General features: G+C 45.7%; 2 protein-coding genes across 4 annotated transcripts; both read left to right on the top strand.

Moving 5' to 3' along the window:
• The first annotated feature begins 16,949 nt into the window (after positions 1 to 16,949).
• CCDC82 (coiled-coil domain containing 82) lies at positions 16,950 to 52,703 on the top strand. 2 transcript variants are annotated; one of them, XM_068266842.1, is made up of 8 exons: positions 16,950 to 17,031; positions 28,570 to 29,101; positions 32,589 to 32,760; positions 35,861 to 35,953; positions 36,050 to 36,174; positions 41,838 to 42,008; positions 44,909 to 45,088; positions 47,140 to 52,703. In XM_068266842.1, exons 2-8 carry the CDS (start codon positions 28,595 to 28,597, stop codon positions 47,215 to 47,217), a joined length of 1,326 nt encoding a protein of 441 aa, XP_068122943.1. In that variant the 5' UTR covers positions 16,950 to 17,031; positions 28,570 to 28,594; the 3' UTR covers positions 47,218 to 52,703. The 2 variants fall into 2 exon arrangements, with proteins under 2 accessions (XP_068122943.1, XP_068122944.1); XM_068266843.1 differs by having other exon boundaries at positions 16,964 to 17,031; positions 28,593 to 29,101.
• An 8,844-nt stretch (positions 52,704 to 61,547) lies between these two features.
• Positions 61,548 to 279,969, top strand: MAML2 (mastermind like transcriptional coactivator 2). 2 transcript variants are annotated; one of them, XM_068266841.1, is made up of 6 exons: positions 61,548 to 61,614; positions 69,789 to 70,351; positions 173,973 to 175,352; positions 259,999 to 260,166; positions 268,413 to 268,524; positions 275,842 to 279,969. In XM_068266841.1, the coding sequence occupies exons 2-6, from the start codon at positions 69,932 to 69,934 to the stop codon at positions 276,744 to 276,746; spliced, it is 2,985 nt and encodes a 994-aa protein (XP_068122942.1). In that variant the 5' UTR covers positions 61,548 to 61,614; positions 69,789 to 69,931; the 3' UTR covers positions 276,747 to 279,969. The 2 variants fall into 2 exon arrangements, with proteins under 2 accessions (XP_068122942.1, XP_068122941.1); XM_068266840.1 differs by lacking the exon at positions 61,548 to 61,614 and adding an exon at positions 63,511 to 63,753.
• Positions 279,970 to 288,358: the final 8,389 nt, after the last annotated feature.

Raw genomic sequence — 288,358 nt, 5'->3', positions numbered from 1 at the left:
ATCTAGGTATGTTTATTGTATACTACTGCACCTCTTCTTTCTCTCCTATTCATTTAGATTGTAAGCTCACAAGGACAGGGCTCTTTCCCCCTTTTGTGTCTAAGAATTCATTATACATTTTATTCATCATTTTACTGTCATCACCAATTCTGTATTTTGTATTGATTCTGTATTTTGTCACCAATTATGTATTTTGTATATTTATTATTATTTATTTATTATGTATTTATAAAGCGCCAACATATTACGCAGCGCTGGACATTAGTTTAGGTAACAGACAATATTTAGGGGTGACATACAGCAAAATGACAATACCTGAATACAAGAAAGACCAGATCATGTAGCACAGTATGAGTACAAGGTAATGCTTAGTCACTGGATGGGAGCATGGAGACTAGGCAAGTTAGGTTCACTCAGAAGCATAGCATGGGTTCGCAGTAATGGAGGTACATGATCAGGTAGGACATAAAAGGAGGAGGACCCTCCCCAAAGGCTTACAATCTAGAGGGAGAGGTAAGGACACGAAAGGTAGGGGACCAGAGTTCAGCTGTGGGTTTAGAGCACTTGTGAGGGGTAGTAGGCCAAAGTGAAAAGGTGAGTTTTGAGGGCCTTCTTGAAGATGTTGAAAGAGGGGGCTGCCCTAATAAGTGAAGGTAGGGAGTTCCATAGTGTTGGAGCAGCTCTTGAGAAGTCCTGGAGGTGTGCATGGGACTGGGTGATGAGGGGGGGGGGGGGGGGCGGTTAGGCGAAGTTCATTGGAAGAGCGGAGAGAGCGGCTAGGTGTGTACCTCTGAGTAAGATCGGAAATGCAGGTTGGACATGTTTTGTGGACAGATTTGTAGGTCAGACACAGTATCTTGAATCTGATTCTGGACTGGATAGGAAGCCAGTGAAGGGACTCAAGGAGGGGATCCGCCGTGGTGGCGCGATGGGAGCAGTGGATAATTCTGGCTGCCGCATTCATGATGGACTGCAGTGGGGCTGTTTGGGTCATAGGGAGACCAGACAACAGGGCATTGCAGTAGTCAAGGCGGGAAATTATGAGGACATGGATGTGGAGTTTGGTGATGGCAGAGGTCAGGAATGGGCGGATCTTACAGATGTTACGAAAGTGGAAGTTGCAGGACTTTGTGAGGTTTTGGATGTGGGAAATGAAGGAGAGTGCAGAGTCCAGGGTGACACCCAGGCAGCGGGCTTGAGAGGTAGGGCGAATGGTAGTGTGGTTAACAGTGACCTGCACATCTGGGAGGTTCATGGATGGCCGGGGGGGGGGGGGGGGGGGAGGGATCATAAATTCCGTTTTGTCTAGATTTAGTTTCAGGAACCTAGAGGACATCCAGGAGGAGATGGCTGATAGGCAGGAGGAGACCTTGTCCATGGTAGTGGTGGATATGTCAAGGGTGTGGAATTAGATCTGGGTGTCATCTGCATACAGATGTTGGCGTTTAAAAATCATTATTAATAATAATTATAATAAAAGCCACCAATTTAGTCTGGCATTTATGATCACATACCTTTTCCCCCAGTACACATCACTATGTACTGATCTGAGAGAAGCTTATGCTTCTCTCAGATCAGCGCTACCCGCACGCATCCCTTCCCTCCCGCTGATTGGAGGGAAGTGACGCGGGTGGGTAGCGCTGATACGGAGGAGGCGGGGGAGCGGCGCTAACAGACAGGCGAGAGGTAAACATTGTGCTGGCGACACGCTGCGTGTCGCCAGCACTGCGGGGGGTATAGCGGCGCGCACGGGGGTCTTGGAGGCACACCATGGGGCAACAGAGGCTGGTGTTAGTGTGCACAACCAGCCTCTGTGCCCCACTAGCATAAGTAAATCCCACCTCGGGTTCTCTTTAAGTGAAAAAAACAAGGCCCTAAATATGACACATATGAGACATAACAAGATATTTTTAACAGCAACTGCTTCTTACATTAAATTTATCCAGAAATATCCCCCACACCTAAGCCAGCTCTGATCACACACATAGCTCCCAACTGTCCCTCTTTTGGAGGGACAGTCCCTCTTTGGGAGCCCTGTCCCTCTGTCCCTGTTTCCTTCTCATTTGTCCCTCTTTCTATGTAAAAATATATATTTCTCTACTTAAAAATGTGTTTGATTGACTCTAAACTGTATTCCCATCCTTTAAATTGATATATTACTCATTTTAAAATGTTACTATGAAGGTAAATTAATCAGGATAGAAAGGACCAGTGTGGTTTGAATGATAAAACAACATATTTTTCTTATGAAATCTTTATAGTATGCGTGACTAGGGGTGTGATGGAGCGTGATCAGGGGTGTGGCAGGGGCGTGGCTTAAGAGTCCCTCTTTCTCATCTCAAAAAGTTGGGAGGTATGCGCACAGGCCTGGCTAATGCTCCTCTATATAGTCGCAGTATTATATTAGATGCTTGTTTCATCATGGCATGAATGTGTGATGTCATGGCCCCTCTAGAGTGTAAGCCTGCAGCGGCAGGGCCCTCCCCTTCTGAATGGACAATGTTAGCTGACATCAGGCAGTGTATGGGCCGAGTCGACCAATCTGTTCAGAGAGAGATCTGTCAGCTGCCCATACACCGCAGGCCGATTCCCGATCAATTTCCGCATGATGCAGTAGATGCAGTAGTGAGCAATGTTGCTATTTTTGCAGATGATACAAAATTGTGCAGAATCATCAACTCTCAGGAAGATAGTGTCATATTGCAACAGGATCTGGATAGGATGGCTATATGGGCACATACATGGCAGATGAAATTCAACGTTGACAAATGTAAAGTCATGCATTTTGGACGTGCTAATGGACTAGCACCATACAAAATAAATGGGATACAGTTGGGGACATCAAACTTGGAGAAGGACTTAGGAGTACTCATTGACAACAAGTGAAATAATCGTACTCAATGCCAAGCAGCTGCAGCTAAAGCTAACAAAATGTTGGGATGCATTAAAAGGGAAATAAAAACTCGAGATGCGAGCATAATATTGCCCCTGTTTAACTCTCTAGTAAGGCCACATCTGGAATATGGAATTCAGTTCTGGGCACCACATTACAAAAAAGATATAGCAGTTTTAGAGCAGGTGCAGAGACGAGCAACAAAATTGATACGTGGGATGGAAGGTCTCGCTTACCAAGAAAGGTTAGATAAACTGGGTTTATTTAGTCTAGAGAAAAGACGCCTTAGAGGGGATCTAATTAACATGTATAAATACATCAGAGGGCAATATAATAACTTGGCGGATGAGCTTTTTGTCCCTAGGCCTTCTCAAAGGACTAGAGGACATGACCTGCGCATGGAGGAAAAACGTTTTAGCCATTTATTTAGGAAAGGGTTCTTTACAGTTAGAGTGATTAAGATGTGGAATGCATTGCCACAGGAAGTCGTTATGGCAAACTCTATACCTGCATTTAAAGGGGGCTTAGATGCTTTCCTTGCGTTGAAAGACATCCATGGCTACAATTACTAGGTAATGCCTAATGATGTTGATCCAGGGATTTTATCTGATTGCCATCTGGAGTCGGGAAGGAATTTTTCCCTTTAGGGGCTAATTGAACCATGCCTTGTAAGGGTTTTTTTCGCCTTCCTCTGGATCAACAGGGATATGTGAGGGAGTAGGCTGGAGTTGTACTTTATACTGGTTGAACTAGATGGACGTATGTCTTTTTTCAACCAAAATAACTATGTAACTATGTAACTATGAAATCTTGCGGAAATCGGCCTTTTGACCCCACCTCGCTGCCCCCGCCGCTGTCCCTCCTAGTGTAAAATCTTTCTGTTTTAAGAAAGCAAACTGTAGTTTTCCATAGCATTTGAGTAAGAGTCTCTTTTGGTCCATTGTAGCCCCTTACACACTCCTAGGAGTGCCCCTGACCCCCTCCCCCTCTCTCTTTTCTCATGTCTTACTCGCAGCAGTATGTTTTTATGAAAGCTTATTGTCTCTGTATGTTCCACCAGCCTAATGGTAGAGGTAAAGACTGGAGTCCTGGTGAAAAATCACCCTGCAGTTATTCATCTCCCCCAACCTCTCTCTCTCTCTCTCTCTCTCTCTCTCTTGTGCCTCTACTTTCTTATCTTACCCTCTTTCTAATGTCCCCCTTTTCTCTATCTCTCTCCCCATTCTCATGTCTCTCTTCCACACAGTCCTTATATTATTATCATACCTCCCAACTTTTTGAGATGAGAAACCGGGACACTTAAGCCACGCCCCGACCATGCCCCAACCACACCCCCTGACACACCCCTAGTCCAAAAAATGATATATATTATGTAGTGGGGAGAAGGGTGAGGGTGCCCATGGGTGTGGAGGTAAACCGTAAAAAGAAGGATTGAGGCGCCAGCCGCGGCTGTGGTGTGCGGGATGCGGGTTAAGCTTGTCCCCCCTCCCTGCGAATGTGCCCCCCAGTGTCCCCCTGTATGGCGAGATACGAGCGCAGCAGAGCGGCAGTCTTACCATTCCTCTTCGCATACGGGCATCTCGTCTTCTCCACTTCCTGTGACGTCACAGGAAGTAGTTGGAAGCAAGAGATGCCAGTACGCGAGGAAGATGGTAAGACTGCTGCTCTGCTGCGCTCGTATCTCGCCATACAGGGGGACACTGGGGGGCACATTCGGAGGGAGGGGGGACAAGCTTGACCCGCATCCCGCACACCACAGCCGCGGCTGGCGCCTTGATCCTTCTTTTTCCTCCGCTGCCTCCTCTGCTGCTAGCCGGGACAAAGGGGGGCTATCCCGGGACAGCGGGACCCCTCCCCCAACCCGTGACGGTCCCGGCGAAATCGGGACGGTTGGGGCCTCTGTTATTATTATTATTAAGGTGCCCATACATGGGCAGATCGACCAAGAGACAGATCTGTTGGCTGCCCTTACACCACAGGCCGATTCTAGATCAATTTCAGTATGAAATCTCTCAGGAATCAGCCTTGCGGCGCCGCCTCGCTGATGTCCCCCCACCCCAATATAAAATGTGCCCCATGCAGTATACTTTACCTGTCGGTGTCCACTGCTGCCTCCGGGCTCCATCCTCATACACTCCCCACGTGATTGCCGGCATATACGTGGGCATGTGTGTGACATCACGTATACACCCACGTATACGCCAGCAACCACGTCGGTCGCATGTATGAGGATGGAGCCTGGAGGCAGCGGTGGACACCAACAGGTAAAGTATACTGCATGGGGCACATTTTATATTGGGGGACAGCTCCGGGGGTTTCTGCCCTTATCCTGATATTGAACGCCATTACCACTGTGCATCTGATCGAGCATGTCAGCCCTACATCTTTCAGCATTTGTGATCGATACATGCGACCAATTTCAGCCCAAAATTGATCACATCATCGATCGGGCTTGCTCTTAGCAGCACCGATTTTCATATGTTATTATATAATTAATAATTATAATTAAATCAGATGTTCGATCGGCCTTATGTATAGCCACCTTTACCGTCTTTCAGCCCACCCTCTACCTTGTCCACTCTGCAATGTTTCTTTATTTATCTACCACCCTCCTCACTCCTCCTTATTCTCATTCTCCCTCTATGCCCCTTTGCGAAAAAAGAAATTAACAACAGCTCACTCTAAATGACTAAATATTATCGTTTAATTATTATCGTTTATTTAAATTGTATAGCACTGACATATTTTAAACACTTTACGAATCAAGCAGTAATGTCACTGTCACTGACTGTCCTCAGAGGAGCTCACAATCTAATCCTACCATAGTCATAGTCTAATGCCCTACCATATCATTATTATGTATTTATATAGCTCTGACATCTTCTGCAGCACATTACAGAGTACATAGTCATGTCACTGACTGTCCTCAGAGGAGCTCACACTCTAATCCTACCATAGTCATAGTCTAATGTCCTACCATATTATTATTATGTATTTATATAGCACTGACATCTTCTGCAGCACATTACAGAGTACATAGTCATGCCACTGACTGTCCCCAGAGGAGCTCACACTCTAATCCTACCATAGTCCTAGTCTAATGTCCTACCATATTATTATTATTATGTATTTATATAGCACTGACATCGGGATCGGTTGAAAAGGGCGCCCGAGCTGCCTGTATGAAAAGGGCGTCGCCATAGACATCAATGTTATTTCTGGAAATATGGGCTGCAAGGTGTAGAAAAGGGCGCCCGAGTTTTGATATAGGCTACAAGCGCGCTCCTCTTTGTAGCCCATATTTTTTTCGGCTACAGTAGGGCGCCCCTTTGTAGCCCATATTATTGACTTTTTTTTTGTAGCCGAAGTTTTTATATGGGCTACAAGCACTGGAAGCCGAATTATTTCATTCCCCCACTATCCATGGCGGCCTGGAGGGGGAATAGTAACTAACAAATCCCGGAGTTTTTTTGTAGCCGAAGTTTTTATATGGGCTACACCAGGCGCCTTGGTTTTTTTGTAGCCGAAGTTGGTATATATATGGGCTCCACCAGGCGCCCTTTTTTACCGTCGCCCTTTTCATGTAGACCCCTGACATCTTATGCAGCGCATTACTGAGTAACATAGTCATGTCGCTGACTGTCCTCAGAGAAGCTCACAACCTAATCCCTACCATAGTCATATTCCGAGGCCAAACCATATATTATTATTATTATTATGTATTTATATAGCACTGACATCTTATGCCGCGCATTACTGAGTACAACAGTCATGTCACTGACTGTCCTCAGAGGAGCTCACACTCTAATCCCACCATAGTCATAGTCTAATGTCCTACCATATTATTATTATGTATTTATATAGCACTGACATCTTCTGCAGCACATTACAGAGTATATAGTCATGTCACTGACTGTCCTCAGAGTGGCTCACAATCTAATTCTACCATAGTCACAGTCTAGTGTCCTACCATATTATTATTATTATGTATTTATATAGCACTGACATCTACTGCAGCACTTTACAGAGTACATAGTCATGTCACTGACTGTCCTCAGAGGAGCTCACAATCTAATCCTACCATAGTTATGACCCACCCTTTTATATATTTCTATAACACTGGTAGCTTCTGCAACATATTACAGTGTTCTGATGCTTAAAAAGACTCAGAGAGGAAGGAAAATACAGCTCTGATACTTACCCTGGGCTTCCTCCCGCCCCATAAACACATCTAAGTCCCACCCCGTCATCCCGCGGTCTGCCATTCAGCCACGATGAGCCCTGGTAACAGGCACAGTGACGTCAGTCCGGGTCTACTGTTCATGCGCGGGAGGTCTGTGCGTGCGCAGTAAGCCTCAGATGACGTAAGCGGAGGCGCGGCAACGCGCATTATTCGTCTGTGTGACAGACGAATAATAGCCCGGTGCCGGCTGCGGGAAAAGGCGGATGGGAGCAGGACGGCGTGGGACATTACCGCTGCAGGGGGCTGATAGAAGCCCCAGGTAAGTGGCAGTTTTTCTCCTCAGAAACCCCCACAGAACCCCTTTAAGCAACTTCGGCTCCGTCTTCTGACGACGCAGACGTTACTCTGATGCATCAGGAGTTAGAGCCTTCCCTGAGGCAATTTTTAACCTTACCGGTGTTCTTTAAACTTTAACAGTTTAACATTTGTGTTTATTTTTATAATTTTAAATTTTACCTGTGCTATTTTTTAAAAAGGGTTGTAACAAACCCCTCCCACTTTTATGCCACACCCTCCAGGCCACACCCCATAGCCGGTATTTTCTCCGTCAAAAGGTGGCAACCCTAGCTGCGGCCCAGGGCAGTTGTGTTACCCCCATAGGCTAAATAGGGAGACACATCCCCCTGCCCGCCATTATAGCAGACTGCACAGTAGTGAGGTCCACTTACTGCAACATGGCAAGGCTTTTATTTATACAATAGGAGCCATTCAGTATGAGCAGAGAAAGTACAAAAAATGTCCATGATTCTCCACTATAGTGGGAGCAGAGCCTAACTGGATGGCTTGCCAGATAATTACCGAATTTTTAGGAATATAAGACGCTCCTGCTGCCTGCATATAAGACGCACTTTTTCTTCCCTAAAACTAGGTTGTCTTATATTCTAAAGGCATGGTATTTTGGCCCCGTAACATACTTACCGGATCCTGCCGCCGCGATCCTCTCTTCCAGCCGTCATCCGCAGCTCCCAGCAGCGTTGTCGAGGGTCATCCAGCCTTTCCTTCCAGGATCCCTGCTTGTGTGTCCCAGCCGCCGGGTGATCTTCGCTGCAGTCTCCTATGCAGACTGCAGCCTTTCGGTAAACACTCGCTGCCGCCCCGCCGACATCCTCCATAGTAACGGCGTCCTCTTCTTAGTTACCTCGACCCTCGACAACGCTGCTGGGAGCTGCGGATGATGGCTGGAAGAAAGGATCGCGGCGGCAGGATCCGGTAAGTATGTTACGGGGCCAAAATACCGTACTTTTAGAATATAAGACGCACCCACTTTTCCCCCCTAGTTTTGGGGAAGAAAAAGTGCGTCTTATATTCCAAAAAATACGGTATAACTTTTTAAACATTCGTTTTTTACGTACATCTAGGTGTGCATCCCTTCTATATGTATACTGCGATGCCTATTGTCTAGAACAGTCATGGGCAAACTTGGCCCTCCAGCTGTTAAGGAACTACAAGTCCCACAATGCATTTGTCTTTATGAGTCATGACTGTGGCTGTAAGACTCCTGCAATGCATCGTGGGACTTGTAGTTCCTTAACAGCTGGAGGGCCAAGTTTGCCCATGCCTGGTCTAGAATGTAGGTTCTCAATGTGTGGTACGCGTACCCCAGGGGGTATGTCTGATGGTTCCAGGGGGTACTCGGGCTTGATATACTTAACCAAGAATAACAAATTTAGAGTTTTAGAAAATGAACAAATCTTATTTAAACACCAAATATAAAAAGCAATAGTAAATGCTTGGAAATTGTTAAGAACCAATTATCATGTACTACAATTAAATATATATTTGTCAAGGGGTACTTGTGATAAGGTTTACTATGCTAGGGGGTACTTGGTGAGTACAGGATTTTAAACGGGGTAAATACCAATAAAATGTTGAGAAACACACAATAAGATTTTTGAGAATCAATATCAATTATTTCCAACATGTCCGATCTGAGTTCCAATCAATTTTCCAATTGCTTTTCCATAGAAGTGAACAGAAAATTGATCGGAAACCAGATCGGACATGTTGGAAATAATTGATCTGGTAAGAAATCTGCCAGAAAATCTCATCATGTGTACTTAGCATAACTGATGAAGCCACTGTAGCAAGACAATAAAACCACACCTGTTTACTTTAGATTACACTGAGATTTCTTCAGTCATAAAAGAGGCATAAGTACTGGGAGATGAAGACTGTCTCCTATTATCAGTGGCTGAACAGCAGACAGCTCCACTACTCTTCTCACTTGCCTGCATAGACTCCAATCATCTAGTCTAGAATGATTACTATAAAAGGTGCCAATAGATTGCTCAACTTGGTACCCGATCGACTATCTGATTCGATAATTATAATAAATCAATGAAAATTGGTGCCTCCAAGAGCATGCTCGATCGACATTGCGACCAATTTTTTGGGCCAAAATTGGTCACATGTATCGATCAGACATGCCAGAAAATCTAGAGCCAACATGCTAGATCAGGTGCGCAGTGGTAGCGGTGTGTGATAATTGCAAATGACGAATGCAACAGAAATCCCCGTCCGCTGATGATGACGTCTGAATATGAAAAAAATAGGGAAATGCATAAAACGGCAATAAGAAGTTTAAATCTGAAAATCATACAGTGGAAGTACGAAACTAATAGGGTAATTCATATAACACATTAAAGGAGTTATCAGACGTTTTTAAAGAAAATAAGCGGCACTATCAATCACCGCCACGTGGATCGGAGTGTACTGCGCAGGCGCAGAACTACCTGGGGCTTCGACCAGCCCCCGCAGATGTCCTGTGCCCGTGGCATGCCAAACCGATCCTCCGTTCCCTCACCATGGCTTTGTTTTGATTCTACCGACTGATCAGTCGGTGGTCCACTGCTCCTGGCGCCCCTGGCCACACGCATCCTCATACGTGTTCACGTTGGCGAGCGCGTCCTGTGCAGAAGCAGTAAGAGAGAACCTCATTTTAAGGGTTAGGCACCATCCAGGGGGTAAGGGCTAGGTGTCGTTGGAGTGAGGGTTAAAGGCTCTTTCACATTAGGGTTGATTTTGGCTGTTTCGATGCAACGGCCATTGTGTGCGTTTTCCAAGGTAAAATGAAAGTCCATAGACTTTAATTTTATCTTTCACATCTAATGCTACATTGCGTTTCATTGCAAATCAATGTAAAATGTAAGCTCCAAGAAGAGCATGGTTTTTAAAACGTTTCAACACACGCAGTTAGGCCTCGTTCACATCAATTAGCACACGCCATTTGCGCTGCTGATCCCATTCACTACAGTGAATGGGTCAGCGCTGCGATTCTTCAAAAATGCATGCAGCAGTGCGATTGCACAGCTCATATGATGGGAACGGTAGAAGGGCTGTCTATGCCCTTCCACCGTTCTTGCTTATCACACACTATATGCGCTGCCAAAATGCACACGGCAGCGTGTATAGTCTGAAGGAGGCGCACAGCAGCGCATATAGTCTGAAGGAGGCGCGCAACAGCGTGTATAGTCTGAACGAGGCGCACCGCAGCGTGTATAGTCTGAACGGGGCGCACAGCAGCGTGTATAGTCTGAACGAGGCGCACCGCAGCGTGTATAGTCTGAAAGAGGCGCAAGGCAGCGCATATAGTCTGAAGGAGGCGCACAGCAGCGGGTATAGTCTGAAGGAGGCGCACAGCAGCGGGTATAGTCTGAACGAGGCGCACCGCAGCGCATATAGTCTGAACGGGGCGCACAGCAGCGTGTATAGTCTGAAGGAGGCGCACCGCAGCGTGTATAGTCTGAAGGAGGCGCACCGCAGCGTGTATAGTCTGAAGGAGGCGCGCAGCAGCGGGTATAGTCTGAAGGAGGCGCACCGCAGTGCGTATAGTCTGAACGAGGCACACCGCAGCGCATATAGTCTGAAGGAGGCGCGCGGCAGTGTGTAAAGTCTGAACGAGGCGCACCGCAGCGTGTATAGTCTGAAGGAGGCGCGCAGCAGCGCATATAGTCTGAACGGGGCGCACAGCAGCGTGTATAGTCTGAACGAGGCACACCGCAGCGCATATAGTCTGAAGGAGGCGCGCGGCAGTGTGTATAGTCTGAAGGAGGCGCACCGCAGCGTGTATAGTCTGAACGAGGCGCACCGCAGCGCATATAGTCTGAAGGAGGCGCGCGGCAGTGTGTATAGTCTGAACGAGGTGCACCGCAGCGTGTATAGTCTGAACGAGGCACACCGCAGCGCATATAGTCTGAAGGAGGCGCGCGACAGTGTGTATAGTCTGAACGAGGCGCACCGCAGCGTGTATAGTCTGAACGAGGCACACCGCAGCGCATATAGTCTGAAGGAGGCGCGCGGCAGTGTGTATAGTCTGAACGGGGCGCACAGCAGCGTGTATAGTCTGAACGGGGCGCACAGCAGCGCGTATAGTCTGAACGGGGCGCACAGCAGCGTGTATAGTCTGAAAGAGGCGCAAGGCAGCGCGTATAGTCTGAACGAGGCGCACCGCAGCGCGTATAGTCTGAACGGGGCGCACAGCAGCGTGTATAGTCTGAACGGGGCGCACAGCAGCGTGTATAGTCTGAAGGAGGCGCACAGCAGCGTGTATAGTCTGAACGAGGCACACCGCAGCGCATATAGTCTGAACGGGGCGCACAGCAGCGTGTATAGTCTGAAAGAGGCGCACCGCAGCGCGTATAGTCTGAACGGGGGCACAGCAGCGTGTATAGTCTGAACGAGGCGCACCGCAGCGCATATAGTCTGAAGGAGGCGCACGGCAGTGTGTATAGTCTGAACGAGGCGCACCGCAGCGCATATAGTCTGAACGGGGCGCACAGCAGCGTGTATAGTCTGAACGAGGTGCACCTCAGCGCATATAGTCTGAACGGGGCGCACAGCAGCGTGTATAGTCTGAACGAGGCGCACCGCAGCGCGTATAGTCTGAACGAGGCGCACCGCAGCGCGTATAGTCTGAACGAGGCGCACCGCAGCGCGTATAGTCTGAACGAGGCGCACCGCAGCGTGTATAGTCTGAACGAGGCACACCGCAGCGTGTATAGTCTGAACGGGGCGCACAGCAGCGTGTATAGTCTGAACGAGGCGCACCGCAGCGCGTATAGTCTGAAGGAGGCGCGCGGCAGTGTGTATAGTCGGAACGAGGCGCACCGCAGCGTGTATAGTCTGAACGAGGCACACCGCAGCACATATAGTCTGAAGGAGGCGCGCGGCAGTGTGTATAGTCTGAACGGGGCGCACAGCAGCGTGTATAGTCTGAACGGGGCGCACAGCAGCGCGTATAGTCTGAAAGAGGCGCACAGCAGCGTGTATAGTCTGAACGGGGCGCACAGCAGCGTGTATAGTCTGAACGGGGCGCACAGCAGCGTGTATAGTCTGAACGGGGCGCACAGCAGCGTGTATAGTCTGAACGGGGCGCACAGCAGCGTGTATAGTCTGAAGGAGGCGCACAGCAGCGTGTATAGTCTGAACGAGGCACACCGCAGCGCATATAGTCTGAACGGGGCGCACAGCAGCGTGTATAGTCTGAAAGAGGCGCAAGGCAGCGCGTATAGTCTGAACGGGGCGCACAGCAGCGTGTATAGTCTGAACGAGGTGCACCTCAGCGCATATAGTCTGAACGGGGCGCACAGCAGCGTGTATAGTCTGAACGAGGCGCACCGCAGCGCGTATAGTCTGAACGAGGCGCACCGCAGCGTGTATAGTCTGAACGGGGCGCACAGCAGCGTGTATAGTCTGAAAGAGGCGCAAGGCAGCGCGTATAGTCTGAACGGGGCGCACAGCAGCGTGTATAGTCTGAACGAGGTGCACCTCAGCGCATATAGTCTGAACGGGGCGCACAGCAGCGTGTATAGTCTGAACGAGGCGCACCGCAGCGCGTATAGTCTGAACGAGGCGCACCGCAGCGTGTATAGTCTGAACGAGGCGCACCGCAGCGCGTATAGTCTGAACGAGGCGCACCACAGCGTGTATAGTCTGAACAAGGCACACCGCAGCGTGTATAGTCTGAACGGGGCGCACAGCAGTGTGTATAGTCTGAACGAGGCGCACCGCAGCGCGTATAGTCTGAAAGAGGCGCAAGGCAGCGTGTATAGTCTGAACGAGGCGCACCGCAGCGCTTATAGTCTGAAGGAGGCGCGCGGCAGTGTGTATAGTCTGAACGAGGCGCATCACAGCGCATATACTGTAGTCTGAAGGAGGCGCGCGGCAGCGTGTATAGGGCTTGATTCACGAAAGCGTGATAACTAAAAAGCTTTGCACGTGCAAACTACTTAGCACCCTAGTTTGAGTTATATTCTGAACGAGGCGCACCGTAGAGCGCATAGTCTGAACAAGGCGCACGGCAGCGCGTATAGTCTGAACAAGGCGCACGGCAGCGTGTATAGTCTGAACAAGGCGCACGGCAGCGCGTATAGTCTGAACAAGGCGCACGGCAGCGTGTATAGTCTGAACAAGGCGCACGGCAGCGCGTATAGTCTGAACAAGGCGCACGGCAGCGCGTATAGTCTGAACAAGGCGCACGGCAGCGCGTATAGTCTGAACAAGGCGCACCGCGTATAGTTTGAACGAGGTGTGCGGTAGCGAGTATAGTCTGAACAAGGCACACCGCAGCGTGGCATTTAAAATAATCGGCTGTTGCTGTGGAGATCCCGCTGCGCTGCCAGTACCGCGCATAGCGTGTGCAGCTAAAGCTTAAGTTGCACTAAATTAATTACCTCGAGCAGTAAGCTTGACCTCGCACCGTGTCAGCGCGATAAGGTTTATGAATCAAAATAAATGCTCCTTAGGTCATAAGCAAATAGTAAATATTACTGATATTTTACTATTGGAATTAATTAGTACAATATTGGTAATAATCTACTGACGGCAATATCCTTTTTCGTAGGCGCCTTTATCACATGTATGCCTATGTTGGTGGTGATCACTTCTATATATGCTTTGGATAATGGAAATCTTGAACAAATTGTTCACCTCTTCTGCCTACACCTCTCAACTGTGGATGTCGTTCGATAGTGGATTCGATATGAATTGGGGGGCCCAATTTAAAACTCACACTGCGGCCCCAAGCACCTTAGTTATGACACTAGTCTCGGACTGGCCAGGGGGGAAGAAGGGGAATTTCTGTATCTCCACATTGGCGCCCCATGTGACTACCAGCATATAGCATGTGGGATGCGTGCGTGAGTAATTTGGGCTGGGGCTGCCATGAAAATGGGCCTCTACTTTGTGTTTTATCCCCAGGCCAAAAGGTCCCAGTCCTCCCCTGTATGCCACTGTGCACAGCCCTCTTCTTGTGCAGCAAACTCACACACCTCCCAACTTTTTGATATGACCGAGGGACACTTCAGCCACACCCCTAATCACGCCCCCAGTCACACAATCCATAAAGATTTCATAAGAAAAATATGTTGTTTTATAATTCAAACCACACGGGTCCTTCCTATCCTGGGTCATTTTCCTTCATATTAACATTCTAAAATGTGTAATATATCAATAAAAAGGATGGGAATAAAGTTTGGAGTCAAACACATTTTTTAGTAGAGAAATATATATATTTATATAGAAAGAGGGACAAAGTCCTGAAAGAGGGACAAATGAGGAGGAAAGAGGGACAGTGCTCCCAAAGATTGACCGTCCCTCCAAAACAGGAGCAGTTGGGAGCTATGGACTCATTTTTCATGTAATTCCTTCACACATGTAGCCCCTTCTTTCATGCTCAGCGTCTCCCCTCTCACTCCCAGTATGCCACTGTGCCTGATCCCCAGTATGGCTCCCTCTTATCAAAACCTAAATACAACGTGATCAGTAAGGTCCCCCATTCACCTAAAATGTAGTGTTGTCCGGATCATGAACGATTCGGATCTTTGATCCGAATCTATTTTATGAGTCGATCATCCGAATCATCAAAATGAACGATTCGGATCGCAAAAGGGGCGGGGCCAGGAGCGACACGCCCCCTTTCAGCGGGCAGCGGGGGCCTGGAAGCAGGGATCGCTCTGTTGGATGGGAGGCAGCCTGAGCCTTGCAGGGAGACAGGTAGATGGAAGAGAGGGGACATGGGTGCCACTGCCAGATATGTGTAGAGCACACATACTGGCTGAAATGTGCTGCCCATTATAGGCTGTCTGTTCCGTAGTTGTGCACAGTGATCACATTGGAAACTTTTGGCTCAGCACAGCTCAGTAACTTTGCAGACACTGTGATTGAAAGGCAATATAATCCTCCTGCACTCGGCACTAAACAGCTGCACTTATCTTCTGGGAATGCTTTCTTTCACTGTGCGACCTTTTCTTTCAAAGTGTACAGATGAACATATAGGTGAAATATATGTAAAGCATATGACTTCAGCATGTGGGTATTACGTGCAGACATTTCTGCTCTCTGCTCGTCCCTCCTCCCTTCTCTGTCCACTCCCTGCCCTCTGTCCATCTTCTCCCCTTCTCTGTGTGTCCACCCCCCTCCCCTTCTCCTGTCCACAGACCTGTCCTGCTGTTCATTTCACCCCCGAATGCTTCCGGTAGTAAAATGATCCGAGATTCGGATCAAAGATCCGGATCTCTTCAATGATCCGATTCGAATCATCCGGATCATTGAAAAGATCCGAACTTCCCATCTCTACTAAAATGAGGAGACTCTCCTCATTTAGTACAACAACACAGACACACCCCTTCAGATACTCAAGACACGCCCCGCCATCTCATTCCGACGCTAGCAGCAGCAATACCCATTTAGTATACGCTCCTCCTACTTAATTTCAATTGCATAGCCGCAACACACGCCCTATCCTGCATGCAACTTCTGCCGTCGCTCGGGACGCGCCCCTCCTCCTTGATTTGCACTGTAGAATTTATGACACGCCCCATCCAATTTGACTGTACGTCGGCTCAGAACACGCCCCGAGCTCGTATAGTTGAGTTGTTTCCGCCTTCTTGCCCCTCCTCCTTCTAGATTTTGTCTGGAGTACATCAGGACACGCCCACCTCTCTACCGTATCCTAGGGAAGGATTCACCTCTCAGGACACGCCCTTCGTGGACGCCCATCGGCTATGGGGATTATTCCAGTAAAGCGAAACTAGAGCAGCAGATGGGGGCGTGGCCGTGAGATAGGAAGTTCGGATCTTTTCAATGATCCGGATGATTCGAATCGGTTCATTGAAAAGATCCGAATCTTTGATCCGAATCTCGGATCATTTTACAATGGAAGCATTCGGGGGTGAAATGACTAGCAGGACAGGAGAAGGAGAGCGGGGTGGACACGCAGAGAAGGGGAGAAGATGGACAGAGGGCAGGGAGTGGACAGAGAAGGGAGGAGGGACGAGCAGAGAGCAGAAATATTTGTTTGCACACAATACCCACATGCTGCAATCATATGCTTTACATATATTTCAAGTACATACATGTTCATCTGTATACTTTGAATGGAAACGTCACACAGTGAAAGAAAGCATTCCCCAAAGATAAGTGCAGCTGTTCAGAGCGAGTGCAGGAGCCAGGAGGATCATATTGCCCTGCAATCACAGTGCCTGCAAAGTTACTGAGCTGTGCTGAGCTGAGCCAAAAGTTTCCAATGTGATCACTGTGCACAACTACGGAACAGACAGCCTGTAATGGGCAGCACACTGTAGCCAGTATGTGTGCTCTACACATATCTGGCAGTGGCACCCATGTCCCCTCTACCTGTCCCTGCAAGGCTGGCTCCCCTGAGTCCCCTCCAACAGAGCGATCCATCTCTGCTCTGCTTCCAGGACCCCGCTGCCCGCTGAGAGGGGGCGTGTCGCTCCTGGTCCCGCCCCCTTTTGCGATCCGAATCACTCATTTTGATGATTCGGATGTTCGACTCACAAAATAGATTCGGATCAAAGATCCGAATCGTTTATGATCCGGACAACACTATGATGCAGATGCGCTGATGATGAGTGTGGGATCCTCTGTCAGACTGGTATGTGATTATATAATTAATGGGATCGGGAGGGGTGGTCAGCCAGGATCAGATTAGTGATATCTGTATGGCGAGATCACGTGCTGTGATAGCTGGGGACGGGAGGTGACGTCACACGCACATGGAGGCAATAACAGTGTGATCTCCTGTGCTGGCCTGTCCTCCTATGATCAGAGCTGTCACCCAGTGCATCTGTAGGAAGTCACAGTAATCCTATGATGTGACCTTGTTGTTGTTATTAACAACTATAAAAGACATTCACCATACACTAAATACATTGGAAGTTTACTCTGAGATTGTTATCTGAAAAAAAGATACTTACCTATGAAGAGGTGTCCGCTTCCCCCACCCTTGCCAAGCATGGACCTCCCCTGGAACATCTCCAACTAGAGCTTGTCAGATATTATGGTGGGTGCACTCCCTGTCGTGTTATTGTGGAGGAGCTGTCGCACTGGTGTGGGTGCAGCACAGCCACACACTCATGCATGGCAGGGAGCATGGACATGGACATAAAGGGTTGGTGGTCTGGAGGAGGACACGGGATGCCGTTGGAGGATCCAGAGGCTTCCCTCTTCCTAGTTTTTGGGCCTGGGGCAGCTGCAGCACAAGAGAGCAGGGATGGGATCACGAGTCCGGAAGGATTTCCGTAAGGATTTAAGAATTCGTAATTAAAATGAGCTGTAATTGCCGCAGCTGTGTCAGCTGGATAATAAGGGGTTATTTACCCACAATTCCCGCCATCCTGCCTGTGCTCCAGATAGCTTGCACGTGTCCTATTGGACGCGTTGAAAGCCTCACCACGGCGCACTTCTTTCTTCCGGCTTGAAGGAGGAAGTGCGCGCAGTGAGGCTTGCAACACGACCAATAGGACGCGTGCAAGCTATCTGGAGCACAGGCATGATGGTGGGAATTGTGGGTGAATAATCCCTTAACATGCAGCCGCACAGCTGCGGCAATTACAAATTTGAGTCCTTACGGACTCGTGATTACTTGTGAGCCCATCTCTGTAATGCTGGATACACACCATGCGTTTCCGCGTTCGATGCGGCCGTCGATACGTGTCGATTCAATTATTTCCGACATGTCCGGTTCAAGCTTCGATGGATTGTTAGGTCGATTTGCCATACTTTACATGGCATTCGACCTAAAAATCATCGAAATTCGTTCGGAAATAATCGAATTGACGCGTATCGACGGCCGCGTGTGACGCGGAAACTCATGGTGTGTATCCAGCAAAAGAGAGCAGCTGGCCACCTGAGTAATCAATTTCCAGCTGGAAACAATAGATCCAGCATGCTCGAAATCTCTTGCTCAGGGCTCAGTCTGGTGCGTGACGGCTTTCAAAATGATGCGATGATTGAAGGCCCCCAGTCCCCCCCCACTCCCTCATGTAATGTCGCCGTCCCCGCGGCCCATGAGTTTGGAAGCAACTCCTTGCTTGTATTATCTTCTCTCCATTGCCTGTACCCTGTGACCCCCATCTCATGTACTGACGTCATGTACATTAGACAGGTCATGGATTACAGACGCCCTGGGCGATGGAGAGGAGACAGTATTTAATAGGTTGTAAGCCTATTTGGCAGGGCCTTCCCTGCCCATGTGCACTGATCCCTTCGCCTATCGCCTCACGCCTCCAGTGAGGGGATAGGCGGAGGGATCAGTGGAAACTACTTTCCCCTTTAATTTAATTTAAAAAAGAAGCATTTTTTTTCTATTGGAATAAGATGTTCCAGTCATACTGCCCCTTCATCTTGCCACAGATTGCCACTGAAGAACGGGTAAATAGGTGGCAAAGGGGCAAATTTATCCTCAATTTCTAAATAGGGCCCCGATTTCAGATTTAATAATTGTTTTGCTTTACACACAACTTCCAGTATACTTGGGTACAAGTGATTGATGGTCTCCTTTGCAGGGCTGTGGAGTCCGTACAAAAATCATCTGACTCCTCAGTTTATGAAATCTCCGACTCTGACTCCTTAGTCTAGTTTTTACAAAGGCTTTGGATTTGGTTCAAAAAATCATCTGACTCCCAACTCCTCAGTTTATGAAACCACCGACTCCAGGAACCCAAAATTGCTCCGACTCCACAGCCCTGTCCTTTTGTACATCTCATATCTCGTCAGGAGATCCCAAACCCGCTCTCTCCACTCCTCATACCACCTCCCCGCCTTAAAGCAGTAGGATTAGCCATACGATGCCAGGGAAAAAAACACATATATAAGTAGATAAATACTTGATCTACATACATAACACGTATTATACTGTCCAAGTTTTGATTTCAGTGAATGTTATATAGTAAATGACGAGAATTCTGTTCCTGGTGGGGGCCATGTCTTTTGCCCGCAGTTAAGGCTAACTCGTGATGTCATTTCTGCCCTTTACTTTTTTTCTTGTCTCCTCCAATCGCTGAGTCACCTCAGCCTTGCTTGTAAACACGAGTGAGTAGGGGATTAGGTTTCAGATGAGCAGCTGGCAGGGAAATAAAGGAAAGAGGAGGAATACATTATAGATAAAAAGAACCCCCAGCATGCAATTCTTTGGCACCGACTACTAAAGGGCCAGTGCTCCTGAGGCATGTGATAACTCCAAATCATAAGAGCAGAAAAAGTTTTGAAAGTTTTGAATGCAGGATTAGCATCTTTATCACTTAATACACTCAGACCAGTTGCTGTTGAAATTTGATTTTTATGGTGTCAATACCGCTTTAAGAGTCCGTCTCCCCCACCTTTTAGATTGTAAGCCTATTTGGCAGGGCCTTCCTCCCCATGTGCACTTCTCCACTACCATATGGATTTAGTGAGCCCTATGCAATTAACTTTTTCTCTTGAGTTTTGTCTTATGAGATAATTTTTCATCTTCAATTTAAAATAACTTTACAGCACTTTGTAATGGAAAAAAGTACCAAAAAGTCGATGAAAAAGAATGATCACATTTTTTTTTCATTATTTGCTGGTGGTTTGAAAGGCATATTATTTCAGTGTTCTCCCCAGAAATATTTTCCAGCCGGGTGGCATGAAAAAGTAGCCGGGTGGGGAAGTAAGGTTACGCAGGGTGCTGCTGGGTCAGAAAGTAAGGAAACGCTGAAAGGAGAGTGAGGGTCATACTGGCTGGGGAATCGCACTGGCTGGGGAGAGGTCAGCATCACACTGAGTGCTACTGGGTGGGACGATAACTTGTTCAAGAAACAAAAATCGCATTGCGAATACTCACAAAATGCTGTATGCAGTGCATTTCTGATTTTCATACAAATCGCAACTGCAGTGTGAATGCCACCATAGGGCAGCTTTGTCATAGCGATTCTCTGTTCGCTGGCGTTCAGCAAAGCTCTAAGGATTCCCTGAAAAGCACCTGTGTGAATGGGGCCTTAGTGCCATAGCCCCATCATCACATATATGACCTGACACCATTCACCATCCCTGCATGCAATGTATGTTACTCCTGCTGCTGCACACACTAGTTGCAGAGGAGTGCTGACTTTAAAGCTGATCACACAGGCAGGCGACATGAGTGGTGAGAACTCCAGCGAAGACTTTGCAAAAGCCATGCTAGTTTAAAGGGGAACTGAAGTGAGAAGAATATGGAGGCTGCTATATTTATTTCCTTTTAAACAATACACATTGCATGGCAGCCCTGCTGATCTACTTGGCTGCAGTAGTGTCTCAATCAGACAAGAAACAGGCATGCAGCTAATCTTGTCAGATCTGACAACAATGTCAGAAACACCTGATCTGCTGCATGCTTGTTCAGGGGCTATGGCTAAAAGTATTATAGGCAAAGGCTCAGCGAGGCTGTCGGGTAAATAAAGATGGCAGCCTCCTTATACCTCTCACTACAGTTGTTCTGTACAGCACAGTGATTTGTGAACATACAAGTAGTCTGTCTGAACTCAATGGATGTATGTCTTTCTCAACCTAAATAACTAACTGCTGAGACAAAAAAAAAGGCTAAACTTGATGTAAAATGCTGAACTAAACTTTTTGCCATTGCCCATACTGAAAGCTAGATAATACAGCGATGGAACTGAACTGAACAATTTGGGGTTAATAGCTAGCAAACCAAGTGTCAGCTTGTGATAAAGTGCAGAGACACAGGAGGCAGAATGAAAGCTGCCTTTTACAGCCTCTGTAAACCACTTAGGCCCCGTTCACACTTGCGGTTTTGCTAAAACCGCACCGGATGTCCGGACCGCACCGGAGCCGGATCGGACCTGAACCGTACGGTTCCTGTCCGGATCCGGTCCGGATCCGGTCCGGTTGCATACGGTTTCCGTGCGGTATGAACACGGTTGCGGTCCGGATCCGGATTCTTAAAGAGATAACAACCTGTATAAATACCTGGGGTTCTGGGAGGTCAGCAGAAGCTCTGGGGTCATTGTTGGAGACAGCTGGACGTGTGGAGACCATCCTTGGATACAGAGACAGCAGTTGGGACCATGGATCCAGTCATTTTTTATGCTTATTACCTGGGAATTCTCTCCTTCCTGTTGTTTACCTACTACTATGTGGGGAGAAGGCGTGCTCCTCGCAGGAGATGGTGGGTGCACCCTCTACTAGCCAGGAGGCAGAGGAAGGGAGAGTTCCAGGCCCTCTACCGGGACCTCAGACGACACCCACAGAAGTTCTACAGCTACACTCGGATGTCTATTCCCCTGTAAGTATATAGGCCTAAATACACCAACCCCCACCATTCCTAAACACCCCACCCTCACCCCCACAACACCTCATCCCTGTATACCTAGCTAAACACACCACCCTGACCCCCACACCCCTGTATACCTAGCTATACACTACACCCCCACCCTCCACAACACTCCCAAACCTCTGTAAACACACCTCCCCCATCCTCCACCCAACACCTTGTCCCACAACATACTTTACAGCTTCTTCCTTTACATCTCCTGACAGGTTTGATACCCTTTTGGAGATGGTGAAGGATGACCTTAGGAAGAAGGATACCACGTTCAGGAGAGCAGTCACACCACAAGAACAACTACTCATCACACTGAGGTATGTAAAAACAAATTTTTTTATTGCAAAAACAACCACTTTCCAACATGGAAACATTCTTCCAACATGGAAGACAAAAAAATAACATATCTATGGTATAGCCCGGTCAGTTTTAAGGAACACCAACCACCAACTTTGTGCTGGAAGAGTTGCAGGGCATAGCTGCCCAAGTGTCTTTCGGGGACACCAGTCCCTAATATTAAAGTGCTTCAAAAACCTAACCACTGGCACAGGACCCTCTGAGCCATGGATGAAGGACACAGGTCAGTGAAAAGGCTAGGCCTCTCACCGACCAGTCAAGGTGTCCTTCATCCATGGCTCCAAGGGTCTTGTGCAAGTGATTAGGAACAAGAACAAAGTGAGGAGCAAGAGGAACCGATGGCAGAGGTGCATGACTACAGGTGCAGTGCAACAGGCACAAGGTTGTGACCCAGGTAGTGTCTTTCGGGGACACCAGGCCCTAATAAATTGAAGTGCTTTAAAAACCTAACCACTGGCACATGACCCTCTGAGCCATGGATGAAGGACACAGGGCAGTGAAAAGGCTAGGCCTCTCACCGACCAGTCAAGGTGTCCTTCATCCATGGCTCCAAGGGTCTTGTGCAAGTGGTTAGGAACAAGAACAAAGTGAGGAGCAAGAGGAACCGATGGCAGAGGTGCATGACTACAGGTGCAGTGCAACAGGCACAAGGTTGTGACCCAGGTAGTGTCTTTCGGGGACACCAGGCCCTAATAAATTGAAGTGCTTTAAAAACCTAACCACTGGCACATGACCCTCTGAGCCATGGATGAAGGACACAGGGCAGTGAAAAGGCTAGGCCTCTCACCGACCAGTCAAGGTGTCCTTCATCCATGGCTCCAAGGGTCTTGTGCAAGTGGTTAGGAACAAGAACAAAGTGAGGAGCAAGAGGAACCGATGGCAGAGGTGCATGACTACAGGTGCAGTGCAACAGGCACAAGGTTGTGACCCAGGTAGTGTCTTTCGGGGACACCAGGCCCTAATAAATTGAAGTGCTTTAAAAACCTAACCACTGGCACATGACCCTCTGAGCCATGGATGAAGGACACAGGGCAGTGAAAAGGCTAGGCCTCTCACCGACCAGTGAAGGTGTCCTTCACCCATGGCTCCAAGGGTCTTGTGCAAGTGATTAGGATCAACAAAGTAAGGAAAAAGAGGAATCAAAGGCACAGGTGCATGACTACAGGTGCAGTGCAACAGGCACAAGGTTGTGACCCAGGTAGTGTCTTTCGGGGACACCAGGCCCTAAATTATTAGTGCTTCTAAAACCTAACGACTGGCACAGGACCCTCTGAGCCATGGATGAAGGACACAGGTCAGTGAAAAGGCTAGGCCTCTCACCGACCAGTGAAGGTGTCCTTCACCCATGGCTCCAAGGGTCTTGTGCAAGTGATTAGGATCAACAAAGTAAGGAACAAGAGGAATCAAAGGCACAGGTGCAGGACTACAGGTGCAGTGCAACAGGCACAAGGTTGTGACCCAGGTAGTGTCTTTCGGGGACACCAGGCCCTAAAGTTCAAGTCCAGCAAAACCAAAAGTTAAAAAGCCCTGTGATGGTATCCTTCCTCCGAGGATCGGAGGTATTCAGAGGAGCATGTCCAGGAACAATTTGACTTTTTTTTTCAAATTGTATCGGCACCACTACTAGAAAAGGTGGGAGTTGCTGCCTGGAAATCTGGACTCTCTTGGGTGCTGGTCGTGGATGAGCTGGACCCTGACAGCGGTGGCCCATATTGACTGCCTCTGTAGCCGGTGTACATCTGTGATGATTGCCAGGTGGGCACCGCTGTTGGTTGTGGGGGTCTAAAAATTGGTGGTTGCAATAATGGCGTGTCCATGTGCTGTTTAATCACCTCCAGCAAATTGGAATGGCACGCCATCAGGTTTTGTGAAGGCACCTTTTCAAGATATGGTATTAGAGACATCACAGTGTGAAAACACGGGTGTGCCTGCAATTTCAGTAGTTCCTTGCTTTGTTGATGCATTTGCTGCATCATGTTCTGCAGCTGGCCCACCGACTGATGATGCTGCGCACGCAGTTGGTCGATTTCTCCTCTGTGCATCTCATGCATCATTTTAAGCTCGTCCCTGTAGTGCCCATGTACAGCGTCGAGCTCACATTGCAGTGTAGTGATGTGGGACTTGTACTGCTCCATGATATGGCCCCTGTCCTCATCTTGCAACTGCCGGGTTATGAGAGTTTGGTGGCTCTGAAGAATCCCGAGAAGTTCGGAGACAGCCCCGGACATCTCGGACTCTGTCTCTCTCCTTGTTGGGGGGAGGGTACCTCGACGCCTCACTGGTGTGGTGGTCCTCACTGGTGGTGTGGCAGCATCTTCCCGTCCTCTGGCCTGTGTCGGGGTTGCCCTGCGCGCTGGTTGTGCTGCAGTCTCTCGGTGCTCCTCACTTTGTTCTTGTTCCCCTGGAGCTTCCATAGCGGTCGATTGTGGAGGTTCAGCTTCTTCCACACTCGGTCCTGCAACCTCAACATCCAAGCTCTCTTCTGCCAAGTCATCATCAAAGGACGGAGTTGTGATTAAGGACTCCCTCCTCCTACTCCTCGCCTCGGGGCAATAGGTTACATCGGCGACGTCATCATCCACCAAGCTCTCCTCACTGCTGAACCGTGCCTCCTGGGTCGGTTCCTCTTGCTCCAAATTGTCTTCAGTCCTGTAGATAAAAAAAATATTTATTGGTGTGCCAAACAGCATGTGGCGTCAATTCACAGAGCTAGCAAACACTAGCAATCACTTTATCACCCGTTTCTACCCAACATTTGATAAAGCTTGTGAGAAAAGTTCGCTAGCCATGGGAATTGAGGCCATAGCAATACATGGCCAAAGGCATGGTAAATGAGCTCTCAGTTCCTGCCCACAGTAGTGGTACTTACAGTCTAGGTTCCAGGCTTGCATTGATGAAAGACAATTGCTTGGCAAATTGGTAGTCTTTTTGTCGCCTTCCCCCGCCACTGCCACTTCGTTCGGCAAGTTTTTTCTTCCGTAGCCATTTCACATATGCATCCCGTATATTGCGCCACCTTGTCTTGTACCTTTCTCCTGTAACGACATGAAAAATTGATTTCGATTATTTCTCTTGTAGGTACATCGCAACTGGACAAACATATACATCGCTACATGTCACATTTCGTATTGGGAAGAGCACGGTGGCAGGCATCGTCGTGAGGACTTCGAGGATCCTTTGGACGCGACTGAGGGCCAGATACATGCCTGTGCCGGACACCACGAAATGGGAGGAGATCGCCCAGGGCTTCTGGACCGAGTGCAAGTTTCCTAATTGTGTTGGCGCACTGGATGGGAAACACATCCGGATTCAGAAACCCGTGGGGAGTGGCAGCCATTATTTCAACTATAAAAAATACTTCAGCATTGTTCTAATGGCAGTGGCAGATGCGGACTACAAGTTTGTGTACGTGGATGTGGGGTCGTACGGTAGTTCCAATGACTCTGGAATTTTCCAGCGTACGACCCTTTGCCGGCTGATGGAGGAAGGCAGACTGCGTCTCCCCCGTGACAGACCCTGGCCTGGGACAAGGGCACCGGCCTACCCCTATGTGTTTGTGGGGGACGAGGCCTTCGCCCTGTCCGACCATGTAATGCGTCCGTACCCAGACAGGGGACTTGATGCCAGCCAGCTACACTTCAATGCTCGGTTGAGCCGTGCAAGGAGAATGGTGGAGTGCACATTTGGGATCCTGGTGTCAAAGTGGAGGGTGTTCCACACGCCCATGCTGCTGAAACCGGGCAACGCAGTTGTCGTGGTGAAGGCAGCATGCATCCTCCACAACTTTGTGCGGCAGGAGGAAAGAGAGACTCCGGAACCCCCGAATGTGCTTCCACTAATGCCCCTGCGGAGGTATGCAACCAGGCCAAGGGTAGTGTCACTGCGGAACAGGGACCAACTGAGACTTTATTTTACCACACCACCTGGACGAGGGTGAATGTTTGGTTTTTAATATGTTTTGTTGAAATGTGTTTATTTTGGAGTTTCAAGTTTGAGTGATTTTAAATGTATTAATTTTTTACAATAAATTGATGTATAATAATTGGTCATTGTGTATGTTTTATGTGAACAGGTGGGGTACATCGCAGGTGGGTGGGATACATCACAGGTGGGTGGGATACATCACAGGTGGGTGGGATACAGCACAGGTGGGTGGGATACAGCACAGGTGGGGTAGAGGTGGGTGGGATACATCACAGGTGGGGTAGAGGTGGGTGGGATACATCACAGGTGGGGTAGAGGTGAGTGGGATACATCACAGGTGGGGTAGAGGTGGGTGGGATACATCACAGGTGGGGTACAGGTGGGTGGGATACATCACAGGTGGGGTACAGGTGGGTGGGATACATCACAGGTGGGGTACAGGTGGGTGGGATACATCACAGGTGGGTGGGATACATCACAGGTGGGTGGGATACATCACAGGTGGGATACATCACAGGTGGGATACATCACAGGTGGGGTACAGGTGGGTGGGATACATCACAGGTGGGCTAGAGGTGGGTGGGATACATCACAGGTGGGGTACTGGTGGGTGGGATACATCACAGGTGGGATACATCACAGGTGGGGTACAGGTGGGTGGGATACATCACAGGTGGGTGGGATACATCACAGGTGGGATACATCACAGGTGGGATACATCACAGGTGGGGTAGAGGTGGGTGGGATACATCACAGGTGGGGTACAGGTGGGTGTGATACATCACAGGTGGGATACATCACAGGTGGGTGGGATACATCACAGGTGGGTGGGATACATCACAGGTGGGTGGGATACATCACAGGTGGGATACATCACAGGTGGGGTACAGGTGGGTGGGATACATCACAGGTGGGTGGGATACAGCACAGGTGGGGTACAGGTGGGTGGGATACATCACAGGTGGGGTAGAGGTGGGTGGGATACATCACAGGTGGGGTACTGGTGGGTGGGATACATCACAGGTGGGATACATCACAGGTGGGGTACAGGTGGGTGTGATACATCACAGGTGGGGTACAGGTGGGTGGGGAACAGGTGGGTGGGCCACGGGTGGGTGGGCAACACGTGGGTGACACAAATCCATAGCAAAAGTTGAATACATCACAAGCTTAAACCACAAGCCCCCCCCCAAAAAAACTTCTAGTCAACATACCCTCTGTGCCTTGCTGTCTCTTGCTCAAGTTCTCAAAGTCCTCCACATACAGCTTGGCAATTTTTTTCCACAGGCCTCTGCATTTTTTGATGTTGCTGTGGTCCGCATCCCCCTTGTCCCACAGGGCTGGTACCTGCTGCACCTGTAGGATGAGGTCTTCTGATGTGTAGGGCCTCACCCCCTCGCTATCAGACAGATCCTGCTCCATATTGCTGCCAAAGAGCTCCAGCATGAAGTCACTGCTGCTCCACTCTGTGAACGCTGGTGCCATGTGGTCCCCATCCAAAATGGCCACCATACCATAGAGTCTGCATAGGAAGTGTGGTACAACATCCGGTTTTTATAGCCAGTGTGTTGTGCGCTCTCCGGTTCTCATTGGTTTCCATTGGCCGGATGCAACATTCCGGCTCCGGTCCGGATACGTCAGCCGGACCAGCCGGACCAAAAAATAGCGCATGTTGGAACGGACGCCGGAGTCCGGATCCGGTCCGGCTCCGGTCCGGACGAAACGGACGCATGTGAACGGTCGCATAGACTTTCATTGCTATGCCGTGCGTCCGTTTCGTCCGGTCCGCATGCGGTCCGGCTCCGGCACGGCGATTCCGGATAGCAACCGCTAATGTGAACCGGGCCTTATCTCTCTCACCGAATGCTCCAGAATAAAGAAACATGTTGATATGTTAATGTGCCACACTTCTTTGAGGTCTCTGACATTCTTGTGACCTGAAGGACCTGGGGAAGGGGACATTGTACATGCTGCTCTGACGGAGAGGAAGAGAAGAGCGTCTGTCCAGTAGCCAGCGGGAGTGACTCACCAAAAGATAACAAATCAAACCGCACATTCTTTTCAGTGCGGACTCCAGCTGAAAGTTCCCTCGGTCTGCCTGTTCCTCTCTCTGCTATGAGATTTCCCCGCCCTTCCACGCTGCTGATAGGAAGGAAGGAGCTGAGGAGGAGGGCGGAGATGGTGTCTCTGCTTGCGTTCCAAGCTGTCATGTCTATCGTGCGGAGGAAAGAATTAATGATGCAGAAAGCGGCCAATCACAGCAGCCGGGCGGGGACAGAGATCTGGTGGGCGCTCCGCCCGGGTAATAGGCTCTGGGGAGAACACTGTATTTATAATTCCATATGGCCTGGTGGCTCTTTTGCTATATGTATTAGTACATTGCTATATCACTATTTTGTGTGCCGTTGTTTAACGTTTGAATGCCCCTGTGCAACTTTGTTTCATTTTGTAATGATTCCCCTATCTATTCTGCAACACTGCAAAATATGTGTATGAAATATAACGTTTTTTAATAATAGTATTGGAACTTTGCATTTTGTGACGCTGCTCCTTGTATTTCCTTATCAGTGAAGGTTTCTCCTATCATATAGACATGGCAAGCGTTTCCAGGACGTATCAAACTAGGCACAAAAGAAAGTCCTCTGAGACCCCTCCAAAGTCCAGGGTGGACTGGAAGCGAACAAAAGTAGACACCGTGTCCCACATACTGGACTCTGATGAGACAACCACTTCTGAAGAAGAAGAGGAAGAATCTGACTCAGAGGACAGTGGCAGCTCCTCCACAACACAAGGTGAAGATCAACAACCATCGCAGGAACCCGCAGACGATGTAGAAGACAACATCAAGACACCCAGGCGAAAGAGCAGGTCTGCCATGATAGGCAGCAGCGACAGCAGCTCAGATAGTGACGAGCCTGGCACAAAAGTCGGAGCCAAACGCTGTCGTGTGATAGATGAAGATGAAGAAGCTCTGAATAAACCCCCTGTAGATGAGGAGACCAAAGCTCAACTCAAGAAACAAAAGAGGAAGGAGAACCTGAAAATGCTTGCTGAGAGAAGACGGTCCCGAAACCAAAGAACCAGCCAAGCATCCGACAAGGTAAACTCATGGGGGCAGATTTATATACAGAAATAGCTACACTGGGCCAGCAATCACGTTTCAGGTGTTGTCAAAAACCTGAGCTGTTCTTGCCTTTTTCATGATTGCTAACTCAGTAAAGGACCAGCCTTTAAAGCGTTGCTATCATATAAATCCGGCATAGATTGACGGTATATCTTGAAATGAATCGGAGCGCTCAGTATATGATTTTACATAAAAAATTGTATTTGCTTATCATACAGCATATATACAAAATATGAAACAGTTCCAAGTAGTGTTTCCTTCTAACAGTATTCCATCGTATCAAGGCTTTATAGCCAAGCGATCATCCTCTTCTAAGCACATTCAAAAAAAGAATATAACAGTTGTGTTATGTAGAATAAGATTAATAGTAGTCTCTTCTGTATCAATAGCTGTGTATCTAGTAGCTGAGTAAAACTTGTAGTAATCTTCTTAAAGTGGAATATAACCCTGCATTTCATCTTTGCACTATAACATTATTTACAGCATATTATATGCAACCAGCATTTTTTTTTTTTTACTAGACCAGCATTGGAAGGGTTACACACAGAGCTTGAAAGTTGAGTGCAGTGAAATGCTGCCGCATCCGAACTTCAGATAATGTTATACTGTGTTTACTTAAAGGGATACTTAAGTCAAAACAAAAAAAAGATTTTTACTCACCTGGGGCATCCCTCAGCCCCCTGAAGCTGTATGGTGCCCTCACAGCCTCGATCCGATCCTCCTGTCCCCGCCGGCGGCTACTTCCGGGTTCGGCGACAGCCGCCGACAGGCTGGGAACGCGAGTGATTCTCCGCGTTCCCAGACGCTATCTCACCCTCTGCTGCTATAGCGTATATGTTATACTTACTATCTACAAAGTATACTTTAAAGCCCTTGAAATTATCCCAGTTAGTGGTAACTCCACAAGGTATACTGTAATGAAAACCAGAGACAACAGATACTTACCTTTTTATACATACCTGGGGCTTCCTACAGCCCCATGGGCACAGATTGCTGTAGCGCTGCCGTAGTCCACTACCTGCAGCTCCGGTACCGGGTCCCGTAACTTCCTCCAGTCGCGGCCAGTCTGAGTAAGAGGAAGTGCCCTCTTTACGTAAATAGCGCACTTCACTTGCGTCAGACTGGCCTCGACTGGAGGAAGGTACAAGACCCGGTACCGGAGCTGCAGGCAGCGGAGGACGGCGGTGTGGGAGCGATCCATGCCCATCTGGGCTGAAGGAAGCCCCAGGTATGTATAAAAAGGTAAGTATCTGTCGTCTCTGGTATACTTTAAAGGAAACCTAAACCGAAGCAAGAAAAAAAAAGTTTCACTTACCTGGGGCTTCTACCAGCCCTCTGCAGCCGCCCTTTACCCGCGCCATCACAGATTGAGTCTCTGGTCCCTTGCTGTCACAGTTTCATTCCTGCCGATTGGCCAGTCAGCAGCTTTGTGCGTCCTTGATCAGTGTCCCACGCATGCGCAGAATGAGAGTTTCTCATTCTGCGCATGCGCAGGACATTCCTGGCGGCGGGAGAATACAATACAATACAATAACATTTCTATAGCGCTTTTCTCCCATAGGACTCAAAGCGATTAGTTGGATAACAGAGGCGCCAAGCAGGATAAAATACTTTAAAATTTCTAAAATAGGGGGCAATGGATGACTTACCTCCCCAATAAGGACACAATGGTATCATCAAAAAACAAAAACAAGTTTTATTCTTACTCCAATAATTTTTGCAACGCGTTTCACGGGTCTACGCCCGCTTCCTCAGGCAATATAAAACAAGGAGCACTGTAAAAAAGCAACAATACCATATGTAGTATACATAGGGACTATGCCATATATTATCACAATAAACAATAAATAAATTAAGAACCTGTATATAAAAACCTGTAAAAAACTAGAGTGCTTCAATAACACAAACACATCTTATGTAATCTGCATGTGGATTATGCGACCAGATGTCATGGTAGGTGTCATAAGACAACCATACACATATACATATACGTGCATTTATATAATTATAAAAAGGATCTTATTTTCTTAAAAAAATTATATCTATTAGATATATATTGTTGCCCCAACATCCAGATGTCATCAAGCCGCATAGATTAGTAACCTGGACCACATCTTTTTGCTGTAAACCACATGTGTTACATAACCATCATCATAATTTGCTGTTATTCAGACTGCCCTATATACGGAATATGTTTTTAGTTGCTATATCCGGTACTTCAATTGAGTCTACATATCCATCTCAATATATATCACATATATCATCATAGGCATCATTATCTACCCAATCCGTCACTATAAATATACATCTGAGGTTGAAGCAATATCCAAAAACCAAGTGGCGCAGATAAAAATTCTCTTACCTAAATGTGTCAGCAAACGTACTTAACGCCTCTGTAACTTGTAGGCGCTCGTAACCTTTCTTATCAAGGCTAACTGTGGGCAGTTATCGGAGGGTAACTTCCGGCGGAAGTGATGTGTATGCTGGGCGTCTAGTATGCGTCCATGCGTCCATGCGTTCTTTCATCCATACGCATCAAAGCGATTAGGCTCTCTCGGATTCAGTAATTGGTAGTAGAATGATCAAGGACACACGCAGCCAGGACCGTGCAGGCGCAGTGGCCATCCACATGGCTGAGTCGGAAAGACCAAAACCTAGTGGCAGCAGGGGACCGGAGACTCGATCTGTGATGGTGCAGGTGCAGAAGGTCTGCAGGGGGCTGGTAGAAGCCCCAGGTTAGTGAAACTTTTTACTTGTTTCAATTTAGGTTCCCTTTAAAAACCTTGAAATTCTCCCAGTTAGTAAAGCTGAATATGGATTTAAGTCTTTCTAATAGTCAGTCACTTGACTCAAACATCTGTGCACAATATATACACCTGCCGGTTTTCATCTTTTCTCGCACACCAGTAAGTGCTGGGGGGGGGAGATGAAAACCAGCAGCGGAGACGTGGTTGATCCCTGTAGCAGCAGAATACGGAAGGTCTCTACCTCCTTGCACTAGAGCATGGAGGTGACCCGGTGTAGCCAGCGACAGCTCTAGTACTGTAATTCCGCCACCACTGCATTGCACCACGTGCAGCGTGGTGTGGGAAAGTCCAACAGTTTGATCCACATTAGGTGACGCAGTGGCGGATTAGGCCGGATCTGGCAACCGTCCGTGCCCTTAGTGACAAGCCCAAATGCGCCCACATAATATTTAAAGTACATGGCGGAGGATGGGGCCGGCGGCAATTAAAGTGTTGGACTTAGCCTGACACTTTGATCTAAAGAAGTTGATGTGCTGGTTTTTATCTGGCAACAGCGCTCCCAGCCATTTTTTGACTTTGGACCTTTGCTGGAAAAGTTCAATGTTGAACAAAGTGCAACATAGGATTGGAAAGGGTTAATACATTTGCACATACTATTATCCTTTGCTGTATACACGGTAGTATGTTTTATGTGGTTTCCTTTTTTCACCTTGTAGGGAAGTGGCAGCGGTGAGGACACGCCCCTTTCTGGAGTAGAAACACTGGCTGAGGAGGAAGACGACATGCAGGATTTCATAGTAGATGATGAGGAGGAGGCTGAAGAAGATGAAGAAGGAAACCGATCAGCCAGATACCAAGACCTGTTCCTAAAGCACAACCTTTCTCAGTGTTAGTATTGCTAAGTAATAATGTAGTTCCACGCTTCTCTGAACAGTCTATTAGAGTTACTGTGTTTTTTGAAATATAAGTTGCTCTGGACTATAAGATAAACCTAAGTTTAGAGGTAAAAATCAAAGAAAAATAGAAAAATACTAAACCTAGGTGCGTCTATAGTTCAGGGGTGTCTTATGCACACCCTCCCCCCCCCCTAACTACACCAACCCCTGCTGCCCCTACCAGTTACACTGCACTACAGTACATTACAAGCTACACTAGACTACACTATCTCCTGCTGTCCTCCCAGCTAAGCTACACTACAATAACCCTGCTGCCCCCACCAGTTACACTGCACTACAGTACATTACAAGCTACACTAGATTCGACTACACTAACTCCTGCTGTCCTCCCAGCTGAGCTACACTACACTAACCCCTGCTGCCCCTACCAGTTACACTGCACTACACACTACACTAACCCCTGCTACCACTACCAGTTACACTGCACTACACACTACATTAACCCCTGCTGCCCCTACCAGTTACACTGCACTACAGTCCATAACAAGCTACACTAGACTACACTAACTCCTGCTGTCCTCCCAGCTAAGCTACACTACAATAACCCTGCTGCCCCCACCAGTTACACTGCACTACAGTACATTACAAGCTACACTAGATTAGACTACACTAACTTCTGCTGTCCTCCCAGCTGAGCTACACTACACTAACCCCTGCTGCCCCTACCAGTTACACTGCACTACACACTACACTAACCCCTGCTACCACTACCAGTCACACTGCACTACACACTACATTAACCCCTGCTGCCCCTACCAGTTACACTGCACTACAGTCCATAACAAGCTACACTAGACTACACTAACTCCTGCTGTCCTCCCAGCTAAGCTACACTACAATAACCCTGCTGCCCCCACCAGTTACACTGCACTACAGTACATTACAAGCTACACTAGATTAGACTACACTAACTCCTGCTGTCCTCCCAGCTGAGCTACACTACACTAATCCCTGCTGCCCCTACCAGTTACACTGCACTACACACTACACTAACCCCTGCTACCACTACCAGTTACACTGCACTACACACTACATTAACCCCTGCTGCCCCTACCAGTTACACTGCACTACAGTCCATAACAAGCTACACTAGACTAGACTACACTAACCCCTGCTGTCCTCCCAGCTAAGCTACACTACAATAACCCTGCTGCCCCCACCAGTTACACTGCACTACAGTACATAACAAGCTACACTAGACTAGACTACACTAACCCCTGCTGTCCTCCCAGCTAAGCTACACTACAATAACCCTGCTGCCCCCACCAGTTACACTAACCCCTGCTGCCCCTACCAGTTACACTACACTACACTAACCCCTGCTGCCCCTACCAGTTACACTGCACTACATACTACACTAACCACTGCTGCCTCAAACCAGTTACACTGCACTACAGTACATTACAAGCTAGACTAGACTACACTAACTCCTGCTGTCCTCCCAGCTAAGCTACACTACACCAACCCCTGCTGCCCCTACCAGTTACACTGCACTACACACTACACTAACCCCTGCTGCCCCTACCAGTTACACTGCACTACACACTACACCAACCCCTGCTGCCCAGCTCTTACCCATCCAGCGTCGTGCTCCTATCTCCCTCGCTCCGAGCCTGCTTTGCCATGCTTTCCTCTTCTCCTTTGAAAAACCTCAGCAATGTTTGAAACGCGTGTTCGATTTTTTTCCCCAATTATGAAATCAAGAAATTTAAAATCTTTTCTACGGTTTTCTGATAATTGTACATAATTTTTCCCCTTTGCCAGTCAAAAAGAAGAGAGAATTCAATCACATTTTTCAATCGAAGGGAAAAAAAAACATTTTTCAACTAAAAAAAACAAAAAACATTTTTCAATACAGCAATCAACACCTTTTGACAGGCAGAAGTGGGGGTGTCTTGACTCCCTGGAGAAAAAGACACAGGAAACAAAAAACGGTAGCCCAATAGCGCATTACGTTTCAACTCAAAAAGTGTCAACATGCAATGTAATTGTACTACTCACAAAGGTGGGTTGCACTGGGGCAACCAACCACAGGAAGCAGGTGGAGACAACAAACCAGACTCTACTCAGGGTGGTCCAGCTCAACCTGGGTGTGGTCGCTCTCCTTGGTAAAAGTGACAGGTTGGCACTATGGGTCAAACCATATGTGGTCTGTCTACACCCCTCCAATAGAGTACGTTGGGGGTTATTAAAAGCACAATTGGGGAAAGAGGTGCCCTGGTTTATATAAAACTAGATGAAAAACCAGTACGATCGAAAAAGGTGAGGTGGCTTACCTCAATGAGATCTTTGTGTAAACAACAAAGAAATTTTAATTTAGCACAGGCAACGTGTTTCATGGGTCTAAGCCTGCTTCCTCAGGCCAACAACAGTGCCAATTGTAAAAAGCTGATTGACAAAGGGAGCCTCTCATTTGTCAATCGGCTTGTCGGCTTTTTCGATTTTATTGGTTTTTAATCTAGTTTTATACAAACCAGGGCACCCCTTTCCCCAATTGTACCTTTTGATGGGGATCCATTGTACATAACGTGACGCTTCTCTCTGTTTTTAAAGGATACCTTAGAGCTGTTCAAAATTGAAAAAACGGTGGAAGCAGACATGTGTAGGAGGCTCTCCTCAGGCCCACCCCTCCACCGTTCACCTCCATCCCCCTCCGTTATGTTCTTATGTGTCCCCCCCCCCCCCCCGAACCTACTTCCAGTTCGGTAGGGTCGGTGAGCACTGCACAGACACTGGCTGGCCACACGCGTCCTTAATTGAGCAGCCGGGATCACTCTGCACACTACGTAGTTGTGATGTAGTGTGCAGAGTGCTCTCGGGTCGCTCGATCAAAGACGTGCGTTACCAGCCAGAACCTGTGCAGTGCTCACACACCCTCCCAAACCGGAAGTAGCTGCGGGGAGGGGGGAGAGACGGAAGAGAACTGTTTTTACATTTTAAACAGTGCTAAGGTATCCTTTAATGTAATATGATCGTTACTCGCAGTGCATTTCCTTAGTACTATAACGGCCTTTGAATGTTTTTGTTTCCAGTTGCTTCCAACGACCTTTATTCACATCTCCAGAAAGTGATCAAAGCTTTCCTAATCAATATAGCAGATAACACATTCCTGGTAACTTTGTACGGTAAGCAGCTTTTATTTCCTGTCTTGTCATGTTCTGCAATCTTGTATCCTCCAATAAAGTTGTGTATGATGTTGTGTTATTGGTTTATTTTTGTAGACCGAGTAAGAGAGAAGAGGTATGCAAAAGACATGCTGAAATCGTTAAACTATTTGGATGAACGCATCATAGCTCCTCGCCTGGAGAAACTCACTACTAGCTGCCGATGGAAGAAGCGCTACCAGGTGATTAGAGGATATCAGTTTCAGTAAACCTTAAAGAGAATCTGTACTCTAATATTCTTACACTAAAAAGCATACCATTCTATTCCTTATTTTCTCCTGTGCCCCTCTGTGCTGTTTCTGCCACTCCCTGCTGCAATCCTGGCTTGTAATTAACAGTTTTAGGCAGTGTTTACAAACAAACTATCCAGCTTGTTATAGGCTTACATAAACAGAGTGTGTGAGTCATACAGAGTGTGCAGGGGGCCTGCAGAGGGTGTGTATTGCTTCTATCCAATCACAAGCAGCCCTGCACATTCCACACATTCAAGCCTTAGCCCGACAGGCATGACAGAGGAAAGGAGATAAGATTTATTACAGAGACAGTGCAATTAGGAAAAGCTGCAGTAAGCCAGAGCACATTAGAACAGGCATAGGAACTTATAGGATAGAAGAAATAAGACTGAAAAAATTGTTACAGAGTCTCTTTAAGGGCCGTTAACACTGTAGGCGTTTTTCGTTCTTTTGTTCACATGCAGATAATTTTAAAAATCGCCTACCAAACGCTTGTGCAATGAATGTCTATGAGAATGTTCATATCAGCGCAGGTTGTGCGCTGTTCATTCAGTAAAGCGGTGCGTGGATTTGTGCAGCGATTGCGTTTTTAAGAATAAATACATTGTATTTATTCTTTTGCGGTTCAAAGAGTTCACTTCCCGACTGATGTCAGGAAGTGAAAAAACGCAATCGCTCGGCAAAACCGCTTACAAAAGTGTTTTTTAAAAAAAGCGCGCAGGGAATCGTCGGGAATCAGAGAAAAATAAAAGCCTCAAACGCCCAACGCGATTGGAACGCAATGTGAATGAGGCCTAAAGGACAACAGAATTGAGGGGAATATGGCGGCTACCATATTTATTTCCTTTTAAACAATGCCAGTTGCCTGGCAGCCCTGCTGATTTGTCTGCAGTAGTGTGTCTGAATAGAACCAGAAACAAGCATGCAGCTAATCTTGTCAGATCTGACAATAATGTCAGAAACACCTAATCTGCATCATGCTTGTTCAGGGTCTATGGCTAAAAGTATTAGAGGCAGAGGATCAGCAGGAGAGCCGGGCAACTGGGATTGCTTAAAAGGGAATAAATATGTCAGCCTTCACATACCTCTCCTTACAGTCCTTTAAGTTCATGTCTTGCCTGTATACTGTATATCATCCTATTTCTGAGAGTTTGTGAAAAAAACTTGTTACCATTGCCTAGCTGGATAAAAAAGCTTAGTTAAAGTTAATGTGTTTTTATGCATATCTGTGCTCCCCACCACCCCTACTAACATGTACAGAAATGAAAAAAATCCCTACGGGGCTCTTTGCAGGCTTGAGTACACTGACCACATACCCAAAGCACCTGCATTTTAGTAGGTAATGTTAAGTACTAAAAATAGATTTTTTTGTTTTGTTTTGTTTGCTTGTTTTTTAATAGTAGGTAATACAAAGAAAGCCACGTAACTGTTGTCAAATAAGAAAAAGAATGACGTGTGGCACTTCCCACATTAATCGTGAGTGAATATGCCATACAGCGCTAAATGTATATATATCGCTGGCCCGCTAAGGCCTGGCTATTAACCTCTGGCTGAGTCACAATGACGTGTGCTCCGCAGTAATATCAAGAAAAATACAATCGAATGATGATAAACCAGAAGAAAAGCTGAAGCGTGCACCTTCCGTCAAATGGATTTATTGTCCTCAACAGTGACAGCCAGTACATCAAGGAAACAGCCTATTGTGACACAAAAAATGGCAGCAATTTAAATATTCCCCTTGAAAATTGGTGAATTTTGATTGGCTATTATAGGATCCACCCACTTCCCTGAAAATTAATCTCAGTCACCCAGTGACTATCTGGGCAAAGTTTGAGAACCCTGCCATTAAAAATGTAAGAAGGCCTGCAGTTTATATTTTCCCAGTGAAATTTGTTTTTGACTCTGTCCACTTTTTGTAACCTGGACACACAGTCACTCAATGATCAAGTTTGTGAGCTTTCTGGTCCTTGGCATCATTAAAAACAAATCTGATTAGCTGTTTGTGGCCCCACCCCCTTTTCTGAATTTGAAGCCCAGTGACCCAATGACCAACTGCACCAGGTTTGAGGCTTGTGCCATTAACAGTGCAAGAATGGCAGCAATTTTAATATTCCACTTGAAAATCTTCAGGTGAATATTGATTGGCTTTCCTAGGCTCTACCCACTTTTCTGAATATTAATCCCAGTCACCCAGTGACCAACAGTGTCAAGTTTGAGAACCCTGCCATTAACAGTGAAGAAGGGCTGCAGTTAACATTTTCCCAGGGAAATCTGGCTTTGACTCCACCCAGTTTTTGTAACCTGGACACACAGTCACTCAATTACCAAGTTAGTGAACTTTCGGGTACCTAGCATCGAAATTGTGTGAATGGAAGCAGTTTATCCAGCAAAAAATCTGATTGGCTGTTTATGGCTCCGCCCCTTCAGTGAATTTGAACCCCAGTCACTTAATGACCAACTGTAGCAGGTTGGAAGCCTCTGCCATAAACAGTGTAAGAATGGCAGCAGTTTAAATATTCCCCTTGAAAATCAATAGATGAATTTTGATTGGCTGTTGTAGGTTCCACCCACTTCCCTGAATCTTAAAGGAATACTATTGATTGAAACAACTTTTTTTTTTTAATACTCTATATTAGTGTACACACTACCACTAGTGCTAGGGGCACTTTATTTATTCACCCAGGTCTCTCTCTCGCTATCCCTGCTTAAAAATTCATTTCTCACACAGCTCATAGTAGTTTGGGTCACCCTGAGCTGCTTGGTTACTCTGTCACACAGCTCACAAATATATTTCACTGTGTCACTCACAGCATGCAGGAGACATAAGGAGAAACAGGCTGATCTGAGGCTGTAATATTGCTGGAATATAACTAGCTATAACAGTAGTCTGTGTTTACACTCAGACTGGCTGCCTGCTTGAGGTGATTCACTCCAGGCTGCATCCACTTTACAAGCTGCTGAGAGGGGCAGACCACTGTCTACAATTAGCATTATTAGTATCTTTATCAGTCAAGAGAAGCAAAGATAATAAACACACATTGCTAGAATCTTTAACCCCTTACCACCATATCAACAAGATTCTTTCAGCAAGGTGATAATTAAACTATAAACTGAGGAGTTGATAGCAACTCCCCTGTGCAGAGATATGGTCTAGCCCTCTGGGAGCTCAGTATTAGATACATTTTGTATCCAACACTGACTCCAAAACTGATGGAGGATTTTACAGCTGAGAGGAACAGCTGTGTGAGGAATCAAATTGCTCCTAGTACTTGTCCTAATGTGTGCTACAACATACAGCATTTCAAAATAAATGCATACATCGATAGTATTCCTTTAATCACATTCACCCAGTGACCAAGTGTGGCAAGTTTGAGAACCCTGCGATTACCAGTCTAAAAATGGCTGCAGTTTACATTTTCCCATTAAAAATGAGTGGCTGAAATTTGATTGACTGTTTTATGCTCCGCCCACTTTTCCTGGATTACATTTTTTCCATTGACATGAATGGGTGAAATCTGATTTGCTGTTTGTAGCTCCGCCCAGGTGTGTGTGTGTGTGTGTGTGGGGGGGGGGGGGCACGAGACCCCCTGAACATATCATCCCAGGTAGTAAGGGATCTGCATACCAAGTTTTGTTGAAATCGATCAAGCCGTTTTCGAGTGATCGCGGCACATACACACACACACATCCAATTTTATATATATATATATATATAGATAGATAACAGTGGTCTGTGCTAATGCTAGGTATACCCGTTACGTTTTTCTGTTTGATACATGCGTTCGATTGATAAATTCCATCATGTCCGATATCACTCTCGATCGTTTTACCACTCGATTTCTCATAGAAGTGAATGGAAAAAGATAAGTGGATCGAGCAGGAAAATACGTATCGTGTGTACCCAGTATAACCGTTACCAAGTCATGGAGACTTGGAACCTGAAGTGAGGGGTATATGGAGCGTACGAGAGATATCGGCGCAGGAGACTTGGGCGCAGGATGCAGCCGGTATATGGCTGATCCTGCTGCCGCACAAGTCCCGGCCGTGTTAAATACTATTCCCCCTCCAGGCCGCCATGGATAGTGGGGAATAAAAGAATTCGGCTTCCAGCTATTGCTGGAAGCTGAATTATTGTGTTTTAAAAGTAACTTCAGCACCGCCTTCTGACGGCGCCGAAGTTACTCCATGTGCGCTGCTATAGCCGTAGTTCCTATTACGGCCTATGTTGGCGCCGGCTGCGCCCAAATCTCCTGCGTTGCGCCCAAATCTCCTGCGCTGATTTCAGCGTGTTCGTATATGGAGGCTGCCATATTTATTTACTTTTGAACACGATCATTTACCTGGCTGTCCTGCTGATCCTCTGTTTCATTTTAGCCATAGACCCTGAACAAGCATGCAGATTGGATATTTATGACAAAAATCTGCCAAAATTAGCTGCAAGCTTGTTTGAGATGTGTCATTCAGAAACTACTGATGCCCGAATGATCAGCAGAATAGCCAGGCAATTGGTATTGATTAAAAGGAAATAAATATGGCAGCCTCTATATCCCTCTTGCTCCAGGTTCCCCTCATACCCCTTTTACACTTAGGTGTTAAAGAGAATCTGTAACGTCAAAACGTTCCCTGGGGGTACTCACCTCGGGTGGGGGAAGCCTCCGGATCCTAATGAGGCTTCCCACGCCGTCCTCCGTCCCTCAGGGTTCTCGCTGCAGCCCTCCATGCAAGATGACGTCAATATTTACCTTCCCGGCTCATGCGCAGGCGCTCTGACGGCTGTCGGCTCCGAAGTAGGCGGAAATACCTGATCACCGTCGGGTCTGCTCTACTGCGCAGGCGCAAGTCTCCGGCACCTGCGCAGTAGAGCGGACCCGACTGAGATCGGGTATTTCCGTCTACTTCAGAGCCGAAAGCAGCCACAGCGCCCCCGCTGGAGCCTGCAAAGGTAAATATTGAATTTACAGTCAGGTCTGTCGCCGGCTGTTCGGAGGGCTGCAGCGAGACCCCCGTGGGACAGAGGACGGCGTGGGAAGCCTCATTAGAATCCGGAGGCTTCCCCCACCCGAGGTGAGTACCCCCCAGGGGAGGTTTTTGATGTTACAGAGTCTCTTTAAGTTGGCCTTAAAGGACCACTGTCGCGAAAATTGTAAAATTTGAAGTGAACCAGAGACAATGCACCTTCATGTATTTTATCATGTATATCAGTGGGAACATTAGAGTAAACACCTACCCTGATCTCTGCTTCATCTTTCACTGCTCAGCCTGCTTCTAATAAGCCCTGATAAAATCCCCGACTGGCTTTGTTCAGGAATCATAATAGTTGAGTCTGTGTTCTCTGATGTCTTTTCAAGCCCAAGCCTGCCCCCTTCTGACTCTGCTATAATGACTCAGCTATAATGATTCCTGAGCAAAGCCAGACTGAATGCTCAGTTGGGGATTTTATCAGGGCTGATTACAAGCAGGCTAAGAAGTGAAGAATGAAACAGAGAGCAGGGTAGTTGTTTTCTCTAATGTTCCCACTGATATATATGGTTAAATACATGAAGATGCTTCATCTCTGGTTCACTTGAAAATACATGTAAACACATCTGTAAGCTTGCATTTTGTCCTTGCAGGAGAGGGTAGACTGCTACCCACAGATTCTGGTGAGGAGGATAAAGGCTGAAGAGCAGAGCTGTGATGCCTGTGAGTTATTTCGCTACTGCAGTTTCACCGTGACTCTGTCTGGATTGGCCTACGACATTGAAACGCTGGAAAATGATAACTTCCTCCCCGAAGATAAACAGGTGAAGTGTTTAGTACTGGAATCTATCTGTGCTGTTCTGAATGTTGTTTTATGGAGACTGAAGTCTGGACACTGGTGTCATCTTAAGCCCAACTAGACCCCAGAATTTAAAAAGCCTAAATTCTAATAGCCACCCAGCAAATCCAGTGAATATATTAAAAAACAAACAAACAAAAAAAAACGCTGGACGGAATACCTTTTTTGTAGACCAAATGTACTTGGCAGTGCAGTAAATCAGCTTCCTCTCCTCTCTGGATGCAGAATATTTTTTTTTGTCATGCGTAGCATTCACCCTAGGCCACTGCTTATGTTGCCTTTGTAGAAATTCAATATTATTATTGATTTATAAAGCAGGATCATATTCTGTGGCGCTTTACAGAGTAAGGAAAAACATTATGTACATTCTGTACATTATAATACACAAAATAAGACACAACATATAGACACTGGTATATATTACACAATTGGTAGACATCGTAATTACAGTGACAAATGTAACACGATGAACAAAATGTATAGCAAATTCTAGGACACAAAAGGGTGAGAGAGCCCTGCTCTTGTGAGCTAACAATCTAAAGGACGAGGTGTCGTAATATACAATATTTATAGCAGAGGCAGTGTGTTTTTGTTTATATTTAGTAAGGAGTACAGCTTGGCCAGAGGTTGAAGGAGAAATGGCTCCCGGCGGTCACGCCGCTCTGTCCCCACCGCAGGCTGCTCTCTCTGCCGTCGCTATGACGGCAGAGCGCTGTGCGTCGGTCAGGAGCCGCTTCCATTGGCTCCTGACCCTGTCACTCAATGTAAGCCAATGGGAACGGCTTACAGGAATGACAGGGCCAGGAGCCAATGAAAACGGCTCCTGCCCGGCTCACAGTGCTCTGCCGTCATAGAGGTGGCAGGGCAGCACATTGCGGCGGGGACGGGCGGGGGCGCGCGGTGAATGGGACGTAGAGTTTACGTCCGGCCAGAACCGCAGCGCCACCCGTCCGCCGTAGATTTAAACTGCGTCGGTCCGCAAGTAGTTAAAGAATGTAAAGGTTGGAGAGTGATGGATGTGTTTTGGAAGGGGATTTCAGAAGAGGGATGAGGCACCTGAGAAATGTTGTATATGTGAATGTAGGGAGGTGATTCTAGAGGAAGACAGAAGAAGGTTGTGTGCAGATCTGAGATTGCGGTTAGAGTGGTACCTGGAAACTAGTGAGGAGATGTACGGGGGAGAGAGATTGTGGAGAGCTTTGTAGGTTAGAGTTTAAGCCCCATCTACACCATGGGACATTGCAGCGATCCGGCGGCTCGATAAGCCGCCGGATCGCCTCTTCCGCGTGCCCGCTGCGTCCCCGCTCGCCGCGTGTGCGCCGCATTCGATTACCCGCTCGTCCCCGCCGGCGCCGCTTATCTCCCGCACGATTCCCTGCCATTGTCCCCTCGCGGGGATCGAGCAGGGAATCGGCGGTGCGGAGATCCGTCCTGTCGGATCTTATCAATCGAGCCGCATCAGCGGCTCGATTGATAAGGAGCATCGCGGCCGCATCTACTCGTGCGGCTTTAGAGTTTGAACTGGATCCTCTGGTTAATTGGCAGCCAATGAAGACCTTGACAGAGAGGAGGAGTGAGATCCGTCCCTGGCAAGAAATCCATGGTCCTAGCATTAGCTTTTTTTTTTTGTTGGCCGCTACATATCTGACGTGTGCTGCACTTTCTGGAAGCAATTTTAAAAATCTAGGCATACATGAGTCTGTTATGGCCGGATATGCCAAGCCAATAAGTCAGATAGTGATAACTTCCTGCATCATATTGCAAAATCAATATCAATAGATTTTAGCAGAGATCTATCGCGCATCAACCAAACTGCAAGCATTGTACTGCTCGGTGTAGCCATCCGTCCCTCGCTGCTTCTCCCCACCCCCTAGCATGGAGATTTTCCAGCGCTAGTCTGGTTTATGGGACCCAGCAGGAAACCTCTTAGGGAACAGTGCTCTAATCACAGCACCATCTACAGCAAAAAGCGTTGTGATTGCGTTGTGATAGTTTATTGCAAGCTATCTGAAATTGAGCAGTTTGATAGGGTGCCATCCACCCAATCACATTAGCAGAATTTCCCTTTGAGGTTTCCTGCTAGGTCCCCTAAACTAGACTAATGCCAATTTTCCAACATGTTTGATCACACTTTCAATTAAACTACCCTAAATTGATCAAACGTGACTTTTTTCTTGGAGTCAATAAATGTCCGGCAGGTTTTATCAAAACGGTCATATGGGCCAGACAAATCGATATGTGTATTGCTAGCATAACTTTACTTTAATAGGGTGTATAACTAATACAAATTCAATACACACCCTATTTATATTGTTAAAAGGGATACAACTCTGACATAACATTCAATGAAAATGAGTTTTCCTACTTTTTATTACTCATACAGTTATCATATTTGCTTTGTGCACAAGTAATATTGTCTGTTTGCAATTTACAAGTTCTACAAAGTACAGTTTATCTACTTTGAAAGATGCCATTGCATTTTATTGCATAGCTGCTGTATTTGTATATTAAAATCTATCTAGTGATCACTTCTCACGGCACACATACTAGAAGCAGAGAGCGCTCAGTTTCTGCACTTTGCTAAGGTTTACTAAGTGTATCTGACAAAAAAATGTAAACAAAAGATAATGTTCTCACCTCTTTGGATGAGGCCAGAAGCTTTCCACTGAAGTGCTGTGTTTAACTGTATAAATGCGGTTCTGCTACATTTTTTTTGTAATAGTAGATTTTATGCTGTAAATTATCTTTTAGAACAAAGAGAAAATGCTGAGTTTCATATCACTCTTACTCACTCTTACTGCAGAGCACAGAGCACCCCACAGGTACGGTACTCTCCTAACGCAACCCATCTTTATGTTCTTTCAGTATTTGGTGGTTGGCAGCACGTGTGCCGCTCGGACCAAAGTGTATCACCGAATAAAGCATTATAAATACCAGCTGTACCACCGCTGCATTCCGTACCTGACAGAGAGCAAGGATCTCACCGCCAAAGAAATGGTGGCGATGGCTCTGACTAAGATGGAGGAAGAAGAGTTCATTAAGGAGGTAAGATACTTCAAGCATGTCTCCATGTTCATTAAAAATTACATTATGTATTGCCTTGATACTCAAATCGTTTTGTTATTTAAAGTAAATGTGAAGCAGGAAAAAGGATTTCACAGAGCTTTCCCGTTCCTCGCTCAGCCTCCTTATGTTATCACTGTCCCCCCAATGAATTTGCCTGCCTTCAGGACTTCTCAGCAATCTTCAGAATTACTTGCATCCCTGTGTACTTTCAAAGTACGTGATAGTCATGGAGACGGGGGATTGGTGGCAGGGGACAGAAGTCCCCTGAGCCAATCCATCCTTGTCCAGTGAGAATGATCACTGTTTTCGCTCTGTCTCTCCCCGATTCCCCCCATCTCCTCTTTGACTGTAATTAGAGCAGGACTACAAAAAATGGCTGCAATTAAATACAAATGCGGACATTGATGGCCATTTTCTTGTAGCTCTGCTCGAACTACAGTCAGAGCAGAGGGGGGGGGGGGGGGGAGAAGGGGTGATGCCAGTGCTGGAAAGAGTGGAGCTGGTGAGTCAGCCACCAGCACATACTGAGGGCTCCTACACATGACTACCTGTACTTGAGGCGCCTAAGCCTGGCTACCTATAGGGTCTTCCTCCTACACCTGACTTCCTATCCTGGGAGCACTTATGCTTGGATACCTATACACACCTACACCTGACTTCCTATACTGACGGCACCTATGCTTGGCTACCTATATTGATGTCCCTACACCTGACTTCCTATACTGGGAGCACATAAGCTTGCTACCTACCTATACTAATGCACTTACACCTGACTTCCTATACTTGGGGCACCTATGCTCTGCTACCTATACTGATGCACCTACACCTGACTTCCTTTACTGGAGGCACCTATGCCTGCTACTTATACTGATGCACCTACACCTGACTTCCTATACTGGGGGCACCTGTGCTTGGCTACCTAAACTGATGCACCTACACCTGACTTCCTATACTGGCGACACCTATGCCTGGCTACCTACACTGAGGGCAACTACACCTGTGATGTGTCACAGAGATTTGAGCGTTTGGCATGATTTGTCACGACTTCAAAAAGGTTGGGAACCACTGTACTAGCGATATATTTTGAACGTTACAATAACTGGGGAAAATGGGCAAATTAAATGTGTCTGTGTTTTATCCACAGTAGCACATTTTATTTTAAAACTATAATGGTTAAAAACTGAGAAATAATGCATTTTCATTTTTTTTTTCTTATTATTACCTCTAAAATACAGTTAGAATAAAATAATTATTAGCAAAACGTTCCACCCAAAGAAAGCCGAATTGGTGGCGAAGAAAACAAGGTATTTTGTTGTGATGAGTAGTGATACATTTATTGGGGAATAAAAGGGAAGAGCGCTGAAATGTGAACATTCCTCTCCTCCATAAGGTGAAATAGTTAACCACCTTGAAATAGTTAACCACCTTGGCGGTAATGACAAGCTCAGCTCGTCCATTACCGCAGCGGTGGATTGCTCGGCCCCTGGAAGGTGTTTTTGCACCAAATTTTCGGAGGGGCTCAAGCTAGCACTTGGCTACCTACATCACCCCTCCGATCGCCACCGGCCTGCTCTGATCCCCCCAAACGCCCCCCCCCCCCCCCCGGAGCCGGCGTTGCCTCTCCATAGCCTCCAGGGATCGCTATGGCGGCGGCGAGAGTCATGTCCGATCGTCGCCATAGCAACGCCTGAAGCTATGGCGGAAGTCTCGGCCATCGCGGGATCTCGGCCAGGTAAATCTCGCGGAGGGGGGGACACAGTGGCGGAGGACTTGGGGGGGGGGGGGAGAATGTAGCTAGCCTAGTGCTAGCTACACTAAAAAAATAACCTTTTTTTTTTTTAAAAAAGCCACCCATAATTGTAACGCCAGGGTGGTTAAAGGAAACATGAGGTGAAAATAAACTGATTAAGGAGCTCCTGTTTTAGAAATCTCATCTCAGGATGAGGTGTATGGTACTCAGGGCTCTATTGTAGTTGCAGTCATGTTGATGTTGACAAAGGCTCATCATCCTCTGATTTGTCATTCTGCAGGAAGTCCGTTATCTTGAAAGGATTGTGAATGAAGCCGATACCTTCCGGGAAGAAGATGCAGAGTCGCTTATTTCTTAAATTCATGTTTGAAGTTCAGGATTTATAATGACTCTTTAGACAGAAAAGCCAGCGAATAATTTGTTTTAGCCGTGAATTTTAAATAGGAAATGATCTTACATTCCAACTTTAATTTGGTCTCCCATGATGCCTTGCTTCCCTCGTCCTTTTGGATTTTTTCACATGGTGTGGAGGGTGGGCTGGACTATGCCCACCACATGCAAACTCCTGTGATGTCACTGTAGCTTCTGTATTACATCACCCACTGTGCCTGACTGCAATCTTGCTCCTGTGAGGAGGTGGGCATGGTTTTAATGTCACTGTAGCTTCTGTATTACATCACCCATCATTCCTGGCTGCAATCTTCCTCCTGTGAGGAAGTGGGCGTGGCTTTGACAGGGGCCATTGCTTTGCATATGGGTGTACAGTACCTGCAGGATGAATGCAAAGCTATGCAGGTGAAGGCTATATTTCACTGGACCGTTTTGCCAGTGTAGAGTAGATGAACTTACCTTTGCATTAATAGAGGGTGTGTCTACTTTTCCTTCATTATGTCATCATCCTAGATCCTATTAGATGCACCCAGAAGAAGGATCGGTGACACCCGTTGCTGATAACAGAGAGACTGAAAGTGGTGTCACACTTGTTAGCCGGTATACAGCTGTTACCTGGATATCAATAATGATTTTTTTTAATGATTTTAAGGATAAAGGGACATACTAATTGAACATTTTTAGGGTGATTAACTTCACCATAATACTGCTAATAATATCTCTAACAAAAGAAATTCTGAACTTCAGCTTTAAAGGATAACTGTAGGGGATCTGCGGGGATTATTCCACTGTTGCATCATTCCACAGAAGTGAGTTATGTATAATTGCTGTTTCAACAATGATCCCCTGTTCTTACAGCCACAGAAATGCTCTGATTACTGTATTATGGATTGTGCAGCACCCTTTGGCTGCACCGTGTTGACTGCGGACTAAAAACGGACTTGGTTATGGGGTTAAATCCAAGGTAATATTACTACAGTGCATTGATTCCACTAAGCACACCCAAGATGGCTGCTTTTCTATTAAGCTGTTCCACATCTTTTCTCAGATTTTCTCAGTTTTAAGTGATATAGTATAGAACATAGAGTAAATCCACAGTAATTTTGTGACCGATGTTATAGGAGATGCCTTATTCCCTTCCCCTTGTATTCCGTTGTACATTACTGCGATTTTACCACCTTCTCTAGTCACCCCTCAATTTCTCATCATTTCTTTCCTTCCTGCTGAGTCATGCTGTCTTCTCTGAAATCACACACAGGAAGGCAGCATGAGGGGGCGGAGTCATGAGCTGCACAATTGCTCCAGTAGTCAGACGTTTCCTGTGGTTGCTTCACATGGTGGAAAGATAATCCTGGTAAAAAACAACAACAAAAATAAAAAAAAAACAATTAAGATTTCAATACCTACTTGTATTCGAGAAAATAACTGGCTATTATCTTTTTTTTTTTTTTTTTTTTCTGCCAGCCTGTGATCTATTAGAAAACAGAGTAGTGTATAAATATCCCTTTGACTCCTTAAAGGACATCCGAGGTGAAACTAAACTGATGAGAAAAACAATTAAAGCTGTCGTCCTAGAAATTACTTTTTTTTTAAGATATCCCACAGTTATATTTTATATTTAAATCTAGTTTTTAAGTTTTTGCTGTTTCACTGTCTCTGCTCAATTAAACCTTCATTGCAGTATGTCAAAGCTCAAATCTATGAATTATTAACCCTTTTGATCTCTTCCCTGCTCTCAGAAGCCATTTACTGACAGGAAAGCGTTTTACAGCTGTAATTACTTATCAGTGAGGGTTATGCTAGAGTCTGACCCAGTCCGACCCGGTCCCAACCCTGACAGAAACTGTCACTTGCATACTTGATGTTTAACTCTTTCAGGCATAGAAATAAAAAAAAACAAACACTGCATAGTTATTTGTGTCCTTGGCACTGTACACACATGTCTATCTCATCATGTCACATGTCACCTCGGTTGTCCTTTAACAACCTTGTAAATAATGCTCATCCATTTTATACGCAGACTTTATTAATCTGTCTTACAATTTTATGCACTGATACATAGGAAGCATTTTATATGTGTAAAGCTTATATGTAAAAAATATTCCCCTGTACAATTGTTTATGTAGTCAAAGTATTCTAACAAACTGTATAACCTCATACCTCATACCTGAGATTATTCTGGTGTTTTGAAAGCTGCCTTGCGTGGCTGTTAGTGAGATGAGCGTGAGATCTGTTTCGCTAAAATGGAAATTGTCTCAGCGCATGCTTGGGCATAGAGGCTCCGCAGAGGGGGTCAGCTCACCTAGGGTGCTGCTCCTCACAGATGTGCTCCACGCCTCTCTCCATATTCCCCACACTTCTGCCTTCTAAATCAGTGCTTTCCATCTGAAGGGGGAAGTGTGGGGTAGGTGGAGCGCAGCGGCGGCAGCTTAGGTTAGTTAACCCCCTCTTTGCGACCTGCTTTCTGTGAAATTGATCCTGCTCATCCTAGTGATTACTACCAACTGCATAAGCACATACTCAGCATCTCCACAGATGTATAGGCTCCTCCCTCCCTGTGAAAAGAATGTCTTTGTAGTGGACTCCAGGTTTGAAGGGATGCAGAAAGGGCTTGATTTACTAAGGTGGGCTGCTACAGCAACACAGCTTAAAGTGAACCTCCGGACTAAAAATCTACTCAGCAGAACTGAAAAGGCTTGGTGTTTCTTTAACAGTTTCACAGCATCAGAACTTTGTTTTTCTTACCAAAGCATCATTTTTAGCTGCATTTTTAGCTAAGCTCCACCCCATCAAAGAAAACTGCATTGGCTTTTTTTTCCTGATGCTGTGCAAAGCATGATGGGATTTCCTATGTTGTTATTCACGTTGCCTAGCAACTGGGAGGGGTGCTCAGCACACAGGACAGTTGGAACTGTGTCTCATGCTCCCTGTCACCTCCTTTCAACCAAAAAGATGGCTGCCCTCATGAAATCAAGCATTTGCCTGTTCTTACCCACAGGGTGGGTAAGAGATTATATTACCTCTCTATTTTAATTAACATAACTAATGTAACTTAATGACAGTATGTTTGTTTAGGCTGAAGTTCCACTTTAATGAGTGCAGAGAGTGTTATAATGGCCGGTGCACACTATGCAGCCATATTGTGTGCAGTGAAATTACATTGTGCTTTTATATTGTAAAGGGCGCTTCGTTTACACTTAACGAGCGCTCTACTGAACGCGTGAGATTCATTAATCTAATTCTCGTACTCTGAAGCTACTAGACCCGGCGGGCTCCGGGTGGGTTCAGTGGCGTGCTCGTTAAGCGTAACGAAGCGCCCTTTACACTTTCTGAGCCGAGCCTAATTTCTCTGCGCACGCTATGGCTGCATAGCATGCGCAGGGGATTATAACACTCTCTGCTCTCACTTACAGCGCTACAGCAGCGCAGCTTTGTGAATCAAGCCCATAGTATTTTACCTCTTGCTTTGTGCAGATTTTGAACCAATAGGACAGACAGAGAGAGGAGAATTCTGGGTATCTTTAAAATAAACATGTAATTTGAAAAAAACCAAAAGTCTGATACTTACCTTGGTAGAGTGAAGCATTCCTCATCCTCCTCCAGGCTAACGATGCAGCATTGAACATTGTGGACATTTGCAGTTACCTTGGTAGAGTGAAGCATTCCTCATCCTCCTCCAGGCTAACGATGCAGCATTGGACATTGTGGACATTTTGCAGTTATGCATCAGGCAGTAAACGAGGGCAGCTGCACTGTGCAGTAACACAGAGTTGCTCGGGCTTGTCAGAAAAAGCAGAGCCCGATCAGCTACTGCGCAGGCGAGCGGCGTCCTGCACAGTGCGGGCACTCCTCGTTCACGGACGGAAGCGTGGCCATGTGCTCTCTTCTGCAAGGCTCTTCTTGAGGAGTTTCGGGGATCCCAACACTGGATCGGTGGAGGGGACGGCATTATCCACAGGCTTCCCTCTATAAGGTCAGAATCCATTTGGGCACTTTTTTCCCTTCAGGTTTATTTTTAAGGGAACCCGAGGTCAGGGCTGTGGAGTCGTACAAAAATACTCCAACTCCTCAATTTTATGAAACCTCCAACTCTGCCTCCAGGTACCGAAAATGGCTCTGACTCCTCAACTCCGACTCCTTAGTCTTATACTTACCAGGGCTGTGGATTTGGTACCAAAATCATCCAACTCCTCAGTTTATGAAACCTCCGACTCCAGGTACTCAACACTGCTCCGACTCTGACTCCACAGCCCTGCCCGAGGTGAGATGGATATGGAGGCTGACATGTTTGTTTCCCTTTAAATAATGCATATTGCCTGACTGTCCTGTTGATCTTCTGCTTCTAATACTTTACAGGGACTCAGAGATGTCAGCTATTAAAGATTTTCTGTGGAATATTTAAACTTACTCCTAATTGGAGGGGGTGTAACAGGCTGCGAACCATCTCACAGGAAGAAACTAAGTGGATATTCAATCTCGGCACATTGGTGCCTGGAGGTTTGAATATCTGTTTACGGGGTTTAGATAGTGGGGTGCAATGGGGGATGATCTAACGCTTTAAGTAATAGTGGGTTAGATGTATGTACTTGTATGTGATATGATGTAAATGGAGTTTCCCGCGATGTCATTGGGCCCCAGCTCATAAAGGTAGGGATTGGACTAGGTAAAAATAATTATGATGAAACTTTTTTCCTTTTATTTATGTATTTCAATTGTATCCATGGGGTGCACTTCCACTCTTGCAACAGTATAGTGTGGCCTTGCGGAACAGGGGATGATGGCAGTAAAGCTCTTCCCCTTTAAGACACTGTCCCCTGTCTGTAACGTGCAGTCGTAACACAGGGCTGATAAATGAGGCCTGGAATGCAGATGATACGCAGGCCGGACAAATGTCCGGCTTGGGTGGAGACTGCAGGCATCCGTCGCCATGACGTGGGGCGTGGGAGAGATGGAGCGCAACGGTTACACGCAGGCGCAGCACCGAACTGGATGCTGAACGCTGATAGGTCAGCAGTGGATATCCGGCGCCTGCGTGAGAAGGACTGGGAGTGCGCGCACGCCATGTGCGGTGCTGGCAAGTGGAGGGCGGTCTGCAAGCACTGTGCTTCACTAGTGGGCGATCACATATTGAGGGGATGGGTAATGGGAGGGAGCCCCAGGAACGTATATAGCTTTGTAGCAACCCGTGTCCCCCTAGCCTCTGATGAGTCAATGATGACGAAACATGTAAGGCGGGGTTAGACACGGAAGTAACATAGCTACAAACACGTGGAGTACCCGAGCGGCGTCCGGAACTGTGAGGGAAGTGGAGGTGTACGCCATCCCAATAGCAGCAGAGGGACTACAGGTGCCAGCCGGGGCCCAACAAAGCGGGGGAGAGCCCGTGCCTAAATCACTGTGCTGATACCAAAAGAAGGAAATCTGTGAGTGTATTTTTATGTTTTTTACAATAAATGTCGCTGGTTTTACACTATGTGAGGCGTTTATTTTGAGTTCTACTCTATGGGAAGTTGAAAACCATACTGCAAGGACAAAGAACACCAGGTACCCAGGGACGGCTTTATCATCAGTTCGGTGTGGTGGGGGACGGCCCGAAGTGTCCCAAGGTGCTGCTAGACCTAATAGGGGGTCTTAAAAGTTGGTGAGTGTCCGTTCACCTGGGTGCTGGTGGAGGTGATAGGAAGAATACAAGCTGTGAATAACAAGGTCCTTGGCAGAAGTGGACTCATTAGTGGACATTGCTTATGATTTTTTTATTGTATTTTATGATAGTTGTATGAAGGGCCACCTTCTAGTATTGTACTGTGGATGAAAATAGAAGGGGCTGCTCCAACTTGAGGTGTACTATATAGGCAATCTATTGCCCTATAGGTGTAGCGCTAAGCTCCTTGTACAGGCTTGATTAAAGATTTTTTTACTTACTCTGGGCTTCCTCCAGTCCCGTGTGTTTATTGCGTGCATTATGATGCTTCTACTGAAGCAGGTCGCTATGGTGCTCAGCATCGAGGGCCGAAAACTAGGCACGGCTATAACAGTAATACTGTAGTGCGCAGGGCGCATAAGGTTAATTTGGGGTTACTGCAATCGCTGGACCCCAAATTACATCTCCCTCCAAGTTGCTACTATTGGAAGGGGGAATAGTATTTTGTGCCACCATGGGAGCTTGGCGGCAGCCGGTAGAGCCGTCATACGGGTCGCCCTGCGCCCAGCTCACCAGCGGTGTACGAATCAGTATGCATATCTACTGCCTCTAACATTATAACGTAGGCAATGGCTATCATTCATGAACAGGCTGTCGGTAAAGAGAATCAGTGCGGGAAAACACCGCTGGCGGATTTTTAGACTTCTGGGTGGGCATTCATAAAAATGTATCCATGTGCGGTAGCAGTGCGGAGATCCCCCGAACTAGGCTGGCGGTAGGCTTGCGGAGACACGGAAGCTGCCGAGTTGATACATTTCTCCGTGTTCCGCTCTGCTGCAGCTGCCTGGGAGGTCTGTGTGTCTCCATTCACTTGCATTGGTATCGCCACATCAGAGGGAGCGGTACTTCCCGACCTCAAACCGCTTGCGGTGATCTTCATGAATGAACATTTTGCTACATTTGTACCGATAATCACCGCACAAGGCTATGATTTATCACTCTGTGTCATTTTTGACACTGTGTCATAGTGTCATTTTTCCATGCGGAAAGAGCCTTTATGAATGCTGACTTTGCCGAGTGTTCGGTAAAGTCAGCTGTTTTAAGCATTTCCGCATGCGGAAATGCTTTATGAATGATAGCCATTGTGTAGAAAAATGGGTACATTAGTGCATCAACATTCCATTATAAATATGGATGGTCAATAATAATAATAATTCTGAGTTGATTAAAATTTTATGCAACTTGGACCAATGAAGTGCACCGGCTGTTGATTTAAATATGCCCAGTCTGCATGTCTGGCACAAACGAAGTATAGAGAGTAAGGGAGTCGTGTAGCAGACTGTCACGTCGGACTCAGTGTGACTGTCCCCGGCACACACCCGTTCTAGTGTGAACCCAGCTCCCATGTCTAAGGGCTGGGCCCACTAGGCCGCATTCCCAATTAGGAAAGCACTCCCGATTCCAAATCACAAAGTACTGCGATTTTCTGTACGATTCCTGGAGCAGTCGGGATTTGCCCCTCATTGCCTTGAGTGTGATCGCTCTGGGATTGCAGCAAAAAAGCTGCAGGCAGCGTTTTTGCAGTTGTTGCTGCAATAGGACCACCCTCATAGGGCTTCACTGTTATTATTTATTATTTAGTATTTATATAGCGCTAACATCTTCTGCAGTGCTGTGCTTAGTATATATAGTCATGTCATTAACTTTCCCTTAGAGTTCTGAAGTCAGTAGAAATAATATCTGGTTTCCCAGGGTGCTCTGGGAGGAGAATTGCACCTAGCTGAACAGTCTAGACTGTGACATCACTGGAAGGGTGGGGTTACATACCAATATACAACAATATATAGGTATAGAAAGTGTTTCTAATGCTGAAACCATGATTACCGTTAAAGTGGGTAACCTAAATAATTGACTTCATTCTACTACGGTATGTGTCACTACAGTGCCTCTTTACCATTCAAAATTCTTTGATGTGAAGTGACATTTCCTGACAGGACAGATCTTGGCAAGTTATTAGTATTCAGTATTTATATAGCGCAGACGTCTTCCACAGTACTTTACAGAGTATATTGTCTTGTCACTTAATTGTCCCTCAGAGGGGCTCACAATTTAAAGGGACACTTAAGTCTGTGGAAAAAAATGAGTTTTACTCACCTGGGGCTTCCAGCAGCCCCCTGCAGCTTTATTGTGCCCAGGCAGACTCCATCAGATGCTCCTGGCCCCGCCGGCAGCCACTTCCGGTTTTGGCGACAGGACCCGACAGGCAGGGAACGCGAGTGATTTTTCGCGTTCCCAGCAACAGTAGCTCCCTCTATGCTGCTATACGATATATACTCTATGCCAGCGTTTTTCAACCAGTAGTGTGCCGCGGAACGTTGCCTGGTGTGCCGTCCTCTTATCCCCCCTCCCGCACGTCCCCGCGGCCGCCTCTGCTATTACCTTAGCAGCGGCCGCTCTCCCCTCTCCAGCGCATGTTTTTATTCTAGCAGCGTATCTCCCGGCTGCTCTGTGTGTGATGCGCAGGAGGCAGGGCTCGGTTTCCATAGTAACGACGATACATATCGCTGTTACAGGAAGCCGCTGCCCTGCCTCCTTCCGCATCACACAGAGCAGCCGGAGATACGCTGCTTGAAATATACACGCGCCGGAGAGGGGAGGGGTGGCAGCTGTTAAGGTAATAACAGCGGCGGGGACGGGCGGGGGGAACTATCCTGGGGCACTATACTGGCTATACTGGGGCACTATTCTGGGGCACTATTCTGGCTATACTGGGGCACTATACTAGGTATACTGGGGCACTATACTAGGTATACTGGGGGGCTATACTGGGGCACTATACTGGCTATACTGACTATACTGGGGCACTATACTAGCTATATTGGGGGGCTATACTGGGGCACTATACTGGCTATACTGACTATACTGGGGCACTATACTGGGACACTATTCTGGCTATACTGGGGCACTATTCTGGCTATACTGGGGCACTATACTAGCTATACTGGGGGGGGGGGGGGCTATACTGGGGCACTATACTGGCTATACTGGGGCACTATACTGGCTATACTGGGGCACTATACTAGCTATACTGGGGCACTATTCTGGCTATACTGGGGCACTATACTGGGGCACTATACTAGCTATACTGGGGCACTATACTGGCTATACTGGGGCACTATACTGGGGCACTATACTGGCTATACTGGGGCACTATACTAGCTATACTGGGGCACTATACTGTCTATACTGGGGCACTATACTAGCTATACTGGGGCACTATACTGGGGCACTATACTAGCTATACTGGGGCACTATACTGGCTATACTGGGGCACTATACTAGCTACACTGAGGCAACTACACTCCCTACACTGGGGCAACTATGCTAGCTATGCAGCCGTGCCCCCCCCCCCCCCCCCCCACAGCCTGCTGCGCACGGCACTGTCCACTAGGTCACGCAAACAGCCGGGGGCCGCATCCCCCCCCCCCCCCTCGCACCGTTTCCCGGAGAAAAATTTGGTCAGACAGTGTTCCCCAGGCCGGAAAAGGTTGGGAACCACTGCTCTATGCTATAGCAGCATAGAGGGCTCTATTGTGGCTGGGGACGCGAAGAAACCGGAAGTGGCTGCCGGCAGGGCCAGGAGCATCTGATGGAGTCATCGTGAGCACAATAAAGCTGCAAGGGGCTGCTGGGAGCCCCAGGTGAGTAAAACTCATTTTTTTCCCACAGACTTAAGTGTCCCTTTAATCCCCACCATAGTCATATGTCCATCATAGTCTAGGGCCAATTTTAAGGGGAAGCCAATTAACTGTGGGAGGAAACCAGAGTGCCCAGAGGAAACCCACACAGACACAGGAAGAACATACAAACTCCGTGCAGATAGTGCCCTGGCTTGGATTCAAACCAGAAACCCAGTGCTGCAAGGCGAGAGAGCAAACCACTACGCCACCATGCTGCCCTACCTAAGTTCATACCTGCTACATACTGCTCCATGATTTCATGCTCATTCATTGTTTTTAATAATGTGTTTTTAAAACATTTTTACAGTGTCTGTAAAGATTTTTTTAAAATATGAAAGTGATTGATCTTATGAATGTTATTAATTGGATTTCATGTTTATGTATTAGTTATAATTTAGAACTATTAAATGCCTCCTCTTATCTCTGGATGGCTGGATAGTGTACTGGTTAAGGGCTCTGCCTTTGACATGGGAGACCAGGGTTCGAATCCTGGCTAGGTCAAGTACCTATTCAGTAAGGAGTTCAAGGCAAGACTCCCTAACACTGCAGGGTGGCCTCTTGAGCGCGTCCCAGTGGCTGCAGCTCTTGAGCGCTTTGAGTCCGACAGGAGAAAAGCGCTATACAAATGTTCAGATTATTATTATTATTATTATTAATATTATCTCTGTTTTGTTTTCTGTTCCTTCAATCTCACCTCTATCACACACTCCAGACTGTTAATATTTGCACACTTTCACGTCTGCGCAGTAAGCCCCGTACAACATGGGCTTGATTTACAGCAGCGGTTTGCACATGCGCAGTGCGGACGACCTCGGGGTCGGATTACGGACCGAGAACGGAGAGTGGGACAGTGGTGGGGAGCGGAGGTGACAGTGTGGGACAGTCGGCTGCTAGGGGCTGGAGAAAGCCCCAGGTGAGTAAAGCTTTTTTTTTCCCTTAAATTCGCCTTATGACTCCTTTAAGGACCAGAGACCGCTGGTACAAGAAACGGCGGAATAACGACGAATATCGACGAGTCGACGCACATATCCGCCGCAATCGCCGTCACTGCCGCACGTCAGGAACCTGGGCCACCCACTCTGCCATCTCTATGACGGCAGAGTCTCTGTGAGCCGCTTTCATTGCCTCCTGACCCTGCCTATCAATGTAAGCCAATAGGAAGCGGCTTGCGTTGATAGACAGGGTCAGGGGCCAATTAAATCGGCTCCTGTCCTGCTCACAGGGCTCTGCAGTCATGGAGATGGCAGAGCGAGTGAGCTGCGGTGGGGAGACTGTGGCGAGATCATGTGCTTAGACACTCGTAATTACACGTGAGCCCATCACTGGCGGACGAGGGCCATATCCAGCCTACATGCTGTAGTTTGCCCAGCGCTGTTCTAGAGTCCTTCATGGCTCACTGCTCTGCTGGCTGTATCCTGTTGGTATGTGCACTTGCACAATGGCGTTTTTGGACATGGGAAGCTCTGAGGCTGCGAAGCTGAGCGCACCAAACATGGGTGGAAGCAGCGCTGTGTGTGCGAAAGGGGCAGACTTTGCAAATTGCCAAGTAGGAACTAACATTTCCAAACCACCCCTCTGCACTAGCACTATCAATAACATGATTTAATTAGGTAGGTATACTATTGTTTTCTCCTAGGATTTATACGTTTCTTGCTCTTTAACCTTCCTTGCATTGTTCAAACCACCCCAAAAAAATGTGATGGCAGAGGCCGGGGCATTAGGTTTCATATGGATTTCACCATTTTTGGCATTATGACGTTTATCCTTTACCCATTTCCATACCAAAAAGGAGGGGATGCAGATAAGTTCCTGCCTTTGTCCAGAAAGAAGAGAGACAACGTTATGAAATAGCCCATTTATTCAACATATTCTTCCTAGCGCTGGTATAGTGTACCGTAGTTGCAGCTTTTCTAGACGGTTCAAATAAAAGTCTTTTGGTTGTACCTCAAACCAGCTCCCTGCAGCCTGTCTGACATCGAAAATGTCCTCAAAACATTGCCCATTAAGGTGTTTCTTTAAGACTTCTCAAGAGCCGCTCCAACACTATGGAACTCCCTACCTCCACCCATTAGGGCAGCCCCCTCCTTCAACACCTTCAAGAAGGCCCTCAAAACTCACCTTTTCACTCTGGCCTACCACCCCTCACAATTGCTTTAAACCCACAGCTGAACTCTGGTCCCCTACCACTCGTCTCCTTACCTCTCCCTCTAGATTGTAAGCCTTCAGGCAGGGTCCTCCTCCTTTTGTGTCCTACCTGATCTTGCACCTCCAATACTGTGCACCCATGCTATGCAACTGAGTGAACCTAACTTGCCTAATCTCCATGCTCCGTCCAGTGACTGACTAAGCATTACCTTGTACTCATACTGTGCTGTGTGATCTGGTTTTCTTGTATTCCTGTATTATCATATTGCTGTATGTCACCCCTAAATATTGTCTCAGAATCAGAATCATATTTATCAGAATCAGAATCATATTTATTTCGCCAAGTGCGGTGGTTGCCGCACCCGGAATTGTTTGTGGTACACATCGGCATGTAGTATAGTACAAGTGCATAGTGCAGGGAGAAAATAAAGAGAGAAGAAATTTACAAAGAGAAAGTCATTGACCATAGTAGTGCAAAAAACAAAACAAAAACAGCAAACATGCAATGAGCAAACATAAAATAAGACTATACAAGCTATTTTGGCCTAGGTGACAGTCATCCTAGGGGGCTACGCTGTGTGCTGTGCACGAGTACAGTTGGAGTTCAGAAGGAGCACTGCTTGAGGGTAGAAGGAGTTTCTGTGCCTGGAAGTTTTGGCGGGAATAGATCTGTAGCGACGGCCTGAGCGCATGCGGTTGAAGAAGTGACTGCCGGGGTGGCGAGGATCATTCGTGATCCTGTTTGCCCTGGTTCTCATCCTGGATTCGTAGAGGAGGTCCAGTGGTGGTAAGGGAGTACCAATAATCTTTTCCGCGGCATTTATGACCCTTTGTAGCTTGTACTTGTCACTAGACGTGGCTCCACCGTACCAAACGATGATGGAGGAGCAAAGGATAGACTCGATGGTTGCCGTGTAGAAACTTGACAACAGCTCCTGCGGCATACCAAACTTCCTTAGTTGTCTTAGGAAGAACAGCCGTTGCTGAGCCTTCTTTTGGCATTTAGTGGTGTTTTCGCTCCATCTCAAGTCATTGGTGATGGTGGTGCCCAGAAAGCGGACACTTGATACTCTTGTGACTTCGGTGCCTTCGATGTAGACCGGATTTAGAGGGGGGAGGCGCTTTCTGAAGTCCACAACCAATTCGACAGTCTTTGCTGCGTTTAGGACGAGATTGTTGTCCTTACACCAGTTGCAGATACGCTCGACCTCGCTGCGGTAGGCCCGTTCGTCATCACTGTCGATGAGGCCAAGGATGGTAGTGTCATCTGCGAATTTGATGACCTTAACACGGTCGGCAGTAGGGGTACAGCTGTTTGTATACAGGGAGAAAAGGATCGGAGACAGTACGCATCCTTGGGGGGCACCAATATTTGTGGTCCTCACCCGGGAGAGGCAGCTGCCAAGTTTGACTTGTTGCGTCCTGTTAGTGAGGAAGTCCTTGACCCAAGCACACAGCGTAAGATCAATCCCTAGTCGCGCTAGGTTGTCGTGCAGGATGTTCGGGCAGATTGTATTAAAAGCAGAGCTGAAGTCTAGGAAGAGGAGCCTGGCGTAGGTGTTTGGTCTGTCCAGATGTTCCATGATGAATGCCAGGCTGGTGTTGATGGCATCCTCTATGGACCTGTTTGCTCTGTATGCGAATTGAAGTGGATCTAGGAGAGCATCAGTAGAGTCTTTCAGGTGCTTGAGGATTAGTTTTTCGAAAATCTTCATAACAGTTGGAGTAAGGGCCACGGGTCTGTAGTTGTTGAGATCCATTACTCCTGGTTTTTTGGGCACCGGAATGATGGTGGACCTTTTGAGGCAGGAGGGTACTATGCCTACCGACAGGGATTTCTGGAATATAGAGGTCAGTACAGGGGCCAGCTGGCTAGCACAGGTTTTCAGGCACATAGAAGACACTCCATCCGGGCCGGAGGCTTTCCTGGGGTTCAGCTTCCGGAGGTGCTTGTGTACATCAGACATCTGGATTGCGATTGGTGCTGGGAAGACACAGTCTGTTCTGGGAGTGGATGCAAGGGCCTGGGGTACTCCGGGGGTGGTCGCCTGGTTTCCTGAAGGGATGGGTTGGAGTTCAAACCTACAGTAGAATTCGTTGAGTCTTGAGTCTGTAACCTAAATTAATGTCCAGCGCTCCGTAATATGTTGGCGCTTTATAAATACAATAAATAATAATAAGTTTGGAAACATAATAGTCAGAAGGGGCCAGCTCAGGTGAGTAGGGGGAATAGCCAATTGGCAACCCAGGGTGTTCAATTTGGCAGCCACAATGTTGGCCATGTGCACAGATGCACTGTCCTGCAAAAAAGGATCCCTTTAGTCAACTTTCCACGGCGCTACATCCTAATTGCCTCCTTTAGCTGCTCCAGGAGATTAGCAAAATTCTATGCTATGATAATAGAGACCTGAGGTTGGAAGTCTATAATCACAATACCGTCATTCTTTGTACCAGTATACGAACACCGTGACTTTTTGGGCTGATTTCTGGATGCAGAAGTTCTTAAAGTGAACTTCCGGACTAAAAATCTACTCAGCAGAACTGAAAAAGCTTGGTGTTTAACAGTTTCACAGCATCAGAACTTTGTTTTTCTTACCAAAGCATCATTTTTAGCTAAGCTCCACCCATCAAAGAAAACTGCCCAGGCTTTTTTCCCCTGGTGCTGTGCAAAGCATGATGGGATTTCCTATGTTGTTCACGTTGCCTAGCAACTGGGAGAGGTGCTCAGGACACAGGACAGTTAGAACTGTGTCTCATGCTCCCTGTCACCTCCTTTCAACCAAAAAGATGGCTGCCCTTATGAAATCAAGCATTTGCCTGTTCTTTTAAAACAGTGTGGGTAAGAGATTATATTACCTATCTATTTTAATTAACATAACTAATGTAACTTAATGACAGTATGTTTGTTTAGGTTGGAGTTCCTCTTTAAGCGGTGGGGTCCAATTGTAATGCCATATTGTAAGCTGGCATTCACTTTACGGTCTATGGCGGCGCATGGTGCGCCCAAATTTGCCGGCATCGGTTTGTTCTGCTTTGATGTCCTGGTCCTTTAGACCAGTTATGTCAAACCGGTCCTACGAGGGCCGAGGTCCTCACACATTTTTGATACAGCTCAAATGAATTGATGGGCCTGAATCAGGAAAGGTGTGGTCTATCCGGTAGAACACATTCCTCTCTTTCTCAGACCATCCTAAACACTGGCATGGATCTGGCCCTTCAGGCCTGGAGTTCGACACGTGCTTAAGACCTCTTGCACACTGCAAGTGATTCCAATTCAGATTCCGCTTTTTAATCAGTTTTTACATCCGATTCCGATTTGCAGTTTGCTCCCTGCACACTGCAAATCGGAATCTGAATCGGATGTAAAAACTGATTAAAAAGCGGAATCTGAATCGGAATCACTTGCAGTGTGCAAGGGGCCTTAGACTGTAAGGCCGATTGACCAGAAGTCTCTTTCCCTTTTGTGTCTTAAAGTTAGTCTGAAGCCAATTTAAAAAAAAAAAAAAACAGATACTCACCTAAGGCCTGGAACCCACTAGGAGCGCTTTTCTGTGCGCTTTGTGATTTGAAAAGCTCTTGCTAATGTAATGATTTGGGTGTGATCCCACTTGAGCGATGGGATTTAAAAAAAAATCCCCCATAGCATTAGCAAGAGCGTTTTCAAATCACTAGCGCTTAGAATAGGCTGCTAGTGGGTTTGAGCCCTAAGGAGAGGGAAGGTTCTGGGTCCTAATGAGCCTTCCCGTTCCTCCTATGTAAAGTCAATGATGCGCAGGGCTGGATTTACCATAAGGCGTTGCAGGCACGTGCCTACAGGCGCCTGATGATAGAAAGGCAGCTCACTTCCCTCTCTGAGTTGCTAGCTGCCTCCTTCCCTATACAGAGTCCTGAGCAGAGTGTAAATGAGGTTACTCACCCTTTCCCGCTGTCCCTCTTTTCTCCTCATTTGTCAATCTTTCAGGACTTTGCCGCTTTTTGTATGTAAATATATATGTATTTCTCTAGTAAAAAAAAATGTGTTTGACTCTAAACTTTATTCCCATCCTTTAAATTGATATATTACTGATTTTAAAATGTTAATATGAAGGAAAATAAACCAGGATAGAAAGGAGCAGTGTGGTTTGAATCATAAAACAACATATTTTTTCTTATGAAATCTTTATGGATTGTGTGAGTAGGGCTGTGATGGGGGCGTGATTAGGGGTGTGGCAGGGGCGTGGCTGATCTCAAAAAGTTGGGAGGTATGAATACTTGTGCCTAATGCCGGGCATACACGGCACGTTTTATACGCCGGATCGAGCCAGCGGCTCGATGCCGGCACATCCCCGCGGATCGATTGCCGCTCGTCCCCGCCGGCGCTTCCTTATCACCGCTCGATTCCCTGCCATTGTCCGCCGGCGGGAATCGAGCGGGCGCGGGTCGAGCGGCATGATCGTGCCAGCTGAATATTATCAGCTGGCCGGATCAGCTAGTCGATACACGGTACAGAAACGTACCATGTACCCCCAGCATTAAATAACTCAACTCTTTGTCTGACTGCATTCTCAGTATTCACCAGCAGAGGTCTCTTTTGTGCTTCATCTGGTTTTCCGCATGGAAATAACAGCAACTGCAGGTCCCCAATTTATCCGGCAGGGGTCGCAGCAGCACTCGTGTGCCCTCTCCAGGGCTCTCCCAGTCACACAATGAGAGCCCTGTGTAATCAGCAGACGGGACTGACAACAAGCCAGAAAGAAGTTAGTAAACTGCAGCTCCAGCCCCATTCCCATGCCTGAGTGTGCAGAGGAGGGCACAGCAGGCTGGCTTCACCTGTCCCGGGGATTGTAGGAACTCCTGAGGATTCCACAAGACATGAAGCTAAGTGTGAGCTGTATCAGGATCTGGATGTTCCTCTGTGAGCCCGGGATAATGTATTGTGCCCTGGATCACTGATCAGAGCTGCTCCCCTGGTACAGGCTGCAGGCTGGGATACCACAAGGTAAGCTGGCTGCTTCCATGTCTGCTTACAGATCTGTAACATGCACTCAATGCACACTTTTGGGCTCCCTGCGCACTGCAAATCCGTTTTCCGATTCCGATTTTCAATCCCGATTTTCCCTGAATACATTCAACAGAAAAACGGATCAAAAACGCAGCATGCAGTGAAGATTAAAAATCGGAATCAGATGTAAAAACCGATTCAAAAGCGGAATCGGAATCGCATGCAGTGTGCAGGGAGCCTAACAGAGGCTGGGGGACTACAAGTCTCAGCATGGCACAGGTGTAAAGCCTGCAATAATAAACTATGGCAAGACAAGCCTTACAGATGCTTATTTTGTATGACGATTGGAGATGAGCTTAAAACCAGGGCACTATCTGCAAGGAGTTTGTATGTTCTCCCCATGTCTGTGTGGGGTTCCTCCAGGCATTCCAGTTTCCTCACACATTCAAAAAAATACAGAAAAGTTAACTGACTTCTCCTAAATTTGGCCCTAGACTGCAATACATACACTACACCATACATACATACATACAGGGCACTGGGGGGGGGACAACTGACACTGCATTGAGGGGCCAAAGCGCAGTTCCAGCACTGAGAGAAGAGTGACATCAGCGCTTGAATGTGGGGAGCAGATGAGTGAGCCCGCTATAGCTGACTTTTTATACTGGGGCACCACCTATATCTGGCTACAGGCTACCTATACTGGGCCACTACCTATACCTGCCTACCTATACTGGGGCTGGAACCACCTATACCTAGCTAGCTATACTGGGGCACCACCTTTACCTGGCTTCCTATACTGGGGCACCACCTATACTTCGCTACTTATACTGCGGTGCCTATAGCTTGCTACCTATACTGGGGGTGACTGTACCTGGCCAACCTATAGTGGTGCACCACCCATACCAGGCTACTTACACTGGGGTGCCTATAGCTTGCTACCTATACTGGGGGAACCTGTACCTGGCTAACCTATAATGGTGCACCACACATACCAGGCTACCTATACTGGGGCACCACCTATAGTTGAATACCTATACTGGGGCAACTGTATCTTGCTGGCCTATACTTGGGCACCAGCTATACCAGGCTACCTATACTGGCGGCATCTACACCAGGCTACCAATACTGGAGCACCACCTATAGCTGGCTACTGGGGGAACCTATACCTGGCTACCTATACTGGGGGCACCTATGCTTTGATACCTATACTGGGGGCACTTATACCTGGCTAGGGCAGGGGGACGAGCGGAGACAGAATGGGACAAGAGGTAACACGGGGATAAAAGAGGCGCATGGGGAACAGAGGCGGACAAAAGAGGCACAGAGAGAAAAGAGATGAGATGGGAACATGAGGTTACACAGAGGGACAAAAAGGAGGCACAAACTGAGGTGAGACAGAGGGGGGCAAAAGAGGCACAGGAAGAAAAGAGGGGGCAAAAGAGAATGGATAAAGGATAAGAACGGACCTACAAGTCCCTATCTCATTTGTTAACCGGGGACTACCTGTATTTTGCTAGTATTTGGCTCCACCCACAACATGATATGGGCACGCCCACTTTTTGCCGCATCACGCTGTGCATGCCGCTTTCTTCAGTGTCGGACCCATGCACATTTTTCGCCGCATCGCACTTTGTGCACGGGGTGGGGTGGCCAGTGGGTGGGCTCAGCAACCAGTAGGTTGGCCCAGGGAGGGGGGCACAGACCCAATGATGTGTGAGAGGCCCCAACATTTCTGATGGCAGCCCTGCATACATACATAGATATATGAATATGGTAGGGATTAGATTGTGAGCCCCTCTGAGGGATAATATACTCTGTACAGCGGTGCAGAAGATGTCAGTGCTATATAAATACTAAATAATAATAAACACAAAGCTTAGATTTGGCAAGCCGGACATTAATCAGGTTGCTATGGAAATCATTTAGGTTTTAATATGATTAGGTTATGATGATTAGCCCTATGCAAAGTTCTGGTTCAGTTCCCACTGATTCTGGTACATGTAGTGCAGAATAAGGGGGCATACACATGGTCAATGTTCTTGGCCAGTGATTGGCCGATTTATTAATTTCATGTTGTGTGAAAGCTGGCACTAGTCTAATTTAGATAGTCCAGCAGGAATCCTCATAGCGAGCAGTTCACAGCAACCTCTACAGCACGAAACGTTGTGATTGGCCGAATGGTGTGGGTGTGGTTTATTCAGGCCTATCTGAAACCTGAAAGTTCGAGAGGGGCTGTCCACCCAATCACGTAAGCAGAATTTCCCTATGAAGTTTCCTGCTGGCTCCCCTAAACTAGATTAGCGCCGGAGGATGAAGATGCTCGAAATATAAGCCCTACTCCAAAAATAGGTCCTTGTTACATTTCATAAATAAGTCAATTTAAATAGCACTCAAGCAGCGACAGTATACATGTAAAAAAGTGACATCAATGGACGATACAGTACAGTAGGACAGATGGACCTTTACCATGGAATGTAAGTACCCCCAAAAGGCCCCAAGCAATAAGGGTTGGCAAGTGCTGGACTCTCAGTAAGGGCTGGACTCGATTTTGACATCGCTTTTGGATCGCCTGCAATTTCAGAAACCGCTTTGCTAGTGTAATTAAATCTACGGTAACCCACTAGTATGATTGCGATTAGGGTAAATCGCAATCGCAGGACATGCTGCATTTTGCGCTCAATGCTGTGTATAGAAGCAAAGGGATTTTGCAGCAATTTTGGCTGCCGTGCGTTTATAATATTAAATAAAGTTATTTATAATTACTAACTGTCTTGATATCTGGCTTCTGCCCGTAGCCCCACCCCCTAGCAGAAGAGGTCACTGGCACTTCTCTTATTGGCCCAAGAGAAGAACCTATGACCTCTTCCATTAGAGGGCGGGGCTACAGACGGAAGCCAGACATTGGCACACCTGGTAAGTATAATAGTTTATTGTTTGTTTTTTAAACGCTAACCGGATGCCAAATTGGATCGGAACGGCGGTGCAATTGGACTAGGAACCGCTACACACAGCGCTTGCACGATTTAAAAGGGCTGCAGCAATGCCTTGTGGGTACTAGTGAGCCCTCAATGTAGATTGTTGTGCATGGAGAATGGAAATAGAGTCACCAGAAATTCATGATAGTATTCAGTGTTTGGAGAGTTATAATGATGCCAGAATGTGATGAAATGACTATATTTAAATAAATTGATTTTTTTTTGGTTCAAGAATAAATGTAGATTGTTGTTTATGGAAAAATAAGACATGCTCTGAAAATATGCTGAACACAGCTCTTGGAGCAGATTAATAAACGACCCCGTCTTATTTTCAGGGAAACACGGCAATCAAAATCTGTTGGCCTTCATGCTACATGGAAGTGGTAAAATGGGACAATGATTGGAGGGAAGTATGCAGGGGCACGGCTGGGCTCCTAAGAGATCTCGGGCACTCCAGCTGGAAAATGGGTGTGGCCAGGGCACCTGAATGTGGGTGTGGCCATGGGTGGAGCCAAATTTACATGAAACTAACAGCGGTCTTAGTAGGCCTGCCCAGCAAAATGTTGCATGAAGCCCCCTCTCCATTCATTAAAAAAAAAAAAAAAAAAAAGCAGCATATCACATAAATAGGCAGTATCACATAAATATAACTAGATTACCTGGCTTCTGTACTGGCTGGTCTGGCCTGCTGCCAGGTTATCTAGCAGTTCCCCCATAGTGGACCCCTCCCATGCTCCCACAGGCCTCCCATTGTGGCACCACAACTCCCAGCATGCCCCCATAGAAGAACCATGGCTCTTTGCATGCCCTCATAAAGGCATCACAGCGCCCAGCATGGCACCACAGCACCCATTATGCCCACATTGAGGCACCACAGCACCCAGCATAACCCCTATTGATGCACCACAGCTCCCAGCATGCCCACCATTGAGGCACCACAGCTGACTCTGCCTGGGAGACATCTTGGGCACCCCAGAAAAGATCCAGGGCACGTGCCACTGATCTTTGGGGCTAGCAACGCCCCTGGAAGCATGTAACTTTTTTTTCCCTCACAGGTACACTTTAAAGAGACTCCGTAACAAAAATTGCATCCTGTTTTTTATCATCCTACAAGTTCCAAAAGCCATTCTAATGTGTTCTGGCTAACTGCAGCACGTTCTACTATGACAGTCTCTGTAATAAATCAACTTATCTCTCTCTTGTCAGACTTGTCAGCCTGTGTCTGGAAAGCTGCCAAGTTCTTCAGTGTTGTGGTTCTGTGATGCAATCTCCCCCCTCCAGGCCCCTCTCTGCACACTGCTGTGTGTTATTTAGATTAGTGCAGCTTCTCTCTGCTCTATTATCTTTTACAAGCTGGATAAATCCTCCTCTGAGCTGGCTGGGCTTTCACATACTGAGGAATTACACACAGGCAGAGCTGTCTGCACTCTGCAGGAAGAAACAGCCCGACACTTCAGTGGAAGATAGCTGCAGGGGGAAAGAAACACACAAATGATCTCTTGAGATTCAAAAGGAAGGGTGTATACAGCCTGCTTGTGTATGAATGTATTTTCTATGTGTGGACATACTGTACAACAACCTACTTCCTGTTTTGGTGGCCATTTTGTTTGTTTATAAACAAACTTTTTAAAACTGTGTTTAACCACTTTTAATGCAGCGAGGAGCGGCGAAATTGTGACAGAGGGTAATAGGAGATGTCCCCTAACGCACTGGTATGTTTACTTTTGTGCGATTTTAACAATACAGATTCTCTTTAAAGTAAACTTGAGATGGACCTAAAGAAAAAAAAATATACATACCTGGGGCTTCCCCCAGCCTCCTTCAGGCTGATTTGTCCCTCACCTTCCTTCTCAGCTCCCTGGATCTTAAGCAATTCATCCTGGCTATTCAGGCAGTCGGCATGTACTGCACATGTGCGCTCCCCCATAGCTCTCCCAAGCACGGGGCACACATGTGCAGTACGTGCCGACTGCCTGAATTTCTGGGCTGAATTGCTTAAGATCCAAGGAGCGAGGAAGAAAGATGAGGGACAAATCAGCTTGAAGGAGGCTGGGGGAAGCCCCAGGTATGTATATTTTTATTTTCTTTTGGTCCATCTCAGGTTTCTGTGAGATAAAAAAGCAAAAGTTACATACTTCCCTCCATGCTCCTTATTGCTTCTGACCTCCCACGTCTTGCCACTGTAGCACCCATTCGGAACTCTGATGGGACCTCCAGGGCACATGTGCAGTCCATACATGTGCCCTTGCTGTGCGTGACAGCCGTCACTGGGAGCATTCTGGGCATGCAGATACACAAGGGCGCACAGAGTAGAAGGCGCATCCGCTGCACTCCGACTGCTGTAAGTAGAATGGGAGCTATAACGGCAAGACCCCCCACTTCGAGTACCCTTTAACCTCCTCAGCGCTCACCCCAAGTTAGGCTCGGGCCAGAACTCCGCAGCTCAGAGTGGTAACTCCGAGCCTGACTTGGGGTAGCCATCGGGAGGTATGGATAAACAGTGCAGCATAGCGGTATGATTTTTTTTTCCTGCATTTAGGGTCTAAAAGCTTGTGAAAAAATTGCAGCGCTTTTGGACTCTTAATTGCGGAAGTAATTATATCGCCAGGGAGGTTAAAGTGTACCAGAGATCACGTAAATGGGCATATTTATACTTACCTGGGGTTTCCTCCAGCCCCATGAGGTGAGCGGGCTCCCTCGCCAGCCACTCTGTTGTCCTGGCCAGTCGTGCCCTTCTGCGAATGATCTGTCGACGGGAGCATGCTGCGCTCCCTGGTAAGGGTCGCACATGCGCAGAAGAGCAAGGCCGGCAAGATTCCCGGACAAATGAGAGGATGACGAGGGGGCCCACGCACCTCATGGGGCTGGAGGAAGCACCAGGTAAGTATAAATATATCTATTTATGTAATCTCTTTAAGGAGGAATGACTGATACTTGTAAATCATGTCACCTGAAACGCAAAATCGTGTTGTGAAAAGCTCATCTCTGCTAAGCAGTCAGATGAGGATGTAATCTGCTCCCTCAGTGCCGGTACTGACATTCCTTTCCTTGCAGGTGAACGTCTGCCCCAGCTGGATCCCTCCATCTGTTTCCCGGATCATCTGACACCCTCGGCCAATGTGGGATTAGGAGTTATTATTGATCATCTGCGGTTTACCCAACAAGCGGGAAAAGTGCCTCCGTACAGTGCAGGAATTATGGGGGAGACGGCCCCCCCACAAGCCCCGGCAGGGAGTCTTGGAATTAATGTCTCTGGCGTGGGCCTGCTCGGAGGCGGAGCAGTTGCCCCGCGTCTGCACAGCGCCATAGTGGAGCGGCTGCGTGCCCGCTTCGCTGTGCTACGCCAGCATAACCTGAACTGTGAGGGACGCTACGAGCGCAGCAGGGCGGAGAGCTCGGACAGAGAGAGGGAGAACACGCTGCAGCTGATGACTGTGGTGCAGCACGGCCAGAGTAACCGGAAAACCAGCAAGCACAGCAAGAGCGCCTGCGCGGCCCCCCCGGACTACCGCCAGCACCAGCAACAGATGCTTAGTGACAACGCCAGTGATGTCAGCGGAGAGCAACACCATCAAACGGCCAACGGTCTGGGACAAAGAAACCCCGCCCTGATTGCTGTGAGTACAACCCCTCTTCTTCAATTCACTGTTTTCTAATTACAGTATTAACCCTTTCCAAACCCCTTTTCCTATATCGTCCATGCCCCACCCCCCAGCACCTAATTTTCCAGTGTCCTGGGGGAATGGGGGATGATCAGGAAAAATGACTGGCAGCATTGGTCCTGAGGGTCTGTACCTCCTTGCACTAGAGCGCGGGGTTAACCGTTCATCTGTGGCAGGGGCGGGGCTAGTACAACTCACATACTCCAGCTCCGCCCCCTTGCACATACACTAGCGTAAATTCATTATTATGTGGTGCTCCATGCCTCTCTTTTTCAATTAGCAGCCCCACTACATATTCAGCAACTCCTCTTCCATGTCCAGCTGCCCCTCTTTAATGTCCATCCTCCCCCTTGGGCTGCAGCCGCTCAAGGCCCTGGCCTTTCTGGCCCTCCCAGAAATCCGGCCATGAATATTTATGGGGCCGGCAGCGATCAGAGTGTCTGACATAGTCTGACACTCTGATATACAGAAGATGAGGCCGTGCCAGATTTTATATGGCAGCTGCTCCATCCAGTGGCAGTCATATTTTCATATGTCGGATGTGCTCCAAGATAGGATTGGAAAGGATTAAAGCATGACTCCACCCACAACCAAAGTTGTTAAAATCTGAAAGCTTGCAAGTTGTTTAGTGTAATTTATAAGTATTACTTTTGGCACTTTACTTTCAGATTTTGCAAATTAGGCTAGGTCCACACTAGGCACGGTTGCAGGATGGACGCTGCATTCCGGGATCAGGGGAAGTACCACCAGATCGCAAACTGATTAGTTTTCATAAAAAGTGCATCAGTTTTGCATCACTTTCCGTTCAGTTTTACCCCCCAAAACACGGACAGAAAATGTCTCTATCATTAGGAAGGTAGTGAGAGGATTTTTTTGGCCAATAATAAAGTTCAGGCTATCCGTTTTTTCATCCGTTTTTGGTGCTATTTTGCCTGTGGAGATGGAGTTGCGTTTTCCCATTGCTTTTCACTACCCATCCGTGTATCCGTGGTCCGTAAAAATGCAGCAATTCCGGACCTTCTGTTCAGGTTTTGAAAACGGGTCCCTGCAAATGCAGACGGATCCGTTTTTTTTATTGGGTGAGTACGGCTGGTATTTTTAACATTAGTATCCGGGACTCCGTTTTTCATCAGGGCTGAAAAACGCAGCCACGGATACGTTTCCGGACCTAGTGTGGACTAGCTCTTAGTCTTTTCCTGCAGCTGTACACTTATTTATATTCTAATGATGCAAGAATCCTGTGGGTCGCAGGCTGGCCGCTCACAGGAAGTGGCATTTCAAGGCCCCATTTCCTGTACTTCAAGCCTGCAGCAGGCTGTGTGACTGACTCAAGGCCCCACCCACCTATTCTGGATAAAACTGAATATGGATGAGGTGGGAGGTGCCCTGTGCAGCTAAAGAAACAAAGGTGAAAACTGTTTCCATACTTGCTATTATTAATAGAACGTCTTGTCTAATGCCAATCGCAGTGCCTCCAATAGCTGTGTACTGCGCGATGTACTACAAAGTAATGATACAAAGCAATGAAAACATAACTTGTATATCGCCTAATCCCCGTCCATCATGACTTGTGTAAAGATGTATGTCGGGTACCAAAACTCAGGGAAACTTTGTATACGGAGTAAAATTTGGTGGTGCACACTAGATTATCCTCCAAGATTATTCTTCACGATTGTTTCAGGTAAACAGTTTGTGTTGCTTACAGGAGAGTTTTCTGTCTTGCTCTTTTAGAAGTTGCTCAAAAAAATCTAGTTCATTGTCAGGCAGCATAGCATAGGATGGCTGTGTACCACTAACTGCCTTTAATGGTTTAGACCAGATTATGTGCTTGCCTGATGAGGACAGCTCTTAGATTGTTTTTAAAATGTTAGGGAGTCTTGCCCAAGGTCTCCTTACTGAATAGGTGCTGGCTTACAAAGAGCTGAGATTTGAACCCAGGTCTCCTATGTCAGAGGCAGTGCCCTTAACCATTACAATAACAATAACATTTCTGTAGTGCTTTTCTCCCATAGGACTCAAATCGCTTAGTTTACATCTGCGGAACGTATACTGTACAAACGGAACGGATGTGAAAGGATCCAATGTTAACCTATGGATCCATTCACATGCGTCCGTTGGGATGGATACGTTCAGTTCCCCGGACCCAAAAAAATGCTGCAGGCCCTAATTTTCCGGACCGTTCTGCCCAGCGGAACCGAACCAGACAAAAAATGCTATTGCATTGGGGCAATGGAGAACGGAATGTTTCTTCACACAAGTGAATAAACTGACCATTCCACAGGGGATGGGGGATGTGGGGACGTAAATCTGAGCAGCGGGAGGCTGAGGGAGGGTGCAGCAGCTGGGCGGGTGGGTGAGCGAGGGTGAACCGAGCCTCTTGTACATACCTAAAAGCCGGCGGTAGAGGCTTCCGTCTTCTTGTGACTACATGACGTGTTTTGACTAGTCACATGACGCACTGTGTAATCACAGCGCAAGAAGAGGAAGCCTCTGCCGCTGACATTAGGTATGTATTTGCTGGCAAACAGAGTTAAATCTGATCCATCGGTGATCAGATCAGTTTTCACAATCCATTTGCCAACAGGACCAGATTTGTATGCTTTACCGCCCAAGGCCAGTGATCAGCCGCCCCCTTTAGTATAAGTACCGAGATGACCCCTCCCCCTTCCCTCCAGTATAGGTAGCCAGATGACCCCTCCTTCCCTGTAGCATAGGTAGCTGGATGAGCCCCCCCTCCCCCCAGTGTAGGTAGCCAGATGACTCCCTTAAAGAGAGTCTGAAGCGAGAATAGATCTCGCTTCAGACCTCATAGCTAGCAGGGGCATGCGTGCCCCTGCTAAAACGCCGCTATAGCGCGGCTTAACGGGGGTCCCTGTCCCCCCAAACCCCCTCCGTGCAGCGGGGGAGCGCTTCCTGGTTGGGGCAGGGCTAACCGCCGCAGCCCTGCCCCATGCGCGTCTGTCAGACGCGTATCTCCGCCTCTCCCCCGCCCCTCTCAGTCTTCCTTCACTGAGAGGGGCGGGGGAGAGGCGGCGATGCGCGTCATCAGACGCGCTGGGAGGCAGGGCTGCAGCCGTTAGCCCTGCCTCCAGGAAGGATATCTCCAGCGACCATTTTCCGACCAACATTTGCGGGGGGTGGGTTGGGGGTGAAGGGACCCCCGTTAAGCCGCGGGATAGCGGTGTTTTAGCAGGGGCACACGTGCCCCTGCTATATATAAGACCTGAAGCGAGATTTAGTCTCGCTTCAGTGTCTCTTTAATCCCTCCTTTTCCCACCCCCCCTTTCAGTATAGGTAGCCAGATGACTCCCTTAGTCCCTCCCCCCCCCCCCCTTCAGTATAGGGAGCCAGTTCGCCTTCACACAGCAGCAGCCATCAGTGTCACTCATTTCTCCACTCGTCTCCAGTGCAGAAGCTTCCTCTTCCTTTCTGTCTCCAAAGCTGCTCAAGTCAAGAGCCACCGGCCACAATGCAAACGTGCCATGGTAATGCTGCACTAGGTTAGCCTGCTGCTTTGGTGCCCTAGCTCCTATGGTGCACTAGGCGATGGCCTAGGTGGCCTTGGCCTAAATCTGACCCTGTTTGCCAATGTTGATGGGCGGGGTCACGTCCCGTCCTGTGTTAGCGCCTCACTTCCGGCTGGCAAAGTTGTGTGGACCCAAGCTGCTGAACCGCTGCTCCCCGCTGTTGTCTTAGCGTGGTAGAGCGAGGCGGTGGAAGACAGAGCCAGGCATTCGTGCTGCTGACTTGGACAGGGGGAAGCTACCATCACGCTGTCCTCTGACTGGTGAGATCTGCTGGTCGGGAAAACGCTGCTGGTGATTTTGCATGCTCTTGAGGTCAGCAAAGGAGTTGCTGTGTATACGGGACTCTCACTAACTGTCAGCTGGTGTCACCTTGGTCTAAGGAAGATTTTCAATACTCTCCTCCCCACTCTGAAGAAAATCCGGAGTATGTGGTACCGGTACCAGTGTGGGTGAGGTATGGGCGGTGTGTGTTGGGCCATGTGTGAGGAGCGCTCCACAGGTAGTTTTTAAGTGTTTTTAGGTAATCGGATCTATTTTGCAGCTTGTGTGATGACTGAATAAAGGTTTATATTGATTGGTTAATTCCCTGAGCAGTTGCTTTATTTTGAATTTAGCCTGTTTGCCAATGTGCAATGTGAAGCGGAGACCGGATCCGTTTGGCTCATTTTTTCTAATGTGAACCGGGCCTAAGGCTGTCTCAGATTCCGTAGTTGGTAGTAGGATGAAGTATTCACACAACAAAAATTATATTTCTGCAAATGCCAAACTGAACAGGTGGGTTTTCAGTCTGGACTTAAACACGCCCAGAGATGGAGCTGTCCTGATCTGCTGTGGTAAGGAGTTCCATAACATAGGAGCAGCATGACATAAGCCTCTGCAACCAAAAGTTCCAAGTGCAGGGAGTGCTACGCAGCTGTAACATTTCTTTCATGTATCCAGGGCCCAGATTATTTAGTGATTTAAATGTCAGTAGGCCGATCTTGAATAGGACCCTCCATTCTATAGGTAGCCAGTGAAGGGAGTGCAAGACTGGCGTTATGTGGCAGTGACGGGGTTGGTTGGTTAACAGTCTGGCAGCAGTATTCTGTATCAGCTGTAGGCGGTGCAAGTCTTTTTTTTGGAAGGCGGGTGTGGAGGGCATTGCAGTAGTCCAGTCGGGATGTGATGAAGGGATAAACTAAGGTTGGCAGATCTTCTGGGGGGATGAGGTGCTTGATTTTTGCTATGTTCTTCAGGTGAAAATAGGATGATTTCACCACAGCAGAATGGATGTAATTCATTTAGTCAGGTGAGTGTTCCCTTCGGACATGTGGCTGTGGCAGTTTTTTTTCAAAGTTCTGCCGGGACTCTTGCCACCTCCTTCTGCGTTGCCGCAGCCCACCCCCAGCTCGAGAATTGCGACCTAATTGGATGGATGGGCTGCAGGATTACAGGCGGAGGCGTCCCAAGAGCTTCGGAAACATGGCCGTGACTGCATTGCTGAGTAGCATCACCTGAGTAAAGTATTTAGATGGTCAGGTAAATAAGTACCCCCTCCATATCATGCATTAAGACAGGCTCATGACAGGTTCTGTCTTTTGTACTGGAGACATTCTTTAACCCTCCTGGCGGTTTGCAAAAAAATCGCCAGGGGGCAGCAAATCTTTTTTTTTAAATTTTTTTTTTTTTTTTTTCATGTAGCGAGACAAAGTCTCGCTACATGATAGCCGCTGCTCAGCGGCATCCCCCCAGCCCCTCCGATCGCCGCCGGCGATCGGAGATCCGGAGATCCCGTTCAAAGAACGGGATCTCCTGGAGGGCTTCCCCCGTCGCCATGGCGACGGGCGGGATGACGTCACCGACGTCATCGACGTCGTGACGTCAGAGGGGACTCCGATCTGCCCCATAGCGCTGCCTGGCACTGATTGGCCAGGCAGCGCACGGGGTCTGGGGGGGGGGGGGGGCGGCCGCGGCGAGAGGAATTGCGGCGGATCGGCGGGTAGCGGCGGCGATCGGGCACTGCACGCAGCTAGCAAAGTGCTAGCTGCGTGCAGCAAAAAAAAAATTATGCAAATCGGCCCAGCGGGGCCTGAGCGGTGCCTTCCGGCGGCATAGCCCGAACTCAGTTCGGGCTTACCGCCAGGAAGGTTAAAGGTAGGTGAGTGTTGCACAAATTCAGAGAAAGTGTTCCAGAGGAGAAGAAAAGCATGTGAGAAAACCTGAACGCTTGAATGGGAAGAGATGAAGGTGAATGAGAGGAGATGATTGTAGCAAATTATGAAGGATACCTGGAATTTTGTAAATAAACTTAAACTATGCCATATAATTTATAGATGGGCAACCTGTGAGGGTCAGACAGAGAGGAGCAGTTTCTGAAGCTTGGAGAGAGGGATGGATGAGTAGCGGCCTTCAGGAAGGATCTGAGAGACTCCAGCTCATTTATCGATAGACTGTGGGGGAGGTAACAATAGTCTAGACAGGATATGATGAGGACATGCACTTGTATTTTAGTTGCAGTCTGCATTAGAAAGGAACTGATTTGTAAAGGTGGCCACACACCATACATTTTTTTTAAATATCTGTTCAATTCAAGAATATCAAACCATTTTTCTGACTGATTGTAGCATTTTTTAAAATCTGACCAATGTACCACACACCTATGTTCAATTCTTTCCCAAATATGTTAAAAATGATTGGAAATGCTGAGAAACTTGCTAGGGTATGTATATTAATATAAATTCACAATCTACAACACACCATTCAATTTTCCTAAACATTGATTGGAAAATCCACCATTCCCGATCAACTTTTATCAAATAAAAATGGGAAATCTGATCGGATTTCTTGCTCGAATGAAAAAAAAAAGCTTTTGATTTTTCAGGAAATCTGATCTGTTTTATCGAATTGCTGTCAAATCAGATCATTGTATTGTATCGTGTGTGGTAGGCCTGAAAGGTAAATCGAACTTGAACCGAAATCGCGATCAACATCACAATTTCGGAATCGTAAAAGCGGCAATTATCGCAATCATGTCATTTCCACATGGGGAAGTTTGAAGAAGTGGCTGCAAACTTCCCCAAAGTCCCGGCGCGTGCGGCCCGCAGCGTTGGACACACCTTGCGCACGAGTTGAAACACTGTCCATCCTCCATCGCCGTTTGTCTGCTCTTGTTCTTGGAAAAACTCCTGGTTCCTGTATGTCACGTCACACTCACACGAGTATTCCGTGCAGGAGGCGAGGTGGATAGACGGGCATCGCTGGACTCGTGCTTGAAGCTATGTCCAGAACTGATGCAGCTTGGGGGACAGAGGAGGCACAGAGACAGAGCGGGCACAGAGAGAGACAGAGAGAAACAGAGCGAGCACAGAGAGAGACAGAGCGGGCACAGAGACACAAAGGGGGCAAGAGAAAGACCCAGAGGAGGCAAAGAGAGGCAAAGGGGCACAAAGAGAGGCGGGGACAGAGGGGGAACAAACAGGCAAAGAGGGGGAACAAAGCTTGATTTGAAGGAAATCGTGAATCGAATCGAAATCGCAATTTCATACAGAAATCGCTCAATTCCATTTTTTTCTAAAATCGTTCAGGCCTAGTGTGGCCACCTTAAGATGCTCTTTAGTTAAGGTGGCCATACACTGGTCGATGTGCCATTAGATCGACCAGCTGACAGATCCCTATCTGATCGAATCTGATCAGATAGGGATCGTATGGCTGCCTTTACTGCAAACAGATTGTGAATCGATTTCAGCCTGAAACCGATCACAATCTGTTCAGCTGCTCCTGCCGCCTGTCCCCCCCCCCCCCGTATACATTACCTGAGGCTGGCTCCCGGGCGTCTTCTCCGCACTGCACCGCACCGCTGTTCTTGCTCCATCCCGGCGCTTCCTGTGTTACTCCGTGACCAGGAAGTTCAAATAGAGCGCCCTCTATTTCAACTTCCTGGTCACCGGAGCGACACAGGAAGTATAAGCGTACACTGGGACATGCGGAAATGCGGTGCAGCGAGGAGAAGAGGACCCCGGAGCCAGCTTCAGGTAATGTATACATACTCGAATCGGGCCCGAATCGTACGCCGCAAGCGACGCGCTCCTACCGCCGGGCGATCGAGGGTAATTTCCCGCACGGCGCGATCGACGGACCGATCCGATTTCGGGAGGGAATCGGATCGGCGGGTGCGTTTAGCTCAAGCGATTGGCAGCAGATTCGATCCCAGGATCGGATCTGCTGTCGAAACGGCCGTGAATCGAGCCAGTGTATGGCCTGCTTTAGCCTTTAAAGAATGTTACACAGGGACATTATAGTGTTCAATGGTACACAAAACAGTGATGTAACAATGTAGGGATATGTATAGTAGATGAGTCACTGAGTCCATATGGTAGTGGGGAAGAGCACATGGGGAGCAGGGCCCTGCCAAATAGGCTTACAATCTAATAGGTGGGGGAGATAAGGAAGGGGTGGGATTTATGTCCAATGGAGTGGGTTGGAGCTATAAAGGTTGGTGGCTAAGCAATGGTGAACTGATGGGTCTTTAAGGTCTGCTTGAATGATTTGAAGGTGAGGATGAACTTGATGGAGGAGGGAGTTCCATAGAGTAGGGGCTGTCCTGGAGAAATCCTGAAGCCTCATGAGTGAGCAAGTAATGGGGTGGGGGGTGGATATCCATTGAGTATTGAAGGAGTGGAGAGAGTGGTCTGGGGAAAATCTCAGGAGGAGATCCGTGATTTATGAAGGGTAGGTATTGCCAGGGCTGTGGAGTCAGGACAAAAATCACCTCCAACTCAGATTCTGACTCTTTAGATTATGAAACCACTGACTCCGACTTCAGGTACTCAAAAATTGCTACAACTCCCGACTTTTCATCCCTTGCAGGGCTATGGAGTGGGTAAAAAAACTCATCTAACTTCTCAGTTTATGAAACCACCGACTCCAGGTAACCAAAAATTGTTCCGACTCCTCGCTTTACTACTCTCACCAACGAGCTAGTACTATAAAGCAAGCACTGCAATAACAGCGCAGGAGATTTGGACGAAGCCGGCTCCACCATAGACCGTAACAGGAATTACGGCTATAGCGGCACACAGTGAGTAACTTCGGTGCCCTCAGAAGACAGAGCTGAAGTTACTTTTAAAACACTGTAATTCGGCCGCCAGCAATAGCTGGAAGCTGAAATACATCATTCCCCACCATCCATGGCGGCCTGGAGGGGGAATAGTAATTAACGCCGCCGGGACTTTTGCAGCAGCAGGATAAGCCATATACCAGCTGTATCCTGCGCCCAAGTCTCCAGGCGGCGATTTTATACGAATGCCTATAAAGTGCATAATTGATTGAACTCAGGAATCAGAATGTGAAGCTGGTGTGCATTTATCTGTTCTGAAATATGACTTTTTATCCGGAACGACCTGCTAGGAAGTTGGCGATAACCTTCATTTAGTATCAGTTATAAGCATTTGGTAAGGTCTGTCGTCTTGTGAACCATGTCCTGAGTGTTGGGCTGCAATACATGATGATTCATCTGGGTTGTCCACGTCTACGTGATGTAAAGGGCCTGAATACTGGGGAGTGATGCAGTGATGACGGGTTCTCGGCAAGGAACGCTATAAGGTCACAGTCAGGCAAGTTGTCACTCCTATGATAGACAGTGGACCTTCTCTAGTGAGACATGAGCTGATCACAGCATGTACATCTGTGTGCCTTGTGTCATTCTTTCCTAGGAAGTTGTGTGCTAGATAAACATCTTCCTGCGGTGGGAATCTGCCACACCATGGGAAATAAGCCGAAACCGGTCAGGAACGATCTAGAGAGTGGGCAACTCCAGGTTTACCCCACCTATCTGGCACTTGATGTGCATTTGCTTATACTGTATCAATTGGGTCCCTGTTGTACAGGACCCACCATGTGAGTATATGGTTTTTTTTTATGCAACATTTTGAATGAATTGCCATATCTTTGCTTGGTACCTGTGGAGACTGATCAGTGCTTTTAACTCATATCTTGGTGACAGTAACATTATCCCTCTGAGCACTTGGAGTCTACAGGACGATACTTTTAAGCCCCCTCTACACCATGCAATTCCGCGTGCGATCAATCAAATTAGATTGGATCGATTAAATCCGACATGTCCGATCGCAATTGAACCAGTAGTGTGGTCGATTTTGCATAGTTATCAGTGCAAATTCGACCACACTACTGATCGAATCCCAATCGGACATGTCGGATTTAATCGATCCAATCGAATTTGATTGATCGCATGCGGAATTGCATGGAGACTCTGTAACAAAATTTTCAGCCTTATTTCTTCTATCCTATAAGTTCCTCTACCTGTTCTAATGTGGTCTGTCTTACTGCAGCCTTTCCTAGTTGCACAGTGGCTGTATTATCTCTGTTATATAATCTAATCTTCTTTCCTTTGCCGGCTTTGTCGGACTCAGGCAGGAATGTGCTGCTCTGCTTGTGATAGGTAGAAGTTATCCACAACCTCTCCACGCCCCCTGCAGGCTCTGTATGAGTCACAGACTGAGCTTCTCTCAGCCTATCACATGCTGGTTAGCAGCCATGTTTTTTGCTTGTAAACACTGCCTAAAACTGGCAATTACAAGCAAGGATTACAGCAGGGAGTGGCAGAAACAGCACAGAGAGGCCCAGGAGAACATAATGAATAAAATGGTATGCTTTTTATTGTAAGAATTTTAGAGTACCGATTCTCTTTAAAGCTATGCAAGATCTGCTTTGCCAGCACTGAGGTTTTTGTGACTATTGGTTTATCTCTCCTGTGGAATAGACTACCTCAGCTGCAGCAGTTTGGAATCAGGAAATCGATTCAAAATCTGTGTGCAGTAATGGGCAGCCCATAGATCCCTCTGTGATCAGATTAGATCAGAGAGGGATCTATCTGTTGGTCGATCTGGTGGCAATCGACCAGTGTATGGCTGCCTTCAGAGTGATTTTTACCTTTTGGATTTCCTGGTTAGCACCCTTTTTACTTGTTTACCAGATAAAAATAAAGAATTGATTTTTTATTTATTGCCTGACAGATACATTTTAAAGTGGACCGGAACTCTCGCACAGCACACAATGAAAAGTCCTTATTCCACATATAGTTGCTGAAGAAATTCACTTCATTGGGTTCTGTGTTTGTTTAGGCAGATAAACCTGTCTGATTAGTTCTTATCAGCAACTGTGAATAGACTGCAGGAGAGCTCTGCAACAGCCCACATGCTAGACACTGAGGCTTAACCCTTTTAGTGCTTTCTGTAGAAGTGATTAGGAATTCCATAACATTTCTTATTGTCATTTTTACCAGAAAGGTTATCATGCTGTGGCTAATTTTTCAGAGCCCAGAGGAAGTTCTGAGCTTAGGTCCACTTCAAGATTGGCCAATTTGTAAATCCATTGCGTGGCTGAATCCACACCTCTGCTGATCAAAGCTAAACACGAGACGAGGATTGGAGAACACTAATTGTATAGAAATGGTTTTGGGAGTTTGAATAAAGGATAAGCAGGAAGCCTCTCTTCTTCTTTACACAAATAGAAGCCGGGTCCATTAACATACCTCACAGACCTCTGCCTGAGGCTGGGCTGTGCAGAGAGATTAGCTGTGTTTCCATTATCCTCCGTATGGAAGAGTCAGGTTATGCTGGAGGAAGAGCGAGGAACTGACTTTGTTATTTCTAGGGGAGCGTGTTTAGTTTGGGTTTAGTTATAAGCTACGGTACACACTCCTCCTCTAGAAGGTTTGTGTTTCATAGTCACACATAAGATGGATGTCAGTGAAATGCCAGGCAGGGCCCACAAATGGATTAGGCCTCTATAGAGCCAATGGGCAGGTGAATCGGTAACTGCGCATGGTGTTATTTGATTGGGCACTGATATTTCTGGAACAGATCGCCCATTGTCGTTAGGCGGACACCAGGTAGTTAAAGTGGACCTGAAGACTAAAGACTATGTCATTACAGGGCCTCTTTAAGGTTTCCCTCTTGGAAAATCAAGTTCCTGATATTATTGTTATCAAATTATTTAGTACTAGATGATGACCCGGCATTGCCCGGATATGTATTTGGCTGGTGTTGGCTCTGCCCCTTTTTCTAACCCTAACACACAATTACCCAATGACTAAGTTTTTGAGCTTTGCGGTCTTTGGCATCAATAATTTGCATTGAAATGAAACAAATCTGATGGGCTGTTTGTGGCTCCACCCCCTTTTCTGAATTAATTTGACCCCCAGTCACCCAATGACCAACTGTAGCAGGTTTGAGGCCGGTGCCAGCTGAGCGGTCTGGACGAGCTCAGCTCGTCCAACACCGCCAGAGGCTGCCGCTCAGGCCCTGCTGGGCCGATTTTCACCAAATAAAAAGCAGCACACGCAGCCGGCACTTTGCCAGCCGCGTGTGCTGCCTGATCGCCGCTGCAGCGCGGCGATCCGCCGCGTGCAGCGGCGAAAGAGGGTCCCCCCAGCCGCCCGAGCCCAGCGTAGCCGGAACAAACAGTTCCGGCCAGCGCTAAGGGCTGGATCGGAGGCGGCTGACGTCCATGACGTCACTCCGCTCGTCGCCATGGCGACGAGGTAAGCGAAACACGGAAGGCCGCTTATTGCGGCCTTCCGTGTTACTTCTGGCCGCCGGAGGCGATCGGAAGAACGCCTCCGGAGCGCCCTCTAGTGGGCTTTCATGCAGCCAACTTTCAGTTGGCTGCATGAAATAGTTTTTTTTTTATTGAAAAAAAACCCTCCCGCAGCCACCCTGGCGATTTAATCAGAACGCCAGGGTGGTTAACAGTGCAAGAATGGCAGCAATGAAATATTCCCCTTGAAAATCAATAGGTGAATTTTTATTGGCTGTTGTAGGCTTCACCCACTTTTCTGAATATTAATCCTAGTCACCCAGTAACCAACTGTGCAAAGTTTGGGAACCCTGCCATTAACAGTGTAAGAATGGCTGCAGTTTACATTTTCCCAGTGAAATTTGTATTTGTCTCTGTGCACTTTTTGATTATGGGGATAAAAAGTATCCTATGTGTTATTCCAGGTAATGTACTATGGGCCTGATTCACAAAGCGGTGCAAAGTGTTTGAACGCGAGTGAAAACCCCTTTATCACGCCTAAACTCAGTTTAGGCATGATAAGAAGAAACTCGTGCGAATTTTCCGCGCGCAAAGTTTTGCGTGCGCAAGGGCGCAGGCGCACGCGCAGCACCCGGCGCTTCGCGCGAAGCTCCCATTAAGCCCTATGGGACTTTGCGCGCACACATATGCGCGTATGCGCGGTAGCTTCGCGCCAGTTAGAGCACAAAGCGTCTTTTAGGCGTGATAACTGAGTTATCACCGCTTTGTGAATCGAGCCCTATATGTGTGCCAAATTTCATTCAAATCCGTTCAGCCATTGTTGTGTGATTAACAAACATCCAAACTTTCACATTTATAATATTAGTAAGATTAATTTAGTGCTGACATCTTCTGCAGCACTGTACAGAGTACCGGTATATTGTCTTGTCACTTAAAGAGGAACTCCATTGAAAATAATGTAATAAAAAATGCTTAATTTTTACAAATTAATTATGTATAAATTATTTAGTCAGTGTTCACCTATTGTAAAATCTTTCCTCTCCCTGATTTACATTCTGACATTTATCACATGGTGACATTTTTACTGCTGACAGGTGATGTCAGTGGAAGTAGATGCTGCTTGCTTTTTTAGCAGTTGGAAACAGCTGGAAACAGCTGTTATTTCCCACAATACAACGAGGTGCACAGACAGGAAACTGCCATGACCATGGTGCTCACAGTTTCCTGTGGGAGGGGTTTCACCACAATATCAGCCATACAGAGCCCCCTGATGATCCGTTTGTGAAAAGGAATCGATTTCTCATGTAAAAGGGGGTATCAGCTACTGATTGGGATAAAGTTCAATTCTTGGTCACGGTTCCTCTTTAACTGTCCCTCAATGGGGCTCACAATCTAATCCCTACCATAGTTATATGTCTGTATTGTGTAGTGTATGTATCGTAGTCTAGGACCAATTTAGGGGGAAGCCAATTAACTTATCTGTATGTTCTGGGGATGTGGGAGGAAACCAGAGTGTCTGGAGGAAACCAACACAAGTAAAGGAAGAACATACACCGTGGCACTTTTAGCTCTACTTTGGCTATGCATGGACAGCACTACCACCTTCACGTTTGGGATTTTGGACTGTTTACTTGTTTATGGGGAGGAAGTGTTTAGCGAACACCTCTTGCAAATGATCCTACGAGAAGCAGAGCCAGCAGTGTGACTCACTGCCACGGACACTTGTCACCTTCACTGATGAACGCCTCAATGAAATGTTCTTTCATTTTCTTTACACAGTGATGACTCTTTAAGGACAGTCTATCACTGAAATGCGGCGATCTGGATGATGTCAGAGGTGTTTGGGCATCGCCGTCCCCCTCACTTGGAAACCAGAGTCATTAGGAGAGGTGTGATTTGTGTTCCTCCCATGCAAATGAAAACGCCACAGAATTCAACACATTTTTTTTTTTACATATTTAAGCAAAAACATTGATTTTACTTTTTTAAAGAAAAATAAGCTTTTTGTTTAAAAAAAAATAAAATGTTTAATTTTGTGAAGCTCTAAAGGTGCTCATGCATCAGGAGATTATGGGCAGATTCGACAAAGAGACCAATTAATCTCTAATCGAATCCGATTAGAGATACATTTGTCTGTCCGTCAAAGCTGTCCATATACTGCAGGCCGATTCTCTTCCGATTTCAGCATGAAATCTTAAAGGACATCTGAGGTGAAAATAAACTGATAACAAAAACAATTGTATCTATCCTCAGCCTCCTAAAAATGACTTTTTTAGCTATCTCACAGTTTTATTTTATATTTACATATAGTTTATACGTTTTGATTCTTTCATTGTCTCTGCTCAATGACACCAATATTGAAGTATGTCAGAACTCTTGACCCTTTTTATCTCTTTCCTGCTCTCAGAAGCCATTAACTGATTGAAAGTGGTTTATGGCTGTAATTACTTATCAGCGAGGTTTATGCTATAGTCTGCATACCTGATGTTTACCTTTTTCAGGCAGAGAAAGAAAAAAGGAACACAGCATAGTTATTTGTGTGCTTGGCACTGTGCATACAAATGTCTATCTCATCATGTCACGTTACTTCGGGTATCCTTTAAGGGAATCGGCTGTACCCACCGCAGCCACGGTAAATGTATAAATGTGCCCCCCCCCCAGTGTGCGCATGTATACATTACCTTTCCTGTGTCAGCCTCCACCCGGTGTCCGTAACCGCCAAGGCGACCGGCTCTCCGTAAACGCCACTGGCGCATAGCATCTGGCGTGAGACGCTATGCGCCGACGTTAGAAACTGTGCAAGTGGCGTTTACGGAGACCGCCCGGAGGCTACCGACACCACACGAAGGCTGACCCGAGACAGGTAATGTGTAATGCACACATGGGGGGGGGGGCACATTTATACATTGCAGTGGTGGGGGGTTGCGTTGTTTCGTCTCTCGTTCCAAAATCTGCTGCCGTACTGCCACACACCCGAGCGACCAACTTCGGCCCAACATCTTGCACCAGGCGCGATCGACTTACGTGACCAATTTTGGCCCGAAATTGGTCTTATTGTCAATTGGGCCTGCACTTCGCGGCACCGATTTTCAACCAATTTGATAATAATAATAATCGTGTTGGTTGGTTGGTCGGCCACCAAATTCACCTGATGTATGGGCACCTTAACGACTCTTTGGTCTGACAATTATGGAGAGATTAGTGTTGTTGAGTGTATATATGATATCTCTAAAGAGAACAAACCAGAGGTGAAACTCTTCACCCAGAATAATTATAATGCAGCGTTTCCCCTCAAAATACACATAATAATGCAACTTTTTCCCAAAAATACACATAATGCAACAGCGTTTCCCCAAAAATACACTTAAGGCAGCGTCTTCCTCAAAATACACATAATGCAGCAGTGTTTCCCCCACAAAATACACATAATGCGGCATTTCCCCCAAAATACGCATAATATGCAGCTTTCCCCCAAAATACACATAATAATGCAACTTTTCCCAAAAATACACATAATGCAACAGCGTTTCCCAAAAAATACACTTAAGGCAGCGGTTTTCTCAAAATACACATAATGCAGCAGTGTTTCCCCCACAAAATACACATAATGCAGCAGTGTTTCCCCCACAAAATACACATAATGCAGCAGTGATTCCCCCACAAAATACACATATTGCGGCATTTCCCCCAAAATATGCATTATATATGCAGTTTTCCCCCAAAATACACATAATATGTAGTGTTTCCCGAAAATGCACATAATACAGCAGCGTTTCCCCCATAAAACATTTTGGGCGGTTCACCTTTAATGTGATCTCTGTCCATCGGACACTGCATTGCCACTTCACCTATTGGGTTCAAAATCCTGTGGCAGTGAATACGGCCCTGTATCGGCGGTCTGGATGAAATGTCCAAACGGGTAGTAGTTTGCCCACCCCTGCTCTAACTTGTAATCTCGCAAGGGCAGGGACCTCCTCCTAGTGTTTCTTATTCAGCTGTAATTTATCATATGAATATGCACCAATATTGCTGATGTCTCAATCCAGACATCATCTGTGTATGTATTTATATTGATGGATGTCCTGATTGTACAGTGTGTTGGACGCCTCATCTATCTATGCACTCCACTATTGGTTTTGTGCTATGTACAGCGCTACGGAAGATGTTGGCGCTATATAAATAGAAAAATAATAATGCTGTGATTTCTGCAGTGTGAACTGTATCCAGAAAGAAGCCTTGAGAGCCGCAGACAGCTGCAGAGGAGATGTTTTGTTTCCCATAATTATGAACAGATTTTTGAAAAAAAAAAAAAAAGGTTATAAGGGGGCAAACAGGAAAAAAAGGAACTTTATCCGTGTAGGAATTGTTCTGCTCCTTCCTACTTGCTTTCCCCTGGCTACCTTGTGGTTATTGTAGCAATATCATTGTGTGGGAAAATGTATTTCCTAAATTGCATACTTAGGATTCCTTACAGCATGTTGATACATCTGCATTCCGACTCATTGCCTGCTCGTTAACCGCTTCTACGCCGGGCTAGCCGGACTCACAGAGGCCTGAGGATGTTTACTGATGCCAGTCCTCCTCCTGACCGATGGCTGTCCTGATAGCTGGTCTCACACTGTCCGGGGGTATGAAAGATCCTTGGCTGTTACAGCAGACTCAGCTCCCTGGAGAAGCTATGAATAATGTGAGTTAGACGTAAAATCACTAAAATAGTGAGCGGCCCTGGCACCCGCTATTTTATGGGGCGCCCCAAGCGCCAACATTTCATGTTATAGCTGCTAATTTTGGATAGTAACATGAACAATACCTCAAAAAATAGCAGGCACTGCGTCTACCTGCTATTCATACTGTGGCAAAGCTATGTCTAGTCTCAGTTACTATTTTTTGCCATTGTTACTGTTAGACATAGATAGGGGGAAGATTAGTGTAAAGGTAGCCATACACTGGTCGATTTGCCATCAGATCGACCAACAGATAGATCCCTCTCTGGTCGAATCTGATCAGAGAGGGATCGTATGGCTGCCTTTACTGCAAACAGATTGTGAATCGATTTCAGCATGAAACCGTTCACAATCTGTGGAGCTGCCGCTGCTAGCCCCCCCCCCCCTCCCCCCGCATACATTACCTGCTCCGGCCGGCGCGAGTCCTCCGGTCTCCGCTGTCTTATTCTCAGCGCTCGGCTCCAGCTGCCCAGGACAGGAAGTTCAGTGAAGCCAGCCGGACTCGGAGCCCAGCGCGGAGAAGAAGACAGCGGAGACCGGGGGAGTCGTGCCGGCCGGCCGGAGCAGGTAATGTATTGCCGCTGTATTGCGTCGGTCGTCGGGCATTCGAACGCCGCTATCGACGCATGGATGGATCGACGGGAATGACTGATTTTGGACGGAAATCGATCGATCTGTCAGCATTTGCGCAACGATTTCACAGCAGATTCGATCACAGTGATCGAATCTGCTGTATATCAGCGGGAAAATGGTTAGGTGTATGGGCCCCTATAAGCCTAGATAGGGGGAAGTGTTAGGCCTAGATGGGGGGGTTAGGAGGTTAGTGTTAGGCATAGATGTGGGCAGGTTAATGTTAGGCATCATAGAGGAGAAGTTAGTGTTAGACATCATAGAAGAGAGGTTAGTGTTAGGTATCATAGAGGAGAAGTTAGTGTTAGACATCATAGAGGAGAAGTTAGTGTTAGACATCATAGAGGAGAAGTTAGTGTTAGACATCATAGAGGAGAGGTTAGTGTTAGGCATCATAGAGGAGAAGTTAGTGTTAGACATCATAGAGGAGAAGTTAGTGTTAGACATCATAGAGGAGAGGTTAGTGTTAGGCATCATAGAGGAGAAGTTAGTGTTAGACATCATAGACGAGAGGTTAGTGTTAGGCATCATAGAGGAGAGGTTAGTGTTAGACATCATAGAGGAGAGGTTAGTGTTAGGCATCATAGAGGAGAAGTTAGTGTTAGACATCATAGAGGAGAAGTTAGTGTTAGACATCATAGAAGAGAGGTTAGTGTTAGGCATCATAGAGGAGAAGTTAGTGTTAGACATCATAGAGGAGAGGTTAGTGTTAGGCATCATAGAGGAGAAGTTAGTGTTAGACATCATAGAGGAGAAGTTAGTGTTAGACATCATAGAAGAGAGGTTAGTGTTAGGCATCATAGAGGAGAAGTTAGTGTTAGACATCATAGAGGAGAAGTTAGTGTTAGACATCATAGAGGAGAGGTTAGTGTTAGGCATCATAGAGGAGAAGTTAGTGTTAGACATCATAGACGAGAGGTTAGTGTTAGGCATCATAGAGGAGAGGTTAGTGTTAGACATCATAGAGGAGAGGTTAGTGTTAGGCATCATAGAGGAGAAGTTAGTGTTAGACATCATAGAGGAGAAGTTAGTGTTAGACATCATAGAAGAGAGGTTAGTGTTAGGCATCATAGAGGAGAAGTTAGTGTTAGACATCATAGAGGAGAGGTTAGTGTTAGGCATCATAGAGGAGAAGTTAGTGTTAGACATCATAGAGGAGAAGTTAGTGTTAGACATCATAGAAGAGAGGTTAGTGTTAGGCATCATAGAGGAGAAGTTAGTGTTAGACATCATAGAGGAGAAGTTAGTGTTAGACATCATAGAGGAGAAGTTAGGCCCCGTTCACACTTGCGGTTTTGTCAAAACCGCACCGGATGTCCGGACCGCACCGTATCCGGACCGGACCTGATCCGTACGGTTCCTATCCGGATCCGGTCCGGATCCGGTCCGTTTGCATCCGGTTTCCGTGCGGTGTGAACACGGTTGCGGTCCGGATCCGGTTTCTTAAGGAGATAACAACCTGTTATTACCTGGGGTCTGGGAGGTCAGCAGAAGGGTCTGGGGTCATTGTTGGAGACAGGTGGACGTGTGGAGACCATCCGTGGATACAGAGACTGCAGTTGGGACCATGGATCCAGGCATTTTTTACTCGTATACCTGGGAATTCTCTGTTGTTCGCCTCCTCGTTATCAGACTAATCAGACATGTTGCTGCCTAGAGCTCCAGCATGAAATCGCTGCTGCCCCACCTGAACGCTGGGCCCATGTGGTCCCCATCCAAAATGCATAGGAAGTGGGGTAGAACGTCCGGTTTTTGTAGCCAGTGTGTTGTGCGCTCTCCGGTTCTCATTGGTTTCCATTGGCCGGATGGTGCAGTCCGGCTCCGCCCCGGATACGGCTGCCGGAGGAGCCGGACCAAAAAATAGCGCATGTTGGAACGGACGCCGGAGTCCGGATCCGGTCCGGATCCGGTCCGGCTCCGGTCCGGCAGAACGGACGCATGTGAACGGACGCATAGGCTTTCATTGCTATTGCCGTGCGTCCGTTCCGTCCGTTCTGCAAGCGGTCCGGCTCCGGCACGGCGATTCCGGACGGCCACCGCTAATGTGAACCGGGCCTAAGTGTTAGACATCATAGAGGAGAAGTTAGTGTTAGACATCATAGAGGAGAGGTTAGTGTTAGGCATCATAGAGGAGAAGTTAGTGTTAGACATCATAGAGGAGAAGTTAGTGTTAGACATCATAGAGGAGAAGTTAGTGTTAGACATCATAGAAGAGAGGTTAATGTTAGGCATCATAGAGGAGAAGTTAGTGTTAGACATCATAGAAGAGAGGTTAGTGTTAGGCATCATAGAGGAGAAGTTAGTGTTAGACATCATAGAGGAGAAGTTAGTGTTAGACATCATAGAGGAGAGGTTAGTGTTAGGCATCATAGAGGAGAAGTTAGTGTTAGACATCATAGAGGAGAAGTTAGTGTTAGACATCATAGAGGAGAGGTTAGTGTTAGGCATCATAGAGGAGAAGTTAGTGTTAGACATCATAGACGAGAGGTTAGTGTTAGGCATCATAGAGGAGAGGTTAGTGTTAGACATCATAGAGGAGAGGTTAGTGTTAGGCATCATAGAGGAGAAGTTAGTGTTAGACATCATAGAGGAGAAGTTAGTGTTAGACATCATAGAGGAGAGGTTAGTGTTAGGCATCATAGAGGAGAAGTTAGTGTTAGACATCATAGAGGAGAAGTTAGTGTTAGACATCATAGAAGAGAGGTTAGTGTTAGGCATCATAGAGGAGAGGTTAGTGTTAGGCATCATAGAGGAAAGGTTAGTGTTAGACATCATAGAGGAGAGGTTAGTGTTAGGCATCATAGAGGAGAGGTTAGTGTTAGGCATCATAGAGGAGAGGTTAGTGTTAGGCATCATAGAGGAGAGGTTAGTGTTAGGCATCATAGAGGAGAGGTTAGTGTTAGGCATCATAGAGGAGAGGTTAGTGTTAGGCATCATAGAGGAGAGGTTAGTGTTAGGCATCATAGAGGAGAGGTTAGTGTTAGGCATCATAGAGGAGAGGTTAGTGTTAGGTATCATAGAGGAGAGGTTAGTGTTAGGTATCATAGAGGAGAGGTTAGTGTTAGGCATCATAGAGGAGAGGTTAGTGTTAGGCATCATAGAGGAGAGGTTATTGTTAGGTATCATAGAGGAGAGGTTAGTGTTAGGTATCATAGAGGAGAGGTTTGTGTTAGGCATAAATAGGGGGAAGGTTAGTGTTAGGCATTAGAGAGGAGAGGTTAATGTTAGGCATCAATAGGGGGGAGGATAGTGTTAGCATAGATAAAGGGAAGGTTGGTATTAGGCATCAATGGGGGGAGGTTAGGCATAGATAGGGGGAAGGTTAGTGTTAGGCATAGATAGGGGGAAGGTTAGTGTTAAGCATCAATGGGGGAGGTCAGTGTTGGGCAAAGGAGAGATGAGGTTAGTGTTGATGGGGAGTGGTTCGGTTAGGCATAAATAAGGGAGGGCTTGTGTGAGAATTAGGGTAGAGAGGGTGATAGTACAATATTGGTAAAATTACAGATATTGTGCTACGGTGTATTTTATCGTTTCAGCTTTAAGCCCATTATTACATAGAAATTAATGAAAAATCACATTTTGGCGTTATTAGGCGCTCAAATTACCTTGCACTCTATTTCGTGTAAGCATTCCGCAGGGTTCATTAAGCCTCCTAATTATAGCTATGACACTGGTGCTCGGTTCTGGGGGAGGGCTCAGATGAGGTCACATTTAACTCTTTCCTAGTCAGTATTAAAGGGCCGGATGGGCCAGCGGAGCGCATTCTGACTCTTACTTTCACGCTCTCCATCCACTAACTGGAACCATAATTATTTCCTTTCTTTATGTAAGCTGATATAATGTATGCTGTATATACCTAGTTAGATGTAACTTAGAATAGAAAGAAGATGACCTGATTGCCTTCAACAGGAAGGTGATCAAGAGCTTGTAACGCAAAGGGACAAAGGAAGAATCTGCTTGGCTAAGATATGACGAACTGTATCTGTATATCTGTGTATTGAATAAACTCCTTGTACATTGAAGACGACTGAGAACGGTCTATCTCCAATAATGCTTGCTGTGTGAGAGTCAAGTTATCTTACAGTCTGTGAGGTGCAAATCTAAGAAGTTACTGGTGTCGAAGCAAAAAAGTTGAATTATAACAGGAGCCATGTTGACATTTTTGTGACCTGAGGAAGCGAGGATGCCATCTGATTTTTTTTTTCCCCCCACACATTGGAATTGGACAGCAACCCCTTGATTTCAATAGGCTTTGCAGGCACGGTGGCTATCGACAGGCTCAGTCGCCAAAAGCAAAAATGAGCCGTGGCAGGGGAGCAGAGGATCATTGAGTACCAGTGCAGGCTCAGGGGGACTGCAGGGCGCAGGTAGAAGCCTCAAGTAAGTAAAACTTCCTTGTTTAATATGAATTAAAGAGGAACTTCAGCTTAAACAAACATACTGTCATTAAGTTACATTAGTTATGTTAATTAAAATAGATAGGTAATATAATCTCTTACCCACCCTGTTTTAAAAGAACAGGCAAATGTTTGATTTCATGAGGGCAGCCATCGTTTTGGTTGAAAGGAGGTGACAGGGAGCATGAGACACAGTTCCAGCTGTCCTGTGTGCTCCTCACCCCTCCCAGTTGCTAGGCTACCGGAACAACATCATCTGATATCCCATCACAGTATCAAGGGAAAAATGCCCTGGCAGTTTACTTTGATGGGGCGGAGCTTAGCTTCTGTGCAGCCAAAAATGAGGCTTGGATAAGAAAAACAAAGTTCTGATGCTGTGAAACTGTTAAAGAAACACCAAGCCTTTTCAGTGCTGCTGAGTAGATGTTTAGTCTGGAAGTTCACTTTAAGTATTCCTTGAAACAGCCAAGAAACAGTGAGAGACAGCTCGAGATAAAGTTTTACTGCAGTCAAAGGGTCATTATTTCTGCTTTGTTTTATAGCTGAAAAGACAGAGTGTGATTTTAAAACTGCAACTGTGACAGAATGATGCAATGTTATAAGATAAAACAAAAACGACCATATACAACTAAAAACTAAAAATACGAGACTCTTTTCTTTGCTACTAATGTTGTGTTAATTATCTGCACTACACATACAGTTCATTATATCAGAAGTTTGGGGGGGGGGGGGGATTCCCCAGGTTTGCTTTAATGAGATGCTGATAAGTCTCTGAGTGAATGAAAGTGTTTTGTGAATTGTATGTGTCTTGGGATTGGACAGAGCACAGCATAGGAGATGCACGCTGCTCAGCCAACAATGGCCTAGGTAATAATGGACAATTAGCTTTCAGCCTGTCCGTACTGCAAGCTCTACAGTCTCCCTCCTGTATCAGCAGTAAAGTCTTGAAGTTATGTGATAGCGCTGGAATCTCACTGGTGTCTCCCGACAGGCAGAAACGCTGGCAGCAGAAGTCTACCTGCGGATCACGGAGGCAGCGGCCCTTTCATCTCTGCTAAGTAGCCGGTAAAGTGATCTGGCTTTCCTATTTTCCCAGTTGCTGGGAGAAGATAGCTTAGATTAGCCACAGTAATATCTATAGCGGCCTGCAGGAGCCAAATGCGTCGGAACAATGCTCTCGCTGCCTGATGAGTTCAGGGTTGTCATGGAGAAGAGCGAGATGTGAGGGAAGTGTAGTGTTTTGTTGGGCAGGAATCCAGGAAGCGGAATCCAGCAAGCTGCTCTGATCCGAGCTCCCTTTTCTACAAACGCCGTATCAAAGGAACCGCAATCCCTTCATCATCCACCTTCCATCTTTTCAGTTAAACTTATTGATCGTTCAAAATAAATGCGTCGCTCACCTCGGGTTTCCCTTTAAACAGCAGTGATGTTGCAAAATTTGGGCTTGTTTGGAAGGGTGAGTATGCTGCAAGGCTTTGGGCTTGATTTAAAGTGTAACCGAAGCTACATGTGACATGATGAGATAAAATTTTGCATGTACAGTGCAAAACATTATTTATGACCAGGCCGTTTTATTTTTCTGCCTGAAAGAGTTAATTTCTAGGCATGAAAGTGACAGCTTCTGTCTTGTGGGTACCATGTCGGGAATATAGTGAACATCACTGATAAGCAGATTACAGCCATAAAGTTTTCCTGGCAGAATAGAACTTTTCTTGTTGATAAATGATCATTCCCCAGTTTACCTGGCTCTTATTTGGTACACACAAAATTTGGTACACAAAAAGGAAGTTGCAGGGCATGCTGGGTTGTCCTTTTCTGCTTCTCTACTTGCCCTCAAACTCAACTAATGCAGCCTGATTGGCTGAAGCCTCTTTCCCTCCTGTTTTCCCCTCCCACACCTCTGTTCCTCTCTGATTGGCCAACATTTCTCATGCTGAGACAATGCACTTTCTATAGTGGAGGGTGGTCAATGCATACAGAATCAGGCAGAGGAGAGTAAGGGAGGGAATGACAGCAGGTTTAGCTTCAAACTAGCCACACTTAAAATGGGAAATGCTATGAAGGATTTTCTCTTTTTTTTTCCTTTAGAAAAATCACTAAAATCAAAAGGTGGACTGCATGTGTTATGTAAGTAGAGCAAGTATTTATCTACTTATATATGTGTTGTTGTTTTTTCTGAGATAGTATGGCTGATAGCTCCTCTGTAAACTAAACCAGAGATCTAAAATTAGCAAGAATCGATACTTACCTGGGGCTTCCTCCAGCTCCATAATCACGTGTGAGTCACTCGCCGTTCTCCCGCGGTCTGTCGTTCAGCCGCGATCAGCCCCGGTAACTGGCTCAATCGCATCAGTCAGGGTCTTTTGCACATGGGCTGGAGGTCCGCGCATGTGCAGAAGATCTAGACTGGACCCGACTTATGATCGGGGCTGACCGGCAGACCGCGGGAGGACGGCGAGGGACTCGCACATGCTTATGGGGCGGGAGGAAGCCCCGGGTAAGTATCGATTCTTGCTATTTTTAGATCCCTGGTACACTTTAAGCCGAATACCCACCACAAAGACAGCGGAAGATGGATCGGTGGATACTCAGCGACGAAACATGCGACAAACAATCATTCCTTTGATCCATCTTTCGCAACCGCCTACCATGGGAACAAACAACGTTCCATTGAATGGTCGCAATACCTTGCACGGGGGTCAATGGAAATCGAAACGACTGTCCACCATTGGATCCATCATGGTGGTCATTGAAAGCAAATGATTATCGCGTGTAATCGGCCGTTGTTGAACATGGTTTAACAAACCTTCGTTATACGATGTTACGTGATCGTGGAAACGGTCGTTTGCTGATTGACGTGAAAATCTTGTAGAGCGGATATGAGCCTTCACTTCAGCGGCCTTGTGAGGAACCTAAGCCGACAGAAGCAGCGAGCTTTGCCTGAAATCATTCTCTCTGTGTCTCTCCTTTCCCAGAGCAAATCCCAACTCTTAGTTTCAGTATTCTCTGTCCCGTGATCACTAAATATCTCCATGTGAAGCTGTGTCTCTTTAATAAAAATATAGACGGCAGCATTCGGAATCTATACTTTTTTCTCTGGTTTTCTGTGGTGCCTCTGGTTTAGTGTATGTTTTGTTACATCTTTATGTCTGGTAGCTTGCAGAGGTCGCAGGGTCACTTCCTGCTCAGGCTTGAGAAAGCTTTTACCCTCCATCATTTTGTCAAGATGTTTTGTATGGCTGAGCTTGTGCATAAAATGCTACATGTGGTAGATGTAAAGTATTGCAGGAGGAGGAAGCCTTTATTGCACCTCTCTCCTTTTCACTCTCTGCCTCCAACATTCTGAGATGGGAACAATGTGCCAGAATTTCTATACCAGCATTTCTGTGCCAGCATTTCTGCAACACACTGTGTCTGCGCCAACATCTCTGTGACACAATACTTTTCTGCCAACATTTCTGTGAGGCGTTACATCTGTGACAAAATACCCCTGTGCCAATATTTCTGTGACACAATACATTTCTGTGATGCAATATATCTGCACCAACATTTCTGTGATGCAATATGTCTGCGCCAACATTTCTGTGATGTAATATGTCTGTGCCAACATTTCTGTGACGCAATATGTCTGCGCCAACATTTCTGTGATGTAATATGTCTGCACCAACATTTCTGTGATGCAATATCTCTGCGCCAACATTTCTGGGATGCAATATGCCTGCGCCAACATTTCTGTGATGTAATATGTCTGTGCCAACATTTCTGTGACGCAATATGTCTGCGCCAACATTTCTGTGAAGTAATATGTCTGCACCAACATTTCTGTAATGCTGTATGTCTGCGCCAACATTTCTGTGACGCAATATGTCTGCGCCAACATTTCTGTGATGTAATATGTCTGTGCCAACATTTCTGTGATGCAATATGTCTGCGCCAATATTTGTGTGATGCAATATGTCTGCGCCAACATTTGTGTGAGACTGGGATGCAATATGTCTGCGCCAACATTTCTGTGATGTAATATGTCTGTGCCAACATTTCTGTGACGCAATATGTCTGAACCAACATTTCTGTGATGCAATATGTCTGCGCCAACATTTGTGTGATGCAATAAGTCTGTGCCAACATTTGTGTAATGCTGTATGTCTGCGCCAACATTTCTGTGATGCAATATGTCTGCGCCAACATTTGTGTGATGCAATATGTCTGCGCCAACATTTCTGTGATGCAATATGTCTGCGCCAACATTTCTGTGATGCAATATGTCTGCGCCAACATTTGTGTGATGCAATAGGCCTTTGCCAACATTTGTGTGATGCAATAAGTCTGTGCCAACATTTCTGTGATGCGTTATGTCTGCGCCAACATTTCTGTGATGCAATATGTCTGCGCCAACATTTGTGTGATGCAATAGGTCTTTGCCAACATTTCTGTGATGCAATATGTCTACACCAACATTTCTGTGATGCAATGTATCTGTGGCAACATTTCTGTGATGCAATTTGTCTGTGGCAACATTTTTATGATGCAATATGTCTGCGCCAACATTTGTGTGATGCAATATGTCTGCGCCAACATTTGTGTGAGACTGGGATGCAATATGTCTGCGCCAACATTTCTGTGATGCAATATGTCTGCGCCAACATATCTTTGGTGCAATAAGTCGGTCGCAATATTTCTGTGACATATAGCAGAGCGGGTTGTCGGACGAAGCACTGCAGGGTTGGCACTGCACAGATGCGCCGGTAACCTGCAGGCCAGCGACATGTTCTGTTGCTATGTGGGGGGTGGAGGAGGGCCAACAGAGTGTGTAGTACAGCGTATATGACATCACACAGAAGCTGGGTGAATAGGAAGAACACTGCTCTCGGCTGAAGCCACCGAGGGGAGTTGCTATACACACACTGGATTCTCGACAGAGACGGTTATTTTCGCCAGAGTTTCATTTACCATGTGCATTTGACATTTATCAGGGCTAGGCTGATATGCCATTTATATAGCTCTATGGCAGGATGAAGGAGATAGAGGTGTTAAAGGGTACCCAGTTGAAGTGAACCTCAACCAAGTAAAATTATTTAAAATAAACACAATGTACCTGCCAATGAATATTACATACTCACCTTCCTGTCAGTTCCTCTCAGAAGCTCACCATTTTCTTCTTAAACAATTCCTTCCAGTGTTTTGACAAGATTTTGTCAGAACTGAAATATATCAGTTGCTGTCAGTTATAACTGAAAGGAACGCTGATGTGCAAGGTAATGTCCATGTTTCCGTATGGCTCAATCAAGCGATATTACATTTTAACAGTGTGCTGACCAGGAAGCTGTTATGGAGTAATGGTCTTTTTGAAAATGGAGGACGGAGAATTCCATTGATCACGGTGGACGAACAGGATGCGGGCGAGGAGAAAGAGGAGGATTAGTAGTTGACAAGTAGACTATGCGAGAGGTAAGTATGACATGTGAATGTTTATTTTGACTTTTGTTTTTCAGTTCAGGTTTGCTTTAAGCCATGAAGAACCAGGACCACTGAGGCCAGTTTCAGACTATAAACTAGCATTAGCAATGCGGTGCGTCGCTTACGCCGCACCGCCCCCAAAAAAGGCCTTCAGGGAATGCCGCCTTACTATACAGTATTCCCCATCTGGCATTGGGTCAAGCAAGAAGTGGCGCGCACTTGCCGTCCCTTCCTGCTAAGGGCTATGCGGAAGTGCATGGAAGCGTATTGTAAAAATACGCTTGCACGCTGCGATGTCACGCCGTAATTTTTTTAATTACCCCGCATCGCCATAGACTAACATGACTTCTGGGCCGACGCAGATCGCCACAACTTGACGCAGAAGCCATGCAGTAACGTAGTTCTGGACCTGCGTCGGGGTTGCGGCGAAAACGTCACTTCCGTTCGTTGCGCTGTAACTTCGCAGTATGAAAGTCTCCATAGACTTTCATTGTGCGGTGAAAATACTGCACCGCCCTATTTTGAAAGGGCCCTAAGGCCTTTTTGTAGAGTGCTGAAAAAAAACCATAATACCACTCTACTGAAAAATTCCCGGCTTTTTCCCAAGGTGCCCCTTTTAGAGCCTAAGAGGCAATGCCAGACAAGCACCCGTATCCAGTATCCAGTCAAATAGTGCTGCTAATTTTTGCACACAGTAGCCGTGTAGATTTATACGGCATATTATGGCGAACTCAGCCCAAAACCAACATTCTAGTTTATGAAGTTTCCAGGGCACCACTTGCACATAAAGTCTTTATAGCTTAGCTGCAGGGGATTATTGCATTAGAAATATAGCCAGCTTGCCACGGTGCCAAGGTAAATCACACTTTGGTAGGAATAACCACTTGTTTGATCTATTGCAATGTCTACGGCTTGTTGTCGGTCTTCTATATTACGCATATCGCGCATAGAAAGGCCAGGGCACATGTTCATTACATTTACAAGCCATTTTTGGGGGCTGTTCCTTTAAGAAGTGATAAACATGCGAGACTGATTACCATGTAAAAGAAAAAGAAAGGAGGGATATAGCTTTTGTTGCTTTTTGCGAAAAATCATAAAAGTAAAATGGCTAGCCATTTGTTCTAACTATAACTGTGTGATGCATTCATGTGAAATTCCTCTAATAAATTGTTTTGCCCCTCCCAATACTTAGGAGTGCCTCCAGCTAAAAATAAATGACTGTATATACTCGAATACAAGTCGACCTCGTGCATAAGTTGACTCCAATATTCAACCCTCTTAAGCTGGAATTTTTTATTGACTCAACTATAAGTCTACCCAGCAAAGTTAATGGTTGCACTTGGGGCCCAGGAGGGGTTAATGACTGCACTGCATACACTGCATACAGTATTGCAGCCATTTACCCCTCCTGTCCTTTAAGTGCAGCCAATACCTCCTCCAGGCCCCCAAGTGCAGTAATGATTCACTCCCCTTCCTGTAGCCCAGTATTTCCCCTCTGCCCCTTTCCATGGTAATTGTTGTGGCCAGGACTTTCAGACCTGAGCTTTCTTGTCATTTCCTTTATCAAGGAAATATCACTTACCACTGGGTACATTACTGCAAATGGGAATGTCACTATTAGTACACACATTACTCGTGACTCGTGTATAAGTCGACCCCTATACTTTTAAGAAGTGAATCAGACCTAAATTTCTAGACTTATAGTCGAGTATATACAGTATACTCACATTAGTATCCTAGGTTCAAGTAACAATGCTACACTGGGGCTTCTGGGAAGGTCTCTGGAAGGGGACCACCACACCATTGAGGCTCCTCTGGGAAGCAGGACATTTACTAGAGGCATCATGGAAGTTTGGGTACCACTATAGGCGGCCATACTAATATTGTCTATAGGTGGAATTTGGGGCATGGGCGCCCAATAAATTGCAGATGCCTGGGGCTGCCCATGCTTGTGTCTGCTATTTAATGGGTGCTTCAGGTGCCCAAATTTCCACCTATAGAGGATGTTAGTATAGGCGCATATGGTGGCGCCTAAGCTTCCACGGCACATCCGGTATTTTTCATTTTTTGAAACGGGCGGTAAAGTTTTGGCATGGGGAGGGGAGAAAGTTAAAGCGAATCTGAAATAAGTTTAATAAGTAAAAAAAAGAGTATCACTTACCTGGGGCTTCTCCCAGCCCCCTGCAGCTGTCCTGTCCCGCGCTAGTACACAACGAACCTCCGGTCCCCCACCGCGGCTCAGTTTCTCTTTGTTCAATTGCCGTCCACTGCGCCTGCACGGCGAAAGAAGCACACGATCATGTAGAATTATACACTACGGAAGGAAGGATCCTGCGAAAGGCTTACAATCTAAGGGGAGGGGAGATGGACAAACTAGGCAGGGCTGTAGAACAAGCATTCAGTAGAGAGTTACTGTATTGCGGGGATGGGTAGGCCATCTTGAAGAGGTGGGTTTTGTGAACTTACTTGAATGTGTTGAAGAAGGGAGTTCCAGAGGGTGGGGGTGTCTCTTGAGAGACCCTACAAGCGTGCTTGGGAAAGAGACATGCGCGGGGCAGTTAGGTGAAGGTCCGTTGGAGGGCCGGAGGTCCTGGTGTATACCTGTAAACAAGCTTCGAGATATAGGTAGGGCAGGTTTTGTGCACAGATTTATATGCCAGGCACAGAATCTTGAAGCTTAAATGAATTCGATAGGAAGTCAGTGCAGGGATTTACAGAGGGGGATGTGGAAGCGGAGCGGTGAGAAGAATGGATGAGTCTGGCAGCCGCGTTCATAACTGATTGAAGGGGGACAATGCGGTTCAAGGGGAGGCCAGAGAGAAGGGAGATGCAGCAATCAAGGACTGCCAGGCAACTTGCATTGCTTAAAAGGAAATTAATATGGCAGCCTTTTCAGCTGGGCTTGCTTTTATATACTCTCAGAATTATGCTACACAAGGGCAGTAAAGTGAGTCTGGTGGAAAGGACTCAGCATTTCATGTTATAAAAACCCCACTGTGAGGACAGAAGGGGCCCTGAGGTGATCCGCAGCAAGACGAGTGTCTCTCCTCACTAGGGGCCCCATGCAGAATGAAGGATGCTTAGTGTGAGAGGTCGGAGCTCATGTTCCAGAGTATAATTCCTATAGCCTGTGGGCAGAGCGAGGGAGAGACAAGCAGGGGGCTTTCTCAGAGTGTCGCACTACGTTGGGCCCCTGTGTCAGGAATTAATGTATCTGGTGTTTTTGAAATGTGACGGAGGCTAAATAAATGGGCATAAAGAAGAATGACAGCCTTGTTGTATCAATTCCAGAACAGTGCGCAGTCTGTGAGCTACTGTACAGAAACGTTCAGTCTGCCCCGTCACTAGGGGTAAATAAAGGACAACTGAAGTGAGAGGGACATGGAGGCTGCCATATTTATTTCCTTTTAAAGAGACTCTGTAACAGTAAAAAGTGCTTCTAAATACAGTAGAAAGAGGCACTCCACAGGCATGAACTTGCGTTCAAATTTATTGCATGTCGATACACACTACATGTTTCGGGCTCCGCCCTTCATCAGACCTGATGAAGGGCGGAGCCCGAAACATGTAGTGTGTATCGACATGCAATAAATTTAAACGCAAGTTCATGTCTGTGGAGTGCCTCTTTCTACTGTATTTAGAAACACTGTGTGGAGCAGAGGTCGTGTACCTGCTTGAAAGAGTTGCACCGCCAATAGCTCTCCTAATCCAGGATTGAGCCAACTGAGCAAAGTTCAGTCAAGCAACTATTGAACAGTAAAAAGTGCCACTGTGGGGTACTTACCTCAGGAGGGGGAAGCCTCTGGATCCTATTGAGGCTTCCCCGTCCTCCTCCGTCTCACGGTGGTCTCCCTGGGCTCCTCCGAAAGCACAGCCAACAATTTGTAATGCTATGGTGCAGGCACAGTAACTTTTAGAGATAAGAAAGAGGGACACGTAAACCACACCTCAGTCATGCATACCATAAAGATTTCATAAGGAAAATATGTTGCTGTCTAATTCAAACCACACTGGTCCTTTCTATCCTGATTCATTTTCCTTCATATCTGAAACCCAGCATTTCTTCTTTGCTCTAAAAGATTCCTTGCAGCTTTAAACTTACTATCACAAAAAAAGATGCATCAAGAGGCGCGTGAGCTCAGTGTGCGCTATTCTGTGGTAGTGCAGCTGGCATGCGCTGGTTAAGTTACGCTCGCTCCTCCAAACTGACGTCACTTGACAGGTAGCCTATTGGCCCAATCGAAGTGTGGGGATCGTGTCAATTAAAGCCACTGGACCGGATGCTGCTCAGCACGGGTTTAGTGGAGCGGCAGTGCGTTCGGAGGAGCGAGCGTAACTTAACCCGCGCACGCTAGCTGCACTACCGGCTCCCTATCCGATTCAGGATACGTTTCAAGATTCTATGCCTGGCCTATAAAAAAAAAAAACACACACACATTTTTATTAACGAATGTTATGTCAGAGTTTCAGACTACTTTTAACATTAGAAAATAAGAAATATATCGATTTAAATGATGGGAATAAAATCTAGAGTCCATTAAACACGTTTTTCAGTAGAAAAATACATATATTTACACAGATCTGTACATCAGTCCTGAAAGGGACACATAAAGAAGAAAGAGGGACAAAGAGATTGGGTTCCCAAAGAGCTCCAAAAAAGGTACAGTTAGGAGCTATGCTAACCTAAAGGCCCATACACACGGGGCACAACTGTCACCACAAACACGTGGCACGCGCATGTTGTGGCGACAAGGTCCTCCATGTGTATGACGTGCGCCACGAACCGTTGCCAGTCAGAGCTGTCGCCAGGCGATTGACTTGGCCAATCGCCGGCAACAGCTGTCGCCGCAACTGTCGCTAGTCCGCCACGCGTACTGCGCGTGTATGCGGACTAGCGACAGCAACCCACACACTATGCACGGAACTTCCGGCGGGGGGGAGGAACCTTTGGTGACAGCTTCCGCTACATCTCTGTCCCTCTGTGCACCATGTCTGCTGCACAGAGGGACCTAGCGACGAGCTGTCGCTGCTTTCTTCTTTTTTTTTATCTCTTTCCCGCAGTTTTGTTCCTCAAGTGTATGAGGCTTAACTATCAGTACACCTGAAGCGCTTTTTGGTTTTCTCTTTTTAAATTGCCATACCTCGGTAGTGGGGACCCTCTGAATGTTCCTGAGGCTTTTCGGTTCCTCTGACAGCCCATCGTTCCTGCGCTGTGTGCCTCAAAACTTACTCCACTCTAGCCATCCGAAAACGCTTCTGGTGACGGATGAGCGCTTCTCAACTAGCCAAGGGTGAGGTCCACACATGCCCAGAAGATAGCAGCTGCTCACGCACAGCTTTTTTACCTGAACCCTGCTAGGCGTTATCGTTGGCTTATCGGCCTAGGTGGTTTATTTTGGCTTTGTCATTTCGCTTCATCTTTTGCATGAACGAACAAGGTTTTTCTTGTGCCAAAATGAACCAATTAGCATTAGTTGATGTGATGTGAACCATTCATAGACTCCAGATCACTGGAAAAAGTATCGGTCCTATATAAATCCCGAATGATAATGGGTCTTTGTGTGCTTAAAGGGGAACTTCAGCCTAAACAAACATACTGTCATCAAGTTACATTAGTTATGTTAATTATAATAGATAGGCAATATAATTTTTTACCCACCTTGTTTTAAAAGAACAGGCAAATGTTTGTGATTCATGGGGGCTGCCATCTTTGTCATGGGGGCAGCCATCTTTTTGGTTGAAAGGAGGTGACAAGGAGCAGGAGACACAGTTCCAACTGTCCTGTGTCCTGATCACCCCTCCCAGCTGCATGCGCTAGGCTTCAAATATCAAATTCAAAATGTAAAAAAAAAAAATTGCACCAAAACAGCAAAACGAGAACAACAACATCAGAAATCCCATCATGCTTTGCACAGCATCAGGGGAAAAAAGCCCGGGCAGTTTTCTTCTGTGCAGCTAAAAATGAGGCTTGTATAAGAGAAACCAAGTTCTGATGCTGTGAAACTGTTAAAGAAACACCAGGCCTTTCCAGTGCTGCTGAGTCGATTTTTAGTCCGGAGGTTCACTTTAAAGGGACACTTAAGGCAAACAAAAAAAAATGACTTTTACTCACCTAGGGCTTCCAATAGCCCCCTGTAGCTGTCCGGTACCCTCGCCGTCTCCCTCCGATCCTCCTGGCCCCGCCGGCAGCCACTTCCTGTTTCGGTGACAGGAGCTGACAGGCTGGGGACGCGAGTGATTCTTTGCGTTCCCAGACACATTAGCACCCTCTATGCTGCTATATGGTATATGATCTATGCTATAGCAGCATAGATGGCGCTATTGTGGCAAGGAATGCGAAGAATCACTTGCGTCCCCAGCCTGTCAGCTCCTGTCACCGAAACAGGAAGTGGCTGCCGGCGGGGCCAGGAGGATCGGAGGGAGACGGCGAGGGCACTGGACAGCTGCAGGGGGCTATTGGAAGCCCCAGGTGAGTGAAACTCTTTGTTTGACTTAAGTATCCCTTTAAAGAAACCTGATGGTGAAAAAAGTGCTTTAAATGGGTACTTACCTTCAGTAGATAATCCAGAGCTTCCCCCATCCCCCTTGCCTCCACCGATCCTGCGCTGGGACCCCTAAAACTTCTTAGACAAGAGCCTTGTTGAAGTGTGTGCGCGGCCACGCTCCTGTCCGTGAACAAGCGTGGCCACACTGTGCAGGTTCAGGACGCCATGTGCCTACACAGTAGCATGGAGCTACTAGGGCTTGGTGGAAAAAGCTGAGCCCAAGTGGCTCCATGCTACAGCTACAACTTTTGGTGGTGGGGGAAGCTACAGCTACAACTTCTGGGGATGGGGGCAGCTTTAGCTACAACTTCTGGGGGCGGGGGCAGCTTCAGCTACAACTTCTGGGGGCGGGGGCAGCTACAGCTACAACTTCTGGGGGCGGGGGCAGCTTTTACTACAACTTCTGGGGGCGGGGCAGGTACACCTACAACTTCTAGGGGCGGGACAGCTACAGCTATAACTTATGGGGGTGGGGTAGCTTCAGCTACAACTTCTGGGGGCAGGGACAACTACAACTTCTGGGGGCGGAACCAACTAGAGCTACAACTTCTGGGGGCGGGGCAGTTGCAGCTACAACTTCTGGAGGCGGCTACAGCTGCAACCTTTGGGGCGGGCAGTTACAGCTACAACTTTTAGGGGCAGGTGGGCAGCTACAGCTACTTTGGGGAAGGAAGGCAGGCACAAATGCAGCCTAGTAAGAGAGACCATCTCACAGGCTACTTCTTGTACGTTGCTACAGTTTGCAACACAACTCCACCAGCCTTCTTGAGGGTCAAGTGACCCCCCCCCCCATGCCCCCTCCTGCAGACACCCATGGGCATTGTGCTGCCACCACTGGAGCTCCCCCAGGTACAATACTACATGCTGACTTGCTATAGTTCTGGGTTTTTTCCCCTTCACCATTTTGTGCTTCCCAATAGCCTTTGAATGGTTTGTGTATGTACCCCAGTTCCTGTGTATCTGTGGTTCACTTTAAAGTGCTGGAACTGTGAAGTGTACTGGTGCAATACAATCACTTTGAATTGAAATAGATGACAAATTTATTTTTTATTTTATTTTTCTTTGTGTCTTTTGTGCTGAGGGTTCTGCCAGGAACTGATTGACAGAATCATTTTTTCATCTCAAGATGACAAGATTAGCTGCATGATTGTTTCTGGGGTGATTCAGACACTTCTGCAGCCAAATAGATCAGCATAACAGCCAGGCAACTGGCATTATTTAAATGCAACCGTAACCAAGAATTGAACTTGGGTATCAGTAGCTGATCCCCCCCTTTCCCATGTGAAACATTTTCCTTTTCACAAACGGATCATCAAGGGGCTCTGTATGGCTGATATTGTCGTGAAACCCCTCCCACAGTGTGATGTCAGGACCATGGTTCTGACATCTCACTGTGGGAGCCTTGTTGCATTTTGGGAAATAACAGCTGTTTACAGCTGTTTCCAACTGCCAGAAAAAGCAAGCAGCACCTCCTTCCACTGACATCACCTTACAACACCATGTGATAAATGTCAGAATGTAAATCAGGGAGAAGAAAGATTTTACAATGTGCAAATACTGACTAAATCATCAATACATAATTATTGAAAAAATTAAGCACTTTTTTTTATTACATTATTTTCACTGGAGTTCCTCTTTAAAATTAAATGAATATGTCAGCCTCCGTCTACCTCCCCCTTCAGGTTCCCTTTAACACTTTAATCATCTCAGACCTTTATCCAGAGACTTTCCCTATTAGGAAGACCTCACAGAGAACAGAAATCTGCTCTTTCACCGCACAGTGTTGTGTTTTCTCCAGACATATGGCAGGACGTTCTCTCACATTCTTCAATAAACATATTTCATTATTCACAATTAGATTCGGAGGGCGCTGGCATTTGGATCTCATCTGACAGCCCATGGTTGGTTATGTAACAGCTATTGCTTGTTATGGTACTGTTTAGCGTTATTGATCATAATAAAGTCATTAAATAATGATTGTTTTCAAACTAAGAAATGGTTGCGCCTAATTTTGTGAAACCGACTCTACATTTTTGTATGCATGCCGAGTTACTGTCACCCTTAGGCCCCATTCACACTTGTAATTGCAAAACGCTAGAAAAAAAAATCGCTAGCGTTTTGCAAAGCAATTTTCCTGTACAGGAAAGTGATTTTGGAGTGATTGTGTTTTGTGATTCTTTAACATTGAAATGCAGTCACTCTAAAATCGCTAAAAAATGCTGCATGCAGCAAGTTTGAGATTTCAGCAAATCGCTAATCACTGGTAATCACTACAGTGTGAACATTACCATTGATCTGCATTGCCATAGACCTCTAGTGGTTTACAGACAGGCTGAAATCACTAATAAAGCGCTCCAGTGTGATTAAGCCTTAACCTGCTGGGCGGTCTGGACGAGCTCAGCTCGTCCAGTACCGCCGGAGGCTGCCGCTCAGGCCCTGCTGGGCCGATTTGGCTGAAATAAAAAGCAGCACACGCAGCCGGCACTTTGCCAGCCGCGTGTGCTGCCTGATCGCCGCCGCTCTGCGGCGATTCGCCGCGAGCAGCGGCGAAAGAGGGCCCCCCTAGCCGCCTGAGCCCTGCGCAGCCGGAACAAAAAGTTCCGGCCAGCGCTAAGGGCTGGATCGGAGGCGGCTGACGTCAGGACGTCGGCTGACGTCGATGACGTCACTCCGCTCGTCGCTATGGCGACGATATAAGCAAAACAAGGAAGGCCGCTCATTGCGGCCTTCCTTGTTTATTCTGGGCGCCGGAGGCGATCGGAAGATCGCCTCCGGAGCGCCCTCTAGTGGGCTTTCATGCAGCCAACTTTCAGTTGGCTGCATGAAATAGTTTTTTTTTTATTAAAAAAAAACCCTCCCGCAGCCTGCCTGGCGATCTTAATAGAACGCCAGGCAGGTTAAAGGGAAGGTCCGAGGTGATTAAAAAAACTAAAATCTACTTACCTCAGGCGTCCTCCAGCCCCTGGCAGCCGTCCTGTGCCCTCGCCGCAGCTCCGGTGGCTCCCGGTCCCCTCCAGTACAAGATGTCCACTGCGTGGCTCACGGATTCGTGCAGTAGTTCATGCAGTAGTTCTGCGCCTGCACAGTACAGTCCGGATGGCGTCAGTGCGACTCTGTAAGCCGCACACTGAAGTGCAAGTAGATGCTGATCTGGCGAGGTCAGCATCTGCACCGGAGGGGAGCGGGAGCTGCGGCAAGGGCACAGGTCGGCTGCCAGGGGCTGACCTGTGTAAGTTGATTTTTGTTTTTTAATCATCTTGGACCTTGTGTTTAAAGGATGTTGGAGATGAAAAAAAAACTGTGCTTGTAGACTGTGAGTGCTTCTGGAGCACTTTTCTGACCTCCAGCACTGTTTTTTTTTTTTTTAAATGTTCCCATTGATTGCATTAAAATCAAGAATTGCCATTTTTCGAAAAATCGCAATTGTAACGATTTTACCACGCTTTTAATGCAAGTCACCGGGAAAGTTTAAAAAAAAATGCTCAGACAGCGATGAAGGTCAGATAAGCGATCAGAAAGCGCTCACAATGTGTCTACAGGCTACAGTAGTACATATTTCTGTTACTATTGGCATCCTTTAGCAGGCTATATCCCTCCCCTCCACCCCCCTCCACCCCCCACACCTCCGTCCGCCTGCCTCCTTTTGTCCGTTATAAGTGGCCAACTGTTGGATCTGACCATAATATGTATAATAATCACATGATACAGAGGGCAAAAACTGGCTTTCCAAGGACATGCACTGTATGAAAGACATCAGGGGATGAAAATGTTTTGTTAACCTCCTTAGCGGTATGCCCAACACTGTGTCGGGCATGCCGCCGCTGCAGAGGTTTTCCGGCCTATCGGGACCCGCCAGAATTCATTTATTAGTTGAATTGTAACCTTTAGATACTAGCTAGCACTACGCTAGCTAGTATTGTCTGCCAGCACCCCCCGATTGCCCACAATCCCCCCCGATCGCCCACTGGATACATTACCACTCCGGGATCCAGCGATCGAGCAGCCTCCAGCTCAGCTCCGGTCCTCACTATGGGGAGGATCAGGAGTGCACGTGATGTCAAGATGTCATGACTGTAATGATCTGCGGTCGATTTCCACCGGAGTGCGCGGAAGCAGATGGAACTCCCTACAATCACGGAAGAATTGTACCCAGTATGTGCAAACACATGTGCAGAGGGAAATTCCAATCAACAGGTGGAGCTGTGGAGTACAGAGAAGCAGGTTCTCTGTACAACCACAGATGTCAGATTCCAATTGCACGACTTGAAACAGAACAGAGCAAACAAAGTAGCAACTCAGAAGAAAGCAAGAACAGAGATAGACTATGTGAATGTCTACCAATCTAGTCGCCACTCAGCGACGGTAGACATATCACAACAGAACAGACCAGAGTAAGAAAGCTAATCGCAAGAGAGGTGATAGCTATCAGCAACACAAGACTGAGTAATGACAGAGCGTGAACTGAGTAAGGAAGACACAGCAGATCACCACAATCTGAACGCCAATGAAAATATCAAACAAACTAGCTAAACGCGGTCCCCGCACGATATGCGCAACAGAGACAAAACGCGTCAACGGTATGGCCACTGCACGTTAAGCGCAACAGTGGCAAAATGTACCAACCCTGACTAACAAATGAACACGCAGAAAGAAAACAAACAGATAACGCAAACGCTTGCTAATCGGTTGCCTCACACCAGACAACAGTGAGCGTTCGTTCCAGACAACACAGACAGAAGAAGTAACCAGTAGCAACCGCAGCTAAGGTTATACTCCAAGGTTCAGACAAGAAAGATCCACCGCCTCTAATGGTAGGGCGAATGCGATCTAAGAACAGGAAAGAACGATTCACTGTCAGCCACCACTGGCGACAGTACAATCGCATGGACAAGACAAGACAGACAGAAGGAATAACCAGTAGCAATCGTAGCTAAGGTTATACTCCAAGGTTCAGACAATAGAGGAACGCTTGCTAATCGGTTACCTCACACCAAACAACAGCAAGCGTTCATCCAGACAAAGGCAGACAGAAGGAGTAACCAGTAGCAACCGCAGCTAAGGTTATACTCCAAGGTTCAGACAAGAAAGATCCACCGCCTCTAACGGTAGGGCGAATGCGATCTAAGAAAAGGACAGAACGATTCACTGTCAGCCACCACTGACGACAGTACAATCGCATGGACAAGACAAGACAGACAGAAGGAGTAACCAGTAGCAATCGCAGCTAAGGTTATACTCCAAGGTTCAGACAAGAGAGGAACGCTTGCTAATCGGTTACCTCACACCAGACAACAGCAAGCGTTCGTTCCAGACAAAGGCAGACAGAAGGAGTAACCAGTAGCAACCACAGCTAAGGTTATACTCCAAGGTTCAGACAAGAAAGATCTAGTGCTAGCTAGTATATAATGGTTACAATTAAACTAACAAATTAGCGTGTTTTGGACTGATAGTGCAAAACCTCCTGAGCAGCATAACGCTCAGGAGGTTAAAGAGACACTGAAGCGAAAAAAATGATGATATAATGAATTGGTTAATTGGATGGATGATTACTAGTTCATTAGTAGCAAAGAAAGATCCACCGCCTCTAACGCCAGGGCGAATGCGATCTAAGAACAGGACATAACTATTCACTATCAGCCACCGCTGGCAATAGTACAATCGCACAGACAAGACAAGACAGAATAGGCAGTACAAATTATAACACAAACCTGACTGCACTAATTAGGAATGCAAGGAGCACTCCCCAAGAATTAACTACACTAGAATAAAGTAACAAGATGCTGAGGCTCTAAGGTAAGTTTCTCTACAGAGGAACTATGTCGAGCAAGGAATTCTGGGAGGAAATTACATTTATACTAGAAACCTTCAAAGGAAGCAGATAAGCAATTTGCATGACAAGTGGATGCAAATCAGTCAGCCTTTCAAACTGACAGAAAGGTCTCTTTTCCCTGGACTGCACTATGCAAACTGCATAGGAAACAACACAGTCCAGAGAATCAAGACCAGCAGAGATGATTCTGACAATGACGTCATGTATGATCCTCCCCATAGTGAAAACTGTAGCTAAGCGGGGTGGCTGCTCCTATCACGGGATCCAGGCAGGGTAATGCATCCAGCAGGTAATTGGGGAGGGGGGGGGGGGGGGGGTTCCGAAGGTGCCGGCAGACAATACTAGCTAGCCTAGTGCTAGCTAGTATATAATGGTTACAATTAAACTAACAAATTAGCGTGTTTTGGACTGATAGTGCAAAACCTCCTGAGCAGCATAACGCTCAGGAGGTTAAAGAGACACTGAAGCGAAAAAAATGATGATATAATGAATTGGTTAATTGGATGGATGATTACTAGTTCATTAGTAGCAAAGAAAATATTCTCATATTTTTATTTTCAGTTACCGGTATATAGTTTTTTTTATAACATTGCATAATTCTCAAATATTTGCAGTGTACACACTACTCTAAATGATTTCACAGAGCAGACTAATGAACTTTTGAACTGTCCTCTGCAGAGAAAAAAACCAATACAGTGCCAGACACCCGAGATAATAAGCTTCAGAAGACAGAGCTCTCTGTGACTTTGAAAGGCATGGAGCTCAATGGCTCTTTTGCATAGATAGCTGGAGTTTCTTAACTCTTCCTTGACTGGAAACAATATTAGACTTATGTCTCTGCTCCTAATGTTTTATTTCTTAGCTGTACTACACATACAAATCATTATATTATAATTTTTTTCCGCTTCTGTGTCTCTTTAATGACTGTCACTATTGAAAGCATGTACTGAGGTTATCTTCACCACTACAGCACCAATAGGGAGCTAATGTAGCAACTGGAGAAGGCCCTTTGTGGCCCCCTCAGGTTTTTGGAGACCCAGTGTTGAAATCCAATCATATTCTTTCCAGTCTTTGTAGCCTCAGCCCTGCACTCAGGGGCATAATTACAAATCCTGCCCCCCTCCCAGCAAAACTTTGAACCTTGGCGACCTTCACACCCTTGATGACCTTCACAGCCTGGTGGAGGCTCAACTTGCAAGGGTTGAAAAATAAGTTGTGGCCATCATAACAAGTATAGGCCCCAAAACCCCTTTATTGGAGAAACAGATTGCCCATGTGGAGCCAGATATCCTAGGAGTGTGTAAAGGGCTAAAAAAAGGGGGGGGGGGGGAGCCCTCTTACTAAACACACTATTCAAACTTCTGTTTTATTGGAGGAAGAGAAAGTTATTAGTTGGGGCCACTTCACACCTGTGGCCCCTCCTGCAGTTGCAGGGGCTGCTCCCCTGTAGTTATGCCCCTGTCTGCAGTCTTACCCAAGGGATCAAGTCCCAAACCAGCCATGCAACAGTCCCCGTACGTGTGTATGAGGCAGCGCTGGCGCCCTTCTGGTACGCAGAAGGGGAAGCCTCTTTAGGATCCAGAGGATTTCCCCTCTTGAGTTCAGTACCCCGCAACCGCAAGGGCCCTTTTTATCCATACAGGTTTACTTTAAGTCAACCATCTCCTGAAGACACTCCTATAGTACAAAACAGAGAAATGAGAAGGTCCACCTGAATATACCATCGATGGCTATAGCAGCCTCCTGGTAAAATTCTGTTCATAACCCAGATCGAACCATCCTTGGAAAGCCAAAGGTTTTGGCTTTTGTTTGCTTCAGGCCCCCGAGTGGTTGCGATGCGCCATTCACAAGTTATGGGTTGTTGAAGGAGGGGTTGTCCACTGGCGTGTATCAAAAAAAGGCGCCTGGAAAAAAGGGCGCGGGGTATAGCCGAAATTGTAAGTTTTAATGCAAAACCATATTTTTCGTTTAAGAGGTTGTAAACGAAAATTTAGTGCTAAATAGGTTAAATAAACAGAAATGAAATGGCAAAATACCGTCTATAACAGCAAACGAATTCTGAAATGAAACGTCAAATACCGTCTATAACAAAAACGATATTTACACTTGTATGAAGCATAGCAATGCAATGGTAGATTTTACAGATATTTTACTGCAATTATACCGAACTGTAGGCTCACACAGATCTTTCCCTATCCCTAACCCCTAGGCCCCTCTTTGTTTAAATATACATAATTTAATAAATTGTATATATTACATATATTGTGCTTTAACTATACCTAACCTTACTCTCACACAGAGTCCTCCCTGTACCTATCCCTAACCCCTAGACCCCCTGAAGGTGCCTAACCCTAAGACCCCCCTGGTGGTGCCTAACCCTAACCACCCCCCTGGTGGTGCCTAACCCTAACCACCCCCTGGTGGTGCCTAACCCTAAGACCCCCCCCCCCCTGGTGGTGCCTAAACCTAAACACCCCCTGGTGGTGCCTAAATCTGGGCAGCACGGTGGCGTAGTGGTTAGCTCTCTCGCCTTGCAGCGCTGGGTCCCTGGTTCGAATCCCCGCCAGGGCACTACCTGCAAAGAGTTTGTATGTTCTCTCCGTGTCTGTGTGGGTTTCCTCTGGGCACTCCGGTTTCCTCCCACATTCCAAAAACATACGGATAAGTTAATTGGCTCCTCCTAAAAAATTGTATATGCAAGGATACAGAGGCGCCAGTAGGATAAAACAAGATAAAAGGTTTAAAACGGTTTAGGTGGCGGTGGTGGACCGTCCACACACAAACAGACAAAAAATCGCTGTTGATTGTAGAAAAAAAATTCACAATTTATTCACATACTCCTACATAAAAGTGCAACACGTTTCACGGGCAAACATCCCGCTTCATCAGGCAATAAACGAACGGAGTATCTCACAGCTCTGAGTATATTGATAGCTTGGCACCTCTGTGTTGGCAGAGGTGCCAAGCTATCAATATACTCAGAGCTGTGAGATACTCCGTTCGTTTATTGCCTGATGAAGCGGGATGTTTGCCCGTGAAACGCGTTGCACTTTTATGTAGGAGTATGTGAATAAATTGTGAATTTTTTTTCTACAATCAACAGCGATTTTTTGTCTGTTTGTGTGTGGACGGTCCACCACCGCCACCTAAACCGTTTTAAACCTTTTATCTTGTTTTATCCTACTGGCGCCTCTGTATCCTTGCATATTAAGTTTTCCACCCTTGGTGGAAGGGTGATATACCCTCTTTTCCTATCTACAGAGAGCGACATCTTAGTCCTGAGTGGGGTCAGGCTTAATCTCCCCACCTGCGTATACAGTGGTTGCCTTAGAGCAACCCAGGTTTGTAAGTATAATACTTACTTTTAACATTTTTCTCTATTTATACAACATACTACACTATATTGGGCTCTCGGTCTCCCTTTTCTCTCCTAAAAAATTGGCCCTAGACTACAGTACTTACACTACATAATATAGACATATGGCAATGGTAGGGATTAGATTGTGAGCTCCTTTGAGGGACAGTTAGTGACAAGATATATATATACACTGTACAGCGCTGCGTAATATGTCGGCGCTATATAAATACTAAATAATAATAATAATAACCACCCCCCTGGTGGTGCCTAAACCTAACCACCCCCCTGGTGGTGCCTAAACCTAACCCCCCCCCCCCTGGTGGTGCCTAAACCTAACCACCCCCTGGTGGTGCCTAAACCTAGGCACCCCCCTAGTGGTGCCTAACCCTAAATCTCCCCTGGTGATGCCTAACCCTAACCATCCCCCTGGTGGTGTATATTGCACTGTAACCATACCTAACCCTCCCTGTACCTAACCCTAACCCCTAGACCCCCGGTGGTGCCTAACCCTAACCACCCCCCTGGTAGTGCCTAACCCTAACCACCCCCTGGTTGCGTATAATATACTGTAACTATACCAAACCCTCCCTGTACCTATCCCTAACCCCTAGACCCCCCTGGTAATGCCTAAACCTAACCATCCCCACCGCACAAACACCCTAAACACATATAAACAATAATATATTTAATCCTTAAAATACTTCACTACAAATAACATGAATAAAATAATTTATATATTTGTACTAGAATAAATAGCCTTAAAATAGCCTTAAAATCACGTATACATTAATATTATAAACAGAGAAAAGTATATATAAATATATACAATACAATAGATAGCCTTACAATCACGTACGCATCTTAAAATAACAGTAATATTAAAAGCGATATTTTAGTAACTATAATCAACGCATTATAAGTGTAAAAACAAAGTTAATACCAAAAGCGATGTATTTCTAATACAAAAGGGGTTGAAAACGGTATTTAACCACTTCACAACTGAGGGGTTTTACCCCTTGACCACCAGAGCAATTTTCACCTTTCAGCGCTCCTTCCATTCATTCGTCTATAACTTTATCATTACTTATCACAATGAAATGAACTATATCTTGGTTTATTATTTTCAGTTTTTGGCCTTTATAGTTTTTAAATAATGCATGCTACTGTAATTAAAACCCATGAAATGTATTTGCCCTTTTGTCCCGGGTATAAAACCGTTTAAATTATGTCCCTATCACAATGTTTGGCGCCAATATTTTATTTGGAAATAAAGGTGCATTTTTTTCAGTTTTGCGTCCATCCCTAATTACAAGCCCATAGTTTATAAAGTAACAGTGTTATACCCTCTTGACATAAATATTTACAAAGTTCAGTCCCCAAGGTAACTATTTATGTATTATTTTTTTAATTGTAATTTTTTTTTTAATTACAAAAAAAAAAAATAATTGGGGAGTGTGGGAGGTAAGGAGTTAATTTTGTGTGTAAAACTAATTTATTTGTAAGTGAAAAATGCTTTAGGGTGTAGTTTTACAATAACATTTTGTTTATGTTACCTGCAAGCGTCTGGAAGGACGCTTGCAGGAAGTACAAAGAGGCTGGGAACTTTTTTTTTTTTTCACAATGATCGTGCTGCTTATCGGAGAAGCAGCAGATCATTGCGGGGCTTAGATCAACGAACGGGAATGGATTTTCCCGTTCATTGATCTCCGGGCGAGCGGCCGGCGGCGTGTTTATGAGCGGGAGTGCACGCTAGAGCGAGCGGGAGCGCGGGCAGCGGCTGGAGCGCGGAAGGTACGCATTTCTCCGTCCCTGGTGGTGAAAGGATGGAAAAAGGGACGGAGAAATGCGTACGCGTGGGGCTAAAGTGGTTAAGCATTGCATACCTCCCAACTTTTTGAGATGAGAAACCGGGACACTTAAGCCACGCCCCCGACCATGCCCCCAACCACACCCCTGACACACCCCTAGTCAAAAAAAAAAAATATATATATATATATATATATGTATGAATGGTGGGGAGAAGGGTGAGGGTGCCCAGGTAAAAAGAAGGATCGAGGCGCCAGCCGCGGCTGTGGTGTGCGGGATGCGGGCCAAGCTTGTCCCCCCTCCCTCCGAATGTGCCCCCCAGTGTCCCCCTGTATGGCGAGATACGAGCGCAGCAGAGCGGCAGTCTTACCATTCCTCTTCGCATATGGGCATCTCGTCTTCTCCGCTTCCTGTGACGTCACAGGAAGTAGTTGGAAGACGAGATGCCAGTACGCGAGGAAGATGGTAAGACTGCCGCTCTGCTGCGCTCGTATCTCGCCATACAGGGGGACACTGGGGGGCACATTCGGAGGGAGGGGGGACAAGCTTGGCCCGCATCCCGCACACCACAGCCGCGGCTGGCGCCTCGATCCTTCTTTTTTCCTCCGCTGGAGAGGAGCTGCTGCCTGCCGGGACACAAGGGGGGCTATCCCGGGACAGCGGGACCCCTCCCCCAACCCGTGACGGTCCCGGCGAAAACGGGACGGTTGGGGCCCCTGGCATTGCACATATGAAAACGAATTTTTAAATGATCAAAGAAGTGTAAACGAAAATTTAGTTGTTATACTTTTGTAAGCGAAATTTTAAAACGAAAAAATAAGTATAAGGCCCGTTCACACTTGCGTTTTGGCATGCAAACGGACCGGATCCGGATCGGATCAGGACCTGATCCGGATAGGAACCGTACGGATCGGAACCGTACGGTTCCTATCCGGATCCGATCCGGACCGTTTGCATCAGGCATGCATCAGGCTGCCATCCGGATCCGTGTGGTAAAAACAGCGGAAAAAAAATAAAAAATTGTTGGGGTCAGCAGAAGGTGCACCTGGTGCACCTGTAGAATCAGGTCCTCCGCTGTTTAGGCCTCACCTCCACCTCCGACATACTGCCAAACAGCTCCAGCACGTAAGGTCACTGCTGCTCCACTGCTGCCCATGTGTCCCCATCCAAAATGGCTGCTAGAATACGCATAGGAAGTGGGGTAGAACGTCAGGTGTTTGTATCCTGTGTGTTCTGTGCTCTCCGTTCCCCATAGGTTTCTATTTCCGGATGGTGCAGTCAGGCTCCGGTCCGGGTGCGTGGGCCGGATGATCCAGACCCGAAAAATAGCGCATTTTGGAAAAGTGTCCGGAGTCCGGATCCGATCCGGCTCCGTTCTGTACGGAACGTACGCATGTGAACGTGCGCATAGACTTTGCATTGCTATGCGGAACGTACGTTCCGTTTGTACAGTATACGGTCCGGATCCGATCAGGCGGATCCGGACAGGGAACGCTAATGTGAACCGGGCCTAACACAAAGTCAAAACGAACTTGTAAACGATATTTGTTATAAACCTTATTCTGTAAACGAAAACTTTTGTTAACACGATCCTTGTAACCGCTATTTCTCAGACGCCCTTTTTTCCTGTCGGGCGCCGAATAGCCGATATTTTGCATTGCAGTCTATGGCAGCGCCCTTTTTGTCCACTATCCCTGTGCGCCCTTTTTTACTAGCACCGTCCACTGTACCTGGCTGCTGTGTCCACTCCTGCCGCTCGACATCCCGGGTTGCATCGCAACCACTGAGGACTTGGAGCAAACAAAAGCCAAGGCCTTCTCCTTCACAACAATGGTTCAATCTTGTCAGTGGAGTGAATGAAATTTGTAATACAATATGTAATACAATTGTAATACAATACAACAAAGTGTAATACAATATACTATTAAGTACTGAGTAACATTTTCATATAGTCTTGTGAGAGCGGTAGAAACCTGAAGCTGAATACCCCCCTAACTCAAGAAGATGGATCACAGCGACGTCCCCCGACGACGAGCGTTCACCGATCCATCTTCTTGTCAGCGGGTACATGCCACGTCCCATAATGGCCACAAATGAGAGTTCATGCGATTGCGGAACTTTGCACCGGAGTCATCGGAGATCTTAAAGGAAACATCTGGGGTTTAAATAAATAAGCAGATCTACTTACCTGGGGCTTCCTCCAGCCCCTGGCAGCTTATGTGTCCCTCGCTGCAGCTTCTCTCCCAGCAGGTGGCCTGGGTTCACCTCGGCTGCAGAAGCCGACCTGGTGAGGTCAGCAGCATCTGCCCCTGCGCAAGCACACGGCCTCACCGCTCATAATTGCACTTACGTAGGCGGAAGCATTCTGCGCAGGCTCAGAAGTACTGTGCGCAGAACGCTTCCGGCTACTTGAGCGCAATTGCGAGCGGCTCGGATGTTTCCTTTAAAGATCCAATCCGCCGTAATGTTCATTGTCGCTGCACGTCGACAAACACCATTAGTATAATTGTGTGCCTGTACCTACATAACAAGATCATGGAAACAATCACTCGAAAAATCGCCAACCATTGGAAAAATTGCGTAATGGGTATGGGCCTTGAGAGGAGTAAGAAGTCAAAGGGTGATTCAGTCTATTTTTTATTTTTCTGTATTGTAACAGCAAATGCTAATTATTCAGTTCTTGCAAAATCCCTGTGTGTGATCTCATTGTGCTGCAGGGGTTTTGGCCTGTTAAGCAGAGATGGCTGGGATTCCATGTATGAACTCGAGGTTATATGTTCCTACTCTGATCTCCAAGTTTACATATCTAGGAAAGAGTCACATTCCTTTCACACTCCGAGCCTCTTCCACTTCCTTCCGACAGCTTATTTTAGCATCCAGCGAGGTTTTCTTTTTCTCACGTCTCAGAACAAACGTTATCGCAAGTGTCATAACTCAGACTGAGGACTAGCCAAAGTACGAGATGTAGGGCCTTTTTCACAAACTTTTAGTTCACATGTACGTTGATTGAGTTTGACCATTACAAAAATTTTAGTGATGGATGAGCTGGTTTGAGTACGTGATTAACTGCTGATCTCCAGGCATTCTCATGCTTAACAGTGTCTACAGTTCTCTTAGAGAGAGTCTAAAGCCTAAAAAAATTACCTGTTTTTAATAGGCAGACCTCTTCAGCATTAATGCCATAGCTGAAATGCCGCATTCCTGCGGCAAACGAGGCCTTAATCACCCCGAAATCCCCCGGGCAAATTTGGGGGCTCCTTCCTGAAAGAGGGAGAGCTTTGTGCACTAGCTCTGCCTCTACTCGCATCAATCCCTGTGGATCTCCGCCTCCTCCCCGCCCCTCTGTCTTCTTTCACTGAAAGGGGCGGGGAGGAGGCAGAGATCCAAGGAGATTGATGCGACTGGAGGCAGAGCTACAGTGCAAAGCTTTGCCTCCCCCGGGCAGGAAAATCCACGACCTGGACCGGGATTTTGGGGTGATTAAGGCCTCGTTCTGAAGCGGGATATCAGCGTTACAGCTATGCCATTAATGCTGAGGAGGTTTGCCTATTAAAAACGGGTACATTTTTAGGCTTCAGACTCTAGATGCTAAGAAAAACTGTTCTGTAGGCAAAACGCCATTGCTGATGCGTAGAAGAATGGCCAGGCTGGTTCAAACTGACAGTTGTTTGCATGGGGTTGTATGGAAACCTCTAGCATAAATGTGCCTGTGCTCTCCCTTGTCTCCTTTCTGTCGCTGGCAGCGTTCTGCACCTGCGCAGTAGTACTGGCGAATGGAGAGGCAGAAGAGGACGGTGTCGGAGGGATCAGGCCGGAGGGGGCTGGAGGAAGCCCCAGGTGTGTATATTTTCTTTATAATTCACCATCTCCGGTTCCCTCAGAAAACCTGAACTGAAAATTAAAAGTCAAAATAAACACACATGACATCATACATACCTCCTGTGTATGCTTATCCATCTTTCTCCACTCCTGCGTCCTGTTTGTCCACTGTAATCAATGGAATTCTCCGTCCTCCATTTTAAAAATGGCCACTACCCCATAACCGGTTCCTGGTCAGCACGCTGTTAAACTTTAATATTGCCCACTTGAGCCAGAGGGAAACATGGACATTACCTTGCACATCAGTTGTCCTTTCAATTGTAACTGACAGCAACTGATATATAACTGAAAGCAAATTATATATTTCAGTTCTGACAAAATCTTGTCAGAACTGTGAGGAGTCATTGTTAAAAGAAAATGGTGAGCTTCTGAGAGGAACTGACGGTAAGGTAAGTATGTAATATTCATTTGTAGGCACGTTATGTGTTTATTTTAAATAATTTTCCTCTGTTCAGGTTCCCTTTAAGTTTACTTCTCTACTACATAGATTTGGTCCAATCGATTATATCCTTAGTGGGCACCTAAACCAGACCAGACTCTCAAAAGGAATGTTCCCAGCATCTTGTAGAATCCACGCCCAAATAAATGAGATGTTTTGAGGACAAGTGAAGGCTCCATATGATGTTATTATAGTGTTTTTAATAAATTGCTCAGTGAGCTGGTGTTGCTAAGCGCAGGGTTCCCTTTCAGGCAGCACACCAAGTTAATTTCAGGATAAGGTAAAAAATTGGAAGTATTTAGTAAACGGTCCACTTCTAAATATTCCCGACACCTCTCGCTGCGCCGCATAATGGCGTCCCTGTGTCTTCCAATACGGTTAAATATAGTCACTGCAGAGTCCGTCCAAAACTTGAAATTTGCATAAAAAATATTTGGGTAAACAGGAGGTGTTGATTCGCGGCAGCCACTGAGCACGTAGACCTGCAGCCGGGCACAGGGGCTCTTTGTTGTGCTCCAATTAACAGACTGAGCCTTAATTTACTGCATGGGGCCTCCTCTATGTTCCTGTCCCGAGTTAAATTTAGCCATCTAGTTAAAGTTAGCACACTGTTGATTTATACGGGTAATTTATTACTAAACCAAAGTTGAACTTTGTTTTTCTTGATTGCTGTGTTTCTGCGAATGACTCCTGTCCCTCTTTTGGGGGTACTGTCTATCTTGCCGTGGAATAAAATATTAATGACAGTATTTTGTGCACATCACTTTCATGCCAAGCAATCGGTATACTTGAATATATAATTTATTGCACACTAGAACACAGTATGTACAGTAGATGGTTCATAACATTATTTAGTTTGAATATATTGGGCTTGATTCACTAACCGGCGCTAAGTGTTAGCGCCGGAGTGAAAAGCCACTTAGTGCCCGAAAAGTAGCTTTGCGGGCACTAATGGCAGCGCAAAGCTACATAGCGCACAGCCCTGCTCAGTTCGCTAGCAGCGCAGTGCGCCGGTAATAGGGCAGCACGGTGGCGTAGTGGTTAGCTCTCTCACCTTGCAGCACTGGGTCCCTGGTTCGAATCCCAGCCAGGGCACTATCTGCAAAGAGTTTGTATGTTCTCTCTGTGTCTGCGTGGGTTTCCTCCGGGCACTCCGGTTTCCTCCCACATTCCAAAAACATACAGATAAGTTAATTGGCTCCCCCTAAAAATTGGCCCTAGAGTACAGTACTTACACTACATAATATAGACATATGGCAATGGTAGGGATTAGATTGTGAGCTCCTTTGAGGGACAGTTAGTGTACAGCGCTGCGTAATATGTCGGCGCTATATAAATACTTAATAATAATAATAATAGTAATAGTTTGCGTTGTCACGATAACGTCGCACCCGCTGCACTGTAAACGTCACATCCGGTGCGCCGAAAACGACACATCGGGTGCCCCTGCATTGTCGCACTGCGCAGTATTACCGGCGCACCACGCTGCACGCGCACTGAGCAGGGCTGTGCGCGATATGTGGGCGCGAACCTCCTATCGCCCTGGCTTGCGCCCACAATGTATTTAGGCTCACTAACCGGCTTAGCGCCGGTTAGTGAATCAAGCTGATTGGGTACATTTTAGGAAATAAATAAATTATTGTTCTTTTTATTTTGTTACTTTTGGGGGGTTCTTAAAGAGAAACTCCGCAGCTGTTTCCAGTTCAGCTCTGCACATGGCAACAGTCTTAAAGTGGCATAAATTAAATAAAGTGTTATTATAATACAGTAATTATAATGTCTATAACAATGTTTTATTGTTTCTTCATCTTTATCAGAGTTAGAATAATAAATATGTTAAAATAATGCAGGGCCGTATAACCTAGCACACAGGTGATTCCCCCCTTTTTCTGACCACCAACAGAGCTTTCCGTTGGTGGGCGAGGATCACTCCCAGGATGTTTATTTATTTGTAAATATTTATTTCCCTTTTTTTTTATAATAAATATTGCTATTTATTTATATATTTGTTCCCCTACCCTTCCTCACTCCCACACTGATGCTTCAGCCTATGACAGCGGATCGCTCCTGTGCGTCTCGGGGAAAACCACGTCGCACGGTTGTCTCCCTGTGCAGCGCTGTACTATGTATGTTTCACCATCTAACAGTCTTCGAGTGGCGATTGCCTCTGGGAGACTGATGATAGAGCAGAATTCCGTCATTCAAGTGGGGATGCGCGTGCAGCAATCCCCTGCAATATCCGTCGTCAGGACTTCACGCCAAGTGGTGTTGAGCAGTTCTGGGGCTGCCGCTGCGTTCATGCCATTTGGCGTGGAGTGGTTGGCAAGAAGTTAAAAAAGGCGCAGGGCGGAAATTGCTAAATACCATCTATAAGAAAGAAAATAAAGAAATATTTACAGCAGTAATGAGGATAGTACTGGTAAATATTACTGATATTTTACTACTACTACTAAACCTAACCCTACTCTCCCTACATGGCCATACATGGTACAATTTTTCATTTTTTTTTCGATTAGATAATTTAGTTTGATTATTCCGTTAGATCCAATATAAAGATTTTTCCAACATGTCTGATCGGATTTTTATAGAAAAAACGGGATAATCGTTAATTTTTCTTGATCGAAATAAAAGATTATTTTTAACTTTCAATCGATTCGATCATTTTGTTCGAAAAAAGGGTAAATTGAACGTTTTTATTGTACTGTGTATGGGCACCATAAGACTCCCCTCCCTGGTGGTGCCTAACTCTAACACCCCCCCCCCCTCCAGTGGGACCTAACACTAAGACCCCCCTTCCTGACACCTCAATCTAAAACCCTCCTTTCTGATGCCTAACCCTAAATCCCCATTCCTGACAGAGTAATTTGCATCCTACTCTGTCATTGGGGTTCCTCTTTAAAGTGGAACTGATCAAATACAGGAGAAAAGTAGAATCCGGGCACCATGAGCTGCAGTTACCACACTTTATTACATCCCCAATCACAGACAGATACAGGTATATAGGGCTGGTCTGACAGCCGTTTCACAAGCAGGCTTGCTTGCTTCCTCAGAGGTCTCTGAGGAAGCAAGCAAGCCTGCTTGTGAAACGGCTGTCAGACCAGCCCTATACACCTGTATCTGTCTGTGATTGGGGATGTAATAAAGTGTGGTAACTGCAGCTCATGGTGTCCGGATTATACTTTTCTCCTGTATTTGATCTGATGTATTTGGCCTATCCGAGGGCACATTGAACCATCCACATACCCCCAACTAGGTTGCCGTCAGCTACTAGTGCCGACTACTTTACTCTTCTAGTTCACCTTAAAGTGGAACTGTAGTGAAAATAACATAATGAATAAAATTGCTTACCGTTATTTTTTTCTATATACTGTACATTTATAGATTATTTAGTCAGTTTTTACCTATTGTAAAATCTTACTTCTCCCTGATTTACACTCTGAGATTTATCACAGGTATCTTTAGTCCTGCCAGGAGACCTGTATGGAATGTTCATTACTGAGATATATATGCACGGCAGTTGGAAACAGCTGTTATTTCCCACAATGTAACGAGGTTCACTGACTGCAAACTGTCAGGACCATGGTCATGACATCACACTGCGGGAGGGGTTTTACCACAATATCAGCCATAAGGCCCATACACACGTCGGATTTTTCTGAATGACCCGTCGTTTGAACGTTCCGTCGTTCAGTCGTTCGCACGTCAAATCCGACGTGTGTACAGACTATCGTTCGGGTGATAAGACTGGTTTCCAGCGATCCGCCGGGCGGATCGCTGGAAACCAGTCTTATCACGCGAACGATAGTCCGTACACACGTCTGATTCCGCGTGCGAACGACTGAACGACGGGACGTTCAAACGACCCGTCGTTCAGAAAAATCCGACGTGTGTATGGGCCTATACAGACCCCCCTGATGATCTGCTCGTGAAAAGTACCCTGACCAGACGTCCCATTTTCCCTGAGACACGTCCCAGGTTCAGGGTCCCCTGTCCCAGGCTGCAATGTGTTCCAGATTATGTCCCACTTTTGGCCGCCAGTTGTCCCAGCCGTGGGACTCTATGGTCGCATGAGGAAATGTTTGCCTCATTTACCGTTTGCGGAGTCGAAGTATTCGTTTTGGGTTGTGGTTTCGTAATCTGGGGAGTAGAATGATTTTTGTACAAAATCCACAGCCCTGTTAAGTATTAGACCAAGGAGTCAGAGTCAAGGAGTTGGAGTCGGAGCTATTTTGTCTACCCGGAGTCGGAGTTGCAGCCGGAGTCGTGGTTTTATAAACCAAGGAGTCGGAGTTGGAGTCGGAAGATTTTTGTACCGACTCCACAGCCCTGTTTATATAGCACTGGCATCTAACGCAGCACTTTACAGAGTATGTAGTCATGTCCTTGGCGTAGCTCACAATCTAATCCTGGTCATAGTCAAAGTCTAATGTCCAGCCATTATCTATTTATGTAGCACTTGCATCTTCTGCAGCACTTTACAGAGTACATAGTCATGTCATGGACTGACATTCATGATGCAAATCTCCCATTTCACTACATCATTCAATCCTCTAGATTGTAAGCCTTGGGCAGGGTCCTCCTCCTTTTGTGTCCTACCTAATCATGCACCTCCATTACTGTGCACCCATGCTATGCATCTGAGTGAACCTAACTTGCCTAGTCTCCATGCTCCCCTCCAGTGACTGACTAAGCATTACCTGGTACTCATACAGTGCTGTGTGATCTGGTTTTCTTGTATTCCTGTATTGTCATATTGCTATATGTCACCCATAAATATTGTCTGTAACCTAAATTAATGTCCAGCGCTGCGTAATATGTTGGCGCTTTATAAATACAATAAATAATAATAATAATAATCATTGTGGGAACACAGCTTTCTTATGTGTTTGGGGAACATTGCTTAATTACCATTAGGGTCACCTTGTCTATCTGTGTTTTGGGAGGAAACGCTGGCCCACTGCCTCAGAGTTACATTACAGTTCACTCCGGCCACACCATGTCTTGGACACGCCCATTTCCCCACCACAGTCATGGACACGCCCATTTCCCGTTTCCCAGGTTGAGCCTAGAAAAATCTGGTCACTGTATGAAAAGGTAAAGATTTCTCATGGGAAAGGGGATATCAGCTACTGACTGGGATGATGTTCAATCCTTGGTTACAGTTCCTCTTTAAAGCACAGCATTGACCCCAGTTATTTTAGTATTTGTTGGCTTGAGGGAACTACAGGAGTGTGTATTGCTTAATAACAGCAGAAAGTATAAACTCAGGGTTTCTCGGAATGACCGCTTCTCGTAACTGTTTGCTGCATAAAAACAGGAACGCCGGAACAAAGCTCTATAAACTTCTGTGGTGAGCACAGCTGTCTCCTCATTACCGGACATGAGAGCGAAGCAGCATTTTCACGGCTGTCTGCTGGAGTCGCCCGGTGACAGATCCTGAAAGGGATGACTCAACTGACTGTACGCTCTGTACACGGCTAATTCACTGTAACAAATGACTTCCTGCCCTCACAGCTCTGTGATGTCCTGCCTCATAGACATGCCCTGGAGGATGTAAAGCTTATCTGTATGGAAAAGAGGCCGAGCACTGTACGGGATACACTTTTATGTGCACTAAACGTGGCCATTAACGATACAATTTGTTGAATGACTGCTTACGAATGATTATTCGTGTAAACCATTGGAAAGTAACACAAAATGGGAGGCGATATAGTAAGCAATGGGTAAACGTGCGTAATGAAACAGCCTTACCTCATGTAGGAGGTTGACCTCCTTAGCGGTAACCCCGAGTCAGGCTCGGGATGGAAAGCTGCAGAACAGGGTGGTAATCCCGTGCCTGAGTGAGTTTCATGCAGGAGCTGCTGCTGCTGACCTCCCTGTAGTATGTTTTTCTTCTTGTTTTTAGGGTCTAAAAGCTTGTGAAAAAATTGCACGGATTTTAGACTCTTAATCTGGAAATAATCATAACGCCAGGGAGGTTAAGGGATAATAATTTTATTGGACACAGGAAAGGATGACGCATTTCGCGGTACCTGCTAGCTTCCTCAGGTTTAGTGTACGGTGTCTGCTCTCCCAGTCAGTGTGTGCAGCTGCATAAGACACTGTACTGTAGACATGAATAAGGCCCGGTTCACATTCGCGTTTTTTACCGGAATGTAACCCGAACGTATACTGTACAAACGGAACGGATGTGAATGGATCCAATGTTAACCTATGGATCCATTCACATGCGTCCATTGGTACGGATATGTTCCTTACGTTCCGGTCCCCGGACCTAAAAATTTGCGCATGCCCTAATTTTCTGGACCGTTCTGCTTAGTGGAACGGATCCGGACAAAAATGCAGCAGGATTGGGGCAATGGGAAACGGAACGTTTCTTCACACTAGTGAAGAAACGGACTGTTCCACAGGGGATGGGGACATGGGCCAACGCAAATCTAGCGACAAGAGGGTGAGGGGAGGGTGTAGCAGCCGGGCGGGTGGGCTACGGAGGGTTTATACATTCCTTATCTTCTGCAGCAGCCAGCGGTAGAGGCTTCCGGCTTCTTCCGCGTCATAGTCACATGATGCGCTGTGTAGTCACAGCGGAAGAAGAGGAACCCTCTACTGCCGGCTGCTGCAGAGGATAAGGTATGTGTTTGCTGAATGAAAACGGATCCGATCAATCATTGATCAGATCCATTTTCATATGTGAACTGAGCCACGGACGGAGACAGGATCCGCTTACCGGATCCTTTTGGCTCTTTTTGCAGATGTAAACCAGGCCTAAGCGGGCAGGTCCCACGAAATGCGTTCTCCTTAAACCTCCTACATCAGAATCAGAATAGATTTTATTCGCCAAACACAGGATTGTACAAGGAATTGTTGTTGGCAGTACAGAGCCGCAAACCTTCATGGAGAGGAACATAGAGAATGGATAACAAGTTATAATACATTACAATACAACACAATTATTCAATTTACAATGTGATTTGCACTCTACAGTACAGTTTGCAAGACATTTTGCTAGTTGCGTGACTTGATTAGGGTCAGAACAGCTTGGGGAAAGAAAGAGTTCCTGGTGGTGATGGTTCTGAAGCGGCGATCCAATGGGAGTCGATTGAGGAAAGCAGTTGCCAGGGTGGGAGGAGTCTGCTGCAATCCTAGCTGCTCTGGATTGTAGTCTGGTCTGGTGCAGGAGGTCAAGAGGTGGGAGGGGGGATCCTATGAGCTTCTCTGCGGATTTTATAACCCTCTGTAGTTTGAGTTTGTCTCTGGTGGAGGCCCCCAAGTACCATACGATGATGGAGATGCAGAGGATTGACTCGATGATGGAGGAGTAGAAGTGAGTTAGAAGAGCGCAGGACATGCCAAACTTTTTCAGCTGACGCAGAAAGAACAGCCGTTGTTGGGCCTTTTTTGCAGTCTGGAGGAGTTTTCGACCCACCTAAGGTTCCTGGAGATTATGGTACCCAGGAGGCGAACACTTGGGGACTCAGGTGACCTCGGAGCCCTCAATGAGAACCGGGGGGAATGCAGGAGGGTTAATTCTGAAATCGATGAGCAGTTCAACAGTTTTAGCTGAGATGAGGACAAGCTTATTTTCCTTACACCATTTGCAGATCCTCTGAATCTCCAGGTGGTAGGCTTGTTCACTGCTCTTCTATATGAGTTTTCATTACCCATGTTTACCCATTGCATATTAAATTGAAGCTCTTCCCATTTTGTTAGTTTTCTCCTCCCCCAGGGATGCCCCCAAAGATAATTATCGAACAGTCTTTTTTCTGGAGTGCGACCCAACCTATCCTGAAGAGGATACCCAATCCATGTGGAGACGGAATTCTCCACCTGCCCAAAACGGTGGTTGCCTAATAGCAACCCAGGTTTGTAAGTTGTATTCGTTTCACCCGTTATTTTATTGCCAGGAAATATCTGGCACTCCTGGTGTTTTCTGTTTCCTTTTTCCTCTTCTTGTTCCTGAGGTTCGTCACCCGAATTTCTTCGACCAGACACCCCTCATCACGTTCGGAAATAATCGTTTGGGACCACCAACAGACCAAATTCTCCTCACCAATCTGATCAGATGAATGAAATTGATCCGTTTCTTGGATTGATGCCGTCGATCTGATCAGATTGATTTTTGTCCATTTGTGATTCCAAACGATGATTTCCAGTCAATCATATGAATAGTCCTTCATCAAATACCGTTTGGCAAATTGTATTGTTAGTGGCCACCTTAAAGGTGCCCATACATTGCTCGTTATTTCGGCCCAATTGACCTTCCGATTTGTTAATTTTATTGAATCAAAAGAGAATCTAGCTAAAATCAGTCGAAAGGATCAATCAGACATGCTGGAAAATCTCGGTTGCAAGGGCTTGATCTGGCAAGCGACGGAAACGGCATTTGATATTGCGATGATCGACGGACTCTTAGCTGGTAGACCCCCAAGAGTGAGCTGCCTTTCCATCATTAGACGCCTGTAGGCACGTGCCTACAGTGCCTTATGGTAAATCCAGCCCTGACTGCTACAAAAGGAATTACTGTATAAGGTGTGAAAGTAGCAAATATGAAAGTTGTACAAATGTTGGAAAGCAATTCAGGAAGATAAATATGGAGTACAGCGATATGTGAAGAAAGCTTTGTTGCTTCTCAGGAACTTTAGCTGGGAATACACTGACATTTTGATTAGATATAATATATACGGTAATTATTATTATTAATATAACCATAAAATCTAAGAAAAATTACATAGTTACATACAGGGCCGGCGCTACCATAGAGGCAAAGGAGGCAATTGCCCCAGGGCCCCAGAGCCTGTAGGGGCCCCCAGTGGCTACAAGAGGAAAAAAACATTTTCAAAAAGACCTTATAGTTTTTGAGAAAATCGATTTTAAAGTTTCAAAGGAAGAAAAATACACATTTAAAAACCCGCCAACTTTAACGGTTATTAGCAAATCCACCTTAAATGCTAGAAACCCTAAATTTGCAGGATATATTAAGGAGGTCATTGGGAATAAGAGAAAACGTTTTTTTTTTTCAAAAAGACCTTATAGTTTTTGAAAAAATCGATTAAGTTTCGAAGGAAAAAAGTATACTTTTAAATGCGGTAAATGTCACTTTTAGTAGCAAACCTAACGGTAGTGTAATTTTACATGTATCAAACGAAAGAGCAATAAATTTCCTGACGGGGTTTCTGCGTATGGACCCCCTGGAAACCCCTCCGCATCGCTTTGGCCAGGGCTCGCTATACAGCCGCAATATGGCTGTATGAAGATCCCTGGCATTTTTTCCTATTTTCCCAATTTTTTTTTTTGTATGTTTAGAGTGTGGGAAATTTTTTTTTTTTTATTATGTGGGGTCCCCTCTCCTGAAACTTTTTAACCCCTTGTCCTCCATGCTGGCTAGAATAGCCAGAATGTGGAGCTCCGACCGATTGGGGCTTCACACCCTGACTATACCAGGTCCCTTAATGCCGATTTTTGTTCCAGGGTATCTGTTGGGGGCCCCCAGGTTTATTTTGCCCTGGGGCCCCATTGTTGCTTAAACCGGCCCTGGTTACATAGTTAGTTGGATTGAAAAAAAGACATTCGTCCATCGAGTTCAACCACAAAGTATGCTACTTGCATAACACTGATACCAGCCTGCACCCTTACATATCGCAGTTGATCCAGAGGAAGGTTGAAATCTTAAGACAGTCATCAACTAACCGATTTGTTAATTATTGAATCGGATGAATATCGGTGCTGCCAAAAGCATGCCAGATTGACGATGCAACCAATTTCCGGGGTGAAATTGGTCGCATGTATCGAACGGTCATGCTGGAAAGTCTCGGGCCGACATGCTCAATCGGGTTTGTGGCAGTAACTGCTTTCAGTAATCCCGAATGACAAACACAATGTAAACTCCTGACCGCTGTCCCCCCTAATGTACATGTACCCCCTCCCCCTCCTCTACTGGGTTTGCCCCCCTCTTGGTTGACTTCACACACGCGGCCTTTCTCAACAGCTAAGGAAACAAACCCCATTTTCCCCCCTATAAATGACTTTTACAGCTGCAAGCAAAAAAAGCACTCAAAGGAAGCTGTTCCTAATTAACTTTGTTTTACCTTCTTTTCAGTAATTTTTTGGGTATGAAAATGAGGCTGGTTTCGATAAGTCATGAAGCTGCATTAAGAGTCGGTGTATCATATGTCCGCTGAATTTATCTGTGGTTGGGCAAGTGCTGCCTCATCTGCCAATGTGACTTTGTCCAGAAGCTGAAAACAGGAAGTGTTGTTGCATAGGAACCCTGTATAGGAGTTTACTATTAGGACAGGAATGTTTCACTTACCGGATCTTATAAATCTTTGCAGATGGTATGTAGGCAGCTATTTCTAGGCACATCCTAATTTAGCATAAATGAACCAGCAGGCATGACTTGACAAGGCACAGCTACATACTCTTAAACTACATACACACGGGGGACAATTGTCCCCCGTTGCATGCGTGCAGCTCCCTGCCGGCGACAGCTGTCCACACGTCTCGCCAGAAAGGCAGAGACGCGGCGGAAGCTGTTTGTGAATGGAGCATCCCCCGGCCGGATGCTCCATTCAGGTCTCCTGTCACTAGCCCGCATACTCACGCGGGACTAGCGACAGTTCCGGCGAAGTTGCGGCGACAGCTGTAGCCGGCGATTGAACATGTCAATCGCCTGGTGACAGCTCCGACGGGCGACGGTTCATACACACGGGCGACCTGTCGCCGCAAAACGCGCGTGCCACGTGGTTGCGGCGACAGCCATACCCCGTGTGTATGAGCCATTACATAAAAAAAATTCTAAAACTATAGCACTGCATTCTCGTCAGGTATAACCAAGTGCACTTAGTTGCACTGATTTTAAGACCTGTCCCTTGTGGTAAGCTCCACCCCTCCTTTAACGCAACAACATTCAGACACATGTTCACTGGCAGCCAGAGGCTGTGTAGGGTCACTCTGAGGTGGACATTGGCCTGTGCAGGCCATGGAGGAGCTCCATGATCTCTAGGAGACCCATGCAGCTGCACCACATTAGAGCATACCTACCACCCTTCTGAGATGAGAAAGAGGGACACTAAAGCCACGCCCCTGCCACACCCCTGATCACGCCCCTGGCACGACCCTAGTCACACATATAAAGATTTCATAAGAAAAATGTTGTTTTTTAACCTCCCTGGCGGTTTGTCAAAATCCGCCAGGGGGCAGCAAATACCTTTTTTTAATTTTTTTTTTTTTTCATGTAGCGAGACAATGTCTCGCTACATTATAGCCGCTGCTGAGCGGCATCCCCCAGCCCCTCCGATCGCCTTCGGCGAACGGAGATCAAGAGATCCCGTTCAAAGAACGGGATCTCTTGGAGGGCTTCCCCCGTCGCCATGGCGACGGGACGGGATGACGTCACCGACGTCATAGGGGAATCCGATCCACCCCACAGCGCTGCCTGGCACTGATTGGCCAGGCAGCGCACGGGGTCTGGAGGGGGGGCGGCTGCGGCGACGGGTATAGCAGCGGATCGGCGGGTAGCGGCGGCGATCGGAGGTTACACGCAGCTAGCACTTTGTGTAACAAAAAAAAATTATGCAAGTTGGCCCAGCGGGGCCTGAGCGGTGCCTCCCGGCGGCATAGCCCGAGCTCAGCTCGGGCTTACCGCCAGGGAGGTTAATTCAGATCACACTGGTGCTTATTTTCCTTCATATTCCTTCATATTAACATTTGAAAATAAGAAATATATCAATTTAAAGAATGGGAATAAAGTTAAGAGTCGGTTAATCACATTTTTCAGTATACATATATTTACAGGCTGAAAGAGGGACACATGAGGAGGCAAGAGGGACAGTTGGGAGCTATGTTAGGGCATGATTATCCTCTAGCCCAGGGCTTTTCATCCTGTGGTACGCATACCACCAGTGGTACTTTGCTGTTGGCCAGGTGGTACACTCAAAGTTTGACTGCCCCTTAATTGCCTGCCTGCTGCTTGTCCTGGTCCCATCCTGTCTCCACAAAGTTTGACTACCCCTTGCTCTCTCCTCACTGTGCTGCCCTGCAACATAATTGAAACAGATCAGCATTGAGGAGACAGCCAGGTGAATGGTGCACAGTGATGTCGGGTATACTTCAAATATCAGAAGTGACTTCACTGCTTACTTCTTACCGTCACTGCACCATTCACCTGCTTATCTCTTCACTGCGGCCAGGTTCCTACTGATCTGAGGTCTGAACTATTCCGCAGGGCAGCACAGCAAGGAGTAAGTAAGGGGGAACTGAACTTTGTAGGCTTGCAATCTAATTTTAGTCCTTTTTCCCACCAATGCATTTCAGCAATTCCCCTCCCATATGCCCCCTCTTTTCTTAACCTCCTTAGCGGTAACCCCGTGTGTGACACGGGGTAAGCCGCCGGAGGGTGCCGCTCAGGCCCTGCTGGGCCGATTTACTTAATTTTTTTTTTGCTGGACGCAGCTAGCACTTTGCTAGCTGCGCCAGCACCCCGATCGCCGCCGCCGCGCGCCCGATCGCCGCTATCCGGTGCGGCGCGCGCCCCCCCCCCAGACCCCGAGCGCTGCCTGGCCAATCAGTGCCAGGCAGCGCCGAGGGGTGGATCGGGTCTCCCAATGACGTCCCGAAGTCGCTGACGTCATTCCGCCCCGTCGCCATGGCGACGGGGGAAGCCCTCCAGGAAATCCCGTTCTTTGAACGGGATTTCCTGATCGCCTATCGCCGGAGGCGATCGGCGGGGCTGGGGGGATGCCGCTGAGCAGCGGCTATCATGTAGCGAGCCCTCGGCTCGCTACATGATTTAAAAAAAAAATAATTTAAAAAAAACTGCTGCGCTGCCCCCTGGCGGTATTTTTCATACCGCCAAGGGGGTTAAAGTGTACCTATAAGAAAAAAGTGCCCCTGGATGGTACTTCCCTTTGGATCTTAAATAGGCTTCCCCCTTCCTCCTCAGTAGAGGGGATCCATCCCTGGATCAGAAACAGCCGAGCCTGATCGGGTCAGATATACTGCGCAGGCACAGTGGTGGTACTTTACATTTTTCAGGCGATAAAAGTGGTACAATTAGTGAAAAGGTTGAAAAACTCTGCTCTAGCCTCTTCTCCATGAATTTCTTTCTCTAACCCATGACCATGAGGAACAGTGAAAATAGCTTGTAGCCCAGTCATAAGTATGAAATACATTATGCAGTGCCTACTGAATGTGACCTAGGTTCATGTACTTTACTGTTATAGCCATTACGTTATTTGGCTCCACCCATGATTTGTTATGACAACACCCACTAAGATGGGACTGCCTATATTTATTCTGCACAGGGGCCCACTGCTGGCTTTGTCCGCCAGTGACTTCACAATTGAAAAAAGTGGGAAATCCACTTTTGATTAGTCTGCTTAAACTAGTACCACACACTAATTGTTTCCTTGTTTTTATCGGACACGCCGTGTAAACGCTTACAGCGCAGGTGGAATAGGTATGTGAACCTTGGATTTAATAACTGTTTTATCCACCTTTGGCCGCAATAACTTAAACCAAACGTTTCCTGTAGTTGCAGATCAGATGTGCATAACGGTCAGGAGTAATTTTTGACCATTCCTCTTTACAGAACTGTTTCATTTCAGCAATTTTCTAGGGATGTCTCATGTCAATCACTTTCTTGAGGTCATGCCACAGCATCTCAATTGAGTTGAGTTCAGGACCCTGACTGGACCACCCCAGAAGGCATATTTTCTTCTGCCTAAGCCAGTGTTTCTCAAACCTGTCCTCGTGACTGCCCAACGGCGCATGTTTTGCAGGCAGCCTCACCTATGCACAGGTGGGGTAACTAGTGTCTCAGCTTGGTGGATTCAATGTAGCTGAGACACTAATTACCCCACCTGTGCATGGGTGAGGCTGCCTGCAAAACATGCACCGTTGGGGAGTCACGAGGACAGGTTTGAGAAACACTGGTCTAAGCCATTCTGTTGTTGATTTACTTCTATGCTTTGGGTCATTGTCCTGTTGCAACATCCATCTTTTGCTGCGCTTCAGCTGGTGGACAGATGGCCTTAAGTTCTACTGCAAAATGTCTTGATAAACTTGGGAATTAATTTTTCCTTCGATGAAAGCAATCCTCCAGGCTCTAATGCAGCAAAGCAGCCCCAAACCGTGATGCCCCCACCACCATACTTTAAAGTTTGGATGAGGTTTTGAGTTTGGTGTGTTGTGCCTCATTTTCTCCTCACATAGTGTTGTGTGTTTCTTCCAAACAACTCAACTTTGGTTTCATCTGTCTACAGAATATTTTGCCAGTACTACTGTGGAACATTCATGTGTTTTTTTGGACAGCGGCATACTCTGTGGTATCCTCCCATGAACTCCATTCTTGTTTAGTGTTTTACGTATCGTAGATTCGCTAACAGGGATGTTAGCATATGTCAGAGACTTTTGTACGTTTTTAGCGGGCACTTTAGGATTCTTCTTCACCTCATTGAGCATTCTGCGCTGTGCTCTTGCAGTCATCTTTACAGGACAGCCACTCCTAGGGAGAGTAGCAGCAGTGCTGAACTTTCTCCATTTATAGACAATTTGTGTTACCGTGGACAGATGAACAGCAAGGCTTTTGGAGATACTTTTATAACCCTTTCCAGCTTTATGCAAGTCAACAATTTTTAATCATAGGTCTTGTGAGAGCACTTTTGTGTGAGGCATCATTCACATCAGGCAATGTTTCTTGGGAAAAGCAAACTCAAAACTGGTGGGTGTTTTTATAGGGCAGGGAAGCTATAATCAACACCTCCAATCTCATCTCATTGATTGGACTCCAGCTGGGTAACACCTCACTCCAATTAGCTCTTGGGGATGTCATTAGTCTAGGGGTTCACATACCTTTTCCACCTGCACTGTGAATGTTTACATGGTGTGTTCAATAAAAACATGGAAACATTTAATTATTTGTATGGTATTAATTTGAACAGACTGTGATTGTCTATTGTTGTGACTTAGATGAAGATCAGATCACAATGTATGACCAATTTGTGCACAAATCCATATAATTCCAAAGGGTTCACTTACTTTTTACTGCTACTGTATATACGTACAGACACATTTGCTGGGATCTGAGGACTGAGTTTTCTATATATAGAGGTTTACTATATCAGAGTTTACTATAATTCTACTGTATTCCTATTGAACACTGTTCTGTTCCACTTTATTACTGGACTTACGCTTTAATAGATGTGTTTGCACTCCTTTTTTTTTTATAATCTACACTCTGTAAGTATTCACCCTTGTTTTGCGTAGCCGGAGGTCACATGACTTGACATGACTGATTCTGGGGAATGGATGGTGGCTGTAAAGCATAAACACTGAAAACACACAATCTGTTGCTATGGCGATGGGCTGATGTTGGGAGCAGACAGGAACTGGCAATGACAAATAAAGTGGATTCCTGTTTGAATCATGGGCCTTGCTTCCCATCCGTCATTCCTGAAACTTCCAGCTAAAAAACAAGCGTACAGTAGCAAGGCTGCCATTTAGTGACGCTCCTGTGAGGTGAGCGATTAAAAAAAATAAATCATGAATTAGCCTGACAGAAAACAGGAAGTGCCACGTGCTTACGCTTTATAAAAAAAAAGCCATGTTTGTTTCCTTTTAGTAAGTATACATCCAACTCACACATGCCCATCCCCAGTTCTGCTCTAAAAGGATATATTTTGATCCTGTGGTTTATTTTGTTTTGTTTTTGTTTTTCGGGGGGTGAGAAGGTTGTGTTTTTTAATCAGACCAACATTCATTGGTTAAATAACATGAATACAGTATATTCTGGCGTATAAGACTACTTTTTAACCCTTGAAAATCTTCTGAAAAGTCAGGGGTCATCTTATACACCGGGTGTCATTGCTGCCGGGTGATACGCCCCATCCTGTTACCGACTCTCAGATCTCGCTGCTGAGGACTTTAGTGAAGCGGCGCAGCCACGCATGTGCGAGATCTGGAAAGCCGCCAGGAGCACGCTAGGTGCTGCAGGAAGGCTGCTAGACGTTGCTGGAGGCTCGGTAAGTATTTAGGGGGAAGGTTTCTGCTTTTTAAGACAGTTGCTCAAGCACCGGCAAGCACATGTATGCGGCATCAGACGATCCCTGCTGATACTATGGACTCTGCTGTATCTGCAATCCTTTTCCCTACACTCTGTCTAGAACTAATGCACCGGCAACAAACTCCTACATACCTCAGCGATCTGTGTATAAGTCTGCTTTTGTGCATTGGAGATTTATTACCTGAAACCTATACCTGGCTGCAAACCATTCATTTCTCTTCCCCATAATTTCTAGTTCAATGTCACGGCCCATAACAGGGGACTCATACAGACACACTTTCCATGGATTTCAGAACCTGCTGCGCTGCAATGTGTGTGGCGCTAGACGCTGCGGTTCCTGACAGCCTTATAAAATGTAATAAAGAAATGTAAAGGTGGGGTATGTACATGGAGCCGGCGCGTCCAGTACATGTACAGAGGATGTGTGTGTGTGTGGAGGAGACACACAGTCATACACCAGTATGGGCTTGTTATGTAAACCTGGACTTTGCCTTATAGGCAAGCTGACACTGTTTGCTTCAGCAGAAGCAGTGTACTAAATGGCAAATACATATTTATATATAGAATCGTGTGTGTGTGTGTGTGTGTGTGTGTGTGTGTGTGTGTGTGTGTGTGTGTGTGTGTGTGTGGGGTGTGTGTGGTGTGTGTGTGGTGTGTGTGTGGTGTGTGTGTGGTGTGTGTGTGTGTGTGTGTGTGTGTGTGTGTGTGTGTGTGTGTGTGTGTGTGTGTGTGGTGTGTGGGGTGTGTGTGGTGTGTGTGTGTGTGTGTGTGGGGGGGGGGGGGGGGTGTGTGGTGTGTGTGTGTGGTGTGTGTGTGTGTGTGTGTGTGTGTATGTGCCGCGATCACTCAAACGCCTTGACCGATTTCAACGAAACTTGGTATACAGATCCCTTACTAGCTGGGGGTGTCATGTCCTCCCTGCACAATGGGGTGGAACCACAAATAGCCAATAAGATTTCACCCATTTACGTCAGTGGAAAAATGTAAAAGGCTGCCATTCTCACAGTAATAAGAGTCCCCAAACTTGGTCACTTGGTGACAGTTGGTCACTTGGTGACTGAGGTTACAAATTTTGGAAAACTGGGCGGAGCAGAAAACAGCTAATCAAATTTTGTCCCCAAACTTGGCACAGTTGGTCACCGGGTGACTGACTGGGATTAATATTCAGGAAAGTGGGTGGAGCCTACAACAACCAAAATTCACCTATTGCTTTTCAAGGGGAGTATTTAAATTGCTGCCACTCTTACACTGTTAATGTCAGAGGCCTTAAACCTGGTACAGTCGGTCATTGGCTGACTGGGGTTCAAATTCACCAAAAGGGGGCGGGGCAAAACACAGCCAGTCAGGTTTGTTTCATTTCAAGGGGAAAATTTTAATTATTGATACCAAGGACCCCACAGTTCACAAACATGGTCATTGAGTGACTGTGGGTCGAGTTTAGAAAAAATGGGCGGAGTCAATAACAGCTAAATACATACCCGGGCAATATTTTAGCTAGTTATAATATAATTCTGCCCTGATTCCTTTTATTTATACACATTAATGGATTCTGCAGAGGAATGACCTAAGACAGCTGTCATCAAAGGCCTTTTACTTTGTTTTTGTTCAGGGACGGCGAAAGTCAGGTAATTCAGGGTCCTCAGGGCGGCTTTGAGGGACAAGCCAGCGCAGTTAGCTATGACTTTATTTTAAGGACAGTGGCTAGATCTTACATATAGGCTGGAGATCTGCTTTATTAATGAAACATGTAAATCCACTTTAGTGGTTTTTATTGCTTTATGTGTCCTCATCTGGGAGAACCTTCCTCACGTCTCCAACAAGGGACAGAAACTGCAACAAATGAAACCTTATATGGTAGGATGAGGAAGAGGCGGATCCTGCATCATCTGAGCACCTCAGTTCCTGCACCCAAGACCTCCACAGCACCCACTCAAGCCATTCAAGTCAAAGTTGGGCACAGGAACAGGAAGGGAGTGATCATCTCCCCAGTGAGCATACAGCCAGCCAGTGGTGGTGCTACACTGGGGCACTGGCCCCTACGGGAATCACTGAGCCCACGTTTCCGCCTCCACTCAGTAACATACTGTAAACTGTTTCGAGGCTCTGGGAGCATGCACTGAACAGTCAACAGTAATAGTCTGAAAAAGGCTTACTAGCTGAAAGTTTGTTTTTCTTTTAAATTAGCCAATAAATGCTATTATACTGATTCAATAGTTTTCTGTCTGTAAAATTCCAGCTCTAGTCTGCAGCAATGTTTAGCTACTAAGATAAGGAATTACACACACAGTGTTTCTTTCCCTCCTGCCTCTTCCCCCTCTCCTTGCTTGTCGAGTCGTCAGACACAGGCGGGGGGCTGTAAAGATTTGTCTGTGATCTGTCCACACAGGGGCAGCTCACTAGCAAATAAAGATTAAAGCACCCCAGCCAACTACATCTGTAGGTAACACTTCTTCCATAATAGCACCATCATTTGGACAATCTGCTGTACTCAAAAGCCTCTGGGCTTTGTTTGTGATGTTTACATTTGGTTCCTATCATTGCTGAACTAGTTAATCTTAAGGTCCATACACACGGCGGATTTTAGCAAACGACCCGTCGTTTGAACGTTCCGTCGTTCGGACGTTTTCGCGTCAAATCCGACGTGTGTACAGACTATCGTTCGGGTGATAAGACTGGTTACCAGCGATCCGCCCGGCGGATCGTTGGTAACCAGTCTTATCACCCGAACGATAGTCTGTACACACGTCGGATTTGACGTGAAAACGTCCGAACGACGGAACGTTCAAACGACGGGTCGTTCGCTAAAATCCGACGTGTGTATGGGCCTTTAATTTCATCACCTGAGTTAGGCAAAAAATGTACAGATCACTATACAAACATACATTTTGATCACCTAAATGGTCCCCACCCAGTCAGCCATCGTGCCCCCTTTGTGCACCCACTCCCCCATAAAAAAAAAATATTGAAGCTGGAGCCACCACTGCAGTGAGCACTAAAAAACCAAAGAGCTTCTGACTTTTTTTTTTTTTTTCAAAACTATCCAAAACTGCCCTAGAGTCTGGCTTTTAATCCAGTTTACCAAACAAAAAAAAAAGTTTGTGATGAATTTGGAGAGCATTAAAAAAAAAAAAAAACAGAAATATTTCCAAAGAGCAAATGGCAAGCAAGAAATACCGACAGCTTCTACTGCCGGCATTGACCGGTGTTATTTACCCGCGTTTCTCTCCCCACCTCGCCCTCTGAGGGAACGTGAGGATATTCCTAGCTCTCTGTATTTACTCAGAGAGTCCTCTGAAACCGTTCCAGCTCCATCTTGATTTGTTTTCATGAATCAAGGTTGTCTGCCTTTGTGTCCTTTGCTTTTATCAGCATATGTTTAAAAGAAAAAAATCTTAAATATATTTTAAAAAGAAATGACTACGTTTTTTTTTTTTTAATCTGTCTCCGCTCTCTGATATGTGCTAAGATGTGGTTGGATATTTTCAAAATAGTGACAAGATTGCTGATGTGGCAAACGTTAGTTAAACATTCCCACATTCTTCCTCCTCCGTTTATAAAGACTCCCCAGATCCTTTGCCATTTACTTTAGCAGGGTGAGTAATGGGAAACATTAAACCTTAAGGCCGGGCACCTCTTGGAAGGATGACAAGCTGCTGTTCTCAGGGGATGAGTAAATATCAGTGTGTTCCCAGGATGTCCTCGGAAGCCCAGAAAGAAAGGCGATTACATCTTGCCCACTGACTTAGCCAGTTACCCTGGCTGATCGCGGCAGACCGCAGGGCGATGCCGAGGGACTTAGACATGTTCAAGGGGCTGGAGGAAGCCCCGGGTAAGTATCGATTTTTTTTTCTATGTTTAGATCTCTGGTACCGTTTAGGTTTCCTTGACATGAGTTCCTCTTGCCACCCTGAAGATTTCATGATGTGAGACTCATGTCCTGCACTAAAAGCAGCCACCTTGTGCTCGTGCACCTGCACCTTTGCAGCTTGTTGCGTGCTCTCCCAGATGTTGCGTTGATTGGACTTTTATTTCCCAGCTGATGAGTCCTCTCAGAAGAAACAGCTAAATCCTGGTACTGATTCCTTTTCTCACTTGAGCATGTGTCTCACGGAGGAGACAAAATAGCAATGCTTCTATCACTTTCCCAGACTCTCTTTTTCTGTAACTGTTACAAGAGCTGAACTGAAACTATTGAGTTTTTAACAGCAAAAAAGGAATTTCCCTTTAAAGGACCACTATCACAAAAACTGTAAAATGTAAAATACATGTAAACAGATACAAATAAGAAGTATGTTTCTTCCAGAGTAATAGAAGTCATAAATTACTTATCTCCTATGTTGACAAGTTTTTGGACTAGTCCATCTCTTCATGGGGCATTCTTAGCATGGCCTTTATTCTTTATAAAGACACTCTCTGAAAATAATTTATACAAAGATGCTGACCAGCCGTCCGGCTTGCTGCACACCTTTTTGACGGAGCAACTGCCATTCACTTAGTGCATTTAAAAATAGAGAAAACCCTGACAACCCTCCAAGGAGATAGGCTAGTCCAAAACCTGTCGGTTCTGTCAGATTTTTACTACCTACTGCAAGTGACAACAACATAGAAGAAAAGTCTTTTATGGCGAATTTTACTCCTGGAAGAAGTGTGCTTCTTATTTGAATGTGTTTACATGTATTTAAATTTTTACGATTTTCTCGATAGTGGTCCTTTAAGACATTTCATGCAATGTGACTGTGTGAGCGCATGATCTCTTTAACCTTTAGACGACCGCTCCACTAACGTGGTGGCATTCCCCGGACCACCTAATGCTGAGCGGCGTGCAGTCCTGGGGGCGTGTTTTGCAGGAGATCGCACGTCTCCGCTTGAATGATCGCCGCTAGGAGACTGTTAGACGGCAAAACCACCGTCTACTTACTACGTACAGCGTAAGAATAAATATTTGTATTAAAAAAAAATTAACATCCCAGCAGGGATCAGAGCCCACGAACAGAGAGCTCTGTTGGTGGGCAAAAATGGAAGGGGGGGGGGGGGCACTTGTGTGCTGAGTTGTGCGACCTGCAGCGAGCCCTTAAAGCTACAGTGGCCTAAGTAGTGAAAAATGGCCTGGTCACTAGGGGAGTTTAAGCCCATGGTCCTTAAAGGGGAACTGAAGAGAGAGGTATATGGAGGTATATGGAGGCTGCCATGTTTATTTCCTTTTAAGCAATACCAGTTGCCTGGCAGCCCTGCTGATCCTCTGCCTCTAATACTATTAGCCATAGACCCTGAACAAGCATGCAGCAGATCAGGTGTTTCAGACTTTAAAGTCAGAGCTGACAAGACTAGTTGCATGCTTGTTGATGGTTTTATTCAGATACTACTGCAGAGAAATAGACCAGCAGGGCTGCCAGGCAACTGGTATTGATTAAAAGGAAATAAATATGGCAGCCTCCGTATACCTCTTACTTCAGTTCCCCTTTAAGTGGTAAAGAACAAGTGACACCCATGCTAACCTAGAAATAAAAAACACATATATGAGTAGATAAATACTAGTTCTACTTACATAACAGTTGTATTGCACTGTCCACGTTATAATTCCTGTGAATTGTATAAAGGAAAAACAGAGAATCCTATTCTACCTTTGAATGAAGCTAATCCTGACATAATTTCCTCCCTCACTCTTTTTCTCCTTTTGCTAATTGTGTATTCATTTCCCACCCTCCTCCCAGAGTCTTCAGACACTCCCACTGAGGTCTATACTAGGAAGTGTATTGTCCTATGTCATTAGAAGGAGGGGGAAATAAAGGGAAGATAAAAAGAACCCCCAGCATGCAACTGTTTGGCAATGGCAATTAAAGGGCCAGTGCTCCTAAGGTATGTGATAACTCCAAACCATAACAGCAGAAAAAGTTTTGAACATTTTGAATGCAGGATTAGCATCTTTATCACTTAATACACTCAGACCAGTTGCTGTTGAAATTTGAATTTTATGGTGACAATTCCGCTTTAAAGGGAACCTTAACTGTAGGAAAAAAAAAACGAGTTTAACTTACCTGGGGCTTCTACCAGCCCCCTGCAGCTGCCCTGTGCCTGCTCTTTCATTAAGTCTTCCTCCAGTCCCCCACAGCGGCCCTCTTCCGGCCGGCCAGTTGGTGAGTTGATGAGCCACTGCGCATGCGCGAACGTAGCTGTGTGCATCCTCCATCACCCTCCCGTTGCCTGGAGCATTCTGCACATGTGCAATAGGGTTTTTTTTTTTGTACTGTACAGAGTGCTCTCGTCCACAGGAGCACAATTAGGAGGCGAGCAGACCAGGGGTGCGCATTTAAGCGAAAGTAGGGCGCTGCGGGGGGCCGGAGGATTGATGTGTCCCGGTGCGGACACCGGGCGGCTGCAGGGAGCTGGTAGAAGCCCTGGGTAAGTTAAACCTGTTTTTTTTCCCCACACAGTTAAGGTTCACTTTAAGCATACAGCAAAGCTGAGCTCATTCTATCCAGTGTCAGCAGCAGCTAGAGCCATATGACAGCCACACAATCCAGATATTGAATGGAGAAAGGAAATCGGAATGCCCAGTGCGGTGTAATCCATGGAGCCACGTCCTTGCAGTGAAAACAGGAAAACAGTTTCCGCCTGCCTTGTACTCTCTTCCTGTGGAGGAAACACTTTTTTCCCTCTTTAATACTTTGAAACAGAAAAGAAATTATTTATTGAAGGTCATAAAACACAGTAAGGGGGGGGGGGGGGGTTGTAGAAGCGTAGATTGTATATTTCTACTTTCTGCGGTGCTGATTGGACTGCGGAAATGATTGTTTTTCTAATGCTTCACCTTCCTGTATTGAGTGTGTTGTACATTTCCCTAATAGGTGGTTTGTATAAAAGTATTTTATTTAGAGTAGTGGAAAAGTTGTGATAAGTTTTCTTCCAAATATCCTTTTAAGAGGTATTGCCGTAACAGTATTGATTTTATGTTTTACAGTGTAACTGCTTAAAGAGACACTGAAGCGAAAAAAAAATTATGATATTATGATTTGTATGTGTAGTACAGCTAAGAAATAAAACATTAACCACTTCACCACTGAGGGGTTTTACCCCCTGACCACCAGAACAATTTTCACCTTTCAGCGCTCCTTCCATTCATTCGTCTATAACTTTATTATTACTTATCCCAATGAAATGAACTATATCTTGTTTTTTTTGCCACCAATTAGGCTTTCTTTAGGTGGGACATTATGCCAAGAATTATTTTATTCTAAATGTGTTTTAATGGGGAAATAGGAAAAAATGTGGGAAAAAATTATTATTTTTCAGTTTTCGGCCATTATAGTTTTTAAATAAAGCATGCTACTGTAATTAAAACCCATGAAATGTATTAACCCATTTGTCCCGGTTATAAAACCATTTAAATTATGTCCCTATCACAATGTTTGGCGACAATATTTTATTTGGAAATAAAGGTGAATTTTTTTCAGTTTTGCATCCATCCCTAATTACAAGCCCGCAGTTTATAAAGTAACAGTGTTATACCCTCTTGACATAAATATTTAAAAAGTTCAGTCCCTAAGGTAACTATTTATGTTTTTTTTTTTATTGTATTTTTTTTTTTTTTTATTACAAAAAAAAAAAAAAAAATTGGGGAGTGTGGGAGGTAATGAGTTAATTTATTGTGTAAATGTAATGTTTGTATATGTAAAATGCTTTTAGGGTGTAGTTTACTATTTGGCCACAAGATGGCCACAGAGTGTTTGTTTACATGCGACCTGTAAGCGTCCGGAAGGACGCTTACAGGAAGCAGTAGGAGGCTGGGAGACGCACAATGATCTCGCTGTTTCTGAAAGAAGCAGCAGATCATTGCGGGGGCTAGATCAACGAACGGGAATGGATTTTCCCGTTCATTGATCTCCGGGCGAGCGGGGCGGCGGCGTGCACGAGCGGCGGGTGCACGCGCACGAGCGGCGGGAGCGCGGACAGCGGCGGTAGCGCGGAAGGTACGGATTTCTCCGTCCCTGGTTTTTTAGAAGGGAAAAAAGGGGCGGAGAAATTCGTACCGCTGGGGGTAAAGTGGTTAAGATCAGATACATCAGTCTAATTGTTTCCAGTACAGGAAGAGTTGAGAAACTCCAGTTGTTATCTCTATGCAAACAAGCCATTAAGCTCTCTGACTAAGTTAGTCGGGGAGAGGGCTGTTATCTGACTTTTATTATCTCAACTGTAAGTGAACTGTTTACTTATTCTCTGCTAGAGGAGAGGTCATTACTTCAGAGACTGCTCTGAAAGAATCATTTTGAATGCTGAGTGTTGTGTAATCTGCACATATTAGAGAATAATGCAATGTTAGAAAAAACACTATATACCTGAAAATAAAAGTATGAGAATATTTTCTTTGCTGCTAATCTTCTAGAAATTATTCATAGTACACAACCAATTCATTATATCATATTTTTTTTTTCGCTTCAGTGTCTCTTTAAAGGGAACCTTAACCAAGCCGAGCCTTACCTAGGGCTTACACCAGCCCCCTGCAGACGCTCTGTGCTTGCACGTCACTCCCCCACCATGGCTCAGTTTAGTTTTCAGAGCCAGTGCTTACATACGTTCGTGTACTGCACATGCGTAGGACGGCCACAGGGACGGCAGCGATCGAGGAAGCACCCGGCCAGGGCCATGCAGTATCACTGCGATAACGAAAGTGGGCCACGGCGGGGGACCGGATGATCGGTGAGTGACGGCGCGGGCACAGGACGTCTGCAGGCGACTGGTGGAAGCTCCAGATAAGTGAGGTTTTTTTTTTTATTTTCTGGCTCAGTTAAAGGATACTTCTGAGCTAAAGTAAAAAACGACTCTACTTGCCTGGGGCTTCCTCCAGTCCCTGGCAGCCTGTCTGTCCCTCGTCGCGGCTCCAGTGTCCTGGGTTCCCCTCCGTAGCAATTGGCATCTACTGCCGCTTGTAATCACGCTCATGTGGTCTGAAGCATTCTGCGCAGGTGAAGAAGTACTGTGCCTGCGCAGAACACTCTAGACCACATGAGCGCCGCAAGCTTGCGCAGGCGCAGTAGTTGGCAGCCTTGTGAGGTTGGCATCTGCAATGGAGGGAATCTCAGGACACCAGAGCTGAGGCAATGGACTGATAGGCTGGAGGAAGCCCCAGGTAATTAGATCTCGTTTTTTATTTTAGCTCGGACATATCCTTTAAGGTTCCCTTTAAGAAATGGTTTGTTTCTTTAGCGGGATTGCTTGATGGGGGATTTGTAGTGTATTTGGCTGATCCAAGGTAAAGAAATTCTTCTTCAACTGGTTGCTTTCCTGTCAGGCAAACCAATCCATTTGTCACCTAGTAAAAGGGGAATTGTAGCGCTGGTAGGTAGAAGCCATGCTTTTTTTTATCTTTTATGGGAATAATGTACAGGTGAAACTCAAAAAATTAGAATACATCCAAAAGTTCATTTATTTCAGTAATTCAATTTAAAAGGGTGAAACTAATACATGAAATGGACGGATTGCATGCAAAAGTGAGATATTTCAAGCCATTATTTGTTATAACTTCCCTGGTGCCTATTGCTTCCCCCCTCCTCTCCCTAATATAGTTTCCCTCGTGCCTAGTGCTTCCTCCCTCCTTCCCCAATATAGCTTCCCTGGTACCTGGTTCCTCCCCGTTCCCTCCCCAATACACCTTCCCTGTTCCCTAGTGGTCAACCCGCCCTTCTTATATAGCTTCCTTTGCTGTCTATGGCTTAAGCCCTCCCTCCCCAATACAGCTTCCCTGGTGTCTAGTGCCCCCCTCCTTCCCCAATATAGCATCCCTGGTGTCCCTCCTTTCTTCATATGGCTTCCCTGGTTGTCTAGGGCTTCACACCCCCCTCCTCGCTCCCTCTCTCCCCAATACAGCTTCACTGGTGTCTAATGCCCCCCCACCCCCCATATAGGTTTCCTCCTAGTGATGCTAGTGACCCCTCACATGCCTTATGCTTCCCCAGCTCAGTCTGTGTAAAGTATTGGCAGTGCATGTCTCACCTCCTCCGCTGAGTTCTGGGGGAGGGATGCCAAGGAACATGGGACCATACCTCTAAGGTACATCGGGACGGTTGAGCGGTATGATACTTAAAGAGAAACTGTAACCAAGAATTGAACTTCATCCCAATCAGTAGCCGATACCTCCTTTCCCATGAGAAATCTTTTCCTTTTCACAAACGGATCATCAGGGGGCTCTGTATGGCTGATATTGTGGTGAAACCCCTCCCACAAGAAACTCTGAGGACCGTGGTACTCCTGGCAGTTTCCGGTCTGTGAACCTTGTTGCATTGAGAGAAATAGCTGTTTACAGCTGTTTCCAACTGCCAAAAAAGCAGGCTGTATCTCCTTTCACTGACATCACCTGCCAGCAGTAAAGATGTCGCCATGTGATAAATGTCAGAATGTAAATCAGGGAGAGGAAAGATTTTACAATGGGCAAACACTGGCTTAATCATTTATACATAATTATTGTAAACATGAAGCACTTTTTTTTATTACATTATTTTCACTGGAGTTCCTCTTTAAAGGCAGGATTCCCAACCCATGGGTGGCAGCTCTGGGTAAGTGTCGCCGCTCTATCTCCCAGTATGTGTCACTGTTCTGCCTTCCTGTCTGCTCTCCATAGTCCCATTGTAGTTGCAATAGACTAATTTTACTTGTAATTGTTTCAGATACGTTCGATTTGAAGTCTCGATTCAGCAGAACTGTGTAGCAGACCACAAACCCTCGTGTTTACTTCTCTATTTATAGCCTGGTAATTGGTCCTCAGTGTCTCTGCACTGGATTTATGTTGGTTATCTCCTGTGGTCACAGACTGGTTATGTTGTTTGGTGCCAGGACTGCATTGCTCTCCATAACTACATACCTAAGTTTATTATCGTTTCTGAAAGAAAATAGTGTCTCCTATGTCAGCTTATCAGAATCCTCTTGTAAGAATCTTACTGCTGATTTAAAAGATTCTTTTAACTATATGATTTCAATAGGCTGCATTTTTTTCCCTGTCCAAATTTGCTTACAGGGAAATGCAGCGATTCGCACATAGCGGAAACGGGTCCTTAGGCTCAGCCCCCAATACGCTGGATGCACAATACGCTGATCCTGAGTGGATATGCTGTGCTCCGTCACAGTGTCCAGTGAGATATTAATACCACTTACGTTGGGCATCTGGTCCACCACTGCCGTTGTCGCTGCCGCCATTCTGGTTCACCACTGTTGGCACCACCAGTGCTGAGTTTACCATAAGGCACTATAGGCACATGCCTACAGGCGCCTGATGATGGAAAAGCGTCTCACTCACCTAGAACCTGTTTGTTGGCCCCTGCAGTATTCTGTTCCTGGCTATAGTGGAAAGTAGGCAAGAGCAGGCATCATATGTCAGTCGGAGACCCCTGGGAGAGCAGGCAGCCACTTTTAGCCTGCTCGCTATCTGCACACTACACTGGGCGTACATGGATTACCTCAAAAGCACCAACCAGGGAGACCTGTGCGGCCTGATTGCTGAGGGAATTGCGTGTTATCTGTGACTTGCTTGTGCATGCCTGCAATGCTACAGATTCATCCAGGCTGCACAGAAATGTGGACAGAGGAGCACACTATTAGTACTGTACCTGCATTAACTGGTGGGACCTATGATTCCTGTGCAAGCTGTTGCGTGATTATTGCATGCAAATCCCTGCATATTGAGCACTGTGCATTTTGATCTAGCTTAGATGCTGAAGCATTGAAAAGAAAAAGTGACTACCACCACTATAGTATACTTTGAGCTTGAGAATGACAATTTCTGATATAGTAATCTGCTTTGCTCGGTCCCTTGGAGTTTACTTACGATTCTATTGTAGCAGCTTTCCTTACATTATTGTGCTCAAATGATTGCTTCCAACCGATATGACGATCGAATCAGACAATCAATCATCCGGAGAACTGTATAGTTAATGGTAACCTTAAAACTCAGCAAAGCTGGATCTGGGAACTGAAATGTCTCAAGTTTGCCACAACCAATTTGGGCACCGCCTTTTGACGATGCCCAAATTGCTGTCTGAACGCCACTATAGCCATGATTCACATTACGGCCATATGACGGCACATGGTGTGCCCAAATTGCCCTGCGTTGTTTCAAGCCAGGCAGTGTGTATTGTTTAACTACTTCCCGACAAGCCACCCTATTAAAACGTCCTGTTTAAGGCGGTTAACGGTTCCAGGACATTTTAATAAGTAGCTCGTTCCCTCCGCCACTGTGCACGTTTGCGTGTTCCCCCCCTTCCCCCGCCTCTGTTACCTGTCGGTACACCACGATCCATGATTGGGGAAGAGGAATGAGCGCTCCTCTACCCAATCGCAATGCCTGGAATGAATGGACATGACCCCGATCAGTGGCCATGTCCATTCATAAAACAGGAAGCAGTAAAATGTAAAAAAGAAACACTTCCTATAAAACAGGGGCGTGTTCCTAGCGCCATCTAGTGGCTAAAAGTAAAATTATACATACAGGCACATAAATACACATACACTTATTAAATATTAATAACATTAATAACTTACACTTCCAAAGCCCCCCTGCCCCCCCCCAAAAAAAAACCCACTTGTAAAACAAAACAAAAAAACAGTTAAAAAAAATACATAAATAGTTGCCTTTGTGACTTTTTTAATCTATAACTTATGAGGGTATATTACTATTACTTTACCACATAGGGGCTTGTAATTATGGACCGGACTAAAAAAAAAAAAAAAAAAAGCCCAGAAAAATAACACCTATATTTCCAAATAATATATTGCTGTCATACATTGTGATAGGGACATAGTTTAAATGGTTTAATCATTGGGACAACTGGCCAAATAAAATGTGTGGGTTTTTTATCCACAGGAAAACATTTTATTTTAAAACTATAATGGCTGAAAACTGAGAAATAATGCTTTTTTCCATTCTTTTCTTATATTTCCCTTTAAAATGCATTTAGAATAAAAAAAAATAAAAAATCTTAGCAAAATGTACTACCCACAGAAAGCCTATTTGGTGGCGAAAAAAACAAGGTGTAGATCATTTTGTTGTAATAAGTAGTAATAAAGTTATTGGCGAATAAAAGGGAGGAGCACTGACAGGTGAAAATTGCTTTTGTCCATTAGGGTAAAAAACCCTATGGGGTGAAGTGGTTAAAAGGAAATAAATATGGCAGCCCTTATATGCCTCTCACCTGGGGTCCCTTTTAAAAAACAAGCCCCTGTAAGCTCCCCTGCCCCCCCTCATCCGGTGGGCTTGTAGCTTACAGCCTAGCATGGCATCTTTACTAGAAAGTACTGATAGATTTATAATGTATACAGAGGGGAAGATTCACACACTTTTTGTCTTATTAAATCCAGCTGAGTCAACTCCAAGGAAGTTTCAAGCGAACAAGTAGCAGCTGTGCTCGCCCCACACATTCCCTGGGAATAGGGCTGAAATCTGCTTTCATTGAAGGGAAACTAGTCTGCTTTGGGTCAGTTTTATGTGATTTTTTTGTTGCTGGTTTACAAACTGATTGTTTTATTCCGTTGTTACGTGTCACAAAACTATTTTACAAGAGGTGTGGTCTGAATGTGGGCGTGTGAGACTGCTCTCTGTGAAAACTCTGATGCCTGCAGCATTCACCCAGCTCAGGCCTGGTTCACACTGCAAAGCGCAATCGCTGGAGCTTAGCAATTGCGCTTTTGCTAAGCGATTTTCAGAGCACATCCATCACTCAGCTGAATAGCTCCCAAAAAATTCAGTAGCATTTTTTTTAAATCACGCTTTCAAAACATGGGCATTTTTGAAAGCGCTCAAAAGTGCCCTTGGTGTGAACCAGGCTTCAGACCTTATTTCTGCCATGAATTTCAAGCAATCTGAGGGTATATGGTGGGATTTTGACTGAGAGAAAAATATTGAGTTGCCGAAATGCAAAAGAAATCTCTCATAACACCATGATGGCTATGAGATTTTCCTACTTGCTTATATTTTGTACAGGATCGCAAGCACACAGAAAATGCAAGAGGACCGATGTTTGCAAATCAGACAAAATCATGTCACAAACGCATTGCTGTAATGGAAATAATTCCACACAGTTTCCACTGGCCAATTGCGGGCAACAGTAATTGTGCGCAAGTTCGAGATTTAAGTAGGTTCAATGTTGTTTTATTCTTGCTTTCCCCATCTGTCCACTAGAAGATCAGCGATACCCCACACAGTCCTCACCCATGAGTTCATGCTGACATCACATTACTGTATATTACAGCCATGTGACATCACATTATATTACATTACTTTTCTCCTCAAACAAAAGGAGATGATTGTGGTTGGAGTCAAAATCTTTGGATGGAAATGTCCTGATGATTTAATAGATACATTTCACTAAGGATAACCATGGCATGCTACCCTCCCCAAACGTGTATAATTAGAAATTCATGAAATTTGGAAATTTGAATCATCCATTTTGAATAAATATACTTCATTATCAAGGACTGCTCATAGGATCGACTTAAATAGAACACAAAATGTCACTAAGGTCACTAGCTTAAAGTGTACCAGTGCCCAATAGATATAAAAGATTTATGCTTACCTTGGGCTTCCTCCAGCCCCCTCTGCACCGATCGCTCCTACGCCTTCTTCCTTCGCCTTCTCATTTTGCCGGTAGAAGCCCGGCAAGTTTAGCCAGTCAGGGGCAGTCGGCACATGCGCAGTGCAGAAGGCGTAGGAAGATGGCCCAGGAGTAATCAGTGCGGAGGAGGCTAGAGGAAGCCCCAGGTATGTATAAATCTTTTATATCTATTGGTCTCAGGGTCAATTTAAGTTACCTGTGGCTTCTTCTAGCCCCCTGTAGTTGTCTTTTTCTCTTGCTGTCTTTCTGCTCTTCTCCCTTCAGCCGCTGTACCCATCCAAAATCTGGCCAACCCAGTCAGTCGTGGCCAGAAGCACACATGCGCAATTTTTTTCTAACTTCATAAGCGCAGAATGCCACACTGCCACATGTTTGAGGCACCTGGGACCAGGCCTGCAGCTTTTGAACGGGCACAGCAGCTGGAGGAAGAATAGCGGAAAGACAGCGAGCGACCAGGACAACTATAGTTGGCTGGAAGAAGGCCCCGGTACATTAAACTGGGGGCTTTCTGTCACATTAGCTTCCCTTTAAGGTGGCCATAGACAAATCAACTACAACATTTGATTTTCTCATGTTGTTTTTTAATCAAATTAATTTTTTTTTTAATTTCCTGAATTTTTCAATTATTTGATATAAAGAAAAAAAAATGTATGCTGTATGGACATCTGTTCATTGATACTGAAATGTGTTAGTTTAATTACTGACTTCCTGGCTGTGTGTTTTAATGAAGAATTAGAGATGGGACGAACCCAAAATTTCTTTGAATCCGAATCCAAAAAGGTTCACTGATATCTTGAACCTTGTACATGAGAATTGTGTGAACGTAGTAAGAGATGCAAACTCTTTATTCCTATGAAGAATACAGATGCAAGCAAATCATTTTGGAATCTCTATACGGAACCTACAGTTGATTTGAAGTTGTGCAAAGCTCGAATTGTACTATGATTGGCTAAAAGAATTTCCTTTAGTCAATAATCGTACAATTCGTGCTCTGAAGAACTTTAAATCAACTATAGGTTCTGTATAGGGATTCCTAAATGATTTGCTTGCATTGCATGTATAGAAAGGCGCTATCGGTTTGAGTCCAAACGATTCTATGCTCTTGGATGTTACTACACTGAATCTCCGATTCAAAGGAAATGTACTATTCTTGAAAAGAGAAAATCTTGAGGAAACTAAATCGACACTAGCCATTGAAATTTCAGATCTCAGTATGCAAGGCCATTCATCAGCACAAGGACTAAGGGGAGATACCAGTCAAACATCACAAACTGCCCAGCAAAGAGGTCATAGCATTACTAGTATTCTCATTTGGCAGCTTCCATAGGTCTCACACCTCAGGTTTCTTTTAAATAGGACACTGAGTTTATTAAACATATTCCTTGAAAAAAAAACTCAGCTGAGGTTCACCGAGGCTACACCACGGGCTGCACAGTCATTGTTGATAGAAGAGATTAGCGGATCGTGAGAGAATGGAGAAGCCAGCAACATTTTGTTTATTTGATGTAAAGTCGTGAATGGAGCTACAAGGCAGATGAAGATGTGTCTGTAGGATAACGTAGAGATAAATCTGCTCAACCATCATAGATAAATCTCATGTTTCGTGTGTTGATCATCTTCAAATATTTTTGCTTACACTAGGAACACCTTTATTTCTCCCAGTGCAGTGATTAATCTATATACAGGTAGTCCCCGGTTACAGTGGCGGCGCTACACTGGGGCTTGCCCAGGCTTCAGCCCCAGCTGGCAACTTGCTAGCCCCTGTTAAAGCCCCCCCGCTGGCCATGGCCACCGCAAGTCTGTTAGCCAGCCGCGCTAATAAGGGATTCGGGAGCCTGCTTTATTTCTCCCTCCCTCCTCCCTTCCTCTGAATGCCCCCACCTGCTGTGAATGACGGTCCCCCCCGTAGGCAGTGTGTGCGGAGGAGAGCGGAGCGGTAGGTCCTCTTACCGCAATCCATGCTCACCGGCAACTAGTCTCCTGCTTCCTGTTTACCATGACGTCACAGGAAGCAGGAGACTAGTTGCCGGTGAGCATGGATTGCGATAAGAGGACCTACCGCTCCGCTCTCCTCCGCACACACTGCCTACGGGGGGGACCGTCATTCACAGCAGGTGGGGGCATTCAGAGGAAGGGAGGGAGGGAGGAATAAAGTAGGCTCTCGCATCCCTTATTAGCGCGGCTGGCGCCTCGATCATTTTCTTCCTGTCTTCTCTCCCCAGGGCAATCTCCTCACACACAGGGGCACCTTCCTCCCCACCCACGGGCATTCTCCCCCCTCCACTGACGACCCCCCTACCCACTGGCACCCTCTTCCCCACCCACTGGCACCCTCCTCCTACCCACTGAGACTATCCTCCTACCCACTGGCATCTTTCTCCTCCACCTAGTGTCACCCTCCTTTCCACCCACAGGTACCCTCCTCCCCACCCACTGGCACCCTCCTCCTACCCACTGACACCCTCCTCCTACCCACTGGCACCCTCCTCCCCACCCAGTGGCACCCTCCTCCCCACCCACAGGTACCCTCCTCCCCACCCAGTGTACCCCCAGCCCACCACCACCAGCCAGGCCTGAGCTGACCTGGGGCCCCCAGCCCACCACCACCAGCCAGGTCTGAGCCCTTCCACCCAGCCCACCACCACCAGCCAGGCCTGAGCTGCCCTGGGGCCCCCAGCCCACCACCACCAGCCAGGCCTGAGCTGCCCTGGGGCCCCCAGCCCACCACCACTAGCCAGGCCTGAGCTTCCCTGGGACCCCAGCCCACCAGCCACGCAGGCATGAGGCCTCCAGCCCACCACCAGTCAGGCTTGAGGTGCCCTAGGGCCCCCAGCCCACCACCACCACCAGCCTGACTACATATACTGGGGACAGCTATACGCCTGGCTACATATACTGGGGACATCTATACACCTGGCTACCTATGCTGGGGACACTGTCTGTCTGTCATTATGTGCATTTACTGGTGAAAAGTTGTCTCTTATGTGCATTTACTGGGGAAATGCTGTCTGTCATTATGTGCATTAACTGGTGAAAAGCTGTCCCTTATGTGCATTTACTGCGGAAACGCAGTCTGTCATTATGTGAATTAACTGGTGAAAAGCTGTCTCTTATGTGCATTTACTGGGGAAATGCTGTCTGTCATTATGTGCATGAACTGGTGAAAAGTTGTCCCTTATGTGCATTTACTGCGGAAACGCAGTCTGTCATTATGTGCATTAACTGGTGAAAAGCTGTCCCTTATGTGCATTTACTGCGGAAACGCAGTCTGTCATTATGTGAATTAACTGGTGAAAAGCTGTCTCTTATGTGCATTTAATGGGGAAACTGTCTGTCATTACATGCATTAACTGGTGAAAAGCTGTCTCTTATGTGCATTTAATGGGGAAACTGTCTGTCATTACATGCATTAACTGGTGAAAAGCAGGCTCTTATGTGCATTTAATGGGGAAACTGTCATTACATGCATTAACTGGTGAAAAGCAGGCTCTTATGTGCATTTAATGGGGAAACTGTCTGTCATTACGTGCATTAACTGGTGAAAAGCAGGCTCTTATTTGCATTTACTGCGGAAACGCAGTCTGTCATTACGTGCATTAACTGGTGAAAAGCTGTCCCTTTATGTGCATTTACTGCAGAAACGCAGTCTGTCATTATGTGCATTAACTGGTGAAAAGCTGTCTCTTATGTGCATTTAATGAGGAAACGCTGTCTGTCATTACGTGCATTAACTGCTGAAAAGCTGATTCTTATGTGCATTTACTGGTGAAAGGCTACCTGTCATTATGTGCGTTTACTTCATTTTTTTTTCATGTAACTACGTTAGCTGGTACAACTACATTACAGTTAGCCCCGCCCACATGACATCATGACCACGCCCAAATTTTCGCCGCGGCGCGCGAATTCCCCCCCCCCAAGCCCAGGCTGCCAGCCCTCGTGCCCCCTTTGAGCCCCCCCAAAAATCTGAAGCTGGAGCCGCCACTGCCCGGTTAACGAACGAGGTAGGGACTGTAGGTTCGTTCTTAACCTGAATCTGTTCTTAAAGAGAATCTGTATTGTTAAAATCGCTCAAAAGTAAACATACCAGTGCATTAGGGGACATCTCCTATTACCCTCTGACACAATTTCGCTGCTCCTCGCCGCATTAAAAGTGGTTAAAAACAGTTTTAAAAAGTTTGTTTGTAAACAAACAAAATGGCCACCAAAACAGGAAGTAGGTTGATGTACAGTATGTCCACACATAGAAAAATACATCCATACACAAGCAGGCTGTATACAGCATTCCTTTTGAATCTCAAGAGATCATTTGTGTGTTTCTTTCCCCCATGCACTGAAGTTTCAGGCTGCTCTTTTCTTCCTGCAAACAGCTTTGCCCTTGTTTGTAATTCCTCAGTATGTGAAAGCCCAGCCAGCTCAGAGGACGATTTATCCAGCTTGTAAAAGATAAGAGAGAAGAGAGAAGCTGCTCTAATCTAAATAACACACAGGCAGTGTGCAGAGAGGGACCTGGAAGGGTGAGTTCATAGCAGAACCACAACACTGAAGAACTTGGCAGCCTTCCAGACACAGGCCGACAAGTCTGACAGGGGAAAGATACATTGATTTATTACAGAGACAGTGATAGTATAAAGTGCTGCAGTTAGCCAGAACACATTAGAATAGCTTTTAGAACTTGTAGGATGATAAAAAACAGGATGCAATTTTTGTTACGGAGTCTCTTTAAGTCGAAACACTGTGCCATCTCTGTCCCCTGTACCTCCTCAGTGCCCCCCTGTGCCTCCAATGTCCCCCTCTGTGTCACCTCTGCCCTCTGTACCTGTTTATACAAGTTTAAAAGCCATTTTCCAATTTGAAAAATGTTTTTTTTACTTGTTCTTATGGAAACACAGAATCCATTCCGTTCGTATCAGCGGGTCATTCGTAACTCGGGCGTTCGTAAGTCGGGGACTACCTGTATCTGTGTGAGGCAGAGATCAGAGGAGACCAGAGGGGAGGTTCTTCCTGAGCGAAAAGTGACTACAAAGAAGTTTGGGAGATGCAACAACATCTGACTCGCAGCATTATCTCTGCTGTGTGGTGGTAGTCACTGTTCTTTACCCGTAGTAAAACCCCGTACAAACTCAGCCCAAGAGTCCGATGACTACTGCTTCTCTCTAGCATGTGGACATTAGCTCCCGATCCTTCTCGGTATGTTGCCGAGTGTTTCCCATTGTGCCCCCCCGACCACATAGCAACAGGATGCATCTCATGGATTTTTGTAGCAACTGGTCATCTCTCTGATAACATAAAGGTCTCATGGGTTTCTGTAGTAACTGGCAGTCTCTCTGGTCTGAGCCATGCTTACGCCCTTTGAGTCTTACGGGAGAAAAGCGCTTCACAAATGTTATTTGTTGTTGTTTGTTGGTAACACAGAGCTCTCGTGGATTTCTGTAGTAACTGGCAGTCTCTCTGGTAACACAGAGCTCTCATAGATTTCTGTAGTAACTGGTAGTCTCTCTGGCAAATCAAAGTTCACATAGATTTCTGTAGTAACTGGCAGTTTCTCTGGTAACACACAGCTCTCATGGGTTTCTGTAGTAACTGGCAGGCTCTCTGGTAACACAGAGCTCTCATGGATTTCTGTAGTAACTGGCAGTCTCTCAGGTAACACAGAGCTTTCAAGGATTTCTGTAGTAACTGACAGTCTCTCTGGTAACACAGTTTTCATGGATTTCTGTAGTAACTGGCAGTCTTTATGGTAAGAGAGTCCTCATGGATTTCTGTAGTAACTGGTAGTCTCTCTGGCAAATCAAAGTTCACATAGATTTCTGTAGTAACTGGCAGTCTCTCTGGTAACACACCGCTCTCATGGGTTTCTGTAGTAACTGGCAGTCTCTCTGGTAACACACAGCTCTCATTGCAGTCTTTCTGGCAACACAGAGCTCTCATGTTGTCTGTGGTAACCTGGCAGACCTCTCAGGTAGCAGCAGCCCTCTCTGGCAAAATAACTTGTATTGTCTCTAGTGTAAAGTAGTGTGCTGAGTACTATATATTATAGAGTATATACAGGTCTGAGGCAGCTGAGGAACTGCAGCTGGATCAGGCCTGGGTCACATGTAATGAAGGGAATTCAGGCACAAATAATAACAGCAGCTCTGAATAACAGGCAGGAAGGAAGTTTATTGCACAAAGTGACACATATGACATGAAGAGGTCATGCTCTGAATAACTGAATGTTTCATTGTGGGGGTCACAAGGAAGAGCAATGGATGTTTGTTCAGGCTAAACTTGCTAAATATACCAGTACATGTGTGACTGGTGACCTATATGAACTGTTTAAAGGTAGGCCCAGGTGTCACGCACAGAACTCTAAAGGTGGCCAAACACCATACAATTTTTTAAATATCTTTTCAATTCAAGAATTGCAATCATTTCAAAAATCTGACCAATGTACCACACTCATATGGTCAATTTTTTCCCTAATTATGAAAAAAATGATTGAAAACGCAGAAAAAATTGCTTGGGTCTGTACATAAATAATTGACAATCTACCACACTTAAAGAAAACCTGTACTGAGAGAAACCTCCCCTGGGGTGGGGGAAGCCTCCGGATCCTATTGAGGTTTCCCCTGTCCTCCTCGGTCCCACGGCGGCGGAGATAAAGCTCCGGGAATGGCGGCGATGTAAATATTTACCTTTCCTGGCTCCAGCGCAGGTGCAGTATCGGCTCTCCGCTTGGAGATAGGCGGAAATAGCCGATCGCTGTCGGCGGCTCTACTGCACAGACGCAAGTCTCCTGTGCAGTAGAGCGGACCCAACGGAGATCGGCTATTTTCGCCTATCTCCAAGCGGAGAGCCGCAACAGCGCCCCCGCTGGAGCCAGGAAAGGTAAATAAATCAGCGCTTGTCAGGCTTGTCGAGGGAGGGTTCCGGGACACTTCGGGGGAGCCAGCGCTGGACTGTCTGCAGCTACAGGGGAGGGAGAAGCCTCTTTGGGACCCTGAGGCTTCCCTACCTGAGGTGAGTACCCCCCAGGGAAACTTTTTTTTTTGTTACAGGGTCTCTTTAAGGTGGCCATACACCATACAATCAAAGGATCCAGTTTTACACCAATTCTATCAGGGCTGTGGAGTCGGTCCAAAAATCCACCGACTCCGACTCCGACTCCTCAGTTTAGGATTCCACCGACTCCGACTCCACGACTCCGACTCCTCTAATTTGCATATTACAATTTTGTTGATTAAAAGTATGTAACATGAAATTCGTCTCATAACTGCCAACGCTTAGGAATTTTACAAGACAACTGAAGTGAGAAGGATATGTAGACTACTATATTTATTCCCTTTAGACTAAAACTAGTCCTTAGTAATAGTACTTGTAAAAAGGTACAAACCGGAACAAAGAACATCTATCAGGCCCTAGGCAATGTAAGTGTGGGTACATGTAAGAATGATGTGCAGGTACTCTGCAGGGGAATGAGGAGATTGTAAACAGACAACACCTCTGTGTTCAATGTGCACAGCATTCTCAGTGGATTCCCTGCAGCTCTGTGAGGAGTGCATATGTAGAGTATAGTACTACTGTGTAACAAAGTAAACCTGAGACAGATGAAATTAAAGTTTTGTACATACCTGGGGCTTCCTCCAGCCGCCTTCAGGATAATCAGTCCCTCGTTGTCCTCCTCCACCACCTGGATCTTCTGCTATGAGTCCAGGTACTTGAGCCAGTCTGGCGTAGTGCGCATGAACACACTCCACCGCTAGGAGCATACTACACCTGTGCAGCACTATTGCGCAGGTGCAGAATGTTCCTGGCTGTGGGAGTGGCATGCGGCCGGACTGCGCTGACTGGCTGAATTACCAGGACTCATAGCAGAAGATCCGGGTGGTGGAGGACAGTGAGGGACTGATTAGCCTGAAGGGGGCTGGAGGAAGCCCCAGGTATGTATAAAACTTTACTTTTCATCCGTCTCAGGTACCCTTTAATTTGTAGTCACCAAACCAAATTTTAATAACATATCAAATTATTTGATTTCAGTGCATACATTTGCATAAATCAGCATCAGTGCAGAATTATTTCCATCTCATTGACCATCTCTATTAGTGACACAGCTACACATCAGGCTTTATTCTTACAGCATAGATGTTATTTAGTATATATAAGAGATTCCTGTGTACTCATCATATATACAGTCACAATCAGATATGTATATCTGACCTTAACAATACGGGGACTGCTTTATTGAAGCAGCACAAGTAACTAATTTTTATTGGTTTATTTCATTTTTGTGGACTAAGCACAGCTATTACTGTATATATACATTATTTTTAATGACTATTATCTGAGAAATAGAACATTTAACATATTTTCTATTTTAATTACAGTTACAAATTCATTAGGAGTCGGAGTCGGAGTCGGTGCATTTTTTCCCGACTCCGACTCCGACTCCAGGCACCCAAAATTGCCCGACTCCACGACTCCGACTCCACGACTCCGACTCCGACTCCACAGCCCTGAATTCTATAAATACGATTGGTTGTCCTGAAAATGCGAAAGCTCTTATTTGTTTTCCTTTGAGAAATGCGATTGAATTTCCCTTTTTCGCCGATTTTATGAGATTGGACATGTTGGAAACTTCAGACTAATTTTATCAAGAATTGTATGATGTGTGATGGATTGTGAAATTGTATTCAACCAGCAAAATTGTATGTAATTATTTAGTACATACCAAACTTTATTTATTCACTTTTTTCTCTTGATTTTTCTAACCAATCGATTTTTTGGGGGGTGTTTTCGATCATTTCTCCCAAAATTGTGGCAATCTTGAACATATGTGTGTGGTACTTTGAATATTCTGATCAAAACTTCAGATCAATCGGAAAATTGGATTGAAATGCTCGAATCATCAAAATAAAAAAAAATTGTATGGTGTGGCCACCTATACATTTTTGATAAAAATTGATCAGAAAAATCCAACACTCCCGATCTCCTTTTATCGAATAAAAATTGGAAATTCAGTCCGATTTCTCGAACAAATTTAAAAAAAGCTTTTGATTTTTCGGGACAACCGATCGTAATTATCAAATTGGTGTAAAATGTGATCTTTAAACTGTATGGTGTGTGGCCACCTTAAGGCTGGATGGTCACCATCCTGTCCCTGGTCGTCCTGCTATTATGCAGTATCCTACCATGGCGGTTTAAAGGGTGTTGTTGCCTGGCTTTGTGCTTGTCCAGATGCCATGTACCTCTTGTTAGTTCATTTACAGCAGGGGTCTCAAACTCGCGACCCGCGGGCCATTTGCGGCCCTCGATACAATATTTTGTGGCCCTCGCCAGCAAAAGCTTCCTTATAGTTTGCTTCAGTGCTCCCAAGTAATCCGCCGCATCCCCGCCGCTAAACGAGGGCTGCAGAGCCCCCAAATCGCCCGGGGGGCAATCCGCCGGCATTTCCTGGAAGGGGCAGAGCTTTCAGCTTCAGCTCTGCCTCTCCTGACGTCAATCGCCGCACGGATCGCCACCTCTCCCCGCCCCTCTCTGTGAAGGAAGAGTGAGAGGGACGGGCAGAGGCAGCGATGCACCGCGATTGTGAAATTCCTTATGCGGCCCAGCCTCATCCTGACTTTGCCTCCTGCGGCCCCCCAGGTAAATTGAGTTTGAGACCCCTGATTTACAGCTTATGGTGTTCAGATGTACATTATATTTGTAAAGGCCTGAAGAAGGATCCTCCTGATCCAAAACAAATCGACGTCGCCTTCAAAATCATTTACCAAATCTATTTGCATTGTACAATTCTTAACAGGCCTTCGTCTATGGATGGATTTATTGATTGAAGATTTTTGTCCCTGTTGTACATTTTTTACATTTTTTAAATATTAAAAGATAAAGCTTAACTTCAGTATTGGTTTCCTGATATATATATATATATATATATATATATATATATATATATATATATATATATATATATATATTGATATATATATATATATTGATATATATATATATATATTGATATATATATATATATATTGATATATATATATATATATATATATTGATATATATATATATATATATTGATATATATATATATATATATATATATATATATATATATATATAGATCTACTTAATTATATCCTTATATCTAATTCTGATTGTTGAAATGGCATGCCATTAAAGATATACAGTAGTTTGGTATCTAATTCTCAATATATGCAATGTATATGATTCAGCAACGGGGCCATCTAGTATATTAGGCCAGAATTTACATCACAGGAGCCTATAAGCACTGATATCTTGGCACCCTAGACCACGCCTTCCATGAACCTACAAACCCCCACCGAATTGCACCGCAAGTGTGCTGGCTGTCCCAGCTGTCACTTCTCCCTTACCCATCATATGTTGCTACAGGTGCCCCTTAGCATTAGGTAGCCACGGTATTAAGTAGCTACACTTGCCTAAAGAAGTTCTTGGGGGGGGGGGTTAAAATAAAAAGAGATGCTTACCTGGGGCTTCTACCGGCCCCCTGAAGCTGTAATGTCCCGCGCCGTCCTTCAACGATCCGCCGTTCTCCGCCGCCAGTCCCGGTCTGATCAGCATCTAAGACCCACTGCGGCTGCGCGTGCTCGCTCCCACATGCCTGATCAGGAGCTTCTTGCGCAGGTGCAGTACAAGAAAACAGTACTGCGCATTAAGCTCCCATTGAGGCGCATGGGAGTGAGCATTATTTGTCTTGTTAAACAAATACATTACCGGGACCAGCAACGGGTAATCGAGAATTGTAGGAGGACGGCGTGGGACATTACAGCTTCAGGGGGCCGGTAGAACCCCCAGGTAAGTGTCCGTTTTTACTTTAAGAACCCCTTTAAGTAGCCATAGGAACCCTCAGTATAGAATAGCCAGTAGTGCCACCGACTGAAGGGAGATCTCGTCAGTGGAATGCTGAGAACAGGGTAAGTAACCTCTCATTTAAGCTCTGCTTGGGACTATGCATAGGGAAGGAGGAAGGGAGGGGGGAATGAGCCACCTTCCCATCATCAGGCGCCTGTAGGCACATGCCTACAGTGCCTTATGGTAAATCCAGCCCTGTAGTAAATGCTTCTTATTTTTACCAGATTTCTCCAGCAGGTGTCACTATAGATGCAATCCAAGTTTGCCGTTTCTGGACCTGGTACAACCCCTGGGGAGACTTTCAGGGGCACTGGAAACTTCTGTTTAAACTGAAAATTGCTTTTAACCATCTTTTTTATTAAAAAATGACTTTATCCTCAGCAGTTTTTCATTTTGCAAAAGACTCCTCTCCCCATGCAGAGGTTTAGCGGTGTTATTTTACCCGCAAGCTCGCTGAACTTTGGCACTCCGCCGCTAAGAGCCTTTCCTTGAATAGCAATTAACACCAGCTTGTTTCTGGCACTCCGGCTTAATTCCTGCCATTATTTTATTGCCCGGTGAACCTTCTTCCATCGCTGCTCCAAAACCACTTCCTCAATCATCCGCTGATTTGAATACAACAGATCTGGCGATCGTGGCTTGCCGTGTGCGCTGGGCAAGGGCTTCGCTCTCAGTCAGGAGTTAGCAGACAATAAAACGGAACAAAAAATGTAAAGTGTCAGGATTGGTACAGAGCAATGATGATGATGATGCGTTTAAAAGACCGACCAGAATTTATGTCACCTACTTTGGAATTGGGAATGAGGCAGACCACCCAGCGAGTAGATCTAATCTGATGTGTCGAATTTGGCTGGAAATGTTTTTATTTCTGCTTTTTTAACATCTCTATAAGTTCACCATTTTCCAAACGTTACAGAAGGGCTCACCCAGGCGATTCGGGGCACCAGCTTGAGTTTAAACAGTTCAAGGGGAACTGAAGTGAGAGGAATACGGAAGCTGCCATATTTATTTCCTTTTAACCAATACCAGTTCCCTGGCAGCTCTGTTGGTCTATTTGGCTGCAGTAACGTCTGAATCACACCAGAAACAAGCATGCAGCTAATCTTGTCAGATCTGAAAATAATGTCAGAAACACCTGATCTGCTGCATGCTTGTTCAGGGCTGTGGCTGAAAGTATTAGAGGCAGAGGATCAGCAGGACAGCCAGGCAAGTAGGCAACTGGTATGGCTTAAAGGGAAGATCCGCGCATGTTATAAAAAACCAAACTGCACTTACCTGGGGCTTCTTCCAGTTCCTGGCAGTCGATCGGGGCCCGCGCCGCAGCTCCTCTCCCTCTAGGGCGTCCATCGGTGAAAAAGCCGACCTCGCCAGGTCAGCTTCATGTGCGCTCCACGGCCTGGGTCACGTGGTGTAAGTGACGTCATCGGGTCTCTACTGCACAGGCTCAGTAGTTCTGCTCCTGCGCAGTAGAGACCCGATGACGTCCCTGCACCACGTGACCCGGGCTGTGGAGCGCACAGAAGCAAACAGGAGTCAAGTGAAGGGGTGTGAACATTGGGATGAGACTTATCAAAGTTTTGCTGGGGGCCCCATAAATTGTAGCTACACCACTGAGTGTACTTAACCTTTTCGGGACCACGTGCATTAGATTCTACGCCGCACTTGTGGCTGTTCTAGCCTGATGTACACCGGCCCGCAATTTCCGCTCCCGACGCGATCGTGCACACCCGGAGGGGGAGATTAAGCTGTCATATGACAGCCGACATCTCCCCCGAGTGATCAGCAGCCATCGCGTATGGCTGCTGATCACGTGATCACTACGATCGCCGTCGGATCGTAGTGATCAGTCTGACAGCTGCTGCGGCAGGGGGGAAAGGAAGAGGATCCACTCGCCTCCCTGCCGTTCCCGCGACGATCGGCACCCCCCTCCTCTCTGGCTGGCATCTCCGCTCCGTCTGACGTCAGCGCCGGGTCCCAGCTTGATGACGTCATCAAGCCGCGACCCGGAACTGATCGTCAGACAGAACGGAGATGCCGGCCGGAGAAGAGGGTCCAGTGCGGTTCATCGCTGGAGCCTGGAAGGTAAGTGAAGGCTGCTGGCAGAAGGGGGGGCCCAGGCCACCATGGGGGGACACAAATCCAGGCAGCCACAGACGGGATCCGGCCGCCTGACCCCTCCCCCCCCCCCCAAACGCGCGCACCCCATTCCCGCGCAAAATGCCTGGTCCTTAAGGGGGGGTAGGTGGCCGGTCCCGAAAAGGTTAAACTTAAAATTTAGTTCTACTACTGTTTTATTTATATTCAGTAAAGTTCCTCTTTAACCTTTTTAGGACCGCTGATGCTCTTCCTGTTAAAGTGACACTGAAGCGAAACAAAATTATGATATAATGAATTGGTTGTGTAGTACGGATAATTAATAAAGCATTAGTAGCACAGAAAATAGTCTTATATTTTTATTTTCAGTTATACAGTTTTTTTATAACATTGCATCATTCTCTAATATTTGCAGTTTACACACTACACTCCACATTCTAAATTATTTTACCGAGCAGGCTAGTGACCTTTTGAACTTTCCTCTGCAGAAAAAAACATAATACAGTGACAGACAATTGATATAATAAGCTTCAGAAAACTGAGCTCTCTGCGACTTTGAAAGTCGGGGAGATCAGTGAAGCTCTTTTGCATAGATAACAACTGGAGATTCTTAACTCTTCTTGTACTGGAAACAATATTAGACTCCTATCTCTGCTGCTAATGTTTTACTTCTTAGCTGTACTACACATACATATCATTATATCATAAGTTTATTTTCACATCAGATTCCCTTTAAAGCCCATATACACGCAAGATCAATGTTGCCCGGCGGGGATCGGTGCACAATTCCTCAGGCGGCATTGCAGTGCCGAGGCTGAGAGGCGCATCACTAGCCTGTAGGCTAGCGATGTGTTTTGTTGCAGTGCGGGAGGGGGTGGTGGAGGGACAATGGAGTAGCATGGGAGTGGGAGCCGGGTAATTAGGGAGAACAATGCTCTTGACTGTAGCTCGTTTTACTGAACAGTCGAGGGCTGCTATACACACGCTGGATTCTCGGCAGTGGTAGTTGTCTTTGGCCGATTCAGCCAAGTTTCATCTGGCGTGTATGTGAGGATTTAGGGACAGGCTCATTTCTGAGAGATCCTACAGAGACTGGTGGAAATCTCTGGGTTCTCCGCTGTGTTAGAAGCTGGTTGTTTCAGACTAGAACGCTCTGCTTTATGCAAATTTTTCTGCACCAGCATTTTTCCCATCACTCAACACTGTAATTGATCTGATTTCACTTCTTAAACTACATACCCACGTTGCGTTTTTTTAAGCGCTTTTTTTCCCATGACGGGCGATTTTTTTTTTTTGTGCGACGATCATTTCCACAACATGGGTACCTAAGGGCGTTTAAACAAACAACGTTTTGCGATGCGTGGCGATTATGACCATCACGGCAGATTGGATCTTAAAGAGAATCTGTACTCTAAAATTCTTACAATAAAAAGCATACCATTCTATTCATTATGTTCTCCGGGGCCCCTCTGTGCTGTTTCTGCCACTCCCTGCTGCAAACCTGGCTTGTAATTGCCATTTTTATCCAGTGTTTACAAACAAAAGACATAGCAAGTGAGTAGCTCAGTGTGTGAGTCATACAGAGTTTGCAGGGGGCCTGGAGAGGGTGTGTATAGCTTCTACCCAATCACAAGCAGCACAGCACATTCCAGCCAGACTCCCTGAGCCCGACAGACCCGACAGAGGAGAGAAGATTAGATCATATAACAGAGATAACACAGCCACTGTGCAACTAGGAAAGGCTGCAGTAAGCCAGACCACATTAGAACAGGTATAGGAACTTATAGGTTAGAAGAAATAAGGATGAAAATTTTGTTACAGAGTCTCTTTAAAGATCCCCAACGACTCCCGCGTAAAGTGCTGCGATAATTTGAACTCTCGTTCATGCTCATCATGACGTTGCAGGTTTTGTACTCATTTGTCAGGTCGCGTCACTGTGCGTTCCCCAATGCATCTTCCGGTGAGTACAGGCCTTAAAGCGGACCAGAACTCAGAATGCCTCCCTGCTCTAAGCGCTACACAACAGCATGATAACCTAAAAAACATTTCTTTGTTACAGCTGATACAAATCATAAAATAAATCTGCACAGTTTCTACTTTCTGATTCATGGAAGCAGACATATTGTTTACAGCCTGTACTTTCAAATGGGCATATCTGCTTATCTGCCATAGCCAGTCATGTGACACAGGGGAGAGGTCAGATTACAACCTGTGATTATACACAAATGAGGGCTAATTAGACAGGCTAAACTCTCTAAATACATACAGGGTGCATTTCTCTGTTTGCCTTCTGTCCTGTGCAAGAGTTCAGGTCCATTTTAATGATCCTTGGGGTGGGGAGAACAGGCTTTCCAGCTGAATGAGTTCTCTGAACCCTTTTTGAATATATCTCTGAAAAAAACTACAGACTGCCTCTAGTAAGGGAATTGCTAACAATATGTGATTTTGCTGGACTCCAATTGCTTTCGCATGTAAAAGTGATCTCAGCTCTAGTAGACTGCAGCGAGAATTCCCGAGAGATGAGGGCATATTAAAAATAGCCACAACCTTTAGAAACAATTACTTGGTCCATTAAAATCACACAAAGCGTAAGCATAAGCGCGGTTAGGATTGTTCTCTTCTATTGCCTATCCGGTGCTCTTCCAGCGCTGGGCCGCTGACCAGTTACTCTGGTGTTTGCCAACAAGTCTTTATACGGGAAGGAATAAAACTGCTGACACACACGGTTCTCCAGTCCTAAAGAGAGCCATGGCACAAGGCAATATTCCTAATTACAAAAACACATGAGGCCACTTTACACAATGCTCTTTTTGGATTGTTTCTGAGCTTCGCTGTTCAAAGCTAGAGAGTGAGCAAACATCACAGATATTGACCCACAAACAGGAGAACTTCGTAGCTGGGGACATTATTTAGAGTTGAGGCCAATGTGGATAATGCTGTCTTTCTTCTTGAGCTTTACCCCGTGTGGCCACAGTTTTGTCAGGTGATTGTTAGCCTGTTGACAGCCCTCCACGCAATATCTTGCGTTAGATAATGGGTACCAGGGCATCTTCTGCCAGCATATATCGTATCATATGCTGCCTAATGCAGTTATGCAGAGCGGTTTCATATTTACTTGTTCTGGACAGCTGGATCGGCTTCTCCTCCACCGGTGGTGCTGCAATCCCGACATCCTCTACTGAGTTCAGCTCACATGAAATGATGTGATGGTAACCCAGGGGATGGTGGACAAGTCAAGCACAGTATATAAGAGTGGTAGTAAACAGGATGACTGTTCATTTGCAGTACTCTTTTCAGTACTGTAGTGCTTTCAAGTCCTAGCAGCTCTAGCTTGATTCTGCACTAAACATAGTAATGTTCCTGACAACCCTTCTGCACAGCTAGCAGGAAGTTAAAACAGCATTATTGTGTGTTATCTGAGCTTGAGAAAGTTTTGAGATGTCATATTACCTAACTTTCAAAAGAGCATCAGTGTTTCAAGGACTAGTGGTACCACTTTGTTAAGGTAAAATAATCCATCAATAGTCCCAAGAGTGATGAAAATCTTGGTGTATATTTTTATGTTTTTGATCCCATAAGGTTTATTAGTTGCAGAAGAAGTGACAAATCTAACCATGGGCTTTCTACATGGTTTGATATAAAGGAGTCCTTTAGACATCGTGCATAACACTGTCCAGGCCCGGTCCACCCATGATGCAAAGTGAGGCAACTTCATCAGGCGGCAGAAGTCTGGGGACAGCGTCATGCAGAAACAGGAAGTAAAGAGAGTAAGCTCACCGCAGCTATAACGTGCGGTGCAAATTGTTGGGTGCTGTGCAAACATTCCAATTCGGGGGGAAGGGCCCATCCTCACAAATTTGCATCTGATCCTGCTAATCTGCCCATATTAGGTGTTGGTTATTTTATGGCTTTGCCACATTATAAAAGATTTGTCAAACTTGTCAACTATTAGCAATAACTTTCATGATACGACTCAGGTAGGTGGGACAACTGAATCTACTGATATGTATGGTTAAGACAGCATACTCCTACTTCCACTCTTTCTCACTGGTGTCTCCTGGATTAGCCCAAGTCCTTATTTAGCTTTGATGGTTACTTGACCTGCTGCTGATTTTTGACCAATTACCATGATTATATTGTTGTCTCTTTCTGAACCCTACTCAAAGTGCAGTGACTTACCTGGGTTGTCATCTGACCCTTCCTGTGGATAAATGTGTTGGAGACCCAGCTCATCTAGCTCCTCATGTTGGCCTACATCAGGGATGTCCAACTCCAGGCCTAGAGGGCCATATCCATGCCAGTGTTTAGAATGGACTGGGAAATGGAAAAATGTGTTCTACTTGATGAACTGCACCTTTCCTCATTCAGACCCATCAATTAAAGAGTACCTAAATTACAAATTACAGTTTGCTTTAAACCTAATAAGTTGCCAAGATGTATAAAATCACATATGATAAAGTGTGATTTTCTCACCCCCAGGGTCCGTATTCCACATATGGGCCCATATGCAATTCCCTTTTTCACCTGAGTTTTCTCCTAGGAGATCATTTTTCATCTCATCTTCAATTTAAAAAAACTTTTCAGCACTTTTCAACTTAAAAAGTACCAAAAAGTAGGTGAGAAAGTACTATTAAAATTATTTTGAGTATTTTCTTGCTTGCTGGTGGCTTAAAAGAAATTTTATTGCAAGTTTAAAATTATCACTGAGGAGAAAACTCATGGAACTCACTCTTGAAATCCCTACCCCCGTGTGAATTTGGGCCCTAGGCCTTTTTTTTTCCTTTCCAAACCATAGGTGCAAAGGATGCTGGGGGATTGATGTCTTAACCTCACCCCTCATGTCCATGTGATCTAAACTAGGCAGACAGACAGATATCTGAAATAAGAATTATAGCAGACAGACATGATAAGACAGGCTGCAGCAGTTTTCATGTGTCTTCTCTCTCCTACACACTGTGACAAGAGAAGTAATTTGATCCAGGCAGGCAGACAGCAGGGGAGGGAGGGGCAGGGGAGTTAACTAGGCTGAAGAGGAGGGCACAATGCTTTCAGCTTCAGGTAGAATAAGGAAGTGCTACTTACAGATATACATGTGAGTCTGTTCTATTCAATATGATGTACCATATGTAAACTTTATATTTTCATCTAACTGTACAGAGTGCCTAGACTACATATATGTATTGCTATTCAGACTTTTTTTTGGCTGGAGTTGGTCTTTAATTTGAGCTGTGCCAAAAATGTGTGAGACCCTCAGCCCTTGAAGACTGGCATACATGAACTGAATTTATAATTGACATATGAGGTGGTCTCCTAATTTAAACCCTCCATCCAGCTGAGGCTATTATCAGTGGGGTAAATCCAGAGGTGTAGACCCTACAGCCACAGAGGAGCCGGGGCTTTGCAACGTTTTACCGCCCCTATTTTCAAAATAGTAGACCCCACTCCAGAGCAGCCTTTTATTGGAAGGGTGGAGTCATGGGGGCTGCACTGTTATAGAGGTGGATCATAGAGGCCACACCCGCTCATGCATCAGGTATGAACATAAGGGGGACTTTATCAAAGTTTTGCTGGGGGGAGGGGGGCATGATTTGTGGCTTTTCTCCAGAGTAAATATGGGGGGGGGGGGTGGGGGGGGGCGCTACACAGTAAAATCCTCCTTTTTCTCCTCAGTGGTAGATATAGGTGTCACATGCTACTTACTTTAGACCTTTCATCTTGGGGAATACTGCTTGGCCCACTGATGCCGCCAGTTGATACACCCTTGACTTGGACAGGGTGATCAGTGTAGAGAAGTAGGAACGCTACAACCACCAATACATGACCCAAGGGAGCAGGGATCATAGGTCTCAAAACGTACAGGCAAACAAGAATGTCCCGCTACACCATGGATGGGTATAAAACTTCCTTCAATTTTATTGGGACATCAGTAGATACAAAAAGGCTGATGCGTATCGGAGCGCTGATGCTCCTTCATCATAGCTATGATTAAGGAGCCTCAGAGCTCCGATATGCGTCAGCCTTTTTGTATCTACTGATGTGCCAATAAAATTGAAGGAAGTTTTATACCCATCCATGGTGTAGCAGGATATCCTTGTTTGCTTGGACAGGGTGATATTTGAAAACAGCCGTGCCTTTAAATGTTAAAGCTGCCCACCTCTGAAACCTCTGGCGCTTTCCTGTGTCTCTTGCAGAACTCGTACATTCTGCATAGGACCTGACAGGAGACTTTTTTGTGAAAAATAACGGCAATAAACCTACAATGAGATCATTCTCTGCGCCCAGAACTCATTATTGCAACATCCAGATGAAGAAAAATAGCATACAGAAGCTGTTAATCATGGACCCGGTTTAATTGCTGAGGCCGGTGCCAAGATTTAAATGTGCTTTCCCTCTCCGCAGCCCTCCAGATGTCCAGATAGGCTGTAAAATATACAGCTGGCGACAGAGATCACGGAGCAGATTAGAACTGTGCTGAATGCATTCTCCCAAGATTGCTGCTAGAGGTGGCAAGCAATCTTATTACAGGACCACTCCAGCAAAAAAAGTAAGCAGATCGCACTGATTTTGGGCTAGTTCATCCCCTCATGGGGGATTCTCAAGGTTTTCTTTGTTTTCAAAAGCACAGTTTAACTGTCAAAACAATAAGACACAAGCTAGACTCCCTGCTTACATGCACACTATTTTGGCAGTTATAATTAGCAACTGCCATTCAGGAAATGCTTTTGAAAACAACCCCAAGAATCCCCCATGAGGAGATCGACTATTCCAAAATCTGTCTGTTCTGTTAGATTTTAAAAAAATGTTTTTTTTTTGTTTTGTTTTTTTAGCTGGAGTGGTCATTTAAAGGACCACTTTACCAAAAAAAGTAAGCAGCTAAAATCTAACAGAATTGACTGGTTTTGGTCTAGTCCATCCCCTCATGGGGGATTCTCAGGGTTTTCTTTGATTTCAAAAGCATTTCCTGAACGTCTAATTGCCAAAATAGTGTGCAAGTGAGTAAGGAGACTGGCTGGTATCTTAATGTTTTGGTAGTTAAACTGCTGTTCAGGAATTGCTTTTGAAAACAAAGAAAACCCTGAGAATCCCCCACGAGGAGATGGACTAGTGGAAAACCTGTCGGTTCTGTCAGATTTTAACTGCTTACTTTTTTTTGCGGTAGTGTTCCTTTAATTAGGATGGCAATAGCAAGGTGAGGATCGTGTATCGGTGAGGCCAAGTAATGGCATGCTGCTTTATGACTTGTGCCAAGTCACATATGTCCAAAGCCTCCCTACAAATATGCTGTTCAGCCAATCAGCAATTGTCTTTCATCCTTCTGACTGCCCTAAGTCTAGAAATATAGAATCTGTATGGCTGTCATTAGTGTTAGGACCACTATCATGAAAAATTCTAGCATTTAAAATAATTTCTAACATTTAAAATTAATGTGTATGCATATGTGTGAGATTTGCATTTGTTCCAGAATAAAACGCACTATAAATTACTCTCTGAAAAATAAAGTAAATGTCAGATTTGTTAGATTTTTACTTCCTTACTGTAAATTACAGGAACACCGGAGAAAAGTAATTTATGGTGCATTTTACTCTGGGAGAAATTTTCTTCTTATGTATTTTTAATTTTAAAATTTTCTTTTGCAATAGTGGTCTTAGAATGATTTACAAAACAAAGAAAATTCCTGTTGCATTTCATATGTCGGAACTAATATTTGCCTCATTGCATGTGTTGGGGTTTGCTGCATTTCATTTGTTGGAGGTAACAGTTGTTGCATTTCATGTGTTGGAGGTAACGGTTGTTGCATTTTGTGTGTCAGAGGTAACGGTTGCTGCATTTCATGTTTTGGAAGTAACGGTTGCTGCATTTATTATTTGATGGCTACTTTGGGGTTATTGTTTTCCACATTTGGCATTTTGGGAACTCATGATTTCTAAATGATAGCATCGTCTGTACCTCCATGATGCGAATGTCCAGTTACACCACATCATGCCGGAAATGCTGCTTTCTTATATGTTTTGGGAGCATTGTCTAATTACCCTTAGGGTAATTTTGCCTAACCATTTTGGGAGGAAATTCTGGCCCACTGCCTCAATGTTAAACCAATACATTGCAGTTAGCTCCGCCCACGTGGTGTCATGGCCATGCCCATTTTCTGCCCCTGGCACCGCACAGTTCCTGCAGGTAGGCAAAGGCACACAGACCAGGTAATAAGAAAAAAAATAGGGGACATATAGGACCTATTTGAGAAAAAAAAATTAAAATCTGACAAGATAGCTGCCTACTTCTTTTAGGTGTGTGGTTTAGACACTACTGACCAGAAAGATCCGCAGGTCAGCCAGTCAAATTATGTTGTTTAAAAGGAAATAAATATGGCAGCCTCCATAACCCTCTCGCTTCAGGTCCCCTTTAAATACATAAAGAAACACAACAATCATTATTGACTTCATGAAATAGCTGCAGAGTAGTTCCGCCACTGTGGTAGTTCTAGTCACTCTGCTCACTGTTGGAACACACAGTTCTACATTCATTGCTTCTTACCATATTTCATTTCTCAAATTCCCTCCTCATCATGACGGCATCAGAGAGCATTTTCCATCCCGCAGTGCTGATATCGGGTTACAGGTTTGGTTCTCATAGAGGACTACAATGCCAGGAGAGCCTGTACAACTCATTTCTGCAGGCTGCGCGGCCGCTGGCCTCCCGAGCTACGAGGAAAGCTAACGGGTCTGCAATGAGTGAGGAGGAAGGTTACTGCATTGCATGTGCCAGTCTATCATCTACCAGCAACGGAAGCAGGGATGTGAATGGTTGCCTCTTCCTGCAGAGACCCTGTGCCTCTCCAGGGCAGGGTATACGATTGCCATTTTATAGGACTGGGGGGGAGAATAAACTACAAAATGATCAATGAAAAAAGGAAAAATCTTACAATTAAGTCCTGCACTATTCTAAAACAATAGATAGGATGGATCAGGGCATTCATAATATAAAGACCCAGGTTAAGACTGCAATCACCATTAAAGCTAATGGGAAGTGAAAAAACACAAACAAGCCGATACTTACCTAAGGAGAGGGAAGGCTCTGGGTCCTATAGAGCCTTCCTGTTACTCTCACGGTCCCCTCGTTCCAGCGCTGGCACCCCCATTTGAATCCCCTGCGGCGAGAGACTTCAGAAGTCTTCGGGAGCCCTGGTGCTCCCGAAGATAGGCGGCTTAGTACTGCGCATGCGCAAGTGCGCAAGAGAGTGTGCTAGTGTAGGCGCAGTATGGAGCCGCCCGTCTTTGGGAGGACTCGGGCTTCTGAAGACTTCCAAAGCCCCATGCGATGGCAGAGAGCAGTGTTTGACCAATCGGGCTGTCTGGGCCATGCCTGCGCAGTAGCCCATGACTGGTCCAATCGGTCGGATACTGCTACAGGGGGAGACTGCACTGGAATGAGGGGACTATGAGAGGAACGGGAAGGCTCTATAAGACTTAGAGCCTTCCCTCTCCTTAGGTAAGTATCTGTTTGTTTGTTTTTCGCTTCCCATTAGCTTTAAAAGTAGACAATTTCTACTAAATCCAAATGGTACTTTGAGGAGCAGCTGATTCGTCACTAATTAATTTAAGCCCCAGTTAAAGTGGACCCAAATTAAAAATACAAGATTTCAGAAATAAAATAATTTTTCTAACTTATAATAATAAATAGCAGCCTTCGTTCAGCTGCATGATGACAAATATAAAATATTTTACATTTATTGGAGGAACCCCTCCCTTCCTTTCATATTGCCGGGACAGAATCCAGCAGACATTATGGTCTGGGACAATTAATACGCTCTTTTGGTTTCCAGTATCAACTCTAGGCTTATGACACCCAAATTAACACCTCTCTACGCTATTGTCTTGAGTCCATGTCTATCTGCTGTTTTTTTTTTTTTTGCATTCATGTCACTCCATTTCCTTAAACGTAACAAGAGTAAAATGAAGATCCCTAACCTCAACTCTACACAATACATTTAGCTTAACTTTAATTGTACTGCTTAGAGGTCGTCATGAACCTGTGTATCCCTGATTTACCTGACCTAGTTATCCCTGACTTACTTGACCTATTGGTGTTAAGACTGCTAATGATTCAAACATCGGGTCCTCTTCCATTTTGGGCACCCAAAGGGATGCCTGCATTTCTCGAAGGCTTCAGTAACTATTATATAGATCTTGGTCAACAAGGCACTCGTCTTTGGGCACTATGCTTATGAACAAGAGGCATACACTCCTAGAACATGATAAACAGTATGGTGGCACACCACACTTAAAGAGAACCTAAACTCAAAATTAAAACTCAAAATGACCATACACAGGTATACTTACCTCCTGTGTAGTCTACGCCTCAATCTCTTTCTCCTCTCCTGCCTCCCATTTGTCCACTGTGATCAATGGAATTCACCTTCCTCCATTTTCAAAAGGCCATTACCCCATAACAGATTCCTGGTCAGCACACTGTTAAACTGTAATATCGCCCACTTGAGCCATAGGGAAACATGGACATTACCTTGCACATTCAGTTGTAACTGACAGCTGCTGATATATAACTGACAGCAACTGGTATATCTCAGTTCTGACAAAATATTGTCAGAACTGGAAGGGATCACTGTAAGAAGAAAATGGTGAGCCTCTGAGAGGGACGGACGGTGAGGGTAGTATGTAATATTCATTTGCAGCTGCGTCATGTGTTTATTCTAAATAATTTTACCCGTTTCATGTTCCCTTTAAGATGTGAAAGTATTGTAATAGTACTACTGCTAATGATGATTGCTACGCCCATTCTAACATCTGTTTTATCCTTTCTTTTTTTTTTTTTAGCTTCAAGGCTCATTGAAAAGAAGGCTGGTGGTAAATGTAGCTCCACCAAATAGCAAGAGGTCAAATGGTGTCTCGGATAATTCCTTCCTCGACTTTAAGAAAATTCGAGCCAATGACTGCCTAAGCTCTGGGCAGAACATGTATCATGGGGTTGATGGAGTGAACACATCAATGAATGGAGTCTTACCAATGGAACAAGTCCTACACAGGAAGAACAACAATGCAACCAATGACTGTGCCGCTAATGACTTGTTTAATTCGACATTAAAAGATATAAAAAAGGAACCTGGAGAGAGTCTACCATGTGACAAACACCTTGACCCTCGGATATCTCATGAAAACTTATTTCGGTATGGAGATGATTCTGGAGAGCAACTTATGGATCCAGATCTGCAAGAACTATTTAACGAATTCACTTACATTTCTGTGCCACCTATGAGTGATCTTGAATTGCAGAACATGATAAATATAACCATTAAGCAAGATGAACCCTTTAACATAGACATTGGGCAACACAGCCAGAGAAACCCTGTGCCCTCCACACCATTGGATAAGGTTGTAATTAAAACGGAATATTCCCCATGTCTGAACCCTACGCGGGTTGGGTCACCACAAATAAGGCCTTCATCCACAGGACCACCTTTTTCCATGTCTAGTTCCCCTTTAACTTCTTCGGCTAGTGTTACTGTTCCTCACAGCCATGGCCAACAACAGGTGTCATCTTGCCCAAATCGTCTAAACACCTGGCAGGAACTATCTCATGCTCAACAGCTGAAACAGATAGCTGCCAATAGGCAAAATAATTTAATTCAGCAGCAACAAACTGGTCCATCTCCGAACTGGTCAAGTGTCCAAGCAACAGGACAGTCATCAAGACAATATGGACTGGAGAAAGTTCCAAGTCCTTTTAGGTCACAGCAGTTAAGCCCTCGTGGTACATCAGGGAGTCCAGGTTCTGTGAGTACAAATCAGCAAAAGTCGGTGGGTAATTACCTCTATAAAAATAACTCTAATTTACAGAGTGCCTCTCTTGATATGATGAAAGCTCAAGATGCTAATAAGAACTCTGTTAATGCCAGTCACATGGCTGAAGAGCAACACCACGGCCTTACCAAACCTCTGTTCCACTACAGTCCTGAGCAAGCCAGCCAACCAGGGTCATCTGTTTTGGTACCGCCAAACAAAGCTATGTTGCCATTTCCACAGCAGCAGAAATCTAACCCATCTCAGCAGCATGAACAAGCACAGCAGGTTAATTCCATGGCTAGCAGTCAGTCACTTCCAAGGTCGGGAGGCTTCCAGCAAAAGATGGTTCTTCCAAAAATGCAGCAAAGTCAGCAAATGCCTGGAATGCAGTACACGAATGTGCATCAGCAACAGGTAGTGTGCATGTGTGTCCATAAAAACTCCTGTGTATATTTCTCTTTGAATCTCAGGTACTGATTTTGGGTAGTTCTTCTGTGCAGGGCATAGGTTTTAAGCCTCATTTGTAGCTTCACTTTCTTAGCAAGCTCTATAGTTTACTATGGGGAGAACGCAATGAAACGCTGTGGTTAATTAAGAGTGGTTGCTTCTATGTAGATGCTGTTTATAATGCCTTTTTGACCACTGTCAACTACAATGCCTCTTAAAGGAGTCATCAGGCAAAAAAAGAAAAATGAGTTTCACTTACCTGGGGCTTCTACCAGCCCCATGCAGCCACCCTATGCCCTCGTACTCACTTACTGCTGCTCTGGTCTCCCTCCGTCAGCCAGTTTAGTTTTTGCCAACCTCCGGGCGGCGGGCCGCATTGCGTACATTTTTACGCATTCCTGCTGGTGCAGGAACATTAACACATACATTTTTACGTGTTAGCGGTTCAACGCGTAAAAATTTACTCATGGAACTACTCAAGCGTAAAAATGTATGTGTTAATGTTCCTGCACCAGCAGGAATAGTAAAAATGTACGCAATGCGGCCCGCCAAAAACTAAACTAGCTGACGGAGGGGGACCAGAGCAGCAGTAAGTGACTACGAGGGCACAGGATGGCTGCATGGGGCTGGTAGAAGCCCCAGGTAAGTGAAACTAATTTTTTTCTTCTTTGCCTGATGACTCCTTTAAAGAGGAACTTTAGGGAAAAGGGGAAAAAAGAAATCAATACATTGCAAAGTGAGAAGTTAAAAAATAGAGATCAAGAAATGATGGATATTCGCTACGTAATGTGTTCATGTTGTTTGATCCACAATCAGCCTGCATGTACTCACCTTTCCTACTAGTAGGCAAGAAAAAAACCAGACTGCACCAACTGTAATTATTTAAAACTACACTCATTAACAATGCGGTAGGCTAAAAGTTTTTCTTTTTTTTATGGATCTACATTTGCACAGAGGGAGATACTGGTTGCTTGGCAGTTGGAAACAGCTGTTATTTCTCACAATTGGCCTCAATTCACTAAAGTTTAGACTACTATACTGATGATTTTGAGTCTCCTGATGGTGTGGTGTAAATCAGTTGCATCAAAAGGGAATTCACGAATTATTACTGAATGTTTTAGACCTGTTTTTAGACCTGATCTAAAACATTTGGTAATTAGGTTGGTAAAGCTGGGGAAATGATCAAAAGATGCAATTCACAAACAAGTAGCTATGACTGACATCCTTCTCTTCTGATGAGCTCTCCTTTGGATACAATACCTCACAGAATTACTTAACCGACAGAAATCAGCTGGTCTAATGTCTGTCAGAAAAAGTGGGCGTGGTTACTATTTGTTTGCCTTTGTGAATTGCATCTTTTGATCATCTCCCCTGCTTTACCGACCTAATTACCGAATGTTTTGGACCAGGTCTAAAAAACAGGTCTATAACATTACACCAAACCATCAGTAGACTAAAAACCATCAGTAGACGAGTCTAAACTGCTTAGTGAATTGAGGCCTATGCAACAAGGTTCTCACACAGGAAACTGTCAGGACCTAGGTCCTGACATCACACTGTGGGAGGGGTTTCTCCACAAAATCGGCCATACAGTCCCTCCTGATCATCTATTCAAGAAAAGGTAAAGCTTTCTCATGGGAAAGAGAGTATCAGCTACTGATTGGGGTGAAGTTCAATCCTTGGTTACAGTTCCTCTTTAATTATGTCCATAGGTGCTTGTGATGTCTTTTTTGACCACTGTCAACTGCAGTGCCCCATAACCATGTCCATAGGTTAACACAGTGGCATTCTGTGAAGGTGATAGGATACCACGTTCATGTGACCAAGTCTACGTTTGGGTAAAACAAGTTCTCTTTGTGACTGTTCTTAGGTCTGATGTTTGTTAGGAAGCATGAGGACAACGATCAGACATACACACACAAGTTACAATCTAAGAATGTCTTCCAAGTCTGGAAAACGTTAAATAACAGAAGTTATTCAATAAACTTGCCTTTGTTTTTATTTAGAAAAAAACTGTTTTGCTATTAGGTAACAAACATGTGCTGTCCTCACCTGGCTCATAGCACAGTATATTTATTTATTATTTATTTATTTATTGTATTTATAAAGCGCCAACATTTTACGCAGCGCTGGACATTAGTTTAGGTTACAGACAATATTTAGGGGTGACATACAGCAAAATGACAACACAGGAATACAAGAAAGACCAGATCATGCAACACAGTAGGAGTACAAGGTAATGCTTAGCCAGTCTTTGGATGGAGCATGGAGATTAGGCAAGTTAGGTTCACATAAATGCATAGCATGGGTGCACAGTAATGGAGGTGCATGATCAGGTAGGACACAAAAGGAGGAGGACCCTGCCCAAAGGCTTACAATGTAGAGGGAGAGGTAAGGACACGAGAGGTAGGGGACCAGAGTTCAGCTGCGGGTTTAGGGCACTTGTGAGGGGTGGTAGGCCAAAGTGAAAATGTGAGTTTTGAGGGCTTTCTTGAAGATGTTGGAGGAGGGGGCTGCCCTAATGGGTGGAGATAGGAAGTTCCATAGTGTTGGAGCAGCTCTTGAGAAGTCCTGGAGGCGTGCATGGGACTGGGTGATGCGGGGGGCGGTTAGGCAAAGTTCATTGGAAATATAGAGGAACTTGCCAAAAAGTTTTGAAATACAAATTGTGGTTTGCATTCGCTTGCTTGCACCTGCAAGTGAGGAGTTATAAGGTGCCCACTAATGATACAATCTGAATTGTATAATTTTACCAAATCAATGAAGCAGGAGGGTAAACAAAGTGAATATACCTTGAATGGATACTTTAGGTAATCCCACATGTTACATAAAAGTGGTAACATTGTACAATCAAGATTGCATCATTAGTGGATGCCTTTAGAAAGAAATGTGGGCTGTCCTCAGTTATTAAAGAGAACTTGAAGTGAGAAGTATATGAAGCCTGCCATATTTTTTAAACAATACCAGTTGCCTGGCAGCCCTGCTGATCTCTTTGGTTGCAGTAGTGTCTCAATAACACCTGAAACAAGCATGCAGCTAATCTTATCAGATCTGACAATAATGTCAGAAACACTTGATCTGCTGCATGCTTGTTCAGGGTCTATGGCTGAAAGTATTAGAGGCAAAGGATCAGCAGGATAGACAGGCAGCTGGTATTGCTTAAAAGGAAATTAATATGGCAGCCTCCATATACCTCTCACTTCAGTTGTCCTTTTAGAAAAACAATTCTATCTACAAGTTCAAGCACACAATAACAACCATTTTATTATACATTGGAGTTGATAGGTTAGCCAGGTATAGGTATCCCCAGTATAGGTAGCTATACATTGAGGTTGATAGGTTAACCAGGTATAGGTATCCCCAGTATAGGTAGCTATACATTGTGGTTAATAGGTTAACCAGGTATAGGTATCCCCAGTATAGGTAGCTATACATTGGGGTTGATAGGTTAGCCAGGTATAAGTACCCCCAGTATAGGTAGCTATACATTGGGGTTGATAGGTTAGCCAGTTATAGGTACCCCCAGTATAGGTAGCTAGGTATATAGGTGCCCACAGAATAGGTAGCCAGGTCTATAGGTACCCCAAGTAAAGGTTAGCCAGATCTATAGGTGCCCCAAGAATACGTTAGCCAAGTATAGGTCTCCCAGGATATGTTAGCCAGGTACAGGTACTTCCAGGATAGTTTAGCCAGGTATTGGTGCTTCATGTATAGGTAGCCAGGTCTATAGGTAGCCTGGAGGGGGGGCAGCAGGCACACAGTGGGGGGGAAGGGGGCCCACTCCCCTCCCTCACCTAGGGCTCCTCCTTCAGCACTCCCCCCTCCAGCGATTAGCGCAGCAGGGCAGACAGGCAGGAGATGCTAACTTACCTCTACCCGGCTCCAGGCGACAGAGCTCTGCGTGACGCTGCTCTTTTATGTCTCCCTAATGCTGCTCACTGTACTTCCTGATTAGCAGTGTGTGCCTGCTGCTCCCCCTTCCTGCACGGCACCCCCTCCTGCCCCTAAAAACAGCCCCCAGAAGCTTTTCTCTCCACAAGGCCCCCCACCCCTTGCAGCTGAACTCTTTGCAGGGCGATTGTTACGCCCCTGATCTGAGGGTATTTGCCGATGGCAGGAGCATCTCTGACTACAGCCTGGGATGACCCATCACAGGGCTGCCACGGCTTGCCTTGCCAGCGTCCCCCACACGATCATTTTTAAGTAAATAAAAGTGATTCTCTGTTTATTCCCGGGGTTAGTATTTTTCCATATCATAGCATCGGCGGTGTCAGAGCGCTAGAATAGCCGGGTTGCAGGCAGGTCACAGTCACTCTAATTTACATTGGCAGTGGTATGTGGGAAAGCTTGCACAGAGCTCCACTGTGTGTTTTATTTTGCCTGAGATTTGACTTTTCTGAGAGCAACATTCAACAGATCCACATAAAACCGAGAGCGCGGGAGCCAGCGAGAACACACACATCTGTGGAAATCTTATTAACGCGCCATGGTCATGCCTGAGGCCCAGCCGGCCAGCCTCTCTCAGCACTGACTCATATGTATCCCATACTGAGCGCACATACATCTTCCCAGTGCATGGTGCTGATACCAGACTGAGCTTCATGTAAACATGTAATAAGGCTCATGTGGAGCCAGAGCCAGGACAAGGTCCTCCAGCACCCAAGGCTGAGACACCAGCGTGCGCCCCTCAATCTCTCCCTCCCACCCCAGCCGTCACATACTTATTGCTGTTAGACTAAAAGGTGCCCCAGGGCCCTCAACAGCATAATCTCTAGTTATCTGGCTTGCAGTCACTGCCATGTATCTCCTTTTCTTATTTTCTTTTTGCTTCAAACACAATAGGGGAATGATAGCTGAGTGAGTTGTGTGCCCCCTCCTAACTGTGCCCTGAGGCTGGAGCCTCTCTCGCCTCTGCCTCGGAGCAGCCCTGTGTGGAGCTACACTGCCTTAGGGCTGGAGCCTACTAGGCATCTCAGATCGTAATTGCTTGTGTTTTATGCAAGCGCAATTTCTTGCAGTTTTTATAGCGATTTTAAAAGTGGTAGCTTCTTGCCAGTGATTGTGATTTGTAATTAGCAATTCCAATACTGATAGGTTGTTTTTTTTTTTTTTTTTTTTGCATGTGTGTTTGTCAATGTGAACGTTTTCTGCAGCTCTGTGAACTTCCCTTCATCCAGGAGACAATAAACAGGAAGTATCACGGTGCTTTTAAAGCATTATGGGTAAAACAAGGGCTTGTGGGTACTTCCTGCGTTTTAAAATCACACACAAAGAGCTATTGTGGAGCAATTTATTAGCGGTTTGACAGCGATTACATACTTAAAATTGGAGGGCAAATGCTCCCAAAATGCTGCATGCCCTGCGATTGCAATTACCTTAATCGTAATCGCTTCAGTGGGTTCCTCTCCAGTCACTTACATTGGCAAAGAGTTTTTAAAAATCGGCAGAAATTTATGGCGATCCAAAAATGCTGGCTTAAGTGCTTTAGTGGGTCCCAGTCCTCAAAGCAAACTAGAAGTGCGAATACTTAGGTACGTATTATGCCATCCAGGCAGTTCAGGAAAAGTTACAATGTTTAAATTTCTTCAGTAAGTGTATACAATGTTTCAGTCCCTTCAGCATCAGCAAGTGTATACAATGTTTCAGTCCTTCTGCATCAGTGTCTCAGATTACAGCCTGGAATCTCTCTCAATAGAGGTGCTGATGCTATTAGGTGCAGAATAAATACATTTACTTACATAACAAAATACAGTCAGTGGCGGCTCCAGGATTTTTTTTGAGGGGGGGTGCTATGCAGGTGCTGGACCAACTTCTGGGGTAGCCGTGTGCCACAGCAAAAAATGGTTGTGGCTATAACCTGCTGTAAAAATGGGCGTGGTTATGACCGAATGAGGGCGGAGCTAAGTGTGATTTAAAGTGAACCCGAGGTGAGAGTGATATGGAGGCTGCCATATTTATTTCCTTTTAAACAATACTAGTTGCCTAGCAGCCCTGCTGATCTATTTGGCTGCAGTAGTGAACTGAATTACACCAGAAACAAGCATGCAGCTAATCTTGTCAGTTCTGACAATATTGTCAGAAACCCTTGACCTGCTGCATGCTTGTTTAGGGTCTATGGTTGAAAGAATTAGAGGCAGAGGACCAGCACGGCAGCCAGGCAACTGGTATTGCTTAAAAGGAGATAAATATGGCAGCCTCAATATTATTCTCACCTCGGGTTCACTTTAAAAGTGCAACGCAACGACAGTGGGCCCAAGTTTTGGTGACCCTTTACCCCAGAAAATTCACATCATTGTGCAGGTTTTCTCAAGAAAATACACATAATGTGAGCAGATTTGCCCAGAAAATACGTTCAATCACGTCGGCAGATTTGACCAAAAAACACGTTCAATCATGTGGCAGATTTGACCAGAAAATACGTTCAATCATGCCGGCAGATTTGACCAGAAAATACGTGCAATCATGTGGCAGACTTGACCAGAAAATATGTTCAATCATGTGGCAGATTTGACCAGAAAATACGTGCAATCATGTGGCAGATTTGACCAGAAAATACGTGCAATCATGTGGCAGACTTGACCAGAAAATATGTTCAATCATGTGGCAGATTTGACCAGAAAAACACTTAAATCATGTCGGCAGATTTGACCAGAAAATACGTGCAATTATGTCGGCAGATTTGACCAGAAAATATGTGCAATCATGAGGCAGGTTTGAACAGAAAACACAATCATGTGGCAGACCTGACCAGAAAACACTTCAATCATGTGGCAGACTTGCCCAGAAAACACTTCAATCATGTGGCAGACTTGACCAGAAAACACTTCAATCATGTGGCAGACTTGCCCAGAAAACACTTCAATCATGTGGCAGACTTGCCCAGAAAACACTTCAATCATGTGGCAGACTTGCCCAGAAAACACTTCAATCATGTGGCAGACCTGACCAGCAAATACACCTGCTAATATATAAATAAAAAAAAAAAACATTTACTCACCTGCAGAAGACCTCCTGTCCCGTCCTCCGTCCGGTGCGCAGCTTCCGCGATCTTCTGCCAGCCAGCAACTGAAACTCCCGCGCTGAGAGCAGAGCTATGGGAAAATGGGGGCCAAAGCCTTGCAATGCAGACTTGAAGTCTCCAGAGCAGGGCTTCGGACACCATTTTACCATAGCCACGCTCTCCCACTGCCAGAGCTGCGGGCTGCTGCTGGCAGTGAACTGACGCAGCGTCTGTTAGAAGCCGAAAGTCAGTTCATGCTGGGGGGTGCTTGGACAAATTTAGGGGGTGCTTCGGCACCCCAAAGCACCCCCCTGGCGCCGCTGCTGAATACAGTACATAACTTATAACACAGGAAAAAAATAATTTAGTAAAATTAGTAACCCTTAACCCCCCCTACTTAGCCCCTAACCTTAACCACCCCCTTCCCCTCCTTAACCCCCTTTTTAACTCCTAACCTTAGCCCTAACCATTCACTGCTCCCTAACCCCCAACCTTAACCTCTTCCCCACTCCTTAACTGTCAACCTTAACCCCGCTCCTCAACTCCTAACCTTAACCCTAACCCTCCCCCTCTTTAACCCCTAACCTTAACCCTTAAAGAAAACCTAAACTGAAAATTAAAAGTCAAAATAAGCATACACAAGTCATACTTACCTTCCATGAAGTCTACTCCTCAGTGCCTTTCTCCTGTCCCGCGTCCTGTTTGTTCACTGTGATGAAGGGAATTTTCCGTCCTCCATTTTGAAAATGGCCATTACTCATAACAGCTTTCTGGTCAGCACACAGTTAAACTGTAACATCGCCCACTTGAACCATACGGAAACATGGACATTACCTGGTACATCAGTTTTCCTCTCAGCTAAAACTGACAGCAACTGATATTTTATTGACAGCAACTGATATATTTCAGATCTGACAAAATATTGTCAGAACTGAAAGGGATTATTGTCAGAAGAAAATGGTGAGCTTCTGAAAGGAACTGATGGCAAGGTAACTATGTAATGTTCATTTGAAGTTACCTCATGTGTTTATTTTAAATATTTTTACTCAGTACAGGTTCTCTTTAGGCAACCACCCCTCCTTAACTCCTAAGCTTAAAGAGAACCCGAGGTGGGTGTGAAGAATGTTATCTGCATACAGAGGCTGGATCTGCCTATACAGCTCAGCCTCTGTTGCTATCCCAAACCCCTCTAAGGTCCCCCTGCACTCTGTAATCCCTCATAAATCACAGCCAAGCTGCTGACAAACAGCTTGTCAGAGCTGGATGTGTTTATCTCTATAGTGTCAGTCTGCTGCTCTCCCCGCCTCCTGCAGAACTCCAGTCCCCGCCTGCATCCCTTCCCTCCCTGCTGATTGGAGGGAAGGGACGGGGGCAGGGACCGGAGGGAAGGGTGGGGGAGCAGCTGAGACTGACACTACAGATGTAAACACAGCCTCACAGCACGGCTGTGATTTATGAGGGATTGCAGAGTGCAGGGGGACCTTAGAGGGGTTTGGGAAAGCAACAGAGGCTGAGCTGTATAGGCAGATCCAGCCTCTGTATGCAGATAACATTCTTTAAACACACCTCGGGTTCTCTTTAACCCTTCCTCCTTTCATAACTCCTAACCTTGGGGAGGGGGTTATGGCTAGGAGTTAAGGAGGTGGGATTAAGGGTTAGGGTTAAGGGTAGGCATGAAGGAGAAGGGGCAAAGTGGATAAGGTTAGGAGTTAAGGGTTAGGAGTTGAGGAGGCTTAAGGGTTAGGGTTAAGGTTAGGCATTAAGGAGTGGAGGCAAGGAGGTTAAGGGTTAGTGTTAAGAAGGGAGAGGTTAAGGTTAGGAGTTAAGGAGGGGGAGGTTAAGAAGGGGGGAGTTTAAGGTTAGGAGTTGAGAGGGGAGGTTAAGGAGGGGGAGGTAAAAGGGGTTCTGTGGATAGTTTTTAAAAAACAAAAACTGACATTTACCTGGGGTTTCTATCGTCCCCCTGCAGCTGTCCTGTCTCACACCATCCTCCAATGATCCTCTATTCCCCGCCGGTCACAGTCCAATTATTCGTCTAACTAGACGAATACAACTGCGTCTGCGGAGTAAGCGCTTCGAGATGTGAGCGGGAGCTAGAACACACGCTGCCGTGCAGGTGCAGTTAGACTAATAATTGGACCGTGACTGGCGGTGGGGAACGGAGGATCGTAGGAGGATGGCGCGGGACAGGAAAGCTGCAGGGGGCCGGTAGAAGCCCCAGGTAAGTGTCCATTTTTGTTTTTAACTATTCACAGAACCCCTTTAATGCTCGAGGCATCCCTGCACAGTATGGCCATGCTGATTCAGGGATGGTAGCAAAGAGGGCTCCAGCACTGGATTGGTGGTTGGAAGGAGGATGACGTGGCAAGCTTCTGGAGGAACAAGAGGCTTCCCTCTACCAAGGTAAGTTTATAACTTTTGCTTTTTTAAAACTACAGGTCTACTTTAAATGTCACACTTTTTCACAATAGTTGTCCTTTAACCATTAAACAGGGAACTCTTGTATATATCTGTTTCTTTCTCCAGGGAGTGACCAATAGTACCACTCACACCATTAAATAAAAGGGCCCAAAACAGGTGCAAGAAAGCAACAGCCTGCTCTCAGACCACAATGGCTGCTGAGACATACAGTGGGTTGCAAAAGTATTCGGCCCCCTTGAAGTTTTCCACATTTTGTCACATTACTGCCACAAACATGATTCAATTTTATTGGTATTCCACGTGAAAGACCAACACAAAGTGGTGTACATGTGGGAAGTGGAACGAAAATCATACATGATTCCAAACATTTTTTACAAATAAATAACTGCAAAGTGGGGTGTGCGTAATTATTCAGCCCCCTGAGTCAATACTTTGTAGAACCACCTTTTGCTGCAATTACAGCTGCCAGTCTTTTAGGGTATGTCTCTACCAGCTTTGCACATCTAGAGACTGAAATCCTTGCCCATTCTTCTTTGCAAAACAGCTCCAGCTCAGTCAGATTAGATGGACAGCGTTTGTGAACAGCAGTTTTCAGATCTTGCCACAGATTCTCTATTGGATTTAGATCTGGGCCATGCTAACACATAGTTATGTTTTGTTTTAAACCATTCCATTGTTGCCCTGGCTTTATGTTTAGGGTCATTGTCCTGCTGGAAGGTGAACCTCCGCCCCAGTCTCAAGCCTTTTGCAGACTCCAAGAGGTTTTCTTCCAAGTTTTCCCTGTATGTGGCTCCATCCACCTTCCCATCAACTCTGACCAGCTTCCATGTCCCTGCTGAAGAGAAGCCCCCACAGAGCATGATGCTGCCACCACCATATTTGACAGTGGGGATGGTGTGTTCAGAGTGTTGTGCAGTGTTAGTTTTCCGCCACACATAGCGTTTTGCATTTTGGCCAAAAAGTTCCATTTTGGTCTCATCTGACCAGAGCACCTTCTTCCACATGTTTGCTGTGTCCCCACATGGCTTGTGGCAAACTGCAAATGGGACTTCTTATGCTTTTCTGTTAACAATGTCTTTCTTCTTGCCACTCTTCTATGGAGGCCAACTTTGTGCAGTGCACGACTAATAGTTGTCCTATGGACAGATTCCCCCACCTGAGCTGTAGATCTCTGCAGCTCGTCCAGAGTCACAATGGGCCTCTTGACTGCATTTCTGATCAGAGCTCTCCTTGTTCGGCCTGTGAGTTTAGCTGGATGGCCTTGTCTTGGTAGGTTTACAGTTGTACCATGCGCCTTCCATTTCTGAATGATCGCTCGAACAGTGCTCCGTGGGATGTTCAAGGCTTTGGAAATCTTTTTGTAGCCTAAGCCTGCTTTAAATTTCTCAATAACTTGATCCCTGACCTGTCTGGTGTGTTCTTTGGACTTCATGGTGTTGTTGCTCCCAATATTCTCTTAGACAACCTCTGAGGCCGTCACAGAGCAGCTGTATTTTACTGACATTAGATTACACACAGGTGCACTCTATTTAGTCATTAACACTCATCAGGCAAGGTCTATGGGCAACTGACTGCACTCAGACCAAAGGGGGCCGAATAATTACGCACACACCACTTTGCAGTTATTTATTTGTAAAAAATGTTTGGAATCATGTATGATTTTCGTTCCACTTCTCACATGTACACCACTTTGTATTGGTGTTTCATGTGGAATTCCAATAAAATTGATTCATGTTTGTAGCAGTAATGTGACAAAATGTGGAACACTTCAAGGGGACCGAATACTTTTGCAAGCCACTGTACATACAAACAAGGGTAGCCAATGCTCATCCTGCTGGGTCTTAGGGCCGGGTCACACTTGCTTAAAAAATTGACGGTTTTTAAGCTCCGCTTAAACAAAGGAAACAGTTCCTATGTTTAAAAACATGGATCCATGTGCCGCGGAACACAACACTGAACGCAGAGTCCCAACATGGTGCATTTTCCTGGGCCAGACGGGAAAATGTGTCAAATTGAAGCCTGAGTAGGCCATCTACTAGTCAACCTTCCAACAATAAATGTTCATTACTTTCACCAAAGTGACATTTGTTGACAAGTGAGATGACATAATGGTGATAAATGTACATCTGTCAGTGAGGCGATTTCCTTCTATGCCTGAGGAGGAAGGGAACTGGTTAGAGGAGCGGGAATAGTACAAACAGATTTCCTGCCAATCATGGACACTTTCCTGGGGTGTATCAGCGCACTGCAGAGTAGGGAAACGTCATGCTCAATCAGATGTCAGTAATAAAGAGAAAACATTGCCTAATACATAGCTCCCCACTGTCCCTTTTTTGGAGGGACAGTGCCCGGGGTCAGTTCTAGACTTTTTGCTGCCTGAGGCAAACTTGTGAGGATGTGCCCCCCCATCCCGTTTTGGAATGATCGCACAGCACCTGACAGTTTACTCTGATTAATTTAATGTTCTCACATGAAATGCTGCAGCTCAACACAATAGCACACTGGCTGGGAGTCTGTGACAAACACACTTAGTCACTCCATTCCTCCTCAGTCAGGACAGCAGTACCAACTTCTCACTTCTGCTGTGCAAGTCAAATGAAACACTGCTGCTCTCCTGCCTCCCCCCTCCTCACTCACTGTCAGACTCCTAACACAGCACAACAAGCTGCTTTTCCCCAATGATGACCTCTTCACCTCGCTCTCCTCTCTCTTCTCCTCCTACTCTGACTGCATGCTGTTAGTGTAAACACACAGTACAAACATGCTGCCCCTGTAATCTCTGCTGCCTGATGCAAGTGTTTCACCTTGCTTCATGACAGAACCGACACTGACGGAGCCACTTTGGAAACCAAATCCCTCTGTCACTCGTTGTTCCTCATTTGTCCCTCTTTCAGGACTGATGTACAGATCCTGTAAATATATGTATTTTTCTACAAAAAATGTTTTAAATAGACACTAAACTTTATTCCCATCCTTAAAATTAATATATTTCTTACTTTTAAATGTTATGAAATAAAACTAAAGAACATAGAAAGGATCAGAGTGGTTTGAATGATAAGACAACAGATTTTACGTTGAATTATTTTTGATAGGCGTAGGGGGTGTGGCTAGAGATGTGACATGGGCTTATCTTAAAGTGCCCCTCTTTCTTAAAAAGACTCTGTTACTAAAAAAAAGTCCCCTGGGGGGTACTCACCTTGGTAGGGGAAAGCCTCAGGGTCCCAATGAGGCTTCCCCCTCCCCTGTAGCTGCAGGCAGTCCAGCGCTGGCTCCCCGAAGTGTTCCGGAATCCTCCCTCGACAAGCCTGACAAGGCTGGATATATTTATCTTCCCTGGCTCCAGCGGGGGCGCTGTTGCGGCTATCAGCACGGAGATAGGGGAAAATAGCCGATCTCTGTCGGGTCCGCTCTACTACACAGGTGCAGGAGACTTGCGCCTGCACAGTAGAGCGGCCCGACAGCGATCGGCTATTTCCGCCTATCTCCGAGGGGAGAGCCGATACTGCGCCTGCGCTGGAGCTGGGAAGGTAAATATTTACATCCCCGCTGTTCGGAGGGCCAGAGCGAGACCACCGTGGGACACAGGAAGACAGGGGAAGCCTCGATAGGATCTGGAGGTTTTCCCCCACCCAAGGTGAGTACCCCCCAGCAGGGGCGTAGCAATAGGGGTTGCAGAGGTTGCGACCGCATCGGGGCCCTGAAGGGCCCTCCCTCAACTACAGTATTTGCTCTTTATTGGTCTTGTGCTCATAATAATCACTTCAATAGATACTTTGAATTGTGGTACTGATTAACAAGCTATTTCCCATCCCCTTCTGGCACCTCTGACACTGTAGTGGCCATTGGCAGGTTTTGGTGCGCCGTATCAATTGTTATGTATAGAGTGCTTGGGGGCCCCATTGTAAAACTTGCATCAGGGCCCACAGCTCCCTAGCTACGCCCCCAGGAGAACTTTCTTTAGTTACAGGTTTTCTTTAACTCAAAAAGTTGCTTATATGCACAGGGGTTAAGGGAAGGGGGCATTAGGTGCTCTCTATTAGTGCCCCTCAAATGTTGCTCATGTCTAGAGCTTCAACCGTTTATTATACAAAAACAAAAAAGCTAATATACTGTACAGTTAAAGATGAGGGCTAAAAGTAACTGGTATAACTGCAGTTTAGGAACAATCACTGTAGGGGCTTGCTGCCTGGTAACTGCTGATGAGCCTGCTCTGTTCTATGGAGAGGAAAATCTGGGAATGACTTCAATATTATTAACAAGCTGACAGATCATTGCAATTCAGCGGTTCTGGAGGTGTGGTTAGCTATCAGGGACAACAGAGATGATTTGCATATTCAGCATGATGCATTGTGGGACACATCTGAGCTCACTCACTCCAACCCGAATAATCACAAATATCTCCTGTTTTAAGAAAGCAATCTTCTGTTTTGCATAGCATCTAAGTAAGGAGGCTTTTTGATCTCTTAGAGAGTGAATGTGAGGAAGAATAAAAAAATAGAGTAAAATATTACCCCTAAGCACCGTGCTTTGCGAACTGAAGTTATAGGGGTGCTATTAACATTTATATCGGGCAGAGAGGTGGACAGAGACAGTGTAAAGATGATTAGTTCTGTTATACTCATATTTAGTTTGAGTTCATGAGAGAGGATATAGCAGACAAGCAGTCAGGAACACGTGTGAGGAGGGAGTTAAGGTCTGGGGCTGAGAGGTACAGTTATCTATCATCTGCATATAAGTGTTATTGAAACACAAATGAGTTGATTAAGTTGCCATGCATGTAGATGGAAAAGAAGGGGAGCAAGGAAAGAGCCTTGCGGTACCCCCACACAGAGGATGGGAAGATAACATCTGATCCAAGCAAGCAGATCAGTTGTTTCTGACTGAAGTCTGACTGGATTAGCCAGGGACGGATCTAGACCAAGTTGCGCCTGGGGCAAGGTCAGGTTTTGGCGCCTAAAGGTCAGGTTTTGGCGCCTAAACTGCCATTCCCCATCCAGTTTTGGCACCTAAAGGTCAGATTTTGGCGCCTAAAGATCAGGTTTTGGCACCTAAACTGCCATTCCCCATCCAAATTTTGCCGCCTTTTTAAGAATTCAACAAACTGCGCCTGGGGCAAGATACCCGCCTGCCCCCCCCCCCCCTAGATCCGTCCCTGGGATTAGCTGCATGCTTGTTTCAGGTGTGTGATTCAGCCACTACTGCAACCAAAGAGATCATCAGGACTTCCAGGCAACTGGTATTGTTCAAAAGGAAATAAATATGGCCGCTCCATATGTATTTCACCACAGGTGTCCTTTAATTCTTCAGGTGGCCTACTTATTTTTGTCATTTTGTAATCCAATTGAGCATCTGTGGGATGTGCAGGAAAAACAAGTCTGATCCACAAACACCCTATATCACAACTTACACGACCCAAGGAGGCTCCTGCTAACCGCTTGGTGCCAGACCAGAACCCGCTGGGTCAGAGCAGGGACAAGGTCCTCCAGCACCCAAGGCTGAGACACCAAAGTGCGCCCCTCCATCCCTCCCACCCCAGCCGTCACACACTGATTGCTATTAGACTAAAAGGGCCACAGGGCCCACAACCTCCCCGACACCGTAATATCTAGTTATCTGGCTTGCAGTCACTGCTATGTATCCCCTTTTCTTATTTATTTCTGCTTAATGCACAATTAGGAATGACAGCTGAATGAATTGTGCGCCCCCTCCTACACTGCGCCCTGAGGCTGGAGCCTCTCCAGCCTATGCCTCGGCCCGGCCCTGCGCTGGGTCCCTTCAGAGGACTTGTGCCTTCCACAGGTCAGATTTGTTTTGCAAGTTTTGTAAGCACAAAAGCCAACTGTTTTGCTGGTGTGAAGTAACGACCCTCTAACATTGCAGTAAACAAGTTTATAGCTCGGTGGCTGTTTATCTTATTTCTCCTCTCCCTATTACACAATAGTAAAACAAGAATGTTTACTAGTTATAAAACTTGATTGTTAAACCAGCTTCAGACAAATCTATCTCATATTTCTTTTTCTGACCCCCTCTCTTTGCTTTTTTTGTTGTTGTTGTGGCTCTCTGTGCATTTTTTTAGAACTCTTGATGGCATTCTTTATTTGCCTGGTGACAATGTATAGGCAGAGCGCTGTTTACCAGAAGCAAACATTACTGTTTCTCGTTCATAAAGTGCCAACATATCAGATGCTAATCATTCCATGTAGATTACATGCAGTCCATGTACAGCTTTAAAGTCAGCTAATCAAATGCACGTCCTTTCTTTTTGATTACTGTATATCACCGTGGATAAGCTAAACTTTTTATTACAACATTTTAGGCTTAAAGAGAATCTGTACTGTCCGATTTGTACAATAAAAAAACATATTAATCTCTGTGATCTCCTGGATCCTTCTTTGCCATTTCCGCCGCCCCCTGCCGCGATCCTGGCTTTTAATCGCCAGTTTTAGGCAGTGTTTACAAACAAAAAACATGGCGGCTTACCAGGAAGTGATGTATGTGTATGTGTGTGTGTGTGTGTGTGTGTGTATGTATATATTATATATATATATATATATATATATATATATATATATATATATATATATATATATATATATATATATATATGTTATAGTATACTACACATTTTTATTACATAGTAAATTATCTGCACTCCAGTCAGGGTTTCTCAGCATGGGTATCTCCCTCCCCCCTCAGACAAGCTGAAAGTTAGAGCAGAGACCTGTCTGTGTCTGTGAGGGATAAACAAAGCACACACACAGAGCCTGGAGCAGGTGTGCATAACTTCTCCCTATCACAACAGAGGCAGCACATTCCTCCTTGGGTTGACAAAGCTTGACAAAGAAAAGAAGATTGGCTATATTACAGAGACAGTGCAACTAGAAAAGGCTGCAGTAAGCCAGACCACATTAGAACAGGTATAGGAACTTATAGGATAGAAGAAATAAGGCTGAAAATTTTGTTACAGAGTCTCTTTAAAGGCAATCTGAAGAATAAAGGTTTCACTCACGTGGGGCTTCTTCCAGTTCCTAGAAGTCTGCTGGGTCCCACGGCGCAGTTCCGCTTTGAGCTAGGCCTTCACTCTCCCCTCCATAAGATCGCGATTTGGGCTTGGTGTGCCGCGTGCCTCTCGTGATTGGGCTTCTTTTGCCGGGACCACTCTGCGCTTGTGCAGTTCAGAGAGAATTGAACTGCACAAGAGCAGAGCGTTTCCAGCAATGGGAGCGCAATAACGAGAGCAGCCGCATGCACAGAAGACCAAGCTGTACGTCTCGATCTTATGGAGGAGAGATCGGAGGCCTGGCTCAGAGTGGAACTACGGTGTGGAACCTAACAGACTTCTAGAGGCTGGAAGGAGCCCAAGTTGAGTGAAACCAAGTCAAGTGATACCAATGCCTGAAAGCGACAGGGATTGATTGTCCGTGATTGAATGGGATAGAAAGCAGAGGGGTCGCTAGACGCACTGGGTGACATTAACATGTCACCCGATGCGGAAACTCATGGTGTCACCCCTCTCTGACCCCATGAACCCTCAACCTTACCAGGCTTAACAAAACCAACAATGCTTTTTTTTGTAGTAACGTTGCTTTTTCCTGACGTTTGATAAAAATGGGTTTTGGAAGAGGCTATACTGGACCCATTTTGTATAAGGGAATAGAGGAGATAGGGATTGTTATACTGCCCATATTTTGTCGTGTGTGTAGGGTTGTTTCTGGCCATGCCAGGAAACGGGGGTGGGAGGGGGGGTGATGACAGAGCAGTACCACACTTGCTATAGGGGGAGGGAGGAGTTGGGAATTGTTATACTGGTCACAATTTGCTGTTGGGGAGGGGGGGAGCCATGCTTGCTGTGGGGAAAGAGGGAGGGATTAATGATTTTTATGCTAGTCACAGGCTGGGAATGGAAGATGGTGAGGGGCCGGTAACATGCTGGACGCACTTGCTATTTGGGGTGGGGGGTTGGATGGGACACCTTTGCTAAGGGGTAAATAGAGGGATGTTAAAAAGGAACTCCAGCCTAAACAAACATACTGTCATTAAGTTACATTAGTTACGTTAATTAAAATAGATAGGTAATATAATCTCTTACCCACCCTGTCAGGAACCGGCCCGCGGCACGCCTGCGTATTCGGTTCCCGACTGCGGGTTTGACCAGACTGAGAGGGGAAGCAGCCTTAGTCAAGCTAAAACAAGGCTGGGACCCCTCAGAACACCTCTCACTGCCACCACTAGCAGTTCGCTAGACACTTCCACTCTGCTGTCGAGTCCTCAGCGCGCACTCCGCATTTTCGTATTTGGGTCAGCGTGCCGCTTAGGCCAAATACGGGAACGCCACGCACCCACACACACACACAGTTGCAATCTTACACTGTCGTGAAGCAAAGACCCACTAACGGTCGTTCCGAACGATACTGTTAGCCACTCTGCTGTCGCTACTCGCACTGGCGTTGTTCGTACGTTGGGTCAGCTGCGCGCTTAGGCCAACGTATGACAAACGCCCCCACACACAATGCAATTACAATTTCATACGGTAGTGTTGCTCAAGCGTACAATTAGGCATGAACTTATACACGGTTACACTTCAGTCTCTTCTAGGCTATGAGTGTTAGTTTAGTACGGCAGAAGTCAAACTTATTAAATAATAATTTAATATTCTAGAAAAACGTAGAACAATGCAGAACTTAATATATACAAAAAGATTACAAAAAGACAAAGTAAAAAAGTTACACAATTAAGAGTTACAAAGATAACACACACGGATATTTGCGTAAAAATAAACGGGGGAAAAAAGAACGTTACCAGCTTAGGTTAGAACGTTGTTTGACGGGAGGACGCCGTTTCGACCAGGAGTCGCGATCCTCCCTAGCTATTCGCTACCTCCGAGAGAAGACAGTCACTAGGCATCCGCCTCTGCTTTTTATACTCTGAGCTACGCCTGTAGGCTGCAACTTCCTTGGGGAGGGGAGGAACTAGGTTTTAATTAAATCTCAGACATATTCCATTTCCAGGTAAAAGTCCATACATCAAAGATTGTGAAGTGAGCCTTTCAACTCCAGGTGAAAACTTGATTACGGCTTTTTCCTGTCTCAGTTCTCAGACATAAATGGGATTTCCAGAGATCCACATACATGAAAAGGGTACTATAGCACCTCCACTAATGATTTAATTTCCACAGGTAAAAAATGGTATCAACAGGACTTCACCCATTTCTAATAGCCTATCATGTACATTTCAAACGTTCCTGTGTTAGTCTCCAGACTCTGGTCCTCTGGCTTTGTGTATTGAGACAATGGGCCGTCTCCTGAGTTCAAACAGTCAGACAGATAATCCCATTAGCACTCTCAGAGGAACTGCATACAGACTCAAAGCACCTGATATGGTCAAGACAATCACCCATTTCCTTGCCCCAAGCAACTCAAGGTAACCTGCTCCCTTCTGGCAGAAAAAAATGAAAGAATATGTTCCTGTTATCCTTAATATCCTCAGCACCTCAATATATCTCCACACACCCTGTTTTAAAAGAACAGGCATATGTTTGATTTCATGAGGGCAGCCATCTTTTTGGTTGAAAGGAGGTGACAGGTAGCATGAGACACAGTTCCAACTGTCCTGTGTGCTGATCACCCTTCTCAGTTGCTAGGCAACATCATGAATAACAACATAGGAAATCTCATCATGCTTTGCACAGCATCAGGGAAAACAAGCCCGGACAGTTTTCTTTAATGGGTGGAGCTTAGCTAAAAATGCAGCTAAAAATGCTGCTTTGGTAAGAAAAACAAAGTTCTGATGCTGTGCAACTGTTAATGAAACACCAAGCCTTTTCAGTTCTGCTGAGTAGATTTTTAGTCCGGAGGTTCACTTTAAGGTGATTACCACATGGCCCTGGTGGCCACTGAACTTATCAGATTAACATGGAGCAGCCAGAAGGGAGAAGTGCAGGTGGGGGAAGTAGATCCACCCTCACTAGTTTGGCGCTTGGTGTCACCCCCTCTGCTGGTGACACCTGGTGCGGCCCGCACCTACCGCATCCCCCTAGTGACGCCACTGATACAGAACAGGATGAGTAAATCATTTTTAAATAGTTGCAGAAAACTTTTTTAGGACAAAGAAGAGGATTCCACTGGACAATGGCAGCCTGAAAGTGCAAACTTCATTTTTCACATTACTTCCAACTGACATTGGATGTGATGCCAATAAAAAAACGCAGATCATCCTATGAAATGACACCATCAGTCCTCCTCATTTGTGGAATGCTGTGAAACACAAGAGTTTGGATATCCAGATCCCAGTCCTGTTTCCGCTGACAGCATTGCCTGCTCTGATCCTTTGCTAGGCTGTGGCAAACAGTTTATTAACTTGGTGTCACAAGTCGTGAGACAATCTAGGTAAGCCTTGCCATTTTCTTTTGAACGTTTCCTATAAAACAATGTGCTGCGCACATGTGGCCATTCCCAGAGCCCCCATACAAGCCTGTATATTGTTTCCAACGCTGATGAGATCTGCTTCAAACATGGGGACTCGTCATCTGTTTTTCTTTAAGCACTTGTTGAACTCACAGCCACTGCAGGAAACGATTACTTCAAGATGAAGGTTGCAGTTTGCATATGGCCACAGGAATCTTTGTACCGTTTTCCAGGAGGGGAATTGGTGTTCGTGAAATGAACAGGTTCACCAATCAGAGAGACCAACTCCATCCAAAACTCTTATTTCTATTTTGGGTCGGCAATGGTTAGCTGAATAGCTCATTAAACACATGATCCCTTGCATGGGTTCATTAGATGCATTTTCTGCAGTATTCAATGACTTTGGAAAGTAAACATCTCTGTTTCTGAATGTATTTGATTATATACTATACATGCTATGGCAGCCCCTAGCAATACTGTTCTGTGAGCTGCGGGACTTGTGTTTACACAGATGACATTACATGTGGACAAATGCAAATAGAACTGCATGGGCAATACAATGTAGGAAAACAAGTATATATTGTATGATATCCTAGATTGTAATTCTGCATAAATGTATTGCAGATTGAAATGGAAAGATTTTTTTTTTTACATTTGTATATTACAAAAGATTATAACAACACTGACAGTTTTATAACAAGTGGAATCACCCTTTATTTTCAGTCATGAATTAGCTGTAATGTGACCTCTGCAGAGGCAGGCTTATCAGAATTACTCTTCATATAAGAGATGATGTGGAAGATCTTGTTGTAACATCCAAAAATAAAAAATTGCCAAAAAATAGTGCCCAAAAATATATGTAATCGCGTAGCAGTGCTTTTCAGCTCTGCTAGATTTGGGCGCAGCCGGCGCCACCATAGACTATAATTTGAATCGCATCTACAGCGGCGCTCAGTGAGTAACGTCAGCGCCGTCAGAAGACGGAGCCGAAGTTGCTTAAAAAACACAATAATTCGGCCTCCAGCAATCGCTGGAAGCCAAATTATATTATTCCCCAGTATCCATGGCGGCCTGGAGGGGTAATAGTAATTAACATGGCCCGGACTTGTGCAGAAGCAGGATCAGCCATATACCGGCTGTATCCTGCGCCCAAGTCTACTGGCAAAAATTTCAAATGTATGCTGTAATCCCCCCTTTTTTTTTCTAAAAGTGGTCCCTACTGTATATGTCCTCCATTTTTTATTTTTACCTGGTCTGCTTGCCTATTGTCTAACTGCAGGAACTGTGCAATACCAGCAAGATTGTGGGAAGTTTTTTTTAATCTACAGTAACAAGCTTATCTCAGCATGCAAATAACAGAAAGCTTCCTATTTTGGATAAGATAAGGACACTATGACCAGAAGTTAAATGAATTCCCCTTCCTTTAAAAATGTTGCACAGTGATGTAAGCATGTTGTTTAGTGGCAGTAGGGAGTGAAAATTAACACTGCTGGGTTAAAAAAAAGTAAACGAAAAGGGCAGAATTAGTGTCACTTTTGCAGCATAGAGAAAAGGTTATGGAAAGCAACAGGAGTATTATTTTCTTTTCTTTCATGTCACATTTTTCCTAAATCAGTCAGAGGACATAAAAAACAGCAGGATAATTATTGGATGATTTTTAAAATATTTTTTTTCAGTTAATAATGGAGTTTCAAAACCCTTTCAGGTGTTTGTTTGTTTTTTAATTCTTGTGAACCAACCTGGTTAAAACTATGATTGGCACAGAACAGGCAGCCATCAGTCCTAGGTTTATTGGCAGAGTAACACTTCAAGTACTAATGCTTCCTTGTAAACCATTGGAGTGAGTGCCAAAAATACGTCCCCAGGGACAGAATCGTGGTAAATATATGTTCCATCTTTTCCTAGTATTCCTGATCTAGGCCAGCGATAGGGCACCACCCAGTGGCAGACACTCAAAAGTATCTTAGAATTTGCTGACTGGGTTTCCCATTGGTTACTATACCAACCAATGGGATCCCTTAAAATGGAGGGATCCCATTGGTTAGTGTAATACCCAAAGGGAAAGCGCGGCAACAAATTCAAACCAATGGAAAACTACTGTCTACACCCCATCCTCCTCCTGGACACTGAATGTTGGTTGGGAAGAGTCCCTTGTCCATTGTATGAATAAGGGCTGTGGGGGAGAGGGGAAGGCATTGCTGCCCCTTTATTCCTGAGCCCCCCTATATCATGGTCTATGCGGGCCAGTATAGCTCAGGGTGTGAAGCCCCAGTAGTTGTGCACAGGCGCAGTACGTGCCAGATGAAGTGGACATGCGGGCAGGAGTACCCACGCAGGCGCAAAAGAGGTCAACCCGCCGGCAGGGTCGTGATCATTACGGATGGTGATTGGCTGGCTGCAAAGCTTTTGTGAACTCTAAAATGAAGTGAAGAGGACCTGTATCACCACCGGGAGTAGGTAATGTATAACACCCTGCTCCACTGCCGCACTGCATTACTTAGGCTCACTCCTCAACTGTGCCCATCCACATGCGATGGCTATTGTTATGTCCCTGGCAACAGATAAATATTCCTGCGCTTTACAACATCATTGTTCAGCCTTGCAGCATGAATCAGGATTTAGAAGGCGATGCGTTACAGCGAAAGCCACATAGAGCATACATCTCATTTAATGACAGACTTGGATCCTCCAGGCATATTTAACATGTCAGAAACAAACTGCATTTTCACAGTGGTTTCCCGCTAGTTGGTTATGGTGAGGTAAATTGAAGGTTTGTGCATGTTTCGGGTGAAATGATGACTTCGAAGTGTAAATGAAGTCTTAGAAAGCTCTGGCTGTAAAGCTCAAGAGTATTTGTCTCTGCTACTGTAGAAAAATGTCAGTAGAAAGCCTTAAAGTGGCATTATTTGTCTCTCTGCCTGTGTCTTCACTCTGCCCCCTCCTTTTCTGCTGATTCAGCTGTTACCATGGCGATGTGTCTATTCAGAAGAAGGAGGGAGCAGAATTAAGACACAGGCAGAGAGTAGTAGTACATAGCTACTTGTAATAGAAATTAAAATTAGATTGTGCTGGCCGCAGCTGGGGGGGGGGTTGGGGGTGCTGCCACCACCTATAGATGATGCGGGCCACATAACTCCACTACTTACTCCTTCAAACCCAGAAGGATAAGGTAGTGGAGTTAGGTGGCCAGGAAGTGGAACGCATAGTCTGTAGGTGGCGGCATCGGTAAGTAACCCCAACCCCCCCCCCCCCCCCCTTGGCTGTGGGCAGCGCAATGTAATTTAAATTTCTGTTACGAGTAACTACGTACTTGTAGCTACTCTTAGAGAGCAACACTACCGGGTAATGCTTTCAATTGTTTTTTGTTCTGTCCTGGCACCCTAGGCTTCACCCTCCATGAACCTACAAACCCCCACCGAACCGCATCACTAGTGTGCTGGCTGGCCCAGCTGTCACTTCTCCTTTACTTCCCTTGCCTGTCATAGGTAGCTACAGATGCTTCTTAGTATTAGGTAGCCAGAAGTACCCTCAATATTAAGCAGCTCCATGTGCCCCCAAGTATTAGGCAGCCAGAAGTATTGTCAGTATTAGGTAGCTAGAGGTGCCCCCAAGTATTAGGTAGCCAGAAATACCCTCAATATTAAGTAGCTAGAGGTGTCCCCAAGTATTAGGTAGCCAGAGGAACCTCAGTATTAAGTAGCTAGAGGTGCCCCTTACTGAAGGGAGATCTCGTCAGTGGAATGCCAAGAGCTAGGTGAGTAACCTCTCATTTACACTCTCATCAGAACTCTGCATAGGGAAGGAGGGAGGGAGGCACTCAGGGAGGGGAGTGAGCAGCCTTTACATCATCGGGCGCCTGTAGGCACGTGCCTACAGTGCCTTTTGGTAAATCCAGCCCTGCCTGCTTCTGACTCCAGCACAAAGTTCTAGCTAAGTATCCACTGATGCTCATTGCCATCAATGCCTGTTAGCATCATGCTTGTCACACTGCTTACATTTGCCTGGCACCTGCACTTTAAATAAACTGAATAGTGCCGGATTTCTTGTTCTCCATTGTACTCAGAGCTGTAATTGAGACAGAAGCCAGCGCTGCTGAGGTAGTAATGCTGTATAATACATGCCCTTCCCGCCAGAAAGGCAGGAAGTGACCCGCCACAGGGTCACTTTATAAACAAGCCGCATTTTTCTTTGTGCTCCCCATTAGCGACTAACAGCGATGAGGTAAACGGCAGGTTCGTGCAAGTTTGGATGTAATGACTTACATGTGTAAAAAAATATCCAGGCTAAAAATGTTTTCTCATGTTAAATCATTATTATACAAAAGAGCGGATTGAAAAAAATCTACTGTTATTATTTGGTAAGAATTTACTGTGACTTTTCCTGGCGCTGGCTCCTCGTTCCTGCTCAGCATCTGCAGATTGCGAGGGGGTTTGTGTTTTTTTCTTGAGGGATTATTTCCAGGTGGAAATTATGAATCGGCTTGTTAGGGTGAAAGCTGCTCTGAGGCAGCGAGGAAGAAGCAGAGGACAATAACCGTGCTGGAGCTGTGGGAACCGTTTTACCATTGTTAGCGGTTTCTGCAGAGCCCCTCACCTCAGAGCACCTTTCATACAGGCAGTGCCCTCCTCCAGCACTTCCTGTGTTAGGTTCGGTTGTGTCCTAATGATCGGAGGGGTATTTCTTCCTGCGTTATTTGCTAAATGTGCAAATAATTAAACATCTGCTGGCCGGGTCCTGCGTTTCTTGGCATCGACCGGCAGAGAATATTTATGCTAATGAGAGGTGTGTGACCTTTCAGATCCCAGAATGGGTTTTTGGGTTTCTGATTTTCAAATACGCCATTGACATAGCTCCCAACTGTCCCTTTTTGCAGGGACAGTCCCAGGGCCGTCACTAGAGCGGAGCAGCCCCTGCAACTGCAGGGGGGCCAGAGCTGTAAGGGGGTCCTACTACTACTTCAGTCCTTCTGATAAAGGGATCCATCCTTCAGATTGGGTGTTTTTGTGGCTAAACTTGTTATAGGTGAGAAGATTATGATGGCCACAGTTGTTTTATGACCCTTGTGAGATGGTCCCCAGGCCGTGAGGGTCACCAGAGGTAGGCAAAGAAAAGGGTGGGAACATTAAGGAGCCCCATTAAAGTTTTGTTGGGGGGGGGGGCATGATTTGTAGTTACACCCCTGGACAAGTCCCTCTTTGGGAACCCAGTCCCTCTGTTCCTCTTTCCTCCTCATGTGTCCCTCTTTCAGGACTGATGTACAGTTCTGTGTAAGTATGTTCTGTTTTTTTTTTTTACTGAAAAAAAGTTTTAATTGACACTAAACTTTATTCCCATCCTTCAAATTGATTTATTTCTTATTTTCATATATTTAAATGTGAAGAACATGATCCAGAATGTAAAGAGCCAGTGTGGTTTGAATTATAAAATAAGATATTTCTCTTATGAAATCTTGATGGTATGCTGAGTAGGAGTGTGCCGGGGGCGTGACTAGAGGTGTGGCAAGGGCTTGATTAGGGGAATGTCAGGGGTGTGGCTTAAGTGTCCCTTTTTCTTATCTCAAAACATTGGAAGGTATGGCCATATGCTACATTGGAGGACAATGGACATATTTAACTCTCCAAAACTTTTGGAGAAAACTTTTCAAAGCGTACCTGCTTCAAAAACTCTTTTTCAAAATTAAAGCGTACAGTATATTTCTTATTTTCAAATGTGAAGAAAATGAACTAGAATAGAAATGGCCAGTGTGGTTTGAATTATAAAACAACATATTTTTCTTATGAAATCTTTATGGTGTACGTGGCTTAGGGTGTGTCGGGGATAATTATTAGAGGTGTGGCAAGGGCATGATAAGGAGTGTGCCGGGGGCGTGGCTTAAGTGTCCCTCTTTATCTTAAAACTTTGGATAGGTATGGCCATACTGTATATTACATTGTTAGACATATTTTAGCTCTCCAAAACTGAGGGGTCCTTTTTAAAGTGTTTTCAAAGTTAAAGCATACCCAAACTTGCGTGTGACGTGATGAGATAAATATGAGTATATATAGTAACAATCCTACTTAGAACTTGTCCATTTTTATTTCATTTCTCACTGAAGGGGTTAACCTCCTTAGCGGTAACCCCCGTGCTGGACACGGGGTAAGCCGCCTCGGAGGATATCTCAGCCCCTGGTGGGGCGATTTAAATTCTGTAAAGTGCTGTACGCGTAGCAAGCAGTTTACTAGCCACGCATACAGCTTGATCCGCGCCGCCGCACGGCGACCGGCCGCACGCAGCGGCGGAAGAGGGACCCGCCAGAGCCCTGTGCAGCCCGGACCAATCACTCCCAGGCAGCACAAAGGGCTGGATCGGGTGCGCCTGACGTCAGGACGTCGGCTGACGTCCATGACGTCATTCCGATCGTAGCCATGGCGACAGGAGAAGCCAAACAGGAGATCGCGTTCTATAAGCAATCTCCTGTTTGCTGTTGTTGCCGGCGGCGATCGGACTAGAGGGACACATGCGCCCTCTAGTGGTGTTTCATGTAGCTACCACTCGGGTAGCTACATGAAACAAAAAAAAAATATTACAAAAAAAGTGTAATGCAGCCTCCTTCATCAGTTGAAAGGATCCGCACCATCTAAAACATAGGTATTTATTTAAAGCTCTTTAAAATGACATGAAACAAGTCAAAGTGCGCTCCGGATCACCATTGACGCACAGCGTTTCGGATATAATCCTTCTTCAGAATGGTTCCAGTACACACTGTCATAATCACACATGCTATGTTACTAAAATACACAGGCAGAGGACCTGATGGAAGACTGCAACCTGTCTCAACAATTTGCATAAATACATATTCATATCAGCAGGAGCCAATGAAAATGCATCTAAATGTAAACAGAGGGGATATCGCACATCGGAGAACAGTTAAACCAGAAAAAACTTACAGAGGGCAGATCAAACAATAGGAGCATCTCCAGAGGTTCCCTGCATTGAAGGCACTTCCTCATTCCCACAAGATATGTAATACACATCCCATGGTTATTCAGGTCATCGTGCCCCAGTTGCTAGGTAGCGGTGTCGGCTGATCCCAAGCCCTGCCGGCTAATTACCGCTCTGCCTCTATCTCAGCACACCCCCTTGTCCCCACTGCCCATCCGCAAGCTCCCCACATCTACTCAAAAAGCAGCCCTGGAACGCCGACAGCGTCCGCTCCTGTGATTGACTAAATTGTAGCCAATCAGTGTAGCGCCTGTAATCCGCATGCAGCCAATCAGTGTAGCGCCTGTATTCCGCATGCATATACTCCGCACATGCGCAAAAAAGCTGTCCAATCAGAGCGGCGCCGACAGCGTCCGCATCAAGGACTACATATGTTGTCATGGAGAAAACAGATTATCACCAATCACAAGCGGACCTACTATATTGCAGCCAATCCATATGGCGCTAATAGTCCGCATAGACTTCTGCATATACGGGTAAACAAACTCCGCATATGCACATAAAAGAGTGTCCAATCAAAACTTAACTCGGATTATATCCGAAACACTGTGCGTCAATGGTGATCCGGAGCGCACTTTGACTTGTTTCATGTCATTTTAAAGAGCTTTAAATAAATACCTATGTTTTAGACGGTGCGGATCCTTTCAACTGATACATGTGATCCCTGTGACTCCAGGGGTGATCCCAGCACGTCGCTTAAACCATCGGTGCAGATGTAACTATATCAATTAATGCAGCCTCCTTGGCGGAAAAATTTAACTGCCAAGGAGGTTAACAACCAGATGAGACATTTGGAATAGCAGTGAATGCAGGGGCAGCTCTCCTGAAAAGGTAAACAGAAGCCAAAGCACTTCTGTCTGTAGTTGTGATTGTGCAGGCTCCAAACTTGCACTCCGCTTACTGCAACGTATCAAAGAGATCTGTTGCAGACTGACAAGTGTGCACAGAGCCTATAAATAATACTTTTTTTTAGCTGATGGAAACCTAGTCTAAGTCCAGTATACACTAGAAGACTCTTAAATGGGTTCTGTGGGGGGAACCTGAGGATAAAAACCGCCACTTACCTGGGGCTTCTATCTGCAGCATGTAGCAGTAATGTCCCACACCCTCCTCCTCCGATTCGCTGTTCCCCTGCCGCCGTCTGTCATAGCCGAATAATGCGCGTTGCCGTTTGCGTCCTCAGAAGCTTACTGCGCAGGCGCAGTATGAAGTTTTCTTGTACTGCGCCTGTGCAGTAAGCTTCCGATGACACGGGAGGAGCTAGCAGGCCTCGGCCACCTCCGTGCAGCCGCATTTGAACGGCGTGCCGAGCTGGACCGGGGCCGACGGCGGAGGGCGGCGTGGGACATTACTGCTACAGAAGGCTGATAGAAGCCCCAAGTAAGTGGCGTTTTTTATCCTCAGACCCCCCCCCCCCCCTACAGAACCCCTTTAAGTACATATTACTCCATATCAAATGCTTGCTCTTTGAACCTTTTTTTAAGTGACCCAACAATAGGCCTCATTATAATACAAAACTTGATCCTATTAATTAACGCTGCATGTGAAGAATGTTAGATTTAACAACAAGATTACTTAAACTGCAGTATAGTAAAGCAACCACAAGATGTCACTGTCTGTAACGTGCTGTGATGATCTCTGTGGCATTATTTCCTGTATTCATTCTATGTTTCTCTCTGTCCTATGTAAGCTACCTGCTGATTGTGTATGATTTATCGCTGCACGGTTTCTTCAGTAAAGAGTTCTAATTTGTTACACTAGGTGTCTATCTGCGTGTACAAACCACTCTGCTCCATCAGTGTAGAAAAAATTACTTTGGGTCGTGTACCTGGAAGTGTGCCCAACTCTATTTTTGTTTTTAAAGAGACTCCATAACAAAAATTGCATCCTGTTTTTTATCATCCTACAAGTTCCAAAAGCTATTCTAATGTGTCCTGGCTAACTGCAGCACTTTCTACTATCACAGTCTCTGTAATAAATCAATGTATCTTTCCCCTGTCAGACTTGTCGGCCTGTGTCTGGAAGGCTGCCAAGTTCTTCAGTGTTGTGGTTCTGCTATGAACTCCCCCTTCCAGGCCCCTCTATGCACACTGCCTGTGTATTATTTAGATTAGGGCAGCTTCTCTCTTCTCTCTTATCTTTTACAAGCTGGATAAATCGTCCTCTGAGCTGGCTGGGCTTTCACATACTGAGGAATTACAAACAAGGGCAAAGCTGTTTGCAGGAAGAAAAGAGCAGCCTGAAACTTCAGTGCATGAGAACTGCAGGGGGAAAGAAACACACAAATGATCTCTTGAGATTCAAAAGGAAGGGTGTATACAGCCTGCTTGTGTAGGGATGTATTTTCTATGTGTGGACATACTGTACATCAACCTACTTCCTGTTTTGGTGGCCATTTTGTTTGTTTAGAAACAAACTTTTTAAAACTGTTTTTAACCACTTTTAATGCGGCGAGGAGCGGCGAAATTGTGACAGAGGGTAATAGGAGATGTCCCCTAACGCACTAGTATATTCACTTTTGAGCGATTTTAACAATACAGATTCTCTTTAAAATAATAGAAAATCTGTTTGTACTCACTGTGCCCCCTAGTGGCTGAAAGATTCAGATATTTTCTCTTAGAAATTGAACATATGGGCAGGAGGCCTGGCCAGAAAGCACACTGGGATGCCTCATGATGTGAGTCAAGTATGGCTTTTGGCCTCGTTCACACTAGGTATGTTTTTGTGTGCTTTTTAGAGCGCATTGCGCTGTGCGTTTTGCAAGGAATTGATTTTCCCATGTAATTAATGTACCTGGTTCACATCTATGCACTGCGGTAAGCTGCATTACAAAAGTATAGTGTTCCGTGCATTTCTGTGCGTTGAGCTGTTAAGGACACATTAATGCAAGTGAATGAATGCGCTTTTTTAGCGCATAGAAATGCATGCGTTTTTTACCCCTAAATGAAAAAAAACAACATTTTCTTTTGAAAACAAATCTTTATTGACAACTGATCCAGCTACAATAAGCAAAACAAGGTTAAAAAAAAACACACCTCAACGTACTAAAGCGTGCACAAATGCATGCGTTTTTTATCATTCGCTTTTTTTTTTTAACTTTATTTTTATTATTTTCCAAAACAAATAACAAAAGTACAGCATTGTTCAATATACAATGATAATATCTTAGATTGATACCCCATAGGAAGATGGCAGCAGTATATCCAGTGCAACTGTAGGGGCATCAAAGCCTTGTAGGCGAATTATAAAGAAATTGCCAATTCACTAGAACAATGCAGGATTCTGCGGAGAGTAACAATTAAGCAAAAAAAAATGAAAGAAAACAGGAAATAAAAACAATAATAATAATAATAATAATAATAAAGAACACTGATAGCCTTGGGGCCAGTCTTGCCGTGATGAGGCCTTCTTGAGTACATATGATAGGGGTACGGAGGCATGGAAAAGAGGGAGGGGTGGGGGGATACATAGGGAGGGAACTTAAGTTTGAGATATCTTCCATACTGTCCAGGGATCCCAGATTTTCTCGAAAGCAGGCATATTCTCTCTAATGTAAGAGGTCATCTTCTCCAGAGTGTAGGTATGCTGAATTTTATTGATGAGCTCGAGCCTGGAGGGAGGGGGAGATTTCCAATATTTGGCCAGCAAAGCCTTAGAGGCCCCGCAGATTTGCCCGAGGAGTTTGTTTTGGTGTTTGGATAGCTCTGGGATAGGGTTGTGGAATAGGGCCGACCAGGGGTTGGGCTGGATCTGTTTCCCAAGGACCACCGAGGCCAAGATAAAGGACTGGGTCCAGAATCCCGCGACTAAGGGACAGGACCACCAGCAGTGTAGTTGGTCCGCTGGGGCCGAACAGCCCCGGAAACAGTGATCCGAGGGAACTAGGTTCCATTTGGCCAGTTGGGCTGGGGTTCTATACCAATCATAGAATAGCCTATAGTTCCTTTCTTTGGTTAAGGTATGTCTAGAGGAACTGGCAATGGCGGAGAAGATGACCTCCCACTGCGATTCATCCGTGAGGGCCCCAAGTCTGTCCTGCCAGTTAGTCATTGCTTTAGAGGGACCAGAGAACCTGGCGTACCAGAGGTCATAATACATGCTAGAGATAAGGCCCTCTGGCAGAGGGATAGAACAATAGGTAGACTCTAAGTTAGATCGGGCTAGTCGGAGCCCCCCGGCGCATCTATGCTGCAAAAAGTGTCTAATTTGCATGAATCTGAATCCCTCCGACTCTGGGAGATGATATTTCTCTTGAAGCTGCGGCCAGGAAGAGATGGAGCCCTGAGACAACATGTCCGTTACTGAGACAATCCCCCTAGCCCTCCACACACCCCAGGCCAGGCCGCAAACCCCAGGTTGAAAGTCTAGGTTATAGAATAGGGATTCAAGGCTAGAGGAGGAGGCCAGATGAGGCAGTATTTTGCCTAAGGTTTTTTTAATGATTAGTGATTCCGCAATAGGGAAGGTTTCAGAGTTGGGGCCAAGACATGGCCTGGGTGTCCAAAGAAGACACTTGATGGGGAATGGACGGATTAATTCCTGCTCTAGATCGACCCATCTAATTGTGCCCCTGGGAGCGGACCATTGGTACAGCTGAGAGATCCGAGCTGCGTAGAAATAATGCAATAGACTGGGGGCGCCCAGACCACCCTGGAGTTTGTGCCTGGCCAGATGAACATATTTAATGCGGGGTCTGCGACCAGACCATATAAAATTCGTTATCCTAGATTGCAGAACCTCCAGATCCTTTCTAAAAATTCTGATGGGCAAGGCTCGGAAGAGGTAGAGTATTTTGGGGAGTAGTGTCATCTTAATAGCATAGATGCGGCCTAGGAGGGACAGTTGGAAGTGCTGCCATTTGTCTAAGAGACTGTGTAGTTTTCTGAGCATGGGGGTGTAATTAAGCCTATAGAGGTCCCCGAGATCGTCCGATACCGTCACCCCCAAGTACTTAATCCCCCCCGGTCTAAACTTAAACCCAAAGGTCTGGGAAAGTGATGCCTGTTGGGCATTTGAGAGTCCAAACGGGATAGCCTCAGATTTGGAATTATTAATCTTGAACCCTGAGTATAGGCAAAAGCGGTCAATTTCCTTAAAGAGGTTTGGAACCGAGACTAAGGGATTGGCCAGCGAGAAGATTGTATCGTCCGCAAACAGAGCGGTCTTAAATTCAAGTCTGCCCACCGCAATACCCGGAATGTCTGGAGACCTCCTCACCCTAATAGCCAAAGGCTCAATACATAAAGCAAACAGGAGAGGGGAGAGGGGGCACCCCTGCCTAGTACCATTCCTAATGGGGAAAGCAGGAGAGGTTATGCCCATATTGCATACATACGCTGAAGGGTTGGCATAGAGGCTCCTGACACCATTCAGAAACTCCCCCCTAATCCCAAATTTCTGCAATACCAAACGGAGGTATCTCCAGTCCACCCTGTCGAACGCCTTCTCCGCATCCAATGAAAGGAGCAGAGAAGGCGTCCGACAGCGTTTCATCCTGGCAATCAGGCCCACTATTCTCCTGACATTATCAGTGGTCTGCCTGCCCGACACAAAGCCCGTCTGGTCCGGATGGATAACGCTCGGGAGTATTGGGTTCAATCTATTGGCTAAGATTTTGGAGAATATTTTCACATCCACATTAATGAGTGAGATGGGTCTGTAGTTTACAACTTCAGTTAAGTCCCTGCCAAGCTTCGGTATGACCACTATAGCTGCACAGGACATATCTGGTGGGAACTCTTCTTCCCCTTTAAGGATTTTATTATAGAGGGACGAGAGCTCAGGAGCTAAAACTTGTTTAAAGGCTTTGTAGTAGGAGGCTGTGTATCCATCCGGACCAGGTGCCTTAGAAGATTTGAGTTTTTTAATTACAGTTAAAACCTCCCTGGGCGTGATTGGGGCATTGAGGGACTCTCGGTTATTGAGAGAGAAGGTTGGGATCTGGGTATCGCTCAGATAGTCCAGGATGCCAGCTGCAGAGATTTTAGTTTTGTCTGTAGTTGTGCCATCGTATAGCGAGGCGTAATAGCTTTGGAACTCCTGAATAATTTGAGCCGGATCGTGTGTGAGCCTACCGTTCCTAGCTTTGACTGGATTAAGCCTGTTTAGGGTCAATCGGTTGCTCAATTTACGTGCTAGCATGGAGTCAGGCTTGTCACCTTTTTCATAAAATTTTTGTGAAACTAATCGGAGGGCTCTATCAGCTTTTTGGAAGAGGAGAGCTTTAAGCTCGTGTCTGAGGGAGTTAATCTGGGCCAAAAGGGTGGGGGAGGGTCTCATGGCATGCTGGAGTTCCAACCTTCTAGTTTCAGATTTGAGGTTATTAATCCTGGACATGGCCTGCTTGCGTCTGGTAGAGGAAATTTGTATTAACTCGCCCCTAATAGTGGCCTTATGGGCCGCCCATCTGATCCCTTGGGAGGTGTCCCCAACCTGGTTCCTTCTAAAAAATGAGGTGATTTCTGCTGTTAGTAGCGATTTAACCTCCTGATCCACCAAAAGGGATTCATTAATCCGCCATTTGCTCGCAGGGCGCGGGACGAGGGAGGAAAATGCTACCTGAACACAAGCATGGTCTGACCATGATATCTCAGAGTGATCAGTACTAACAACCTCTAAAGGTGGCCATACACTGGCCCGATTCCCGGCCGTTTCGACAGCAGATTCGATCCTGGGATCGAATCTGCTGCCAATCGTTCGCGGTAAACGCCGCCGACGATCCGATTTCCTCCCGAAATCGGATCGGTCCGTCGATCGCGCCGTGCGGGAAATTACCCTCGATCGCCCGCGGGTAAAGTGCGCGTCGCTAGCGGCGGCCGATCCGATGAAAAATACATTACCTGATGCGGGCTCCCGGGCGTCTTCTCCGCATCTTCTCAGCGCTGCACCCGCTCCATCCCGGCGCTTCCTGGGTCACTGCAGTGACCCAGGAAGTTCAAATAGAGGGCGCTCTATTTGAACTTCCTGGTCACGGAGTGACACAGGAAGCGCCGAGATGGAGCAAGAACAGAGCGGTGCAGCGTGGAGAAGATGCCCGGGAGCCAGCCTCAGGTAATGTATGCGCGGGGGGAGGACAGGCGGCAGGAGCAGCTGAACAGATTGTGATCGGTTTCAGGCTGAAATCGATTCACAATCTGTTTGCAGTAAAGGCAGCCATACGATCCCTATCTGATCAGATTCGATCAGATAGGGATCTGTCAGCTGGTCGATCTGATGGCACATCGACCAGTGTATGGCTGCCTTAAGAGTAAAGGAGCATCCATGAACACAAAATCAATTCGCGAGTACGAATCGTGGGGGTTAGAGTAGAAGGTGTGCCCCCCCTCCCCTGGGTGTAACGCCCTCCAGACATCCCACGTACCAGTATCAGCTAGGAACTTGAGGAGACACTTGGGGGGAGACCTCGCACGACCCCGTGGACCGTCCAGATCAGCGTTAAAGTCCCCTGCGATAATAAGCTTGCCCTCTCTGTGTGAAAGGATCTTAGAGGACAGTTTATGAAGAAATGGGCGCAGGCCCTCGGAAGGTGCATAAACCGCTGCCAGAGTGAGACGTAAGCCATTGGACTCTCCAATCAGAATCAGGAATCTCCCCTCGGGGTCTCTAAGTGTCTTTTCAACTATAAAGTTAAGCCTCTTATGAAGTATGATCGCTACACCACATTTTTTGTGGGGGGATGAGGCAAAATAGGTTAGTGGATAATGTTTGTGCCAAAATTTGGGTTCTTTGTTGTGAACGTAATGAGTTTCCTGCAGAAATATAATATCTGCTTTCTCTTGTTTATAATAAAGGCAGGCAAGACGTCTCTTCTGGGGAGCGTTTAGGCCCTTGACGTTATGAGTTATCACAGTGAGGGGATTAGTCTGCCCAGGAGAGGGGGCTGAGGGAGGGGTAACGTTAGGGTGAGAGATAGACATGAGGTGAGTATGTGAGTGCTTGTACAAAACTTCTACCCGGGAACTCCCTAGAGCGGGACATTGGCCCCCCCTGTAGATTCGGACCCTTAATTCCAATCACACCTCCATCTCTCCAGGACATAGCAAACAGGCACGGAAGTTGAAGAATAACCAGATATGGCAAGACATGGCATAACAGTGAAAGGTCAGACTGGAGCTTGGATATGTAATAAACAAATAGAGCAGTGTTCAATAAAGCCATAAAAAATAACAGACTGAAATCCATACAAAAAACTAGGATTCCTAAAACAAAAAGAGAGGCATAGAACAAGATGCCTCGAGTAACCATCAGTTTTACTGCAGTTAAGAACTGCAGATCAGTCCGGGGCTATAGCACCCACACAGACCCCGGGCACACACACAGCAGAGGCCCCAACCGCTGATGCCACCTGTAATAGAACTAATAACACAGGCGGAAAAGTCGAAAAGTGCTGTTAAACCAAAAAAAACCACAGCCAGAAAAAAGGGAAGGGAAGATGCATATAGCAACAGAAGTCATGGACAAGTACCTTCTTCCAGATATAGAGCCAGGCAGAGTCATCCCGGGTTAGAAGATGTAGAGGTCGGGCTGCTAGGAGGGTGTTCAGCCAGGGCAGCATCCTCTTGGGCTGGTGCTGGGACCGTGGACCAGACAGGTTGCGGAGGAGGCAATCTCCTAGGTGGAGAAGCATTAGAAGAAGAACGTAACGGTTTGTCCGGCTTCAGGCCCAGTTTTTGCAGGACTTCAGGGATGTATTGGGAGTCGGAGATGACCAGCTGTCGGCCTTTATAGGGAATGATAAGCTTGAAGGGGAAGCCCCATTTATATCTAATGTTCTGTTTAGCAAGCACTGTAGTGAGTGGTTTCAAGCTCCATCTCCTACTCAGGGTGATTGGAGAGAGGTCTGGGTAGATGGAGATACTGTACTCCTGAAAGGTGACTTGCGGGAGGTTGCGCGTGGCAGTAATAATAGCCTCCTTTGTGCTATAATAGTGTAGTTTTGTAATAATGTCCCTGGGTGGGTTTCCCTCCTTGGATTGCGGTCTTAGAGCTCTGTGGGCCCTGTCCATACGGAATTCCGCCTCAGGGAGCTCGGGGAGGAGGTGACGAAACAGGGCCTGTAAAAAGTCCTGGACTTCTGTGACAGACTCGGGGACACCCTTAATCCTGAGGTTACCCCGCCTGTCCCTATTCTCCTGGTCTTCCCTGGCATCGTAAAGCACAGCGATATCGGCCCGCATTTCTTCTATATCTGTATCCACCTGCTTGCAGTAGGCCCTGACCCCGTCCAACCCCACCTCCGTCTCGTGGACTCTCTGGCCCAGCGATGCCAATTCAGAGCTTATTTCTTTGACAGCCTCAGCGTTGGATGCCTTGATAAGCCTCTCCAGGTTTGTATAAAGCTTCTGGAGGTCGGCTTTTGTGACCCCCGAGGAATCCGCCCGCTTACCGTCCTGCGTGGAGTTATCTGCCTGGGCTCGGGCGCCATCTTGGGAGGCCGCTCCCTTCTGCTTAGCGGCGAAAAGTTCCGGAATTCCAGGGTCCGGATTCCCCTGATTTTTCTTGGGGGGCATCTCTGGGCACTCCGGAGGCGCTTGCTGTAGTTTGTGGGCAGAAACGAGGTGTGGACGGGGCCTGGGGAAGCTAGATGTGGCAAAGTCCGCCGGAGCTAATCCGCCATGCGTCCAACCAGGTCTCGGGTCAGGCGCCGCCCCCCTTTTATCATTCGCTTTTATGCGTTTCTCAATGCACCCACTGTAAGCAAGGCCCAGATGATCTTCCCCAAATATGTAGGACGGGTCAGGATCTTTTTTTGGCTAAGAGAGCCATAAATGCCACATATTTTAAAATGTTATTCTATGAGAGCCATACAATATGTTTCAAACTGGGCCAGTAGGGCTCACGTCCCTGTTGCCATGGTGATGTGTATACAGTTGATCCGCTGGGCAGCGGAAGTGTCAGACACGTCTTCAAGGGGAACTGAAGTAAGAGGTAGACGGAGGCTGCCATATTTATTTCCTTTTAATCAATACCAGTTGCCTGGCAGCCCTGCTGGTCTATTTCTCTGCAGTAGTATCTGAATAACACCAGAAACAAGCATGCAGCTAGTCTTGTCAGATCTGACTTTAAAGTCTGAAACACCTGATCTGCTGCATGCTTGTTCAGGGGCTATGGCTAATAGTATTAGAGGCAGAGGATTAGCAGGGCTTCCAGGCAACTGGTATTGCTTCAAAGGAAATAAACATGGCAGCCTCCATATACCTCTCTCTTCATTTCCCCTTTCAGCTTCTCAGCAACATCAGCTATTTCCCCGAGAACCAGACAGGAGAAATCCCGACTAACAGTTTGTACAATTAGCAAGCTGACTTTGGGGTTGATTCACTTTGTAGGACGAGATCCCAGCACTTTGGCCCAATAGGCTGTCTGTCAACTGACAGGCAGCCTGTTGGACCAATCAATGCAGGGATCTCATCCTAAAAAGTCACTGGACCTGACAGGGTCCAGAGTGGGACCATTTTGTTTTGAGGGTAGCGCAAGTAAGTTAGTAGTGCATGCTACAGCAGTAGTGTGCACTACTTTGAAAATGTTACTTGCGCTGCCACACTAAGCTGTGCTGCTTGAGCAGTGTAGCTTAGTGAATCAACCCCTACTGATTTGTCTATGAGACAGATGTAGCCATCAAAAGTCCACATCTGGCTCCCGAGCCATAGGTTCCCTACCCCTGATGTAGGAGGACCCTCATGAGGGGAGGTTCAAAACACTGTGGGTGCAGTGAGGGTGAAGCAGGAGTATGACCACAAGAGATGACCTCTACCTCTAGCTGTTCCCCTCACTTTAATGAGGCCCCAAAACTCAGTAGTTTATTATTACCACTTTATCATCAGTGGGAAAAGAAACACACAACTCTACATCTGGTCTCTCCTCCTGATTTCTTACTTCCTGGCACAAATCTTCCAGCAATAAAAACTGTATACATTTTACTTTTACTCAGAAGTGGGTCAAAGGCCTCTCTGAATGCGAGTTCGCTACAAAGCACATGACCCCGTAAGCTGGGGCTGCTGTGGAGTTCTGACAGGCAGCGAGATAAAATACAAGTTTAATATGCAACCAACCCATTGTTTGTCTTTGTCACAAGCGTGACTTTCAAGGGAAATCCTTTTCGTTTATTTCTTTAAGTAAAACAGTCATTTTGTAAAACTCTTCATTCTAAATCAAGGAGTGAGATACGGGCAGCGTAACCATAGCTGCGCACCTCACAGACGACATAACTGTTCCTCGGTACCTCAGCTTATTTTTATGATTTCCTGGAAACTCATTAGCCTAGAGGGTACCTTCAGCCCCCCTCTTGCAACCTTATCCTCCCTGGCGGTATGGTTATGTCTGGATTTCAGGGTCTAAAAGTGGGGCATTTTTTCCCCAAGCTTTTAGACACTAAAGCAGGAGAAAAACTTAGCTCAGAAAGATCTACGGCAGCCCTGCACATTACTCACCTCCCCTGGATCCAGCGCTGCAATTCTCCCTCCGTCCACCGGGTGGCGCTGTACCCCTATAGTGAGATTGCCGCCTGTCGACATGACCACAGATGGCTATCTCACCAGAGGGATCCAGAACTTCCAAGGACCAGAAGAAGAATGGATGCCGGTGTCTGGATCCCGGTGGGATGTGAGTTATAAATAAATGCCTGCTGCATGCAAACTCTGCCAATACCTCACAACAGCTACCACGAGTCAGGCTCGGGGGTTACCACTCTGAGCTGTGGATTTCCAGCACGAACCTGACTCAGGGTTACTGCTAAGGAGGTTGAAGTTTGTTCATTTTATATTTTTTTCTGTCTAAAATGTTAATAAAAACTGTGATGATTAGCATACAATTTTGACCACAGAGTTAATTAAAGCAAATCTGTGACAAAAGAAAAATAAAAAATTATACTTACCTCAGTAGAGGCTTCTCCAATCCTCCTAAACCCTACCAATGGTCTCTGACACCCTCTTCTTTTTCCCAGCTACGCTTCTGTCTATGTATGTGCACAACTATGCTGTGCAGGCGCAAGTACAGCCCGCTCCTTCGCAGTAGTACAAAGTTGTCCGTGCATGGTCAAAAAAAGCCGTGTACAAGCAGATTCATGCTACTGTGCAGGTGCTTGCCGTACTTGTGTCTGTGCAGTGCACCTGAGCTTGTGGATGGGGGAGGCCTCTGGACTAGCCAGAGGCTTTCCGCTACTGAGGTAAGTATTCCATTTTAATACTTATTTCTGGCTTCAGGTACCCTTTAACCTATTAGCAGAACTTGTTGTGTTGTAAATTCTTGAAATGCTTTAGTCTCTCTCTGCTAGCAGACAATACAGATACTGAAAGCTGAAGTCCTCTATTATTGTCTCACACTGTCCCCTAGTGACAAGTGGCCTTTAATACACTTTACAGCAGTACTAATTAGAAGCAAGGAAATATAAAAAGTAAGAAATAAAAAATGTGTTAAATTAAATTGGCATGGAGAACTTGCAAGCCTCTAAATTAATTGGATGCTAAGGGGTTACAGGGAACCCGAGGTGAGAGGGATAAGGAGGCTGGCATGCTTATTTCCTTTTAAATAGTGCACATTGCCTGGCTGTCCTGCTGTTCCTCTGCCTCTAATGGCCCGTACTCACGGGCTGCAGAAGTGGCCTGTCGCCAGCACACGTGAGCGTGCTAGCGACAGGCCGGCGACAGCTTCTCTCCAGGTCCCTCCGCGTACAAACACGCGGAAGAGGGACCAGCGGCGAGACGGAAGCTGTCGCCGACGTTCCTCCTCCCCCCGCCGGAAGCTCCATTTACCTCTATGGAGGTTGCTGTCGCTAGTCCGCGTACTCACGCGGACTAGCGACAGTTGCGGCGGAGGTGCGGCGGCGACTGTTGCCATGCGATTGAAACTTTCAATCGCATGGCGACAAGAGCGACGGGCGACAGTTCGGGGTGCGCGCGCGTGCAACGGCCCATACTCACGGGCGACCTGTCGCCGCAACACGCGCGCGCCGCGTGTTGAGGCGACAAAAGTCCCTCGTGAGTATGGGCCATTATTACTTCAACCATTTCAGCCCCTGGGTATTTTTCACCTTATGCATCTGAGCAATTTTCACCTCCCATTCATTCGCTAATTACTTTATCACTAATTATCACAATGAATTGATCTATATCTTGTTTTTTCCGCCACCAATTAGGCTTTCTTTGGGTGGTACATTTTGCTAAGAATTTTTTTTTCTAAATGCATTTTAACAGAATATTATGAAAAAAATAATTTCTAATTTTTTTGGCCAATATAGCTTTAAAATAATACATGCTACCATAATTAAAACCTATGTATTTTATTTGCCCATTTGTCCCAGTTAGTACACCATTTACATTATGTCCCTATCACAATGTATGGCACCAATATTTTATTTGGAAATAAAGGTGCATTTTTCAGTTTTGCGTCCATCACTGTTAGCACTGAGCTGTTAAGGACACATTAATGCAAGTGAATGAATGCGCTTTTTTAGCGCATAGAAATGCATGCGTTTTTTACCCCTAAATGAAAAAAAACAACATTTTCTTTTGAAAACAAATCTTTATTGACAACTGATCCAGCTACAATAAGCAAAACAAGGTTAAAAAAAAACACACCTCAACGTACTAAAGCGTGCACAAATGCATGCGTTTTTTATCATTCGCTTTTTTTTTTTAACTTTATTTTTATTATTTTCCAAAACAAATAACAAAAGTACAGCATTGTTCAATATACAATGATAATATCTTAGATTGATACCCCATAGGAAGATGGCAGCAGTATATCCAGTGCAACTGTAGGGGCATCAAAGCCTTGTAGGCGAATTATAAAGAAATTGCCAATTCACTAGAACAATGCAGGATTCTGCGGAGAGTAACAATTAAGCAAAAAAAAATGAAAGAAAACAGGAAATAAAAACAATAATAATAATAATAATAATAATAAAGAACACTGATAGCCTTGGGGCCAGTCTTGCCGTGATGAGGCCTTCTTGAGTACATATGATAGGGGTACGGAGGCATGGAAAAGAGGGAGGGGTGGGGGGATACATAGGGAGGGAACTTAAGTTTGAGATATCTTCCATACTGTCCAGGGATCCCAGATTTTCTCGAAAGCAGGCATATTCTCTCTAATGTAAGAGGTCATCTTCTCCAGAGTGTAGGTATGCTGAATTTTATTGATGAGCTCGAGCCTGGAGGGAGGGGGAGATTTCCAATATTTGGCCAGCAAAGCCTTAGAGGCCCCGCAGATTTGCCCGAGGAGTTTGTTTTGGTGTTTGGATAGCTCTGGGATAGGGTTGTGGAATAGGGCCGACCAGGGGTTGGGCTGGATCTGTTTCCCAAGGACCACCGAGGCCAAGATAAAGGACTGGGTCCAGAATCCCGCGACTAAGGGACAGGACCACCAGCAGTGTAGTTGGTCCGCTGGGGCCGAACAGCCCCGGAAACAGTGATCCGAGGGAACTAGGTTCCATTTGGCCAGTTGGGCTGGGGTTCTATACCAATCATAGAATAGCCTATAGTTCCTTTCTTTGGTTAAGGTATGTCTAGAGGAACTGGCAATGGCGGAGAAGATGACCTCCCACTGCGATTCATCCGTGAGGGCCCCAAGTCTGTCCTGCCAGTTAGTCATTGCTTTAGAGGGACCAGAGAACCTGGCGTACCAGAGGTCATAATACATGCTAGAGATAAGGCCCTCTGGCAGAGGGATAGAACAATAGGTAGACTCTAAGTTAGATCGGGCTAGTCGGAGCCCCCCGGCGCATCTATGCTGCAAAAAGTGTCTAATTTGCATGAATCTGAATCCCTCCGACTCTGGGAGATGATATTTCTCTTGAAGCTGCGGCCAGGAAGAGATGGAGCCCTGAGACAACATGTCCGTTACTGAGACAATCCCCCTAGCCCTCCACACACCCCAGGCCAGGCCGCAAACCCCAGGTTGAAAGTCTAGGTTATAGAATAGGGATTCAAGGCTAGAGGAGGAGGCCAGATGAGGCAGTATTTTGCCTAAGGTTTTTTTAATGATTAGTGATTCCGCAATAGGGAAGGTTTCAGAGTTGGGGCCAAGACATGGCCTGGGTGTCCAAAGAAGACACTTGATGGGGAATGGACGGATTAATTCCTGCTCTAGATCGACCCATCTAATTGTGCCCCTGGGAGCGGACCATTGGTACAGCTGAGAGATCCGAGCTGCGTAGAAATAATGCAATAGACTGGGGGCGCCCAGACCACCCTGGAGTTTGTGCCTGGCCAGATGAACATATTTAATGCGGGGTCTGCGACCAGACCATATAAAATTCGTTATCCTAGATTGCAGAACCTCCAGATCCTTTCTAAAAATTCTGATGGGCAAGGCTCGGAAGAGGTAGAGTATTTTGGGGAGTAGTGTCATCTTAATAGCATAGATGCGGCCTAGGAGGGACAGTTGGAAGTGCTGCCATTTGTCTAAGAGACTGTGTAGTTTTCTGAGCATGGGGGTGTAATTAAGCCTATAGAGGTCCCCGAGATCGTCCGATACCGTCACCCCCAAGTACTTAATCCCCCCCGGTCTAAACTTAAACCCAAAGGTCTGGGAAAGTGATGCCTGTTGGGCATTTGAGAGTCCAAACGGGATAGCCTCAGATTTGGAATTATTAATCTTGAACCCTGAGTATAGGCAAAAGCGGTCAATTTCCTTAAAGAGGTTTGGAACCGAGACTAAGGGATTGGCCAGCGAGAAGATTGTATCGTCCGCAAACAGAGCGGTCTTAAATTCAAGTCTGCCCACCGCAATACCCGGAATGTCTGGAGACCTCCTCACCCTAATAGCCAAAGGCTCAATACATAAAGCAAACAGGAGAGGGGAGAGGGGGCACCCCTGCCTAGTACCATTCCTAATGGGGAAAGCAGGAGAGGTTATGCCCATATTGCATACATACGCTGAAGGGTTGGCATAGAGGCTCCTGACACCATTCAGAAACTCCCCCCTAATCCCAAATTTCTGCAATACCAAACGGAGGTATCTCCAGTCCACCCTGTCGAACGCCTTCTCCGCATCCAATGAAAGGAGCAGAGAAGGCGTCCGACAGCGTTTCATCCTGGCAATCAGGCCCACTATTCTCCTGACATTATCAGTGGTCTGCCTGCCCGACACAAAGCCCGTCTGGTCCGGATGGATAACGCTCGGGAGTATTGGGTTCAATCTATTGGCTAAGATTTTGGAGAATATTTTCACATCCACATTAATGAGTGAGATGGGTCTGTAGTTTACAACTTCAGTTAAGTCCCTGCCAAGCTTCGGTATGACCACTATAGCTGCACAGGACATATCTGGTGGGAACTCTTCTTCCCCTTTAAGGATTTTATTATAGAGGGACGAGAGCTCAGGAGCTAAAACTTGTTTAAAGGCTTTGTAGTAGGAGGCTGTGTATCCATCCGGACCAGGTGCCTTAGAAGATTTGAGTTTTTTAATTACAGTTAAAACCTCCCTGGGCGTGATTGGGGCATTGAGGGACTCTCGGTTATTGAGAGAGAAGGTTGGGATCTGGGTATCGCTCAGATAGTCCAGGATGCCAGCTGCAGAGATTTTAGTTTTGTCTGTAGTTGTGCCATCGTATAGCGAGGCGTAATAGCTTTGGAACTCCTGAATAATTTGAGCCGGATCGTGTGTGAGCCTACCGTTCCTAGCTTTGACTGGATTAAGCCTGTTTAGGGTCAATCGGTTGCTCAATTTACGTGCTAGCATGGAGTCAGGCTTGTCACCTTTTTCATAAAATTTTTGTGAAACTAATCGGAGGGCTCTATCAGCTTTTTGGAAGAGGAGAGCTTTAAGCTCGTGTCTGAGGGAGTTAATCTGGGCCAAAAGGGTGGGGGAGGGTCTCATGGCATGCTGGAGTTCCAACCTTCTAGTTTCAGATTTGAGGTTATTAATCCTGGACATGGCCTGCTTGCGTCTGGTAGAGGAAATTTGTATTAACTCGCCCCTAATAGTGGCCTTATGGGCCGCCCATCTGATCCCTTGGGAGGTGTCCCCAACCTGGTTCCTTCTAAAAAATGAGGTGATTTCTGCTGTTAGTAGCGATTTAACCTCCTGATCCACCAAAAGGGATTCATTAATCCGCCATTTGCTCGCAGGGCGCGGGACGAGGGAGGAAAATGCTACCTGAACACAAGCATGGTCTGACCATGATATCTCAGAGTGATCAGTACTAACAACCTCTAAAGGTGGCCATACACTGGCCCGATTCCCGGCCGTTTCGACAGCAGATTCGATCCTGGGATCGAATCTGCTGCCAATCGTTCGCGGTAAACGCCGCCGACGATCCGATTTCCTCCCGAAATCGGATCGGTCCGTCGATCGCGCCGTGCGGGAAATTACCCTCGATCGCCCGCGGGTAAAGTGCGCGTCGCTAGCGGCGGCCGATCCGATGAAAAATACATTACCTGATGCGGGCTCCCGGGCGTCTTCTCCGCATCTTCTCAGCGCTGCACCCGCTCCATCCCGGCGCTTCCTGGGTCACTGCAGTGACCCAGGAAGTTCAAATAGAGGGCGCTCTATTTGAACTTCCTGGTCACGGAGTGACACAGGAAGCGCCGAGATGGAGCAAGAACAGAGCGGTGCAGCGTGGAGAAGATGCCCGGGAGCCAGCCTCAGGTAATGTATGCGCGGGGGGAGGACAGGCGGCAGGAGCAGCTGAACAGATTGTGATCGGTTTCAGGCTGAAATCGATTCACAATCTGTTTGCAGTAAAGGCAGCCATACGATCCCTATCTGATCAGATTCGATCAGATAGGGATCTGTCAGCTGGTCGATCTGATGGCACATCGACCAGTGTATGGCTGCCTTAAGAGTAAAGGAGCATCCATGAACACAAAATCAATTCGCGAGTACGAATCGTGGGGGTTAGAGTAGAAGGTGTGCCCCCCCTCCCCTGGGTGTAACGCCCTCCAGACATCCCACGTACCAGTATCAGCTAGGAACTTGAGGAGACACTTGGGGGGAGACCTCGCACGACCCCGTGGACCGTCCAGATCAGCGTTAAAGTCCCCTGCGATAATAAGCTTGCCCTCTCTGTGTGAAAGGATCTTAGAGGACAGTTTATGAAGAAATGGGCGCAGGCCCTCGGAAGGTGCATAAACCGCTGCCAGAGTGAGACGTAAGCCATTGGACTCTCCAATCAGAATCAGGAATCTCCCCTCGGGGTCTCTAAGTGTCTTTTCAACTATAAAGTTAAGCCTCTTATGAAGTATGATCGCTACACCACATTTTTTGTGGGGGGATGAGGCAAAATAGGTTAGTGGATAATGTTTGTGCCAAAATTTGGGTTCTTTGTTGTGAACGTAATGAGTTTCCTGCAGAAATATAATATCTGCTTTCTCTTGTTTATAATAAAGGCAGGCAAGACGTCTCTTCTGGGGAGCGTTTAGGCCCTTGACGTTATGAGTTATCACAGTGAGGGGATTAGTCTGCCCAGGAGAGGGGGCTGAGGGAGGGGTAACGTTAGGGTGAGAGATAGACATGAGGTGAGTATGTGAGTGCTTGTACAAAACTTCTACCCGGGAACTCCCTAGAGCGGGACATTGGCCCCCCCTGTAGATTCGGACCCTTAATTCCAATCACACCTCCATCTCTCCAGGACATAGCAAACAGGCACGGAAGTTGAAGAATAACCAGATATGGCAAGACATGGCATAACAGTGAAAGGTCAGACTGGAGCTTGGATATGTAATAAACAAATAGAGCAGTGTTCAATAAAGCCATAAAAAATAACAGACTGAAATCCATACAAAAAACTAGGATTCCTAAAACAAAAAGAGAGGCATAGAACAAGATGCCTCGAGTAACCATCAGTTTTACTGCAGTTAAGAACTGCAGATCAGTCCGGGGCTATAGCACCCACACAGACCCCGGGCACACACACAGCAGAGGCCCCAACCGCTGATGCCACCTGTAATAGAACTAATAACACAGGCGGAAAAGTCGAAAAGTGCTGTTAAACCAAAAAAAACCACAGCCAGAAAAAAGGGAAGGGAAGATGCATATAGCAACAGAAGTCATGGACAAGTACCTTCTTCCAGATATAGAGCCAGGCAGAGTCATCCCGGGTTAGAAGATGTAGAGGTCGGGCTGCTAGGAGGGTGTTCAGCCAGGGCAGCATCCTCTTGGGCTGGTGCTGGGACCGTGGACCAGACAGGTTGCGGAGGAGGCAATCTCCTAGGTGGAGAAGCATTAGAAGAAGAACGTAACGGTTTGTCCGGCTTCAGGCCCAGTTTTTGCAGGACTTCAGGGATGTATTGGGAGTCGGAGATGACCAGCTGTCGGCCTTTATAGGGAATGATAAGCTTGAAGGGGAAGCCCCATTTATATCTAATGTTCTGTTTAGCAAGCACTGTAGTGAGTGGTTTCAAGCTCCATCTCCTACTCAGGGTGATTGGAGAGAGGTCTGGGTAGATGGAGATACTGTACTCCTGAAAGGTGACTTGCGGGAGGTTGCGCGTGGCAGTAATAATAGCCTCCTTTGTGCTATAATAGTGTAGTTTTGTAATAATGTCCCTGGGTGGGTTTCCCTCCTTGGATTGCGGTCTTAGAGCTCTGTGGGCCCTGTCCATACGGAATTCCGCCTCAGGGAGCTCGGGGAGGAGGTGACGAAACAGGGCCTGTAAAAAGTCCTGGACTTCTGTGACAGACTCGGGGACACCCTTAATCCTGAGGTTACCCCGCCTGTCCCTATTCTCCTGGTCTTCCCTGGCATCGTAAAGCACAGCGATATCGGCCCGCATTTCTTCTATATCTGTATCCACCTGCTTGCAGTAGGCCCTGACCCCGTCCAACCCCACCTCCGTCTCGTGGACTCTCTGGCCCAGCGATGCCAATTCAGAGCTTATTTCTTTGACAGCCTCAGCGTTGGATGCCTTGATAAGCCTCTCCAGGTTTGTATAAAGCTTCTGGAGGTCGGCTTTTGTGACCCCCGAGGAATCCGCCCGCTTACCGTCCTGCGTGGAGTTATCTGCCTGGGCTCGGGCGCCATCTTGGGAGGCCGCTCCCTTCTGCTTAGCGGCGAAAAGTTCCGGAATTCCAGGGTCCGGATTCCCCTGATTTTTCTTGGGGGGCATCTCTGGGCACTCCGGAGGCGCTTGCTGTAGTTTGTGGGCAGAAACGAGGTGTGGACGGGGCCTGGGGAAGCTAGATGTGGCAAAGTCCGCCGGAGCTAATCCGCCATGCGTCCAACCAGGTCTCGGGTCAGGCGCCGCCCCCCTTTTATCATTCGCTTTTATGCGTTTCTCAATGCACCCACTGTAAGCAAGGCCCAGATGATCTTCCCCAAATATGTAGGACGGGTCAGGATCTTTTTTTGGCTAAGAGAGCCATAAATGCCACATATTTTAAAATGTTATTCTATGAGAGCCATACAATATGTTTCAAACTGGGCCAGTAGGGCTCACGTCCCTGTTGCCATGGTGATGTGTATACAGTTGATCCGCTGGGCAGCGGAAGTGTCAGACACGTCTTCAAGGGGAACTGAAGTAAGAGGTAGACGGAGGCTGCCATATTTATTTCCTTTTAATCAATACCAGTTGCCTGGCAGCCCTGCTGGTCTATTTCTCTGCAGTAGTATCTGAATAACACCAGAAACAAGCATGCAGCTAGTCTTGTCAGATCTGACTTTAAAGTCTGAAACACCTGATCTGCTGCATGTTTGTTCAGGGGCTATGGCTAATAGTATTAGAGGCAGAGGATTAGCAGGGCTTCCAGGCAACTGGTATTGCTTCAAAGGAAATAAACATGGCAGCCTCCATATACCTCTCTCTTCATTTCCCCTTTCAGCTTCTCAGCAACATCAGCTATTTCCCCGAGAACCAGACAGGAGAAATCCCGACTAACAGTTTGTACAATTAGCAAGCTGACTTTGGGGTTGATTCACTTTGTAGGACGAGATCCCAGCACTTTGGCCCAATAGGCTGTCTGTCAACTGACAGGCAGCCTGTTGGACCAATCAATGCAGGGATCTCATCCTAAAAAGTCACTGGACCTGACAGGGTCCAGAGTGGGACCATTTTGTTTTGAGGGTAGCGCAAGTAAGTTAGTAGTGCATGCTACAGCAGTAGTGTGCACTACTTTGAAAATGTTACTTGCGCTGCCACACTAAGCTGTGCTGCTTGAGCAGTGTAGCTTAGTGAATCAACCCCTACTGATTTGTCTATGAGACAGATGTAGCCATCAAAAGTCCACATCTGGCTCCCGAGCCATAGGTTCCCTACCCCTGATGTAGGAGGACCCTCATGAGGGGAGGTTCAAAACACTGTGGGTGCAGTGAGGGTGAAGCAGGAGTATGACCACAAGAGATGACCTCTACCTCTAGCTGTTCCCCTCACTTTAATGAGGCCCCAAAACTCAGTAGTTTATTATTACCACTTTATCATCAGTGGGAAAAGAAACACACAACTCTACATCTGGTCTCTCCTCCTGATTTCTTACTTCCTGGCACAAATCTTCCAGCAATAAAAACTGTATACATTTTACTTTTACTCAGAAGTGGGTCAAAGGCCTCTCTGAATGCGAGTTCGCTACAAAGCACATGACCCCGTAAGCTGGGGCTGCTGTGGAGTTCTGACAGGCAGCGAGATAAAATACAAGTTTAATATGCAACCAACCCATTGTTTGTCTTTGTCACAAGCGTGACTTTCAAGGGAAATCCTTTTCGTTTATTTCTTTAAGTAAAACAGTCATTTTGTAAAACTCTTCATTCTAAATCAAGGAGTGAGATACGGGCAGCGTAACCATAGCTGCGCACCTCACAGACGACATAACTGTTCCTCGGTACCTCAGCTTATTTTTATGATTTCCTGGAAACTCATTAGCCTAGAGGGTACCTTCAGCCCCCCTCTTGCAACCTTATCCTCCCTGGCGGTATGGTTATGTCTGGATTTCAGGGTCTAAAAGTGGGGCATTTTTTCCCCAAGCTTTTAGACACTAAAGCAGGAGAAAAACTTAGCTCAGAAAGATCTACGGCAGCCCTGCACATTACTCACCTCCCCTGGATCCAGCGCTGCAATTCTCCCTCCGTCCACCGGGTGGCGCTGTACCCCTATAGTGAGATTGCCGCCTGTCGACATGACCACAGATGGCTATCTCACCAGAGGGATCCAGAACTTCCAAGGACCAGAAGAAGAATGGATGCCGGTGTCTGGATCCCGGTGGGATGTGAGTTATAAATAAATGCCTGCTGCATGCAAACTCTGCCAATACCTCACAACAGCTACCACGAGTCAGGCTCGGGGGTTACCACTCTGAGCTGTGGATTTCCAGCACGAACCTGACTCAGGGTTACTGCTAAGGAGGTTGAAGTTTGTTCATTTTATATTTTTTTCTGTCTAAAATGTTAATAAAAACTGTGATGATTAGCATACAATTTTGACCACAGAGTTAATTAAAGCAAATCTGTGACAAAAGAAAAATAAAAAATTATACTTACCTCAGTAGAGGCTTCTCCAATCCTCCTAAACCCTACCAATGGTCTCTGACACCCTCTTCTTTTTCCCAGCTACGCTTCTGTCTATGTATGTGCACAACTATGCTGTGCAGGCGCAAGTACAGCCCGCTCCTTCGCAGTAGCACAATGTTGTCCGTGCATGGTCAAAAAAAGCCGTGTACAAGCAGATTCATGCTACTGTGCAGGTGCTTGCCGTACTTGTGTCTGTGCAGTGCAACCGAGCTTGTGGATGGGGGAGGCCTCTGGACTAGCCAGAGGCTTTCCGCTACTGAGGTAAGTATTCCATTTTAATACTTATTTCTGGCTTCAGGTACCCTTTAACCTATTAGCAGAACTTGTTGTGTTGTAAATTCTTGAAATGCTTTAGTCTCTCTCTGCTAGCAGACAATACAGATACTGAAAGCTGAAGTCCTCTATTATTGTCTCACACTGTCCCCTAGTGACAAGTGGCCTTTAATACACTTTACAGCAGTACTAATTAGAAGCAAGGAAATATAAAAAGTAAGAAATAAAAAATGTGTTAAATTAAATTGGCATGGAGAACTTGCAAGCCTCTAAATTAATTGGATGCTAAGGGGTTACAGGGAACCCGAGGTGAGAGGGATAAGGAGGCTGGCATGCTTATTTCCTTTTAAATAGTGCACATTGCCTGGCTGCAGAGCCGGGCCGAGGCATAGGCTGGAGAGGCTCCAGCCTCAGGGCGCAGTGTAGGAGGGGGCACATAATTCATTCAGGTTTCACTCCTAATTGTGTTTTAAGCAGAAAGAAATAAGAAAAGGGGATACATAGCAGTGACTGCAAGCCAGATAACTAGATATTAAGGTGTTGGGGAGGTTGTGGGCCCTGTGGCACCTCTTAGTCTAATAGCAATCAGCGTGTGACGGCTGGGGTGGGAGGGATGGGGGGCGTACTTTGGTGTCTCAGCCTTGGGTGCTGGAGGACCTTGTCCCACCTCTGCCTGGCTGTCCTGCTGTTCCTCTGCCTCTAATACTTCAACCATTTCAGCCCCTGGGTATTTTTCACCTTATGCATCTGAGCAATTTTCACCTCCCATTCATTCGCTAATTACTTTATCACTAATTATCACAATGAATTGATCTATATCTTGTTTTTTTTCCGCCACCAATTAGGCTTTCTTTGGGTGGTACATTTTGCTAAGAATTATTTTTTTCTAAATGCATTTTAACAGAATATTATGAAAAAAATAATTTCTAATTTTTTTGGCCAATATAGCTTTAAAATAATACATGCTACCATAATTAAAACCTATGTATTTTATTTGCCCATTTGTCCCAGTTAGTACACCATTTACATTATGTCCCTATCACAATGTATGGCACCAATATTTTATTTGGAAATAAAGGTGCATTTTTCAGTTTTGCGTTGCGTCCATCACTATTTACAAGCTTATAATTTAAAAAATGTTTGCAATATACCAGTGATGGCTAACCTTGGCACTCCAGCTGTGGTGGAACTACAAGTTCCATGAGGCATTGCAATACTCTGACAGCTCTAAACATAGCTCAGGGAGGCAGATGCATGATGGTATTTGTAGTTTTGTCACAGCTGGAGTGCTAAGGTTAGCCATCACTGCAATATACCCTCTTCACATGCATATTAAAAAAATTCAGACCCTTAGGTAACTATTTGTTGTTTTTTTATTATTATTATTACTGTAATTCTCTACCCCCAACCCCCCCCCCCCCCCCCCATTAAAATTATTATTTGGGTACTTTTTGGTGTGGGGGGCAAACATTTAATTTTAAATGTTATAATATGGGTTTATTTTATTAAAAAATGTATTTGGAAGTAGTTTTACAGTGAGATTTTTTTTTTTTTTTTTTTGCCCTGGAAGCTGTTATGATCATGTCTGCAGCGTTTACTGCTGGCTGCAGTGGTATTGTAACCCAAGCAGTTCTGATGTCATTACATGCATTTTCTTGCATAGTTTGGTTTGCACTTAAACTAGTTGCGGATTCCATCTGCAGTCGCTCTGAAGTTAATGACAGTTTAATATGCTTTTGTGTAAACAAACATTGTCTGCTGCAATGGAGGGGCAATCCCTTTCCTGCAGGCTGCATATCATTGTCTGCCTTTTCCTGCTGTCAGCCTGTGATTAATTACCATTCACTTGTGTGGGAATCTGCAGGTCTGCTCCCATTGGATGACCTCAGTATAAAGAACTGCTTCCTGCAATGCTTGATGGGCTACCATAGTCTCAGATTCTGTCTGTTACTCTGCTCGTGCCCCACCTCGTTCCTGGTCCGTGTGTACTGCGCTGACTCCTGCGAAGGGGTCAGCGAGTCCTCCTAGTTCTGCTCTTGTTCTAGAAGTTGTTACTTGCTTGTCTTGTGTCATATATTGGTTCATCGCCAATATATACGCATACTTGCGCATTTTTGTTATTTTCCTTGTATTCGTGTTACGTTGATACATCAGTGTCGCTGATATATACGTACACGAACTGTTTATTTCCTGTGTTCAGTTAGTCAGCCTTCCAGCACGTTTTGGTAGTTTGCGCGTATCGTGAGCACCCGTGCTGAGCTAGTATCCTGCTCCTGGTCCTGTTTGTGGATTGCGTTCATCTCTGCGAGGAGATAACGAATCCTTCTGAATCCTGTCCTGTTACCGTTTGTGGATTGCGTTCATCTCTGCGAAGAGATAGCGAATCCTTCTGAGCCCTGTTCCCTGTATTGCTCCAGTGCTAGTCAGTGTTCCTGCTTATGTCATATATCGGTTCATTGCCGATATATACATATGTTAGTCAGACGTTGCAAATAGTTTCATTGATAGCTGTAATTGTAATACGCTAGGAAAACATACTTATTGTATATTTGTCTGTGTTACGTTCATCTATCTTGATCCTGCTATTTCCTGACTATCTTGTCCTGTCTTTGTGAGGCACGCCATCGCTGCAAACGCATTGGCTGCCTCATTCCAGTCTGTCTTATTGTGGACGCTTGCTGTCACTAAGTAGTGGCTAGTTAAGCAGGCATTCATTCTGTCTACCTGTCCTGATCTCCTCAGTCCTGGTTTATGCGCTCAGCGCTACTTTGCGCTGAGACGTTATTACGAAAGTGTTGTTTGTGGCTGTTCGGATCTGCACCGGCTCTGTGCACCACAATCTCCTATTGGAGTCAGTCCTCTCCTCCACTAAACTGGGGATATCCTGATCCCTTGTGCTGGTGTGTGTACCTCCTTCACGTCAGCTTATGTGTTGTATGCTGACTGTGGAGATTACACCTCCAAGTTTAACAGAAGCGAAGTGCTCGCTTCTAGGAAGCATAAGGAAGACGGTAAACTTTTTCATCAGAAAGACTCTGATGAGAAGCCATCTGTATTTCTGCCGGGGACTATGTTCCCATTCAGTGATCTCCGGGCTACCGGGGGCGGCACGGGGGCGCGCAGAAGCACAGCAGCAGCCGCCTGGACGTGACAATCACGTCCAGGCGGCTTAAATGGTTAAGCCAAAAACCCTGAACAAGCATATGCAGATCAGATGTCTATGACAGATCTGACAAGATTAGCTGCATGCTTGTTTCAGGTATGCAATTTAGATCCTACTGACCAGAAAGATCTTTAGGATTGCCAGGCAACTGGTACTGTTTAAAAGGAAATACATTTGGCTTCCATAGGTCTCACACCTCGGTTTCCTTTTTAAACTTGTACAGAGACAACATAATTAATGTTCAAATTCAGAAAGTTAAATGTTTAATAAAATATATATTCTCATGTTGAATTTGATTCCAGCAACCCATTGCAGGATAGTTGGAGCATGAGCAACAAAGTACTGGAAAAAAACAAGCAAACTCACAGAATAGCTCACAAATTAAGTAAAATAAATCGGTAACATGATTGGGTATACAGCTGCGCTCATATGTTTACATAGCCTGGCAGATTTTACAAAATGTGACCATTCTCTAAAGGAAAACATGAGTGATGAGGCAAAACACATCTCTTTTATTTTAATGGGATTCAAATAAAACTGAGACATCTCAAAATAACACAATCATTAAAGGGACCCTGAGCTTTTATGCATAACCACGTCTATCTTGGGATCAGTATAGATACTTCTCTCCTATGTTGCTGGCATTTACTGTAAGTAGTAGAAAATTTTGGGCAAGTCCATCTCTTCATAGGGGATTCTGAGCATGGCCTTTATTCTTTATAAAGACACTCCCTGAAAAAGATTTATACAAAGATGCCAACTTTTTTGGCAGTTGGACGGAGCAACTACCATTTACTAAGTGCATTTTGAAAATAAAGAAATCCCTGTAAACCCCCCATAAAGAGATGGACTAGTCCAAAACCTGTCGGTTCTGTCAGATTTCTACTACCTACTGTAAGTGACAGCAACATAGAAGAAAAGTAATTTATGGCTCATTTTACCGTGGAAGAAACGTACTTCTTAATTGCATATGTTTACATATATTTTACATTTTAAGATTTTCGTGACAGAGGTCCTTTAAAGAAAGCATAACAATTAAAGGATACCCGAAGTGACATGTGACATAAGGAGATAAACATGTATATGCACACAAATAACTATGCTGTGTTCCTTTTTTTCTTTCTCTGCCTGAAAGAGTTAAATGTCAGGTATGTAAGTGGCTGACTCAGTCCTGACTCAGACAGGAAGTGACTACAGTGTGACCCTTACTGATAAGAAATTTACATTTTTATCTCTGTCCTGCTCTCAGAAGCCATTTTTTTGCTAGGAAAGTGTTTTATGGTTGGAATTTCTTATCAGTGAGGGTCACACTGTAGTCACTTCCTGTCTGAGTCAGGACTGAGTCAGCCACTTACATACCTGACATTTAACTCTTTCAGGCAGAGAAAGAAAAAAAGGAACACAGCCTAGTTATTTGTGTGCTAGACACTGTACATACACATGTCTATCTCATCATGTCACATGTCACTTCGGGTATCCTTTAAGAAAATACTGAAATGGCCTCTGCTCAAAGTTTGCATACCCTTAGTTCTTAATAGTGTGTATTCCTCCTTTAGCATCAATGCTGGCTTGTTGGATGAGGAACTTTATTTTCTCAGACGGTAAAGCTGCCCATTCTTGGCAAAAAGCCTCCAGTTCCTGTAAATTCTTGGTCTGTCTAACATGAATTGCATGTTTCAGATCTCCCCAATGTAGCACAATTACATTGAGGTCAGGAGACTAGGATGGCCACTCCAGAACCTTTACTTTTTCTGCTGTAGCCAATGATGGGTCGATTTGGCCTTTTTGGGATCCTCATCATCTTGGAAAGCCAAAATGTGTCCCATGCGCAACCTCTGGGCTGATGAGTGCAAACTGACTGTGTTCTCTGATAACATGCCGCAGTCATCTTGCCATCAACTCTGACCAAATTCTCTGTGCTGATGTAGCCTCCCACTCCCCCCCCCCCTCGCCCCTCATCAAACATCAGAGATCCACCTCCATGCTTCACAGTAGAAATGGCATACTTTTCATCATAGGCCTTGTTGACTGCCTTTTGTGACCAAAAATTTGCATTTTGATCTCATCACTCCAAATTATTATTTTTTTACAGAAGTTTTAGTTCCAATGTTTGTCTAGATACTATTTTGCATATCTTGGGGTTATGTAACATTGGCACAGTAATGGCTTTTTTTCTGCCAACTCAATCATGCAGTCCATTTCTCTTCATGTGCCTCCTAATCGGGCATCTTGAAACATCCACACCACTTTTCTGTAGAGAAGCCAGGTTATCAGCTGAAGTTATTTGTGGCTTTTTGTTTGCATCTTAAACAATCCTCTTTGCAGTTCTGGTTGAAAGTGTTGTTGGTGTACCTGACTGTAGCTTGTTGTCACCAAACCACTGAATTTCCACTTCTTTATGAGAGTTTGAACACTGCTGATTGGCATTCTTAACACTTTGTGTATGTTTTTATATCCTTTTCCTGTTTTATAAAGTTGAACAACCTTCTCTCTCCGGTCCTTTGACAGTTCTTTTGCTTCTTCCGTGGCTGAAATGTGCAAGTGACTGTCAAAAGAACAGAATCCCGCTGACTTCTTATGCACAGACAATGGTAACTGTCTGGGTTGTTAACAGTAAGAGTCCCATTCCTTGCCTTCAGTCCAGGCCTGTGGCTCAATGAAAACTCATGGCACATTAAGATGGGAGATACAATATATGACCATAGGGACCCGCAGCAGCTGAACAGATGAAATCCTATATGGGAAAAGAATGGGACGACATTTTTCTTTCAGAATTATAAGAGTTGGTCTCCCCAAATGCCCAATTTTTATAGAGTTATTAAAAGGAGGAGAGGCAACACAGTGGTAAACTTGCTCCTGTGGCAATTTCTTTTTTAAGTAAACTTGAGACAGAAGAACAAGAGGATTTTTAAGCCCCCTGTGCTCTGTCAGCCCCCTCTGTGACCTCCTGGTCCAATCCGTTGTGTTGCTGCAGCCAAATTAATGTCCGCAACCCAGGGGCTACTATGCATAGGATGTGCGCCTCCATGATCGTGCTCCTGTCACTAGGAGACATGCACCCCCTGGATAGTGCATGCACAGTAGCCCACGACTCAGCCAGTCACAATTGGGTTAAGATTTGGTGACTGACCATTTAAGAATTTTCCACTTCTTTGCTTTAACAAGCTCCTGGATTACTTTGGATGTATGTTTTGTCCCTCTGTATCATGAAACTCCACCCAATCAATGTTCCTGCATTTAGATGGATTTGATCAGACAGTATGTCTCTGAACACCTCAGAATTCAATCAGCTGCTTCTATCCTGTGTCACATCATCAATAAACTCTAGTGTTCCAGTGCCACTGGCAGTCACGTGCACCCAAGCAATCACGCTGCCTCCACCAGGGTTTATAGGTGATGTGGTATGCTTTGGATAATGAGCTGTTCCACCTTTTTTCTTGCTATCATTCTGGTAGCGGCTGATTTTGGTTTCATCAGTCCAAAGAATGTTTTTCCAGAACTGTGTTGGCTTGGGTGAGCGTAAACGTGGATGTGTACGCCCCTTTAAGTTACCTGTACATCACTCGCTATATTGCGGCCTGATCAACCTTCCGATTCAATAATTTTATCTAATTGGAAAAGAATCGGTGCCACAAAATGGCCGTATGATCGATTTTTTGATGAATTTTTGGACAAAATCGGTAAAAGGATCAATCCAGCATGCTGAAAAAGCTCAGTCGCAATTGTGCGTGGTGGTAACAGCGTTTGATATCAGGGCGACCGACGTACCCCTGGCCGATGTTCCCCCAAGTGTACATGTGTCCCTCTGTGTCTGTGTGCAGTGTAAAAGTCTTACCTTTCTGCCGCGGCTCCTGGCCTTCTCCGGTGTCCGCCATCACTGCGAGTTCCTGTACCAGGTGACACTGGCGCATGTGTGACGTCACTACATGCACTATGCTGAAATCTATCAGATATCGGTGTGCGGTGTATGGGCAGGCAGCAAATCCCTCTCTGATCAAATCTGATCAGAGAAGGATCTGTCTCATGGTTGATCTGCTCATACATCGAGTGATGTATGGGTACCTTAAAGTAAACCTGTGACATTTTTAAAGGTAAAAATCTGAAACTCACCTTCAGGATCCAGAGGTTTCCCTCTTCCTCATACGTCATCCATAGCTCCCAACTGTCCCTCTTTGGGAGCCCTGTCCGTCTGTCCCGCTTTCCTCCTCATTTGTCCCTCTTTCTATGTAGATATATATATTTCTCTACTAAAAATGTGTTTGACTCTAAACTTTATTCCCATCCTTTAAATTGATATATTCCTAATTTTAAAATGTTACTATGAAGGAAAATGAACCAGGATATAAAGGACCAGTGTGGTTTGAATTATAAAACAGCATATTTTTCGTATGAAATCTTTATGGTATGCGTGATTAGGGGTGTGCCGGGGCGTGATTAGGGGTGTGGCAGGGGCGTGGCTTAAGTGTCCCTCTTTCGCATCTCAAAAAGTTGGGAGGTATGCGTCATCCCATTCCAGTGCTGGGACCCCCAAAGAGTGGCCTCCCTGCACACACGCACTAGCACCATTCTACTTGGGCTCCGGCAGAAATAGACAAGCCCAGTTGGGTTTTGTGCTACTGTGAAGTTGCAGGCGGCACAGGCCTGCGCAGTAGAGTGAGCTCGATCTTGCCCAGCTTTTTCTGAAGAAAGCCGAGCAGAACGGTGTTAGTGTGCCTGTGCCAGCTGTCCACAAGCTCTTTTTCGGGGGTCTCATCACTGGAACGGGCCTGCTAAGGGGGACGAGGGAAGCCTGTTTAGGATTTAGCTTCCTCCTCCTGAGGCAACTACCCCCTAGGGGCAGATTATTTGCTACAGGTAAATTGTAAAGCATAAGCAGGGCGATGAAATAAATCTACACTTACCTGGGGCTTCTTCTAGCCCCTAGCAGTCATGTGTCCCTCCAGCTCTTGTCTTCTCCGGGGTCCCACTGGCAACCTGTAAAGGATCACCAACCCTCTGATGGGTCACCATCTTCTGCTTGTGCGCTGACATGTGCCCGCACCATGCGCGGACACGCCCACCTCACTGGGAGCATAGTGCGCTGGCGCAGTACACTCCTGATGATGTGGGCACGGTGCAGGCATGTGCAGAAGACACAGACTCATCGGGGGTCGGAGATCTTCAGAGGCTGTCAGTAGGACCCGGTAGAAGACCGAGCTACGACGAGGGACACACGTGACTGATAGGGGCCGGAAGAAGCCCCAGGTAAGTAAAGGTAGATTTATTTTGTCGCCTTGCTTGTCCTTTAAAGAGAACCAGAGATGAAGCACCCTCATGTATTTTACCATATATATCAATGGGAACATGACAGTAAACACCTAATCTGCTATTTGTTTCATTCTTCTCTGCTAAATCTAACTGTTATCAGCTCTGATAAGAATCCCTGACTGAGCATTCAGTCTAGCTTTGTCCCGGAATGATTATAGCTTATTGATATATAGATTATAGCTTATGATTATAGAGTCAGTCTTCTGTGATGTCTTTTCAAGCCCAAGTTTGCCCCCTTGTGGCTCTGCTTTGCTGCTATGTATCCACGTAGTAGGAAAGCAGAGTCAGAAGGGGGCAGGCTTGGGCTTAAAAAAGACATCAGAGAAGACTGACTCAGCTATAATCATTCAGGGCAAAGCTAGACTGAATGCTCAGTCAGGGATTCTTATCAGAGCTGATAACAGGCAGATTTAGCAGAGAAGAATGAAACAAAGAGCAGAGTAGCTGTTTACTGTCATGTTCCCATATGGTAAAATACATGAGGGTGCTTCGTCTCTGGTTCTCTTTAAGTCTGTGCTTGTCTTTAGATTATTGATAAGACAAGATAAAACCGACACATAGCCGCTGTGCTCGTAGCCGCGATGCGCGCAGAAAGCGAGCGCCAGAGCTGAGAAAGTTGCCATGTTGTGAAGCGGTGTTTGGGAAGTCAGCGCTCACTTTCATGGGAATGAGATCCATTGCCAAGCTGAAATGCCTCAGATTTCCCCAGAGGCCACTTCTCAGCTGGGAAGGAGGGGGAGGATGTGTGTGAGAAGTCCAGGCAGGCAGTCATAAAGCCTGGATCTCTATCAGTGTGTGTCAGCAGTAGTAGGGAAGAGTGGACAGCTAGACAAGCTCAGCCCAGCAAGACTGCATGTGGTACTCATTTACTTACAGCTTTGTTACAGGAGGCTCAGCCTCTCCTGTTCTTCCTATGGAGACAGAAGTGAAAGTATCAAGAAGGACGATTACATTAGCCTTAAATAAATGCACCAAAAGCTCTTGGGATGTGTTTTTCTTCCTCATGTTGGAGAACCTCATTGTTCCCATGATGTATGGCTGCTTCAATCTCTTAAAGCGGACCTGAGCTGAAAATAAAAACTCAAAATCAACATGCACAGGTCATACTTACCTCCCGTGTAGTCTACTCCTCAATCTATTTCTCCTTTCCTGCGTCCCATTTGTCCACTGTGATCAATGGAATTCTCTGTCCTCCATTCTGAAAATGGCCATTACACCATAACAGCTTCCTGGTCAGCACACAGTTAAACTGTAACATCGCCCACTTGAGCCATAGGGATACATGGACATTACCTGGCACATCAGTTGTCCTCTCAGCTATAACTGACAGCAACTGATATTTTACTGACAGCAACTGATATACTTCAGTTCTGACAAAATATTGTCAGAACTGGAAGGGATCATTGTCAGAAGAAAATGGTGAGCTTCTGAGAGGAACTGATGGCAAGGTAACTATATAATGTTCATTTGATGTTACCTCATGTGTTTATTTTAAATATTTTTACTCAGTACAGGTTCCCTTTAAAGGGGACCTGAATTCAGAACTTCCTCTCTGCGCTAAAAGATAAGTAACAGCATAATACTCCTTTAAAGAAAAACATTTCCTTGTTACAGCCGAAAGAAACCCTGCAATAAAGCTGCAGTGTGTCTACTTCCTGCTTTAATGGAAGCAGACATAGGGTTAACATAATATATTTACAAATTAGCTGATCTGCTGTGGCAGCCAGCTGACACAGTTAAGAGATCAAATTACAACTTGTGATTAGTCACAGATGAGAAGGAATTAGATAGGATAAACTCTCTACTACATACAGGGTGGATTTCTCTATGTTTCCCTTCTGTCCTGTGCAAGAGTTCAGGTCCACTTTAAAGGAAACAGCTATTATAATAATTGATATATAAAGCGTCAATATATTCCATGGTGCTGCACAAAGTAAGAAACAAACATGGGGTACATATGAAAGGACCACTATTGCAAAGAAAATTACACAGTTAAAATCTGATAGAACCGACAGGTTTTGGGCCAGACCATCTCCTCATGGGGGAGTGTCAGGGTTTTCTTTGTTTTCAACAGCATTTCCTGAATAGCAGTTGCAAAGTCTTAAGGTAGCCATACACTGGTCGATTTGCCATTAGATCGACCAGCTGACAGATCCCTATCTGATCGAATCTGATCAGAGAGGGATCGTATGGCTGCCTTTACTGCAAACAGATTGTGAATCGATTTCAGCCTGAAACCGATCACAATCTGTGGAGCCGCCGCTGCCGCCTGTCTCCCACCCGTGCATACATTACCTGACGCTGGCTCCTGGGCATCTTCTCCGCATCTTCTCCACGCTGCACCCGCTCCATCCCGGCGCTTCCTGTGTCACTCCGTGACCAGGAAGTTCAAATAGAGCGCCCTCTATTTGAACTTCCTGGTCACTGCAGTGACAGGAAGCGCCGGGATGGAGCGGGTGCAGCGCGGAGAAGATGCGGAGAAGACGCCCGGGAGCCAGCGTCAGGTAATGTATACCTGATCGGATCGGCCGCCGCTAGCGACGCGCTCCCTACCCGCGGGCGATCGAGGGTAATTTCCCGCACGGCGCGATCGACGGACCGATCCGATTTCGGGAGGAAATCGGATTGGCGGGTGCGTTTAGCGCGAACGATTGGCAGCAGATTCGATCCCAGGATCGAATCTGCTGTCGAAACGGCCGCGAATCGGGCCAGTGTATGGCCACCTTAACTGACAAAATAGTGTGCAAGTGAGTAGTGAGGCCGGCTGGTATCTCACTATTTTGGCAGTTACAATAGTGTTCAGGAAATGCAAAGACAACCCTGAGAATCCTCCATGAGGAGATGGTGTACAGCAAATACAGACACTGGTACAAAATACAGAATTGGGAATTACAGTGCCGCATGTAGCATTATCATGCCTGTTTCTAGGGGAAGGCGGAGCGGGGCTTGGGCCGAGGTGCAGTGGGGGAAGTTAGTGTGCAGCAGAAGTTTACACCCACCTCCCAGGATCCATGTCTATTTATCCTCTGAGATAGTGACAAATATTGTCGCTAATTTCGGGGGGGCTATAGCGCGGTGGGGGGGGGGGGGGGCAGAGAGCGGCGGTTGGGGGACACAGAGGCATGTCATGAGGCAGAGAACATGCCGCTGTGTCCCATCTGCCAGGCAAGGAACCGCCTCGAGTTCTATTTAAATATCCTTGTAGGAGTATTATCGATGTTAATCCTGTTGGCAGTATCATCAGAATTACCTAAACTGCAATATAGTAAAGCAACCACAAGATGTCACTGTTTACTAAACTACAATGATCTCTATGGTATTGTGATTTCCTGTATTCACTCTGTGTCCCTCTCTGTGTCTGTTCTAAGTAAGCTGCATTATGGTGGTGCATGTATAGACCACTCTGCTCTATCAAATCCCAATCTCTAATATTAGCCTGTCACTTTCTCTGTAACATTGTAAGCGGTTACTCAGGCCCCCATGTGACCAGTAAACTGGCTGCATTCTGTTTGATAATTCAGTGTCTGCGATGGTCCTCACTGGCAGATTGTGCAGGTTTCTCTGTTCACCTTGAAAGCCCTGATTTAATGTGGAGGGTATGAATTGTATAAATGGCTTTTGGCTTTTTGTTTGCCTTGAGGGAATTAAACACGGACTATAGCCAGCTCACAAGATGTGACATGAGAACTAGTCTTAGCTGTCATGTGACTAAAAGGCCCCTCCTATCAGTGATTAGACAGTCCGAATAAACTGAACAAGAATAAGGGGGGGCAGGCAGAAACCACTGTGGCCAGTGTACTTATGGTGCCCATACACGGTACAATTAAAACGCTCAATTTTCCCGTTTATTCAACCAAAACTTTCAAATAGAATAAAAATTGAAAATAATTTTTTTTTTTAGATAAAAAACAAAAATGAACGAACATTCCTTTGAATAAAAATCTGATCAGACATGTTGGAAAAATCTGAATGATTGTGAAATTGTATAGTGTATGGTAGGTTGTATTCGAAAATAATATAGATAATCTTTCTCTTTATATTCGATCATTTTTTTTTTTCGGCTTTTGGGAAAAATCGAACATTCTTGTATGGTACCTCGAAATTAATTTGAAAAACTATTTGACCAAACGGAATAATCAATCGAATTTCTCTGATCTAAACGTTTTTTTGAAAAGATTGTACCATGTGTGGGCACTATAAGTGCAGTTACAGCGATATGAAAAAAAAATAATCTGCCCCTTTCCTGATTTCTTTCATTGTATATTTTGTATGTTTATGTTTTCTATTTGTTCAATAAAATGTGATATGAGACATTCAGAACTTTCGTAAACAAATGAGTTACATCGTTATTTAACTCATTTCATACCAAAGCCTCTGGCCCCTATAAAGCAAACTTAAACTGAAAGTTCAAAGTCAAAATAAACAAACACACGTCAAACTTACCTCCCACATAGTCTACCCCTAAATCTTTCTCTCTTCTCGCACGTCCCATTTGTCCACTGTGATCAATGGAATTCTCTGTCCTCCATTTTGAAAATGGCCATTACCTCATAACAGCTTCCTGGTCACCTCACTGTTAAAGAGGAACGCCAGTGAAAATAATGTAGTAAAAAAAAGTGCTTCATTTTTTACCATAATTATGTATAAATGATTTAGTCAGTGTTTGCTCATTGTAAAATCTTTCCTCTCCCTTTACATTCTGACATTTAATACATGGTGACATTTTTACTGTGGGCAGGTTATGTAGCTGCTCCTAGCTGTTTTGGTTGTTAGAGACAGCTGTAAACAGCTAATTCCTGTCTGTGAACATTGTTACATTGTGGCAGTTTGCCCAGAGTACCACGGTACTCAGAGCTTCTTGTGGGAGGGGTTTCAGCACAAAATCAGTCATACAGCGCCCCCTGATGGTCTGTTTGTGAAAAGCAATAGATTTCTCATGTAAAAGGGGGTATCAGCAACTGATTGGGATAAAGTTCAATTCTAGGTTGGAGTTTCTCTTTAAACTGTAATATCGCCCACTTAGTTGTCTTTTCAGTTATAACTGACAGCAACTGATATATTTCAGTTCTGACAAAATCTTGTCACAACTGGAAGAGATGGTGAGCTTCTGAGAGGAACTGATAGCAAGGAAAGTACCGTATTTTTCGGAATATAAGACGCACTTTTTCTCCCCCAAAAGTGGGGAGAAAAAGTGAGTGCGTCTTATATTCCAAATGTTTGAAATTTTGTATTTATATGGCGCCTGAGGCAGCACGTGCGGCCATTTGTCCCCCTCCTAAGCGTGGCCGTGAATGCTGGAGTTGATAGCCGCTGGTCAGATGTGGCTGCAGAGCGGCAGATATGCCAGGATACCGTGGCCATGATCTCTATGGATGTCGGGGAGAGAGCCGTGTTCAGCCTGTTTGGCTGATGGCTGGAAGTCTGAGGCATGTTATTAGTGCAGAGCGCAGCGGAAGGCGTTATTAGCGATCCGGGATCCAGCCGACGAGTCCTCCATCTGCTTCTGTATCTTCAATACCGGCGCGCGCGGATCCCCGTCCTGTAACTTCCTGGTCTGTCGCTTGTAGACTTCCTGGTCTATTGAAGATACAGAAGCAGATGGAGGACTCGTCGGCTGGATCCCGGATCGCTAATAACGCCTTCCGCAACGCTCTGCACTAATAGCATGCCTCAGACTTCCAGCCATCAGCCAAACAGGCTGAACACGGCTCTCTCCCCGACATCGATAGAGATCATGGCCACGGTATCCTGGCATATCTGCCGCTCTGCAGCCGCATCTGGCCAGCGGCTATTAACTCCAGCACTTCACGGTCACGCTTAGGAGGGGGACAAATGGCCACACGTGCTGCCTCAGCTGAGACCCACCAGCACCCAGCTTCTGCAACATCCGCAGTAAGCTGCTCTGGCTGTGACCTGGACATTACCCCCTTGCCTCCTTCAGCCTCTACTGCTGGTGCTTTGGATGGGCACTGATCCCACAGCCCACTCCAGTGGCCCTCTCCCACATGGACACCTGCTCCTCAAAATTGTAAGACCTGTTACCTTTACCTATTCCTACTGTCTGTACATTGTTGTATCTGCTTGTAGTTTTGTTGCAGATTCTGATTTCTGTATAAATATTACTGTAGCTGTAATTAGTAGTGCTGATTAATGGAGGTAATTGATGTGGTTAATGGAGCTGGTGGGGATGGCAGGGGGTTGGTGTAGCTAATGGGGCAGCAGGAGTTACTGTCGGGTAGTTAGTGAGGCAGCAAGGTTTTACTGTAGCGTAGATAGTGCTTGGGGAGGGGGGAAGATCCACAAGACGCTCCTGCACCATGGACGCACCTAGGTTTAATGTATTATTTTTTTTCCCTCGTTTTTATCCTCTAAACCTAGGTGCGTCTTATATTCCGGAGCGTCTTATATTCCGAAAAATACGGTATGTCATATTGATTTGCAGGTACATCATATGTTTATTTTAAATGTTACTCAGTTTAGGTTCACCAAGGCTTTTTTACTTTTTCTTCAGTTCCGACACACGGAACTCTTCTGTCTTTAGACAGCGTAGATCTGTGTTTTCAGGCATGCGTTATTTGCATCCCTTGCTCGGGACCTGCCAGCGTTAAAACTGCGCTGCATCCGGCTTAGGCAGCCGCAAGTACGGTGTAGTTTTAACTATCGGCGATCTCTGCTTAATTTTTCTAAGGTGCAAACTTATCACATCCATGTACAGTAACTGAAAAAGTAAACCGTAAATACCCTGGGTGAAGAAAAATGTACATTTTCTGCTTTGGAACTTGAAGTGATGACACACACATGTCCTTTGTTTACAGCTGTCCTTAGTGTAGCGTATGACAGCCATGTAAAAGATGCATTAGCAACAGTTCAGATAAGTAAAAACAAGAAAGAATTAAAATAGTAGTGACAGGGCCGAGGCAGAGGCGAGAGAGGCTCCAGGGCGCAGTGTAGGAGGAGGCGCACAGCTCACTCAGCTATCATTCCCATATTGTGTTTGAAGCAGAGAGAAATAAGAAAAGGGGATACATGGCAGTGACTACAAGCCAGATAACTAGAGATTAAGGGTTGTGGGGCACCTCTCAGTCTAATAGCAATCGGTGTGTGACAGCTGGGGAGGAAGCTATGGGGGGAGCACTTTGGTGTCTCAGCCTTGGGTGCTGGAGGAACTTGTCCCAGGTCTGAGTAGTGAGATCGATAAAGGATCACCCCCATAGACCAGCGCTAGAAACCAGGATGCCCTGCAGGCTTGCGGCCTACTGTATGTATCATTCCGCCGCCGGTGACTTTGGGCACAGGGCGACCCGAAATAACAACACACTCTGCTGACGCTCAAATTCCCGGTGGCGTTAATTATTATTCCTCCTCCGAAACTTAGCAACTCGGAGGGAGAAGTAATTTGGGGTCCAGCAATTGCTATAACCTGAATAACCCTTACACGGGGTGCGCACTGTAGCATTAGTGCAGGGGCGGCGCCAGGGGGGTGCTTGGGGGTGCTCGAGCACCCCCTAGAATTGTCCAAGCACCCCCAAAGCACCCCCTGGAGTGAACTGACTTCAGGCGTCTAAAAGACGCCAAGTCAGTTCACACAGCGGCAGCACGGAGCAGCAGGCAGGGCTACGGTAAGATGGCCGCCCGGAGCCCTGTTCTGCAGACTTCGAGTCTGCAGTGCATGGCTTCGGGCGGCCATTTTCCCGTAGCCCTGCTCTCTGCATGCAGGCAGGAAGTCTCGTCGTGACGTCTGGAAGGAAGAGGATCGTGGGCGCGCGGGCGCTGCGCGCCACAAGGAGGTCGGGACAGGAGGTCGGGAAAGAAGGTCTTCTGGCTGTAGGTGAGTAAATGGGTTTTTCTTTTTCAGGTGATGCTGATTGTGCATATTGGGGCCATATCTGCTACGGATTGTGCATATTGGGGTCATATCTGCTACGGATTGTGCATATTGGGGTCATATCTGCTACGGATTGTGCATATTGGGGTCATATCTGCTACCGATTGTGCATATTGGGGTCATTTCTGCTACCGATTGTGCATATTGGGGTTTTCTGCTACCGATTGTGCATATTGGGGTCATATCTGCTACGGATTGTGCATATTGGAGTCATATCTGCTACCGATTGTGCATATTGGGGTCATATCTGCTACCGATTGTGCATATTGGGGTCATATCTGCTACCGATTGTGCATATTGGGGTCATATCTGCTACCGATTGTGCATATTGGGGTCATATCTGCTACGGATTGTGCATATTGGGGTCATTTCTGCTACCGATTGTGCATATTGGGGTCATTTCTGCTACCGATTGTGCATATTGGGGTCATATCTGCTACCGATTGTGCATATTGGGGTCATATCTGCTACCGATTGTGCATATTGGGGTCATATCTGCTACGGATTGTGCATATTGGGGTCATTTCTGCTACCGATTGTGCATATTGGGGTCATTTCTGCTACCGATTGTGCATATTGGGGTCATATCTGCTACCGATTTGTGCATATTGGGGCCATATCTGCTACCGATTGTGCATATTGGGGCTTCGGGAGACATCTCGAGCTCACTCCAACCTGAATTATCGCAAATTCTTTCTGTTTTAGGAAAGCAAATTTTTGTTTTTCTTAACATCTTAGTAAGGGGGCTTTTAGGACCATTGTAGTCCCTTACACACTCCAATGAGTTCTGGGTCACCATGAGCTTGCTGGTTAGTCTGTGCATATTGGGGCCATATCTGCTACCGATTGTGCATATTGGGGCCATATCTGCTACCGATTGTGCATATTTGGGACCATATCTGCTACCGATTGTGCATATTTGGGACCATATCTGCTACCGATTGTGCATATTTGGGACCATATCTGCTACCGATTGTGCATATTTGGGACCATATCTGCTACCGATTGTGCATATTTGGGACCATATCTGCTACCGATTGTGCATATTTGGGACCATATCTGCTACCGATTGTGCATATTTGGGACCATATCTGCTACCGATTGTGCATATTTGGGACCATATCTGCTACCGATTGTGCATATTTGGGACCATATCTGCTACCGATTGTGCATATTTGGGACCATATCTGCTACCGATTGTGCATATTTGGGACCATATCTGCTACCGATTGTGCATATTTGGGACCATATCTGCTACCGATTGTGCATATTTGGGACCATATCTGCTACCGATTGTGCATATTTGGGACCATATCTGCTACCGATTGTGCATATTTGGGACCATATCTGCTACCGATTGTGCATATTTGGGACCATATCTGCTACCGATTGTGCATATTTGGGACCATATCTGCTACCGATTGTGCATATTTGGGACCATATCTGCTACCGATTGTGCATATTTGGGACCATATCTGCTACCGATTGTGCATATTTGGGACCATATCTGCTACCGATTGTGCATATTTGGGACCATATCTGCTACCGATTGTGCATAATTGGAGCCATATCTGATAACGATTGTGCATATTGGGGTCATTGGACGTGTTTTTTGTTAAAATCTGCTCACATTACGTGTATTTTCTTGAGAAAACCTGCACAATTATGTGAATTTTCTGGGAAAAGGGTCACCAAAACTTGGGCCCTCTGTCTTTGCGTTGCACTTTTAAAGGGAACCCGAGGTGAGAATAATATTGAGGCTGCCATATTTATCTCCTTTTAAGTAATACCAGCTGCCTGGCTGCCGTGTTGGTCCTCTGCCTCTAATTCTTTCAACCATAGACCCTGAACAAGCATGCAGCAGGTCAGGGGTTTCTGACAATATTGTCAGAACTGACAAGATTAGCTGCATGCTTGTTTCTGGTGTAATTCAGTTCACTACTACAGCCAAATAGATCAGCAGGGCTGCCAGGCAACTAGAATTGTTTAAAAGGAAATAAATATGGCAGCCACCATATCACTCTCACCCTGGGTTCACTTTAAATTACAGTTAGCCCCGCCCTCATCCGGTCATGACCACGCCCATTTTTCTAGCCACGCCCGTTTTTGCCCGCGGCGCGCTTCGCGCGCCGCAGGTCGTCAGCTCCCCCGGAAATTGGTCCAGCACCTGCATAGCACCCCCTAAAAAAAATTCCTGGAGCCGCCACTGCATTAGTGCTATAGCGGCACCCAGCTTCCGTGCTTGGAGCTCAGCGACAATAGTTGCAACCACCTGCTTCTATCTCGCGGACACTCTCCTGTAAATTATTGAGTGCAGCCGTACTGTGCAGACTAGTAGACAAGCAAGGAGCCGCTGCTCATGCTTGGCTGAAAAAGCCGAACCCGCTCTGGTCCGTGATGCTGCGCAGGCGTGAGCTGCTTGCGCAGTGTGGTTGAGCTCTCTCAACAAACCTTTGTTAACGAGCTTCAGCGGGGTCCCAGCGCTAGAGAGCAGCAAGGTGGAGGGGGATGGGGAAGCCTCTGGATCATTCAAAAGCTCTCCTCTACTGCGGTAAGTATCCCAATTGGGCACTTTACTTTTTTCTCTTCAGGTTTCCTTTAAAACATACATGTCAAACTCTGGCCCATGGGCCAAATCTGGCCCTCAGAGCCATTAAATGTGGCCCCCAAGTGTGCATTATGTTTGGCCCACTCTAGACTCAGGGAAGCTATATTGGAGGTGAAGATAACCAGGGAAGCCATATGGGGGAGGTAGGGGAAAAACTGTAAACACGAGGGAACTATATAGGGGAGGGTGGGGGCCACTAGACACCAGGGAACTGTATAGGTGAGGGAGGACCACTAGACACCAGGGAGCTGTATAGGGAAGGTTGGGGGCCTCTAGACACCAGGGAACTGTAAAGGGGAGGGTGGAAGCTTTTAGACACCAGGGAACTGTATAGGGGTTGTAGAGGGGTTATTGGACACCTGGGAACTTTAGAATGGAGGAAGGTGGCCAGTAGACATTAAGGTTGGCCTGCGACTAGGTCCCAGTGTACAAGCGCTAGAACAGAGCGTTTTTCCAAGTGTTTTTGTTACAGAAGCTGTTCAGTTCCAGCTCTAAAAACCCGCTACACCAAAACGCTCCAAAAATCGCTAAGCATGATTAGAAAATCCCTGGGCACATGTCTAGAATCTTAAAAATCACTTCGAAAAGCGCTGAGCGTTTACACTAGCGCTTTTTGGTGTGCACTGGCCCTTAGGCCTCGTTCCCATTGTGTTCCGATAGCGTGTCCGTTCGCATTGCAAGTTTTTTTTTTTTCCTTTCCCGGCAATTGGGTGGGCGTTTTTCTAAGCGCTTTTCCAGAGCTTTTTTTAATTCACTCCCTGACGCAAGTCAGGAAGTGAACTCTTTGATCTGGAAAATAATAAATATAATGTATTTATTCTTAAAAGCGCTCACACAATCGCTGCACAAAGCGATTTTGTGAGCGTTTTGCGTTTTTCCTATACCTTCCATTCAGGGCAAATCGCCCTGAAAATGGTCCATGCAGCGCTTATGTCAACTGACAGCGCTCGGAACGCCCCAATCTGAATGACACCATAGGAAAGCATGGTGTAGCCGCTTTTAGGGCGCTTTCAAAAAATCGTCAGCGCTTAAAAATGTCCAAAAGCGCCTCTAATGTAAACAAGCCCTTAAACTGTTTTTACTAAGTGCATCTCATGTGTTAGCCTTCCTTTCATCTTGCTGTACCTGTATCATGGATTATAGTCTGAACTAATATAGAAGACGGCGCTGAATTACATTCCTGTTGCTGCCTTCATACAGTAGTTGACATCCCCCCATTTTACTGTAACAATATTGCCGGGATTTTTGCATCCTATAAACCACATAAACACCACATACATAAACACGCCACAAAAGTGACAATAACACACACAAGACATGGAGAGGGGAAGGAGGCTTTCTCTAGTGGCTGGGGGGAAGCAGCGACCACAAGAGCAGATAGAATCTCTCCTCGCAGTGTTGGTTGTGGGAACTGTGCAGTGTGCGTGGGCTGAGTGTGAACACAGGGAGAGGAAATGAGGGAAATGGCAATGAAGTGATGATATGGTGGAGACCACAGGAGGAGAGAATGATGTGGCAGCTCTCTGTCTGTCCCGGACAGCAGAACAGAGGCAGTTTCATCTAACAGGCCCATCTGATTAGTTGGGGATGCGGATTAAAAACACCTGCAGAAATGTCTGTGCAATAATCGACAAGATCTGGTGAGCTTTAAGCCGCGCCAGATGAACGTTTCAGAACGCTACCAGTCCAGCCTGCAGATTAGTCTGTTTTATAGGCTTTTTTCACACAGGCTGTACTGGCCCCCCGGCATCACCCATTTTCCTATTGGCCCCTATGTGGACACCATACACAGGCATGAAAAGGGGATGGTTTGTAACTTCTGCCCCTACAGTGCCCTCTTTGCTTCAGAGGCAGAGGCGCACATCAGAGCCCCAGTTCAGGAACAGGTCAGTACCCACATTTAGCAAAGCTTATTTTAAATCAATTTTGAATGAAAGTTTTGTTTAAAAAAAAAGTTGCAATTCTTAAAAAAATAACCTTCCGCAACAAACTCTTATGCTGCGGAATACACAATGGGCTCGATTCACAAAGCGGTGCTAACCCAGTTAGAGACTTTAGGCATGATAACCATTGCACCACGCTGGTGAAAAGCCAGTTTAGGCGTGATAAGTTTAGGCATGCTAAGTTTAGATAAGTTTAGATCGCGCGCAAAGTCCCGCACGCAAAGCAGCGCCATTAAACTCTATGCGAAGTGCACCAGACTTTGCTAGCGCAAAACGTTTGATCAGCTGTGCACTGCGGTGCTAACCCAGTTGGTGCTTAAACTTATCACGCCTAAACTTATCACGCCTAAACTTATCACGCCTATGCTTATCACGCCTAAGCTTATCACGCCTAAACTTATCACGCCTAAACTTATCACGCCTAAACTTATCACGCCTAAACTTATCACGCCTAAACTTATCACACCTAAACTTATCATGCCTAAACTTATCACACTTAAACTTATCATGCCTAAACTGAGTTTAGGCGTGATAAAGGGCCTTTCATCAGCGTGCTAACTGTTAGCACCGCTTTGTGAATCAGGCCCAATGAGTTTTTCGGCAGATAGATGGCTCAATAGAGGATTTCCAACAGGTCCAAGAGGCATGATAAGTTTAGGTGTGATAAGTTTTTAGGCGTGATAAGTTTAAGCACCAACTGGGTTAGCACCGCAATGCACAGCTGATCAAAGGTTTTGCGCTAGCAAAGTCTGGTACACTTTGCATAGAGTTTAATGGCGCTGCTTTGCGTGCGGGACTTTGCGCGCGATCTAAACTTATCTAAACTTATCATGCCTAAACTTATCATGCCTAAACTGAGTTTAGGCATGATAAAAATGGTTATCACGCCTAAAGTCTTTAACTGGGTTATCACCGCTTTGTGAATCGAGCCCATTGTGTATTCCCAGCAATAACAGTGCTTATTATTTACAATATTAATTTATAGATTTGATCAGTGTTTGCCCTTTGTAAAATCTTTCCTCTCTCTGATTTACCTTCAGACATGTATCACTGGCGGTGACATCTTTTTTTTTTTAAATCAGCCTTTATTAAAGCTAAACAGCAAATGTATAAAACAACATTTTTATACAGAATAACAAGGGTGTACAGCAGCAGCGGTTAATTGTTAACAAAGGTAAGAGTAGTAGAGGTAACCTGGCATAAAGCATACGAAGCGAAGCAGAATAACATTAACTTCAAATCTTACATAAAGAGCTTTAAGATGCGAGGGGAAACCATGAGGAATACCCTTGAGATCGGAGGGCTACCCAACAGCCACTCAGCTAACTACCCTAAATAATCTATCAATTATGAGTACACGGTCAGGAAGACCGGGAGAGTCTAGCCATGGAGCCCGTATTTTTTTCAAATTTATTTGGTGCTCCTCTGTGCTGATAGACCAGCTTTTCAAGTTTCAAGTATGAGTTCAATTGCACTATCCATAATGATACGGATGGAGGGACTGGGCTGATCCAGGCAGAGAGAATGAGTTTCCTGGCCTGGAACAACATTCTATGTAAAATAATTTGGGCTGGTTCGGGGATACTGACCCCAGCAAATAACCCTAAAATACAGAACTGGAAGGTTTTTGGTACATGTATATTAAGAAGAGAGTCAATTATATCTAAGATGGCCTTCCAGTATCGATGAAGTTTGGGGCAGTGCCATAGCAGGTGGATAAGATCCCCATGGTCCCTGCTACAGCGAGCACAAATAGGATCCGCTCTGTAATGCATAGAATGCAATCTTTTTGGCGTTAATAAGGTTCTATGAAGGATATTTAGCTGGGATAATTTATGAGTGGCGTTGGTAAAAACTGAAGGGATGCTTTGTAAAATCTCAGCCCATTCCTCTGCTGAAAGATCACCCAACTCCTCCACCCATTTGTCATAACACTTAAGGGGAAATCTCTTTAAGTAGAGATCTAGAAGCATGGCATAACATTGTGAGATAAATCCAGTTTTAAAGGTAGCCTGGGCCACCAAGTTAAATAGGCGGTGACATCTTTAGTTCTGCCAGGTGATCTGTACGGAATGTTCGTTACTGAGAGTTCTATGCACAGAAGGAGATACTGCTTGCTCAGCAGTTGTTAAAGCCGTTATTTCCCACAATGCAACAAAGTTCACGTACAGCAAACTGCCAGGACCTTGGTCATGACATCACACTGTGGGAGGGGTTTCACCACAATATCAGTCACACAGACCCCCAGTGATGATCTATTTGAGAAAAGGTAAAGATTTCTCATGGGAAAGGGGGTATTGGCTACTGATTGGAATGAAGTTCCCCTTTAAGCTTCTCTTAACCTTTTAGATAAAGACTAAAATATATATTAACCCTTTCATAGCCAATCCTCCACAACCAATTTATTTAGACGCTTGCAAGTGCTCCAGGCCAATTTATGTTAGTACATTTTTTCATTTCTTATTTGTTACATTTGTTTGCTACTAAATAGTACTGCTGTGATGTGTATTTATGGCCACTTGTCACTAGGGGGCAGTGTGAGACAATAACAGGAATTCTGCTTTCAGTTTCTACATTTTCTGCTAGCAGAGAGAGATCAAAGCATTCCAAGAATTTACAGCACAACGAGTTCTGCCCACTGAAGTCAAAAGCAGTGCATTTATCTCACACGAGATCACTCTATTGAAGGTGCTAATCGGTTAAATGTTCCAGGTAACAGAACAATGAACGCTGAAGAGTTACAACAGGCAACTGCAGCTGAAAAAAAGTTCTAGATTTTATAAATAAGCCTCTTGTGGAAGTTAATAGAAGGCCATTCTGTGAAACTGATGTTTTATAGGTCCTGTTTCTGCTACAGAAGGGGGCGGGGACTCTTGCCTACCCCAGGCGAGTTTAGTTGAGGTTACAAGAACTACATTTCAGTAGGAAAACTTTAACGTGTGAAGGTTTCTGCTGCCCACAGTGCACACGGTTGACCATTGTGAAATGGGAACAAGGCATGAAACTGCTGACAGGCTGCATTCCTACTTTAATACTCTAGGACGGTAGAGCACTTTGCAGTAAAACATTTCGATTTATATGCCTCTTTATGAGCGTTACTTTTCCACTCATTTCCATTTAATTGGATCAGAGCTTTTATTGAAGAAATTCCACCAGCTAATATCCTCATTAAATCGGATAATGCGCAGGAACAGTACCTTACACAGGATATGTTGCTGTTTCTGCATTTTTTGTTGTACTGTAGTTTAGATTTATTTTCTGTTTCTGTTGGGAATCTGGCAAAAGTTGGCACATTTAAATAGGACATGTGTGTGTATAGAGGGCCCCATGCAAGAGGAAGCTAAATGGGGACAATGGAGAGAGTCGCACACGCTGAGGCGGTTATGGCAATTAAACCGCAAGGAGGTTTGGGGGCAGGTATGCCGCTAATGTAACTTATCCGCTATAAGGACAATGCTAGCACATACTGTTAAATTTGACATTATGCCCCCCAGCATTGTCCTTAGAGCGGATAAATTACATAAATTACATTAGCAGCAATGGGCGCAGGGCTTAAATTTCCCCTCAATGCCTGTATTTTATTGGGCAAAGGGGGCACCCGGTAAGGGTAAGACTGGGGAAGGGAGTCTTAAAGGATACCCGAGGTGACCTAATGAGATAGACATGGGTATGTACAGTGCCTAGCACACAAATAACTATGTTGTGTTCCTTTTTTTTCCTCTGCCTGAAAAAGATAAATATCAGGTATGTAAGTGGCTGACTCAGTCCTGACTCAGACAGGAAGTGACAACAGTGTTACCCTCACTGATAAGAAATTCCAACTATAAAACACTTTCCTATCAGTGAGGGTAACACTGTTGTCACTTCCTGTCTGGGGACCATATATTAAATGGATTTTTGGAACAGGGAGATGGAAGAAGAGCTTGCTCTGTGCATCGACCTGGTATTGCAGTACCTCCAGGACCGGTGCACCAAAAAAAAAAAAAAATCAGCGATCAGAGCTGGCAGGCTGTTAGGTGACGAAACCGACGGGTTTTTTTTATCATTCGTACAGCGCTGCAATCTAGCGCAGCGATGTACTGGGGACAGCCCTGTCACTTGGCTGTTCCCTGGAGTGGCTCACAACACGATCCCTCTCATAGGCTGATGCCTATGAGAGGTGATCTAGTTATTGAATTAAAAAAAATAAAAAGATTAATAAAATTTTATTAATTTTTTTTTTTTAAAACGCAGCAGCAAGAGAAAGCTCTGTTGGTGGCAAGATTCATTTGTGTGCTAAGTTGTATGGTCCTGCAGCAAACTGTTAAAACTGCAGTGTGCTGAATTGTAAAAAATAGCCTAGTCAGGTCACTAGGGGGGGTGCAAGTCTGTGGTGCTCAAGAGGTTAACTTGAAGTTGAGAAATTCCAAAGTAAAAGTTGGAATACTGCGTCCCTGAGTGCTTCCGAAACTGGCGCTTCCGTACTGCACATGCAGGAGCACGCACTCGAGCATGCGCAGTATTGACGCTCTCAGTCCTTCACAAGGACTTCCGAAGGTGTATTTGTCAAGTAGGTCAATCAGCTTTCACAGGAGCACAATGGTGGAATGAGGGCACGGAGAGAGGACCGGAACGACTCTATGGGATCCAACGGGTAAAAATTGTTTGCTACAAAAATTCAGTTTCTACAAAATGTCACAGAAGTGCTTGTCATTTTATGTTATTGACATTATTTTGCTTCACCTATGATCTGTTATGACCACGCCCATTCACACGGGGCCTCATGAATTTATTTTGCACAAGGGCCCACTGTTGGCTTTGTCCCCCTCTGCTGCTGGGATTGGCGCTGCTCAGTTCTTAGACACGTAATAACTGCTTGCAGTTATTACAGTAACTTGTTTTGTCTAATTTATTTGCACGGCCTTCGAGCCAGTGAACAATATCGTCTGTTCAGATTCCTTTCTTACTGCTTTGCATCATTTACCGGTGTTATTTCACTTTGTGGCATGTGTAATGTGCCAGTTCTTGGGTTATCTTTTATATAGGACTTTGCATTTGTTGGACCTTGCTGCCACCTAGTGGCTGTGACATCACAGTGCCTCCAGTGCAGATGGTCAATGAGATGCAAGCAGATTCATCAGCGCAGATTGAATGTAGCTCGGAACTGTGCAAATAAAACGCACATCCTGACCATTCCAATTTGCCCAATTTTTAAGCTTAAAGTGGATCCAAGATGAACTTTTACTCATTGCATAATTGTGTTCCTTTCCTATTGTTTATAGGGCATTGCTCAAGCTAAATACTTTTTTGTTTTAATGCTCTAATTCCCTATAAACTAAATAAGCCTCGCCCACAGGTTTTCAGAGAGCCTTGGCACTTTCAGACAGCAGCAAGGGCTCATGGGAGCTCAGTCTGGGCAGGAGGAGGGGGAGGTATTACTAGCCAGAGTTTTCAGAGGCAGAGGGGAGGAGGGGGGATTAGTTTTCTTTGCTCAAGATACAGATAAGCTTGCCTCTGTGTAATGTTTGCAAACAACATGGCTGTTGTCATTGTATCACAGGAAGAAATAATCATATTATATTGAAGCTGTTTGCAGCTAGATTTGCTGTGTAAACTATCTAAACTTTAGATAAGATATATAGACAAGCTACTTGTTATAGTTAGTTTTTCATCTCGGATCCGCTTTAATACAATTTGCATGACGTGCGTGCAAGCCGGCAGGGGGCGTAACTAGAAACCATGGGTCCACCCTGTGACATTTCATGTTGGTCCCCTTTCCTAACACCTGCCCCCAAGAGCAAGTGTGGCAGTAGCGTAACTATGGGGTAGCAGCCCCGGCGGTTGTGTGGGGGCCCAGCAGGGAGGAGGGGCCCAGACTTCTTCCTTCCTCCTTCTCCTCCACCACCAGGGCTGCCTCCCCTGCTCTTGTGGCTGTGTCAGACCCAAACATCAGCACAGCAGCGGCGACAGGGCTGGAGAGGGAAAGGGAGTGAGTGGTCCATCCTGCCCCTTTCATTTCTAGCGGTGCATGGCTTGCTGGGTCCCTGATTCAAATCCCAGCCAAGGCACTTTCTGCACATAGTTTGTATGTTCTCCCCATGTGTGTGTGTTTCCTCCTGGCACTCCGGTTTCCTCCCACATCACAAAAACATACAGATAAGTTAACTGGCTTACCCTTAAATTTGCTCCTAGACTACAATGAACACATGACCATGGTAGGGTTTAGATTGTGTCCTCCTTTGAGGGACAGTTAGTGACATGACAGTACTGCAGAAGATGTTGGCACTATATAAATACTATATAATAATAATAATAATGACAATGGTTTGTGTCTCCAATCAGTGCTGTGACAAATATGTGCCCCCGATTCCTGTAAGGCTCCGTTCACATCTAAAAACGCTAGCGATTACCGCTAGTGTTTTGCGGGAGCGATTTTTCCACGATTAACACGTAAAAATCACTGGACACTGCAGCGTTTTGTTAGCAATCGGCATTAGCGGTGCTATGCATGCTAATCGCGATCACAAGTCGCGAATCGCCGGCAAAACGCTACATGTAGCGCTTTTGCAGTTAACGCTAACCGCAAATGCGGCAGTGAGAACACTGCCATAGTCTTACATGGGCTAGCGGGTTTTAATCTCGTGATTACCGCTCTAGTGTGAACGAGCCCTAAGTGTAACCCCTTAAATCAGTGTTATGTACTTTCTCAGTGTTGAGCAGCTGGATGGGCACTGGTCACACTTAAAGGGAGACTTAAGTCAAACAAAACATGAGTTTAACTTACCTGGAGTTTCTTGCAGCCCCCGGAGCCATCCTGTGCCAACGACGCCAATCCGACTCCCTCCGGCAAGCAGCGGCGACCAAAGGGAGAAAGGGTCCACACTAGCTGACATGTTTCGGACTGTTAGTCCTTAATCATGAGCTATGATTAAGGACTAACAGTCCGAAACATGTCAGCTATCTGATGCCTGCCTGGTTGTTTTGGATATGTCCACAATAAAAGTTTACTCCTACCGACAAGTGCGGACCCTTTCTCCCTCTGTTCCTTTTGATTGTGGTCTTGCTGCCCAGGTCGAGCACTGTGGTGAGGAATTGGTGAAGTAGAGCGGTGTTCACCCTGCTAAGCTGCGGCGACCCCCGCAAAGCTTTCGCATGCACAGAATGCTTCTGCCCGCTGGGGTACGGTGAGGAGACGCATAGCCGGCCAGCAGCTGCTTGCCGGAAGGACTTGGACCAACGTCATGAGCACAGGATGACTCCAGGAGGCTGCAAGAAGCCCCAGGTAAGTTAAACTCATTTTTTATTTGCCTTAACTTCCATTTAAAGCAAACCTGAAACTTTGGGGGAGGCAAAAGTTAGATACTTACCTAAATAGAGGGAAGCCTCTGGTTCCTACAGAGGCTTCCCAAATCCTCCTGCAAACCACCGCTGGAAGCTTGTGGCTGCACTCCTGTATGTGAACAAGCATAGCCACCCTGCGCAGACACAGGACAGCTCGTAGCTAGGAGCTGCCACTTGGGTTTGATGAAAAAAGTATGGCCAAGCTCCGGCCAAAAAACGCCCAAGAGCTTCGAGGGGTCCCTGCACTTGTTAGGCAAGGTGGATGGCGTAAGCCCAACTGGGCACCTTTTTCCCTTTCAGGTTTCTATTAAATACTTTTTGAGTGTCCTGACCCCACCACCACCACCACACACACATACCTTGTGTTGTGGAGCTACTCAGTGTTAATACATTAGGCCCGATTGTTTGCCAAAGGTATGGGCCAAGGACAACTCTACAGATAGAGCTCACTGACTTGATGCATGAGTGTTGGCCGACAACTTTATGCCCTGGGCAAAAAGGTTAGACATTCATAAAGATGACATCTTTTCAAAATAAGTCATCATCCTTCTTCAGCTGCAGATGGTTGGCTTGTAAGCTGTGACCTCCAGCAGGTGTGCAGAGCCTGACATGACGTATGGCTTTCACCTGCAGATCATTCAGAGAGGAAACCTCCTTTAAGGCCTAGTGCACACCGGAGCGTTTCCGCTGCGGTTTGCGATCTGCTTGCGGGTGCGGATCTGCTAGGGTAATGCATTTCAATGGGGTGGTGCACACCAGAGCGGGAGGCGTTTTGCAGAAACGCATACTCCCGGGCTGCAGCAGATTTTGGATTGCGGATGCGTTTCTGCCTCAATGTTAAGTATAGGAAAAACGCAAACCGCTCTGAAAAACGGCACTTCAGAGCGGTTTTCCAGGCGTTTTTTGTTACAGAAGCTGTTCAGTAACAGCTTTACTGTAACAATATATGAAATCTACTACACCAAAACCGCTAGACAAAACCGCAAAACGCTAGCTGAAACGCTACAGAAAAAGAAGAAAAAGCGTTTCAAAATCTGCTAGCATTTTGCGGATCTGCTAGCGGTTTTTGGTGTGCACCAGGCCTAAGTGTGTGGTCAGGTTTGGTGTATCAGGGAGATTATTGCACTTTGAATTACAGCCTATGAAGTTGGGTAGAATCCTGAAGCCTTTCTGGAGTGACATTGCCCAACCTCCACACATTCCTGCGCAGTCTTTGAACTGTTCTTCAAATAAGGGTAAATGCTGGCAGAAAATGCTCTGATGACCCATATAAATCTCCGCTACCTCCTTAGCACAAATGTTTACAGAGCGGCTCCAGCCAGTGGTGTGGTGGATGAGCTGTGCAGGGCCTTTCATTCTGCAAGACATGCTTCTCTCTAGAGTTTGCTTTCATCTTTGAATAGGCTAGAGAAAAATAAAAGACGGTACCAAATAATTTACAGCACATAACTCACCTAAACTGACCACATAACATGACGTAACCCCAGTGATATCAAAGAGAAACAACCCTGTCTGCAGCAGAGAGACACAGTACATCGAGGTTATGGACAAGTCCCGGGATTGAGATTAGTGCAGTAATAGGACAGAATAGTGGATAGCATAGAGCAGAGCTGGGTCTCCAGTTCAAATTTGGTCCAGGACACCATCTGCATAGAGTTTGTACAGGCATGCTTAAAAGTTTTGAGAGTGGCACAAACACTAGTTTTAAAGGCAACCAGAGATGAACAATTCTGAAAAAATTAAAAAGCCTTTATACATACCTGGGGCTTCCTCCAGCCCCATAAGCCTGGATCGCTCCCACGCCGCCATCCTCCGCTTCCTTTATCGCCGGTACCGGGTCTTGTCACTTCCGGCGGATGCGACCAATTTTCCGCATGCACAGGGGCTCCCTCCATACCCTTACGCACGCGTAAGCAATATGGAGAGAGAACTTGTGATGCGGACAATTGTCCGTCGGCCGACTGGCGGTAATGACGGGACCCGGTACCGGCGGATCCAGGCAGTGGCGGATGGCAGCGTGGGAGCGATCCGTGCTTATGGGGCTGGAGGAAGCCCCAGGTATGTATAAAAGCTTTCAATTAGTTTGTCTCTGGTTCTCTTTAACAACGTTTGTTTCTTCCATCAGGCCTTCATTTACCTCACAGGAGACTATAGGCATGAATGTCCTGCCCTTCATGAACCTACAAACGCCCACACAACCGTACCACAAGTGTGCTGGCTGTCCCAGCTATCACTCCTCCCTTACTTCCCTTTCCCATCATAGGTAGCTACAGGTGCCCCTTAGTATTAGGTAGCCAGAACTAACCTCAATATTAAGTAGCTAGAGGCTGCCCCCAAGTATTGGGTAGCTAGAGGAACCTCAGTATTAAGTAGCTGAAGGGAGATCTCGTCAGTGGAATGTTGAGAGCATGGTGAGTGACCTCTCATTTACATTCTCATCGGGACACTGGAGGGAGGGCGGCACTAGGGGAGGGGAGTATGCCGCCTTTCCATCATCAGGCGCCTGTAGGCAAGTGCCTACATGCCTTGTGGTAAATCCGGCCCTGGCTTCCGTGTTTTTAGCTCTTTTGTCAGTTGTTTCTGTGGTGTATTGATGTATAATTACAAGCATTTCATACGTTTCTAAGGTTTTTATTGGCAATTACACCAAGTTTATGCAAAGAGTCAATATTTGTAGTGTTGGCCCTTCTTCTTCAAGACCGCAGCTCCACTGAAGAGGTGAGATTGGGAAGGGGGTGTCAATTGTGAGATTGGCACCCCCTTCCTGAGGACTACCCCTAACCAATAATACGAACCCTAGATTTGGTGTGAACTTTTGGTTAAAGTCTGGTACACGCGGTAGATGAAACTTGGTTGAGGCCAGTCATTAACAACTACCTCTACCGAGAATCTTGTACGTTTACAGCGGCCCTAAATGCCCCCCACGCCTCGGCCAGTGATCGGCCCGGCAGATCGATTTGGCAGAGCACATTGCTTTCCCAGTAATCAATAATGATAAATAATGAGTGGTGCAAGGTGGTTACCCTGGCAATGTTGCATGACCACTCAATAAACTGATAGGTTTATCTGATTGGCTGGTTGTTCTATAGTATATGGGTGCCTTTAGTCTCACCCCTGGGTCTGTTTATCATTTGAAATGAGTATAAAGGTGGCCACTAATGATCCAATTTCTAGCGAAAAATCGGAAGTGAAATTGTTCACTACACCATCAATGAAGCGATCTTTGCTTCCTATCTATCACAACCAACAAGAAAATTCAAATTTTGGTTCGATGAAAATCCAATCGGACGACTAATTTTATAATCGACTGTAATTGATTGTGCCCATCAACTGAGATTATTTACAACCAATCTGATCAGAATTTCTGATCGCTCGAACGATTTTTCGCTAGAAATTGGACCGTTAGTGGCCACCTTTAGACAGGAAATAGGAGAAACGTTTCTCTACTTTTACATGTTAAAGCGGACCGGAACTCAGAACTTCCTCTCTGCTCTAAAAGATACGCAACAGCATAATAACCTTTAAAGAGACTCTGTAACAAATTTTTCAGCCTTAGTTCTTCTATCCTATAAGTTCCTATGCCTGTTCTAATGTGCTCTGGCTTACTGCAGCCTTTCCTAATTGCACTGTCCCTGTAATAAATCTTATCTCCGTTCCTCTGTCGTGTTGTGTCTGTCGGGCTAAGGCTTGAATGTGTGGAATGTGCAGGGCTGCTTGTGATTGGATAGAAGTGATACACACCCTCTGCAGGCCCCCTGCACACTCTGTATGACTCACACACTCTGTATGACTCACACACTCTGTTTATGTGAGCCTATCACAAGCTGGTTAGTTTGTTTGTAAACACTGCCTAAAACTGGCAATTACAAGCCAGGTTTGCAGCAGGGAGTGGCAGAAACAGCACAGAGGGGCCCAGGAGAAAATAAGGAATTGAATGGTATGCTTTTTAGTGTAAGAATATTAGAGTACAGATTCTCTTTAAAGAAAATTGTTTTGATTTGTGACAGCTGATATAAATCCTGCAATAATTCTGCAGTGCGTTTACTTCCTGATTGCATGGAAGCAACTATAGAGTTAACATCCTGTGTTTACAAATTAGGTCTGTGTCGTGGCAGGCAGCTGACGCTGCGGAGGGATTAAATTACAACTTGTGATTAGTCACAGATGAGGGGGAATTAGACAGGCTAAACTCTCTAAATACACACAAGGTGCATTTGTATATATTTTCCTTCTGTCCTGTGCAAGAGTTCAGGTCCACTTTAACTAGGAACTAAGTGCCCACAGGGTGCCATAATGGGTGGGGGGCGCTACAATCAGGACTGTGTAAGTTATCCTTGGAGTTAATAAATGATGTTTTCCTCCCAAACAATATAAAGCAGTAAATCTTCCTGACCTTCCATTCAGTGGTTCTTGGCAGCTGTACAGACCAGCTTTACTTATAATAATTTCCAAACATCTCTGCCATAACCACAGCTTGCTGATATTAAGCACAAAACTCATTTAATCCTGCAAATGTATGTGCCACGGTCGCCGCTGCCAAGGACAGCACTGCTCCGCTCTACGGCTAAGCCTCCCATTTCCAGGGCATTCCAGACCCCACATCTCCACGGCAACTTTCATCCTAGTTACGATTTACAGCCAATCCAAGTCTGCCTTGCCTTCAGCCTGTGCTGCATGGTAGGATGAAAGAATGGGATCGGTTGCTATGGGCAACACATTGTGGAATAGTGTTTCTTCTTTAGACAGTAGTGCTCCGTGACAAATCTCCACAAAGGGTGATAGGATGGCACACAGCGAAGTACAGTATCCAGTACAGATACTTCCTGCAAGCAATCTTGAATGTAAAACAGAAAAGAAAGGGGACCTGAAGTGACAGGGATATGGTGGCTGCCATATTTATTTCCTGTCTGATTCACACACCTGAAACATGCATGCAGCTAATCTTATCAGATTTTTGGCAAACACCTAATCTACATGTTTGTTCAAGGTCTACCATCTATGGCTTAAATATATTGATGCTCCTACACTTGATTAACTGGTTTGCGCTTAAAAAAGGTTTTTACCCTTTAGGGTCCTTTTTCCACTATAGCGACTCTGCATGCATTTTCTGCATGCAGATTCGCATAGCCAATAATAGTCAATGGGCCTGTTTCCACTAACCCAAAAATCTGTGCGGTGTGCTGTGCAGAAAAAAATCTGCACAGCAGAGCCATCAGAATTCGCACACCGCAATGCTAGTGTGCGATTCGCCTGTAATGTAATGTTTTACATGACACTTAACTTTTTAATTACTAATACCATCTTAGTGATATTTGGGGGGAGGGGTGGGGGTTCCACTACAATCTAGGCTTTCTTTGGGTAATATATTTTCCCAAAATTATTTTTTTTCGTAGCCATTTCATAGAGAAAAAATAAGTGTAAATGCAGAAAATACACATTTTTTTGCATTTTCCACCCTTCCTAATTTTCACATGACACATCCCTAGGTTAGAAAACACATCAAATGAATTAAAGGTTAAAGATTATTTAACCTTCCCGGTTAAAATGATACCCTAATTGCCATTACTAGCTGGTCATGGGCAAACCATTATCCCCAGTCTGATCGTCTGTAGCGATCAGATGTATTCACTAGGGCGACAGTTCGCGGGCCATTGTGCTGTACAGATGCATCGCTAGGCAACGGCAGAGCGACACATCCGTGGGCATTGGAGCACCAAACTTTCGCTCTAGTGATCGCATCCAGCAGTAATTTAAAGTTTACAAACAGGTATAAGTATTGCAGGGGTTAACAATGGGTTCACCCCAGCCTAGCCTACTTATTCATACACCACTGACAGCAAGCTAAGGCACACATATGCATTCTGCTGACCTGTACGCTCGTCTTCCGCACTTTGCTACGCTGTACGCTGCTGTTTGGTAGCAGATGTGGAATGCTAATCAAATAAATGTCAGGCATCCCCTGTCTGGAATAATAGCAGTAGGAGAACAGAGGCGCCAGCAGGATAAAAGTGGATAAAAACTTTAAAATTTGCTGGGAGGAAGTGGTGGACTTACCTCCATAAAGCAGACACGAAAGACTGTCTGAATAGTAGTCACATTTATTAATTAGTACCCCAAAACAGTGCAACGCGTTTCGCAGGCCCAGCCCGCTTCATCAGGCAATAAAAATGGGGACAAGACAGAATTTCAGCAATAGCAGGTGTAGCGCCTCAGCAACACTGAGGCGCTACACCTGCTATTGCTGAAATTCTGTCTTGTCCCCATTTTTATTGCCTGATGAAGCGGGCTGGGCCTGCGAAACGCGTTGCACTGTTTTGGGGTACTAATTAATAAATGTGACTACTATTCAGACAGTCTTTCGTGTCTGCTTTATGGAGGTAAGTCCACCACTTCCTCCCAGCAAATTTTAAAGTTTTTATCCACTTTTATCCTGCTGGCGCCTCTGTTCTCCTACTGCTATACCGTGTCCACCCCTGGTGGAGGGGTGATCTACCCCCTTTCGCATCTACAGAGAGCGACTTCTTATCCCTGAGTGAGGACAGGTCTAATCTCCTCACCTGCCTATACAGTGGTTGCCTGTGTGGTAACCCATGTTTGTGAGTATAATTTTCTCACGATAACCTTTACTTCATTTATGCTTAACATACTACACTATATTGGGCTCTCGGTTTCTCTACTCTTTATCTGTCTGGAATAATGTGCAGTGTGGCATTGTAGTGCAGCCGACACGTTCGCAATGGGCTTTTCTGAAATTATATGATAAAGGTAGATGCATTGTCCTTGTCTACTGCGAGTCCAGTCTGCCATAACGCAGCAAGAAGGATGCTGTGTGAACCAGGCCTTACCAATGTTTGCCATTTTTATTTCTCCACAGGAGCAGCTCGCTAGCGCCACCCAGAGTCCCAGCAGCAGCACCAGCACAACTTCCTGCTCAAGTCCAAATGGTTTCAGCAACCAGCAGCCCTTGTTGAACCAGCAAATGGCGGACAAGACAAATATTTTACAGAGGCAGATGATGCAGCAGCAGATGATAGCAGGAACGGTAATGTCTATATCGTGTTTACATTTCTAAATGTCCAGACACACACTAATAAAAATAGTATAGACTCACTGCAGCCATTATATTTGTGATGTGCTTATACTTCGAGACAAACCATAGTGACAGAATAGAATACAGTAGCAATAAAACCTCAGGAAGAGCTTATTTTTCAGCATTTATTAGCCACCACTCACTCTAATTTACAGATGGAACAAAAGATCGGAGCTAGACTAGGAACTAAATATGATGATTGTTATACCTGCGTCTTGGTTATAAAATATCTTCTTTCCAAACTACATTTATTCGTGACATCCTTGCTTGTTTAACCACTTGAGGACCTAGGGCTTTCTACCCCTTAAGGACCGGCCACTTTTTTTCCATTCAGACCACTGCAGCTTTCACGGTTTATTGCTCGCTCATACAACCTACCACCTAAATGAATTTTGGCTCCTTTTCTTGTCACTAATACAGCTTTCTTTTGGGGCTATTTGATTGCTCCTGCGATTTTTACTTTTTATTATATTCATCAAAAAAGACATGAATTTTGGCAAAAAAATGATTTTTTTAACTTTCTGTGCTGACATTTTTCAAATAAAGTAAAATTTCTGTATACATGCAGCGCGAAAAATGTGGACAAACATGTTTTTGATAAAAAAAACCCATTCAGTGTATATTTATTGGTTTGGGTAAAAGTTATAGCGTTTACAAACTATGGTGCAAAAAGTGAATTTTCCCATTTTCAAGCATCTCTGACTTTTCTGACCCCCTGTCATGTTTCATGAGGGGCTAGAATTCCAGGATAGTATAAATACCCCCCAAATGACCCCATTTTGGAAAGAAGACATCCCAAAGTATTCACTGAGAGGCATAGTGAGTTCATAGAAGATATTATTTTTTGTCACAAGTAAGCGGAAAATGACACTTTGTGAGAAAAAAAAAAAAAAAAAGTTTCCATTTCTTCTAACTTGCGACAAAAAAAAATGAAATCTGCCACGGACTCACCATGCCCCTCTCTGAATACCTTGAAGGGTCTACTTTCCAAAATGGGATCATTTGTGGGGTGTGTTTACTGTCCTGACATTTTGGGGGGTGCTAAATTGTAAGCACCCCTGTAAAGCCTAAAGGTGCTCATTGGACTTTGGACCCCTTAGCGCAGTTAGGCTGCAAAAAAGTGCCACACATGTGGTATTGCCATACTCAGGAGAAGTAGTATAATGTGTTTTGGGGTGTATTTTTACACATACCCATGCTGGGTGGGAGAAATATCTCTGTAAATGACAATTTGTTAATTTTTTTTACACACAATTGTCCATTTACAGAGATATTTCTCCCACTCAGCATGGGTATGTGTAAAAATACACCACAAAACACATTATACTACTTCTCCTGAGTACGGCGATACCACATGTGTGGCACTTTTTTGCACCCTAACTGCGCTAAAGGGCCCAAAGTCCAATGAGTACCTTTAAGATTTCACAGGTCATTTTGAGAAATTTCGTTTCAAGACTACTCCTCACGGTTTAGGGCCCCTAAAATGCCAGGGCAGTATAGGAACCCCACAAATGACCCCATTTTAGAAGGAAGACACCCCAAGGTATTCCGTTAGTAGTATGGCGAGTTCATAGAAGATTTTATTTTTTGTCACAAGTTAGCGGAAAATGACACTTTGTGAAAAAACACAATTAAAATCAATTTCCGCTAACTTTTGACAAAAAATAAAAACTTCTATGAACTCACCATACTCCTAACGGAATATCTTGGGGTGTCTTCTTTCTAAAATGGGGTCATTTGTGGGGTTCCTATACTGCCCTGGCATTTTAGGGGCCCTAAACCGTGAGGAGTAGTCTTGAAACGAAATTTCTCAAAATGACCTGTGAAATCCTAAAGGTACTCATTGGACTTTGGGCCCTTTAGCGCAGTTAGGGTGCAAAAAAGTGCCACACATGTGGTATCGCCATACTCGGGAGAAGCAGTACAATGTGTTTTGAGGTGTATTTTTACACATACCCATGCTGGGTGGGAGAAATACCTCTGTAAATGGACAATTGTGTGTAAAAAAATCAAAAGATTGTCATTTACAGAGGTATTTCTCCCACCCAGCATGGGTATGTGTAAAAATACACCTCAAAACACATTGTACTACTTCTCCCGAGTACGGCGATACCACATGTGTGGCACTTTTTTGCACCCTAACTGCAGTAAGGGGCATAAAGTCCAATGAGTACCTTTAGGATTTCACAGGTCATTTTTGTTTCAAGACTACTCCTCACGGTTTAGGGCCCCTAAAATGCCAGGGCAGTATAGGAACCCCACTAATGACCCCATTTTAGAAAGAAGACACCCCAAGGTATTCCGTTAGGAGTATGGTGAGTTCATAGAAGTTTTTATTTTTTTGTCACAAGTTAGCGGAAATTGATTTTAATAGTTTTTTTTCACAAAGTGTCATTTTCCGCTAACTTGTGACAAAAAATAAAATCTTCTATGAACTCACCATACTCCGTACGGAATACCTTTGGGTGTCTTCTTTCTAGAATGGGGTCATTTGTGGGGTTCCTATACTGCCCTGGCATTTTAGGGGCCCTAAACCGTGAGGAGTAGTCTTGAAACCAAATGTCGCAAAATGACCTGTGAAATCCTAAAGGTACTCATTGGACTTTGGGCCCCTTAGCGTGTAAAAAAGTGCCACACATGTGGTACCGCTGTACTCAGGAGAAGTAGTATAATGCGTTTTGGGGTGTATTTTTACACATACCCATGCTAAGTGGGAGAAATATCTCTGTAAATGACAATTGTTTGATTTTTTTACACACAATTGTCCATTTACATAGAAATTTCTCCCACCCAGCATGGGTATGTGTAAAAATACACCCCAAAACACATTATACTACTTTTCCTGAGTACGGCGGTACCACATGTGTGACACTTTTTTGCAGCCTAGGTGCGCTAAGGGGCCCAACGTCCTATTCACAGGTCATTTTGAAGCATTTGTTTTCTAGACTACTCCTCGCGGTTTAGGGCCCCTAAAATGCCAGGGCAGTATAGGAACCCCACAAGTGACCCCATTTTAGAAAGAAGACACCCCAAGGTATTCCGTTAGGTGTATGGCAAGTTCATAGAAGATTTTATTTTTTGTCACAAGTTAGTGAAAAATGACACTTTGTGAAAAAAAACCAATAAAAATTATTTTCCGCTAACTTTTGACAAAAAATAAAATCTTCTATGAACTCGTCATACACCTAACATAATACCTTGGGGTGTCTTTTTTTTCTAAAATGGGGTCACTTGTGGGGTTCCTATACCGCCCTGGCATTTTACAGGCCCAAAACCGTGAGTAGTCTGGAAACCAAATGTCTCAAAATGACTGTTCAGGGGTATAAGCATCTGCAAATTTTGATGACAGGTGGTCTATGAGAGGGTGAATTTTGTGGAACCGGTCATAAGCAGGGTGGCCTTTTAGATGACAGGTTGTATTGGGCCTGATCTGATGGATAGGAGTGCTAGGGGGGTGACAGGAGGTGATTGATGGGTGTCTCAGGGGGTGGTTAGAGGGGAAAATAGATGCAATCAATGCACTGGGGAGGTGATCGGAAGGGGGTCTGAGGGTTTGGCCGAGTGATCAGGAGCCCACACGGGGCAAATTGGGGCCTGATCTGATGGGTAGGTGTGCTAGGGGGTGACAGGAGGTGATTGATGGGTGTCTCAAGGTGTGATTAGAGGGGAGAATAGATGCAAGCAATGCACTGGCGAGGTGATCAGGGCTGGGGTCTGAGGGCATTCTGAGGGTGTGGGCGGGTGATTGAGTGCCCTAGGGGCAGATAGGGGTCTAATCTGATAGGTAGCAGTGACAGGGGGTGATTGATGGGTAATTAGTGGGTGTTTAGGGTAGAGAATAGATGGAAACACTGCGCTTGGGTGGTGATCTGTTGTCGGATCTGCGGGCGATCTATTGGTGTGGGTGGGTGATCAGTTTGCCCACAAGGGGCAGGTTAGGGGCTGATTGATGGGTGTCAGTGACAGCGGGTGATTGATGGGTGTCAGTGACAGGGGGTGATTGATGGGTGATTGATAGGTGATTGACAGGTAATCAGTGGGTTATTACAGGGGAGAACAGATGTAAATATTGCACTGGCGAATTGATAAGGGGGGGTCTGAGGGCAATCTGAGATTGTAGGCGGGCGATTGGGTGCCCGCAAGGGGCAGATTAGGGTCTGATCTGATGGGTAACAGTGACAGGTGGTGATAGGGGGTGATTGATGGGTGATTGATGGGTAATTAGTGGGTGTTTAGAGGAGAGAATAGATGGAAACACTGCGCTTGGGTGGTGATCTGATGTCGGATCTGCGGGCGATCTATTGGTGTGGGTGGGTGATCAGTTTGCCCGCAAGGGGCAGGTTAGGGGCTGATTGTTGGGTGGCAGTGACAGGGGGTGATTGATGGGTGATAGGTGATTGGCAGGTGATTGACAGGTGATCAGTGGGTTATTACAGGGAAGGACAGTAGTAATTAATGCACTGGCGAATTGATAAGGGGGGGGGGGGGGGGTCAGAGGGCAATCTGAGCGTGTGGGCGGGTGATTGGGTGCCCGCAAGGGGCAGATTAGGGTCTGATCTGATAGGTAAAAGTGACAGGTGGTGATAGGGGGTGATTGATGGGTGATTGATGGGTAATTAGTGGGTGTTTAGAGAAGATAACAGATGTAAACGATACATTTGGGAGGTAATCTGACGGCGGGTTTGCGGGCGATCTAATGGTGTGGGTGGGTGATCAGATTGCCCGCAAGGGGCAGGTTAGGGGCTGATTGATGGGTGGCAGTGACAGGGGGTGATTGATGGGTGATAGGTGATTGGCAGGTGATTGACAGGTGATCAGTGGGTTATTACAGGGAAGAACAGATGTAATTAATGCACTGGCGAATTGATAAGGGGGGGTCTGAGGGCAATCTGAGCGTGTAGGCAGGTGATTGGGTGCCCGCAAGGGGCAGATTAGGGTCTGATCTGATAGGTAACAGTGACAGGTGGTGATAGGGGGTGATTGATGGGTGATTAATGGGTAATTAGTGGGTGTTTAGAGGAGAGAATAGATGTAAACAATGGATTTGGGAGGTGATCTGATGTCGGATCTGTGGGCGATCTATTGGTGTGGGGGGGTGATCAGATTGCCCGCAAGGGGCAGGTTAGGGGCTGATTGATGGGTGGCAGTGACAGGGGGTGATTGACGGGTGATTGACGGGTGATTGACAGGTGATTGACAGGTGATCAGGGGGATAGATGCATACAGTAAACAGGGGGGGGGGTCTGGGGGGAGGGGTCTGGGGAGAATCTGAGGGGTGGGGGGTGATCAGGAGGGGGCAGGGAGCAGGGGGGGGGATAAAAAAAAAAATAGCGTTGACAGATAGTGACAGGGAGTGATTGATGGGTGATTAGGGGGGTGATTGGGTGCAAACAGGGGTCTGGGGGGTGGGCAGGGGGGGGTCTGATGGGTGCTGTGGGCGATCTGGGGCAGGGGAGGGAGAAATCAGTGTGCTTGGGTGCAGACTAGGGTGGCTGCAGCCTGCCCTGGTGGTCCCTCGGACACTGGGACCACCAGGGCAGGAGGCAGCCTGTATAATACACTTTGTAAACATTACAAAGTGTATTATACACTTTGTATGCGGCGATCGCGGGGTTAACATCCCGCCGGCGCTTCCGTATAGCCGGCGGGATGTTGCGGCGAGCGAGCGGTGACAGGCGCCGGCGGAGGATCGCGTCACGGATGACGCGATCGCTCCGCCCATGCCCTTAAATGGACCGCCGCCTCTGTGGGTGAGGCCGTCCTGCAGGGCTCCACTTCCCCGCCGCCCCTGTGTAGTGGGCGGTCGGGAAGTGGTTAATGTATGTGCCTTTGAGACCATGTTTTGTTGTTATTCCTTGTTTAGTTGTTAGATATACTCAGTTGGATTATCTCTGTTATTATTTTTTTAGCGAATTGAACTTGGTATAGTCCTGCTTACTGACTGTGTGGTTTACTATAACCATCTGATTTCGTCAGTATGGGCAATTAAGCATGTTCTTTTTCTGACTACCCTTATGCTACATACTCACGGGGGACAATTGTCCCCCGTAGCATGCGCGCACGCGAACAGGGAGCGACAGCTGTCCACACGTCTCGCCAGAAAGGCAGAGACGCGGCGGAAGCTGTTTGTGATTGGAGCATCCCCCGGCCGGATGCTCCATTCACTCGCGTAGGTCTCCTGTCGCTAGCTCGCGTACTCACGCGGGACTAGCGACAGTTCCGGCGAAGTCGCAGCGACAGCTGTAGCCGGCGATTGAACATGTCAATCGCCTGGCGACAGCTCCGACGGGCGACGGTTCGGGGCGCGCGCGTTATACACACGGGCGACCTGTCGCCGCAACACGCGCGTGCCACGTGGCTGCGGCGACGGCCGTACCCTGTGTGTATGGGCCTTTAGGGTTGTGTAAACGTCAGACAGAGGGCATTACTTGCTGTTTTATGACATGATATAGGGACTAAGCCTTTTGTAACCATAATCCCTTTTCCATGTTTATTTGTTCTGTACAAGTTTGTATTATATTGCATATATTTTGACTGTCATGACTGCTTCAAAACTTTAATTAAAAAGATTGTATAATGAAAAAGAATACAGTAGCAATAGAAAGTATGTGAACCCTTGGCAATTATATGGATTTCTGCACAAATTGGTCATAAAATGTGATCTGGTCTTCATCTAAGTCACAACAATAGACAATCACAGTCTGCTTAAACTAATTCCACACAAATAATTAAATGTTTCCGTGTTTTTATTGAACACACCATATAAACATTCACAGTGCAGGTGGAAAAAGTATGCGAACCCTGGGGTTTAATAACTGGTTGAACCTCCTTTGGCAGCAATAACTTCAACCAAACATTTCCTGTAGTTGCAGATGAGACGTGCACACCGGTCAGGAGTAATTTTTCACCATTCCTCTTTACAGAACTGTTTCAGTTCAGCAATATTTTTGGGATGTCTGTTATAAATCGCTTTCTTGAGGTCATGCCACAGCATCTCAATCGGGTTAAGGTCAGGACTCTGACTGGGCCACTCCAGAAGGCATATTTTCTTCTGTTTAAGCCATTCTGTTGATTTACGTCTATACTTTGGGTCGTTAACATCCATCTTCTTCTGAGCTTCAGCTGGTGGGCAGATGACCTGTTTCTTCCAAACAATCAACTTTGGTTTCATCTGTCCACAGAATATTTTGCCAGTACTACTGTGGAACATCCAGGTGCTCTTTTGCAAACTTTAAACATGCTGCAAAGGTTTTTTTGTGACAGCGGTGGCTTCCTCTGTGGTATCCTCCTATGAACTCCATGCTTGTTAAGTGTTTTACGTATCATAGATTAGCTAATAGGGATGTTAGCATATGCCAGAGGTTTTTGTAAGGGCCTGTTTCCACTACACACAGATTGGATGCAGAAAAGCAGACTCCAATAAATGCCTATGGGAAACTCTGCATCAGAAAAATTGCGTTTAGTGGAAACAGGCCCATAGACATTCATTGGAGTCAGTTTTTCTGCATCCATTCTGCATCCAATCTGCGTGTAGTGGAAACAGGCCCTAAGCCTTTAGCTGACACTCTAGGGTTCTTTTTCACCTCATTGAGCATTTTGCGCTTTGCTCTTGCAGTCATCTTTACAGGACGGCCACTCTTAGGGAGAGTAGCAGCAGTGCTCAACTTTCTCCACCTATAGACAATTTGTCTTACCGTGGACTGATGAACAGCAAGGCTTTTGGAGATACTTTTATAACTCTTTCCAGCTTTATGCAAGTCAGCAATACGGTAGGTCTTCTGAGAGCTCTTTTGTGCGAGGCATCATTCTCATCAAGCAATGCTTCTTGGGAAAAGCAAATCCAAAACTGGTGTGTGTTTTTATAGCTGTAATCAACACCTCCAATCTCATCTCATTGATTGGACTCCAGCTGGCTGACACCTCACTCCAATTAGCTCTTGGAGATGTCATTAGTCTAGGGGTTCACATACTTTTTGCACCTGCACTGTGAATGTTTACATGGTGTGTTCAATAAAAACATGGAAACATTTAATTATTTGTGTGGAATTAGTTTAAGCAGACAGTGATTGTCTATTGTTGTGATTTAGCTGAAGATCAGATCACATATTATGACCAATTTGTGCAGAAATCCAAGATTGCTATTGTACTTTGTTTCGTTATTTATTTGTACTAATGTTTCTGTGTATATTTTGCCACAGGAAAAGTGCAACAACCAGGATCAGCTGAACAGGCATCTGACTAGACCGCCGCCAGACTACAAGGACCAAAGAAGGAACGCTGCAGGAATGCAGCAGACAAACCAGTTCCATGGTAAGTATAGTCTGCATTGCTACCTTTAGTTTAGCTGTTAGCTAACTAACTTACTCCTTAAAGAGTAACTGTCAGGCTGCTGAAGCTAATTTAAACCTCTAGTCTCCTGTGTTAAACAGTTTAGAAGGAAGCCAAAAAGACATTACTGAAGATAAAGATCTCTCTTACCTTTGATGTGTGCTTATCAGAAAGGCTTAGACCTAAGCAGGACGCAAGCCGCATAACATACTGCAAAGCATTCTGGGGCCCTCCCCTCGGCTGCTAAGGAGAAGACGGGATCAAGTTTCAGCAGCTTCTAAAACTCAGTCCAGCCACAGCACAGATAAATCTCGGGGCAGCGTACACTGCAGGAGTCCGCTATTGTTCCTAGCCACATGGCTCATTAATATTCACTGCAAACTAGTGTTATTCAGTATGAGCTGTTCTGTGATCAGAAGCAGGCAGGACATGACGACACATTTGGCTTCACAAACATGGAACCTGCCATGAGCTGTCAGGAGCATCATTCTCTGCATATACTATATACAAATTCTGTGAAATCCAAACGTGGACAGTGAAATGCATATGTAATGTAAGTACAGCCAATCTTTAGCTACTGATATATGTGTTTATTTTCTCTGAGACCCTATACCTAACAGCTCCTCTTTAAAGGGACTATAAAGTGGCAATCACACTTTAGCCGGATCCACTTCTAATAAAGTTATAATGACTATTTTCCTTTTAATTCAGCATACCAACTCCCTTGTGTACCGTCATCTGGCTTTTAGCCCCTCCCACAGATGAGTGCCATGGCACTCTCTGCACTGGGGCCCTCGGCTGCAACAGGGTGGAGCTAAATGCCAGAAGTTGGTACACACGGGGCCGGGATGCTGAGTGAGGAATATTCAAAAGTTTTGAAGGACAACAAAAATGTGTTTGTTATAAATTGCAAATGTTATGTTTTGTCACTGCACGGTCCAATCGCAGTTCTTAGAATTCCCCCTTTAACGCATTAAACTAATGATATGTTTGTTTATAGAGAAATGATCTGTACCGAGAAGTGTTTAAACACAAGAAACTCCTTTGCCATGATAATTTTATTGGCTAACGTCTTTTGAGTGTAATTTATGACCTCCCTGGACAAGGTTCCTGAACTTGTTAAGTCAGCTCTTGTCTCTGCTGCCAAAACAGAAGAGAGAAGCCTTTGTGAAAAAGCTGCTGCTAAATACAACCAAAAAGCTTGAATAAAGCTAGTGGCCTATTTAGGTTCCTTAACAGGTCATCTTTTGTTTGAACGACAGGGTAAAAATGGAATGTCACTCACTTATAAAGCATGTAACTGCAAGAGCCTGTAAAATAAACTTAGCTACAGTAGGTGGTTAACACTCCTGCACTCAGTCCTGGATTCAGTGCCTATTAAGCCTGTCCTCTCAGGCTGTTCCGTTCACTGGATATCCCTCCCGGTTATCTGGCCAGCCGCACTCTTCTGCGCATGCCCGGCTGCACTCACCCCATCACGCTCCTGTAGCCGGGGGCATTTTGCGCCTGCTGTCAGGTTGTAATGGGGTCGGTGGCTTCTGTGCATGCACAAGGGTACAATACTCCTGGCGACGTGAGTGCGATCACAGGCGCGCACACCTCTTCCCCCCCCCACACACACACGCACACACACGTTCATAAGCTGCCAGCCCGACAGCTGGACACCGGAGAAGACCACAGCTGCGGCAAGCAGGGATGAGCTCCGGATAAAATTTGGATGAAATCCAAGTGAGTTTCCCAGCAGCCTTCTTATTTAACCCGTCCCACGGCGCATCCCACGCTGCGTCACGTGACTACTATGCTTCCTCCTTCAACCCGGAAGGAGGAAGTGTTTGTAGTCACGTGTCCGCAGCTTGGAACGCAGCATGGGACAGGTTAAAGAAGAAGGCTGCTGGTTAAGTTTGCTGGGTAATTTTATCCGGAGCTCATCCCTGGCAGCAAGGGACACAGACAATTCTAGGGGCTGGAAGAAGCCCCGGGTAAGTAAAAAAGCATATACTTAGTTCAACTCAGAACTACTTTAACCACTTCAGCCTTCAGTCGTTTTCACTTTATGCATCTAAGCAATGTTCACCTCCCATTCATTAGCCTATAACTTTATCACTACTTATCACATTGAACTGATTTATATCTTGTTTTTTCCGCCACCAATTACGCTTTCTTTGGGTGGTACATTTTGCTAAGAGCTACTTTACTGTAAATGCATTTTAACAGGTAGTATAAGAAAAAAACGTAAAAAAATATTTCTCAGTTTTTGGCCATTCTAGTTTTAAAATAATACAAGCCTCCATAATTAAAACCCACGTATTGTATTTGCCTAATAGTCCCAGGTATTACACCGTTTAAATTATGTCCTTATTACAATGTATGGCGACAATATTTTATTTGGAAATAAAAAATGCATTTTTCCGTTTTGCATCCATCAATATTTGCAAGCTTATAATTAAAAAGAAAAAATAGAAATATTTCATCTTTACATGAATATTTAAAAAGTTTAGACCCTTAGGTAAATAATTACGTTTTTTTTTATTATTATTATTATTATTATTGTAATTTTTTTTTTAATTAAACATTTTATTTGGGTATTTTTGGGAGGGTGGGATGTAAATAGTAATTTTTTTATTCTAAATATGTGTTTATTTTTATTTATTTTTCTACATGTGGATGAAGTTTTACTTTTTGGCCACAAGATGGCAACCTTGAGTTTACATGAGGTCACTCTAAGCATAACATGTTCACTTAGAGGGACGTAAGAGGCAGAAAAAGCGAGGCTTCTGAGAGAAGCGGTCGCTTTTTCTGCCGGGGAAAGGAATCCATGATCGGACACCATGTCCCGATTCATTGATTCCTGGGCTAACAATCCGCTGCCTGGAGCGCGTGTGCACGCACGCTCGGCCGCAGGAGCGCACATGGCCTTCTGGACGTAGCTTCTACGTCCAGAGGGCTTAAATGGTTAAGGGTTGTGGGGATCTAAGTGGATCCGAGATAAACTTTTGCTCATTGCATAATTGTGTTCCTCTCATATAGTTTATAGGGCATTCCTCAAGCCAAATACTTTTTTTCTGTTTTAATACTCTAATTTCCTATAAACTAAACAAGCCTCACCCACAGCTTCTCCAGCACCTAGGCACTCAGACCCATGTAGCAAGGGCTTATGGGAGCTCAGTCTAGGGAGGAGGAGGAGGTGTTACTAGCCAGAGATTTCAGAGGCAGAGGGGAGGGGGAGGAGGAGAGGGGAGTGAAGTTTTTACAGGCTGAGGGCTGGAGATGCAGAGCAGTTTGCCTGTGTGTAATAATCACAAGCAGAACATGGCTGCTGTCATTGTATTACAGGAAGAAATGATCATATAATGTTGAAACTATTAACATTTGCTGTGAAAACTATCTAAACTTTAGATAATATATATAGAGAAGTTACTTGTTATAGTTAGTTTTTCATCTCGGATCTGCTTTAGGGCTGGTTCACAGGGGCGTTTTTTTGCGGCGTTTAACGCAGCGTTTCAGATGCAGTGTTTTTTGTGATCTACTGCCATCCCATGCAAGTGAATGAGAGCGTTTAGAGCTGGCTTTTGCAGGCTTTCATGAAAGCCTGGCGGTAGATCCCAGCGTTGCATCTAGTCTCGAAAGCAACATGTTGCTTTCAGAGGCGGTAAACCCCGGGAAACAATTGCAGAGACCAGAACTGCTAGCCTTGAACGCTAAGCCTTCAAAAGCTAGCATCTAAACGCTGGCTTTTAAACGCCAGAGTTTGAACGTGGCGCAGAGTGAAAGCTCGGCAGAAGCCAGTGATAACCAGCCCTTAAGACAAAAATTAAAACTAGATAAAATACAAAACGAATAATTGTGAAAATAATACGTAGCTGCTATACCACTCCACTGCCGGTCAGTGCTGCCTCTGCTGAGAATGAAGTGCTTGCGCATGTCACCCTGACGTGTTGCCAAGAGTTCCGTGCCCTCATTCAATCCATTTTTTCTCCTAGGGGATCATTTTTAATCTTCTGTTCAAAGTAACTTTTCAGCACTCTGCAAAGGAAAAGTAATGTCAAAATGATCCTGAGTTTTTTCTTGCTTAGAAGGCATTTTATTGATAAGTTGAGAAAATATTACCTAGGAAAAAACTTAGGAGAAGAAGATAATGCCATATGGCCCCAGACTGCCATGGCTGAGCACAGGCCATGCCTATTGTTCTCCTTACCCCTCCCACTTGAAGCCACTCTGTCATGCCGCACACTGTCCTCCCTCCTTTGGACAAAAGCAACAGAACTCATCTCTAGCTTGTAGGCTAGCAACACATCTGTAGAGAACCTGGCACCAAACTGTGTCAGTAACTGCGCGTGTGTAAGAGATGGTATGGATTAGACTGTGAGCTCCTTTGAAGGTCAGTTAGCAACATGACTACATATACACTTTAATGCACTGTCATTGCTACCCTGTTTCCCTGAAATAAAGATGTCCCCCAAAAGTCAGCCCTAGCAGGAATTTTGAGCATAGCCCTACCCTGAAAGTAAGCCCTAGCGGCTGTAATGGGAACAAGTATGGCAACTTGTGTTATTACTGGAGCCGATGGTCCCGCGGGTGAGCCCATGGTTCCGTCATTGGGCCAATCACTGCACTTACTGCTACTCAGCGAGTGCAGTGATTAGCTCAATTATGGCGCTATGGTCTAAGTTGCCTTACTTCTTCCCCATAGACACAGCGGCATGGAGCTGGGGGTAGGAGGAGGGTCCAGGGGGACGCGGGGAACACCAGTAGGACATGGGGGAGAGTGGAAGACACAGTGGAGGACATAAGGGGATATGGGTCATAGGAGGACAGGGGATAGAGGAGGACACTAAAAGCACAAGGGGAATACAGGGCCACACAAGAGATAGATCCAGCAGAGGAAGAGGCGGCACAGTGGGGAAGGTAGGAGGACACACAGCACAGGAACTTGTTATAAAAATGTCATCCCCTGAAAATAAGCCCTAGCACAACTTTTGGAGCAAAAATTAATATAGGACACTGTCTTATTTTTGGGAAAACATGGTCCATGGTCATAAACTGCTGAGGAAAGTGTGCCATTGCTTTTTACATAAATTAAACGGGGGGAGAAAGCAAATGACAATGTACCTTTATGGAATGCTGTAACTGTAACCACTGGAAAAGGATTCTTATTTGTCCGCTTCCAATTCTGTACTGAGCCACATCCTCCTCCCGGGATTAATACTTTTCCCTCTGTGTGGAATATTGACCGTCTTTGTTAGTAAAGGGTGGAGTAAGGGTTTATGGGAAGTGTGTGGCGTCATTTCTCCACTGGAGCTGCAGCAATTTAAAGCAGAACAACTGATTTGGGTCTCAAACTGAAACTGTGCTTTTGTTAAAGTGGAATTGTCAGCCATAAAAACAAATTTGAATCACCCACTGCTCTATGTTTATTATGTAGTCTACATCCTGACCCTGCATTGCAAGCACTCCAATATAATCATGAATGTGTCTGCTGTAATGAATCTTATTTCAGTCAGCGTGGCTCTGTTCTGGTACATTGCCAAGGAGAGGGAATCTTGTATTTTCCCCACCCACATTCCTGCTCCTCACTGATTGGCTGAGGGCAGTTCAGTGTGATACAAGGCTGAGCAGGGAAATACACCTCACCCCTCTGCAGAAGCTGCTGAAATACAATCTATGCTGTACTCACATGTGTTTACTAAGTAAGCTAGATATGACAATGCACTTTCCAGTAGAGAGCTCAGTGGGGAGGAGGGCTGAAGAAAAGAAGTAAGGGAGGAAATTACATCAGGATTGGCTACAGTCAGAGGCAGTAAAGATGGAAAATGCTTGGAACGTTTTTCTCTTTATTTACTACATACGATTCACTGAAATCAAATTAGTACAATACATATAGACAGTACAAAATTATATATATATATATATATATATATATATATATATATATATATATATATATATATATATATATCAGGACAGTGCAATACATATGTTATGTAATGTGAGTAGGACATGTTATGTAAGTAGGACAAGTTTTTATCTACTTATATATATTTTTTTTACAGGGATATTCTGGATGACCCATTGGGTGTGCCAGTTTAGTGAATACAGCATGTGACTTTTTAAAAGATTGTGCAAAAGCAGGGGTCTGGGTAACCTATAGGTCTTCCAGGGGGAGAAAAAAAACAGAGAGAAAGCGGGAGCCGTCTATAGTGTAGTGTATCTGATAAAGCAGAAATTAAATACAAGAAAGAGGATACTTTCAAAACAATAGCAGAGTGTTGTGGGTCACAATCACCTGGTCTTGGTACAGGCCTAGAACAATCACTTGGGAAAGTTCTGGTCACTCTCCAAACACATACACTTGTAGGTAAGTAAAGCAATAAAAACCTGACAAACATGTCAAAGGGGAATGCAAACTAACAAACTCAAAGCTCAGAGCACCACATTTCTTAATAAACTACTTGCTTCTTGATCTGGTACTCTCGTTCTTGAGTGCTCATCTTAACTTTTAAACTTTTTTTTAATCATTTTACTGGGGGGGGGGGGGGGGCGGGGGAAGAACCTCCCTCCCCCCTAGTTTAATTACTGGTGAGGACACTGGGCAATACGCACTTTAGCCACTGCACCAAAATGTACTTCTAGTTATGGTTGTAATAAATGTTGTTTTAGCTTAGGGGCTTTTCGGAAATCATAGCTGTGAAAAAAAACAACAACCTGAAAAGATAGTGTTTAATAGCATTTAAGTTCAAAAAAAATTTCTGTTAAAAAGTTACAAAAAATTGTGTGTGGCACTTACGCACATCAAACTTGAAGTATGCGATACACACTTGAAGAAAATTTAGGAGGATTATAAGGCAAACATTTAGATACTTACCTTGGCAAAGGGAAGCCTCTGGATCCTACAAGGGGCTTCCTGTGTCCCTCCATTTCAGCGCTGAGACCTCTGAAGTACTGCCCAGCTTGCCCATACTGAGCAGGAGCAGAGAACCTATGGAGCCGCCTCTTAGGTTCAGCGGAAAAAGCGGTGTGGTGTTAGTGCGCAGGCGTAAACGGTCTACCCCTGCACAGTGCAGGCAAGCTCCATCAACAAGGCTTTGTCGACGGGCTTGCCTGGGTCTCAGTGCTCGATCAGCGAGGAGGATGGCGATAGGGGAATCCTGAGGCTTCCCTATCCTTAGGTAAGTACACTAATTGGGGTGTTTTTATCTCTACAAGGTCCTTTAAGGAACAAACCTCATTTTGCTAGCATTTATAAAAAGGCAAGCATTAATGTCATGTTTACTTTATTCTATCCGTATTCTTTTTTTACAGGTGGACTACAGTCAGTAGGCCCCACGTCTGATCCACCGGTGACCAATTCAGCATCAGCCCATGTTACACATCAGAATCCAGCCCATTCTTCAAGTCATGGTTCCAGGATGACCTCTTTACAGGGAAGCCCAAACATGTTCGGGAATGTGCCATGTCCACAGCAAATGTACAGTAATGTCAATCAAATGCAAGCACAGACCAGTCCGAATCATAGGAGGACAAGCCCAAACAGCAGCGTCATGTCACGGCAGTCAACAGTCACAACAGGAAGCAACGTTCCTACTTTTGGTAATCCACCAGGAGTCACCTCACCACCTTTTAGACCTGGTTCAACCCACGGAGGCAATACGGTGGGACAACGACCATCGAATATAACTAGCAATTCAGCTGCTGGTCAGAAATGGATAACTTCAGATATAAAGAGGCAAGAAGTGGTCAACTTCAACAATAACAGCCAGTTCTCTAACCAGTCCCTCCCAGCTGTGATGGGTCATCAACATTTTCCTCAGCGGGGTCTCTCGTTGCCTGGTCAGGTCAACCAAAATTTGCAAATGAATGCCGTTAATCAGATTAATAGTGGACAATCTATGGAACCTTTGCGAGGTTTTAACCATGGTCAAAGCCCTCATAGGCCACAAGTGTTAACCAACCTAAGCCAAGCTGGCGGGACCACCGCAACGCCAACAACCACATATAATCAATCCGATCAGATTTCCAGAGCGTTTTTGAGAAGTGACTCCAATAACGACTTAAGTTCTTTTGATTTTATTTCACAAAACGGTGGGCTAGGCTCGTCTCCCAGCAACGACTCAGACTTTATTGACGCCTTGCTGAAAACAGGTCCCATCAATGATGACTGGATGAAAGACATCATCCTAGATGAGATTTTTAAGGGTCATACATGAAATCTCAACATAACACCTATTCTTTTCAACTTACTGGACCTCATATAGAAAACCAAGCTAGTGAAGTGTAATTTTAGAAATTGAGACTTCACAAACACCCAAATTCCAGCTTGAATTAAAGCAGTTGCATGCTGGGACTGAGGAAACAGGAACTGCCATTTTTATATGTATGTCTTCGTTTTTTTACAAGTTCTGAGGCTGTCATATATTAGTTCTTACCGAGTCACTGACCTGGAAAATGTAGTAAGCAAGAGCGCTGACACTCAGTGGCTACATGGTTTATTGGGGTTATTCATTAAATTACACCTGAAGTGAGAGAGATATGGAGGCTGCCATATTTATTACCCTTTAAATAATACCATTTACCTGGCAGTCCTGCTGATCTCTTTGGCTGCAGTGGTGTGTGAATCATGCAGCTGAAACAAGCATGTGGCTAATCTAGTCAGACTTCAGTCAGGGCACTTGATCTACATTCTTGTTTAGGGTCTATGGCTAAGATTACTAGAGGCCGAGGACCAGCAGGACTGCCAGGCAATATGCATTGTTCAAAAGGAAATAAATGTCATTCTCCATATCCTTCTGACTTCAGGTGTGCTTTAAGCGGCATATCAAGTAATGGACAACATTCTAAAACATGTGCTTTCAACACAAGTCCACAATACATTTCCCATAGTTCTGTGCTGACAGGCTTCTTTTGAGGCAGGTTACAACTTATTTGTAGAGATTGCCAATTTCTCCTACAGAAATTATCATTGAGGAAAATGGCTACAGATGTTTGGGATCTAGCTGATCAGGTGATTGATGTGTAAGTCTCTGACTGGCTGGGCACAGTCATGTGATCATGTCTCACTTATGCTTCCTGTGGTAGATTATGCAGAAATCACATAGGAAACCTAATCACATGTTCAGGACCAGCCATTCAGGACTTTCCTTGAGAAGCCCTTATGTGAGAGAAGCTGTCCATCTCTACTAGATGCAAATGATTCTGAGTTGATGCTAATTTTATACAAATAGATGCAGCTTGGAAATACACCTATCAATACAATTTGCATTGACTCTGACCAGACCTAATAGCTAACAATTTGTCAGTCCATCTTTACTCCTTTAACCCAAACGGTGGTACCTGTTTTATATGCAGTATAGCAAAATCACTTTGGCTGGTGTCTGCTTAATTCTTATTTATTATCTAGGAAAAAAAGGTTAGTGTCTAACTCCATAAATGCTGATTATTGTATATGTGTGCTTGCTGTATCACATAATGGGCTTGATTCACTAAGACAAATAGCATGCCTTATCAAAGTTAACACGCCTCATCAGAGTACCATAGCGAGCGCTACGAACCGCAGGGGCTCAGGGCAGGATGAGTGGAGCTCTCGTCATTGCCAATTAGCAGGCATAAGTTCGCTATGATACTCTGATGAGGTGTGTTATCTTTGATAAGGCGTGCTATTTGTCTTGTGAAACAAGCCCATTGACTGAATTACTGTCAAACTGGTGAGAAACTCCCACATGTACTCCACTGTTTCCCAAACTACCAGAGATTATAAACACAGACAAGGTTATCCTTCTGCCTTGATAGACCTAAAGGTGCCCATATATCAGACAATGTATGGGCATATTGATCAATAGACAGATCTCGCTCTGATCGAAGAGACAGATCTGTTGCCTGCCCATACACTGCAGGCTGATTCCCCATCATTTTCACAGAATTTTATATCGCGCTTTTCTCCTGGCGGATTCAAAGCGCCAGAGCTGCAGCCACTAGGACGTGCTCTATAGGCAGTAGCAGTGTTAGGAAGTCTTGCCCAAGGTCTCCTACTGAATAGGTGCAGCTTCCTGAACAGGAGGAGCTGAGATTCGAACCCTGGTCTCCTGTGTCAGACCAACCATTACACTATCCAGCCGCTTTTCAGCATGAAATTTCTCGAGAATCGGTCCACGTTCCACCGACAACCACATGGGGCACATGCCTGGGGCCGTAGCCTGAAAGTAGGGAAAACAGTGCTGGGGGTTTCCGTGTCCATTGGTGGCACAGTTTTTCATCCTATCCAATTATAATAATCGGATTGGATGGTCGATCAGCCAAGTCGCCTGATGTATGGCCACTTTAAGTGTACAACCCCCATCATCGAGTGCAGTTGGGCATTTGTGACGTAGCAATAGGGGATGCAGAGGTCGCAACTGCACCGAGGCCCCTGGACCAGAGGGACCTACCAGAGGCCCACATTCATCCATTCTTTTAGCTTTTCACTGGTGCTTTGTTGGTAACTATCACCTCTATATGTGTGTTAAATAGTGGTATCGTTCACAAATGGTTTCCCTCCTCTGATTGCACTTATTACACTGAAAGATGTCCTTGGAAGGTTTTGAGTCTTCATACTAATAAGTGCTTTGGGTTCCCATATAAAACTCGCATTGGGGCCCCTGGCTCCGTAGCTACGCCACTCAATCCAGACCAGGGATGTCAAACTCAATTACAAAGTGTGCTAAAATTGAATTCTGCAACCAAGTCATGAGCCAACCTCAATGTCTAGTGGCCAACTCCTGCCCCTATATAGTTTCCTGGTGTCTTGTGCCCCCCACTATACAGTTCCCTGGTGTCTAGTGCTTTTCCCTCTTCCTTCCCTATATGGCTTCCTTGGTGATCTAGGGCTTCACCTCCATTATAGTTTCCCTGTTGGTCTAGAGTGGGCTAAATATATTGCAAACTGGAGAAGACACTTGTGGGCCAAATTTTATGGCTTTGTAGGCGAGAGTATGATCTACACCAGTCTTTCTCAACCAGGGTTCCCTGAGTACTCTGCAGGGGGTTCCCTGGCATTATCCCCCATCATGGAGGAAGTAAAGAGAGCATATTATAATAGGAGTATCAGAATAATAATGAACACATTAATAAAAAGCACTAGAATAAGAAGACTGTATAATGAGTGGCAGTGTAATAGGGTTAGTGAAATAAACAGCTACACCTACTTTTAAAGGCCATGCCTCTAGCAAAATAAATGGTTCCTAATGATCCAAAAAATACTTGCAAGGATTCCTTGAGATCCAAAAATTACTTGCAGGGTTCCTTCAAGGTAAAAAGGTTGAGAAAGGCTGATCTACACAATCTTTGGGCATGATTTGGAGCCAACTGGGCAGAAGAACTAGCATGAATACTGCCAAGTGGCACCAATTAATGAACACATTATATGGGTACTTATCCGTTAGCCGGGCGCATCCGGCAGGTGGCGCTGTTGATGTTAATTCCAATCATAATTACTTCACGTAAACCTGTGAATGTAAACCGCCGGATGCGCCCGGCTTAACAGATCAAGCCGCCGGCTTGCTTCGTGAGTGTCTCGCTCTCCTCCCCCTCTTGCCCTCTCTCGTATGAGCCTTGGGGAGGGGACATGCGTGTCCCCCCAGAGTCGTTCGTCGCGGCATTGCGATGAACGACTCTGGGGGGACACGCATGTCCCCTCCCCAGTGTTCTATAGGAGAGAGGGCAAGAGGGGGAGAAGAGCGAGACACGAAGCAAGCCGCGGCTTGATCTGTTTAAGCCGGGCGCATCTGGCGTTTACATTCACAGGTTTACGTGAAGTAATTATGATTGGAATTAACATCAACAGCGCCACCTGCCGGATGCGCCCGGCTAACAGATAAGTACCATTATATGTTTACTTATGCCAACTGCCACAAGCTGCACACTAAAGTGGACATGACAGGTTGCACCCAGGGCCAAGTGGACAGGAATCTAACATGGGTGCAACCAGAAATCAGTAAACACAACCCCTTCCCCCTCCCTGAACTTTGGATGGAGTCCCCTTTCTTGGAGGCAATACAATAAGGCCTGCCTATACATATAGACATGAGACACAATGGAATAGTGTATGTATTGTTTTCACGGCACTCACCCCTAGAAATCTTAAAATTATTTTAAGAAATATGCATAAAATGGGTTATGCTCAGACCTAGACGGAAACCAACACAAAGAAATCCAAATTTGAATCTAAAGAGCACACGCAATGCCTCCTGCCGCTTGTTACAAGTCTAGTTCAGGTTCATTGCCAGACTAATGTAATCTTTTCGGTGCAGTTGTAAGCGAGCCATCAAGTTCAGCTGATTTTACCAGCAGACCAGCATGTTCTTGATTTGTAATCTGTAGTAATATAACCAACAAACAAAACCAAAAACCACATCCTCCTGAGAAATCTGCTACTACATGACCAGAGATCGAGTGACACCTGGTGGTAGCATTTAGAAATGCACTAATGGCCTTGTTAAGAGTGCAAAGAACAGTAACTTGCAAACTGCAGTAACTGGAGATGTAAAATATGGTTCATGTTACTTCCACTTATAATCATGAGCAGTAGTGTTGTCTGTAGTATACTTTAGTTCCAGCTATAAGTATGAGGGATGACAGTATTGTCTGCAGTATACGGGGGGGGGGGGGGGGGGGGGCAGAGCTGTAAGGGGTCCAAGCTACTGCATCACTCCCTCCACCTTTCAGATCAGGTGTTTTTGTGGCTACACTTGCTGCTACATGATCATGTGATTTTGGGCTGGTTAGGTAGGCCCAGTAGTATAAGTACGAGGACGTCATAGGAAAGGAGCACATGATCATGTAGAGTACGCTAGGGAAGGGAGGACCCTGCCAGAGGCTTACAACCTAAGGGGAGGGGAGATGGACACATAGACATTTGATTGTGATCTAGAGAACAGTAAAAATATTCGCCCAATGAGAATACAAATAGTGGATAGCATAGACATGTCTACAGCCTGGTTTACACTTTCAATTATGATTGGCCAATCACTGACCAATGTTACCACCTCCTCGTAGTATGTGTAGGTAAGGCTTCATACTACTTGGAGGTGGTAAAATTGGTCAGTGATTGGCCAATCATAATTGAAAGTGTGTACCAGGTTTTAAGGGTGTGCACACACACCCAATTTTGATTGGCCAATTTTACCACTTCCATGTAGTATGAGAGCTTACCTACACTATCTGTAAATAGTATTCAGAATCTGTTGGTCCTCATACTGCATGGAGGTGGTAGAATTGGCCAATCAAAATTGTATGTGTGTGCACACCCTAAAATACAAAGAGGAGAACAGCTACAGCTACATACACCCCTGGCGAATAGGAGTCTAGGGGTGGAGTCAGGGGGTGCCACAGACTGAGACATTTAATAAACTTCCAACACTCCTGACAGCAGCTGGCGTATTAACTGGGCACCCAATAGCTGGACTTCTGATTATTTGGTCTCATTGTATCTGCAGTGGGGATTTTTTAAATTAGTACATAATTGATGGATCAGCGTGTTCTGTAGATGCAGATGGGCACCCAGTATAACAAGTTTTAACTCTTTACTGAAGAAAACATTCCGAGATATAACATACACCACCATCAGGTAATGCAGCTTACTTAGAACAGAGATGAACACAAAAATTAATACAGGAAATCACAATACCATAGAGATCATTGCAGCACTTTACAGCCACAGGGACATCTTGTGGTTGCTCTAATATACTGCAGTTTAAGTAATACTCCTGTTGATATTTCCAACAATAATGTCAACCCGTTCACTGCCTAATGTCCGACTTCGCTAACCTGTTGCCACATTGATGCAGGATTATGAAAAATGTTGTATGCAAATGTATGCAGCTTGAAAATGGACCAATCGAATCTAGCCAAAGGTGGAATATGATTGGTCCATTTTCAAGCTGCACAATAAACCCTTACCCAGCACCGTACAGCTTTCCCAGCATCATACAGCCTACCCAGCATTGTACAGTACCAAAATCCTGACTGGCTATTGTGAGTATCTGCTCTTTGCCCACTGAACTGCTCTGCATTGCTGAATAAGCCGGGCAGTCCTTGCGTGTAGATAATTGTAAAGGAAATGCATAACTGTAAGACTGTACCATAATCACTGTGAGCTTCATGTATTATATATTACAGGCTAATACAAATATTTATCTGCATAATCCTATTGTTCAGCGGCATTACTAATTAGCCCTAAAGAAGGTAAATAGATTATAGGTCTTCCTTGCATTCTGTTTTCTATGTATTTATTCCAGAATTTCGCACAGGGCCGGCACTACCATAGAGGCAAAGAGGGCAATCACCCCAGAGCCTGTAGGGGCCCCCAAGTTCTCCCCTCCCCCCCCCCCCCAGCTAAAAGGAAATGTCAGGCAAATGAAGGGTAATCAGGCTCCACTTACCTGGGGCTTCCTCTAGCCCCTTGCAGCCGACATGTCCTACGCTACAGCTCCGGGGCCACTGGCCCGAGGTCCCCACCGATGCAGAGGCCGACCTTGCGAGGTCGTTCTCCACTGTGCCTGCGCTAGCGCTGCTGTCAATCAAGTCCACGTTGTCTGTAGTGTACTGCGCAGGCTCAGTAGAGGATGACCTCGAGGTCGGCCCCTACACTGGCGGGGACCACGGGCCGTCGGCTGAGAGCAGAGCTGCATTGTGGGACATGTCAGCTGCAAAGGGCTGGAGGAAGCCCCGGGTAAGTAGAGTTTGATTACCTTCATTTGCCTGACATTTCCTATAACTGTTGTTCCCCGGGGCCTCTGCAGAGTCTTTGGCAGAGTAGTGTCTCACCTCACAGATCCTCCAACTTAACAGACTGACTTTACTAGCTGGTTTATGAAATAACTTTTAATAGTTAAAGCAGTACTCCACTTATATTTTTATTTTAGATATGGGCAGAGATAGGCTTGGTTCACAAATAAAAAGGTGTCCATTCCCGTCCCGTCAGTTATTGACAGCTGGCATCAGTTTTGTATCAGTTTTCTATAGGTGTGTTAACACATAAAAGGTGTAAATTTCCAGTCCAGTCAGGTAAAACTGATCAGGGCTGTGGAGTCGGTCCAAAAATCCACCGACTCCGACTCCTCAGTTTAGGATTCCTCCGACTCCACGACTCCGACTCCTCTAATTTGCATATTACAATTTTGTTGATTAAAAGTATGTAACATGAAATTCGTCTCTTAACTGCCAACGCTTAGGAATTTTACAAGACAACTGAAGTGAGAAGGAAATGTAGACTACTATATTTATTCCCTTTAGACTAAAACTAGTCCTTGGTAAGAGTACTTGTAAAAGGTACAAACCGGAACAAAAAACATCTATCAGGCCCTAGGCAATGTAAGTGTGGGTACATGTAAGAATGAAGTGCAGGTACTCTGCAGGGGAATGAGGAGATTGTAAACAGACAACACCTCTGTGTTCAATGTGCACAGCATTCTCAGTGGATTCCCTGCAGCTCTGTGGGGAGTGCATATGTAGAGTATAGTACTACTGTGTAACAAAGTAAACCTGAGACAGATGAAATTAAAGTTTTATACATACCTGGGGCTTCCTCCAGCCGCCTTCAGGATAATCCGTCCCTCGTTGTCCTCCTCCACCACCTGGATCTTCTGCTATGAGTCCAGGTACTTGAGCCAGTCAGGCGTAGTGCGCATGCACACACTCCGCCGCCAGGAGCATACTACACCTGTGCAGCACTATTGCGCAGGTGCAGAATGTTCCTGGCTGTGGGAGCGGCATGCGGCCGGACAGCGCTGACTGGCTGAATTACCAGGACTCATAGCAGAAGATCCGGGTGGTGGAGGACAGTAAGGGACTGATTAGCCTGAAGGGGGCTGGAGGAAGCCCCAGGTATGTATAAAACTTTACTTTTCATCCGTCTCAGTTACCCTTTAATTTGTAGTCACCAAACCAAATTATTTGATTTCATCAGCAAAGGGAGTGCATACATTTGCATAAATCAGCATCAATGCAGAATTATTTCCATCTCGTTGACCATCTCTATTAGTGACATGGCTACACATCAGGCTTTATACTTACAGCATGGATGTTATTTAGTATATATAAGAGATTCCTGTGTACACATCATATATACAATCACAATCAGATATGTATATCTGACTTTAAAAATACGGGGACTGCTTTATTGAAGCAGCACAAGTAACTCATTTTGATTGGTTTATTTGATTTTTGTGGACTAAGCACAGCTATTACTGTATATATACTGTATATATACATTATTTTTAATGACTATTATCTGAGAAATAGAACATTTTATCATATTTTCTATTTTAATTACAGTTACAAATTCATTAGGAGTCGGAGTCGGTGCATTTTTTCCCGACTCCGACTCCAGGCACCCAAAATTGCCCGACTCCGACTCCACGACTCCGACTCCACAGCCCTGAAACTGATGCCAAACTGACAGGACAGTCCTGGGCCAGAAGTGTGCAGATTTATGTGTGAACCAGGACTTAGTTCCACTGTCAGGTTTGTTGCTCTCTGTGGAGTACATTGCCACTTCCTGTCATGTGACACTGAGGCTGCTGTGGCGTATGCACTGTTTGGGTGCTGAAATTGTAGCATGTTTTAGCTATGAAAATAGTAACCCCGATATCCTAACTTCTGCTGAGGTCTCCTGTTACTGACCCGCCTAGCCTTACTCACAACTGGTGCTGACCAGAAAATTCTCCCAGCATGCAAATCTATATTTTCCAGAACAACGAAAGAAATGTAGCCAATGCTTCTAGCAGCCAGTTAATTCAACAGCTGGGGATTTCCAGTATTTACATAAAGATGGTGTCCTTATAACACATATCCAGGAAGGTGCAATGTCATTGTGTACTATAAATATTACTATTATTTTAAAGCAAACCTGTGAGGTTTGCAAATGAAAGATCTGGATAATTACCTTGGGAGAGGGAAGCCTTTAGATTCTCTAGAGTCTTTCCCTCTCCATTCGGGCCCCAGAAGTTACTCCTGTTAGAGGATGAGCATGGCCACACTGCGCAAGTGCAGGACAGCTCACTTGATCATGGCATTCAGTGCTCTGCTTGCTCTCAGGTGAGAGCTCTCTGCGCCAGTCCACTGTTTCCAGGCTTCATTGACGGGCTTGCGGGGGTCTTTGCTCTTTAACGGCAAGGAGGAAAGCAACAGGGGGGGCCTCTGGAGAATTACCGAAATTGGGCACTTTTTTCTCCTTCAGGTACTCTTTAAGTAACCCTTTAGTTAAGGCTACTTACACACCAGGACGTTACAGCACTACAAAGTCAATGAGGCTGTTCACACTGCCCACGTTGCGTTACACAGTAACGCTGCACGTTCGGGCAAAGTGCAGCGTACTGTGCGTTCTGAGCGGCTTAAGCCACGTTAGACTGTTTGCACATGCTCAGTGGGGGGGCGAGAGGAGGCGGGAAGATGCCGCTACAGTAGCCGCGCACATGGCTACTTAATATGCACTGCACTGGCGGCTGCTGATTGGCCGGCGGGACCAGACACTCCGCATCACGAGGTCCCGCCGGCCAATCAGCGCCACTCTGGTAGACCTTATGCGGATAGAGCCGCCTAACGCGGCTCACTCTAACGTCCACTGCCACCACCACCATACGTTGCGTTAGGTGCACGTTATGCGACCTTAACGTGGCACCTAACGCAACGTCTTAGTGTGTAAGTAGCCTAAAAGGATAGGAAGGCTGCCATATTTATCTCATTTCAAACTATGCCAATTGCCAGACTGTCTTGGGTGCATACACACACTCAAATTTGATTGGCCAATTTTGGCAACCTCAATGCAGTATGAGAACTTTCCTAAACAATATTTTCAAAATCTGCTAGCCCTTGTAGGGGCACAGGAAGTTCAGTTCACTTCAGAGCCAGAAGTAAGATTATCCCACAATCGAGGCAGGGACTGTAAGGCAAAATTAAAAGGTTCTACCACAGGTGTCGATCTCCAGGCTTAAGGGCTAGAGCCATGCCAGTGTTTAGGATGGACTGAGAAATGTAGGAATGTCTTCTACTTGATTGACCGCACCTTTCCTGATTCAGTCTGTCTCATCAATTCATTTCAGCTGTGCCAAAAATGTGTGAGGAGTTCGGCCCTTAAGAACTGGAGTTTGACATCCCCCGTAATAATCTGCCTCTCAGAAATTTGGTGTACAGCACGCAAAAAATGTTTTCCTTGGTATTCTACCAATGTGTAAATTATGAAAAATCTCACAACTGATGAAAGTTTTAGTAGCAGTGTCATAGAGGGGAGGACACTTTCCAACACACAGCTGACTTCCTGTCTAGTTAGCCTATAAAATATATCTAAGTGCCGCTTCTCAGCCTTACTTAGGCCCGGTTCACACTGGCACGGATGGAAAACTGATCTGTGTAGAAAGGATCAGTTATTAAAGGCATCAGTGTTCCAGCCATGACCCTTCGTTCCGCTAGCGCGCGGTCAATGTGACACATCTGTCAGTCTGGAGAAATCGCTGCTGACCCAATTTGCAGTTGGTTTGGCAGAACAGACCGAACTGATCCGTTCGAATGGAGCAATGTGAGCGAATCCTATTGATTAACATAGGATCCGTTTATATCTGTTAGGGTCCATTCTGTTACAGTCCGCTAAACAGACCATTTTTTGGGCCAGTGTGAACCAGGCCTTACTTAGCCTTAAAGGGCAACTGAAGCGAGAGGGATATAAAGGCAGCCATATTTATTTCCTTTTAAGCGATACTAGTTGCCTGACTGTCCTGCTGATCATCTGCCTCTAATACTTTAAGCCATAGCCCCTGAACAAGCATGCAGCAGTTTCTGACATTATTGTCAGATCTGACAAGATTAGCTGCATGCTTGTTTCAGGTGTTATTCAGACACTACTGCAGCCAAATAGACCAGTAGGGCTGCCAGGCAACTGGTATTGTTTAACAGGAAATAAATATGTCAGCCTCCATAGTTTTCTCACTTCAGTTGTCCTTTAAAATGGCACTAACATGCAGCAGTAGCATCTCTGGAACCATACAATATTACATATACATTATTAATACAAAAATATGTTGCAAATTGTTATTAGGTTCTTTCTAGGTAAACCAACTTTAATCCATGTTTAGCCGCCCTTCAAGAAGCAGCATTATACGATAACTTTAACTGTAAATTATACATTAAAAAGTAATGTTTTATTGTTCTTTCGTTAATCTACAAGTACAAAAAAAAATTTGAATATTTTTGTATATTTTCAAAATTCTCTCTATATTTATAAGTACGCTCTGTCACCTATATAGGATTTTTTTTTAAAAGTACAAAAAATAAACATAAGCTGAACTAAATACAAATAGCCATGGTACAATACTTCCCAGTGTGCCTTGCTTTGTACATGTCTCTATATGAAGGGGGTTCATATCCAAGTATAAAGTACAGCATTTCCTTTCTATGCAGTATTGTAGTCAGCAGGTTTATATGGTTATTATACGTTTTATATTTTGTATTTGTGTAAATACTCTTTATTTCAATGATTATCGCGTGTCTGACTTATTTCATATTAACACAAGCATAATATTAATAATAATAATAAATACTTTTTTTTACAGTTATAATCCTCAGAATGGAGTCATTTGTTTGTCCATTAAAGCGGTTTAAAACCCTGACATAATATTCAATAAAAACATGTTTTCCTAATTTTTATATGCCGTATGGTTATCATATTTGCATTTGTGCATAAGTATTATTATTCATTTAGATATTATAGGTTCCCAAAAGTACGTTTTTTCGCTTTGTGAGCTGACTTTGCATTTTATTAATAACTGGTTTTATTCATTATGTATTGAAGGCAGAA

The sequence above is a fragment of the Hyperolius riggenbachi genome, chromosome 2 (genome assembly GCF_040937935.1).
Source record: "Hyperolius riggenbachi isolate aHypRig1 chromosome 2, aHypRig1.pri, whole genome shotgun sequence".
Taxonomy (NCBI): domain Eukaryota; kingdom Metazoa; phylum Chordata; class Amphibia; order Anura; family Hyperoliidae; genus Hyperolius; species Hyperolius riggenbachi.
This window is presented reverse-complemented; position numbering and strand designations above follow the sequence as displayed.

What these genes read in the sequence shown, in the direction of transcription:
- CCDC82 (XM_068266842.1), top strand. Translation starts at nt 28,595, where the DNA reads ATGGCAAGCGTTTCCAGGACGTATCAAACTAGGCACAAAAGAAAGTCC. An exon ending in GATGGAAGAAGCGCTACCAG is followed by an intron (nt 36,175 to 41,837) that starts GTGATTAGAGGA and finishes TTGTCCTTGCAG; the next exon opens with GAGAGGGTAGACTGCTACCC. An exon ending in AAGAAGAGTTCATTAAGGAG is followed by an intron (nt 45,089 to 47,139) that starts GTAAGATACTTC and finishes GTCATTCTGCAG; the next exon opens with GAAGTCCGTTATCTTGAAAG.
- MAML2 (XM_068266841.1), top strand. Translation starts at nt 69,932, where the DNA reads ATGGGGGAGACGGCCCCCCCACAAGCCCCGGCAGGGAGTCTTGGAATT. An exon ending in GAAACCCCGCCCTGATTGCT is followed by an intron (nt 70,352 to 173,972) that starts GTGAGTACAACC and finishes TTTTTTTTTTAG; the next exon opens with CTTCAAGGCTCATTGAAAAG. An exon ending in AGCAGATGATAGCAGGAACG is followed by an intron (nt 260,167 to 268,412) that starts GTAATGTCTATA and finishes ATTTTGCCACAG; the next exon opens with GAAAAGTGCAACAACCAGGA.